Here is a 223,825-nt window from a genome sequence, read left to right as displayed (position 1 = left end):
TAAATGTATTTTGGAAGAGGGAAAGACCTCTTACATGTTCTAGCTTAAGGTTATAATGAATTTAAATCCAATCCCGGATCTATTAAGTTGTAAAAGAAATATCTTTAAAAGTCCTAATAAGAAAATTGTATACATTCTTTCGAAGATATTTTCTGTTAAACAAGTGACTGAAATGGGATATTTTCAATGTTTTATCTATGCATATTCTTTTGATAGTTTATAATATTTACAGTGACAATCTGAAAACGTCATCTTGCATGTGATCGTACGTTCTTTAGTACGACTGCAGATACTAAAGTATTCTACGGCCCACCGGTGGCCAAGCGGTTCGGTTCCCCGAACATTGGAAGTTCGTTCGTGGGTTCGGCCTTTGACAGGACGGATTGGCCACGTGGAGTTTTCTAGGTTTTCTCCACGTCTTTTTAAGGGCCAGTTACCCTTACAAAGACCTCCTGGAAGGCAGATCGGCCCAGTGTTGCGTTGTTAAAACTTAACAACTAGAATAAACAAACGATAATCGATCGCGTATTATGCAATAGTGAGACCTTAAAGCATTTTTCAACGTGGATCGTTCGACATAACGTACTAGAGAACAGTATGTTAAGATAGCACGAACTTAATGAATGCGCCAGAATTGCAACATCTCGACGTTGCTACGAAATTATATACTATATCATCATCATCATCATCATCATCATCACATGCAAGAAATACGCGACGGAAATTTCCATTAAACAGAAGTATGTAATGGAGAACAGTAACAGATGAACTCGAAAAATTTGGTTTATCGTGATTCGTGAATTTGCTGTTATTCTCGTGGGCAGGGCCGGATTTACATAAGGACATTTGGGGCCTGTGCCCAGGGCCCCCACAAAACTATGTTTGAACATAATTTTTTTTTTCCTATTACTGCGACATCCTAGTGTGGCCTAATCATGAGGGCCACAGGTAAAAAAAACCAAACCCGGGAAAAAACCTATGAAACATCGGAAAATTTTGGGAAAAAATTTTACATAGGTATTTTTCAATTAAATTAAAATAATTAGTTTTACACAATAAAATATATGTATGTTTACAATAACCTTATTTTTAAATGAAATTTACAACTTCCTAGTTGAAATTTAGTTGAAAGTACAGTATTTTGCGTAAATTCTCTAAATTATCAAATTTACCTACTCTTAAAGGGCCTCCACCGAATTTGTGTCCAGGGCCCCTGGATTGGTAAATCCGGTCCTGCTCGTGGGTTCGTCCTGGTCCACAATAGGAGTGTCCGAGAGAAGAGGAACAGGAAGCACATCCTGGTCACAATTTATGAAGTTTTGAAACCGGACTCGGTGGACTCGAGCGCTCAATGGAATTCTTAATCGGTTTTAAGAATTTATCTACAGAAAGGAATGCCTCATTCCTTTATGAAATTCCTATAAAATTTTGAAATCTAAAAATACGCTTTAAATATTCGAAGCATTTTCCGGATTCTTGCAAGCGCGACTCCCTTGCACGAGTCTGGGATCTGTACACGTTGGAGTTTGAACCCCACTTTTCTATTTCTCTAAATGCATGCACTGGAAGTGATCAGAAACTAATTAAATAGTAGTAATATGGCCGGTTTTTAATTATTTAACAAAAGTGCCAATGTAATATTTCTTCTATTATATGCGAATCAATAATAAAGGTTTGGTTCGATGGGGTGCCTCTCGAGATTTTTTATGGAAAGCCGATCTTATTCAAGTGAAGAAAACCCAAAAAACTCCTCGCGATTAGCCCACTGGTCGGGCGCAAATCCACGACTAATGTTTAGTGGTTTTATCCATTCGGCCACTGGTAAGGAGTATCAATAACAAAAATGATTTCACATAATATTAATCAATTATAATTCTCGTGTAAATAATGTTGCAACTAGATATTTTATGGCGATTCTTACGACGACTTTATGGACCAAAGAAAGAGAAGACAACAGATTATAACTCCAAGGAAACAAAACCGGACGAGTTTAATAAGAGTACCGATATCCGGATGATCAAAGTGGCAAAAGTATTAGCTCGCTATTCTAGAGAATCCACGTACGAATTCTCAGAAAGTTTCACGGATTGATCCGGATATATCAGGTCCCGACCCTCCTCATTGTAAGTCTAGTCAATAATGATGGTCACGATAAAAGATACTCTTAGCGCTTGCTGAGCAGAAAAAGTTAAGAGTAATTACTCTGTATGGTTTCGTTTCATTCGGATGACAGAGCAATTTTCCAAAGCTGGAAAATTGAGCGCTTTCAATCTACAGATTAATAAGCGATTGATTAATCGAAAACTTAGAAAGCAACAAAATTTTAAATCAAATAACCGAGAGATAAAGATTAAATTTGAACAATTAAGTTAATTATTAAAATTAAAACTTACCAAATGATAATGGTAAATCAGATATTAAGTTTCGGTTCTTTTTACCAAACAACGCAAACATTAATCTTACGATAATATAATATAAACCATGGCGAGATATTATACTTGACATAAATCGTTCATTGATTTATCATTTTGAATAGACATGCGATTATATATTTACTAATTAATGTTAATGACAGCTGCCTTTTAACTTTAACTTTGCAATTGTTATTTTTAATATCTCTATTGGAACAATCAATGTTTTATCCAATAATTCTACAAATACAACATTTCCTATAGAGATTAATCATCGTCATATAAGCGGAAGAAGTGTGTGTTATTATTTTGAACTCGAATGTATAAGTTTAGTTTTCTAATAAATCCAACGAATTGCTTTTCATTCCGTAAAAAAATTAATTTTTCTGTCGGACTATTTCGATATATGGAAATGATAATCGAGTCCACTACTGTATTAGCAAACTGGAATTAGATGAAAGCTGAATTTCACTCCTCGCAAAATTATAACAGTTCGTTAATATTTACAATTGTTTAACGACAGTTAATTACCCAGCTATTAGAGTGCCTTAACTGATATTCGCACAATTTCAAAATCTGGAAAGAAGTCCTTGCGCCTGTAAAACTGCTTACTCTGCATGGTTACTAAGCTTTGAAGTGAAACGGCATGAACCGGTACTATCAAATTTCACGTTGTAATATACATACATTGAAAATTATATAAAATTAACATAACCAAAACAAAATCGTGTGTATAAATAAATCAAAAACTGTTATCTTAATGGATAATAATGCATAATTATTTAAAATAATAATAAACCATTCAATAATCATATTTGCTCATATTATTCTCTTTTAGAGTAGCTTCTAACCTAGAATTAATTACCCCAAGAATTTTTCGGGGCGGTCAATACCTGATTTGTCAAGAGCCAAACCTTCACTACCTAACCATCCCACCGTTGGCCCGGCCAAACCCACAATGAACTTGATTAAAAGACCCTCTTAGTGCCCAAAGGGTGGAAAATAAAACCTAGAATTGTAAAGTATTTTTTCAAATTTTATATGTTAAATATTGCATGCCCTATGTAAAAATTCCCTTGATAACATGAATTTTACAAAGTTTGTTTGAGAATTAATATATCTTTAGCATTTAGCCTATTATTTGCAAAAAATAAAAAATATTTATCAATGGTTAACTTAAAATAAACAGATATCACAATTGATATTACTTCTTTACCTTCATAAAGATCTGATCATCACTTGATCATATTTCGACTAGAAGGAAACAGTGGCGTAGCGAGGGGCGCAAGGGGGTCTGTCATGCCCTGGGCGCCACTCACAGAGGGGCACTCAAACGGTCTCCAAGACAAACTATATGTGTTTCCGGAGGGGGGAGGGGGCGCCAATAAAGTGTCGTGCCCTGGGTGCCAGTTATGTTCGCTATGCCACTAAAAGGAAATATAGTGTCGGCAAAATATATTTGGAAGAGAATCCTATATAATTCAAACACAAGGCATAAATAAATAAATAACATATTTTACAAATATCATTCCTTTAAATGCCAATACTACAGAACTGGTTGTTCCAATTAAGCAACAATCCATAAATCATCACTTAATCAGACATATATAAATTTCAAATACTCCAAAAAATGCATACATAAATTAATCTAATTTATCAATAGGATGGAACAATTGACACTGACACAAAGTATGAGAGATGTTTTTTTTTGTGTCAGTGCCAATTGCATAAATTAAGCAATTTTTATTAAACAATTATCTATAACAGAGATGAACAACCCATTAAGAAATATATTTAAACTGTATGTATTGGTCTGAAGAAGGTAATACTGTATTGCCAAAACATGTCACTTTTAGTTTAAAAGCTGAATAAAAACAGTTGTTAATCCTTTGGATATGAAATCAATAAATTATACACTACAATAATAACTTTTACTGCATTAAGAAAAAGTCATGATGAATTTTATACACTGCATTTTACTTTCATACAAAGCAAGACTGCTTAAACTGTGGATTGTGACTCCAAAGGTGTAAGTGAATACGGGAGGTCACAAAAAATTTGACCAAAGTAAAATTGAAGTGCACATGATTTTTGATCAAATCTCACTCATCTCATCAGATAAAATGTTAATTTCATTTTTCAATAGGATTAGTTAACGTGAAGATTCCAAGGAAAATAAAAGTGAAGAAAAAGTCAAATTCCATAATGGACTGAAGTATTACTAAAGATGTGAAAGATATGGTGTATTATCCAGAATATATCCCTGCTGTATGTAATAAATGTAATAATTGTACTATTAACGTATATTGCAATGTTGGCAATTGTCACCACATATTCTGTTTTTTGTATGTCATCCAATTGATAAGAGCCAGTGAGGATGAAACACATTTTGGTTAAGTTGATTAAATAGGCTGGATGTGTAATAAGCCTATTCATTAGTCATAAGTAACTAAGCATATTTTTGTAATTAACACAAGTAAAGCTTGATACACAACAAATGGAACTTGTGTTTACATTAATTTTATCTATATTTTTTATATATCTTGTAAAATGGTTTTTACATAAACTTAACTGATAGCTAGTAAAGCTGAAAATATAATAATGAAATATTTTACTGGTAAAATGGAAGTGTTTTCTTTCCATAATCAGTAGTTAGTCTATACTTAAAAAAGAATAGGTATTTAAATAAACTTAATGAAGAATTGTCAAAGTAAAGAAGGTAAATGATCTGATTTCAATTAACAGAAATAATATACAAATGATAACAACAGAATAGCTGTTATACACGAGTTAAATATAAAACATATAAACTATATCAATAATAGAATTTTAAGTAGACAAGTGAAAAATCTTAAAGTAATAAGATCAAGATAATAGAAAAACCCAAAAAACCGACAATAAAAGTGTTTAAAAAATGAAAATCAAGAGGCATAATAATAAAAACATTTATTTTTTGTCATTTGAAGATACTTTTAGATATTATTAAATAAAAAACAAAAATTTAAGAAACTGTTTGGTTTTATTGATTAGATTTTCATATTGGATCTTAAAATTCATTAGAACATGAAACTAAAACGGGTAAAGGGAATAACTAGTATTGATGGCAGATTTTACTTTCTTCGTACAGAAAAAAAATTATTTGGTCTGTATTACTGAATCTTTTACATTTTCTTTACATGTTGCTAAACTTTTTATGTTGAGAATCAAATTATAATATGAAATTTATAAAGTTTTAAACATTTAATGAATTTTCTTATATTTAAATCAATAAGAAAGTGCAATATAAAACAAATCCTTTAGACTTTTAATTATAATACCTGTAAGACGAAGAACTTAGAATGTCCATCCTAATTGCAGCAAAAGTTTTCTTTCTCGTTTAAGAAATTTTTTTCGATAATTTCTTGATCGCCATGCGATAGTCTACACAACAAAAAATTTGAACATTCATTGTTTAGTATTGATAGTAATAATTAATTTTAAAAATTGACAATGTAGACTGCAATTATATAAATAATATAAACTTCAAAGGAAATTAATCAAAATATGACAAACTGAAATAGCTGCACTTATCATTATACATTTGATCAAATATAATTAAATCATTTTGTTAAAGTTATATTTGTAATAGCAACCATAGGAGATTAGTATAGTGCATGTGAAGAACTACGTGTAACTGTAGATGAGAAAATTAAACTGAATATATCAAAAGTACAAGTTATACTAAACATAAAAAGTTTAAATTTACAATTTAGCAACTCCATTTGTTTACTCTGTTGTTATGACAATTCATATTTCTTTAGCATGTGATAACAGAGAGAAATTAGGTTGACAAATCTTAAATTTTTTGGATATTGAAGATGTTAGTTGTCACTTGATCCTGATCTATTAATTTTGAAGATATGTTATTACATGTTATGAAAAATGATTCTATTATTAATAATAAAATATATACAATAAACACACTTTGCATTAATCTAGCAAGTAAATTTCTTATTCTAAACTAATATTTTCAGCCTAGATTATGGTCCTTTATCAGGTTCAATCATATCATATAAAAATAAAATGTAATCTTCAAGACTGAATCTGAAAATGACCTATAAACTATGCTGAAAATATCAGTTCAGATAAGTTTCTTCTGTAAAGTATGTACAGGGCTGCCACAAGTGGGCATGCAGGATGTGCACGGCATATGTGTTCCATTGTGAATGAGGTGCTACAAGACAACCCTAATTAAATGTGTGATTTGAATTATAAAATACTAAAAATTGATAAAAACATTACATTGAAAAAGTAAAATTATGAGTTCTAATAGCTCAAGTGTTAATACTTGCATTCTACATTTGTATGGATTTATAGTATTGTATAATCAAGTACATACAGTACAAAGTGCTCTAGTGGTGAGTTTCTCCTCTGGTGAGAAATAAACTCGTATGGACTAGTATGTGACAATGTTGCCAGATCGTATCATCCAAACTCAATTCAAGAGAGTTTTGATGGTAATCAAAAAGAAGGAATTCACAGTATATTTGCACTAATGCATAAGGGGTGCAAAAAATAGGATTGACCACAGTTGTAAGGTACCCTAGTAGAGTCATTGTGTTTGCACAAGATCAGTTCAAAAAAATAACTGAACTTTATTTTTTTTAATTTTTATTTTCAAAGTTAGAGATTATTGATCCTAGTCTCCTTCAAAGTACACCCTCCCCTATTCACACATTTATCCCAGTGGTGTTTTCACTTTGCAAAGCAGTCCTGGTAAGCTTGTTTCAGACTGTCCTTCAATACACGTGAGAAATTTGTTTTAATGTCATCAATTGTATTAAAATGGCATCCTTTCAGCACTGATTTTAATTTTGGAAACAAGAAAAAATTGTAAGGAGCCAGGCCTGGTGAGTAGGGAGGCTGGGGAGGACAGTCATTTGATTTTTGGCACAAAACAGATAAATTGACAAGGCCAAGTGAGTAGGCACATTGTCATGGTGAAGGAACCATGATGTGCTTCGGGTCATTAATGTTCGAAGGAATTAGAATGCAGGACGTTCGAATTTAAATATTTTAAAATTGTCGGAACTGTAGTTCTGACGTATTGAAGCAGATCATAATTGGACATTTGTCTCAACGAAGGAACCGTAAGTTGTCTTGTCACAACTCTGGTCTCTTTTTGCAATTTTTTTCACACAATAGTTTCAAAACACCTGTATAGTACTGATGGTTGACTGTTTGACCTTGAGACAAAAATTCAAAGTGTACTACTCTGATTTTCTGAATGTGAGTGTCATAAATTTGAAGTCAAAGGCTTTCTTGGTCAAGGGTTGTCTTCACCTAATTGATGACCACTTTTGAATCAGATAAACCATTTTTATCACTGCATCTCACCTAGAGCATTGCCTACATAAGCTTGATTCAAAAATTGAAACGTTTCTGTAAAAGTTTTTCTGCAAACTTCACATTGCACGGTTGCTTCTGTAAATCACACGTTTCAAAAATCTCCACAAACACCGAAACACCATTCACTTAAAAAACAATAATGCAGGAATGAAACAAGATATCAACAACTTGAAAAAAAAGAACAGCTTACTCAGTAGGTTATCACAAACATAGTGTTGTCAACTTCATGACACTAGGACACACTGTTTTTGCCCAATTCAAAAAGTTCAGTTATTTTTTGAATAGACCTTGTATATACTTATATTTACAGAATAGGCAAGAGACGAGAAAATTAACATGTGTAACTGTTAGTAGTGAATGCCAGTGGCAGCCATGTCTCCCCATATAGTCTTTTATATCTAAGATAAACTGTATTTGTAAAATATAAAAAATAATGGAAGATAATGATACAATATGAATAAGACAGCTGAATAATGCTTAGGCATTAACAGGTAACCTATGAATTATTAAATGCAAAAAATACTTGTATTAAGCCACATATGATGATGATGCTCAGAACATGCAAAATACTAAACTCATGAGTCAAAGAATAACGCAATTAAAAAAATAATGAAATGAGACAAAATTAAAAATCTTAATGAATCATTCTGATGTTTGGTCAAACAAATTAACAATGGAGATTATCTTTTTACAATTTCTATGAATAAAAATAGCAACACTAATACTAATATCCAGCAAAAGAAAAAAAACTTTACTGCAAACAAATGCATTCATCTGTCTAAAATGGATACCTTCAAGTTTAAGTGATAGAATATAAAATAAAACATTCAAATTAAATTAATTAAGTTAGAATTGAACATCTTAACATCAGCATTTGGCTAAATTCAGTATGCCTGTTAGGTTGCACCACTGAAGGGAAGTTCAAATAACATTCTCCAGGCTAAATAAAAGAAATTAAGTTCATTTCCTTAAAGTTAATTGCAGTTCTCTTCTTGAGCACCTTGCATATTTCAAGTCTGTCTAGGTGTTTCATCTGTGGCAGTTTGGTTGCACGGCAAAGGATGCTTGGACTGCTAAATTCACCTGGATGTCATTAACTAAGGCATAAGCAGCAAGTGCTGTATTGGCAAGACACTTCTTAAGGCTGTATTGGTGCTTTTTAATCCTAGTGTAGAAGCTTCTAGCAGTGGCACCTATATATTGAAGAAAATGTTGAATAAGAGATGGTAACTAACATCTACCATCTACCAAATTACTCAGAAATTAATTAATAGTGATAAAGTAGCTTGATTCAATATGGCAATTGTTTGGCTTATTATTAAAACATTGGGCTTTGAGATGTTTATATATGACATTGAAGTCTGATCACAAACCAAAATAGTATAGACCCCGATAGGTACTTTCTCACCATAGGTTCTGTATCATTCCTGAGCATTGTTGTTAGTGTATTTAAGTATTAGCCAGTTCTCATTGATTTATTTTACTTTCTTATGAATCTAAAGATGAATCAATTGTGAGGTTTGCCAACCCAGAAAGGGGGAGTTAGTTACACTCATATCAGAATGTACAAAAGGTTTAGGACTGTATGTGGGTAGTGACGTTGGACATACTGACACAAGCACCTTTACAAATTAAACCTGCTTATTTTATATACAGTGGGCTTACACTTTCTCAATTTGAGTATCCCTTTATCAAAGTGAGAGGTGAGTCCCACTGATTTTGGATATAGTTTGTAGGTGTTGATGGCCATGGGGCTGTCTTGAACTCCAGCAGATGAAGGATGGCAAAGCAAACACAGGATGATGTAGGCGAAGCAAAATCAGGAACTTCGGTGAGGATGATGGCACACCGAACGAGGAGAGAGAGAGTGCATGGGTCACTTTGGACAGTACAAAATGACAGAAATTTGTGCTTTGTCCTTGAAATCCAGTATTTTTATTAATTTCCATCCTTGATTGCCCATTCCAATTGGTTGCTTTTCCTCATTCTTGCTTTCCAAGAGGTTGATCACTTGTTACTATGTGTAACCAGATCTCAACTTACAAGTTAGATTGCATGAGAGGTCAAAATCAAAATTTAATTTGATCCCCAACCGGAGATGGTTGATCTTAGGACTTACAATCTTCTATTGCTTATAAGTTTGCATCGTGCTTTCATTTATTACAATTTATTTTCTTCTATTTTAAAATAGAATTAATCGGTTAAAATAGATATATTTTGATTGATTAATAAAGGGTTCAGACTCAGTCTGGAAAGTCACATAATGGACATTTTTTAAAATGGCCATTGTTCCATCTTTAGTTTCATCATCAAAAAGATCTTTAGGATAAAAGACATTTTGAACATTTTGCACCGAAAAGTTTTCTTTGCAGGATGGCTGATATTAGTGGTGTGCCGAGAATGGTTAGGAAGACTAGGTTAGTCTCCTAAATTTCTTGGATTACCATCTATTATTATTTTAAATGAATTTGTATTTGAAAGCTTTCACTTGAAAAATATGTATTTTTTTCATCCATTCTCCCCTCCTTTATGCCGAGTTCAACTCTTCCACAAGCAAACCTGAACACCCCTCAGGGTTCCTTTAATTGATTCGTCGACAGGACTAGCTTGTAGACACTTGTTTGTCACACTGTTGTGTCCAGATGTTTCTATAATAAGAGATTTTGTTTCTTGTGCTTGTTGAAAACAAAATTGCATTAGTGATTTTTGTATTTCTATTATCATAAAACACTTAAAAGTTTTCATCTAAAGTGTGAATCTTCTTAAAAGATAATATATGTGATTACAAAGCTTTGAATTCAACATGGAAGGAGACTCATTAGAAGTGGGTCCCTCACAGCTAAACATGGTGCAGATTGAATCTATGAATGATGCAGCTGATTGAAGTAAATTGTCACAGCAGAGAGAAGACAATCAACAATTTGTGCTGAATTCTATTTTATTTTTAAAATTTTTATATTTTTAATTATTATAAAATGGCAAAAAGCTTAATTTTGAAAGTAGAGAATGGATTTTATAAAAAAAATTTGCAAATCCTAATAATGAGCAAAATTGTCATTATGTCTGATCCTACTTGAGATACGACACAACCTCCCTCTATCTCCTCATCCCATCAATCTTTAACAATCAAAAATTTAACAACACTAATTCCTCTAATACACGAACCTACCTGCAAAATTTCAGAAATTTTCGACAAAAGACACAACTTATTAAGCTTCAAAGTTAGTGAACAAAATCATGCCCCCCACACATATACTAACATCCATACATACAGAAAAAAACCCGAATATTTTGCATTTCTTGACATTTCAAGGTCCCTCGAATCCAAAAACGTTAAAATCTTGGGGGATCATTTGTTTTGACTGATCATCATATTTTCCCTCTATTATATATAACAGAGCTAGAAAAGTAAACTTAATATGCCAATAATGTGCGAATGAAATAAATTTTTTCCAGGTGTTTAAATAATAATTGTTATATGTAAAATAGGTTCTCTCACATCTGGTCCCTTTTGAAAATTGTCACTGCTTGCTGCTGACTGTCATCTTGTTGTGAACAAATCATTTTGATTGCAGGCCCTTATTTGAAAGAGCCTTTTTCACAGTGTATATGACTTTTTGATACAAAATGAAAGCAGAAATAAAAGGAGAAACCATTGATAAAACCATAGGAATCGATATCTTAATTCTGAAAATTTGGACAAAGACATCTTGAAAATAAACTTTTCAACTGATAATTTCAGAAATGAAATAAATGCTAAATTGAAATGCTGGAGAGATTTTTGGAATCTATGCAATTGAAGATCAATAAAACTAAAATAGAATACATGATATGTTATTATCGTGGTTATTTAATAATGAAAAAGAAAAATTGGTATAATTAGAATCAGTAATTTGCTTAAATTTTTTCCTAGATCAACAGCATAATAATATGTTAAAGATTTTTAAGATATAATTAATAGAATTGAAATAGTTTGGATGAAATGACAGTAAAACAGTCTATTATATAATAATTAAGAATCAACAAAACTACAGAAAAAATGTACAGATCAGTTATAAGATACAATACAATAAGGAGAAAAGGAGAGAAATTTAGAAATAAACAAATAAATAAAGTTAAAAATGGCAATGACTGAAAAGTAAATTGAGAAATGTAGATTTATGGTAGAAGACTTGGATGTGCAAAATGGCAACTAAAAGGGGATAAGAATACAAAATATCTGAAAGTCAATAAGAGAAAATCCAATAATGAGTGAAATGAAACAGTAAAAGATTTTAGAAGAGAGCGAAATAACATTAAAAGTCTTAAAGCAAAATGAAAAGGAGAGAAGAGATTTAGAAGTAGATTAGTTTCTATAAAGATGATATCAATTCGATCTATTGAATATAAAAATTAAATTTTGGAAATTAGTAAAACTATTTATGACAACTTCTGCTAAAATATGTAGTAATCTCAATTAAAAAATTAAAAACAAAAATTGTACATCATTAAACTTAAATTCTAAAAATAAATATACTAATATATAATTCAAAAAATTTGTTAATTTTTAGTAATCATATGATTTACATAATATCAGAAGCTATCTTGCATTATTTTACTTATTGCTATTCTCTAATTGCTCAAAAAAACTAAACATTCATTAGACATTTCATAAAGATGAGCAAACACCTGAAAATTTGAGAACGTTACATTTCATTTAACATTATTTACTCCATATAAAGTATGTTTATCTTTTAACATATTTGTACAACTCCACATTCCCAAGTTTTTTCCTATCAATAATGCTACTTCAGTTTTTTGTCAAGGCCATCTTTAGGCTGACATTACTGTGTAACAAATATACAACATTCTTATTCAATTATATATATATATATATATATAAAATAGATACAACTAATGTCAGAGCACAATTATTCAGTGATTTATTATTGATATTTTTAGCCTCGAAAATATCGACTTTCTACATAAGACGGGAATTTCTTAACTGTAGATTAAATTGAACTTCTATATCAGAAATGACTATAAGACTGTATCAAATAAATCTATTTTCATTTTTCATCTTAAAATTAACAATGTGGCAAGCAAAACAAAACCTTCCGTGCAACATTTCTATATATACAGTACATTAATTAAAAAATTGTGTTTGGTGGTAATAAAATGTGTAAATGAATAATAATGCATAACAAAGTTAAGTATAAGTAAACTGGGAATCTTCAAATATTTTGGTTAATATTGTAAATACAAAATCATACCATAGATAATACTATATTTTGTTTAATGTTTTCAATTGTAATAATTATTTATATCTAGCATATGTCAAACAATAATTTCAACAGTATTCTGTCATATCTTTTTTAAACTGGGGAGCAATTCTAAGAAATTCCACTTTTGTGAATTTATTAGAAAAACTAACAATTTTTGAAGTTTGATGTAGATTAGTTTTGTTCCATTTGTTATAATACTACTTTTATTAGTGACAAAATCAGGATCTGAGCCATTATAATAATATTTTCACATAAGTTTGTTTATAGTATGTATTTGGATATAATTTTTCATAACTTCATAGACATTATTTCATTGAAAGTATACCTAATTAATAAAATCAAGCTTAAAATATTTGTTAAATAAATCTATTTCTACAATAGCAAGAATGTTGGATCCAGTATCATTAAGAAAGGATTAGGGAGTTTTCCCTAGACTTGGAGAAAATTTAGTTTGTTGTGATTCTCATTCCTATAAAATTACCATTTTTATTAACAGAAAATAAAACATTTATGACTGCTTTTTATTAAGAAGCATCCTAAATATTTCATTTATTCAAAAAAAAAAAAAAAGACAAAAGGGTCCTACTCTGTCCCTGGCCCCCACACAAGCTCTCAATGGCTCTGGTTGAGCTATTTAAAATTTTTATAATCAATCATTTTAAACTGATTATATTTTAAATAGCTTCAGCAGTCTTGCTACTGTAAAAATAGATTATAATCATTCAAGCAGGTATCAATTAAATTGATAATCTGTTTGTTCATGGAATTATTGATAGTAATAATTAGGTTTCTTAAGCAAATAGTCATTTGTAAGTTAATGGAAAGAACTTTTTTTGCAGATAATTATTTGTAGACTTAGAAATTTCATTTCCTCTTCTGTTCTTACTTGTAACAAATGCTTACTACAGGCTGTGAACATAATTCTATGTTCTTTGCTTGATATAAATTCATCCAAATTAAAATTATTTGTCACTCTAATGAATGAACTTTTTAAGATTTGCAGAGCTGACAACTATTAAAATTATGTTCAAATAACTATGTATCAGTCATAATCATCAGTTTAGAAAATTACATAATACTGCCACTCAAAACTGGTTATACTTGAAGACACTAAAAATTACAATTGCATATAATTTAATCCATGTTTTCCAAAAAAGCTTTTGATCCAAGTTTTATGTTTACTTCAAATATTTATTTATAATTATAGATACATAACCAGACGATTGCCTTAAATAATCAGGCTATAAATTTACTATTTATAGCTTGATTATTTAAGGCAATCATCTGGTTATGTATCTATATTCACACTGTTCTTATTTTCACACTGTTTTTATAATTTAATGTTTTTTTTTTAATAAACTATAATATAACATCTTTACAATAAAGCATATGTTTAACTTCTACTTAATAACAACTTCAAATAAACTATATAATCTTTTATTTTATATTGTTCTTTATAATAATTAGTTTAGCCATCTTCTAAAATTTTTTAAATGGAAAGTTTTTAATATGTGCGAGCATAATTTTTCTCGACATCACGTCCGTTTTTCATTTAAATTTTCCCGTTTCGGCTTACGAATTTGATGCGTCTGGTAATCCACATATAACGAAATAAAACAAAATGCCAAAATTAAATAAAGAAATAAATAGGACTTGGTCTTCTCTCTTTTACTCTTCACGTGCTCGGCATATCTCTTTTGGTGAGCGTGATCTCGATGAACCGCTTCCCCGTAATGCATCCTATAAAATTCGTCGAAATTGTAAATCTGCGACCTGCCGCGAGGCACCGGTTTACGGCTTCTTTTTTCTCTACTCTTATAAAAATCTACGTGCTCGTCTTTGATCTCGTCCGCCGGATCCACGACACCCGCTCTTCTCGTAGTTAAGAGTCCTCGATCGTACTTTCTTCTCAATTCGTAATTTCCTAATACTTCGTAGGCTTCGTTAATTTCCTGAAATTTAATAGTAGCAGCCTCGGAATTATTTTTATCCGGATGATACATCATAGAAAGTCTATAAAATGCCGATTTAATCTGTGCATGGGTAGCCTTTGGAGTGAGATTAAGTGCTTCGTAATATCTTTTCCTCTGAGAATACGATCCATCTTCGGAAAGTAGCCGACACATGATTTTTAACTTGTGCTTCTGAAACGTATTCAGTTTCTTCGTGATTTCATTAAACATGAATTTATATTATCGAAGCAATTTCTTTTGAAAATATTTCTATCTGCTAATAAAAACATAAAAAATGATCTATTCTTCAAATTAATGAACTCAGATTTGATAACGTGAGTTGCGAATGTAATCAATTCGCACGAGACGGTTTAAAACCGTCGTGAATATTATGTAAAACTTACACTACTATTACCATACGATCTCCGCCATCTCGGTCACCTTACTACTTCGCCCTCTAGTGTAAAGAATATATTGATATAAAATTATTAAATTTAATTCGATAAGTTTTAAATCTAATAAATAATTAATTAAATGACTACATTTGTTATATTTTATGGGACGTTTATAATTATAAAATTGTTTAACAGTTTAAACTATTTTAAAGTTGAAATTAGCGAGGTTGAGACCGAAGTTTTAAACGCGGAAACGTGTACATCAGACGTTTAGCGCCGCTTTCCTGTAAGCCTAGAAGTTTGACAATGGTTTTTGGAATGTCGAGCATGATTTCATTAACTTTCCAAACGCCATCGTCAAACTTCTAGGATTACAGGAAAGCGGCGCCGAACGTCAGACGTACACTTTTTTGCGTTTAAAACTTGGGCCTCAACCTCGCTATTGATTTCAACACATTTTAACTTTTCAAATGTTTAGTTTGTAGTTATAAATGCTCCAAATCTTATTGAAACTTTTTACAGAAAGAAGTGACGATGTGGCGCTTTGACGAACACTTGGCGAGGTATTAATTAAATGCGTCAGCTTGCCGCTCTAGCGCAGTGATCTCGAAACATTTTTGATCGCATATCCTTGACGAATATAATTATAATTTGTACCACCTAATAATCGTTTTTGCGGAAAATCGAACATATTTTTAGACCCATCTAAAAATTCTCTAATTAGTCCGGAAACAGGCAGACCCAATTCTTGCATTCTGTGAAAACGGGTAAGGTTGACTATAACGTAATAATCCTAATCTTCGCTATCGTTACTTTCGCCCGAGCAACGCCGGGCCTACCTGCTAGTATAATATAATTTGCTAAATTTTCACCGTAAATACATAATTCCTGTTAAATTTCCCGCTACCCGCAATTTGAATTTTTTCCGTGTATAATCGCAAGTGATCGTGATCCTACTTCTTCAGGAGGATGACTGTAAGATTAGACAGACTGTGGATAGGACACACATACAGTATTTTGAATCACTTTGCGTACCCCCTGGGGTATGCGCTCCCCACTTTGAAGACCACTGCTCTAGGGAATCCGATTTGAGTTCCGGTCGAAATTGCAAAAGTTTCGTGAATGATTTAATCCAGATATGTTACGCTTCATCGAGCCTTGGCCAAATTTATAGTGTATATCTAAGTAAAGGTTCTCATAATGTTCGTACAGCAAAAACAATTTTAAAATACCTAACAAAATTTTCTGATAATTATTATATACAGTATTTTTTTCTTTTTTTTTTGTTGTCGTTTACAGTATACAAACCTTAAGCTTCGTAAGTGTTGAAAACCTTTATAAATACAAGATATGTTTTAAAATCACAATGCAATAAATATAAAAATATAGCATTCTATATTTGTATATTTATTCGCAATTTTCTTCGCAATTTTGCATAACAACACACAATTTTTTACAAGTTTTGTAATTTTAAACATTTTTCTCTCTTTTTCACTCGATTTTCAATCATTATCTGAATCAGAATCTGAACATTCTTATTCGTCTTCATATTCATCCTAATAGGATGACACCATGATAAAAACAATTTATATAATTTCTTCACAATATCAACAGTATATCTGCATTCAGTTCTCTGCTGGAGGCACAAAATGACACGACTACGTACATATGGACAGCTTATATTCTTCTTCCGCCGCTGCATTAAAATCAGAATTAAAAATAATACAGAACTCTGTGCGCGACAGTAGATTTTCTGCTGTAAAGTTTTATTATTTACACCGCAGAGTTAAACGAAAATTGATTCCAACCACCACCTAATCAGCAATAGAAAGAAAGGTGTTCTTAAGTAAATTAAATTAATTTATTACTTCTTAAATGTATGACGAAATAGAAGCCTAATCGCCTACTTCTTGTTAAATTATTTATATCTAATTATTAAAATTAATAATATTACAGTCCGTAAAACCTCTAAAAGAGGCCCTCTTAGTGCCCACAGGGCGGAAAGAGTTAAAAAAAAAAGTCCGAAAAACCTGGCAGATTGTCTGGCTTACCCCTATTTCTTTTAACTCTTCCGCTCTGTGGGCACTAACAGAACGTCTTTTAGCAAGCCCATTAAGGGTTCGGCTAGGCGCACAATGGAGCGGCCGAGTGGTGAAGGACGGGGCCTGACATATACGGACGGACCAACCCCCGAAAAATTCCTGGGGATTTTTCGACCTGTCCGGATCCCTATTTAAAAGTTACACTTGTAAAAATAACGCAGAAACTCTACACGGCCAACCCGTTGGTGGAATTCGAACCCAAGTCTAACTTTTAGTATTCAATGGGTTTACCCCTCGGCCGCTGTGATTCTAAAGAGAGACCATAGACGTATTCAGATATAAACAAAACATTACAGAATTAAAATTAGAATTATAAGTTTATACTGTACAATGCCAGTTATTGATAGTTTCAATTTACTGTAGATTTCCATACTTTATTGAAATGGCGAAGCCATATTTATTTTAACAAAGAGAAAAAATACTCTAAATTTTACAGTATAGTCAGGGCCGCCCCGAGAAATAGCGGGGCCCGATGCAAGGTTGTCGTACTAGACTTTTTAATAAAAAAAATAACAGTTTCGAACAACAAAATATTTTAATGGTAAATGGTAATGTACCATCGTTAAATAGATTAAGAAAGTTAACTTAGAGAATAACGAAATGATCAATTTTTAAATTTCGCAAGAAGGATCGCGGGGCCTTGTGCGGTTGCACCGTCTACCGGCCGGCCCTGCGTATAGCATTTAAGTCAACGACACTCGAACTCGGACTCGTAACAATAATCTGTCAACTTAGCCGCAGTTTCAAAGGCTTAATTACTAATTCAATATATTTTAAAATAACTTATATTTTTCATAGATTATTTTCGCATTCGATACAAAAATTATTATTATTATTATTTAACGATATCGTGCGCGAAGACGAGAGAGGGCGAAGCGATCTATGAAACATGGCACGAAGACCAGAACATTTGGCTCCTCCAGAAATCGTAAGATTTAAAATTAAAATTTAAAGAAACTTACGAATCGTTTGCTTTAATTTATAATTTGCTTTTCTTGATAACGAAAAGTTAAATAATTTAAGAAATTTAGGTTAACGTTTTCGAATGTGTAACGTATGAATACACGTGTTATACAGCTTGGTTTTCTATAGTTAAACATTTTGAGATTTTAAGTAAAGATTTAAGAGATTTTATTATATTTTCTCATTTAGTTTAATATTTTATCTTACTTTTAAAGTATTAAAATACTCTATTTTTAAAAATAGTTTTATAATGACGAAGAGGCGAAAAAGTATACTTCAAAGTAAGTCTTTTTGAATATGTCTTATTTTTTTTAAAAGATTATATGTACTGTAGGTTAATTTTTAAAAATATTTTAAACTGAAGATAATTTCTTATTTTGGCTCTTTCTACCCTATGAGCATTAAAAGGCCTTTTATCAGGCTCTTTGAGGATTTGTCCAGATCCACAATGGAGTAAATGGATGGGGAGAGACGGGACCTAATATATCCAGAGCAGAATATGCACAGAAAATTTCTAGAATTTTCGGCTTGAATTCGATTCTGGATTGCTCGGAGGAGCCCGATAAACACGTTACCCTTTACCACCTTGGTCTTCGGGCCTGCAATTATAGATAATAATATGAAATGGTAACGTTTTTGTTAAGCACCATTTGTATCTTGTTGGATTGTAGATCACCTATATGAGAAAAAAATTCAAAGAATAATGAATAGTGGATTTAGAAGCAAACTTTTCACAGGATAGTTTGCTCCATATGTTTCTTGCAATTTTTGTAAATAATTCAGATTTACAAAAATTTGAAATTAAATTGCACAGTTTCTGCCTAAAATAATGTATAAAATTAAATGTGGGTGTACTATAGATTACCACCTATGGAATTTCAGGACTTTGATTATATATTTGAACTTGGAACCGAGACGAGTTCAATGGTACCCTATTTTTGGACCAGAGACGAAAAATAAAAAAGTTATCATACTTTTTTAATGCTTTCATGAAGATGGCACCATAGTTCCTAGTACTGCCGTCTTGCGGTAAAGTCTGCAAACCATGACGTCGGACTACGGTCATCTCCAGGAGGGTTAAACACGTGATACAAGAACGGAGAGAGCGACGCGACTTCCGATCATTGCGCGATTGCCATTTCGGTTAATGTTACTTATGGCAGTGAACATGGTGGCCGTTCCCACTGTTCATGCTTCCGACTGACCTCCCAGAGGGGAGCTGCCGGCAGGCTGCCATGTGCTAAACGTCACTAGTTATTGATTCACGGTAGTTCTTGAACAAAGTAAAAAAAGGGGGAAACGTCTACTAAAGGCAATTTTAACAGCAAGCGATGCGACTCCCGATCGCGATAGTGAGGCCAACTTAGCGGAGAGAGCGACGCGACTCCCTATCATCACGCGATCGCTGGAAAAAAGTATGACAACTGTTTTATTTTTCGCCTCCGGTCCAAAAGTAGGGTATCGTTGAACTCGTCTCGGTCTCCTGAGTTCAGATATATACCCAAAGACCTGAAATTATATAGTTGGCAATCTATAGTATTCCCTTAAATGTTTTCTTCTTTACAAAAAGCAATTAAAAATGCTTATGTGATGTGAAGTGTATTGTACCACAAGGGTATTTGTTGATATATTTAGTGATATATTTACATATTTAGGGTATGCTGGATGAATATAATTAGTTTTAGAACTTTTTGTTATAGAATCTATTTGTTCTAGCACACATTGAAATATACGGGTATGGTCGCATTTCTTTACACAGTATTGCTCGATCGCTATATGGCAAAGCATTTCTAAACGAAGTGCTATAATGTAGAGAACCGTTTCTAAACGTTTGTCGCAAGATGTCGCTGCAGCAAACGTTTAGAAACAGTTCTCTACATTATAGTGCTTCGTTTAGAAATGCTTTGCCGTGTAGCAATTGAGCGGTGCTGCATAAAGAAACACAACCTATGTATTTGTGGGTAATCTGTTCCGGGCCTACTCCCTAGAGCAGTGATGAGCAACTTTTTCTGGATGCAGACTGCAAAGAAACTTTAGGCTTTCGGTGGACCCAAAAGATTTCAGTATATTTATAAAAAAAACTTGCTATCTCAACAAAATTGATGTTTTTTTCTCAAACAAAAACTTATATCTGGCTAAAGTTGTTTTTTTTATTTTTTTAATTCAATTCTGGAAATAAGACACACAAAATAAAAAATACTTTGTATGTGCATTTCAGCTTGAGCTAGCTTTCATAATATTAAATTATAAGTTATAATTATTGATATAATTCACAAATTAAAAGTTTATATAGCTTTGTCTTAAGTTACTAAAATTAATAAGAATAGATGGTATTTATGTTATCAATTGTTATATAATAATGTTTTTTATTTGTTGCAAAAAATGTTTACATCAGTTAATGTCTTCAAATGTTTAATCATTTATCTTAAAATTAAAATACTATTGAAAACAGAATACAGAACACTAGAATAAATTTTGAAGTATTGTTTCAAAAACATAAATTAAATCCAAAATTGAGTTATAGGAAGTGGATTTAATATAAAATTATATATTAGGTGCTCTTCTGACTCTTCAGCAGTTCATCCTGCTATTTCACATAATATCGCAATGCTTTTCATATCTATATTGCAATTTATAATTGTTCTTTAAATAAATAGTAATTATATTTATATGAAATAACTGAAAATAATATTTTAAAAACTTAATAAAGAATATCCAATATTTAGTTATTTTGAGATTTCAGATTTTACTGTTAACATATTCAATGTCCTCTTTCTATTGTCCCACACTGTGTAAGAAGTTGGCATTTTGTTATTTGTAAATATTTTTATTATATATTGTTTTAATATTTTCAAATGGTGTCTTCTTTCCTTTCATTATTATTTAGATATTAAAAAAAGATGATTTCTTTTATTTTTATGACTCAGAATAATTTCAAATTGATGATTGAATTCATTTTCAACTATACAGATATAAAAAATGGAGAGATTTTTCATGGTTCCCTTTGTATAGTTTGTTTTACTTTATTAATAAATTTTAAAGTTGATCTGCTTGGGAAATACTTTAACAGTAATGAGATTGAAGTTTTTTGATTTTATTAAATAGGATTAAATTTATCAGTAAAAATTGATACAATGGAATTAGACAAAAAAAGATACTGGTATATACTTTTTTTTAATGATTTAATTTACATTTTAATATAGTTTAAATTTTGAAAATTTAAATGTTAAATTAAATGAATTAAAATTATGTAATTTCATTGTTTTTTATAGTTCCAGAATGATTGAAATTCAAACCCAAATGTCAGAAAGAGCAATTGAACTGTTAGCCCTACCAGATGATGTACCGTGTTGTATTTTAGATATAGGGTAAGTTATTTATTACTATAAAAAATTAATTTTACGTTATAATTTTAAAATTCATTCATTGATATTTTGATACAGCCTACATATTCTTGAAGTCAAGACGATACATTAAACATTGCAACAGAGTTTAAGATTTAAATAGTAATATTAAATTTCTATATGAAATGTTGGTACTGTTAGTTTGCAGTTTTAACAGCATCTTAAATAAAATTTGTTACCATTTAAAATATCTGCCTTTGTTACTGCTATTTAAAATTATAAGTTTGTTGGCAATTGCTATGCTAGATTGAGTCAGCTGATAGAGTAGTAGCTCGTCTCTTAAAGATAAGCAATTTGAATTTGTTATTTGGCAATTTCCTTTTTCAATTATAACTGATAAAAAAGTTATCAACAGTGAAGAGTTAGTTGAAAATTTAATATATTTGGATAGCTGATTGGATAGTTAGTGTTTACTGTCATTTTGTTCTAACCTGACCCAAACATAGTACAATTTTATCAGTTACAGCAATGTACAATGTATGAAAGCATTTGAAGCAATTCTCATTGAAAATTTTGATGCAATCTCACTTCACAGAAGTTTTCTTCTAGTTTCTATTATGAGGGTTACATGTCACTATGTAGCTGTGATAGAACATCCAATGATGATCTAGTATTGATTCAGATCTTGTGCGATGTCATCCTTAGTTGAAGACAGTGAAAACTATGGCTCTGCCCAAATCTGTATTTGTATTCTTCATCCTCTACTTTCCTCATTGATTAAACACATTACAATAATTGTTGCTGCGTTTTGTTTTTCAATTCAAGTTGAAAGAATGTGTGCCACCATGATGATAATTGTAAAATTTCAATGCCTAGTTGTAAATAAGTTGTTGTTAGCTAGATGTGCAATTTAAGTTGTGTGCAGTACCTTACACTTTCCTCACATGATTACAAATCGCATATGCCACTTTTATCATCTGTCAACTTTCATTCCAAAAATGTTACAGCATGTTCAGGGCCTATAAAGAGACTAGATGGAACCAAATATTGAACTCTCAGAATATGGTTTATAAAAGGAACTTTGTACTCTCATTGGAACCAAGCAGAACTAAATTAATTTAATAGACAACTCTTTTCCTTTCAAATAATCATGACTGAAAGCACTTTAGACAATTTCTTAAATATAATTTTTTTTATAATTATTAATCTTTGTAATGCAATAATACCATATTTCTTCAATTCTAAGATGCTTTCTTTGCTCATTTTTACTTGTCTAAAATAGAGTTGTAATGGTCTTACAAGGAGACCTTATGAGGTGTCAATCATGGATCTGAATAATATTGTATATGTGTGAATAAGTCTCAATACAAATCTTTATTAAGCAAAGGGAGAAAGTGCACTTCTCAAGCATTTTTGAGAAAAATGACATTAAAAAATCCTCAATGACTTATAAGCAAGTTTTAGGAGGTTTATTTATTGAATGCTTCGTGGTTCTATTGTTTGTTTTTCACATACGCAAGGTTGTGGGATTGAATCTTGGTGATGGAATACATATTTCCTCCCCTCCAAAGTGTGAAATTTTTACATAAATTAAATAATTAAAAATCACATGGGCTTATACATTTTGTTTATTTATCTACTAATAAAAATGTGTATTTTTCTTTTACTTTCTTCAGCTGTTATGTATACATAACAAAGGAAAGTATTGGAATCATGTCAAACTTGACCCTCTGAATTTTTTTGCAAATCTCCATGTTTTGAGACTTCCCGAACCGAAAAAAAAGGCAAAAAATTCCGAGGATATTTATGTGCCTGCTTGTGTGTATTGGCCTCTATTTTGCATAATATCTCAGGACAGCGTTAAAGATAAAGAAACAAAATTTGGCATGGTAGCTTGTATATAAGGGGCATTGATTCTATTAAATTTTGGTTGTGAAAAGTTAAGGAGATGGAGAGATAGAGGGTAGTCATGTATCATATCTTGTGAGGGGTCAGGCTTGTTAGCATTTACAGTGTTTTATAAAACTCACATCTACCCTCAAAATTAAGTCTTTTGCTATTTTATAATAATTAAAAATATATAAACTTTTTATAACAAAATCTCATAACAGATGGTGCCATGTACAATTTGTTATTTATTTTGATTAATAATACAAATTTTTTTATTACTTCTTTCTTCAGGGAGTAGTAAAAAAAACTTTTAAAGACTGTGGACTCAATAATCATGGAAGCACATACGCTTGGTGTAATAACTTATTTGGGAATAAATAAACTTTGTTTATGAATTTCATGATATTGGTAGTTTTTTGTTTTTAACCTTTATATGTGCACAATGCGCAATGTTTGGTGAAAAGTGAAAAAAAGGAACCTTGATTAATTGGGATTTCTACTATAATTCTCTAGATTTTCTGCCATTTTATACCATTCTAGATTTTTTCATCGAACAAAAGAAGATTCGGTATGTTTCCTGAGTCAGTATTGATGAATAATTTATCAGTTAGCTGATGCTATTGTTTATAATAATCGTGTAGGATGAATCTTTTTGTTTCAAAGGCTGACATAAGTGATAAAAAAAGCCTTTTCTGATTGTCTGGAACGATACAAAAATTATTTTTTAAAGTATGATAATTAGTGCATAACAAACAAAAAACAAAACAAATTATAGTTATATATATAATTTATTATTAAAATAGTAAAATTATAATTAAAATATTACTTTTTAAAGTAAACTGTTAGTTGAAAGCTATAAACAGTGATTTCTAATAAAATGAATTTGATTAAATAATGAAATAAGGTAATGCAACATATGAATGATCTGCCAAAAGGAGTACTTCCTGAGAAGACTGTGTATGGGAAATTGACTCTTATTTAGGTGTTAATTAAATGTAAAGAAAACTGGAAAACTCCTAACAACTTCCAGCACATTGAGTACTTAATTACAAACATTTTTGGCTTTGTTCAGAGGTCCTCTTCAGGTAAAAAAATTCAGAATACCTTGAAAATTATTTGAATCATTACTAACTGAATGATTGTAAATTTAAAAAATTTTAGAATGCCTAAAATAGGATATTTGAGTAACTTAGGACATAGGAGCTCAGTAGAACTATAACTCTTGTTATTTTGTCTGAAGAGGATCTCTAATCAAAGCCAAAAATCTTTGTGATTGGATACTCAATGTGCTGGAGTTGTATGGTAAGTGTAAACTAGTTAGTATATGAAGTTTCAGCTTGTGGGATGTTTCTATGGAGAACTCCATATGGCAACCTGTTGGTTAGGTGTAAACTCACAACCAACTACCAGTATTCCCTGATTAAGTGAAGCAAATAGTTTTGATGTTAAATTACTTAAAGCTTCATTATTTAATATGTGTGATGTTGCGTTTAATACCAAATTTATGTTAACTTAGATTATACAACATAAAATTCATAGTGATAATTTAATTAATGGAAATTAAAAGCTTTTAGTTATATTTAAATTTTAATACTTCTTTTCAGATGTGGATCAGGTTTAAGTGGACAAGTGTTAGAAGAACAAGGACATAGCTGGATTGGTGTTGATATTAGTCAAGCTATGTTAAGTAAGTAATATGAAACAAAAATTTGTTATATTCTTTTGATAAAATTGTCAGGACAATAATTGTAAAAATTCAGATAATATGTAATATAAGAGACTATACAATAAAGAGTCTTCTTATGTCTTCTCTCACACCTCAGGAAATAACAGTCTTCCCCTCGATGTGGGTTCCTGTCCGTGGTGAGGGGACCTCCCAGAGATGGTTTAGTATCTCTTCTTTACCATCCCTGGGATCTGAACGCCCACCCACGTGTTTGCCGTGCGTGGTGTCCCGTATGCCGGAAAGGGGGATCCTGGTAGTTGAGGGGCAACATAACGTCCCCAACACACTGCTTTGGCCCCTGCTTCGGATAAACGGGAGGCTCAAATCAGGCTCCGTTTGAGTCAATCGGCTGGTCGTTGAGTCATTGTTGACCTCGGCTTGGAGTCAACTGATCGATGCAGATTGGGCGGACATGTCAGACAAGATGTGCTCTACTTGACTGCATTGTGAGGGTATAGCTCCTGGGAAACCCTGGTGTGACGGTCTATGGGATCCTCTCATGTGACGGCATCCCCTTGTTGGGCCCCATGGTGGGTGGGGTCACTAGGAGCTGAATATATATTTTTAAATATGGATCATAAAATCACAAAACAAGTGACCAAAGACCAGACCTCCAGCCACCCTGCTTACTTAATAGTGCATGCGACTGGAGAAAAACCTCTATCTAAAGCATCTCCATTCTTGATTCAAAAATTGTTTGAATCAACTATTGGACAATTGAAAAAAATACAAAAATTAAGATCGGGAGATTTACTGGTGGAAACAGCTTCCCCACAACAATCGGCAAAACTTTTGCAAACAAAGACTCTGGGAGAAATGGAAGTCACTGTCACACCACACGGAAGCCTAAACTCATCACGTGGTGTGATATCTGAAATTGATCTGATGTCTGAAGATGAATCAGACATTCAGATCGGTCTTTCAGATCAAGGTGTCGTTGCTGTTCGGCGCATTTCCATTCGTAGAGATGGCAAGTTGATACCAACCAAACACTTGATACTTACTTTCAACAAGCCAACATTGCCATCCTTCATTACAGCAGGATACCTACGTTGCTCAGTTCGTCCATATATCCCAAACCCGCTGCGTTGTTTCAAATGCCAGCGGTTTGGACACTCACAAACATCCTGTCGCGGGAAAAGCGTATGTGCACAGTGTGGGACTGAAGGTCACGAGAGTACCGAATGTAAAACTACCCCATGCTGTGTAAACTGCAAGGATGCGCATCCTGCCTACTCCCGAAAATGCCCTGCATGGCAGAGAGAGAAAGAGATCCAGCGAGTGAAAACAGTTAACAACCTACCATACCCAGAGGCTCGCCGCATGGTCACTTCTAGTGCACCACTGAAGCAGAAGACCTATGCTGCTGTCTTGAAATCCACAAACACTTGTGCGGTTCAAACAGATATCTCTGTCTCTCCAAGTGAATCCTTTACCCGCCATGCGAAATGTTTAATACTGCCATCTACCCAAACACCAGAAAAGGAGAGCAAGAAGACCAAGACACCCCTACCTAAAACAGGGGTAATAACAAGAAATGTGGGTTCAAAAAAGGCCAATAAAAACCCACTTAACAAGCAAAAAGTAAAAGTTGCCCTCTCTAAATCAGCTAAAAAGTCGGAGACTCAGTCTATGAGTGAGTTCTCTGACTTTTCTGATGAAGAGACTAATTCGGAGGTTACAAAACCAAAGTCACCTCCAAAAGAGAGACCCCCTGTTAAATTAAAGAGGGATACCCTCGCAAAGAATGCTACCTCAAACACATAATGGATTATAAAATAATCCAATGGAACTGTCGTGGTTTCCGCAACAACTTCTCTGACGTTAAACACCTGACATACTCTACCTCATCTCTCTGCGTGGCACTCCAGGAAACACATCTAAAACCTGGAGAAAGAATTTCTTTAAAAGGATTCGATCTTTACCGAAAAGATGACGACAGCCACACCCGCGCCAGTGGAGGTGTAACTGTACTGGTTTCAAACCGCATTTCGTCTTTTCCGGTACAAATAACAACAGAGCTGCAAGCTGTGGCAGTCAGAATATCTATGGGTGTTACTGTCACAGTTTGTTCCATATACTTGCCACCAGATGTCAGAGTCAATGACGATGAATTGGATTCATTGGTTGAACAGCTGCCAACTCCTTTCATTTTACTTGGTGATTTCAATGGTCACAATCTAATGTGGGGCAGTCACGATATCAACCGTCGAGGCAGAGCCATTGAAAGATTCATAGGCAATCACCAACTATATTTATTTAATACTGGAGAAGTGACATACTTCCACGCCCCAACAAGAACATTCACTGCCATTGATCTATCATTAGCAACCCCGAATCTGTTTTCAGCGTTTACATGGGAGGTTGGATCTAATCCACTCTCCAGTGACCACTTCCCAATATTTTTAAAATATAGAGGCAGAGAAAGCTGTGAAACAGCCCGTCCACCACGCTGGAAACTTGAAACGGCAGATTGGCCTGCATTTTCCTCTTTGGCTAACGTCACTGAGGAAATGGTCAATACTGCTGATATCAATGATGCAGTAGAAGTTGTCACTTCCAGTATTATTCAGGCAGCTGAAAAAACAATGGGGAAAACGTCAACCAGATATCCAAAACATCCGAAACCATGGTGGGATGAGAATTGCGAGGCAGCATTTAAAAAGCAAAAGAAAGCATGGGGGATTTTCAGAAGATACCCCACTGCTAACAATTTGGTTGCTTTTAAGAAAGCAAAGGCTAATGCCAGAAAAATAAGAAGGCAAAGCCAAAGGGATTCTTGGAGGAAGTATGTTTCTAGCATAACATCTTCCACCAGCTCAAAAGCAGTCTGGGATAAAATCCATAAAATCAATGGAAAATATGCTTCTCACTCTCTGTCCATGCTGGAAAGTAATGGCACAATAATCAGTGACATAAAAGGTATTGCTGATTTGTTGGGTGAAACATTTTCGTCTTCATCCAGCAATATTATGTATACAAGGGATTTTCAGGCTTATAAAGTCCAAACTGAAAAACAATATCTAAACTTCCACTCCCCATCTAATGAGGATTATAATGTGCCATTCAGCAGAATAGAACTATGTACAGCAATCTCTCGCTCGGGGAATACTGCTGTAGGTCCGGATAAAATCCACTACAGCATGATAAAAAATCTGTCAAACAATTCCCTTAGTAACCTTCTGAATCTATTTAACAGAATATGGACAGAACATATTTTTCCTGACTCTTGGAGGCTATCAATTATTATTCCCATACCCAAACCAGGTAAAGACCGCAAGAATCCCTCTAATTACAGACCAATTTCTTTGACTAGTTGTCTGTGCAAACTTTTCGAGAGAATGGTAAACAGACGCCTGATGTTCCTCCTAGAGGAAAAGAACTACTTTTCACCACATCATAGTGGATTTCGTAGGAACAGAAGTACCACAGAGTATCTAGTAAACCTTGAAACGTCTATACGCGAAGCGTTTGTAAGACGACAGCAATTAGTGTCTGTGTTTTTCGATATAGAGAAGGCTTATGATCGCTGCTGGCGATATGGAATACTCCGTGATCTGCATGAATTTGGACTGCGGGGTAATCTGCCAATTTTTATAAAAAACTTCTTGCAAAATCGAAGATTTCAAGTTAGGATGGGCAACACTTTGTCTAGGCCTTTCACACAAGAAGAGGGTGTTCCTCAAGGTTCTATTCTGAGTGTGACTCTGTTCCTAATCAAAATTAATAGCATAGCTAAGTGTCTTCCTTCCAGTGTTAAACACTCATTGTATGTGGATGACTTTCAGATCTCCTGTCAGTCTACTAACATGAGTTTTATTGAAAGACAACTGCAAACCTCCCTAAATCGCATAGACAATTGGTCGAAGATCAATGGTTTTACTTTTAATGCAGAGAAGACCTCGTGCATCCACTTTTGCCGAAGGCGTGGTTTGCACCTGGAACCTGAAATTCACCTAAATGGGGTTAAAATCCCAATGGTCAATGAAGCAAAATTTTTGGGTGTTGGGTTCGACCATAAATTGACGTTCTTGCCACACTTGCGCAATTTGAAGAGTAGATGTTTAAAATCTCTCAACCTTTTAAAGGTATTATGCTGCTCATCCTGGGGAGCAGACAAATGTTCGATGCTCAGGATATATAGAGCCCTCGTTCGCTCTAAGCTGGATTATGGATGTGTTGTTTATGGCTCTGCGCGAGAATCTACTCTTCGGATGCTGGATCCAATCCACCATCAAGCATTGCGTTTGTGCACTGGTGCATTTCGAACTTCCCCTATTCAAAGTTTGTACGTGGATGCTTATGAGCCTCCACTATCTCTCAGGAGAGAGCAGTTGTCTTTGTTCTATTACATTAAACAGAAATCTCTGGCTAAGCCTTCAGTTGATTGTAGAGTATCAGATACTCAGCTGAAAAGATTATTTACAGCTCGCCCAAGTTGTGTCCCTACATTTGACATTAGAATGGAGAATGTAAGCAGCACGATTGACCTGGACACAAGCAACATTTCACAGGTCGAGGTCGATAATATATCACCTTGGTCAACTCCTGTGATTAATGTTGACTTTAGCTTAAAGCAGTTTCCTAAGGAATCCACCCCAGACTACATCTATAGGCAGCACTTTGCAGAAATTCAACATTGTGACAGGAATTTAATTCCTATTTATACTGATGGATCGAAATCGGTTGATTACGTTGGCTCAGCCTTTGTCTGCCAGGATGAGATCGTGGCAGAACAAATCGCATCGAATTCTTCCATCTTTACTGCAGAGTTGCAGGCTATTTACCTAGCCTTAAAATATATAATTAGTAAAGGTCATCGTCGCTGTGTTATTTACACTGACTCAGTTAGTGCACTTCAGGCTTTGATCTCACATGAACCTAGTTCTCACTCTATAGTGATTAAAATTCGCAAACTGTTTTGCCATCTTATTGCAAGTAATATTTTTGTAAAATTTTGTTGGGTCCCAGGCCATGTAGGTATAAAAGGGAATGAAGCAGCTGATGCAGCTGCAAAGTCAGCAAGTCCTTCTCAGCATACAATGTTCATTGAAGGAGGTGACTTGAAGCTGGTTGTTAAAAAACGACTAGCAGAGAGATGGCAAAATGTGTGGAACGAACAAGTCCACAATAAACTTTACGAGATCAAACCTATAATAGAAAATTGGACACACAAGAAACAGTATGATAGGAGATCTGAAGTCATTCTTACTCGTCTGAGGATTGGACATACTCGGCTTACTCATCAATACCTTTTAAAGGGTGATGACCAGCCAGTATGCCAGTACTGCATTTGTATTTTAAGTGTCAAACACATACTTTGCAACTGTGCTGCTTTTGACCAGAGTCGCAGACAGTATTTCGGAAATGCAAGTTTTAAAGAGATTTTGGGCCAGAGGCCAAATGTTGATAAATTACTGAACTTTCTAAAAGTTGCAAATATTTATAAACAGATTTAGTTGTTTGTTTATTTTATATTTACATATTGTTACTATATACATTTTAATTGTTATTTATTTTTGTTATCGGTTCTATGTTTATTGTTTTTATCTGTTGTTTTGTTCTATTTTATTCTATTTAATTTTGTTATTTATTTATGTATTTATTTACACCATGTGTTGTGGCGCAGCTTGGCCTGTGTTGCCTTTGTGCCAAAAATTTAATAAAAATAAAAAAATAAAATAAATAAAATAAAATAGAAATAACAGTCTTACAGTGGAGTCAACCTTCATTTAGAGACTACTCATCTGCCTCAATATGCAAAATGTTATAAAAAGTTTATATTTGTGAATTGGGTTTTTTTGTATCCATTTTGGGTTTGGCCAAACAATCGGGGTGGAGTGGCTGTATGATGAAAGACAGAACCTGATATATCTAGGACACGAAATTTCTTGAAGTTTCATGTCTGAATTCAATTCTGGATTTTCACAGAGCCGTGGGCTGATATCTTTAATTGTCTCAGCATCTGATCATCCCAATGAACAGACTAATTATGATTGTTATTACAATTCAGTTATAATTACACTAACAAGGGGAGGGTACAACCTGGGAAATTCACTTCAGGATGAGACTTGGTATATAGATAGTACTCCTTTAGGGTGTTCAACCCTCAAAATAAGAAAGCACAATGGCCAGCCAATTTTGAGAAAAAAAGCCTTTAAAAATTCGAGCTCAGCTTATGTACTAATAAGTTTTGCTAGTTCGGCAGCCACCGAGCAACTCGGTCGATAACGTACTTGGCTACTGTCAAGTCGTTCAGGGTTCAAATCTCAGTCTCGATTATTATTGTTTTTTTTTTTTTTTTCCTTTTTAAAAATTTTTTAAACTAAGTATTTTTAATATATAAATGTTAAAATTTTATTATTATAAATAATTTCATTTAAAAAAAAATGTTTAATACATATTACTTGTCATTTTAATTATAATAATACAAAATTAAATAAGTATATTAATAATAATGGTTATAAATAGTTATTATAGGAAGTAAAAAGTTTGGATTGTGTTATTTGTTACTTTTACATATATTTTTTATTACATACAAAAACCTGAATGATAATTATCATAGAAACATGGGACACAATACATTTTTTGGCATCTAGCACAACAAACAAACGACAAACGCTTACAAGAGCAATGTTCTTTCAGAAGATCAGTTGGAAAACAAACTTCATTCACATTCAAGAATACCTCTCTGTCTTCAGCAAGTTTAGCAGCATACCAAGCATATCTAATCATTTTATCAAAAATTGGCAGTGACAATTGATGATGAACTATTGATTGTATTTTAATACAGTCTTCTCGAGAATTTATTTCTCAGTTTTGTTTGATTAAATAAGCAGAATTTTGAAAATTTTTGATTAGATTTTTTACTTGTTTATAAAAATAGACGTCACAAGGTTGAACAAGAGGAGTACACTTTGGAGGAATCACTTTAACCATACAGGTAGGTAATTCATTGTCATCCTGGACGATTTCATCATATAATTCAGGTTTTGTTTGTCCTCCCCAAGAGTTGATAAGTAGAAGAAACTATTCCTTTCCCACATAAGGTTTTAAACAGTTTTGAAGGAATTCAATATATAATTCTGTCGTAAGCTTTCTGGACTTTGATGATGTTATTATAACATTTTTATATTTTTGTGTGTATTCTACCATTTTCTGCACTCTTGGACCAAATTTACCGGTTGATTCTTGAAGACATACAAATACCTGAGGCAATAGTTTTCCAGATAAGGTGAGTGCATATTGTGTAGTATATGAATGTGTCACATGACATTCCATTAACGAACCTGAAGAAGATCTCGATGGAGATTCAAAAACATTAGTTTATTCTGTTAATTTTCGTCGTTTGTACCGGAAATTTAAAGGTTGAAGTTGCTGGATTAGACTTTATATGTACCGGTAGTCACGAGTGAAGTTTGTTTTGAATGTGTCACTTTATTCATATTGTGTCGTTTAACAAATACAGTTTTGCTACCTTTTTCTGCAAGAGTCCTGTTAAAAGTAGATTGGTACTGGTACCCTAAAAACGATAATAGCATGAATTATATAAAATGGATAAGTGTACAATTAAAATTGAGCATAATTTTAATACTTATTAATTATTTTGTATTATTATAATTAAAATAACAAGTAATATGTACTAAACATTTTTTTTAAATGAAATTATTTATAATAATAAAATTTTAATATTTATATATTAAAAATACTTATTTTAAAAAATTTTTAGAAAGGGGGAAAAAAACAATAATAATCAAGACTTGAACTCTTGAACGATTTGGCAGTAGCCAAGCACGTTATCGACCGAGCTGCTCGGTGGCTGCCGAACTAGCAAAACTTATCAGTACATAAGCTGAGCTCGAATTTTTAAAGGCTTTTTTCTCAAAATTGGCTGGCCATTGCGCTTTCTTATTTTGAGGATTGAACACCCTAAAGGAGTACTATCTATATACCAAGTCTCATCCTGAAGTGAATTTCCCAGGTTGTGCCCTCCCCTTGTAAGTTAGAGTAAAAGATTTGAATTTTTTCATCTTCTGCAAAGTTGATGGATGTCCTAAATCTCAGCAAGAGCATTAGATATTTTAAAATCTTTCTAATGGATAAGCTAGTGTATTTTTACAATCTATAACAAGTATTCATTTCATTTATTTAATATTATTATATATAATTTATTTTTCTCAATAGCACATTTTAATAATTAATACATCTCTAGAGCAAGTATGTAAATATAATTTTTTTTATATTTTAAATATAGATATTGCAAAAGAAAGAGAAGTGGAAGGTGATGTGATTCTTGGAGACATGGGAAATGGAATGCCATTTCGTGCTGGTTCTTTTGATGGAGCAATTAGGTAAGTGAATTATTGAGAATCCTTACAATAAGTTTTGCATAATAAAGTTTGAAACAATGTACTGTATTATATAAATTAACACATTGACTGCCATAATTTACTAATTAAATTTAAAAAGCATTTTCTAATTATTTGTAAAATAACAGATAGACTATTTTCTTATCCTCACTAGTCTATTTACTACTCAAACAGTGGCTCCACTATTCTTTCTAATAAATAAATAGATAAATAAAATTGTGAGCTAAAATAAATCAAAGAATACATTTATCTTCAACTTAAGATTTGGAAGTGTTTCTTAATAGGGGGAAAAATCATGGACTCCTAAATATCTATATAGTGGATTCTTGATTTACCGTTCTTATATCAATTGTTTTTCTGCATCTATCGGTTGTTTTCTCCAGTTTAAAATAAGGACCCGTATATACAATGTTAATTTTTCTTGTATTCTTTGTTCCCACAATGTTCATTCTGTATTTTAACTGAAAGAAAAATGTTATCCTACATCAATTGTTTGACAATAGAGGATGCTAAATTGAAACAACAATTTTTGTGTACTAAAAATAAAAGCACATCAAATTTAACAGTTAAACCTTTGACTACATCTAACCAGTTTTTATTGCAATTTTTGGCAACTTTTTGTCTAGTGTTTTACAAAATATTCCTACTTTATTGGCAACATTTTCTCTTAAAATCTGGCAACACTGGTAAAAATTAGCATGTCTCACAGTTTCTATCTGTACGATAATTATTGTATTTGTATGATTACTTTGTGCACCGTTTGATGTACAATAATGTCTGTACGATAATTTCATAAATATTCCTTACTTTGAAAGCAACCATTAATTTTTGAAAAAACCAATTTGCAATCACTATTTTTATATGTATCGCTTTTTTATTGATATTTTGTGTTTTTTTCCCACTGCTAGAGGGCTACTAAATTTTCAAAGTTTTTAGATTGGCTACTACCATATATTCTCAATTACGTGCATTTTTGTCATACTTTTTGAGACCACTATTTGCTATACTTTAGATCTATCGATAAAATGCTCAAATTGATTTTGTGAGAATCCAAAAATGAGTTATAAAATTTATTACAAAAATCCATTTTATTAGTCAATTTAGAAAAATGGCTGGAATGTGGACCTTGATCCAAACTACTATTTTAGCTGCACCTGACAGTGATTCAATACAACTATTCGCTTTGACTTATTTTTCCCATTGAAAAGGTGATACTTTTGTCACTTTTATGACAAAAAGGGAAATCAAACTTCCTTTCACAAGAGCTTATCTCAAATTTTAACAAACATCTGGATGTTTGACTTTTTAGTATGTCCCGTCAGCTGATACAAACCCCAAATTTTGATTGGAAGGGACTTATGTATAAAAAAGAAAATTTCCCATCGTTCGAGGCCGTTTTGCCATTTTTGCTGTTGTGCACCAACCCAGAATAATCCTCCAGTCTCGAATTCGAATCAACCTTCCATCTGACAATTAACCTCACCGCAAGAAGAATATCAACGAGAGACAGATTGTTCGTTAATCCGATGAAAAGACCAACATTTGTCAATCGAGGTAGTTTGTTTTTAATGATGTAAACTATCTCTCTTGCATTTAAATGGGGACTTTAGAAAATATCTGTGTGTATCACATGTTTGTATTTTTAAGCTTGTTATTTCCATTAAATTTTACTTTTAGTTTGTTTAAATGGTCTCGTTCTCGATTCCGAATGTATGCCGATGTTATCGAGAATCCATAATCTTCCCCCTCGGACAAAAATATAAGAACTTCAAATCGCGGGCCTAACGTGCTAATTAGGCTGGTGTCGGGGAAAAATTCTAAGGAAGATCAGACGAACTTCCTGTTGACAAAATGAAATAATATTACCATCCCATTCACTGACAAAGTGGGCAGATCTTTTGGATCTGAAGCTGAACATGGATGAGAGACAACCTTCTCTTAACCCTGGATTCCCACAATTTGAAAAGAAAATTTGTACAAATAAATGTTCTGTTCAAGTCCCATTATGTTTTTACTTGTACAAAATGTATTAATGTAGTGCCTGTAGAGTAATTTCCATCTAGTGAACTGTCTAAAACTGAATCTTTTTTGGCATAGGGAGTCACAACCACTCAAGGAGTGGACTAAAAATTTTAGATGGTTGCAAAAGTTTGGAAAAACTAAGGTTTATACATATGAAATAAGTACTGTATATAAAAGAATCTGTTACATATTTGTTAATAATAATTTGTTAATGTCTGATATGTTGAAATTGTTTGAAAAAATGTAAATTTTAGCTTATGCCCATTCAGAGGTTGTTTTTGCATCATATATAAGGAAGAGTCATGAAAACTTCATTGTAAAATGGAGTCTAAAAATTTTTTTGTTGTAAGAAGGGATTGAAGATAAAAATTTTGAGATTCTGACATAGGACAAACCTTGTTAGTATTTATTTGGATAAAGGGCATAAATATAAAGGATCGAGATGGATGTAAGGTAATTTTAAGTGAAATACGATAATTTCAAGGGGCAAATACAATGATTTTATTCCCTTAAGGTTGGCAACCTGCATTGTCTCGAGGTAGGAGAGAGCATGTCTGGATAAGTGAGAAAAGTCAGAACGCTTTTCTATAAGAGAATCAACACATCATACGTGACCAAAATTTATAATTTCATTAACATTTTCAACACTTCTACTGTATCATCTTCAAGTGCAAGAAAAGAGTCAATACATTAAGTATACTTACCAAAAATATAGAACAAATTTCAGTATTCTTAACAAGTTTTTAAAATGTAGAATACACGAATGCCCATTTATTTGCATACTCCATACTGTTTAGTATTACAGAAAGCCATCATGTAATCCTATCAACTAATAACAGTTCTAACTTTTAGTAAAAACCCTCAACTTCAGAAAATTCACTTGAAAATACTAGAATTTTATGCAGTTTCTAGCTAATTTAATTAATATTATAGTTAAAAATGATTGTATATTATCTGAATGGTTGTCTTCACTTGTCATTTTTTACTCTAAGAACTAATCTAAAACACATTGAGGTTTGACCTTTTATTTAAAGCCATTTTGATAGTCTATGTTTGAGTTTTTAATTAACTTTAGTGTCTCGGAGTTTTAAAATATAATATTAGTTATATTTTATATAAATAACATTAAAAAATGTAATGTAAAGAATATAATTTGGTTTTCTTTTATGACATCCTTCAATTTATTTCAACAGTATTTCTGCTATTCAGTGGTTATGTAATGCTGATAAGACTACTCATAATCCAGCAAAACGACTCTCCAAATTCTTTTCGTCATTATATAGTTGTTTGGTAAGTCTTAAATATTTTTTAAAATATTTATACACTATAATTTAAAAATTATTCTCTGACTGTATTTTATGTAAGATTTTGAAACTTCTCTATCCAGGGATTCTCAGAAAACATTCATCCACAGCTCCATGTGTGGTTACAGAAATCATTCATGGTCATTATTGTGTAACAATATCATTATCTCTTGGAACAGCATCTATAATAATTTAAAACCACTGGGAGAAAAATTTTCTCCCAACAGTTCTAAATTATTTAACTTAATTAATTAAAAATTATAATTATTAATGTTAATACAAGATGGAGCCTAATGCCTCCCTCTAAAGTCAAATTGCTTACGTAATTTATTTAGTAATTAGCCTTAACCCTTTCCCGGTCGAGGTACCGATCTATCGTTACCCTAATTGTTTAGCAAAACCGCCAGGGTACCGATTGATCATTACCCTGTTAACAATCGATTTTTATAAAATATATCGACAACAGATGTCGGCACTTGACGGCAGCGTCTTGTTTATCGTCTGTTTCACATATTTTTGTCCGGGTGGTGTTTTGTCGACTTAAAAAATTTTAATTGTCGGGGTTTTTTTTTTCTTAATTTTCCATTTTTTGATAATTTTTTATTTCATTTTAGCATATGCAGTAATATTACTATAATATGTTAATACATTAAAAATATTCAAGTTATGACCTTCAGTTCTGATATTTTATATATTTTTTTAATTTTTAATTTTTTTTTAAATCTAAAATATCAGCAAATGTTACATCTATTGCTACTGGTAATCATATGTTTATTACAAAAATATATAATCTTGTTTGATATGAAATGAATAAAGTATATTAGTTCATTATATTAGTTGAAAGCAGAATAAAGTTTAGATTTCACACAAATGTTTGATATAATGTGCGATAATTTCACAACAAATAAACGTACATGCATAAGTGTTATGTCGAATTGTACAGAACAATATTCTACATTGTTCTGGCTCAGTGACAGTAAGAATGAAGTAACCGGACAATGTTAATTTTGACAAAAAGTAACAAATTTTCAAGTTTGAATGTCAGTTATCATATATTATTTTTTTTTCTCATAAATTTTTCAAACAAACTTTATTGAAAAATGTCGTATTTAAAACTAACTATATTGATAAATATATGTGATTTTTTTCATATGAATAAAATAATAATTTAATTTTTGGTGGATTTTTAAAATAATATTGCCCGATTCACACTATTTTGCCCTTGCCATTTTACAAAATAAACGTAAACAAGGGGGCGTGGCAAACGGCAGGCTAAGGGTTAAACTAGCTCGATAGAATTTCGGCATTTGGTTGGTGTTTAGCTTTAATATATCGGGTTTAGAGATGATGTTTATAGTGTTTTATAACAAAATATTAGAGATGGAACAAATATTTTTCTCAAATTTGAATATTAACCAAATCTTGAATATTCAATATTTCAAATACAGTGAAAACTGCTTAGGCGACCACCTGCATTCGACGGGCACCTGTCAAAACGGGCAAAAATTTCTGGCACGGAAATAGTTTATACATAGAGTCTTCGTGTAAGTTACCCGTATTAAACGACCACCTGTGTAACGCAACCGCGGGCGTCGATTTTTGGTCCGAAACAACATACAAAACCATAATAAGTGACCACTTCCACAAAATAATCCGGTCTAAAACTTTTGTTGGAACCCACTCTCCCACCCTTGAAATTAGGTGCAGGTATTAATGAATTAGTCTAGCAACAAAGGAAATTCATTTCAGTTTGTTCGAAATTGTCTGAAAAACAAAACAAATGCAAAGTGCTGTCATTTAGAAGATCGTGTTAAAGTTATCAGAGAAAGTGAAAATGGTTTATCAGAATGGCAATTAGGGAACTGTGGGAAAACAAAATTTATTTTACCATAGACCTACAGTACAGTAGAGCGTCGAAAAGGGGAACCAATTGGGGACTGGGGTCCTTCCAGTTAATGATTTGTTCCAGTTTCCGACTTTGTACGAAAAAATACATTAACCTGTCCGATGGTTCAAATTTTTCTCCGTTGCGTGTCGCTTCGGTTGAATTTTCGTCGATTTTAAGCCTAACAAAAATTTTTATAATAATCATCGAGGCTATCGTATCGTTAAAAATTATTTCTACATTTTGTACAAACAAAATAAATATATTAAAGAATATAAAAAACATGAAAATTATACTTTAGAAGTAAATTTAGTATCAAAAACATTCGATTCGGCACGACACGGTCCGACTGAAAATCGTTCCACTTTCCGGCCATTCCACTTACCGACGTTCCAGCTTATCGACGCTCTACTGTATTTCTTTGGGGGTATAAATTATTGTACACAATACAATTAATCGGCTGATCTCATCGTTTGATAAAATTTATTTTATTTATTTATTTTGAAGCTCATATACGGTACATGTGCAATACATAGTTTCTGTATCAACCTACCTTATTTCCACAATATTTTTAGAAAAATAATATCCAAGTAATTTTCGCATGCAAAATATTCAAAAAACAATAAACACATTAATGCAAAAATCAGTTTTACAGGCAACCTTCCTTTTTCGATTCTGTGGTTGTCAATGACAATCGCGAGTGTAATGAAATCGTATTATGAGAAAAAATAATAAAATCATTTTATTATTAATTAATAATTTTCTTGTACTTAAGAAAATATTAAATATTAAAAATACAGTATTTTTAAAGTTATAATAAGATTAAACTAACAAAACCAAACCAAAGTGATGGAGAGATACGACATGCTTGTATATCGATGATGTAATACACATAACCGAGGAGCGAACGAAAAGAACCAAGTCGAATTAATTAAGTCGGAAAAAAGAGTGTGCATTACGATCGAGAAAATGCGAGTATTTTATTAATCTTTAAAATATTGGTATTAAATCTGTCTTATAAAATCACGACGATTCCTGTTAATCGAGTTATCCGATAAGAGTAAAATACAATACCAACATAACTCTATCATTGAAAAAATTTGCGTATTTTTGCTCACATTGAGTTTTGCTTAGTGGAAATGGCTAAAAAGTGAGTAAAATATGTACGGAAATGTGGTATTACGGCACCACCCGTATCGGACGACCACCCGTCTAAAAGACGACTTTTTGAAGGAACCGTGGGTGGTTGCCATAGACAGGTTTTAATGTACTGGAATATCTCAAATACTTAGTGAACTTAATTACATTATTTAACTTAATTACTTAATAATTTTGTGTAACTTGGTTTATTTATTTCTATATATTAATAAAATAAAACAAAAAAGTTTGAAGTTTCATTTCTTAGAATTTAGTAAACTTTTTATTTTGACTTTGAGTTTTACAGTGCCTTCTTTTTAGTATTGTTATCTTAACTACAATAGATTAATCAGTGATTGTTTTCATTTTTCCTACTGCAGACTTTTATTTATGGAAAGAAGCAAATGTTTACAATCTAGTCTACTTATTTTTTTGTGGAAAGTTAAAACAGGGGTGGTAAAGAGGTGCTGTTTGCATGTACAATACTGGATGTATTTTTTAGTATTCAGATTAATTTTTTCAGTGTTATGTTTGAAATCTTGTATAGTTGAATACTAAAAATTATTTCAGTATTTGTGGGTAGTATTTATCCATCTCTAAAAACATAAAAGACGATTTTTTTTCAACAAACATCAATTTGCAAAATATCAATAGTATTTAGAAGTCTCTTCTGCTTGCTCCTATTTAGTAAATTATTAAATGCAATGTGTTTTTTACATTTTAAATAAATTAAGATAGATTTTAAAGTATTGAAGAATTTATTTTGAGTATATTAAGTAAAACATTTTATATTTATAATGTTATTTTTAAATAAGCATTAATATGCATTGAAAATAAACAATATGCTACAGATGAAATATTAATGGAAGAAATAACTTCCTGAATAGTTTAAATTAAAAATAACCTCCACTAATACTTTAGAGTTTTGATTTTTTTCATTAATACGAGTTCATTTCTTAATTTTTCTCTGAAATATAGGTGCACAGTTGAGACATCTGTTTTTATTCTCTCACTCTCTTGACTGCATTCCATAAATGAATATACAGTAAAACCTCACTTATGTGGCAACCTCTGAAATTCACCTGTAAAATTGCATGAGTTTTAATATAAACTGAACTCCATCTTTGTGGCCACTGGTGACTTCACTTACGTGGCTAAGATAGGAATGTCCTAAAATGATATTTATTCCTATTTACATGGCCAACAGAGTAGAAAAATTCAACATATTGTTTAAAGCATTCTAAATGGAATGTCTATTTAATCAATGTTCAATGCCTGTATTTTAATATTTTATTATTTGGTGTTAATACATTACTCTGTGTGAGAATTTAAATTACTGTTTATTGAAAAAGATGTGTGAATATTTTATTTTATTCATTTTCTGTTTGCTTTTATAATCTGTATTAAACTTTTAGCGGAATTTAGTACGGTACTCTTAATTACAATTCTGTACGTCAATTTTTTCGTAACCCCATCTAGGCAATCGCCTCACTTATCGTTGTCAGAAATTGTATATCCCCAAAGGATAGCCATATAAGTGAAGTTCTATTGTATAAACTTATTTACTTCTCACCAATTTTCTTCTTTGTTTGTTTGTATAAACAACAAAATATGTATCCGAAGAGCATTGTGTTTTCTAAGAAGTTAGTTTTGACTCGTCGGGAGGCCCCGTATATTTCGGCATCTTAAAGTCGTCGTCGTCGTCTATTTTTATTTCCAAATTCTTTTTTAAAATTTTCATATAATTTAAGTTAATCCATTAACATTTTTATTATTTGATATACAAGGAATCAGTAAATGGGCCACAACACTAACCCCCTAATTTAGCAAATCATTATGTTTCTTTTTGTTGATTTGGTTTGATGGAAAACGATAATCGATTGGTATTCCTCTTTGCAAGATACGACAATCTTTTAATCTCGACTCGACCAAACTCGTCGGAAGCCAAACTACTACCAATTTAGATCACCGACGCAAGCGGTACGCCCGTCATTATAAACCGGGACACGGCAGGAGAGTTTGTTTCGATCTTGTCTAATTAATTTTTGAAATCTGCAAATTATTAAAAAAATATAAATTACAGACTTTAGTTTCGTAATGTATAATATATTATAAAATATAAAAAAATAAAAATTCTCTTTATTTTTAGAGTCGAGGTAGTAGAGCGGTTTTCCAGTTCTATCCCGAAAATAACAATCAGGTAAGTTTTTATTGTACATTTAAAATATCCTTTAAGAATACAGAGCATTGATTATATAAAGTAATCGGCGAGACAATTTTGGATAACCAATCACACTTAGTAGGTAAAGGATAAAAAAGGTAAATACCTTAAATAAGACATATTTAAACATTATGCCAAATATTCAAGGAAATGCTAATAATTCAATAAAATTCTTGGATATAGCAGATTTTTATTCTTTTATATAAAAGCTCTAATTTTAAAAATCAGAGAATCTTAATATAGTGACCAATTTTTACCAAAGCATAAAACTCTGACATCAGTTTCTCATTAGAATACATCTTTTGTTATGGTGACTTGTGCAACATATAAAAGAACATTAGTAGGATAAATAACAAAACTACATGTGACTAAGTGTAACAGTTTAGAAAGATACTTCTCATACTATGTAATATGATGAGCCTGCAGCATGTTTGACTATAATTTTAGACAGCGTTGTTTTAGAACATCACACTTGACGTCTCAAAAAATGATTTAAGAAAATTTATGCTTTTCTAAGTAAATCATTGATTTTTCCACAGAATAAAATAAGTTTATTTTCATTAATTCCTTATTTTAGATGATCCAAACAAGCTTTAAACTGTTTCAGGTGGAGTTGATTACTTTTCAAGCAATGAAAGCAGGTTTTACTGGTGGATTAGTGATTGATTATCCAAACAGCACCAAAGCAAAAAAGTAGGTATATTCCTCTTAATTTTTATAAATTCTTAGAAAAGTTTTGATGATGATTGAATACTTTTGTTAGATTAAGCTATGTTAAAATAAATGATTTCTTGAATTTTGTCTCGTTATAGAGTTGAAGAATATAGTGTACAAAAAGTTTCATATAGATTTTATATTTAACTCCTACATAAAAAAATTTCTTTTGTATTTTTATGACTTATAGAAATATAATATAATGAAAACATTATTTTTTAATGTAGGTATTTTCTTGTGCTGTTTACCAGCGGTTGCCAAAAACTACCGGAAGGTCTGGGAGTAGAATCGTCCAATTCTATACCTTACACAAATGTCAGGTAAAATTAGTTGCATTTTATGAATTTAAGAAAATCTTGTGTATTTATGTATAATAAGAGATCGTAATTTGTAATCTTTAGAGAGCGTTTAAAAAATGCCAGAGGCAAGTCATTGAAGAAGTCCAAAGATTGGATTTTAGAGAAGAAAGAGAGAAGGAGAAGGCAAGGAAAGTAAGTATCTTTTCAAAGTAATTTTATAAAAATAAGTAAATTTTTAGAAATTTCTTCAAAAACTAGTTTAGTAGTAGTTTGTTGTTGCTGCTTTCCATTTAGTTAATTATTCCATGGATTACTTTTAATGCATTTCATTCATATAAAACTTCCTTTCTTGCTTCAAATTTAAATCTGGTTTCTCTTTGCATTGAACCACTGTGTTTTTGGTTGATCCCCCCCTTCTTATTCTACTACCCATAGCTTCTGTACTTCCTTCAGCACCATAATTCAAAGGCATAAATTTCTTAGTATCTAGTTTTCATACTCATATGGTGTTGTAGGAAGACTATTGCATTAACTAGTTTGCATTTCGTAATGAGACTGATACTCTTACTCTTCCAGCAATTCGTGTTAACCATTGCAGTTTGAGCAAGTGTGAGTCTGCATTTGATTTTGAGGCTGGATTTATCATTACAATCTATTTTGGAGCCAAGAAAAATGAAGTCTTGAACAATTTTAGTTTCATTATCAATCTTTGCTCGCCCATCTTTTACTGTGGTCCTGATGTTCGGGTGAAAATTAATCTTACTTTCTTTCACTTTTAAGATCTTTCTTACTTCTTGCAAGTAATGTTGTGTTGTTGGCATATCAAAGTTTGATGTTTCTGCCTTCAATCTTTGTATTATCTAATTTTGCATTTTTTAAAAATGGCTTCTATGAATGGATTTGAAGATCTCTGTAGTGACAGTATGCATCCTTCTCTCGTATCTTTGCAGCTGTTAATGACCTTCAGTAGAATGTTGCCTGTGTATCTAATATTTTAAGACAATTGTACAAACATTGCAGCATTTTTGTGTGTTAACTTTCTTTGTAATAGTAAGGAAAACTGATCTTTTTCACTTCTTCTGCTAAATCATCTGAGAAATTGAAAAGTGGCTAAGAGTTGTCAGTGCCATTGGTGGTGGCTTTAGGAGTTCCACTAAATCTCATCAATTCTTGGTGTTTTTTGATCGATCAGTTGCAGATTCTCTGATCACTCAAGGACATCAAGTTCCAGATTCAATGGTCCTTCCTCCAATGTCTGTTATATTTAGTTTTCACTGATAAATCTGCTCTGTATATCCTTGGTACCCTTCTTTGGTTTCACATTGATCATGTAATTAATAAATCATCATCATCATACACCATTCACGAATTTAGGCCACGTTGACCCGTTTCGATCTCAACTAGACAGGATCTAGGAGTCGTTTTTGTGGACGTCCAGGTCGTCGTCGTCCTCGTGGTTGATACTGTAAAACTGTGTGAGGTATCCTATCCGGCGACATTCGAGATACACGTTGAAGCCATTTTCAATTGCAATTATTTGTTGTTTTCTGCCGTATATCGCCGTCCGTATTATCCGTCCGCTCTCTGTTTCGTCGAGACTTATAAGTTCCTCGTGTCTGGTTACTAGCCATACGACGAATGGTCCAGTAGTATAACAAATCTCACTAATATATTTATATTAGAATATATGTATTAAATTAGCAGAGAAAATAAATATATAATAATAAATAATAAATAAATGATACCACTAATTTTAATTTGGCTATATTATGGCAAAATAGTTGAGGATATGTAAATTGGACCAAAGATTGATTGTTAAGCTGCCATTTTGTATTCCATTTATTTCTAAACATTAAATTTTCTGGAAGTGAAGATTGAATGGAGGTCCAAGTATCCTTAGTGTAAGTGACAATGCGTCTACACAATAAGTAGGAGTTGTAGGCTTGAGTCCTGCTCTGGATCAATTTTTTTCAGAATATTCTAAACTAATTAAAATAAATAAATTATTAAATTTAATACAAGATGATGGTTTAATTGCCTACCTTTAGTCTATATTAAACAATATCCTCATAATCAATAGCCATATTATATCTCAATTAAAATCAAGTGGCATCATTTGTTCATTACTGTTTGTTGGTTTGGTTTTATATGTAATTGATAATGTAGTTTCTACTCATTGTTTTCACAAATTGTTGCCTTGCAAGGCAGTGAAAGCTATTCATGCTCACTTCAGATAAGTAAATAGTTCTCATGTGACCTCTCTTATTTACATACTCCACATGATGTAAATGTTCCTTTTAGTATCTTTCCTTGTCCTCTCTTGTCTGTCTTTGAAGTCTGCATTTGGTCTTCCTCTGTGTTTTTAGCCTTTCTTTTCTCTTTTGTAAGTTTAGTCGATTCTTCGGATCTATTTAACCGAGTTTGGAGCATTCTCGTATTGTACTTATTGTCGTGCCGTTTTGACGACGGCATTTATTTCTTCCCATACTTCGTTCGGTTGCTTTAGAAATTTGAGTACGTCGAGTCTGTTCTTGATTTTAATGGTATATGTTGAAAGAATTTTATCAATATTGAATTTCCATATTACAGAATTGCAGCTTGATTTTGGTGACGAGCAGATCATGATCTGATCCACAGTCTGCTCCTGAGAATCATCTTTATGACTAACACTGAATTCTTCTATTTCAAACTATCTGTCAGATTATTTATTGAGCCATATTAAGACTCAATAACTAATTGGATATAAATCAATTTGGTTGAAGGTATATAGTTTATTAAATTTATCAAGAGATGGCAGCTTAACTGTCTACCTCTGGCCAAATTGATTTGTATCCAGTTAGTTATTAGCCTTAATATAGAGTGATAGATAATCCAGCAGATCATTTGGTAATACAAATATATTGGGTAGTTTTTATTATAACTCTTCTATTATTGTTTTAATCAAATTGACTACATTCTATGCCAATATTTGCTGTTGGGGTTTGAATAATCAAAGCAACAGCTCTATATAATGCTATCTACTATATCTACTTCAATTTTTCAATTCCTTACTTGGAATTGAAAAATTGACAATCATGTAAATGGACATCCTGGATGTAGTAGTAGAAAGTCTCCACTTTTGAATCATAATGGTGATAATGCAATGTTTTCTGCTAATGCTGAAGGTGATTAATTCAGTACTGGCTCTTTCCTATGGAGAATTAATGCCATTCCTTTCTTTCTGATATTTGTTTTGTCCAAGTGATATACAGAGTGTTCACCATAACATTTAACCAGGTGCAAAAGAGTTCTTTTCAGCATTACATGTGTGTGTGCATATTATGATCGTAACTAAATTTAAGATTCTTGTCTAGTTATAATATAGTGGAGTCTATTCCAGTGTGATTTTATGAGAGACTCTTGAATCTCAGTATGAAACTGTACAATCTTAAACACCATTTTCAAGGCAATCATAATTTCATGGAAAACCAATAGAATTTTTCTGAAAATTAGTGCATGTGTTGGGCAGAAAGTATTAAAGGAGGCTTTACAAGCTGGGCAATTTCATGCAAGAAAAAGTAACTGTCTTGCTTTAATGACATGGGCAAACTCTTCCAATTCTTGCTATTAAATGCTTTATAGTAGTAATAAACTTTGTTTCTTCGAGACCAACTGAACCGAACCTCCTAGTTACCCGAATCCGGGACCAAACTTTTTTTTACAGCAGACCGCATAACCATTTTGTTCAATACAGTATACCGAATACACAAAAAATAAATATATTGGTTGTGTTTATTTACCAATACACAAACATGATCGCTGCAGCAAGCTCGTAATCACTTTTCTCAGAAACTTCATTGCAGGTACTTACACAAAAAGTTGCCAAATTTTTATCTCACTGTCAGATGCAAAAATCAGATTGTAAGTAAAAATGCCAAATTTGGTCCAAATATTTTAATTTTTCCTACATTGTAAGTTTATCTACAATCTATGATATTTCCATATAAATAATTATATTTCAGCTCGTTTGTGGCACACTGTGGCGGTGGGCCGTAGTTTGGTGACCCGTCCTAATGCAATACCGAACAACCCGTGGCCTTAAAGCCTTGGCAATGTAATTTTATTTTCCTGTTTTCTGCTTTGTGCCAGTATGCAACCCTAATTAGCTGATATTTGTGACAAAGAACATTCAAGCTAAACTCAATTAGTGAAAGGATTGAATAAATTATATATTACTAGTTTGCATATCAATAGAATATACAATTCTGGTACTTAGTTAACTGGCAGTTCTCGGCACTCGGTAGGCTTTTGTTTAAACTCTTTTGGCAAGCCCCCACTGCGGGGTGGCTCGGCGGCGAGGGACGGGGGCCGTCGCATCCGATCGGTCCACCCCCCAAAAAATTCCCGGGGATTTTTTGACCCGTCCGAATTCGATCCCGGGTTCCCCAGAGTGGTAGATTGTCACCCCGACTGCTTGGCCATCCAGCCGTCGGAAAAAAACGAATGCAACCTGCCGGAAGGTACAAAGTTCACTTGTGGCCCACAACCAGAAAAGATTATTCATTACAATAGTGACAAATAATGAGCAATTATTTATTGTGACATTGTCACAATGCTGGGCTGCAAGTTTCATTCATATTCTTAACATATATTTTAATTTAAATAAAATTCTCCATCTCAAATTTGTAGTGGTTGCAACTTGTACATCATACTTTTTATGATGACAACAGATTCATGCAGGTCATGTATGTACAGTAGAGAGTCGTAAATCGGCACCCCGGTAATCGGAATCGCCAGTAATCGGCACGATTTTCAGTCGGACCGTGTCGTGCCGAATCGAACGTTTTCGATACTAAATTTACTTCTAAAGTATAATTTTCATGTTTTTATATTCTTCAATATATTTATTTTGTTTGTACAAAATAAAGAAATAATTTTTAACGATACGATAGCCTCGATTATTATTATAAAAATTTTCGTTAGGCTTAAAATCGACGAAAATTCGACACGAAGCGACACGCAACGGAGAAAAATTTGAACATCGGACAGGTTAATATATTTTTTCGTACATAGACCGTAATCGGAACAAATCCCTAATCTGAACAACCCCAGTCCCGAATTGATTCCGATTTTCGGTTCTCTACTGTAACTCCATTCGGGGGAAAATTTTTGAATTGGATTCACGCGACTTCCATTCTAGACTGGAAGTTTGTGTATAGTTAATTGGAGTCTCCCGCCCCTAAGCTTTCCATATCCGGTCTCGACTTTCGTCTCTCTAACACTATTCTCGAAATTAACGACAGACGGACGACAGTGGGAATTTATAGGTCTACAAGTTTTTTCAAATTTGCAATCCAGTTATCTTGAATTGTTAGCTAAATTGGTCCAGAAAATTTTATGGACAGATTATATACTAAAAAATTAAGTACTTAGCATAAGTGGTTATATTATTATGTTACATTTTAATATTTGTTTCAGGGAAGTTCGAGCTGACACAAAATACACAGGAAGGAAAAGAAGTGGAAGATTTTGATCATATCTATTTGTAATCATTGTACAACTATGTCAATAACAAAATAATAAAGATCTAATGTATTTATTTAATCTTGTACACTTGTTTTTTGTTTGTTTCATAATTCTTATTTAATTTTTTTGAATTAAGGCCAATTGATATTTTCAATTGGTCAAAATATGAATTAAAATATTATTTACGTTAAAAATGAAAATATTGAAATCAACTAATATTAAAAATTTGCATAAACCTCTGATTTTCTATTAAGTAAATTGCTAGTTTTAGCCTTGTGCTTTCAGCCTTATAAACTCAATATTCAGTCTTTGAGTACAATAACAGAATTTATGACTTCATGTCTTAAACTCTCAACTTTATAAAATATATTTGAGTACTAAAGGTGCTCTTAGTTTTTATGAAATGAGATAATGGCATCAATTTGTCCTAAGAATGGACCTTTACATCAATTTTTTTTTTATGTAGCCATTCCCTTGAGTTTTTATGCGATTGTGGAAATGTCATAGGGAATGGCTACATAAAAATGATGCAGTGCTTATCAAAGCTGATAAATCCTTTACATCAATTTGATGTCATTCATTTTGTCTGAATAATGTACACCAGCATTTCTCAACGTTTTTGTAAGCCCAAAGACCAGTGAAATGTCTGAAAAAATTCTCTGGACCACTAAGTTATGTAGGCATTACCAACTATTTTGGACATACTGTGCCATTTATAACAAATCTAAAAGCATGTTTTTAATTAGTGATGTAACGAATATTCGGTTACTACCCGGTATTCGGCCTATTTTTCGCTATTCGAATATTTAATCACTATTCGGCCGAATACCGAATACGTAAAAACAGGAGTAAGAAATAACAAAAACACAGTAAATTAATCATTTTGGTAACTTTTATTAATGCTGAAAATTAAACTATAATTATTAAAGTTAATAAGAAATAGCATCTAACTCTAGTATTAAATTATTTCGTAATTAAATAATATTAGCCTTTATCTAGCCAGATATCTTATGGCATCGATGGCGTGTAGGTTAGAATTATCGGGCATTAATGTTATTGTTTAGTTAATTATGTTATATTCGTATTCGCGTATATTTTAATATTTTTATGATATTTTAAAATGATTTACAAAACATTTTATTGAAACTTATCGTATTTAATGAAAGAATTATTTATCTATTTCCAGAAGATGAGTAACTAATATATAATTTATTTTATATATAAAGCAAAGACTGAGTATTTTTCATTATATGCAAAAGATAACATTTGAAATCGTGTTAATTTTAAAAATATTGACAAAAACAACAGCAACAAAATTTCACAAAACTTCACAAGTAGAAACCCCCAATAATATATTTGAACTGTTCCACAACTGGGGAGAAACTAGACCATACGTCCCCACTAAAGTATATCCTGAGGGCACTATTCAGTCTACAAATACGTAGTAAAAACAAAATTTTAGTGCTTAAAGAGTTAAAAAGATCGATTGCAAATAAAATAACTTATAAGTTATAACATACATCTAAATACCAACAACTGCCGAATCGTATCGGGCTATTTACGGCTATTACGTAAATTATAAACCAATTTGGCACTAGAGGTAGACGTTAGGCTCCATCTCGTATTAACTTTAATAATTATAATTTAGTTCTATCTTGAGGAAACCGTGTTTTGTATTTTCGTTTCTTTTCTTTTCTTTTGAAGACACAATGTAGTGACGTAAACTTAAACACTGGGCGAATTTTTCATCCTTTTTATTCGGTTGGGAGGTAACGTAGGTCTGTCAATATCTTATCTATCTCACCTTTTATCCTTTGTTGGTATTTGTTGTCTTGGTATTGGGCCATGTTCTTCTCTTAGGTGATGATATTCGCCGTTTCAATAATAATATTTTAGTTCTATCTTGAGGAAACCGTGTTTTGTATTTTCGTTTCTTTTCTTTTCTTTCGAAGACACAATGTAGTGACGTAAACTTAATAAACTGACGTAAACTGACGGCGAATATCATCACCTAAGAGAAGAACATGGCCCAATACCAAGACAACAAATACCAACAAAGGATAAAAGGTGAGATAGATAAGATATTGACAGACCTACGTTACCTCCCAACCGAATAAAAAGGATGAAAAATTCGCCCAGTGTTTAAGTTTACGTCACTACATTGTGTCTTCGAAAGAAAAGAAAAGAATTATAATTTAATTAATTAATTTAAATAATTTAGACCTACTGGAAGAAAAATCGTAGTGACAGTGGGCCAAATAGAGCAGGGTGCGCGATCCTTGCCATAATGCAGTTTGCGCGCCAATTTTCGTACGTGCATTAATCGAGCCGAATATTCGGCCATTCGGCCACGCTCCCGGCCGAATATTCGGTATTCGGCCGAGGCTAAATATACTATTTGTTACATCACTATTTTTAATACATATGAAAACATAATTAAGTTGGGAATAAACTATCATCATCAAAGTTTGTTTGGTTCAAATTGAAAAAGTTAGACAAATTAAAACTGGTTCGGTCTCAACCAGCTGTCCCATCATCATAGACCATAAGTTTAGAAACACCGACGTATGCTATCTGTTACAACATTCGTAGTTTCTTTAGAAACCCGTTAATAAAAGATCTTACAAATTAAATATTGTTTTATCAAAACATTCTCGGGATTACTTTACTAAATTAATATATAAAGATGCATTTATTGTTTAGATAATACATTATTCATGTTAATATAATGTTACGTAGTTGCATATATTCCATAAGTGTCTTCTGAATTTTTGTTATATTTAGTCGAAGTTTCCTAATATTCTTGAATGCTGCCTTTTATTGCTAATCTAAGTTGAATGGTATAGCGTAGCTACGCTCGACCTTCCCCCCTTGTACCACACGTTACGCAGTACACTCACTGTACATCATTATATAATTTAAAGAATAAAACTCAAAGCCTATGTAACCAAGCGTATGCTTACAAGTTAGAGTGATATTTGAAGTTGAGAATCAGTAAGCCAATTTCTATACACTACATTCTTTAAATAGTTTATTTTAGAATAGGACGATTTGCAAAGATCACCCGATCCTCGGGTCGAAAACGGGATCGAACGAGCACATTTTTGTACCGTTTTATATTTGTCGGGAACTAATTTCTAAAACTCCGCACCCTCCTGTCCTTTTCTTTTAAAATAACTTCCAGATTTGCATGATTTTTTAACTTGTTGAACAGCTTTGTATAATCATATCCAAATGCAGCTTATTGTAATAGTTGCTATTTCCAATTGCTAGGAATTTTCTACAAGCAACAGAGAATTCTTAACATTTCTTAAATCTTGTTAAGGAACTTACTACGACTACCTTGTAAAATCTGCCCTTAAATTCCTTGGATTAGACAGCCAAATAATTTTACGTGATTTTATAGTTTTCTGATAATAAATGCTTAGTTTCTCTTCAAAAGTAAATAAAGTTTCACAAATGGTGAACAAAGTATTTTCATCCTGTAAACCATGATTTTTGTAATGTACAGAAAGACTACGTACACCTCACCACCGCCCTCCGTCGTTTTCAATTTTGCCGTAAACTTAACGGCAAGAAGTTATTTTTATAACAAAACAACAAAGAAAAACTGACCTAGAACTTTTTCCTCTGCTTAGCCATTGCACCCAAAGTATATAAAAGAATGTTGCTATGCTTACATTTCTTCCAAGAGAGACGTGAATTTTCTGTGGTTCAATTCTCTGCTTTGATGTAATTCTTTATATTATGACTGTTTTTGTTGTGGCATCTACTTGGCAGCACGTATTTCCATAGACAAAGTTTTGGCAAATGATATAGTGAAGCAATAAGAGATTTGTCAAACTATTTCTTTTTCAATAAGAAACAAATTGTTTTCGGATCCGGTCGTCGAAGGACACCCGTCGATGCATACGCAAACTAATCTTTATTATTATTATTATTATTCTCCATAAAAGTATTAATAATATCAAAATGCTCTCTCTGGTTTGATTCTCCATAAAAAAAAATTTTTTAAAGATTTTCGTGAACCGAAATTGTTCGGTACGGTATCCAATGAAAATGGAACGTTGCGATGTTGCCGAAATGTCTGCCGGGGTCGAACGCCAAGGTTGGGACCAAGCTAAAACATTTACAATTTTTCAAATCTATGATGCAATCAGAAATGTGTTTTGCAATATCTTCAATACATTGACTCAGGTAGAATCAGAAAGCTGCATTTATTTTAGATTGTGATATTTACTTTTGATAAAATTATCAAATAATACATTAAAAGCATCGACGAAACATTCCTTCACAACCTCTAGATCAATAATGGTTTCAGATGTTCACAAAGTATGTGTCAAATTTCACACCATGCTCTTGTCACTGCCACTGAAATGACACTTTGTTGTTGCAACTTCTTCTTACAGAAAGTTAACTTTTCACATCTTATTGAAGGCCCCGGGAAAAGTGTCGCTAAACGATCTGTATTTTGTCGTATAACGACGAAGAATGTTATATTTTTTAATATTATTATTACACTTTTGCAACAAATGAAACAAGTTGCCAAACGGTGTTTATTTACAGCAACAAAATACGCTTCTTCTCAATTGTCTCGAAACACTATTTTCTTCCATATTTTCATTTGTATTTTGAAGACGCTCCCGTAATCAAATAATTTCTATGCACGACACGGTTTAAAACGGTCGCTCGTCGGTTCGGTATAGCCGAAACGTAAAGTAATAAGAAACAAAACCGTACCTATCGTTGTCGTTACGCAACTAAAACAACAGGTCGCGAGAGCAACGTGTGTACGTACCAACCGGTCGAGGGTTGCCGGCATCTCGAGGTTTTAAAAACTTTTGCGAAAAGTTTAAAAAAGAAAAAAATACTTAGTGTGAACGTTATGGGCTGCATATAGAAGTTTGGTGGATCGTAGTTTGAGTATGGCTGGCTTAGTGCAAGAAGTCAAGTATATTTATGTCCTAAAAAATTTTATAAAAAATTATGACATTTCAATCATTCTGACTTTGAATAACTCGTCGAAACAGAATAAACACTTTATTCTGTTTCGACGAGTTATTCAAAGTCAGAATCAATCAAAAGATATTTGGGTAAGTAAACATTTAGACAGATTTAGTTTTGATTTATTCTGTAAACTGTAGTCGATGCATCGTTGCACTGAAATAATTAAGATTTATATTATATAAAGCATTTTAACTAGCTAAAAAGTGTGCATTATTCACTTTTATTTCTCATTTATAATCTTCAAATTTTTTAATGTTTGATCTATGATCAATTTTGGCTTCCTAGAATACATCATCCCAAAAACCTGGAAAATTATAAAAATTTTCTAGGTTTCATGGTTAACTATGGTAAAGTTTGGACAACTGAAGACTAATAAGTAATTCATGACAAAATAGTTATGATCCTACCTTCGATCATTAGGCCTAAGCCAGACGTGAAGTATCCCCAGACCATCTCGGTGTCTCTGGAAGCTTGAACTTTGGGCAGAATGCACGACGGATGACACTTCACGTGATTCTCTATGTATCCACATCCACCCATCTTTCCGGAAGAGGAGATATTCTAACTCGTCAGACCAAATGACCTTTGGAAATAATTTATGATTAATAATGTCATTAAATCACTGTAAATTAAATGAATAACAACCAAATGACACAAACGTTCATAAATTGTCGTAATTACACTGCACATTGATATTTTGAGGATGTGTGTGCTAAAAGGCTGCTTAGCTTTGGCAGTAGTCCCTAGCTTGCAGTTCGACGGCAGAAAATGCCCTCTCGGATTCGAAAAGGAATTTGTAGCGTGGCATCCTCGAAATCAAACCGAGAGCACTACACGGATACGTGATCGTTGCAGTTCTACTTCCTGTCGTCTCAAACAACTGCAACTCTCGAATAAAGACTTATCCATTCTTTCAAATAATGATCAAAGCACGAGTAGTGTGCCAAAACAGTAGATTTTGTCTTTGATAATATCGCGGCCTCCAACTTGCTCACGAACGCCTTGATTTTTCTTGACTTCGTCGTCTATTTTTTCCAGTTTTGACTTTTTATCCCGTGGACACTAAGAGAACTTTTTTTAATCATACTCGTCGTCGGTTTGCGACGAGCACGATTAAAAAAGGGACGGAAACAACCACATCCGGTACCGAATGCTTGTGAAAAATTTATAGGTTCACTCACCTGGATTTGATCCCGGGTCTTCACAGTGGTAGACTGACAGATTAACTGTCTTGGCCATCTGGTGGTTCTTTATGAGCTTACATTTCTTTTACAGTAAGGTTGTTTAAGTGTTGCCAATGATAATTTCAATTTATTGAAAAAAAGCATTATCTACTAAACATATAAACATTTCTTAAATAAATAATACATTTTTTTCTAAAGTTACCAAACACACACAATAAATTTTAAGGAAATTAAATGTCTTTTATAAATATTTATTTAAAACAATAAAATAAAAGCAGCCATCCGTGTACGTGCGAGAATTCCTTATAACTCGTGCAATTTTTGTCCAATCCAGAGGAAATTTTGGTTTTATATTCTGACAAAAAGTATAGGCTACTTATTTTGCAGAAATATTAGCTATAGAATAAATGTTTTATCTATTTTGGATTGACGACTGCACTTACGTCGAAGCGGCGTCGGCGACCTCGTTTAGTTCGTGCTTGACGACAGAATTTCCCTCAGGTTGCATTTTAAATATTTTGGCAAATGGCATATTTTAAACTTTGTTAAATCTAAACTTTAATAAAAATAGATAGCCACACGGTGTTGCTTCTACAAAAAAAAACAAACACCTTTTTATAGTGACCACGTGATGTTGTATTATCTAATTGGAAGTAACAATCTAATGAGCCTGTTATTTAAAATGTATTATCACATTAATTACACTTCAATTTAATTTAATGTATTAATTTGTAGAAACATTAGCTACCCTTCTTGAAATCTGTACTCTTCTCAATTCTTCAATCTCTACTTTCTGCAAGAAAGTACTCCATCATGCTTGGCAGGGGAATTTATAGGTATTTAATAATAATATATGCCTAAATGTAACATAAGTAATATAATTTAAGTAATATTAAAGTATTTTAAAAACTTATCCTAGTTTGTCATATTGATACAAAAGATTTACTACTTTGAAATTCACTTTTGACCAACAGAAAATATTGCATTTTCCCCACAAACACATTTCAATTACTGGAAATTAAATACAGGCAAAGAAATAACTATCCTGGGATTCTGAGAATCCTACAAAAAATCTTAGCTTGATCATTTGAAGGTTAGTAAGAGACGTGTCAGATGGATCCTTCATTTGTCACTTCCGAGCAAATCGAGGCAAGTTAATCGGCGCCACTTCGAGCTTTAAGTGTTTTCGGACGGTGCCTTAAAATCTGTCGTCGACATACAGATGGCAAAAGTTGGTTTTTGACCATAGTTAACATATCCAAGAGTCAATCCAACCCTTCGACGAACGAACCACCACCAACAAAGATTACATAAGCACGAAGTGCCGATAAAAACATGGCGGCACATATTTTTTGTAGAACTGCACATATAACGATTACTCTTTGAAATAGAAGAATGACTGCTGAATGATATACAACAACGTGTTCCAAAGGTGTTAGAGAACTGGAGAGAAAAAACATCCAAAATCGGGAGAACAATGTCGTGGGACTATGACAATGCATCAGTGCACACAACTGCTTTGCTTTTGATTAGTTTTTTAGATGAATGAAATATTGTAGAGTTAAGAAACATTTTGAAAAAAAATTATTTTTGTTTTATCCACTAAAGTTTTTTTGAATGTCCCCTGTATTTATTTTACTTTTCTATAGGTAAAGCAAAGCTCATTAATTCCTAGTATTTTTTTTTTCATCTAAAACTAATTTTTACCCCTTTGGGTTGATGTTTCCCATTGAAAAATTGACGTAAGACACCAAACCATAATATTTTGACATTTGAAAGCTATTGTTAAATTTTGACCAGTATTCTGCATTTTTTTAAAAACAAATTTCATGCAAGTAACTCAAGGAAGGAAGGCATGGCAATATTAAATGATAGCTGCAGACAGATAACTATCTGCAGTTTTCATCATAATCACACAACAAAAATATTAATTTAAATTTTATTGAAAAATATTTGAATTTATACATTTCATACAATTTCACTCTTAAAAACAGCAGCAATGCAATGAATTAACAGTATTTAGAACCCATAAATACAAACATCAGATATATAAAACTACCAATCATACAAATGTGCACATACACATGAAAAGAAAAGATTTAGAGATGGAAAAATTATCTACTATTATCTTTTCTTAACTGGAATTTATGTTTCTAAAATTAAATTTCTTAAAATTTTTGTTGAAATAAAAGCATTTGTATTTTTAAATAAAGCATTTATATTAGTAAACAACAAAGATAATTACCATATATAACATATTACAGGTTTGTAGAATACTTAATTGAAAAGATCTAATTAGAAAATGCTTATTCTTAATTTTAGTGTTAGGAAAACTTTGTGAATATTTAGATTAAAATTCACAAATCTAATGTATTTATATATATATATATATTTATATACATACACATATAATCTGTTTCAATGAAATGGTTTCTCTTCTGAATTAACATACAAACTAACACAAAAAAAAATCAGCCATACTAAACCATTTATTTTCTCATTCAATTCTGGTATTTGACAAATTTAAAACAGTTTACTATCAAGTTTTTCTTCTTAAATATAAACCTACGCAGTGTAGCGCATATTAATGTTTTGATAAGCTTTACAAGGGAAATTTAGACAATTTTTAGATTTGCATATTTTAATTAAAGGCATTAAATGTAGAGATTGATATTTTCAAACTATACTGACAGGTTAAGATTAAATTCGTGTGTCTTCTTTACAAATTATCTCCAAACTTTATTTCTGTACATAACCAAAAAATAAGATTTACGTGAAGTTCTAATTTAAGATTGAAGACTTATTCTAAATTTAAACAATCCATTTTTTTTTGTTTTGTGAAAAATTAAAATCACACATCAATTTACTGTACAAAAAAGAAAAAACATCAGATTTCTAGAATATACTTTGCTCTTATAAATTTTTAACAAGTTAAAGAATAATTTATCATTCTCAAAGATCGTCATCATCTTCATCTGGAAGTGAGGCATTCTGTGCTTCCTATAAAAAATAAAGAAAGCAATGTATTAGGAAAGGTTTTAAATTATCTGAGATGAATATTAAGAGTTAACATAGAAAGTAACTTTTTTTTATATTCAGTGAAGAATAAACAGAATTATGCTTTGTTATACAAGATTTTCCAATAGAAGTTAGTCTATAGAGAAAGCTTCAAAATTACGATCATATACTTAGGTCATAAGCATTTCTCTAAAAACCAGCTAAAGTATTGGGACAGAATAACACCCAGAGATAAAAAAATTCTATTGAATTCTAGAAATTCAAATAATTTTTCATAAGTAAATATGAAGCACAACATAAATTAATTTACAGTACTGTATGTAAAGATGTAAAATCTTGATTGGTAGGCTAAAAATACATTTTATATAAGACATTTTCACATTCATTTGATAACTATCTACAATAGTTTAATATGTCTACTTCATGTTGTTTACAGTATTTTTTTTGATGTCATTAAATTTGAACAGTGTTTAGTTTTAATTACATTTAACCTGTGATCACATGCACATGTGTAAGGTAGAAATTTTCTGCTGATTTTTTCATTTGTAATTAAGCTGCATGTAATTGCTATTCCTTGAATTTGATGATTGTGAAAAATCCTGTAATGTGTCTCCTCTGCATGTGTCATATTTAACGTCATATATTATTTAGTTCATGAGATCATGTTTCTAGAACAATGTCCTTGACCAGGCTCCCATAGGGACCCCTTCAAACTTTGTAATAGTGTGGACTAGTGAACTAATGTGAAAGGAGTTCAGCTGAAAATAAATGACAAAAGGATTAGAAAATAAATTTTCCATATTTTTAGGGAACAAAATAAACCTGAAAACATTTAAATTGTTGATGGTCGTATTGAATCCTAGGCTATCTTACAAATACAAGCATACAAGGTCTTAGCAACTTTCAGATTGCCATGTCATCAAGTAATTCATAGTTAACAAACATCTATGTCATCAAATCACCAAAAAAGATTTGAGAGTAGAAAAACTGTTGTGCATGCATATGAGCGTGAAAAAAATTGTATATGACTGCAAGCACAAGGTAGTAAATTCTGCAGGTTATTTTTGAAATCCTGCAATAAGAGGAAAAAAGTTTTTCAACTGAAATTTTTACACAGATGGATAGTATGTAGCATGAAGATATTGAAGAAGCACAGCTAAGTCAATTTGGTTAAAATGCCTGCAAAAAACCAAGCAGGCACAGAAAATTTCCCCTAGTTTATGTGATTGCAGATTAACAGCAATGAAAAGTTAATACTAATATTTTTTTTTAAGTTATGTGATCTTATTAAAGGTCTCGTGAATTAATAGATATATATGTTAACTCCAAAATTAACAATAAAGTTTACCTTCATGTCATTTTCAAGTTTTTCTCGCAATTCTGGATCCATAGTAACTTCAGGTGGAGCTAAAGCAGGCATTGCAACAAATTCTAGATTAGAATCACCAACTAATTTTCTTGCCAACCATAAGAATGGCTTTTCAAAATTATAGTTGCTCTTAGCACTGATGTCATAATACTAAATAAATAAAAAAATTTAATAAATGTATTATAGATTGCAAGATTTCTTATGTAGCATTTTTTAAAGAAACAAAAATATATTATGTATTTATTTCAGTCACTATAACCATTTTAAAATAAGTAATTGTTTTGACAAATCAATATTGAAAAGATTTGAGAAAAATGTTTAATTTTGAAAATTAACTAATGGCATATGCTTGTATTATACATTTGTGCTCTAGCAATTAATAAATAATAAATATGAACTTTATGAAAATTTTCTAAACACAATACATATTGCTTTGAGTTAATAGTATGAAATTTTGATTTTTTTTACTTCTTTTGAAACAAATAATAAGAAATTTAGTTTAATATACATAGACTATTTAGTTTTGCAAAACTGAGAAATATTGGATAAATAAATACAATAGAACCCTGATTATCTGAAGTAATGTTGACTGATGGTACCTTGAATAATCAAAAATTCTAATAATATAGATAGCCACATCCATTTAGGATTAAAAAATTATGAATATAAAACTTTTATATGGTAGCATTTTTAGGTCCTTGTATATTTTAATTAATACTTTAGAATTTAATTAAATATAAGAAAAACTATTTTTATATCATTTATTGCATAGTTAATACATACAATATAATATGAACTATTATAGTCAAGTTTTACTCTGAATGGTTTGTTTCACATGATAAAAAGTAACAGAAACAAATCATTTTGTAATACATATTATTTTAAACTTTCTTCTGTTGAATTACAGTATAAAAAAGTAGTGTATTCACTTACAGATTTGGTTCAGATAATGTAAGATTTTTGTTAATTGGGGGTTCTACTTAATAAAATTACCTTCTTAATACTGGAATGAATCACAAAAACACTTTAAATAACCTTTATAGTCCAGTAAAAAATTTTTTTTTAAATAAAAAACGTTTGACAAACCTTTCGACCTTAACTGAGGTCTGCCTCAGGTCTTTAAATTAATGAAATTCCAAATTGGAATGTGCAGAACAACTTTTCAAATTAATATTTTTAAAAATTGGAACAAAAACATAACACTATGTTACAACAAAAATTAATCAGTGGTAAATATGAAATTTAACACATATATAAAGCTAACACACATTTTGTTTTACTAACAATGAAATAAAAGTATGATGATAAAATGCAATTATTAAAATGATTTTTATTACTTATATCATCATCACAGGCACTTTCAACACACTGTTTTTTAATCTGAAATAGTTTTAAAAAAATACCAACCTGAAGATTTTTCTTCCTGTGAAAAACAATTGATTTTGCTTTTACTTTTCTATCTTTGATATCTACTTTGTTTCCACAAAGTACAATGGGAATATTTTCACAGACTCTCACTAAATCCCTATGCCAGTTAGGAACATTTTTATATGTCACTCGTGAAGTCACATCAAACATGATTATTGCACATTGACCTGAAACAATATAAGCATAGCAATGTGTTTAATACTATCATATTAAAATTTGATTTATTAATTTATGTAAGATTTGTTTAAAAAATGAACAAGTACATAAATAAACATCTATTTAATTAATTGTGCAGAAAACACATTAGCTAGTTTTGAACTGCCACATTTTTTCATTCAAATAAAATTAAATAATTTATATTTGTGGCAAAAGCCTAACACATTTAATGTATAAAATCAAATTTAATACCATGAAAGAAATAAAAATTTGTAGATAACTCTTAGTTTATAAATCCAGAGCACTAATCCTTTTGTAGCTATATAAGCAGAGCTAAAACAATCTTGTTTCTTAAGATTAAGTATATTAACTAAGTGAATTCATGTCTTGAAGCCTTACCCTAGATAACTTTTGGATGATGATAAATCTTTTGTAATAGACAGACCCCATGGACCACCACTTCTTAAAAAGTTTATAAGATATCTTTGTAGCATGAATGACTTCAAGATATTTTTTCATAAATTGTTACCTCAATTTTCAATAACTGTTCTTTTTTATGTAACTTCTCACTTTCAAAATTCGCTGTTCTGTAGTGTAAGATATTGTGAGAATCTGGGAGCTGTTTGTCTATAAATTTTAGCAAATAGACGAGTTATAAAAAACTTTTCTTTACTCCATCCATTTCCTACAGAAATTAGAAAATGGGAGATAATCAAATGTTATTTTAACAGTAAACAATCAACTAAGAAACTCATGTAAACAGGGGGTCTTCGACACAACAAGTCCCTTCCCCCTCTCATTGATCTGAGACAGTTTTAAAATAAAGTCATAACAACTTATTATTGATGCATGAGAAAGTCGAAAGTTAAGCAATTCAGTGACGAAAAGAGAACAAGTCCAATTCTCACCACCCTAGCTGGCCCACTGATGACACATTCGGAGTGTCATCATGACCAAACATCGAATCGCCAGACCAAATTCCCACACTGGGCGGGGATATAACGACAGCACACCTGATCTTCGGGGCAGATCTCTCCATACACCGGGAGACCACTAAGTCCAATGCAATCAGTCCCCAAGGAATATCTTTAACATTGTAAATTGTGCAAGTGTCGTCCCAGGGCTCCATGGATAATTTACCGCCAGACAATGGCCATTACTGTATAAAGAGGTATGATAATTACCCGATTGGTGCAAACTCTCTCTCTCAGTCTGTTAGTCCAATAAGTGGACATGAAATAGATTAGAATTTAGTATTAACCCTTTTGCTGCTGTTTGCCCTGCCCCTTGTTTACGTTTATTTTGTAAACCGACTGAGAACAATATAGGTCAGTCAAGGTCAGTCAGGCAATATTAATTTAAAAATTCACCAAAAATCAAAATTATCATTATATTCATATTAAAAAAATCACGCACATTTACTAATATCTTTATCTTTAGTTTTAAATACGATATTTTTCAATAAATTTTATTAGAGAAATTTATGAGAAAATAATAATATATCATAACTGACATTCAAACTTGAAAATTTTTTACTTTTTGTCAAAGTTAACATTGTCCAGTTACTTCACTCTTATTGGCACTGAACCAGAATGATGTAGAATATTGTTCTGTACAATTCGATATAACACTTATGCATGTACGTTTATTCGTTGTGAAATATCGCACATTATATCAAACATTTGTTTGAAATAAAAACTTTATTCTGCTATCAACTAATATAATGAACTAATATACTTTATTCACTTCATATCGAACGAGATTATATATTTTTGTAATAAACATATGATTACCAGTAGCAATAGATGTGACGTTTGCTGATATTTTCGAATTAAAATAAAAATTAAAAAAAATATATAAAATATCAGAACTGAAGGTCATAACTTGAATATTTATAATGCATTGACATATTATAGCTGAATAAACTTATTATAGCATGAATGAACTTATTATAGTAATATTACTGCATGAATATGCTAGAAATAAAAAATTATCAGAAAATGAAAAATTAAGAAAAAAAAAGCAATAATTAAAATTTTTTAAGTCAACAAAACACCACCTGGACAAAAATATGTGAAAAAGACAATAAACAAAATGTTGCCGTCAAGTGCTGACATCTGTTGTCGATAAATTTTATAAAAATCCATTTTTAACAGGGTAACGATCAATCGGTACCCTGGCCTTTTTGCTTAACAACTAGGCTTACAATAGATTGGGACCCCAGTCGCCAAAGGGTTAAGTTTTAATCCTCTTATCTGTATATTAAATGTGTTATTTTGTTAACCTGTTAAATCTGTCATTGTCACAGAAACAGACACCCTTTCGACCTGACCGCAACCTCCCCACTCAACTTATAGCCCTCCTATTTGCCAATAATTTCACATAATTGTGAGTTAGGACATGAATTACAACTATCCTAACTGGTGTCAGGAAAAACTATCCTCCAGATCTAACGATCTCGAGACAACTATATTCAATAGCCATCCAGTGACGCAGTGAGCAGTCTTCACCAGACCATCACCAATCAAAAGGGATTTAAACCGATATCCATTGACCCCCAGCTTCTCACAATATTATTTCCAGTTACTGCAATACTTCACAATCAGTGATGTATGGCAAGCAGTCAAGTGACATTGATAATAATTTTGTGAATAAAACTAATAATTTTATTCACAAAATGATGTGATTAGTGGCAATTGGGAGCTCTGAATTTTATAAGTTTATCTTAATATATTTTTTGAGTCTTGCTAATTCTGATAACATTAAAGGACTAATGATGTATCTGACTACAATAAGCACATTCTATTGTGTAAATATTCAAAAAAATCTTAAATATTACATTGAAAAATTTTTAATTACCTTGAATATAATAACCATCTCTTAAACCACCAAATTTCTCCTGGCCAGCTGTATCCCATACATTAAATCTTACAGGACCACGATTTGTGTGAAAAACCAAAGGATGGACTTCAACTCCAAGTGTTGCTGAAAATTAGTTTTTAAGAATTTACATTATAATTTTCATAAAATCATAATTATAGAATTTACACATAAATAAATACTCTGATAGATTTTGAAGTGTTGCAACACTTCATAGGCAATAAATCAAATAAGTATTTTATGAATTTAGCAGACTGAAGATTTGTGTTTTAAATCATGTATCAAATTAATAATTTTGAGCATGGAATTATAGACATGGGTGATCACATTTTAGAATATTTGTAATTTATTATTAATTATTAAAATTAAATTATTTTAAAAAGTCTGAAGAGAAAGGCATTCAAACTCAAATTAGAATGAAGACTAAAGAGAATTATCATTGTGGCTATCAGCTGTAAGCAAAACTCTTCAATTGTTCTTTAACCTCATTAATTCTTTTATCAGTCACTCCATTAAAATAGAAAGCAACTCAAATTAAATTTTACTGTTTTTTTTAAAAAAAAGAACACAAACATTTTTTTTTTGTTTACAGCTTTATCATAGAATTCTAAATAATTTTGTATTTAAGTAAATTTCAAATTTCCTCATACTCAGTATCTAGAATTAAAATACACTATTTTGGCAAGGGAATAAAACAGTATTTTGGCAACAGAAAGAGAAATTTGTCTTGTTTTTATTTTTAACTATTTGAAGAAAAAGAACTAAATTTTTTAAAAGTAAACACATTCTTAAATTTAGCAATGTCATTAAATCTAGAATGAATTCCTGTGTTTGGTATATACCGCATTCAGTTAACAATAATTAAGTATAATTGTTAATCCAGCATTTAAACATCAAACTCTAGATTAATTCTTTATATATCAATGTATATTATTGAAAATTAATCAAAAATAACACCATAGAAGTTTATTTGTATTTTAAACTGCTGATGTACCTGACAATTTATGTTTTCTTAAGAAAACAAGTAAAGTTCAAAAGCTATTTAGTTTTGTCACTTGATGACTATTTCTTTGTATACTGCTATTTTCTAAGTCTCTGACTTTCAAATAAATGACATTCTCAAAAAAATTTAGTAAATCTAGAATTACACAAAATATTTATCAACATCCTACATGACACAAATCTTTACTAAAAATTCAATTTAGTTTTAATTTACTAGTACTTACCGACATATTTTTTCTCAAATTCGCCAGTCAGATGACGTTTCACAAATGTTGTTTTACCAGTTCCACCATCGCCAACAAGAACACACTATTGTAAAATAAAATAATTTTCATCTGAAATTTTTATTCATAACTAATTCTTGAATTATGCCATTTAACTATACTAATTTATAGGAAATGCATTATATGAAGGATATAAGTTCAGATTACAGCTAGACCCAAAATATTTTACACAAGATGCATCAGAAATAGAATAATTTTTGAAACATCAAAGTGCTAACAGGAAAAGTTGGTGTAAATAGTGCTGTATCATCTACTGTCAATATTTTTGTGCCAAAAGTACTTCTCAATCACAATGAAGACAAGAACATTATCTTCACAAAAGAAAAATTTTCATGTTCAACTTTCAACCAAAAATGTTTGAGGTTCAAATGTGTACTCAAGCTGAATTTAGAAATTCACTACCAAACAAAAGACAATATCCCCAATAAAGAAGTATTTCAATACAACAGGGAGCATGTTAGACCTCCAACCAGGTAAACTGCCCATGTGTAACAAAGCCAACAAAGTCTGTCTTACTGCTGAACTGAAGAGTTTCTACAGAAGTCAAAGTCAATCATCATGCCTGTCTACTAAACTGGATATTTCCAAAGCATCTATTTAGTGTATGTTGCATGAAATAAAGTATTAGTCACACCAACTGATTAAAGTCCTCATAGAAAGCAACACAATTTTTTCAATCCATTTTTAGGCCAAGAGATTGAAGAATAGATTGAAAAACTTCAAGAGGACCCAGATTTGAGTAACTACATTATTTGGACTGATAAAGCCAAAATTCATTTCTGAAAGCATGAACAGGCACAATTGACATTCTTCCTTAAATATTTAAGACAACCATCGACGGCTGTTACAGTGCCGAATGGGGATGTACTGGCACCCTCGGCCAGAAACATCCACTCAAGGTACTCAGTCAGCCATTGCATACCCGGCAAGGCATAGTTATACAAATATAAACATATAAAAATATAGCCTAATTATTTACGGGAGTTGTGGGTGTCTTGTTTGCTAAGCATCAGATTTCGGTTGGTGTTTATATTTGTATATCTATGCCTTGCTTGGTATGCAATGGCCGACTGAGTGCCTTGAGTGGATGTTTCTGGTATTTAAGACTTGTCATACACCAATGATAAAGTTTTTAAATTGTTCCTTTAATCATTTTATCAACAAAAATAATTCTTACAATTTCATAATATTGCAGTATGCATTTAAGGAGAGACCACGACTCACTCTCCTCTTCAGTCTAATATAACAGATATTATTTTAATACTAAAAAGTTTCCTGGTGATACTAAAAATACATGTAAACATGAATTTCTTATTAACAGAAATACTTTCAAATAATTTAAAATATTCAAAATAATATAAGGTAAATATTTTACATATTGTATTTCCTTACAATTTTTAGACATTCCAAAAATACCATGGGGTTGATTCAAATTTCTACTCGACACTATGTTAAACATATTATAATATACACAACTGAATGTAAGCAATTTTAAAATTATAATATAATATAACCTAATACAACCATAAATCAAGAAAAATGACCTTAGTGTCCACAGGGGAAAAAGTTTGTCCTCTGGCAGCCAATTCAATGAAAGACATGCTTCCTTATACTGTAGGAATTTCATGGATTCAATGTTCAGATAATCCAACAGAAAACAAAAATTCTGTTTCTTTCATCAAATTACTGTTTAGAAAATATTATGCAAAAATTTATTTTACAAATGGCTTTTAACTTGAAAACTACTTAGTATATAAAAAGTTATCTTTATTTAATATAAAATGGATTTCTTCTTCTTCATCTTTGTTTTTTCCCCATGTTTATATAGAGTCAACATTCCCATCTTTAATCTGTCTTTACCACTTCTCTCTGTCCAAGGCATCCTCACTCCTCCATCCCCTCTCTTCCAAATCCTCTGCCACTTTGACTCTCCATCTTGGCCTCAGTCTTCCTGCTTTCTCCTCCTTATCACTTCCAACATAGTCCTCAAACCATCTTAATCTTACTTTCCTGCATCTTCTTACTTATAGGACCCAACTTGACTGTTCCTGTTATGTAATCATTCCTAATTCTATCCTTCTTTGCTACACCACACATTCACCTCAGCATTCTCATTTCTGCTGTTTCCATCTTTTCCTGGGCTCTTGTAATTGTCTGCGTCTCAACACTACAACATTTCAGGTCCTACCACAGTTTTGTATAATCTTCTTTTCATTTTACAGCTTATTTCTTAACACACAGCACCAACTCATCTTTCACCAGTTCAGCTATCCCCTCTGAACTCTGCATTCATTGCAGAATGAATGCAGAGTTCAGAGGGGATGGCTGATCTGCATTCTGCATGCTGGAATTCTGCATTCATTCCTCCATAACTTGTTACATATGACCAAAGATACACAGTTAAAAGTTAACAGCTTCCAAATTTATTTGGAAGCTGTTAACTTTTAACTGTGGAGTTATGTATCACTCTCATCGCCTCCATCAGTTGTCATATATACTGTCTTTGCTCTGCTGATCTCATGCTTCTCTTTTCCAGTGCTTTTCTACATTCTTCCAGCTTCTTCTCTACCTTATCTCAGCACATTTTACAAAACAATGTCATCTGCAAACAGCACACTCCACGGTGCCTTGTTCTTGACATCTTCCACCAATACATCCATCACCAAATCAAACAAATGGGCTAAGTGCTAAGCCCTGGTACAGTTCAACTCTCAAAGTGAATCCCTCTGTCATACCTATAATACTCTTTACTTGAGACATTGCTTCCTTATGCATCTCCAAGCCTCCTGTCCTCCTGCCATACACTTTAAGTCTATGAATACCACATGCAGTTCTGTCTATCTCTGTACCTTTCCATCAGCTGCCTTAGAGCTAAGTCTGCTCTGCTCTTGCATCTGTTATTCCTCTTCCCAACATGAAACCAAACTGTTTCTCACTTATAGCTGTCTTTTACCTTAATCTTCCTTCCACAATTTTCTTCCAGATCTTCATTGATTATGACATGAATTAAATTCCTCTATAATACTCACATTCTTGCACTTCTCCTTTTTCTTTATAAATTGGCACAAAAATATTTTTACTCCCCTCATCTGCTATCCTCTCATGCTGTCACATAGGATCTCATACAATATCAACACCCTCTCTGCCCAAACATCTTCACACCTAAGTTATCTGATCAGCTCCTATTGCTTTCCTATTCTTCATTTTTCCAAGTGCCCTTTCCACTTCTTGTTTATATCTGCTGCCACTCCATTTGCCTCCCCATCCTCACATAGTACTCTTGGATTTTCCTCATTCAGTAGATTCCTAAAACAATTCTTCCACTTTCCTCTACTTTTTCTTGGTCTTGTAACACTACCACTCCCATCTTTTATTTGTTTTATTGATGTGAAATCCTTTGATGCCTTGTCCCTCATTTTCATAATTCATATCAACTTCCTGTCTGCATCTTTTTCCAGTTCCTCAGGTCTTATCCACCACCTTTGTAATTGCCACAGCCTTTTTGTCTTTTTGCTTGTCATCTTACATTTTTTTTAATCTCCCCTGTTACCTGACATTTCTCATCTTTTCTTCATTTCCTTCTTTTCTTTTATTGCAACTAGCACCTCCTCATTCTACCACTAAGCCTCTTTTCCTGATGTTTTCCCCAATACTTCCTTTTCAACTTTCCTTATAATATGAGTGTTAAACTTCCATCAATCATGTGCATCTTCCAGTATTTTATGACACTTCCAAAGAATTTATATATATACATACATACACACACGCGCACACACACACACACACATTTTTTAAAAATCAATATACAGTAATCTTCCATTTACACAAATAATTGGTTCCATGAAAACAGCTTGTAAATGAAAATTACATAAATGAAGCCATGGAAAGTCATTTAAAATAGGGATCAGTTCTATATTTTCAAATATAGTATTTTACTCTACTGGGGTAGAAAAGTTTTAACTAAAGTTTTTTAAAATGTATATTGCCATAAGAGATTACTGATAACGAAAACACTTAGACGCAACTATTCATTTCCATAAAGTTGATTATTTAAAAATTTTTCAACTGTATTAAAGTGAATTTATGTAAATGAAGGGATTATTGTAATTAAGTACAGTTTTATTTCAAATAATAATCATGATATTAAACAATTTTAGATAAGAAGGCAAATTGATGCCTATAGAATTTGTTCATATTCAATTTAAATTCTATAATTTGAAATTATCTATATATTTTTTATTTTTTTCCAGTTTTCAGTCATTTGTAAATGTTTCCATATTCATCAGGAAATCAAAATTAAAATCAGATTTTTTTTATATAAAAACTTGCTCTAATTTATTGAACTGAGAAGATCTAAGAATCAAACAAAATTTAAACAATCTGAATTATAAATCATAAGTTTTGCATATTAAATTTTAATTCTAAAATTTAAAATACATTGTTAAGTCTATATCAATATTCTCTAACCATTTAATTTTATCATCTATTATTTTAAATACAGTAGAATCCAATTATTGTAAATATAGATATAATCATCAGACAACTAATGTTATCAGAATTTACATGTCCCATTCAACTTAAACATTTGTAAAATATCACTTATTGAAACAAGAGTTTTAGTTATAGTCATTATCAGTTATAAAAAAAATAGGCTATTTTAAGTTGTCCTTTTGCACCCATAGGTTCAACTTGGCTGATAACCAGTCAATTTGCCTTAATAGTGCTTTTTATACATTGTTTTAATCATTATTTGTTTGCAGTAGAGTAGTTAAAATAAACTGCTGGCATTTGTTACCTGAATTATCCACTGGATAATTTATTAATTAATACTGAAGTTATAATATTTAAAAAAAGTTGTTTTAACTTTCAATTTAGACAGAATAATATATCAACATTATAATTAATTGGAAATTCTCTTATTTACTCCACTTAATGCAATAGGTTGGTTATAGTTATCAGTACAGGCAAGGCTTAAAGTGATTATAATAAATGGATTCTATTATCTGAAACGCAAATTAATTATACAAAAAAATTTTTATATTAAACATTTAATTTCAGATTATCTAACTTCTTCAAAGATTTTTAAAATATGATTAAGATTAAAAATATATGTATATAACTGGATGATTTCATTATCATATCTGTGGAAAACAAGGTTATTTAGATATGGATAAGATATATACAGGTTAATTTAATATTTGATGATTTATCTTTATTTTATATACTGTAGTTTGAAAAAAGAGGGTATTTTCATAATTTTATTTATAAAAATTTACAACATATAAACAACACAAAAAATTAATAAAAGCCTTACTTTAAATGTTGGGATTCCATCATGCTCTCCTTGCATCTTTTTATCTGTAAAAATTTTTAAATTTTTAAGCATATATTAAAACAAGGAAATCTATACATTATATATTTATATGTATAATTACGATATTTCAAAAACACTACTATAATATATCAAAAACTGGATTTTGTTTCCCAAAATCAACATCATGATAAAATTATATATATGTTTTTTAATCAATCAGTTGATTATACAATCATTACATGAAATCCTCCCATTGATACTGGATATTTGAGCTATAAAAATCAATTTTACAGGAAACAAATTAATAATTGATTAAATCTGTGGGATCAAATCACAAAACAGTCTAGACAATCAATTAAATACTTACAAAAAAACATAGTTAACCAGAAACTAATGAACCAGACTTATTATACTCTTAGCATGTTTAAATAACACTTTCCAAAATACATTTCAGCCTTACTGTCCTTTTTGCATTTTGGAAAGAGTTAATTAAACAAGCTAGGAGTATATAGTCTGGTTCATTAGTTTCTGGTTAACAATGTTTTTGTAAATTAGTACAGTAGCCCCTTGTTATATCACACTTGTCGAGAGAAAGAAAATGAGCGATATAACCAAGTACTAAAAATTCTGAGGTTTTACTAAACAGATTATACATGCTACGAAATCTCTATCCTCTCATCCTATCTCTATTTTTTCATCAGCAAGTGTTTCTGATATAAAATAAGCTTAGAAGAAAAACACCATTTAAAACTGGTTAAATGAGAATTAAAAACACCAAACCTATAAACCAGCAAATTGGCTATCCCCATTTGTTTTCAACATTTGGCGATTAGTCCGATAAACCAACAAACACCTAAATAATTGGGTTATTATATGGCTATAATTAAATAATAAATACAAATGAATTTCGTATAGAGGTAAGCATTAGGCACAATCCCTTATCTAAATTAATAATTATAATTTTTAATAATTTAATAAAGATGAGTCTGATGATGCCTGTTCAATACGGGTGAAAATGTTTTCAATTGTTATAATAATTTGCTGGTTTACAGGTTTAGTGTTTTTAATAATTAAGCTTAGTTTTTCAATACTGAATTTTATTTATGGTTATGTCATATTAATTGACGTTTATGTAAACATCGATACCATGAACGACCATTTAGCATTATTGTTTCTTTAACAATGACTTTTAAAGACAAATATTGTATATAAAAACAAAATATCACTTACAATTTTATTATACAGTACTATATTTCTTTTACAATAAATCTTTTTTTAAAAATTTGTATAATTTATATTTTTCAATAAAAATTATAAATACAGTAATTGAAAATTTAAAAAATAAATATTGAACATATAATAAAACATCAAAACTTATAAAATTACAGAGTAAAACTTCTCTAAAAAGCAAAATAAAGTTACTACTGTATAAAAATTTTAGAACTTTCCATTCAGAAATAAATGAATCTTTTCCATACACATTACACAGTAAATTCGAAATTTTACAAAAACTCATGAGACAGTACTTAAAACCAATAAATAAACAACTTTTAATATCAAAAGGAAACAATGATAATTGATCTATCCATCTGTTTTGCTTATTTAGATGACAAATTTATTGTTTCACCTGTACTGGTAGTTTCAAGGACAACGGTAGGAATAAAATACTGCATATCATTGCCAAAAGAAATTCAATGGCAATTGATATTTTTAAATTAATTGACTCAAGCAAGTTTGAAATTTGGGGACAAAAAAAAAGTGTGATATATCTGAATCGACGATATAATGAGGGGCTACTGTATTATAGGCAAGAAGCTTTTTAAGTTAAATAATTTGAAGCTTAATAAGTTAAATACTTTGTGATGTGAGAGCCCTGACTTGATGAAAATTTTGAAAAAAACAAAATTTTCTTCAATTGGTTTAAATCCCAGCAAAAAATTTCAATTTAATTACTGGAGAATGATTGCATCTTTCACCCCGAAGTCACTTCCTTTCCCAGGTGTAGTTAGTTCCTGGTGACATGTCACCAGGAACTAACTACAAATATTCACCAGTGGTCGAAAATAGTAACATGGCTTAAAGAGGATGCCAAAATCTAGGACGACGACCCCCAAAATAAAAGGGTAGAATTGAGGAAGAGAAAGTCGTCGGGGCCTGAGTGTTTGCCGACCACCTCCTTTTCATGTGAGCGTAGTTTAACCGCAATCCATCGCTGATCCTTTCAACTGCTTGTTCATCGTTGACGCCTTAGCAATGAACATTTGATAGTGAACTGTACCATCAAGGAGCCTAACTCTATGCAACCTAGCTGAGACCTCTCCACCCTGTCATCAGGACATTTGGTGACCTCAAGACTTTGATCAAGCTGATTCGATTCAAGGTATTTAGCATCGCATGTAAAAATGTAAGCTCTCTCTCTCTCTCGGCTAGGAATCCATTAAAACAGTACAAAGTCTAAAGTCTACCACTAGTATAAAGTCTAATCAATTATGTTATGCTATATAAACCTTATCCATTATATGACCCTATATAAAAGCTATAACGGAACTCTGTTATCCTATATATATGTATATATCTGCTCACGCAAAAAATGAAATTAGTGGCCATCAAAGTTTCTGTGTCTGTAAGGACAGACACAGTGGTGTCAGACTGACAACTTTGTCATCACAAATGCGGTACCGATTACTGTGACAATGCTGAAGCAATAAGAGGTGCTTCAGCATTGTCACAGTAATATTGCATTCTCAACTTGAAAAGCAACTAAACTATTAACTATTGCAATCCAATTCAATATTGCACTGTTTGAAAGTTTTAGATTATGGTTTCTTTTACAACTGGCATTAAATATCTATTACATCTTTAGTCTTTACAAAATAATCTCTGCATTTTCTGCTTGCTTGTTTTGAACAACCATGGGTAGAAAATTTCACAGCAATAACAATTTAATCTTTAGCCTTAAGTCTCTTGTCTGTATATATAATAAGTTAATAAATTCATCCAAAAATTTTTTTGTTGAATTAAAGATCTGTATTCTAAGCAAACTAGTTTAAATTTTTAAATGTTTATATCCTTAAACTAACCTGTAATATTAAGGTGAACAACTTTTTTACATTGAAAAGGAGGACACACTTAAATTGAAGGAAAAAATATTGTAAATAAAAGAAACAGTTTATTCATTGCAACAATAATACACTATAATAATCTCTACTGCATGCGTATGTGCCGTGTTGTGTTTCGGTAAGAAGTAAACAAAGCTACTTGCATGCAGCACTCTCTCTCAAGGTCTCCTTGCAGAGCACATGCATTTCATAATTGCATTTTGCTGCTCTGTACCGAGCCTTGATGAACCGTCATGTCAAATACAAACACATATCATCACATTACATGCAACGGATCGGCTCGGCATCAATCAAATATGGAGATTTACAGATTAGTCTTCAAATATCAAAAAGAAGGACGTGTAGGAGGACACTTTTCGAGGGAGAACAGAACTTACAAAAGAAGGACTGTCCTCCCTAAAAGAGGACGGTTGGTCACCTTAGTAATATGAATATTATAACAGGATGCATCATCAGTTAGTAAAACTAAGACATCTCTAAAGTGGTGTTAACATGCAGTTAACAGGAATGTCTAAACTGATATTCACAATTTCATCCAATTTATTGGATAATTGGGATGAGGTATAAAGAATTTGTAAGGATTTGGATAGTCCAATAAGCCTATCTATAAAACAATCTCAGATACTAACATTAAATATATTAATAGTAAGATGGTATAATGCTATGAAAATAATAATAAAATTTTCTACAAATAATACATCCATAGTACCCCATTTAATTAAAATAATCAAATAATTTAATTTTTGCAAGAAGCATATTGCAAAAATTAAATTTTTTGAGAATGCTAATGTTTTTTTTTTATTGTAGTATCTAGTTATTTTTTATTCTTTCATATCTAGTGTACTGACTTATTTATTTGTAGTGATGTTTAACTACTAACAAATCATATTTAAAATCCATATATACATTCAAACTGATTTAACACCACTATTTGTTTACCACTATTGTCTAAATTTCATATTTTTTTTATCACATACAAATTTGGTATCAGTTTCAGATACCAAATTTGTATGTGATAAAAAAATATGAAATTTAGACAATAAGAATTATATAAATAATACAGTCTGCACATAAATTAGAGTTTGGAAGTCACATGATTTTGGTGGCAATAATGTCATTTGCAACACAAAATTATACATTTAGTAATTTACAGATATTAAACAAGCCTAATATTTATAAGGAAGAGTACTCAAAGTACTTTACAAGGATGTCACTAAAAGAATAATATATCAAGGTTTGACTGATAAATACTGTATATATTTCAGTTTTTTATCACCAGAGGTATTAGTTGTATTTTTACTGCCAATTTCATTCTAAATTGTATTGTCATTATATATTTTGACAGCTGACATTTCAAGGCTTATTTGTAAAAAATTTTGTTTGATTCTTTGCAATTTTTTTTTGGTGTCCCATCAAATATGGAAAATCAAAAGCAGCATTTTTGGTGTATTTTACTTTTTTACTACTGAAAAGGTAAGAATACTGTTCTAGCAAGAAAAAATTATGTGACATGTATAGAGAAGATGTGTTGACAGAATAACAATGTCAAAACTGGTTCACAAAATTTCGATATTGAAGATGCACCACGTTATGGAAGATGAGCTAAAGTTGATGAAAATAAAATAAAGGTATTGATTGAAGCAAACTGCAAATATTGTTTGTTTGTTTAGTTAAGTTATGGCAATGCAACATTTGGGCCATCTGCCTAGGGGACATGTCTTCCGGGAGGTCTTTTTAAGGATAACTGGCCCCTATTCAGGCATTACAGACATGGAGAAAACTCCATGTGGCCAGCCTGTCTTGGCAAGGTGAAAACCCACAACCAAACTCCCAGTTTTCAGGGAACAGAACCGCCTGGTCACTGGTTGGTCAACTGCTGAATAATAACACGAAAAATTGCTGAGATTAAATTTGTCGAATTTAATCGTTTATGATCACTTGAAATGATCACGAAGTAGAAGAGATGAGCTGGCTCAAAGTACTTCAAAAGCTGATATTCACGAAAAAATATTATATCTATTTGGGAGATTTTAAGGAAATTGCTGTTTTTTGAGCTTCTATTAGACAATTCCACAATTGATTTGAAAGTGTACTTGCCATCAACTGGACAAATTGAATGATACCATCAAACAGAAAAGGCCAGAATTGAACAACAGAAAAGGTGTACAGTAGTGTTTTACCACGATAATGCCAGACCTCACACAAGTTTGAAACTGTTACAGCTTGCATGGGATGTGCTACCACACTCACCATATTTGCCAATTTGGCGCACTCAGATTATTACTTGTTCCAGTCTTTACAAATTTTTTTTAAATGGTAAAACATTTACTTTAAATGAGGATGTCACAAATCACTTGGATCAGATTTTTGTAAGAAAAGATCAAAACTTTTAAGAACATGGAATCATTCTGCCACCAGTAAGATGGCAACAGGTATTGGACCAAAACAGTCAACACATAATTCAATAAAATATTCATATATTATAAGAAAATTTTTCCCCATGGAAAAAAAAAAATAAAATAAAATTACTTTCTAAACAATAGTTCCATATTTTGTCATATTTATTTAAATGAACAAATTTTTAAAAAATGAAAGGCTTTGAATTGCTCAATTGAATACATAAAATTTCAACAAGGTGCAAAAAAAATTTTTTTGCCACATGTCTCATATTATTCATGGTGTAGGAATTTGTATGTTACATTTTACCCCCCTCTCAAGTTTTACTCCCCTTTCTATAATGGTGCACAGGAATTATAATAAGGATATGTTTCAAAAGTTAAGAGTTATTAGCAGGTTGGAAGCAGGCCAATCCTAGGTCAAGGATCTTAAGAATTTTACATGTAACTTTCTGTTCACAAGACTGGAAATAATTTCAAGAAACTGTAAATGTACATCAGAGAGACTAATATAGAACTGTCCAAAAGTCAACTATTCTTGATAATGACTAGTTTAATTTAATTTAAAAATTTGCTAGAAAAAGAGAGAAAGGTGTTTTGAAATTAATATAAAGAAGTTCTAGTTTACTGCACATAGAATTCTTCTTTTAAATTAAGCTTTTTTTTTCTTCTATAACTTTAAAATAAATAAAATAGAAAAATTGAATAGCAAATTATTTTCTCCAATATATAAATTACTGCAATATGATCCTGAATAATTATATTATAGAATGTCACATCTGTAATCAGTTTATCTTTTATTCATTGAATTGATTCATCTAATAATTCCAGAGTGTATTTCATTTCCAACAATCAGTAATATACTTGACAAGCTTTTTAATATAAGAAAGATTCCATTATGTGGAATTCCTACTTTTTAGTAGTGGAATCATTTTATGAATACACACAAAAATAAATTATTTACATTGTGAAATAACTATTAAATTTCAAAAATTATTCAAAATTTGTTAATTATTAAGAAAAACATCATTAGTTTCTTTATTTTTACTCTCCATAAGGTTAAACCAAAATTGTTGTAAATTGAATTATTTGAGTTTTGAGATCATTAAATGCAGATTGGATAAAATGCAACAGACTGACTCAATAACAATGATCAAGTATACACTAATATATTGATGGTTTGGTTTGGTGGGATACAGCAATGCAACAGATTGCCAAGGGGTGATGCCTTCCAGGACTTTCTATGGAAAACTAGTTCCTATTTAGGTGTACAGTAGACTCCCATATAATGCACCGAAAATTTTGCAACTAGAACTCATACAGCGTGATAAACAGTCCCGTATAATGCATAAGATAAATTTCATGTTTTCATATAGTTTCAATTTTTTGATCAGAAAAGTGAAAATAAATACTTACCAGTAGGGTTTCCTGGGATCCCGGAATAAAATTAATTATTTTTAAGATATACAAAATATCTTGAAATCAAATGATATAATGATTTTTCATTTTTTAAAGTAATTTAATCCTTTTGCAACCTCCAAAATCATATTAATAATGCTGTGTAAGATATATATTAAAAATTGCCTTTGAATTATGTAGAAATTTTCACAAATAGAAAAAATTTATTAAAGTTTGCTGGAAACTACATACAACAGCAGCAACAATAAAAATGCTTTGAACTGAGTTGAAAATTTAAAAACATGAACTTAAAAGGAGATTTTCATGATTTAAATAGAACATAGTACAAAATATTATTGTAAATTTTTATAATAAGATTTTAAAAAGAAAACATGGTCAATACTCCCATCACTCAATCTGACTCTTATTTTAGTAATGAAAAGTCCCGCTACCAAGAATGTTCTTTCTGATTCAATTGATGTGAGTGGTATTGCATTTAATGCATTTAAGAGAAAACAGATGTTATGTGTTTTTCCACCTGTAGCCTGGAAGATTTCTAGTTCATTTGAGATTGTAGTACTTCTTTTGCTCTCTAGTATTCTTGATTTGTCTGCCTCGGCTGCTTTAATAGTGGCATCAAACTTATAGCCCGATAATTCGGTAATTCGTTTGGCTTTAATAATTATGTTTAAATAAAAACTTCATACTTGCAGACTTCATACTCGTTTGTATCCTTGCCCAATTTGCACAACCTGGTGTTACGCAGTTATTGAAGCTACTGGGCATGGTTAAAAATTAAGACAGTGTAAGCACAATTATTCCAGATATTACAGGTAAAGAATTTTGAGTGTCTTGCCACAAATAAGCTAAATATTGATTATTGACCATTTGTGACACGCCATAACGAGGAAAAATTAAAAAAACTAATAAGTACGTTTAAAATTAATAAATACAAATGTATTCTGACATAAACAACATTACTAACCCGATATATTATAAGACTAGACACCAACCAAATGCCGAAACTATCAGGCTAGTTTAAGACTAATTACTAAATGACTTACGTACCAATTTGGCTCTAGAGGTAAGCGTTAGGCGCCATCTCATATTAACATTAATAATTATAATTTAATTAATTAATTAAAATAATTTAGAACTGCTGGGAGGAAGAGGAAAAAAAAAAAAAAACTTGGCCTGGAGCAGGACTCGAACCCACAACTCCTGCTTATCGTGCAGATATGTTGCAAGTTACACTATCTGGACCTCCAGTCTGGATAGTGTAACTGTCCTTAAATTAGCCCGATAGAGTTTCGGCATTTGGTTGGTGTCTAGTCTTATAATATATTGAGTTTAGCGATGTTGTTTATATATATTACACTTTGCTGGGGCTTACGATGGCTGGTTGAGTGCCTTATGAGGACATGGGCAATGAATGTGTCCCCAACCGATGTAATAACCATCGATGATTATAATGTTACTTTATATATGCTGGAAGGGAAGATCGGACTGGAGGTCTGGATAGCGTAACTGGCAATGCCTCTGCACGGTAAGCAGGAGTTGTGGGTTTGAGTCCTGCTCCAGGCTGATTTTTTCTCCCAGCAGTTCTAAATTATTTTAATTAATTAATTAAATTATAATTATTAATACGAGATGGCGCCTAACGCTTACCTCTAGAGCCAAATTGGTACGTTATTCATTTAGTAATTAGCCTTAAACTAGCCCGATAGTGTTTCGGCATTTGGTTGGTGTCTAGTCTTGTATTCTGACAGTTTATGAGTTAGTTAATTATATTTTCTATTGGCAAAATTTCCACAACCTTAACAAAAAATAAGAAAAAAGTGAACTTTTAAGAAATTTGTGGGAGTTTCCGGGATGAGAAGAATTTCCTGGGATAAAAAAACAACCAGGATCCTGTTTGAGAAACCCTACTTACCAGTTATTTATACAGTAGAACCTCGATTATCTGGACTAATTGGGGATGAAGGTAGTCTGGATAAGGAAAAATCCAGATAATCGAAAAAAATAATAATTGACAGTGAAAGACATGTACAGTATAGTACAGGAGGGTCTAATGATGTGTTCACTTGTTTATAATCGATCAGCGCCGCCATAACTTATCCGTTACAATTCCCAGACACGCACCTGTTATCAAAGAGTTGACCGTTACGATTTGACCGTTACGAGATTGACGGTTGCGATTTGCGCTGATCGATTATAAACAAGTGAACACATCATTAGACCCTCCTGTACATACAGTGTGAATAATTTTTATTTGTCTAGATTTACATATAGCTTCAATAGTAAATTATTTTTTATTAAGAAATTCAATTATCGATTTTTGTTTAAAGCTAGCTGTTCTTTTTGAAGCTCCTAAATCGCAAATACTTTTAAGATATATAAGTTATCCTGAGTTACACTCTTCTTGGCTCTCAAACCACTTCATGGCAACATCTAAACACTGAAAAGCTTCAGAATGTGTAGGACTAATCTCTCTTACTTCGCAAATCTCTTCTTCGTCTTCTTGATCTTGTTCATCTGAGGCAGATATTTCTTTAATTATTTCCTCATCATTCAAAATTTGGAATCCAGGATCATTCACATCGCAATTTAACCACTTGGTTACATCATCTTCGTCACATTTAGCACATATTGAAATTTGTGCTATTGCTTCCACAATGTCTCCTATACCACTTTCTACTGTGTTACTGGAATTTACTAATGGTCTTTTCAAAATTTTGTTCCATGATTTTCTCAAAGTTGATACATCTATAGAATTCCAACTCTCTGCTGCCATGCAGCAACAGTCTTTTAAATCTATTTTCTTATGGAAGCTGATAACTGTTTCTTTGTCATTTTCGTCTGCTAGCAATAATTGTCGAAGCATCTGTTTTCTATACAAGCATTTTAATGTTTCTGTCACACCCTGATCCATCGATTGTATTATTGACGTGACATTTGGTGAAAGAAATTTTACCGTAAACATTTCATCAATCTGGTTTAAACATTCCATAGGGTAGATGTACCAGTTTTGGCCAGTGTACCAGTTCTGGCCAGAAAACAAATTTAACTTAAAAATATAATCACCACATATTCAAATCTGTCCAATGAAACAAACTTTTATTGTTAACTGTTCACACAGTTAACAATAAAAGTTTGTTTCATTTGTGATTATATTTTTAAGTTAAATTTGTTTTCTGGCCAGAACTGGTACTACACTGGCCAAAACTGGTACATCTACCCTAGATGAGTGGGACAGTGCATTGTCTAGTAATAATAATGTTTTTCCTCTTTTATCTATGGAGTTTTGATATTTTTTCAGTTCTGGAATGAATTGCTTTTCATACCATTGTTTAAAAATTTTTTCATTCATCCAGGCTTTTTTCTGATGGGTCATATTCAACTGGAAGACTTCTGATATTTTTAAAGCATCTGGGGTTCTTTGATTTTCCAATGACAAGCAGTGGGAGTCTGTTCAGGTGAACTAAATAAAAAATATTATTTCTGATCTGTAAGACTAAATATCTGTATCCGTAATTCCAGTATAATAAGTCCTGTTAATTGATAAAAAAGTACTCGTATACAAGATAAATTTTAAAGTGGGAGTTTGTGTCTGCGTGCTGCATTGGCACACACCATAATGGTGACACGTTCTTTACTAGTTTTGTACCCTAGTGCAGTATTTTCACTCCTTGATGCTACAGATTTGTTGGGTAGTTTCTTCCAATTTAAACCGGTCTCATCAGCATTGTAAATAAATTCTTCATCGAATCCTTCCTTCTCCACAAACACCTTCAATATGTCAATGAAAGTGTTTGCAGAAAGTATGTCAGCAGAAAGCTTTTCCCTGTGAACTTCAAGTTCCCTAATACCATGTCGTCCTTTGAATTTTTCAAGCCAGCCCGAACTTGCTTTGAAGGTGGGATCTCCATTTAATCTTGTATTCAAAAATATTGTTTTTACACACAATAATGGACCAGATATTGGCTGTCCAGATGATCATCTTTGTATGAACCACATAAACATACACTCTTCAACTTCTTCATTTCCTGATTTTTTCACAACTTGATGTTCCATCTTCTGACATTAAACAATTAGTAAACTTCATAATTTTTTCACTTTGTTTTTTTATATCTGAGATCATCGACATTCCAACAATATATTTATTAGATAAAGAATGTCCAGACTCATTGCGTTTCAAAGCATTGTTATATCCAATTTGTCTTTTAATGCTAATACAACACGTTTTTTTTAAATGACATATCGGTAATACAGTATTAAAAATAAATATTTAAATCGTGATCAAATTTTCAAGAAACAAACGTTCGTATTGAATTTGGACTATACTACTGACCAGCACTAACAGACTGCCTATTGTTTAAAGTATCCCAAAAAAGTATTGCTGTCACTTACACATGAATCGCCACTCTCACTTACACTGCTCCAAATGTTTTGATTGATCCATAACCAGCAGTTCGTGTAACAATGCGTATTTTATCACCACAGAATGTCCAGACAGATCAGTGCCATAGACAGTGCCCGGACAAGACCTAAATTTGATGTGGGCAAGGTACATTTTGCAAGGCCCTCTGGTGGCGCAAGAAGACGGATTTTATAAAATAAAAAGCAGTTGAAACTGTCAAATTTTTATTCAATTTTTATTTATCGTTTTATGACGAGTAAAATTTTTTCGTTCTGTTCACGGCTTTTAAGTAATGCATAAACCTTTGAGGTGGGAGGCCGTAGGCGATGGCCCACATTACCCATGCCTTACGCCACTCTTGGCCATAGAAATGATGTAATTTGAATATAAATTATTTATAGATATGTATGTCAAGTTATATTTTTATTATGACGCAAAATATATTAAAAGGTTTACAACCACTGTGCTAGGTGAGATGTTGCTGGAACAAAAAAAGTTATGCATTCCATCATGTACATAGTGTCACAATTCGCCAAGTGCAAATCAGCAAATTCATAGAATTTTTGTTTAGTTTGAACAATTCGGATAATTGAGGTTCTACTGTATACAAACAGTGAAGCTAACAGTTTAAAAAAGAATTTTTTTGTTGTAAATAATCTTCAACCTCTGGTACAAAACAGTTATAAAATCAATTTTTAAACATTTCACATGTAATTCATGCATTTTTATTAGCTCTCTAGTGAACAGTCTATGTTTTTCATTACACATGAATGTAATGTACAATTAATTAACATTGGCTTAGTTATATGTTCTCCAGCTGCATTAGAACACAAAAGTAAAGTTATCCTGTCTTCTGATGCCTTGAAACCAGAAGCAGAAGTCTCATCTTTCGCAATATATGTTCTGTTGGGCATTTTTTTCCAATACAAAGCAAACTCATCACTGTAGACTTGACTTAAATAGAGATTGTTTTGCTATATAAGTGCCTTCTATAATTTTGGAAAAATGTTTGGGAAATCTTTGACCCTTTGCATAACAGTTAAAATTTAGAGACATGTTTGAACTTGCATAAATTGGTCCAATAATGTGTGTCACCTATAATGTGCACCTACAACGCGGAACGTATCCCCCACATTGTATAGGAGTCTACTGTATATAAACAAAGAAAATCTGGAAATTTACATCACCATCCTGTTGGAGAAGTACGCACTGCAATCAAATACCAGTGTTCAGTGAATTTATCCTCTTGGCAACCTTCAATTGATAGATGGCATAATATGATGTAATTTTAAACATTCCAGTATTTTAGAAAAATTTTCAAAGTAAACAATAATTCTCAAATGGAGAATAATGCAAGAGTACAAAGAAGCAAAAAAATTAAATTTCTTAAAATAATACAGGAAAACTTTGAGAAATCAATTTATTACACAGCAATTTATTGAGTATCCCTATCTTATAAATATAATTAGGCTGCAATTTGAAAAAATTATAGACCTATAAACTCCCACTGTCATCTGTCTGTCTTTCCTTAATCTCAAGAATGGAGTTAGTTAGATGAAATCTGAGACCAGATATGGAAACCTTAGGGGCAGGATGCCCTAATTAACTGTACACAAACTTCTGATCCAAACTGGAAGTCGTTATTTTAATTCAAAACTTTTCCCCTGAAAGCAGTTAATAGACAACTGGCACTACTCTATTGTTAAAGGGGGCACGACTACAGTACTAATTTAAGGTGGAGAGCATATATTTCAAATTAAATTAATTAAAAATTGCAGCTCAGCTTTGGGACAATGTCATAACAAATAATTGCTTGTTATTCTTTTACTCTTTTCCCATCATTCTCATTTGGTTATTACATTTACAGCAGTACCATCTTAAATACATTTTTGTTGAACATATTTTGAATAAAAAATTCATATCTACTTGTACAAAATGTCATAAAAATGTTTCAAAGCCATTATATTTCATCCAAATGCAACATTAGAATTTGTTATGCTAGAATATACTACATAAGAGTGGCTGTGACCATGGTTACAGTGCTCTTGGTAGCAACGATGGGTACTATTGACCATTATTTTGGTTTAAGTCAAAACATTGAAGCCTGTACCAAGTGTGATGCAGTATTGTCACTTTAAAATCTATTTTTTCCTTCTAAATTTAGATTGTTTTGTTTGCCCCTAGATTTGAGATTTAGGCAATTAGATAACCGATATAAATCTAGATTGTTTCATTTCAAATTTAGCTATTTTCTAGATTTTATTTAATTATTCTAAAGAAGGTAAGATTAGAGTTTAAACTGGTAAGTGTAATACTTGTAATAAGTGTAAAACCCTCAATATAACAATATTTTTATGATCTAAGTACCAGCCAGGTCCTGAAGGGCTTTACTCAGCCATATGATTGATTGATTATAGTGTACTCATGTCAGTCTGATCCTTACCATACTCAGTATGTTGATTTTTTTGGACAATGTTTTTTTCTTTTGCAGAATATTAGCAGTGTTCTTGTTTTATTATTATTATTATAGTTTGTTTATGAAATTTCAACTTGTGAAAATATTTACAATGAAAGAGTACATTTTGACCTTTGCTGTGTTATGAACCACATTGTTGAAGTTAAAATCCTTCTAAGAGGTAATAAGGAGCTAATAATTGTGGGAAGAGAGAGAAGTGTTGCATTTACCCAACAAAAATAGACAAAGAAAACATGCCAGTATGTAAAAGACTGATATGTAGAAACTGCACCATTAGGGATGTGTACAAATTGTGCACTATATCAATCATTCTGGGTAACAAAAGTATATCAGCATGAACTCATCTTTTATTTGTTATGTTGTAGACAACAACCTTAGATACTGAAGCCATGGGCCTGAAGAGGAATTGGAAAATTACCAATCCAAAATGCATTATTAAATAGGCAAATAAAGTGAACTGTTTTAATCTTGGTCTCTGTTAATTGCAGATAATTAAAACTTTCCTTTCTTTTGCACACTTTTACACAATGAGCTAGAATATTCTAACTTGATGCCTTTACACAATACAAATGCCACACTCCTTGACTAAAAGGAAAATGATGGATGTATATTCAACTTTCTTCCAACATGGCATTGCTACAGTCACTCTATATTTTAGCCACTGTAGTATATTTTAGCTTGTTGGCTAGAACAGTGTGTCTCAAATATTAAATATTTTTTAGTTTTGAATATGATCTTTTTTAAAATTTTATTTATCTTTTGCTTTTTACTGCCAGCCAACTAAGAGAGAAGTTATGTCAATTGTTACAAATTTGTGGCATCAGTGTACATCCCTCACAAAAGTTGCATGCATCTATGTGTAAGCCGATGTACCAACTCTTTGGAGCTTCTGTAAACATTGGGGCTTACCAGCTTAAAGAATATCAACTCTTTATGTATTGATTCAAATAGTTATTTTGTGTCTTGGTAAGTTTAATTTTCATATTATCAAAATTTTTTTATCAGCCACAATTTATTTTAAATTTTAGACATTTTTATTTTAAAAATTATGGCATGTCACAGGAAGCCTATTAAGAACAGTTTCACATATCCAGAAAGGTTGAAAAACAGTGTTAGAACAACAAAAATTTGTGTAAATTTAAAATCTTTATTGGGATGAAATCCCAATAAAGAGTAATACAGTTATTCATTTTACATAATAAAATTGGAAACATAATTTATTAAAAAAATATATTGCAGTAGCAGAACAATCTTAGTATTTTTCTACACTTTTCAAGCCTCTTTGCTTAAATGTATGCAAATTTTTCATTGTTATTTCAAGTTTATTTCTCATTTTATTTTCACTGCAGAATCTATTAAACTGCACAATCATTATTTCCACAAATAGGTAGAAGCATACATTGCTAAATTATCTGCTTAGAATCCAGACTATTGCCATATAGCAAATAATGCCTTAATCACAGTCTTTGTTTTTACTTGTTAGTGCATTAAAAACTTAATAAATAATAGTGTGACTATATTTTTAAATGTACAATAGGCCTTAAAAATAAAAAAGTAAAAATAATGAACAAAAAATTCAAAACTCTTAAAAGCAAGGCAAGCACCAAAAATAACTATGAATATAATTGAAAAGTACCATACAGGCAGCCCTCAACTTTTGCACATTTTTTAAAAATTCAACTTTTTCAATACTTTTGTCAATAATGAAAAAATTTGCTTCCATGCAGAATGCTCATACTCTACAAAGTGCAGTAGCTCGCTCTACATTCTCGGACACACATTACTTCCTACAATAGCAGACTTCTCAGAATCTTAATATTACTGTGTTGTTCCAAGCAAGAGGTCAAAACAGTTTCAGTCTTGCATTAGGGCATCAACATGTGTGTTTTTCCAATTTATTTGTTTATGTTTAAATCTGAGTTTTTCAATTATTCAAGCTAAAACTCTTAGTTTGCATGAAGATTGGAAGACTAGATTAAATAAAAATTCTAACGTGGTGTTTCAAGGAAATAATGGCTGGTTCAACAAATTTAAAATGAGATACAGTATCCAACTAACTCTTAACAACTTTATAAAGAAAACACTCAAAAACATTTAAACATACCTCGTTAACTTCATTATGCATACATATTGATAAATAAATACTTTAAAACATAGTTTTTGGTGCAAACTTTTTTACATACCTCTACTTTCAAAATTTCAACATTTGTACACACAAATAATAAACATCTCTAAGCCCGATGAGTATATAATGAATTACCAACGATTGCCTGAAATATCGAGCTATAATCCAGATAAAGCCTGATTATAGCCCAATATTTAAGGTGATCGTTGGTAATTCATATGCGCACACTTTCAAGAACCAATTATGTGCAAATGTCGAAGGCCACTTGTATTAGCAAAGTACTAAATTGATGCACCTTAAAATGAGACACTTTTATCTAAAATTTTCTCACTTATATTAGACAATAAATAAGGAATTACATAACTATTTCTTCTTCAGTAGTCTATTTATTAAAAAATTTGAGCAAATTCTTAAAAGTTTTATTTTAGGATATGCAATATTTTAAGTTCACGGCTAAAAGAATTTTAATAAATTCAAAAATATCTGAAGTCGGATTACATAAAAATATAATAATCTAGACTAGAGGTGGGAATCTTTTTTGTTTTATTTAATGAGAAGGCCATATTCTATATCAAAAGAACCTCATAACATTTCATGTATTGCAAATTGCCTAAATATATACATTCATTGTACTTGATAAGGATTGTTATTAAAAAATAAAACAGAAAATGTACTTACATGACTCAAAACTCATGACAATTAAACTTATTTTACATTTTGTCAAACTTTACTAAAGACCACGAAAGGCCAAAGCTCATTGCCTTTAATTTAGATGCTAACAATAATACAATAAAAAAAAATTTATTGTTTAAGTACACACACTGATAGAAAATGCATGTATTTAATCTGATATCAATAAAAAATAAACTTCTCTTTGTATATGATAAATAAGTTTTATTCTGGCATAAAATTTTATCATGCAAAATACAGGGCTAGTCAAAAATCACTTAATACCCTTATAAAATCAGTTGTACAGGTACAAGAGGAATTTTGGCATGATAGAAACATGTTATACTGCCCAGTTAACAAACACAAAGATAGTAACTCTAAGCAAGATAAAGAACAGTAAAATAAATATTACGAAAAAATTGAATCTGATAGATACCATGCATTTTTTTACAAAAGGCCAAAATAATTTGCAGCATTAAACTTTGAACTCATTGCCCGGCGAAGCAGCTTTAATAAGGTGACATGCAAACCAACGATACGGTCCATTTCACACGAAAAAGAAAAAAGTGGGCCAAGTCACCGACTCGCTCATCCAGCCATATTAAAGCCACTCTACTAGGCAATACACCCTTTATTTCGTCATCACAAGCTCTTAAAGACTGTTTCTTCATTCAATAGAAATTATACCAAACTTTTTGGAAGTTAGTTAGTTAGTTTGTTAATTTACAGCAATGCAACATTCGGGCTAAGGGGGAATGCCTTTCAGGTGGTCTTTTGAAAGGTAACCAGCCCCTATTTAGGCATTACAGACGTGGAGAAAACCCGGAAAACTCCATGCGACCAGCCCGTCCCACCCGGGCGCAAACCCACGACCGAACTCCCAGTATTCGGGGAACAAGAACTGCCCGGCCACCATCGAGCCAAGCAGTTCTCATTCTCACGCACAAGCTTAACTATTCCAAATCAACGTAATATTTAATTATTATTATTCTTTTTGCCCAGGTATAGAACTAAACAAAAAATAAATAAATACATCCTCTTTCATTTAAGAAAAAAGTCAGAAAGATGTCTATACATTTTTAAAAACTTTCTTAATTCAAATTTAAAATCGACGTATAAGAAAACATTTAAAATATTAAACATTAAATAACGGAAAATTGCAACACGCATAGGCCTATATTCTTTATCGTCAATTCGACTAATAATTTAATTTATAGATGGGAATTTTCACCTTTATAATAAATATTACGTCCATTATAATACAACGTAGTTATTTTCTTAATAAATTGGTGAAAAATTCCTTTAATAAGCAACTTAATCGAAACGTATTGTAGTAATTTATCACCTTTATATAAGTTAGTGATTTAGATAAGGTTACTTTACATTTCAATAAAATAAAATGGTTCTAACCTGATATGGAATCTCGATTAAATATATTGCGTAAGAAATTCTTAAATTTACGCTTTCTTATAACGAATCGTTTAAAGTACGAAAAATCTTTGTTTTAGCCTAATTATTTAAGATGTTTACTTTCACGTTTCTTTATCGTCAGTGCTGCCCTCGCGCGAATGTTCGCTTTGCAGTCGGCGAATGTCATAACTGCAGACGATCTCTTGACGAATATAAAAACGAGACTTTTAACGAAAATTCTACGTATTAATAACGTATTTTACTTTCAATTAATTAATATATAAGAATTGAGAAAGTATTCGGTGGTTAAAAATATTCCGGACGAAGTTAGGGGGTGGAGTGTCGTTTGGTTATAATTCGATGTGTCGTCTGCAGTTTCCGTACGATGTATTATACTTTTCATTTAAATAAAACGAATTTTATTAAGATTTTATACCAGGTCTGCGAGTAAATTGTAAGAAAATGGTTCGTGACAGACTTGCCGAATTAAAAGCTGTAAGTTTATTATAATAAATGACAAAGTAATTGTAAAATGAATAAGTGGTTAATGACTGAAATTTAATAAGGAAAATTTTGTCTTTAAATAAGGCTAAAGTTAAATATAGATCCGTATTCGTTATACATTTATCACTTCAATTTATCATCATTCATTTCATTCAGTTGATATTTATTTATTTATTATTCGTTATAATTTAGTGTGTGGTTAATTATATTTTTATTCTACAAAATGATAAATTTTAAAATATTTATGACTCTTGTGTTCAGATTAGTATTTTATTATTATATTCATATCTGAATGTAATTTTGGATTGAATCAAAAGTAATCAAAGGAGTGTCGATAATGTTGTTGTCGTTATCAGAATTAAACAAATTTATCGGTGAGATTTTATTTTTATCGTGCACTGTTGACACCTTGTTATGGTTGTAGACTATTTTTCTATATGAGTGGGGGACAAAAAGAACCGTTGGTCTAGAAGCGACCTTTATGAAAATTTGCTTATGGATATTTTGCTGTTCTTTAATGATACTGCCACAGAATTGTCTTAGGAATGATTTACTTGCCATCCAAATGAAAAATGGGATATTACTCTTTTTGATCTGATTAAAAATAGTGTGTCAAATTTCACTAACAATACTAAATACCGAACCTGTTACCGGTGTAATTTGCGTGAAAAAAATCTTCTTTCCACAAACGTTTTCGAGCTTTCCAAACAGCTCTTCTTCAGGTAGAGAAAAAAGTTCCGACGAAACACTTCGAAAAAAGAACGTAGACATTTAAATAAAAACCGAATCTAAAAATAGATTCTAGATTTTAGATTTTAATATTAATTAAAAATAGATTTTAATTCTATCTTTGCGTTCGACGGAGAGGTCTACAAACAACAAAGAGGAGTCCCCATGGGTAGCCCAGTATCTGGGGACCTATGCGAAATGGTCGTTAGGCAACTGGAACAAAAAATACTTCCGCTGTTCCTCCCGAACATCTTACTCTATAGGAGGTATGTGGACGACATCCTCATCATGTGGAGGACAATACCTGACATCTCAAACTTCGTACAAACCGTTAACGATAATCCCTACGGCCTAACGCTGGAAATGGAACAATCTAGCAATACTGAGGTCCATTTTTTGGATATAAACATTAAAGTAGAAGGATCCGCCATCGTCACGTCGGTATACCATAAACCTTATGCCGACCCTATATACATACCGGTAGGTTCATCTGACCCATTCACCTACAAGGCTGCAGCATTTAATACTTTGATTAAAAGGGCCTTTTCCCACTCGTCCACCACGCAAGCCCTCAACACCGAATTGAATTATATCAAGAGGATAGCAGCCAAGCACGGTTACCATGGTCTGACACACCGTCTAATTGAGCGACTTCAACGCTCACAATACGCACCCACTACGCGTACGAGGACCAACACTGACCAGGATGAACGTACACGCCTCCCAGTCACCTTTAACCCATATGTTAAAGCGATATACGCTGAGATCGCTGGAAAACAACAACTACAAATAGCCTATAGAAGAGGCCCGACAATCTACGACATCCTCAGAAATGAAAAAGGCAGTCCAGTCCGTGGCAGGCTTCCTGGCGTGTACTCTATCCCGCTGAAAGATAACAGATGTAACGAGAGCCTTGTATATATCGGCTCAACCAAGCGATCTTTAAATACCAGAGTGCAAGAACATCAGGCGGACCTTCGGCACGGGCGGTACACCATGGCCCTAACCACCTTTGCATCTGATCCCGATATAGAACCGGAGTTCGACAAAGCTGACATCATCGACACTATGCCCCACCTGGACCAACTAAAATGGCGGGAAGCTATATCCATCTGTAAGGCTAACCACCGGACGACATGTATAAATCGGAAGGATGAGATTAATCTTTCTATAGCGTGGCAGGCCTTCATAAACAATGATTTATAAATAGCAACATCGGCGCACGAATGCACATGTCCACCTTAATGTTCGTTTGATATGCGAGTTCCGTAATTTTTGTTTAAACATCTGCATTCTATTTTTAGATTCGGTTTTTATTTAAATGTCTCGTTCTTTTCTCTACCTGAAGAAGAGCTGTTTGGAAAGCTCGAAAACGTTTGTGGAAAGAAGATTTTTTCATGCAAATTACACCGGTAACAGGTTCAGTATTTAGTATTTCATCCTTGGTGTCGGAGTGAAGAGTAATTTTACTTCACTAACAATAGTTGGAGTTTATAAAATACAGTGAAACCACAAGAGCCGAATTATCGGGCTAGAGTTGGCTATAATAAATAAATAATTAATAAGACAATTGTAATGACCGTCGATGGTCGTCATGTTAGCTTATATATACTGGAGGAGGCGATCGGACTGAAGGTCTGGGTAGCATAACTGGTAACGTGTCTGCACGGATAGCAGAAGTTGCTGGTTCGAGTCCCGCTTCGGGCTGATTTCTTTTCCTCCAGTTCCAAATTATTAAAATTATTTATTTAATTTAATTATAATTATTAAGTTTAGTAAGAGATGGCGCCTAACGCCAAGCTCTAGTGCCAAATTGTCTTATTAATTATTTATTTATTATAGCCAACTCTAGCCTGATAATTCGGCTCTTGTGGATGTATAGCTTTGTAACGGGTTAGTCGTTATTTATTTATACAGTGAAACCTTGCTTAACGAGCATAATTTGTTCCAGAACCTTACTTGTAATGTGAAACACTTGTTAAGTGAAACAATTTTTCCCGTAGAAATTAACGTAAAATGCAATAATGTATTTCATACCAAAAAAAAAAATAAATACTCAAATACTGTATTTACTCAGTATAAGACGAGGTTTTTATTCACTGCTTCAAAAACCTAGCTCCTATACGTGTGTGTGAAGGATTTTTTGCAATAATTTTTGTGAACCGTAGTTCATGCTGCTATTATGGCAGAGTGCTGTCGAGGTAAATGTTGCTTTTAAAGAAAATGATCTGAAAATAGCTGGTCACTTAGCAATGATTATAAATGTAGTTATTTCATATTTGTTAAATCTGTGTTTTTAATGAATATTTGTATATTCTGAATCATTAAACATAAATTTTTTCCTGTCACGTGCATTATAATCTTTTTGTTTTGCTATGTGGTTATCAGGTGCGTGGAAAAGCATTCTTCGAAAGCTGATAGCAGTCATTTGGGAGATACTGCATTTTAAATTCACTCGACAGATCAGAGGATGATGCTTTGTGGAGTAAGAGTGAAAGAGGAGAATTGTAACTAAGCTTTGGACGGCAAGTCCAAATTGACAAAAGGCGATAGCTTCAAGAAAACATGGTTGTTTGCCTTAATACATGCATTTGATGATAATTTATTTGTGATTAAACAAAATAAAATTAGAATTGTATTAATAAATCTAATTTTCTTTATTTTGATCTTTAAAGTCATGTCTTGTCCTATACCCAGATTCGAGATCGTCTTATACACGAGATTGTCTTATACACGAGTAAATACGGCATTTTATGTATAATGTTTATTCAAAGAAACTTATACAACATACATTGTTAAAGAGTGTGAATCATCATCATTTCATCTAGCATGGAATGAGCCAACCTGGAATACGAATTTGATTTGCAGAAAACAAAAAGGGGATACTATAGATTACTATCTATGGAATTTCGGGACTTTGAGTATATATCTGAACTGAGGGGACCGAGACGAGTTCAACGATACCCTACTTTTGGACCGGAGACGAAAAATAAAAAAGTTATCATACTTTTTTCTGGTGATCGCGCGATGATAGGGAGTCGCGTCGCTCTCACCACAAAGTCGGCCTCGCTATCGCAATCGGGAGTCGTGTCGCTTGCCATTAAAATTGCCTTTAGTAGATGTTTCCTCCCCCTTTGTTTACTTTGTTCAATAACTACCATGAATCAATAACTAGTGACGTTTAGCACATGGCGGCCTGCCGGCGGCTCCCCTCTGGGAGGTCAGTCGAGAGCACGAACAGTCAGAACGGCCGCCACATTTGCTGCCATAAGTAACATTCATCGAAATGGCGATTGCGCGATGATTGGAAGTCGCGTCGCTCTCTCCGCTCTCGTATCACATGTTTAACCCTACTGGAGATGACCGTAGTCCGACGTCATGGTTTGCAGACTTTACCGCAAGATGGCAGTACTAGCAACTATGGTGCCATCTTCATGGGAGCATTAAAAAAGTATGGTAAGTGAAAAAGTATGATAACTTTTTTATTTTTCATCTCCGGTCCAAAAATAGGGTACCGTTGAACTCGTCTTGGTCCCCTGAGTTCCAATATATAATCAGTCCTGAAATTCCATAGGGGGTAATCTATAGTACACCCAACAAAAATATCACAGATAATAGCACGATGGAGCAGTGCACTATCCGGGACGTCTCTTTTCCTCGTCACTCATTATGCAAAATGTTGCTTGTTAAGCGAATCATTTTTTAAAAATTTGATTTGCTTGTTATGCAAATCACTCATTATGCGAGGTGCTGTTAAGCGAGGTTCCACTGTATAGAGAAAGCATCACTGAAATATGTGTAAGTGTTTGTTTTCTAGAAATCTTATTGTTAGTATGCATGTATAGTGACAATGTATACAGTGGAACCTTGTTAATCTGAATTTCTCGTTCATCCAGATTGTGAAACAATCCTTGTTTCAGAAGTATGAAAGGTACAGAAAAATCTATAAACATGAAAAAAATTAAAGAACTCCTAAGTACATTCTTGCCAGAAGGTAATTTTGAAGCTTATAAGAAAACAAGACTATTCTGACTTCTTTTCTATGAATTGGCACTTGATGATCGTTGTTATGCATTCTGTGGGAGTGTTCTTTGAGTTTACTTAAAACCTTGTTGAGTCTTTTCTAATGTTTTAAGTGTTTCAATTATAAAAAATTGCTTCTATCCTGTTAAAAGTTCTCTCATGGCAGTTGACTTGTTAATAACTTTATCGTTTCCAACCTTGTGAGTTGTTATTCACTCAACACTTGTCTCGTCTACTATTATTTTTCTGAGTTTCGGTCGTATTCAATCTTTTGTGAAGTTTACTTTGTTGTGAAAATGACATCTAAAATAAACTGGTTATTATGGTGGAGAAGAAATTAGAAATATAAAATAAAATAACCTAAATAACACAGTTTATATAAAGAAATTTTATGGATTATCTGATTTTTTAGTCATGCAGATTGGGTCTGGTCCCATTTGAGTTGAATAAACAGGGTTCTGATGTAGTATTATTTTTAAAGAGTAACTGCCAAATAAAGGTAAGTACTAAATACTGACTAAGATACTAGGATGCAATCTAAGGATGTTGCAGATAGACAAGATTTAAATATTTTTGAAATTACCTTGCATTTTCTTCAAAGTAATTAATCTGAATTTTTACTTTTTCAAACAGGACAAACTATGTTAACTGTAACAAACAAATAATCGACACACACCAGAGAAATATACAAATAATCCTTCATTAAAACCTTTAACCAGCGTGGGGTCGATCAAATTGTGTACGCAAATGTTTTTGGTTCCCTCCCTGGGTCCATCCTCAAGCTACATTCTTTGTAACGATCCGTTAAAACAAAGACCAACCGTTTTTGGAACAAAATTTGAACTAGCAAACTTCAAATCCAACAGGAATCATGAGTGTTCCAGTTTTGAAAATTAGTCATTACGTAATGATCGTATCTTACGTAGATGGTTTATGTATCTCTATATGAATAAAATCCGTATCAGCAAGTCAGAAGTCGTAGAAAATGTGTAATGAGGTCCCCCAATTATTATAAAGATCCTTGCCATACGATCATATAAAGATGCATAAACCATCTATGTAAGATACGATCATTATGTAATGACTTTAATTTTTGAAACTGGATTGCTCATGGTTCCTGTTGGATTCGAAGTTCGCTAGTTCAAATTTCATTTCAAAAATGGCTGGTCTTTGTTTTAACGGATCGTTACAAAGAACGTAGCTTGAGGAGGGAACCAAAAACGTTTGCGCACACAATTTGATCATACCCCATGCTGGTTAAAGGTTTTAATGAAGGATTATTTAACTGTAACATTTGATGTGTTTATTTACTGTAACTTAATAGGCCTGGTAGATTTGTTTACATTAATTTTTCTATGTAGCTATGTTCTGACAGTTTGTCAGCATCTTTAGAAATAAGTGTTTTTGCTTAAAAGTGCTGGAACTAGGGTTTGGGTCCGGGACTTTTTCTAAATTTAATTGTCTCGGGTCCCGGGACTTTCGGGTTAAGACTTGAGACATGCTTGTCGAAATTGTATTGCAATAATTTAATTTTTAAAAGGTCATAATAAAGTTTATTAGCTTCCTGCACTCTGTCATTGAGAGCGCCATCTGTTAGCTTAACGAGTAATTACTTGATACTGCTACGTAACGTACTGAGTGAGTACACAATAAATACGTTCGCCGCCATATTGTTATTTTGTGACGTTTGTTTATGAGATTGTGACATTTGTGACTGTCTGTGTCAGCACTGTCAGCTCAGTCAGTCAGTCGTCAATATCACTTTATGAGGTAAAGTGCTGTGAGTGGTTGTCTTGTGTCAGTCGCAAAATACGGATTTTGTTTTTACTTCAAATTTGAATAAAACTGCACTTATTGCTTTTGCGGAAGATCTGTATTGCAGACTTTTTGAAAATATCCCTCGTATCCAAATGCCAGATTTGGAAATAATGGACGCCGAACCCAATACCAGTAGCTCTACAATACATGACAAACCCTATGAGTCGTTTCAAAGTCAAATGGGAACAGGCAATTAAAAAATCAAAGAAAATGTACCCGAAATTCTTGCGAAAAGATCAAGAGCAACATTAAAAAAGGACTTTCGGTTATTTGAAGCAACCAGAAAACGTACTGAAAGTTTGGAACTAATTTATAAAGCTTTAAACACAATAAAACCGACATCTGTTGAAAACGAGTGTGTTCTCCTTGTCCATTGGCATTATTACAAAAATCAGAAACAGATTGTCAGACAAAGCTGTAAATGCTCTGATTTTTTTTAAATGCCTGTTTTATTAAATCACAAAAGTCTAATTGCTAATTTATTATATTATTTATACGACTAATGAATAGAGACCAGGTGGTGATAATTAATGATTAGTATGATTACTAAGTTGGTTTTATAATTATAAGATTTTACTATCAAAAATGAATCTATGATTATAAGAATTAAACATACGAATTGTTTAGACTTTAATTAACGTTATAAATGTTAGGATTTGATTTTATGTTCAATAAATGTTGATTTTTACTAAAATTGCTTTTTTATTGATATATCTTGCCAAAAATAAACTCAATTCTAATTTTATTCTGAGAAATCTCGAAGTCCTGGGACTTTGATTGTGGGTTGTCTCGTGTCCCGGGACTTTGAGAATGTCGAGACTTCTCAAATCCTAGCTAGAACATTAAGATTAATGCTTATATTCCATTAAAGCTATTTACTTTGGCTTAAAATTATTGAAGATCTGTTACTATGCTTGTACTGGATTTAGTAAGCAGATATTGATATCTGAACATTGTAAGCAGGTTGTTTGACAATTTTTCCAGCACATTGACTCATTTGATTTATTCTGCTTCTATTTTTTTCTTGAAATTCTGAGTTTCTTAATATTTTTCTTCTATTATGCTGAGAGAGAGATGCTAGTATCAATCTTCCAATGATTGATGTGGAACCTCTCACTGCAATGTTTTTATAGTACTGTCTAAAACTGGAATTGTGACAACCCCATTTGATAAGTTTATGTTGAGTGTCAAATGACTACGGGTGGAAATTTGGTGTCTTACTACAAAGTGACCATTTATGGATATTTTCATTGTTGGCTTTAGTTTTGTGTACTTACTGATGGACAGAACTTACATTTTACTTCTCAGTTATAATGTATTGGTTGCATATCAAAAATATTGTAAACAACTGAAGGAAAATGATATTTGGTAAAGATAAGCTTAGCACTTGGAGGTAAAATGTAGAAAACAATAATACAGGTACAATCTTGTGGATATTACTTTCAAGTACCAAGCTTATTTTTACCAAAGAAGAACTGCTAAGAAAAATTTTGACCATCATCATAATTGTCAAAATTGTCATAAATATTTACTTGGTGTAATTATTTTTTACATCTCAGAAGTTTATGTTTGGATATCAATTGTTTTTGTTTAATAATTGTATTAAGTCAAGACATAAAACGATTACATACGACTTAGTCGGCTTTTGGAGACAATGTGCTTCAACCAAATGCTCTCCCAATCACTCTCTTTGAATATTCAATTCAGTCAGCACTGACCAAATACACCACTGACCACCAACCAATGCTTTCAACATGCTGTTTAGAAAAATCATTACAAAAAGTTTCAATTTGCATAAATTTGAACTTTTGTAATTCTGAGTAAATTTTATCTTTATAAGCATAAAATTAAGCCATAAAACTGAATTAGCTCTATGGGGAAAATACCCATGAACTTTGGCCTATTGACCCAGAAGTTTTGTGAGCACCTCACTGATAATGAGAAAAGCTTTAGTTCAAAATTTGAACATTCTAGAGCCAGTAGTTTTTTCCTCTAAGAGCATCTGCAGTGCCAAATGAAGAAAAGAAGAAATACAACTTTTTAATGATTTTTGAACTTTTAATTGCTTATGTTTCAGCAACTGCATTACAGAAAATCTTCAAATTTTTTACACTACCTAAGAAAACAATTTTCTTTTGAACGAGATATTCAGAATTACTTCAGGTGTTTGGGGGTGGAGAAATCAATCCCCAAAAATCAACAACTCTGATTCCTGTAAGTGTAGTCAGTCAGTGAATTTTTCACTTGGTGGGGAGTCACTGCTATGACTCCTGATATCTTTAAAAATCTTAATATATCTTGTTTGTTTCCCACCAAATATTTCTTATAAAATTTTGTTTGTCATTCAGGATCAGATGATTTTCAGCTTTCATACTTGAGTATAACATATCAGGCTGTTGATAACATTCCTAATATAATACTTGTAGTTGTAGAAATCCAGATTAAAAATTCTGTTTTTAAAATGCATAATTAAAATAAATAATTTTGCAACTTATAATAAATATTTTAATAATAATAATTTATTTATATATTATACAGTATTTAAAATATTATATATTGAAATTCATAGATCCCATATAAAACTGTTGTGATATTCAGGTAGAGCTGACATTCCTTTTATTATTTTTATTATGAAACTATATTTAAAAAGTCTTAAAAAACTATTCAACGCAATCAGAAATGATTTGAAATTGTATAAAATATGAGAGAAAAATTTGCATCCTATTCTGACTTCAGAAGTGATTTAAGAAATTCATACAACACTTAAATCAGGAAAGGATTATTTTAATTCTTATACTTAATCATACAAATTATAAGTTACATATCAAATGCTTTTCACCAAAGTGACAATTCTTTGGTCTCCTTAATCTCATGTAGTATATTTATAGTTTACAAATTATCTAAACATGCATCAACATTAATTAATGCCATTATCTAAATTAATATTATTTATATCATCTTTACTTATTATTGAAAAATGTTCTAAATGTTTTTTCTTTCCACGTTGCACACTAAGTTTTTCTTTAAACAAAATTTTTATATTATTAAAAAGAAAAGAATACTATCAATATTGATATTACAATTTGCTTCACTACTATGCAAGTACCATGATGACATCATAATACTCAATCTGATAGCTGCTTGATGCTCTTTTACTCTTTCTTTGAGTAATAATAATCATAAATAATAATCACTTTGATTTTCACAAGTACAAAATATTGTGAGGCTCCAGAAATGCCCCAGAACCACACTAAAATCTTGAAAGGCCATCCTATTTGTTTTTTCTTACCATGTTGCACACTAAGTTAAATATATTTTGCTATAACACAAGATTTCTTCAGCTACTTTGCAATAGCTCTAGCAGAACTTCCAGCCTGATGTAGTACCCTTATTTGGCTACCCTCAAAGGCAGTTTAAGACTTAAAGTAATTTTAAGAATGGGTAGAGACATCACAACAATTAATGATGATATAAATTCAATTGCAAATAATAATTATCAAATTATAGGTAATGAATTTTTTTTTGATAAATCACTAAAAATGCAACTGGTGTTATATTTTTTTAACACCATTATGTTTAATTTTTTGAATAAAGAATTTATTTTTAATTTTAATTGTAAATAAAATAAATAATTCTTCTACATCTACATTTATTTCTGTCACTAGTTTTTTGTTTAAATGTGATAAAAAATTTATTATTCCAAAAAGTTGGGGTGACCTTTTATTTTTGCAATGCACCTTAGTAATGTTACTATCAATTTAGGACATATACATTTCTGTTACTTTGGGTTCCAGAACTGCCCATCTTTTCTTGATATAAGTGTTGTTGAATGTTTTAATTGCCTCCTGAAGTCTGAATAGGCTGAGAGTTTGGACACACATATTTAAACTTGTTTTGAAAGTTGATAAATTTTTGCTAATTTCCTCTTTTCTATACAATGATTAGTGGAAAACTGAGCTTCTGAATAAACTATTTAGAAGCTCAGTTTTTAGCACATGTTAGTCTCTTTTTAACTATAGAAGACTAAGCATCAACTTACAAACCTGTATTGTTGGATATTGGATACCCGCAACTTTCTTTGGTAAAATCAACAAGACGATGATAGCAGTAAAATACTTACTTAAATCCTGAATTACTGTGACTAATAGTGTATTAGTCACAGAATTTAATAAAACAGTGTGTTTTATTAAATTCTTTTTAGGAAACTTTTATAATAAAGTTATGGCATTGGTCTGCTGGTTTCTTATACATAAAAAAAGACCTCCTTCATATTGACACTTGTCACTAGCACTTAACTTTCTAAACCAGATTGTGTTAATATGCACAGTGGAATCTCCATTTTTTTTCCTGCAAGAATGCAGAAATTGTTCTTAGAATTTTTTTCAAGATTCTCAAAGTTTTATCTACAAACTTTTTAATTTTTGAAGGACCTGGATCTTGTAATATTTTTTATTTTGTTAACTCAACAATGCCTTTTTTTAAAAGGAGAATCCTTTCTTTCTAAATTTTCTATGAACTTTGTCAAAAATGTAGAATTTGATGCAAGATAACTTGTTATTGGCAACTTGCTTTGTAGAAAATCCTCTTTGTAATATCATTGCAATTTGCATTCTCTTCTGAAAATGAGTTCTCTACCTGTTTCACCTCAAGTCCAGTGTGCAGCATGAAACTGAACTGCATTTTTGTGTGCCCCATCAAGTTAGCAATAGATCAAGGAAAGAGGAAGTCATGTCTGTTCCATAAACCATTGTATTCTGATCATAGCCTTAACAAAAACTTTACAGAAGATACTAGTCTATCCACATCAGGAAGTTGCTCAATGATCTTTCTGCAACTTGCAACATTCATGAACCAGACAGGTCAGATGCACAGTTTTAGAATAAGCAACACTTTAGGTATTCTGTAGCCAGGAAAGATCCAGCATCATAAAGCCTCATTTACAAATTGAGCTAGTTTTATGATTTGTCACCTTATTGTATTTCAAGTATTTTAGATACAATAAGGTGACTTGGATGGATCCTTGCCCTTTAGGCTTCCAACCATTGCATTGGTGACATATATCATCCAATAGCATATGCCAGTTTTCTTTTAAAGTAGCAATAACTCAAAAAAGTGCAATTTTTGGTTGTCATAATCAAAATGAAAATGTAGTAAATTTTAGAGTAGGTTTTGATAATTCAACACTGACACAACTGCTCCCTATGCAAGTTACTTTTGTGACACTCTTCCACGTAAAAATTTACTACATTTTTGTTTTGATTGACATAACCGAAAAATCGCACTTTTTTTGAGTTATGCCGGTTTTCTTCCAAAGTAGTGATATGTTGTTTTATCCACCAATATCCAAATATCATTATCTCCAATATACTCGTTAATTTCATTTAAAGACTTTTGGTAGCAGCTGTCCAGATACTTTTCTTAGAGTTGCCTTTTGAGAACATTTTGATTGTAGTACTTCTCAAGGAATGTTCTGAATGTATATTGTTTATTTCATGGAATTCATGCTTCAAGCATTGTTTCACATAGGATTTTGTTCACATAGCATTTATTTTAAATATAAAAATTAATAAAAATATTTAATAAAAGTTAAGAGAATCAATATTTAAAGTTAGTTATTTTTTAAAATTCTTATGAATATATCAATATTCTTAACTTTTTTTCTAGAAAGCACAGAATTATGAAGATAAAAATGAAGTGACCATAATTATTCCTAACAATGAGGAAACCTTTATGAAAAAATTTTTCCAAGATGTAAGAAAATTTGTTTTAAATGTTAATTTAATATTTAAAAAAGCGAGATCTTTTGAGCAATTAAAGCTTTATATTTGAACAAATGTTTTTGGCCATGTAAAGCAGCCATCTTCAGGTTCCAAAGATCAAACTAATATTAGTTCAATCTTTGGAATCTGAAGATGGCCATTTATGTGAATGAAAATGTTTGTTTGAGCAGTTAAAACTTGATATTGAAAGGTCGTTTCTTTATAATTTATTTAGTGAAGCAATTATTTGACATTAAGATAAAAGATTTTTTTAAATGTTATTTTTAAGCACAGTGACATTCTGCTAACCCAGCATTGTTGGGACTGATGCAGTGCTGGGTTATTGAATATGTTACCTCATCGGATAGTGAAAATTTTTCAAGAGTTTTTGATCTACCAGACGCAATTTTATATATCTTTGCATGTAAAACTGTACAGATCAGCCTTTTATGACAGTTTAACACATCATTTCAATTTTTCAGGCTATTCCTACACTTGGTTGGCTTGAAACAATAAACACTATTCCTTCTCTGTGCTTTGTACACTTTTATTGCATATAAATAGATTGAAGTATGTAAAATCATTATCAAACACCTTTGGCTGCTGAGACCACATTAGGATGAAAAAGATGGCCTATGCATTAGGCTGAAAAATTTAGCAAATAAATGTCAAAATAGCCAGTGTTTGATGATTTTAGTAATTATTCTTTCTGCTGAGGGTACACTTTTTTATTTAAAGACTTTTTGTAGATAGAACAATAGAACAGAATATGGATTCAAAATTAAACTGATTGAATATTTCAAAAATCAATAGTTTAATTACAAACTGGGATAATGCTTAAAATGAAAATGTGAAAAGGGAGAGAACATCTAATGTTTTTACCAGTTGTTAAGCAGTCAAAGCAGGTTAGCAACTGAAATCCAATGCTCTGACATGTTATGAGTAGGTTGGTTGCATGGAACAGAAGTTATATAGGAAATCCTTGTTTGTTTGAAATTCAAGGGATGAAAAAATTTGACTTCAAATTATTGAGTTTTGAATTATCTGAGATTTAATATTTCTGGCTGCTTTTTTTTTTTTTTTTTTTTCCTTTTTTTACAATTTCTACTTGTCCTTAGTGTTCCATTTAACTGATGAAATTTATTAAGCAAACATATACAGAACACTATTTTCATTAATTAATAATAATATGCTGTTTACCTGCAGATTATTTATATGTCTAGTGAGAATCTTAAGGTTGTCAGATAGGTTTTAAAAAAGCAAAACAGAATTCCTTGAAATGTAACCCAATTATTTTTAACATGTCCAGAAAGTAGTAAGAAGCCCAAATATATAGTAGCCTAGAGCAGTCATCTCCAAACTTTTTTGATTGCATACCCCTAAGATTAAAATAATTAAGTTGTACCCCTATAATATAATATATATATGTGTGTGTGTGTGTGTGAGAGTAGTCAAAAATCAAATTATTTATAATTTATTTTAAACAATATACATACATTTAAATTAAATTACAAATTTACATTTTGAATTAGAATTACAGTATTTTTTTTTTTTGGGACACATACAGTATTTTGAAGGGAAACTTGGGTGTACCCCAAGTATCACTTTTCATGCCTAATTTGGATACCACTGGTCTAGAGCCAGGGCCTGTCCTAACATTTTAATAATTTATTAAATAATTTAGAACAGGTTTTATTTAGTTATTTAATAAATTATTATTATAATTATTAATTTAGATTAGAGATGGCACCTAACATCTACCCTAATACCAAATTACTTACTTTCTAATTATTAATAACAACAAAATAATAGCCCGATTAATCACTGCGATTGTTGGATTTAGTATCTATGCATCGGGCTTTGGGATGTTTATTATATAAAAACTTACACAGAAAATTTTTCAGAATGTGCAAACAGAAATCATCATCCCTTTTACAGACTAGACCAAAACCTTAGAGGAGAGTGGCAATAAAAAGCATGTCCACCATACAATTGACAAAAACTGCTAACTTCAGCTGCAAAAATGAGAACATTGCACATAAAACACCTGTCTTACAATCTCAATCAACAAAGACATCTAAAAAACAAAAATCATAACTATGACAGCTAACAAATAACAAACTGCACAAAACATCAGATTATTTTAGCAAGCATATAGTGATGTTTTTCTCAAACTTATCACAATGACTTATGTATGTTATAACTCTCTTTATTTTATTTTTTAACAAAATGCATTTTGGACTCATATTGTTCCTCTTCAGTTGTTACATAGTTGTTACATAATAAACTGTATAAGAACAAAGGTACAAATAAATTCACAAATTTTAACAATAAAATTAGAAGTAAACAATTAAATAAGCTTACATTTAGTGAACAACAAAATAAATGGTAAATATACATTTGGTCTTTAAAATTCTTCAAAAACCTTATTAAATTCACAGCATAGATACCATAAGATGAGCACATGTTTAAAGTATGAGTAAACTATAGGAAGCTTTCGAGCCTTTTACAGCATATAATTAGAACTCACTTGTGCCTGTGACCGGTGTGAAATTAATTAATTCAAGTTAACGAACGTTTTCTGGACGCCTTCCATGTCCTTCTTCAGGTTAAACTGCTGGATTCTATTATTTTTAAAAAACTCCGTTCCGATCTTAAAAATAATAGAATCCAGCAGTTTAACCTGAAGAAGGACACGGAAGGTGTCCAGAAAACGTTTGTTAACTTGAATTAATTAATTTCACACCGGTCACAGGCACAAGTGAGTTCTAATTATATATTATACACCCCGGTGTGTATGAGGAAGATATGCCTTTTACAGCATACTTAAACATTATTGTAGATTCCCCTGCTGGTTAAAAGTTGAAACCAAGAGAGGTGTAACTGCAAACTTTCATTATTATTAATTTTTGTTTTTGAATTTAGTTAAACATGCCTGAAAGGAACAAAAAGAGCCCAGCAAGGAACAGACTTGCTCAGCCACCCTGAATGTGCATGATATTAATACTCCAATAGAATTATCAAGGAATATAGTACAAAACTGATGAGGACTTAATACAGACTTATGCTTCAATCTGCATGTGCCTATAAGAAACAAAGGCTAAATTTACAGATATCCTTAAATTTAAACATTTCAGCATTTTTCGCAAAGACCACTATGCCACATGATGCTTATGATGGAGTGGCAACTCTGACTTAACACCATGTGCCAGGAAGAAAAATCTCTCTGATTTACATCACTCCAGACAGTAGCAGTCCAAATTTGCCATCAGGAACTAATAACAGAGGGTAACATCTACTTCCCTCTGGTACACATGGTAGCTCAAAGCAACTTAAAATCTCTCAAGCCAACTCCCAAAACTCTGGATACTGCTGGGAGAATTTAACAGCCACAGTCCAAGCAGGTATAAAAACTGGACAGGCTGACCATATAGGACATACTGAAATTTTTCTTGCCACACATTCCCTCTGTCTCTATAACACAGGCATTTGTACCCATTTCCACTATCCAAACTGTACCTATTCTGCTTCAGACCTCATTATAAGCAAACCAGAAGTTTTTGCAAATTGGAAGTGGACAGCTTCCAAATCTCAGAGGTGATGACCACTTCCCTATAGTCCTTTACCACATAATGGACCAGCTGTTAGTATAGTTTGGTAGGAGTCTTATAACAGTCCATTTACAATACACTCAAACCTGTTTTTGTGTGATTTTTTTTTTTTTTTTTTTTTTTATCTGTGCGGTTAATAACAACTTTCCTTAGTTTCGTCATGATTGTTTTGTAGTTCCGACAAATCTGACAGCTATAAATATTGCAGTAGAAAGCTTTACGAGTTTAAATTTCACTCTTTTTTGTTTTGAGAAATTTGTTGTTTCAGTTGGAGACAGATATTCCTGGCTGGAGGAAAAGTTCGACGTGTTGGAATGTCGGTGTTGTCGGCCAAACGGAAAAGTTTGCCAGAAATGACATCAACGTTGATGCCACATTGGTTGCATTTTCTGCTCTCGGACAAATAAAAAATCGCACAAAACAGGTTTGAGTGTATTTTCTACGTGAGACTTTTTTTTTATGCGGTCCCTATCTACCGCACAAAAACAGGTTTGAGTGTACATGAATTACAATGAGCATTACAGCAAACTGGCATAGCAAATTTGGTCTGGACCAAATTTTTTTATACCATGCTCTGCAACTTATCCTCAACAGCACAAACATCATTACTAGTTACATTTAATTGCCTATGGACAGAACGGAAATATCTATATTCCTGGAAGAAATTGATAATTACAGTAGACTCTTGCTAATCTGGCCATTGGCTGTGTTATAGAGTGCATCACATGGATAGCCATTCAGTGTGATGCCACTTATCAAAACTGAAACTTCATACATGTGTGTGAAGTTTGTTTTGATTTAGAAGTGTGGAAAGTGGCTTACTTAGTGTGGTGACCTTCAATTATGGCTTCAAAAAGAAAACATGTTACATTAGAATTCCTGCAGAAATTGGAAATATTAGAGAAGTTAAGCAAGGTTGTTCCTGAAAATCCACTACTGTACAATGTTGGATGTGCCACTATTTATAGCATAAAGGTGAAAGAGAATCAACTTCAACAGTATGTTAGTCAAATGGACTGTGAGAAATGTCAAATGGAAAATGCAAAGTTATGTGAAAGCACAAGAATGATAAACTTGATTCAGCTGTTTACACAGCAATGCAGTAAAGGACTACTTGTCAGTGACTCGATAATCGAAGAAAAAGTGGTGGCAATTATCAAAGAACTTGGTGGCAGTAAACTACTTACTTCAAGTTAGGGCTGGCTATAAAACTGGAAGAAAGACATGGTGTGTTTGTCTGGCTGTTTTTGCTAATATTTTAAATTTTTTGTCATGGTCAGACTGTTCTATTTTTTGTCATTTCATTTCTATTTGTAACATAAAAACGTTTGAGTTAATTTGTCCAATTAATGGGTATAAGCACTGTTTATGTAGCATCGAAAGCATCGTGTTTCATAGTCTGTGTTGTTCGTGAATGAATGTACACTAAACTTTAAGTCAGGTGAATATTCTAATTTTTTTCTGAGTTGTACAATCTATTGATAACTTGTACAGAAATGTTGACCAAATTTACATTTCACATGGACAATGCTTGAAATTTTACTGCAAAATCATCCCCTTCTATGCTGAGATGGAAGCCTAAAACCATTATTGAGGTGATATCTTTCCATGATGTACTGTACTTGTAAAGTCTTCTGACACCAGCCCAATGGCCTTCTGTGGTTTTGAAATGCTGAAAACAGCAATTGGAAATGCCATGCCACAACACTGGATGTCTATGGAAAATCTTTTTAGATGAATGGAACAAACTAGTTTACTCATCTCTTCAGGTTAATCTCTCAGTAGAAAGTGAGTTGCCATCCTATAGTCTAGTTAGGGATAGAACAGCTGCATAGAGCATAACTGTTGGTGACATCGTAATTTGCATAAACTAAGAGGTTAATAAATTTATTCACTTGGAAAGAAACTTTCTGTAAATTAAACATGGCAGTATTTTCATAGCAGGGGATTTTAATGCAAAATCCCCAATTTGGTTTGCTCCAAATGAAGACCCAAGGGGACAGGTTGTCAGGGACTTTATGGAGGAGTTACAGCTATATTCTCTTAACACAAGCAGGCTCCCCACATTCTTTGCTCCTACAGGAAAGAGCTGGATTGATATCTGCCTGGCCAACTGCTCTCTTTTTGGTGATATCTACTCTTGTTTTACCGAGGACAAGATTACAGGTAGTGACCATCACTATATAAGGACTGTAATATCACACCCTTCTGCCAGGCAATGTCACTAGAAAACAATGCACAAACTGGAATCTTTTTGAGTTACTAATCCAGGAATTATGGAAGCCAGCTCCTTTTATCAACCTACAAACAAAGGAAGAGCTGGATTCTATAATAGAGGAACTTTTGGTGATAGTACACCAGGCATACAACAGGGCAACCACCACAAAAGACCAAATAAACAAAGTCCCCTGGTGGACCCTGGGCCTCCAGGATATGTGAAGAAAAGTCAGAAAAATGAAAAGGGACTTCTGCAAAATGATAAATCCCGCTCGCAGAGAGGCTCCTTCGTCAGGAGTATGCCAACGCACAAAGAGAGTACAAAAGGCTCATTAATGACACCAGGTCTGCCTCATGGAAGGAGTACTGTGCCAATGCATGCAACAGGGACCCATGGAGTAAACCTTTCAAAGTAGTATACAATAAATACAAGCACACGCACATACCGTGCTCTGTGAAAAAGGCTGATGGTAACTTCACAGAAACTATAACAGAGAGATACCTTCTCTCAGAACTCTTTCCACGGGACCACGAGGACACTGACAGCCGCTGTCAAATGAAGATTAGGAAGGAGTGCCCCCCACTTTGAACACTGATACAGACAGGAACTTTAGTCCCAGTGAAATAGCCAAATTGTTTCAGGAAATAAACTGGAGGAAAGCTCCAGGGCCAGACAAAATTATGGGGAACGTCACCAAGCATACTTTCAATGCCATTCCAACTACCATGTTAGTAATTTACAACATATGTCTTCAACTCCAGTATATTTTCCCAAAGCTTGGAAATGGGCCGAAATCAAGCTTATACCTAAAGCCCAACAAGAACTAGTGTAACAGCGAAGGACTTCCGCCCTATATCCCTACTACCAATTTTGGAAAAATTCTCGATGCCTTAATATGTAAAAGACTGGAATTTAAAATGGAAAAGATAAATTTTCTCCACACCAACCAGCGCGGATTCCGTAAAAACAAGAGTACGATTACGGCACTACACCAAATGATCAAGGTGATAAGGAGCGCAAAACAAAATGACAGACATACATTGGCAGTATCGATTAATTTTCAAGGGGCATTCGACCACGCATGGTGGCCAGCTATCCTCTCGGCACTATCTAGACACTAATTGGTAAAAGAGTTGAGAGGGCTGTCCTTCTTGTGAATCGAAGGACTTAGCCCTAGAGTGTGAAGAGGAAGGAAGAGGGAAGAAGGTTAGGGAATAAGAGGGAAGAAGAAATAAAGCAAGACAGGAGAGTGTGAAGAGAAGCTGCCAAAGGGTCCCATGGGACCCCACGGTCATCTGCCTGGCCTTTATTGAATTAAAAAGCAGAACACATTTAGATACATTTGAAAAAGTAATCAGTATACAAAACAAAATTGCTTTTGATGGGAGTACTTGTCCCTTACAATAAATCAAGGTTCGCACAGTAAGAATTGTAAAAGTGTGTGAAACAAGAAAACAATTTTTTTTTTTTTTTTTAAACAATAACAGTAATACTCTATTTACATTTATATACATTATTTACAATGGTCTTCTCAGTCAGCTACAGATTATGTGAATCTTGCGCCTAGATCACTTGTTTTCGTCTTCGGATGTTTGATCGGCGTCTTCTTCCTCGCTTGTTTCGTCACTGTACTTATGATTGCTGCTTTTTTGTGTGTCGTTGAGAGAAGTTTGGTTTGCTGCTTGCCGGTACGGGTTGATGAGAATTTTTGTGTCTTTGATGTATTGGTTGAGAGCACTAAAGAGGGTTTTATTACCCACAATGTCTTTTTCGTCCGGGGGCCAGTTGAATCCTGCGTAGAGTGTTTTCATTTGAAAGTTCTCCCGTTCTGTCGTGAATTTCGTGCACTCAAATAGGTAATGCTGCACATCGTCCTTCTTGCTGTCATCGACGTCACAGAGGTTGCTTTTCCTGATGCAGAAGCGGTGTAGATATTCCCCGAAGTTTCCGTGCCTTGTTAAGCACTGTGTCACACCAAAGTTCACGGTGAAGTGTTTGTTTTGAAGTCTATCTTGGATTGTTGGAAAGAATTTGTAGCAATAGCGTCCTGTTTCGGAGCTATCCCACTCCTGTTGCCAGAGATTTTGCGTGATTTTGTTTATTTGGCTTCTTATTTCAGTGAGTGGAATTCTGGCATATCCCTTTGTCGTGTTGGTTTTGGTTGCCCATTTGGCCAGTTTGTCTGCCTGTTCGTTTCCCACGTGGCCCTTGTGGGCTGGTATCCAATTATAGCTTAGATTGTGATTCTTGCTGGTGCTTTCGGAGATTGCAATAAGGTCCTGTGCAATTTTTGTGGCAATTTTCTTATTTTGTAGGATGTGAAGTGTTGCCCTACTGTCTGAAAAGATTTCGATTTGTTTCTCTTGATAGTTGTTTTGTTGAATATGATCGAGAGCTTTTACAATGGCATACATTTCTGCTTGTGTTATTGTACAGAAGTCCTGCCAGCCGGATGGCTGCCTGGTAACATGTTCGGTTGTTTGGATCTTTAATTATCCTCTCGGCACTAAAAGACACAAATTGCCCTAAAAACATCTACGGGGTCTATAAGAGTTTTCTTATGGAAAGAAAGGCAAGCATAATGCTTGGCTCCAAAGTCATTACGAGAGATATAGACAGAGGGTGCCCACAGGGCTCTAGGTCTGGGCCAGTACTGTGGCTTGCACAATATAATGATATTTTCAAACTCCAAGAAACCTCCTTAGTGGACACTACTATCGATATATTAGGATTTGCTGATGATATGGTGATACTGATGTCACACAAAAACCAAGAAGTCTTACAGAATCAGATGAACAAACTTAAAAATCGTAAACTTATGGGCAGAAAAAAAAACTGATAATTAACCCAGCTAAATGCGCAAGTGTACTTTTCCCACGGCATCACCCTCTTAAAAAGAAACCAGCAATTGAACTGCCTGGGCATAGGATTAAACATAACTCATACATCAAATACTTAGGTCTGAAGATTGATGAGACTTTAACATGGAAATCACATGTCAGCCACATCCACAACAAGGCAGTTACAATGGCCCACTCCCTATGCTGCATCTCCCGGAACACATGGGGAATAAATTATAAGACTAGCCAGACAATCTATAAATGTGCAATCGAACTGGCCATTACTTATGGGGCGGTGATCTGGGGAGAAGCCGCCAACAAGCGAAACATTAAGAAACGCCTTAACTCTATCCAATGATTGAGTTTAATGTCGATAGCTAAAGCATACAGAATGAGCCCGACGAACATATTGCAAGTAATTTCAAACATTCTACCACTAGACCTAAAAGTTTTAAAATTATATTGGGTCCTATTCAAAGTTCCATTGTCCATAAAGCATGGACAATGGGACTTTGAATGCAAACAGCATTCAAACTCCCATTGTCCATGCTTCTATGGAGGAACTTATAAAAGGCATCCAGAACTATGGCCTGGATGCACAGCAAAAGGCTAACATAGTTCACCCCGCTGAACCAAACCCGGAAATTACTGAGGCACCAGCAATAAATGACAAAACGTACAGTGTGTTTACTGACTGGTCGAAATCTGCCGAGGGAGTTGGATGTGCATTAGTTGTTAATAACACTTCTGGAAAATCAATTTACCAGGCTTGCTTCAAGCTAGAAATGCAATGCTCAAATAACCAAGCCGAAAGTTTGGCTATTTTGAAGGCGTTGCAATATATCAGAGACAAGCCGATGTTCCGAAATAAGACAATACGCATCAACAGCGATAGCAAAACAGCCCTAGCCCAAATCAGGAAACTACGCACAAAGTTAACAATAGTTCAAGAAACTATCATCCTTCTGATGCTACTTAGAGGAAAAGAGATAAAAATCCTCTTAAACTGGGTCAAAGGACATTCTGGGATAACCGGAAATGAACGAGCCGACCTACTTGCAAAAAAGGTGGCTAAGGCGGACATACCCATCTCTCGCAACACCTTCCATTGAGCCTGGTCAAGTCCCAACTAGAACATCATGACTCAACTCTGGCAACAGAGGTGGGAAGCAGAAAAAACAGGCAGACTTGCCTTCAAATTTTTTCCAAGCATCCAGGACAGGAGGCACATGTCTTTTTCCCATCCAAGCTTCATTACCACCCAAATCCTTACAGGGCACGGGAACTTCAAGGCATGCCTGAAATGTTTCCTGAACAAAGGGAATGGGAAATGCCCTTGTGCCCTAGCTGACAATCAAGATGTGCAGCGTGCAGCATATCATCTTTTTGTGCACTAAATACAAACACGAAAGACGAATTTTAGCAAGCACTCTGTATAAACAGGAAATATGCAATTATGATTAATTAATTACTAAACTTAAATTTTAAAATGAAGTTATTGTTATAAAAATTTTTATGGCATTTGTATATTTTACAAAACATACATTGTATTTTAAAAATTTATCTAATTGCAATAGACCATGGTTTTCACTGATCATGCCAGTTGAAAGCCTTTTTCACCAGTCAAAAGACCCTACAAGCTCTTGAAACTTTCATCAGAGCAACGGACATTCTAAAGTATAACAGCTAGGCGGACTTTCTCTGCGGTTCCCCTTCTCATTAGAGAGGTTGTATGTACATTACACATTTGCTTTGGCTCATGCAAGACAGCTGTTGGGGCCTCTTCTCATATACTGGCTGTATTGTACACACACACTTTTTTTTTTTTTTTTTTTACCTCCTAAGCCATGGACGCCTTGTCTTTTGTACACATGCAACTGTTTTAATTTGTTTTGTTTTATTTTATTATGTTACCTCCTAAGCCATGGAGGGCTTTGTCTTTGTACACTGCAACTGTTTTAATTGTTTTGTTTTATTTTATTATTGTTACCTCCTAAGCCATGGAGGCTTTGTCTGTTTTCCCCCCAAGGGGCTGTTCATACGCATTTTGTGTGTTAAGCACCAAGGCAAGTTAGCTGTTATGGGGGCTCCTAATGCCTCAAGTTGTAGAGGCAGTTATTCTGTACACAACTATATGTTTGTAATTTTATTCATTGATGTTATTACAATTGGCTCTCAGGTGGCACACTGTAGTCTCATATTTTATACTTTCCTGTCATTCTTTTCTTTTCTTCATTCTTCTAACTTCTATAACTCTTTATATTTCTTTTTCCAAGGATACCTTATTGGTGGAGGCCTTCTAATCCTTTGGTAAATGTAAATGTAAACTAAGCAGATGATAAAAGTTAATAGCAAAACTATTTGTAAAAACTATCAAAAACAAAACTGGGAGAAAGTGCTATTGTACAATAGCATGAAAGTTTTTAGTTTGTTGACTGAAAAGTCCCAAATTTGATATAAGAAAATAAATTTCTTTCTTATATCAAAGTATTAGATATTATTAGTGTCAATGTAGGTACTGTACAAGAGTGAGTTGTCTGAAAGGCGAATGTCTTAAAGTTGATGACTGCCTATATTTGTAGTTATAAAATTAATCTATAAATATTATTTAAGCAGTTAATAAACAACTGATTTTATAAAAATTTAAGATTCATAAATATAAGACAATAATTTTTTAGACTTTAAAGAATTAAAAGCTATTAGCTTTCTTTAGTAACACATCACACAAGGAGCAGTTGTTGATATAGTTTTATTGAAGGAGATGCATTTCAGGTCTTAATGACCCTCTTTCAGTCCTTAGACTTTACAAAGGGAGATAGATCAGGATTACATTATATAGAATAATAATATATGTATTAATAATAATATATATGTTCTGTAAAGTCTAAGGACTGAAGAGGGGTCATTAAGACCCGAAATGCATCTCCTTCAATAAAACTATATCAACAACTGCTCCTTGTGTGATGTGTTACTAAAGAAATCCAATAGTTTTTAATTCTTTAAAGTCTACAAAAACCAGTAATGGAAACCTAATTAAATAATTTTTTCTTTTAGGTCAGTGAAATTGAAGATTATCTTAATGAAATCAAAAGGAACATTAAGGCAGTTGAAAGAAATCATAACAATATAATATTTTCTGATCCTGAAAAAGAAAAAAGTAAATTTAAAATAAAATTTGTTATGAATTATTTAAAATAGCAAATATGGCTTTAAACATTTATAGGCCTATACAGTAATACCTCGGTTTTTGTTGACTTCAGTTATCATCAGTATTTGTTTTTGTTGATTTTTTTTTTAATGAAAAATTTGTCTGTTTTCATTGGTTGCCTGGATTTCGTTAGTGTGCCCACGTGACCTCGCTGCTAATTTTGTGAAAACAAAGGGTGATCCATGCATTTTCCTGCTCAGTGTGGTGGTGTTTCTCATTGTGTGAGCATTACTCCACGTGTCTAGCCAAACATTCCATTGCTTTCCTTTTAGCTCCATCATGGAACCGAAGAAAGTTTCCAGAGCTAGCAGCCCTTCGAAGAAGAAGGCCAGAAACGCAATGAAGTTGAAGGAAATCATTGCAAAATAAGAGAGTGGCATTAATATTGCTGAAATTGGCTGCATGTATGGAAAGTCGTCATTCATAATAAAGTTCCATTGTGGCAGAAACAGAAGCAATAAAGGAGGTTAATGTAGCAAAAGGAGTCAATGTGCTAACGAAACAGAGATTGCAAACAATAGAGGATGTCGAACAGTTATTATTAATTTTGGATCAATCAAAAACGGTTAGATGACAGTTCTGTTTCAGAGGCCATCATATTAGTCTTTTATATTAATTTCTTATTGTTTTTAGTATTAAACACTATTTATTCTCTATAAATTGTTTTATTATTTGGAGTGTCTAGAATGAATTAATTGTATTTGCATTGATTCCTAAGGAAATAATTGTGTCTGTTTTTGTTGGTTTGGATTTAGCCAATTGTTTTCAGATGGATTATTGATGAAAACTGAGGTATCACTGTATTTGAGTATTTTGGTAAATTAAATTAAAAATTTCATGTTTAATCACTCAATAATTATATCATTTATTTATTTTAGTTACTGATTAATATAAAATAAATTTTAAATTTTTTTTTTGTTTTCTTTATATTTTTTTTTATAAAACAAAAAATTAACATAGTATGCAATTTTTCATTCTTTCAAATCAGTGTCTCCCAGGCTTTCTTTTCTGGTTGTTCCATCTAGCTGATTTTTCTGACTTCGTGGTTAGTTAATCTTATGACTTAAGTCAAAGTAATGATTATTTGAGGTCCTGATAACTCTCACAACCCCGTTGTGAGAGTTATAATCCTACCATAAAAGGGCCCCAGAAAACTATCAACACTTGAATGAATTGAATAAATACAAAGTATCTTTCTTTGAGAAGGTAAATCACCTACATCACTTTGATCATTCATTAGATAAAAGCCAGATTGTTTAAAATTGATGAATCTTGAGTCTACAAAGGGATGAGGGAGTAGACAAAGCATGGATAAATTCTTACTGACTCTGACAAAAAGAGTGCAGCACACTGACAAAATATTTAGTAAAACATTTTGGATACTAACACAACACCTGGAGAAAGACCAATAGAAAACACAGGGACCTGAACTTTGAGGAATAAGAGCCACATCAATATTGGCAAACTAATATTGGAAGAAACAGAGATGACTAAAAAGAATTGCTACTTCTGGTAGTAAGTATTTGTAATTATGAAGACAATAAGAGTCTTTTGGTGTAAAATTTACAAAAAAACACATTTTAGTAAAATACTTCAAACATTTTTGACATTTTCACATAAAGAACTGACTTCTAGAACTTGGAAAAATTATTTAGAAATGAATCAATTCAAGATTCTCATTTATCAAGAAAAATAACCAATTAGCAAGCATATTTCTTTTTAACGAATATAATTATCATAAATCCATAAAATTTCTAGTTCCAAAATTTCAAACAAAGTCACATTTTATTTAGAAAATTTTCACAAGTAAGTTATTTTTAAAAGACAAAGTTATGTATGATTAACTGATAATCTGGTGGCTAAAACATGGATTTGTTAATTGGATAGTTTTCTTATTAGTAACATTTCCCCTTAACATTAAAAAATTTGTCAACTTTACTATATATGTCAGGGGTGGGCAAGCAAGATTTCAATGGGAGCCGAAATGTAGGTTTTGCAAAATGCATGGGAGCCGCAGTTCTGTACTGTCATGGCGAATAGTATGGTAAGGCGTGCAATTTTATTATATAATATAAATATAATATAAAACAAATATTGAATTTTTTTAATAAACATATTTTCACAAAATTATAAAATAAAATTGTAAAAAAAATAATAAAAAACAGAAATTAACACTTTCAGCAAGAGCCGCATGTAACTCAAAAAGAACCGCATTCGCCCAGGTCTGATATGTCTTCTTCATTGTATGTTCTTCCAAAAGATGACAAAATAACAATTCTTCATTGGTGTTTTGTTCATAAATGTATCTGATGTTTACTAACAACTGAGCAACTTTGTACTATCAGTTGTTTCATCCAACTGCAATGCAGTATGGGCTTTCTTTAATTCTAGTAATAGGTTGCTCGAATTGGTCATTGCTAATTTCAGTTATTCTATTGGTGATAGAATTGTTTCATAAAGGAATTTTTTGAATGTCATCACCATATTTACTTCCATGAAGTAATTTGTCATTTTAATAGCAGCACGTAATACAAGATCTTCCCCAATAGTGTATGGCTTTTTATTTTTAGCAATCAGACATGAAACTTCGTATGAAATCAATAAATATTTTTTATTGATAGTCATAAATTTCTCAAAATATTGTTTGTTTTTATTTGAGGGTTTTAACAGTTGTTCAAAATATTCCTTTAGTTTATTGATGTAAGAGGGATGCTTGGATTCAAGATGCCTTTTTAATTTTGATGGTTTTATACTCTCCATGGCCAAAACATTATTACAAATTAAACAGAGGTGGTTCCTTACCATAGCAATTATTAAAAGTAAAGCCAAATTGTAGAAATGTCTTATTGTATTTTTTTTATGCATCCTAGTTACCTCTTTCTGACTACTGCTTGAACAGACTTTGTAGCATTGCCATCTACATCATTATTACCTTTGTTACTCAAGTTCAATCATTTACCCATTGTTAAAAAAAAACTAAAAAAATTCTAAAATTTAAATAAAATGGCATCTCTTATAATTATTCAAATAAATGCCAACTTCAATTGAGTAAAACTATAAAATACAATATTGTATTGTTAGCTATACACTTGTTACAGTGAAGCAGAAATTAATAACATACTGGAAACGCATCAATTCTACAGTAGTTGCAGTAGCACCACATGCAAATTTATTTCCAGTGCACTAGCATGGTGCATCAAGTTACTTATTGTTTCTTTGTTAAATAACTTATATGCCAAATTACAATGTGACACCACAGTTATGATGTGTGCTTGGTTGTATTTTTTAATATCTGAATATAATTTACTATGCAACTTGGCCAGTATTATGATTTTATAAGTGAGTTGTACAGAAAATGTGATAGTTTCAGTTGTGACTGCAGGGTCGGCACCATGTCAAGAAGCCATGTCAGGACTTACACCACTGTGCCTGTAGAAATCACAATTGCCATTAGATATTAGTTTCACACATGCTTGATCACATTTATAGGTGGTCAGAGAGACAGCATATCTGAAAGAAGTGCTATCCAACTACAGATTTAACTAAACAAATATCCATTTATTTATGTATAGATATGTACACTTATACATATAGGGTTTGGATTTTAGCAGTTTGAATTTATAATAGCATATCAATAGCATCTTTAAGCAAGTTATATCAGATCCCTAACCAGGAGAGAGAGAGCATTTACAATCAGGCATGTGATGATAAATACCTGGGCTTAGAATTTCCAAAGAGGTGGAACCTTAACTTGTGGGCTTCAGGGGAAATGAACGATAGCGTTGAAGATGTTCTGATGATTGTATAGATGGATCTGGCATCAGTAGAATATCCTTGGACATTGGGTGCTTGAAAGCAGGTAGGTAGATGTAAATCCCTTTGAGAGTAAGCTGATCGATGTCTTAGATCAGAGGTTCTCAACTGGGGTCCACAGAAAAAAATACTGAATTGGGGGTTTATGGTGATATTTTAGTGGTCTATAGGGTAATTCTACTTCAGAACAATTGTTTTACTGAGAATTAAATTTCTACAGTAGATATATTGTCAGTTTTTTTATTACTCATTTCTTGCATAAGGGTTAAAATATAAATTACTTAAAACATATCATCAGCATCATATCACTTGACAGTGACATTTCTGAACGTTTTCCTTTCTTTTTTTATTAGTGAAAAATATAAGGTTCTATCTTGAGGAAACCGTGTTTTGTATTTTCGTTTCTTTTCTTTTCTTTCGAAGACACAATGTAGTGACGTAAACTTAAACACTGGGCGAATTTTTCATCCTTTTTATTCGGTTGGAACGCTTTTTTATTACATAACGCGTTTCGGGCCGATGCCCCTCTTCAGCCAACTTCTAAATCCTGGTAAGAGCTTGTATACCGTTAAAAGCTGGTCCGTACCTCATTCGGTAGTTTAGACGGATGTAATAGTCCAAGGGTACGAATCTTTTATCCTTTGTTGGTATTTGTTGTCTTGGTATTGGGCCATGTTCTTCTCTTAGGTAGATGATAAAAAGCGTTCCAACCGAATAAAAAGGATGAAAAATTCGCCCAGTGTTTAAGTTTACGTCACTACATTGTGTCTTCGAAAGAAAAGAAAAGAAACGAAAATACAAAACACGGTTTCCTCAAGATAGAACTAAAATATTATTATTGAAACGGCGAATATCATCACCTAAGAGAAGAACATGGCCCAATACCAAGACAACAAATACCAACAAAGGATAAAAGATTCGTACCCTTGGACTATTACATCCGTCTAAACTACCGAATGAGGTACGGACCAGCTTTTAACGGTATACAAGCTCTTACCAGGATTTAGAAGTTGGCTGAAGAGGGGCATCGGCCCGAAACGCGTTATGTAATAAAAAAGCGTTCCAACCGAATAAAAAGGATGAAAAATTCGCCCAGTGTTTAAGTTTACGTCACTACATTGTGTCTTCGAAAGAAAAGAAAAGAAACGAAAATACAAAACACGGTTTCCTCAAGATAGAACTAAAATATTATTATTGAAACGGCGAATATCATCACCTAAGAGAAGAACATGGCCCAATACCAAGACAACAAATACCAACAAAGGATAAAAGATTCGTACCCTTGGACTATTACATCCGTCTAAACTACCGAATGAGGTACGGACCAGCTTTTAACGGTATACAAGCTCTTACCAGGATTTAGAAGTTGGCTGAAGAGGGGCATCGGCCCGAAACGCGTTATGTAATAAAAAAGCGTTCCAACCGAATAAAAAGGATGAAAAATTCGCCCAGTGTTTAAGTTTACGTCACTACATTGTGTCTTCGAAAGAAAAGAAAAGAAACGAAAATACAAAACACGGTTTCCTCAAGATAGAACTAAAATATTATTATTGAAACGGCGAATATCATCACCTAAGAGAAGAACATGGCCCAATACCAAGACAACAAATACCAACAAAGGATAAAAGATTCGTACCCTTGGACTATTACATCCGTCTAAACTACCGAATGAGGTACGGACCAGCTTTTAACGGTATACAAGCTCTTACCAGGATTTAGAAGTTGGCTGAAGAGGGGCATCGGCCCGAAACGCGTTATGTAATAAAAAAGCGTTCCAACCGAATAAAAAGGATGAAAAATTCGCCCAGTGTTTAAGTTTACGTCACTACATTGTGTCTTCGAAAGAAAAGAAAAGAAACGAAAATACAAAACACGGTTTCCTCAAGATAGAACTAAAATATTATTATTGAAACGGCGAATATCATCACCTAAGAGAAGAACATGGCCCAATACCAAGACAACAAATACCAACAAAGGATAAAAGATTCGTACCCTTGGACTATTACATCCGTCTAAACTACCGAATGAGGTACGGACCAGCTTTTAACGGTATACAAGCTCTTACCAGGATTTAGAAGTTGGCTGAAGAGGGGCATCGGCCCGAAACGCGTTATGTAATAAAAAAGCGTTCCAACCGAATAAAAAGGATGAAAAATTCGCCCAGTGTTTAAGTTTACGTCACTACATTGTGTCTTCGAAAGAAAAGAAAAGAAACGAAAAATATAAGGTTTTTTGTTTTTTTGTGCAATGTCTGTGGGGGGTCCACAAAAAAATTAAGAGGAAATGGGGTCCATGGGTAAAAAAAAGGTTGAGAACTACTGTCTTAGATAGTTGAATGGCAGGATAAACTTTCCAAGAGAGTCAAAGCGAGCAATTAACAAAATGGCAACTTTAGATTATGGATGAACATGAGGTGATGGGCGAACTTCTGTGTTGTCATTGATCCCTTTTTTTTATTTTGGAGGCCCCTCACTTCTCATGCCCTTTTTTGGTAATATCAAAGTGTGTCCAGTTTGTGAATTTGTGCCATTCAGTTCTGGATGAATGCCAAGATTTTTCACTTTTTGAAAGGAAGTGAATCTGGTGTAGGTGTAGTCATATCCTCATATCCAATATTTATTTAATGTTGGAAGAGAAGGGGGAAAAAAATTTTTTTATTGAGAAGAGTTTATAATTTAAAAATTTTTTTATAAAATTTAAGTGTTGTTATTTGAAAAAAAATTCCTATCTAGTCTGGGCTCTCACACAATTAACAATAATGAAAAAATCCGATTGTTTCTTCAAATTCAACTGTTTGAATTTAATTTTAGCAACCCCAGCATTTTGCTTTGCAACCCCATTTGGGGTTGTGACATAATTTAGGAAGCCCTGCTGTAAAGGAATTAAAAGAAGCACTAGACAAGAGTAAAACTGAGAAAACTGCTGGTGAAGATGATTAAATTTGGAGCTTATCAAGTTTATAGGCAAAGATTTCTTACTTGGATTACTGAACCTTTTTAATATGATGTAGGCATTCCTCTCTTGTCCATATGATGGGAATAGTGTTAGTGATTCCTGTCATAAAAAAAGAAGCAAATCTGACTTATTAGAGGAATCAGTCTCCTTAATACTGAATACAAGTATGCAAAAATACTACCAAAGTAAAAAATATAATTTTCAAAACTAAAGAAAATACTAATTGAAAAACAGCATAATGTTGAAACACATCTAGCTTTTATCATCACACTATAAAGTTATAAGAGAATTGCTTTGGAAGCCCTTAGAAGATTGAAGTATCATATCAATAAAAAAAATGAATATTTACTCTATCAAGACAATAAAATAACTGTAAAATACAATAACACAACTGAATGGAAATTAATCAACCAAGGTCTATATCAAAATTTACCTCTGTTGTTATTTGGCATATATATATGCTAAATATTTTCTATTCTTTTACTATTTTATATATATACATATATATATATATATATACACACACACAGGTAGGCCTCCCACAATGCGTTTTCACTCCAACACAGTTGAAAAAATGCAGAAATTTTCTTACAATGCAGTTTAGGGTATTTAGAAATGAATTATCTTTCACATAACAGAAAAATCGCAACAGATCACATAAGTGCGGTGGAACTTGATGAAACAAGCTCAGATCTTGAAATAAGGCCAGTCAAACATTTTTGAACAACTATAATAAGTGACAATGAGGACTGAATTTGTGAGCATAACATTGTTTTTTTTTTTATTTTGACTTGAAATCATAATCTTTTTAGTTTTTATATGATGATGAATTTTATTTAAGCTTTTTATGTACATAAATTTAAAAAATAATGAAAACGTTACACCATAAAAGGCAGTTTTTCTCTCTTTAGAACTGAATCCCAGTTTTTGTATTAAGTTGGTGTCTCCTATAACGCTATTTCCCACACGCAGTATTTTCAAGGAACGTATCTACCGCATTGTAGGAGACCTACCTATTAGTGATGTAACGAATATTCGGTTACTACCCGGTATTCGGCCTATTTGGCCTATTTTCACTATTTGGCCGAATACCGAATATTTAATTACTATTCGGCCGAATACCGAATACCTAAAAACACAATAAATTAATCATTTTGGTAACTTTTATTAATGCTGAACATTAAATTATAATTATTAAAGTTAATAAGAAAACTAACTCTAACTCTAGTATTAAATTATTTCGTAGTTAAATAATATTATAGCCTTTATCTAGCCCGATATCTTATGGCATTGATGGCGTGTAGGTTAGAATGTATCGGGCATTAATGTTATTGTTTAGTTAATTATGTTATATTCGTATTCGCGTATATTTTAATATTTCTACGATATTTTAAAATGAGTTACGAAACATTTTATTGAAACTTATCGTATTTAATGAAAGAATTATTTATCTATTTCTAGAAGATGAGTAACTAATATATAATTTATTTTATATATAAAGCAAAGACTGAGCATTTTTCATTATATGCAAAAGATAACATTTGAAATCATGTTAATTTTTAAAATATATACAAAAACAATAGCCACAAAATATCACAAAACTTCACAAATAGAAACTCCCCAATAATATATTTGAACTGTTCCACAACTGGGGAGAAACTAGACGATATTATGTCACCACTAAAGTATATCCTTAGGGTACTATTCAGTCTACAAATATGTAGTAAAAACAAAATTTTAGTGTTTAATTAAAGAGTTAAAATGATCGATTGCAAATAAAATAAGTTATAACTTACATCTAAATACCAACAACTGCCGAATCATAGCGGGCTATTTACGGCTATTACATAAATTATAGCACTAGAGGTAACGTTTGGCTCCATCTCATATTAACTTTAATAATTATAATTTAATTAATTAATTTAAATAATTTAGACCTAATGGAAGAAAAAATCATAGTGACAGCGGGCCAATAGAGAGCACGGTGCACGATCTTTGCCATAATGCGGTTTGCGTGCCAATTTTCATTCGTGTGTTAATCAAGCCGAATAGTTTGGCCGAATATTCGGCCTTTCGGCAACGCTCCTGACCTAATATTCGGTATTCAGCCACGCTCTTAGCCGAGTATTTGGTTGAGGTCGAATATACTATTCGTTACATCACTACTACCTATATATATATATATAAAATAGTAAAAGAATGGAAAAAAAATGTCCATTGGTGGGTTTCAATATCAGCTGCAATACTACTATAATGAAAGTGCACTGCTCTTTGCAGAGGACCAAGTTATAATTGCAAACAATGAAGACAATTTACAGAAATTAGTATTTATTCTCAATAACATTTTTATAGTCTGTGGAATGGAAATCTTGATAGACAAAATAAATGTTATGGCCTTTAAAAGAAAATAACTAATTTCCAGTAAATAACAATAGAAAAAATAATTGAGCAAATAAATAAATTCAAATATCATGGCTGTATACTGTTTTATGAAGATGAGGTGGATATAAACCCCAAAATCTATTATTTTCAAAAAATCACTGATATGAGTGTCTTTAAATCTAAACAACTACAAAAAATATACAAGAACCAGAATCTATCATATAATAGTTAAACCCACTCTGTCCACATTTTGTTTCCATGGAGTAATGAGAAACAAAAATAAAAGAATAGAAACTACTGGAATGAAATTTCTCTCAAAGATTACACTTTTAATGGATGAATAAATAATAATAAAATCAGAATTTAAAAGTAGATTTGCTAATTCATACTACAGACAAGTACAGACAAAATGACTTGAACGTAGAGAATGAACTGAAAGTGAATCCTAAACAGAATATTTAAATACAACCCAAAAAGTGGAAGTTGGAACAGAGGAGACTCTGTGGGAAAGATGGATTGAGTCTAGAACTGCCATTTGATCTAGAAACCTTAAAAGGATGAGAAGATAGATATAAAGATAAAAATTTCCAAAGATAAGCATGGAATATTTCTCATTTCTTATGAGATGATGATAAATGAGAGAGAAGAAAAAATAAGACCTGGAAGAAGATATATGAAAAATGGAGAAAAGAGATATCAAGCCTGAAATAACATATATATATTATATATATACATATATATGTTATTTCATCAATATTTATCAATTATTTCATCAAATTGATTAAACACAGAAACTAATTATGTATATATGTATCTTTGTTTTTGAGAGAAGAGAAGGAGTGGTTGTATTCACAAATAATGGATAATTATAATAAGGCAGTTTATTTTTACAAAAATTATTTACAAAATGTTTTTAAATCAACAACAACATTATTATTATTTTTAGAATTTTAAGCATAAAATGGAATATAGCATTAAATGATGCTATTTCATGCTATTAAATGGAATGTAGCATGGAATATTTGATGAAACAGAATTCCTAAATTCAGTTTAAATTATGGAATGTTATATGTAACATCTAAAGTTTAAAATTATTAATTAAATGATTTTTTACCCAACTGCTTACTACACTGGTAGTACATTCCCACTGGTTAGTAAAAATTTTTTAGACGAACATTACAAATAAAAGTAAATTTAACTATGAACCTTGAATGCTTCATTAATTTTGAATATAATCAGAAAACAGATTTTTTTTTTTTACTTTGAATTCATATTTCCTCAACTATTCAGCTGGCAGAGGTGGAAATTTTAGTATCATTTTGATTTATTATTGTAGATTTTTCTATATTATTAAAATTATCTCTCTAGGTATATTCATCACGTAAACTCGACAATTTTTATCATAAAATTTTTATGAAAATTAATTTTAAATATAAGTTTTGTAAATATAAAACTCTTAATAGGTGATTCATAACATTAATTATAGAAAATATGATGTTGCTATTCAATTAACAATTAAACTATAACTGAAAAAAAGTTGTTGGAGAATAATATAAATTTAAGTATTATTTAACTTATTTTTAGAGATTAAAGCTGAACTAGATGAATTAATGGATTCTATTAGAAGATTATCCAATAAGACACGAGCAAAATTAAAATGTAAGTTAAAAGAATATAAGATGATTAAAATTAGTTTATCACTTTAATAAAGTGTGAATTTTTTTAATGTAGTAATGGAACAAGACATTGAAGATGAGAAATCTAATACTGTTACAACTGAATTTAGGATTCGTCAAGCACAGGTATAAGTTATAGCATGTAATAATTAAACTTTAAATTATTCTTTGTAATTGAAGTTAATTTTGTAATTGTAAACATTTTACAATATTTAAGATTATAAGTAAATAAGTTATGAACTATAAATTTTTTTTTCTTTTCATAAATTAAATTAAATCGTAAAAAAATGTTTATTCAAATTTATAAGTAAATAATTATTGATAGAATATTCTTGTCAAATAGAATTTATTTTATATTGTTTATTTGTGTTTTATATTTTAGCATCTTAGTTATCATTCAAACAGTCTATATTTTAGTTAAAAAAATCAGCATAAAAGTAAAACACAACATGAAAAGTATGTGTTTGTGTATTTATAAGTGCACTCTCTCACACTTACACAAGGGTTTTTGTTCATCACCTTTTGGTCAGGAGAATTTTGCTATTCAATAACCCATCTATTGCAATTTATAGCACTTTTTTATATATATTGATTAAGAAATAAAAACTTAATAAAGAATAATCAATAACAATACAAAAAAGTCTTGTAATTTAAAATAATACAGAGTAAAGTACAGGGTGTCTTAAAAATTGCTGTGCACTGAGAAATTTTGTAATGACATCAAAGTTACATGTACAGTATTGTCTACAAGACCTCTAAGCTGCTTGCAATACCATACATATAACTTTGATGTCATTGCAAATTTCTCACTGTACAATAGCTTTTTAGATTTTCTGTAGTAATAAACACTCATAAAACTTTTCTAAGGTAATAGTTCTTTGAAACCAAATTGTAATCTGTTTATTTTTATAAAAAGTCAACTACTTAAATGTTATAGTATTCTGAGACATTAAAGGTTTAACTATATTTTAGAAATACTATGAGGTTTAATACCTCACAGTACTTCTAAAATATATTACTTTGAGAACTTCAAATTTTTCTGGTAATGTTCTGCATGTTTCCTTTTTGACTACTATTTTGTTTTTTCTTACAGAAAAAGCAAATTAGTCAAAAGGAGGCATTGAATAGGTAGTTAAAAAGTATTTTTACCATGTATTTCTTAGAACTTTGTTCTTATTTTTACCATCATTTTCCTTTTCTGTAAGGAAAGTGTCATTTTGATGCCACTGAAGCTAGTATAATTTTATTATGTTAAAGTATATGATTTTATAAATTAACCAAAAAAAGGGTATTTCAACAATAAAATACCCTTTTGGGTATTTTGTTGAAATACTCTGATTTGTTAAAAAAATTATTTTTTCTTTAAATTATATATTAAAATTATATGTACCTAATTTTAATATTTCTATAATTAATTTTAAAACATGTTACACTTTCCACACACATGTATACACTTTGCCACAAAAGTGAATTTGTTTTATTGGAGCCTTTGTTGAATATAAGTTTTAAAATGATTATTCTAATCATTTTAAAAGTTTTCTAAGGTAATAGTTCTTTGAAACCAAATTGTAATTTTTTATATTGCAAATTATTTCTATAGGAAATGAACATCAATTCACACCAATGCATGCCTTTTTAGACAATGTATTTTGTCAATGCCATATATGCATTTCAGGAACTTTCCTCCCTTTTGTATAATGCCTAGAATACATTATTTTTCTAATTATCTCAGTCACTATACTGAAGAGGGGAAGAATGTTCCTGAAACAAATCTATGACATTAATGAAATAAAATGACATTATACACGTCAAATTGATAATCAGATCACAACACACAATTGTTTTAGCTATACCTGGTGGGTGCAATGCCTTCAAGATTATGATGTCACCATTATTCATAAGTATGACCCTGAACATCTCAATGCCAATGTTCTATGTTGTAGTCTAGAGTTTCTTGACCTTTTTAAGCCCAAGGAACAGTAAAATGTCAGAAAAAATTCTACGGACTGTTAGGTTTAAAAATTAATTAGGACTGACTACCTATGTGGGTATTATCAAGATTTTGGACGTACATCTAAAAGCATATTTTAAATACATATGGAAACATAATTAATTAATCTGGAAATAAAGTATTAAAAGTGAATCATCATTGAACAAAGACTGCCTCTGCCTCATCAATCAACCACAGGTTGAGAAACACTGTTATAGTCCAATTGACATTCAGTTGAACTATGGAGTGAACAGCATATTCACCTGTGAATTGGCAACACTATCAACAACTGGATATGATTTTGGCAACTATCAGACAACATAAATGCCGACTTTCAGTATTTCAGTGTCTTTGATGGAATTCTACAATGGGCTATGACCTTGATTGAGTTACTTTCACTTCGTCTCACCATTCCTATGAAATTTTTATTTATTCAAGCTTGCTATGATGATCCAAAGGCTGGCCAAATAGAATATGCTTATATTTCTGCTCAGCCTTGAATCATTATGGGAAGGAAATGAGTTGATACATCAAATATTATATCCAATAGTGTTGACAATGGCTAACATCACAAGCATCTCTGTCAAGTAACTGTCAGTGTTGATTATGCCACTTCACAAATATTTCAATACCGTCAGAATGGCTCCTCTGGAACAATTTCTCACTTTGTATTTATGTAACAAGTGGCTCATTGCTGTTATGGATTATCTCAACTATTATAGCATCATTTGACATAGTCATGTACTGTACATAACTGTCAATATAGCATAAATAAAATAGAATAGTAAATACATAAGAATAAAATTAAACAGTAAATACAAAGTAAGCAGGAGTACATAAAATGTAAATTAGTATTTTATTTCTGTAATTATTTTTAATTTACTATTTTATGTACTCCTGCTCACTTTGTATTTACTGTTTAATTTTATTATGTACTTATTATTTTGTTTATCTTAATTTATATATTTTATCTTATTTTTTACTTGCTATTTATGTAGTGGCATATCTCAGTTAACGTTACCTCTGATAACAAAGCCTTGATATAATGAAGTTGCAATTTCAATTCCATTTAACATAAAAAATATTAAAATTTCAAGGACAACACTTGGAAGGCATTTGATTGCCTAACAGTGGCAACTCATCACATGCTCCAAGTTTTAGGTGTGTAAAACAAACTGTTTTATATGTTGTTGGAGTAATTTAGTCATTGCTTACACTTTGTAAGGTGTGTTTCAGTGTGGTATACTGCAATAAATGAGGAATGAAGAAAAGAATAAGGTGTACTAGAAGAAAATAACATTCAATAGACTAGAAATGATGTTACTATTAGGCCATATAGATAACATCTACCTCTAGTAGCAAGTTACTTAGTACTAATAATTAAAATAACAGATTTATAGCCTAAGTATTTAAGGCAATTATTTGGTGTGTGTATGTGTATGTATGATTGTATATATATATATATATATATATATATATATATATACAAAGGCTTTGGGATGCTTGATATACTTATATATGGCTCAATAGGTTTCAAAAATGTGGATGAAGAGAATGTAACAGGATAGAAGGTTTTGCATTAAATGCAAATGATGATGGTTTTTCAGTGGAAGATTTAGGAAAACTTGTTAACAAGGGGAAAAAAAGACAAAATTAAGAAGTCCCTACCAAAAAAGTGTTTGCAACCAATGATTTAAAAATATTTTTGAATGACATTGAAGATAATCATGATTTAGGAAGAAGTGTTGTTGTTAAGTGATCAGTGTTACTTGTAATAAATCCTTACAGGCAATTGCTAAATGAAAGAGACAAAAACCATAAACAATTAACTTTAGATTCCTATTTTAAAATGTGATTTTTATATTTGTTTGGAATATGATACAGGAAATCCTTGTTAGTTCAAAATTCAAGGGATGAAATAGTGACTTCAAATTATACAAGATTTAGATTGTGGCAGTATGCCATATTTTATGTATAGATTTAATTTCATATTTTATTTTGTTAATTATTTCTCCCTATCCCTTTTGTTCTTGTGTTTCTTTTGTTTTTCAAATTCCGAGAACTTTCAGACCCAACCCTTCTCTACCAGGGTGTGGGGTGACAAACAATAGAATGCGGGAAGCCCTGAGGGCAAAACTCGTTTTGGTGAAATACTTTTTGGCTGGACACTGAGGAAGCAAGAGGTGTACGAGAAAGGCTCTGGGTTGTTTTGGCATCGACAAGAGCTGGAGGGTACAATATCAGAGTAAGAGACTTATAAGAAGATCATAGGCAAGATTTTAAAGTGGAAGACTCCTCAGAGAAAATCCTATATTTTGAGAAGAGTAAAAGGTTCAGAGCAGCAGATCTGTAAGGACATTAGAATCTGAACTGAGCCAGCATACTGAAAGATTTGTCTAGATTTTGGGTACCTCTTTCCTATGAATTCTTCCTTTTCTTCATCTTTGATCTATACGCCTATTTTCTTTATTTAGTTTTATGTAGGTTAAGTTATTAGGTTAAAAATTTGATCAGTGATTGTAAAATTTCATAACACTATATTATTTTTATCTAAATTGTTAATTGTAATGATATCCCACATGCGAAGAATTCATTGTATATATTATTATCACAAAGGAAAATCTGGGAGTTGTATCAGGGTTGGGACCTTGAAAATTCGTTGTTCGAACGCAAAAATAGTCTGTTCGTTGTGTATCATACTTTGTGTTATTCCCTTTCACATAGAACATCACAAGATATTTTTGTACAGTATTTCAAACTTTATGGAAATGATGTAATTAATTAAGAAAGTGGAATATAGCTATGTATATAGAAAACTAATTTCATTAATTAGTAATAATGACATACTTAAACTGCAGGTAAACATCACATGTCCGGTGAGAACCTCACATGCTGCCTGATAGGTTTCATACAAAGTAAAGCAGAATTTTTCAAAACTATTAATTACTTTTTGGGCCACTTCAGTAATAAGTTGCCCAAATGTAGTAACCTACAGAAATATCTCAGAAACCTATACAGAAACCTAATTAAGAAATATCTCAATTTTTTACTTGTAGCCCAAAATCCAGCCGTATTTTATGAGATAAGAGTAGTCCATAGATAAGGTGACACTCGAAAATATGTTACTATAAAAACATAGCCATATTGACCAGATTAGAGTTGTTCTTGGTCTATTGTTTTCTTAGAACAGCGGTTCCCAAAGTGTGCACCACGGTACACACTTTTAGAAAGCCACTAGGGTGCCATGGCTTCCTCACAGGGGCACCATGAAATGTTATAAAATTTTTATAATGTTAGAATTTAATGCACTTGTTAGAATTTGTATAATGTGCTTGTTAGAATTTGACATAGGTGTCTTCGGAAAATATGCATTTAGCAAGGATGCCGAGAATCGAAAAAGTTTGGGGACCACTGTCTTAGCGTATGGAGATACTTTAATCTAAACAAATGAGTTAACATACGCATCACAATTTGGACAGAAATTTCACTTTGAATTTTGAAGTAGCTGTATTTTGAACTAACCATATTCCTTAACATGTTCTTTGTAGAAAACTATGTTTATATTAAATATGTAAGTGCATTTAAGATATCCATTTAAAATTTAGATTATTATATTACATTTACTTCAAAATTATACTAATAAAAATTTCTAAGGAACTGAAATTTGGTATTGAGATTTCTATAAATGCCAATTTTACTTTATCAAAAACTGATAGATATTTTTGAATTTATGGCAAAATTGTAAAAATCTCTAATATATACAGAGTAATAAAAAGGATTATAGAATAAGTTTGCATTGTTGTGTTAAATATTTACTTATTACAATGTGCAGATTATTACGAAACATTAGATTATATGAAATATGTTGTATAATTTTTTTTATATTTGGTCTATTTCACATTTTAAGCAAAAATATTGATATATAATATATTAAGAGGAAGGTTGGAATAATTAGAAAAATTATTTTCAAATTTTTATTGCTAAAGGTTTTTTTAAAAATCTTAGATTTTTAGAGATGTTTTTGAGTTTTAATATAAAACTAACTATTATTTATAATAAACTTGAGAACATGAAATATTAAACATGAAAATTTTACAAAAAAAAATTGTAATTTTAACAGATTGGATTTGTGAGCCCCATGGTTTAAGGGTACAAATTTTTGAACCCCTTTTTTTTGGATTTGGATGTTAAATCATTTTTTTGAAAGGAAAATAAACATTTGCCGATAGAAAAAAATCATCACATAGCATTGGATCAAATGTCACCTCTTATGTCAACAATCAAGTGGGAAAATTAACATGTTGCAAAACAAAGCAGTCTGTTATGAAATGACACTCTGAAATTGCAAGTCATCACACATCTGCAGAGTGGTCATCATAAACAACAGACCATCATGTGACCCATTTCCCACAATATGATATAAAAGCCAGAGCCACCAGAAGCTTGAGGCGATCATTTGAGGAAGTTATTCTTGAGCTGGTGTCCATTTTTGTCTCCCTTTCTCCTAATCAGGTCCAAAAAGACAACTGTAGACATTTTTAGAACTTCCACATCCTCCATGCAAGCAACCGATTGTCACATATGACTCTCCATTAAGACTGAGAGGTATTTTGGGCTAGAAAAATCTGTGAACTCTCTCTCTCTGTGATGTAGAAATTAGGCATGTGACATGGAAGTTAGATTAGTCACCAATCTATTGTAAATAATCTATATTTTATGCGCATTTAACCGCAGTTATCTTTATTTAGTCTTGTATATCCTCATGTATTTTAGATTTAGAAGTTTATTAAACTTTTATTAGTTTATCTGTTACAACCTGTCTGCGTGTCTAAATTCAGAGATCGGACAACTATCTGCTTGCTTGCAATCTCCCCGCTAGATATTTGCCCTCCTAGCCATCAAAATGACAATGTGAGTGGTCTTTGCAGACTGTTGCCGATTAAGTGGCATTTAGGGAACAGCCCCTGTACCCCTGGCTTCTCACAGTTTTTAATGTTGGCTGTTTTGCTCTACAAAATGTATTGCAATTAAACATTTTGGTCTAAACAATTATTCCCAGTACAGAACAATTTTTATATACTAAATAACTGTATTGAATTCTAATAATTTCACATATTTTTAAAAAGATTATGTATGTTATTACACATTAATAATAAGAATTCAATACATAATACATATTTTTTTTAAATACAAAAGAAATTTTGTTTTGAAAATATTTGCTTAATATTTGAAGATTTTAACTCAAAATTTAGAACATTTGTTGTTACTTTTATATGTAATTTTATTTTTATTTATCTGTTAATCTTAGTAATTCCAAAGTATGTAATTGTTTCATTTTTTTCCCCCAGTTAAATGCTCTCACTCGGCAACTTGTAGATATAATGTCAGATTTTAATCAAATTCAAATAGAATATAAGAAAAAGTGTGAAGATCGCATTAAAAAACAGTTAAAAATCAGTAAGTTTTTCAATTTTTAAATATTCAATATTTTTGATAAATTCCATAATTTAAGAATGAATGAACAAATAAACCTTAGCATTTTGGTTAAGTTGTGAATCAACTAATCTATTTTTATTTATAAAATATTTTAATGTAAAAGTATTGTCATATAATTAAAAAAATGGTCATTAGCTTTTTAAAAAAATGAGATAATTAATATTGTTTTCTGTTGATCTGGAAATATTTTTTATTCATATAAAGAAAACTTATCAAAAGAGGTAAAGTGAAGTAATAATTTTGTATATTGTACAGTACATATCAAACTTTCAAATGAAAGTTCAGTGCTGTTTTGTAATCTATATCATATTTTGTAAGAGATGTGAATTTGAATTCTATTTTTGTTGACAGTTTTCTTTAATTTCAAAATAAGTAATTTTTGAAGTGGTGCATTACTGAAGCTTCTTCTATGAGGCTTACAGAATTGTCTGTTCTCAAAATCTGTTTGATAGATTTTGATTAAACTTTGTCATTTTCCATTAATTGCAATGCAGGATCAAAAAATGCAATGAAAAATGAGAATCCGTGACTTCATTTTTGAGATATAAGGTCATTTCATGAACATGGGTGACAAAGCAATATTGCACAAATTGCATGATTTTTTCATGCGATGTTTCATGGTCGCTAGCACGTTATGTATGGGCTTATAGAATAGAGTTTGTTTTCAAAATTTAATGGATCGATTTTGATAAAACTTTGCCGTTTTCCATTAATTAAGATGAGGAATCCAGAAATATAATGTGGGTCCATTTAAATTAAAAAATCCAGCAATGAATCACTCAACTTTCCCAAAATTATGGTGGCTTTATCTGTTATAAACAGTTTTTTTAAATAAAATATTATACTTTTAATTATTATAAAATGGCAAAAAGCTTAATTTTGAGGGTAGGGATGAGTTTTATAAAAAATTGTAAATGCTGATAATGAGTAAAATTGTCATTAAGTCCAACCCTACTCAAGATATGACACACAGCACTCTTTATCTCCCCACTTCATCAACCTTAAACACCAAAATTTAATAGCATGAATTTTTCTTATACACAAACCTTCCTGCAAAATTTCAGAAATTTTCCAAAGCACAGGAGTTATTAAGCTTCAAAGAAGGTAAACAAAATCATGCCTACACACACACACACACACACACACACACTAACATTCATACATACGAAAAAAAAACTGACTGGTTTTGCATTTCTCAATGTTTCAAGGCCCCCTAAGTCTTAAAATTAAAAATCTTGGGAGGGTAGTTTTTGACAGATTGCTATACTTTCCTTCTGTTATCTATAACAGAGCCAGGAAAGTAAAAATAGGAGTCCATGACTTTGTCACTAATACCTCTGTGTATTGAAAACAATGTCCATGCACTCTGATGCAACAAATGCACCTAACGGAATTTAGGCCTAGAGGTCAAAAATAAAAATGGTATTATGGAAAATAGGGACGAAAAACGAACAAAACACATTGGACTGCCTTTCCGCATCTGGCCAGTGTTAGGATTGTCTCCCCCATTTCCTGCAGATACGAGGATAGCCTCTTTTGTTGTAGTAAGTGCAAAGTTCACCTGTCCATGCCTGTCAGATAGTGTACAAGATCACCTCTTCTGTGCCTAACAGATGCAGGAATTGCTTCTTTCCTTTTGGCCCTGTTTCAATTCTATCATGGTATGACAAAGTCAATCGATTTCCTAGTAAAAGCTATATGATTTTAACTAACATAGTGTCATATTTTGTTTAATGTTACATTAATAGTTTAAGATTAGCTTGTACAGTGGAACCTCGCTTAACGAGCATAATTCGTTCCAGTCTTACTCGTAATGCAAAACACTCGTTAAGCGAAACAATTTTTCCCATAGAAATGAATGTAAGATACGATAATGTGTTCTACGCCGAAAAAATGCTCAAATGTTTTATATAAAACGTTTATTCAAAAAAAAATTGTACAATATACACTGTTAAGGAGTGTGAATCATCATCATCTTTTCTTCTAGCGCAGAATGAACCATCCTGGAATGCAAATTTGATTTGCAGAAACAAAAAACAAAAATTGCAGCTAATATGTTTGATAAACACTTTAAATGATATGCCAAATTCTTGGATTATGTAAATGCTATAATTAAACATTAGAAATTAATTAATTTGACTAGAGGTAGGCAGTTATGTTTCCATCTCGTATTAAATTTAATAATTATAAATAGTTAATTTTTAATTCAGACCTTTCTAAAATTTAATTTGGAATTGGTCGTTAAATTGTATTCTAATAATAAAATAACTGCTATATTATCCAAAACATTCAATGCCTAGCAGCTATCCTAATTTTAAAATGTTTTTTTTCCTATTTTTAACACTTTTCGTGTTACACATTAGAATACAGTAGAGCATCGCTTATCCAAAAGCCGGTCAACCAAAATGTCGGTTAACCGAAAGCTTTCCAGTCAGACTGTGCCGAATCAAACGTTTTTGATACTAGATTAACTTCTAAAGTATAATTTTTTGTTTTTATATTTTTCAATATATTTATTTTGTTTGTACAAAATAAATAAATAATTTTTTAATGGTACAATAGCCTCTATTATTATTATTATTATTAAAAATTTTTGTTAGGCTTAAAATTGATGAAAGTTCAACACGAAGCGACATGCAACGGAGAAAAATTTCAACATCGGGTAGATTAATATATTTTTTTCGTACATAATCGGTTATCTGAAAAATCAGTTATCCGAACCACCTCAGTCCCCAATTGATTCGGATAAACGATGCTCTACTGTATTAAGTTCTGAAATGTACAGGGTGATCAAAAGTCACAGAAATTTTAAAAAAGTTATAACTCACAAACTATTTACAGTAAGATGATGCAGTTTTCACAGAAATGCTTAGAAAGAAGTGGGTTTTTTTTTGTGTGTAATAAAAATTTTAATACCAAAATATGCACATTTCTTGCCATAGATGGTGCTTGATAATCTTATCAAGGCAAGAATCTATGCGTCATCTTACTGTAAATAGTTTGTGAGTATAAAGTTTTTTAAATTTCTGTGACTTGAATCACCTTGTATTTATAAATGTCTTGATATTTATAAATATATTTTGGATAATAGTTTATTTCTAATGTACAGTTGCATTTATTCTTCTTTAATAAAGGTTCGACTTCTGTACTGGTGTGAGCAAATAATTCGCATTCAACCTTTTAAAAACCAGTAATAAAAATTTGAAAACAAACGTTTTCGACCATTAACTCGGTCTTCATCAGGTTCTAACTATTGAGATTCAAAACTGTTCCAGAACGTATTCAAATTTTCAAATAGAACCGTTGCGCATTCGTGTTACGTGTTGGCATGCGTAATACGTGTGGCGCAAAACACAATGAAATTACAATCCATATACAAACGAATTAAATGGAGCTATGGGAACATCCCCTTCGTAACAAAACTTCCAAGCTTGAGAAATGTTACACGCATCTTTAGAATTGATGCAGGTTGTGTGCAGTCCAGCCCAGCCTTGTATATTTCCAGACTTTCCAGGGATCACAGATGGTCCAATCGGTGGGATATTTTAATCAATTCCGCGTTTTGCAGATCAGCACTTATGCCCGGGGTCGAGGCATAAGCAGAGAGGGTAGTGGTGCCTCTGTTGCGGTAGATATCATATTTATGCTTGCGTAGACGCTTGTCGAGCGACCGTTTCGTTGAACTGATGTATACAAGCTCTCTTTGGAATCTGCTATCCCATATGGAACAGAGTATACCCCCGGTGCCATTCTTTTATCTACGATGTCCTTGGAATTGCGCATGAGGTCATATATAGTGTTACGTCTCTTGTAAGCGATTTTTTTGTTGGTGTATGCGGCAATTTCCCTGTAATGGAGTCTAGGTGTTTATTATATTCAACTACTACAAGTGCTTGAGTGGTATTGGAGTCGTTAGTGCGTGTGTTGGTGTTGTCAGTACGATGCAAATGTGCAGACGCAAGGTTATGAACTAATGTACGGCTATAGCCGTATCTTGTGGCTATGATCTGGATGCGCTCTAATTCAGATATGGTGTCCTCGATTCTGGAGTGGTGCGTGAAGGCTCTTTTTGTAAGGGCACGGAAGGCAGCTACCTTGTAAGAGAAGGGGTCCTCCGAAACGGCAGGGATGAATAATGGAGTGTAGCATGGTTTGTAATGGACTTTAGTGGATATTGTGTTGCCATCTATTTGCATATGGATGTCTAAGAAGTTTGCATTTGTGTTGCTTATTTGGTCAAGCTTGATGTGGAGTCCATATGGGTTGTTGTTCATTGCATCGATGAATCTATTTATATTGGGCTTAGTTTTCCATAAGATAAAGATATCATCGACGTACCTTCTATAAATATGTATATCTGAATTAAAGAGGGGTATGATTCTTTGTTCCAGTTTTCTAATGACCAACTCGCATAAATCGCCCGACAGCGGGCTGCCCATCGGAACACCACGTTTCTGCAGATATGTTTTGTCGTCGAAACGGAAAAAGGAAGTGTTGCACAGAATGTCGGCTAGTTCCAGGACTAGTTTACGGTGTGCTCCGTGCAATGTTAGTAAGAGATCTCTAATCGCGCAAAAGCACGGTTGGATTTTTATCGACAGGTACGTTTGTTTTCAAATTTTTATTACTGGTTTTTAAAAGGTTGAATGCGAATTACTTCTTTAATAATTTAAAAAGAATTTAAAGGCTATTTATTATTAGGTTGATATAAGTTTTAAGAAGATTAAGTTTCTTTAACTGTTTAAACATTTTGAAATAAACTTGTTCAGTGTATAACATTATATAGTTTTCGTTAATAAATTGAATTATATTTTAATGTTTACAGAGTTGAGATATTACTAGCATTCAGATATTTCAAAAAATGAAATATTAACAATTTATTAAATGTGTGTATATTTTGAAATATCCATTATACATGTAAGTACTTTGAAATATCTGTCATGCATGAATAAGTAGTATATAATGTTTTGAAGCAGCATTATAAATTTTTAACTTATTTTTCTTCAGTAAAAATAATTTTTGCAAAATTAAAGATCCAGAAGTTGCATGTTTTCTTTATTATATTGTTATTTTCTTTAAATATTTACAATATAAAAAAAGTTTTTAGAATATTCAAACAATTTTGTCTTGTTATTTAAGGTAACTTGAAGTTTATAAATTAAGTTTGAAATATAATTACAATGTAACTAATTATATAAGGATTATCATATTTTTTGATGTTACAGAAGACAGAAGAAACATTTTTAGCAGCTAGATTAATTTTTGAAAGTTTTTTTGTTTTGTAAACAAGATGATCTGAATTTACAGAATTTACAGATAGGAATTCAATTATGATTATACTTAGAATATTAATATTAAATGATAGCGAGATTAACTATCAGACTAGAACTTGGCTAATCTGGCTTTATCATTTAATTATTAGTATAATTTGGGCTAGGTTTTCTACATATATTTAGAAAAATTAATATTTAGAATAGTATGGGTTTTGCTTCAGTTATAAACTTCATAATTGTGTTGTATAGCATTTTTAATAAGAAAATTAAAAAGAAAAACACTTATAAACTTTAATTGCTATCTAGAGCAAAACAAGTAAAAATTGCCATACTTTGAAACTACACTGTAATTTCTATGTACAAATTATTTCTTTAGGAGGGCAATATTAATCCACACAACATTTGCATTGTCAGATCATAGATAAAATAAGCATGGTCTGACAAGTGTTGTTATGGATTAATATACACCTCAAGAAATAATTTTCCAGATAAGCAATTAAATCAATTTTTATATATTGTAGAAGAAAAAATATATAACAAGTTACATTGCAATTTTGTATTTCAAATACATTTTGCATTTTTAATTAATATTTTGTGTTAAATTTTTATCTTTTTATTTTTGTTTAAATTCTAAATAGAAGAAAAAATGTTTAAAAAATAACTATTTGAAGTATGTTTTTTCATTAAATTCTAACATAATGTTTTAGCTGGTCAAGAAATTACTGACGAGCAGTTACAAGATATGTTGGAACAGGAAAATCCTGCTATTTTTATTAAAGATGTAAGAATTCTAAAATATGTTCAAATTACTAATTGATATTAATCATATATATTTAAGATGTCATTGCAGAAAATTAGCTTAAATCAATGGGAACATCTGACTTTCAGTACTTTGTTTTTTCAATATAGATCAGAAGTATTATAATTCTTGACAATAAACTTACAGTTGTGTTGACTGTAACTAAGATAAATAAATTTAGTTTTTTCTAGCCTGGAAAATGCTTTTCTTATTGTATATTAGCATGTCTCAGCACTATTTTTATACACAGGTGTATACAGATCAGGCATTTGTAAGAAAGTATTTAGAATGCTAATACACAATAAAAAGAAAAGTACAGTAGAGCATCGATTATCCGACTCAATTGGAGACTGGGGTTGGTCGGATAAGTGAAAAAACAGATAACCGAAAAGTATGAAAAAATACATTATTAGTATAGTGTACTATTTTAATATACCGAGGTATATTATTTTTGTGAGATTGGTATAAAATGAGGACTTCACAAAGATATTTACAGGAATTTAACACATTTATTTATATATATATATATATATACACACCGAGTATCAATTCAATTATATCTTATATCACAAAGGTTAATCATACGATTATTTAATTACAAGATATCGGTCCTTCCGACAATTGGAAGAAAAATTAACGCTCAAAAAAAAATTGAGTATGTATTCTCACGATAGTTATACGACGTGAACCTCTGTCTTCCTGGTGTAGAACGGGTAACTTTTCTCGCTATCGATCCTTCCTTTGTCTTCTTAATATTGTATACCTCCAAATGTCCGAAGCGCCAGTTGAAGGGACGAAATCAAAAAAATGTCCTTTTTCCTTTCGTACATTCCCTTTTATACCTCCTTCCATCCGGGGAATTTCTCTAACCCGTGACACAGGGTGAACCAATCGGCAGAGCGTATCTGCATGACGCGATACATAGTGAAAACCCGACACGGTTAACGGAATACAAAAAAAAAATCACAAAGCAATACATAGATCAAACAAAATAGTAGCGTAGCACTACATATCTCCCCCCAAAAGACTTATATCCCAAAATGCAGTTTACGAAAGTCAATTTTCTTCCCCCTCAAGTTATACGGTTTTCTTTTACTCTCTACTTCTTCAAGATCTTCCCCTTTTTCCTCACTTACGTTCTCTGCTTGTTTACCGCTCAGATTACACCTTCCCATACGGAAGTCTACTAATTCCTCTTCTTCCCCTACCTCGACAGGTGATTCCCTTAACCGATTCCTCCTTCTTTTCTTAGGCCTTATATCACTATAACACGGCTTAAGACGGTCAACGTGTACTGTATCAACATCCTTCATATTGCAACCTTCCACGCGGTAGGTCGTAGGGTTCACAATTTTAGTGATACGGAAGGGCCCCACGTAATTTGGTGAAAATTTCTTTCTTTTAACTCCCATTTTCTTAACCCATACCTTCTGACCTTCGCTAAATTTTAACAATTTCCTACTCTTACTCCTAGTTTCTCTACTCTTCCGGTTACTATCAGCTGCCTGATTATGGGCTAGTTCCCTTAACGAACGTAATTTTGTGACAATAAAGGATCTACGTTCATCAACCGGTACTTGGGTGGTTATGCAATCTAATGCAGGGGTGCGCGGATCGATGCCGAATAAGAGGAATGACGGTGACTCCTTAATGGACAGATGATAGGTATTATTGTAGGCAAAACAAGCCGGGGGGATTAAGTCATCCCACTCAGCGCCTTCCTCGCCCGCCGACTTAGCGATCATGTTTATCAAAGATTTATTTGCTCGCTCGCACATGCCGTTTGAGCAAGGTCTATAAGAAGTTGTGATGTTGCGTCTGATTCCTAACCATTTGCAACAATCACTAAACAATGAAGATAAAAAATTTGTCCCCCGATCGGACACTATTATTTCGGGCACACCATATCTACAAATTATCTGATCAAATAGTATGTTGCTAACAGACCAGGCTGTCTGGTCCTTTAAGGGATGGGCCTCCATGAATCGTGTATAGATATCGACGATGACCAATATGAACCGATTTCCCTTTTTTGAAGTGTGGATGGGTCCAATTATATCTAGGGCTATTTTCTGGAATGGGTTTTCTGCCGTCTCATTGGCTTGGAACGGGGCTTTACCGCTATGGATATTATATTTCTGGCATTTTTCACACGATTTGATAACGTCCTCGACCTTAGGCTTGAGTTTCTTAACAAAATAGTTTCTTTCTATATTTTTAATGGTTTTAATCACACCCCAATGCCCAAGGAGTTGGTTCTCGTGAATAGCTTTAATTAATGCTTTATCAATATCCTCCCCCACACACAATTTCTCCACATACCGATCCCGCCCTTTAAAGAATTCTCTCCTATAAAGACAGCCGTTTATGACCCTATAATTAGCTATCCTATCACTTAAATTGGTGTCACCATCGTTTCTTAAGAGATCCCTTTTTATGGGTCCAAAAGTGTCATCACGATCTTGAGATTGACCTATTTCCTCCTTACTTGGAATTCTATTCTGAGGGGTATCTACGTCGAGGTGATTAATATCAACATTTCTAGACAGGAAATCTGCTACGGTATTATCCACACCCTTAATATGTTTGACTTCGATATTGTAATCCATTAGTTCCATCACCCAACGTGTCAAGCGGCGACTCCCGTTATTAATATTATTTAAAAATATCAACGGCTTGTGGTCTGATATTATTATCGTTCTTTGCCCTAAGACAAGGTATTTAAAATGTCTCAAGGCAAGGACAATTGCAAGGCACTCCTTTTCTATGGTGGAATAGTTTAATTCCGCCCCTTGAAATCTTTTACTGTAGTAACCAATTGGGGCTAACTCACCATTATGTTCTTGCTCAAGGACGCCAGCTGCCGCCTTATCGGACGCATCTGTATGCAGATAAAAAGGTTTGCAAAAATCAGGGTGAGCTAAGACAGGTGGGGATGCAATGGCATCCTTTAACCTTTCAAATGAGTCTTGGCAACTGGGGTTCCAAATGAACTTCTTACCCTTCTTTGTCAGATCGATTAAGGGGGCCGCAATATCAGAGAAGGACCGGATGAAATTCCGGAAGAACCCTATTGCACCTAAAAAACTTCTTACTTCCTTGACGTTACTAGGTTGTTTTATCTGTCTTATAGAGTCCACGTTTCTGGGGTCAGGCCTTATACCCTTGCTATTTAATATGTGTCCCAAATAATTAACCTCCTCAGCCAAGATCTGACATTTTTTTGGGTTCACCTTAAGACCTTCATTTATTAAGGTTTCTATTACTTGTTCGAGAAGTTCCAGGTGCTCATCCAACGTTTTGGAGAATAACACTATGTCATCCTGGAAAACGAAACAGCTACTTCCAACAAATCTAGCGAGAACCTTAGTCATAACGAATTGGAAGTATCGGCCACTATTCTTCCCGCCTTGTGGCATTCTACAAAGCTGATACTTCCCCCATGGCGTAGTAAACGAGAAAATATGCCTGACTTTAGGATCTAACGGGATTTGGAAGTACCCCGCCTTTAAATCCAATACAGAGAAAAATTGGTTGCCTTCTAACTGAGAGAAAATATCGTCAATCCGGGCCATTGGAAATAATTGCGGTTCGGTAATTTCGTTTATTTTGCGGAGATCGAGGGTGACCCGGATTTCCCCAGAGTCCTTGGGGACAACATGGATGGGGGAGTTCCAACTAGAGGTACTTTCTTCACATATGCCTGCTTCTAATAATTCACCGACCTTCTTCTTGAGGGCCGGTAAATAGTTATACGGAATCCGATATTGCTTGATGTTGATGGGACGATCGGACTCTAACTTAACGGAATGCACATAATTGATTGATCCAGCAATATCGGTAAGTTCATTCGCGACGGCATTCGGGTACTTGTTTAACACTTCCATCACCCTATCTCTTATCTGCTTATCAATATGGTCAAGCTCCCACATACACTTGCTTGGATCAGCCTCATTATTTATGTTTATACAGAAGTCCTTATTTCCCTCTCCATGTTCTGGCTTGATCACTGGACCTAACTCAACCAATACTTCCGGATATTTACTAATAATGTCCATCCCAAAAATAAAATCATAACAAACACCTCCTGGAAATTTGACACTAGGGATCCTTATTTCTATTTCACTCTCATTACTAAATCTACACCTAGCAAGTAAGGCTTCCTCACTATTGATAATAGTCCCAGACATCCCTTTAATACAAGTATCATTATTGACAATCCAATTCTCATTCTTTAACCTCACCCAGTCCATAAGCTCATCCTTTACAACAGTTCTCTCAGCACCCGTGTCCACAAGCCCGTTAACCTTCCGACCTAATAAGTTACCAACAATGATCGGTAACCCGCGTTCAGTCAGGTATATGCACCTGGTCAGTTCTATACTAGCAAGTCGGTCATTTGCCTGACCATCCAAATGACCGTTGATTAGTTTAAATTATGTCGCCTACATTGTCTAGACAAATGCCCTTTCTTGCCACACGAGTAACATCTACGAGGTTCGTACTCTTTCCTGGGGCCTTTGCCCTCCTTAATACACTCCATCATCGACGACAAGGATTCCCCTAACTGCTTAATCTGTACTTCCAGATCCGCTACCCTATTACTCAGTTTACGTTTATCATCATCTGGTTCTCTCTCCTGCTCTATACTAGTACATACTTCATTAATGCTACCTCGTTTCCCACAAGCGGCTTCAATATCCTCCTCGCTTTCAGCTTTTATTATAGCTTCATCTGGGGTTTTCGGTCTTCCTTGCATCACAGGTTTACGTATTTCAGGTATCAACCCTTTCATGAAGCATTCCTTCACTGTATTGTCTCTTAGCATAGCTAAGTTGGGGTTCCTTGTTACTGCGCGAGAGAACAAGGATTTTATACGAATACTATATTCACAAACGCGCTCTCCCCTTTTCTGAGAGATCTTAAGTACTAAGTCAAAGGGGTCTTTTTCCCTCTCCTTATGACCGAAACATTTTTCTAAGGCTTCCTTAATTTCCTTATAGGTCTCTGCCCCCTGTTCCCTCAGGTTGAAAAATATGGACAATGGCTCACCTTTCAGTCTTGCTTGAATGACTGTGATTCTTACTTTTTCGTCCCAATTAGCCAACGCAGCCACATTCTCCACAGTTTGAAAAAACCGATATATGTCCAGCACGTCACCTGGTGAGTTAGAGAAGCAAGGGATCATCCCCATAAATCCTGTTACTATTGGCACATTACACATCTCAGTTATACTCGATGACTGCACCTCACTAGAGACTTGGTCCTCCATCTTACAACAAGACTTAAGTTTCGCAATGTACAATAACTTAATCTAACTTAGTCCTCTTACAACACACAATTCCCTTTTTACACCAATCCTGTCGCGGACGCCAATGTACTATTTTAATATACCGAGGTATATTATTTTTGTGAGATTGGTATAAAATGAGGACTTCACAAAGATATTTACAGGAATTTAACACATTTATTTATATATATAATATATATATACATATACACCGAGTATCAATTAACTTATATCTTATATCACAAAGGTTAATCATACGATTATTTAATTACAAGATATCGGTCCTTCCGACAATTGGAAGAAAAATTAACGCTCAAAAAAAATTGAGTATGTATTCTCACGATAGTTATACGACGTGAACCTCCGTCTTCCTGGTGTAGAACGGGTAACTTTTCTCGCTATCGATCCTTCCTTTGTCTTCTTAATATCGTATACCTCCAAATGTCCGAAGCGCCAGTTGAAGGGACGAAATCAAAAAAAATGTCCTTTTTCCTTTCGTACATTCCCTTTTATACCTCCTTCCATCCGGGGAATTTCTCTAACCCGTGACACAGGGTGAACCAATCGGCAGAGCGTATCTGCATGACGCGATACATAGTGAAAACCCGACACGGTTAACGGAATACAAAAAAAAAATCACAAAGCAATACATAGATCAAACAAAATAGTAGCGTAGCACTACAATAGTATATTAGTATATCGCTATTAACCTACTTCGCGTTGAATTTTCATCGATGTTAAGCCTAACAAAATTTTTTTAAAATAATAATTGTCGCTATTGTATCGTTAAAAATTATTTCTTTATTTTGCACAAAATAAATACAGTACTTTACTGTATATTGAAAAATATAAAACAAAAAATATATATTCGGGTTACATATTTTACATAAAGTAGACCTATACATTAGAAAAAGAAGTCTAAAATTTTCTTTTGCTTCACAGCTGACACTCTCTTTTTTGCCGCTAAATCTTGCACACGTTTTAAAAAGGCAATTGGATAGCGTTGTTAAATAAAATTAAGCCTCGTTTAAATACTGGCCTCCCTTTCATGGTCGAGCCAGTGTTGCCAGCTAAAACACCAAAAATTTAACAAAATAATATTAAAGTAGCCAAGACATAGCTAAATATTGTAGCACCACACTAGTAGACATTTGAATTTGCCGACTAGAACGCGGTCGGTTAACTGTTGTGACGGTTGATCGGGGGTCGGATAATCGATGCTCTACTGTATTTTCAGAGAGATTTTCGATGTAAAATTTATGTTCTGAGGAAATTTAGGTCTTGAAAATATTCTGCACCCTTACAAGATAGTGGTAGATAATGGCTGTTCTATTCAGTAATCAGCAATCCCCAACATAATCTGCTAACCTTATTCATTTATCACTTGTCAGAATTAATGGGATAAGATACAAAGAACAAAAGATAATGGAGCCCATTGATACTTCAGAGATTATAAGACAGAAAAAAGAGACCAAATGAAAAATCAGAATTACAGTTTTCTGACAGTTTTAGCCTAAGAATAAAAACTCACTTCTAAAGGAGTTTCTTATTAGTTCATATAACAGAAATTAGGGAATAACTTGTTGTTGAACTTGTTCACTTACATGTACTTAGATTATAATTTTTTAATGATTTGTTGTTACAATGATTGTTTAATATTTTTTTCCTCAGTTACTTCACACTACTATTTCTGCTTCATTTACATTGGTCTTAAGATTCATTCTTTGTCATTTGCTGTAACAAGCTATTAAGATCCTATTTAATTCCTGCTAATAGAACTGTGTTATTAGCAAATCTTGTTATTTAAATGTATATTTAATATATAAAAGTAAATACATTTTTCAACACTATTTTTAATATTAATTTGCATGCTTCTAGCTCTTCTGTTTATCATTATTAATTATTCCATTACTACTATCTTTTAGGACTTACCGTACATGGAGACTGATTTTCAGATTTTAGTTATTATTTAACATTAAAACATAATAGTTGTTTTGAAATAAAAGATGAAAGATTATTCTTTCTTCCAAAATATATCAATTTAAAGTATAAATTAATAACATAGAAGTTTTAATAAATGTTAATCAGTATGGATAATTGGTGTGCAAAAGACCATGTTAAATATATGAAGATGGATTGAGAAATCTGATAAAATGAAAACATGATTTAATGACTGTATATTTTAAGTGTTTTAGCAATATCCCTTACATTTGTAATATAATAGCATGTACAGTACACGATTAAATTTTTAAAATGTGTCTAACATGATTATTCTAAATATGTCCAGAATTTTAAATATAATAATAGAACAGCCTAAAAAATTTAAATTGATGAGAGCATGATGCCAAAATGCATATTTATTAATATGCTGTAAATAAGAATTTTATAACTTAAAAAGTAGTAAAAAAACCATGGCTGACGGGATTACATTTAATTGTATAAATAAATATAAAAGTGCAATGTTTAACAAAAGTAAATACTTTGTTCCATTATTCTTTCGTCATTTGCTCCAGTGACAGTCCCTAAAAATCACAAGTACGGAGGCGACCTACCTTTTGAGGCTACTGCCTCTGCAATAAAATGCAAATATGGTAAAAAAAGTCCTCTGGTTTTATTTCTAGTTTTTTACTACTTTTTAACTTAAAATGTATTATTGTGAAACTGGCAATAGCAATAGAGGACATTTTTTACCATATTTGCGTTTTATTGTGGAGGCAGTAGCCTCTAAAGACAGGTCGCCTCTGTACTTGTGATTTTTATGGACTATAACTGGAGTGAACAATGGAAAAATAATGGAAACAAAGTATTTACTTTTGTTAAAAGTTGTATTTTTATATTTATTTATACAAGAATTTTATTATAAAAATAGTTAAGTATTATATTTTAATATTCAATAACTAAAATCTGAAAATCGGTCTCCATGTACGAAAAACCCTAAAAGACAAATTTTCCTAAAAGATAATAGTAATAAAATAATTAATAATTTTTTAATGGCTTTTAATTATGGTTTTTATGGTTTATTTATAAGTTATTTAAATACTTGTAAATGTAAATCATATAAATTTTAAAAAATACTATAATGAAAAGAAAAAGCAGTTCAGAATGATATTACCATTGAAAAATAATTTCTAAATTATAAAGTATTTATAAAAAGTATTTATTATATTTCATTTTATGCTTGCAGAACTTTATCATCTGCATATAAAATTTACTAAAGAATGAAAATAATATCCTCTACTTACTTATAGTTTACAAATTAAAATTTTCCATATTTAATATTTCTGTATAAATTTTTTATATAAGATACTTTCTCTATCTCATTAATAAATATAAATAAATACATACATAGATTTTACAAATATATGAGCAGTATTTTTACATAAATCATATGATTTCTTAATGATTAAAAATTAACAAAAATTAAAAAATTAATTTAAAAATTACAAAAATTGTAAAAGTAATTGTAACATGTTTAATTATACTAATACATTTAAAAAAAATAACTTCCAGCTTTAGAAGTTTCTTAATGATTTGAAGCTCTCAAAGGTATACTAGTTCTGACTGACTGCCTAGTAGCAGTAGCATGACCAGATATGATGTAAAAGGAGTTTAAGTTAAAAATTAATATGAATGATTGATTAATTTTCACTTTCATAACTTATATAACAAACATGTAAATTACTAATTCAGTAGTTAACTCTACAATTAAAAATGCTAAATATAGGAAAAATAATTTATTAACTTTTTTCATTACAATTGGAAGGACCCCTACCTGGTTACATTAGTGCCTAATAGGGTCTGTTGTGATTATTTTTCTGTCCTGTATTCCTAGTTGCCTGAAATCACATTTTTAAACAGTCAATCTATCTTGTGCATGGATGTGTTCTTAGTCTCCTTCCTATGTTCTGCCTAGGAAGGAGATTAAGAACTTGAGAGCTTGTCTTTTAGTTTGTGATTGAGAGCTTTAAGTAAGTCTAAGCCATCTGAGTCTCTGACTTCTCATGTTGGTCACTATACTGTGCTTCTTATAAAAATGTATCATTTTTTGTTTAGGTCCAAAGCTTTTTAAGAGAATCTTGTTTTTGAAGATGCTTAACTGATGTTTTGTTGTTAACAATGATTTACTGCTATACAAGATGACTGACTGCAGCAGTTTCATATATTTGTAACTTGATATCTTAAAGAGCAGTTATGATTTTGATAATATGCTCAGTTTCTTGCCTGTATTTCTGCTTGTATTTCTTCTTTCGTACTGATTGTTTCTGTTGTTACCATTCCTAGGTATTTGAATGTGATTGCTATTTTTAGATCCCATTTCAAAAGCTTTCAGATCAGCTAAAAGCAAATATTCTTCTTGTATATTTAACAATGTTGTTTCAAAAACTGTTTTGTGATTATTAGTTTTATTTTTATGCTTTAAAAGAAGACCGTGTATTTAATTTAGAAGAGCTTATTAATGAAAGTTAAATTATTATTGAAATTTAGTTCTTACTTCTGAAATATTTAATTTTATAAATTTTAATATATTAATATATTTTTAATAATATAGATTGTAATGGAAACTAAAAAAGCTCAAGAAACATTAGATGATATTAATGCTCGCCATGCTGACATTATGAAGTTAGAAAGAAATATAAAAGAATTACATGAAATGTTTATGGATATGGCCATGATAATAGAGAATCAGGTAATTTAATATAATAATAATAATGTATATATATATATATTTGTGTGTGTGTATACAGTAGAGCGTCATTTATCCAAAAGTCAGTTAACCGAAAGCTTTCCAGTTGGACTATGTTGTGCTGAATCGAACGTTTTTGATACTAGATTAACTTCTAAAGTATAATTTTTTTTGTTTTTATATTTTTCAATATATTTATTTTGTTTGTACAAAATAAAGACATAATTTTTAACAATACAATAGCCACAGTTGTTGTTATAAAAATTTTCGTTAAGCTTAAAATTGACGAGAATTCAATGCGAAGCGACACGCAACAGAGAAAAATTTCAACAAGGGATAGGTTAATATATTTTTTTTTGTACATAATCGGTTATCCGAAAAATAAGTTATCTGAACAACCCCAGTCCCCAGTTGATTCGGATAAATGACACTCTACTGTGTGTGTATGTATGTATATGTATGTATGTATATATATATATGTGTGTGTGTGTGTGTATATATGTATATATATATATATATATTAATGCTTGCCATGCTGACATTATGAAGTTAAAAAGAAATATAAAGAATTACATAAATAAATAAATATATATATATATTTATTATTCTTATTTAAAATTTATTTAACTCAAAAAAAAGTCACTAAATAAAAATAATTTAAAATGATAAATGCAGAAATATATTTATTACAGGTTAATTTAATTTGCATATTTATAAAATAAAAGACAATAAAACAAAAGAATATTCTTTATTGGAGTTCATGCAATTTTTGTTGCATTTCAAAGTTTGCTTTTCATTAAAAATAGCAATAAATGTGAATATAATTGATATATAAATGTCTTGTTCTACTTGTAACTCACATGTTTAATGATATATCATTATGTCAGATGATTTTTCTTATTAAATATGGATTTGATGTTGTCAACAAACAATTATTAAAACAATTAAAGTTTAATGAAATTATGGTGGTTTCACTAGTCCACTGTAATTTCAGTAAACTTAGGACAAGCATTGACAACATCAATGCTTATCCTAAGTTTGAACTTTAATACAAATCAATTGTTAATTACTTCAGTTGAAATTAAAAGAAATCATAAGTTATTTGGAAACATGAGAAATTTGTAAAATTAATATAGCCTACATATTTAACGTATTTTATAATGTATCTGGTACATACATTTATTTTTCGATCTGTTATTTGTAGATTTCTTCCTTCCTATTCTATGTACATAGAACCTCACTAATGAATAACCTACTACAGTAATTCATTTGGATTAGTGAGAATACACTGTTTGCAATGAAACAGTGTATTAGTTCTTATTTCTGCTATTTAGTACTGTGGCGCCCGTCGGCAAGGGCCGATTCGAACCGACAGAGGGCGCAGAAAAAACGGTGAACTTCGAACTGGTCACGCACTTCCTGACCAGCGACTACGGAGAGCGGACATCTTAAAACACGAACAACTCCAACCTCGGTCGACGCCAATTGTAGTCATATTGTATTATACGTTATTGTATAAAATATAAATAAAGGAAAGGATATTGATATCCCGACTGGATTTCCTTCATCCGCATCGGACGAATTTATCGGCGACAAATGCTCCATAACTGGTGACCCGAACAAAGAAGACATGTGCCTCACAAGGATAATCCATCTCCATCGTACAACCACAAGAGTAGAAGAACGAAACTTAACTATTTTTTGTAATTCAATAAGGTCAGTGACAATTCTATACCTTTATTTTCGGAAAATTTCGTTAACCGATATAATGGAGTCAGCCGGCGTTCCGCAAATTTCTCGAGTGGCAGTCAAACCACCTCCATTTTGGAAGAACAAACCCTCTCTCTGGTTCGCTCAACTTGAAGCTCAGTTCGCCATCGCTAACATATCCGCCGATACAACCAAATACTATTACGTAATCTCAACACTAGAGTCGGATATTTTAGAATCGGTGCACGACCTGGTAACCAAACCTCCCGAAAGTAACAAGTACGACACCATAAAAAATAGACTGATCAACATATATGCAGAGAGTCAAACATCTAAACTACAAACACTATTACAAGGACTTGAATTGGGCGACCAGCGCCCGTCGCACTTACTAACTAAGATGCGTGACCTTGCAAGCGGACACTTCAGTGAAGATATACTTAAATCGCTGTGGCTCCGAAGACTTCCGGAGAATATCCAGGCTATTCTGGCGGCCTCGACTGAAAATCTACCACAACTCGCCACAATGGCTGACAAAATACAGGAAGTTAACACCATCAGACACACACCAATCAGTCGAGGGGAGCAATTCTGTATCGACAACCCGATCGAGAAACAGCTACAAGACTTGGCATCGCAAGTGAATGAACTCTTTGCCTTGGTGCGAGCACCACGCTACCAACATCAACTGCGGTACAATTACTGAAACCCCCAAGGCTCACACAGACGAAGCCCATCTCGTGAGCGACGCCGTTACAGGGAACCAGAAGGTGGCTTATGCTTCTATCACACCAACTTTGGAGCAAATGCAAAAAAATGCACCCCACCTTGTTCATGCCAGGGATCGGGAAACTAGAGGCTGCTGTGCCACAGCACTAGCAGAAATTTGAATTTGCTAACTGGAATACTTTCGGTTAACCGATGTTTTGGTTGATCAGTATTCAGATAATCAATGCTCTATTGTATATACAACATATTTATATTTACAGTTGCAGTCAATCTCTTAATAGTCTCCATTATTAAACACACAGAGTAAAGAACTAATTGTTTAAAGGGAAGAGTTGTTTCATAATAATTTTTCTATGTTATAAGTTGTGCAGTTATTGGATTGTCTGAAAAGTTTTGATCTGGATATTTGATTGAAGTATTTGTTAGAGGTCAGATTTTTCAGATGAGCCATTAAGTTTAAATGTTACATAAAATTAGTGGATTCTGTAAGCATTGTGCAACAGTTTTATTTGTGGACAAGAAATTTTCCCAAAACACAGTTGTATGGAGATTAAACAAAGATGGGGAAAATACAGAAAAAACATTAAAAATGCACCAACAATCAACTATTAAGATACTATTCAACTAATAACTGAAATCAATTATTGTATTTTAACTCCAAAATTTGAAACAATTCATTATGATGAAAAACAAAAAACAATTTTTTCTGCTTTACTTGAAAGTACAAGCTGTGTACACTGGTGTACAATTTACCTTAAAAGTACAGAAATTACAAATTATTATTACTAACATAAAAGCCATCATCTGTGTGTGTGAATTCATTATAATTCCCCTCAATTTTTGTCCAATCCAGATGAAATTTTGGTTATATTTGTTTATATTCTGATGGAAAGTATAGGCTACTTATTTTGCAGAAATATTAGTTATAGAATAAACATTTTATAGATTTCAGATCTGTGCTTGCACTTACATTGCAGTGACATTGGTGACTTTAGTTTAGTTTTTGCTTGATGATGGAATTTTGCTTAAGTTCCATTTTTAAATATTTTGGCAAATGGTGTATTTTAAACTTTAAAAAAAGATAGTTGCATCTTGTCACTTCTATAACAAATTGTTTTTAAATCTTTCCATAGTGACCATGTGACATTCTACTATCCAATTAGAAATAATTATCTAATGAGCCCCTTATTTAGAAAGTGTTATCACTCATCTAATTAACGTACATACTATTCATCTTTGTTTTATCAATTTGGAATTAAAACGACTCGTTGTTTGGTCAAAAAAAAAAAAAAATGCTTATGGGAAAGCATAAGAGTAAAATTGGTCAGGGAAATTCTGGATGTAAAAGAATAAGAACAACTGAGACCTCTGAATGCCATGAAGTCCAGCTTGAGCAACATTGAGTAAGAATGGCTTTGTCAAGAATTGTAGTATGGCTGCCTGCCATGTTTGTTTTTGTGTATAGTTGTATATACCATAGGAACTTTGTTTCTTCCTTCCTGTAATTCTTCTTCCTCCTGTCTTCAACCCTTTCCTGTCATATGACAGGAACCTTGCCATTTGTGGGTCCTGATTAGCCAGAATACCAAAAAGAAAAGAAAGGGTCATGCATGAGGATGCATGAGGGGACCAGGGGAACAGGAATTAAGGAGTGTCAGTTTGGAGTTTGTCACTGATGAAAGAGGAGGTGTAATTGAGTGGGTTGAGAAGCGATCAGGACTCCAAGGCCTAGAAGGATAGGAAAGCAGAGATATACAGTGTAGACTACCTGTAAACCGTGACATCAAGCTAAGTGGTATAATTGTACAGAACTAAGTAAGTGAGCCTTTCCATCCAAGCCTAAGAAAACCTTCCTCAGCAACATTTAATGATAATGGGTTATCATTACCCTGGATGTAAACAGATCGAGCATCTACCGCCCATACAGCAATAATCGTCCATGTTATTTCATTATCAGAATCTCAATTGAAGCTACTGGTATACTCCCTTACCATTCTTCATTCTTTTCTCTCTATCTAGTTTGTAAGTAGAGATAGATAGTCTTAGTTTTAAGCCAAATTGTGTTACAAATAGTTGTCGTGGGAAGATCGAGCGAGAGCAGAGAATTAGTATAAATACTTTTTTTGGTTCTCTATAACAGCCAGACTGAAATCTGTCTTCTCTATTCGATTAATAAATGCAGTTTGACTGGTATTTGCCCTGTCTTATTTGTAATGCATACCTTTCACAGTAGAAACAGCATTACAATGTCAAGCTTTGAGTATAAACTATTTAATTTGTAGAAATATTAGCAACTCTTCTCAAATTTCTTGAAATCTCTACTCTTCTCAATTCTTCAGTCTCTACTTTCACATAAAAAGTACTCCATCATGCTTGATGAATTTCTAGTTAGAATTATAAGTTATGTGTAGGTCAGTAACACTACAATACTATGCAAGTCTAGGAAAATCTTGGGAAATAGTCCTTTTGTCTTTATGGTTCTTTATGAATGTTTTAGGTCTTAGTTATGAATCTGTAAGACCACAGTATATCAAGATCTAAAAACATAATTATTATTGAAAAAGTGAAGAGAATTGATACAAAAGATTTTAAAACAATCAAAATGAGAACAAAAATTAGAAATGGAAATTATGCTAGCATACCTTACAGATGTGGAGACAAAAGAAAATAACCACAACCATAAAGAAGACAAAAGGACTGTTCCCAGGTTTTACTAGACTTGCATAGTATTGTAGTGTTACTGACCTAGACATTACTTGTAATTGATAACCTTCTATTAAAAGTACAATTTATCTTTATACCTTACAACATTATTGCCAACATTATGGTGACTATAAATTATTCTGTAGACTGTTTTTGTATATTATCCAATTGCATTTTGGAAATAGTTAATTAAATATGCTAGGAGTATAACCTGGTACATTAGTTATAAAATTAATTGTTTTTGGTTGATATGAGTTGAGATATCTGTTGACATTTATTGACCAGAACTGGTCAATAAATGGGAAATTATAAAATATAGAAAAAATATCATAAAACTCCAATAAAACATATTTATATACTTGATTTTATTTATTTACAAGTACATTAATTTTTCATAAATTTTTAAATTTGTTTTTACTTGATATTTAAATTGTCATTAAAATTTTTTAATTTTATATTTGAATATAGTTAAATATATAGTATTGGAAGCTTAAGATAAATTTATTATTAATATTAATTTTTTTTTTGTTCCAGGGTGAGATTATTGATAGAATTGAATTCAATGTTCAGAATACAGTTGAATACACTGAAAAAGCAAAAAATGAAATTGTTCAAGCATTAGAATTACAGAAAAAGTCTAGAAAGGTAAATGTTGTTTAATGAAAAATTTACTTAACAATTGTCTGTAACTAAATGTATTTTCCCATAATAATATGTAAAATTCTTTGTAGTAAATTAAATTCTTTCAAATTGATGCAAATTAACAACAAGCATATTTTAATTTCCTTTTAATAAATATTGTAATTTTTCATTATTTCTCTTTCTAAATTTCAAAGGTTTTATTCAATTCAAATGGCATTCCCTTTGTTCTTACCTTCCTCCTGTGACGAATGTCAGCAGTGTTTCACTTATGTAGACTGATGTGGTTACTCAATGAACCTTAGGGCTGTACTTTCTACCATCCTAACTATTATTTTGGTATTTTCACCAGCTAGGGGATTCTATTGGAATTCTGATTTGTTTGTAATATTTTTTTGTAAAATGTGTAACGTAAGCTGATGTAGAATTATGTGCAATATCTGAGATTGTTTTGAATAGTATATTTTTTGAACATGTCCATCTTGAGATGTTATCGTCTTATATAAAGAAAAGCTAGTCCAGTCTTGATATGAAGAATCCAGTTTCTCAGTCAAAAGGTTTTAAGACTTCTACTTTACCTATAATGTGTCTAACAGTTCTAAAACTAGGTCTTTGCTATTTGGAGGGTATGAATATCTTTCCATGTGATCTTTAAGATCAGAACTGGAGAAAATCTTATAGATGTCATTCATCACTTAGTGACTGGATTATGATTGATTGAGGTATAAATTTTTATCAGAGGGACTAGATAAGCCATTATTCAGATTTCAATTTGAGTGTTTCAGGATTAAAGTATATTTGTAAATTCAGATTATACTATATAAGAAATGAACTAAATGTATTTAAAGTTAGTTTGCTTTGCTCAATTATTTTTTACTTACAACTTATTTTTTTCTTTTTAAATAGTTGAAGATTATCATCATTGTAGTTGTACTTGTTATCATTATTGTTATAGCTGTACCTGTTGCTGTCCAATCATCATAGTTGCAGATTTATCATGAAATTTGATGTACAATATTCTATTCTTTTGTGTTAAATATTCCACAAAGGATAGTGATGATATATATTTTATACATGAGTATTTATAAACAGTTTTATAATTAAGACTTTTAATTGAAAAAATAATTATTTTAAATATATACTAATTAATAAAGTACAAAATAATGAAATAATGCATTTCTTAGATTTTTTACAAATATTTTTATATATTTTAAACATTAATTTATACTTAACTGCCAATGACTGTACTTAAGTTATTTTTATTACATATTTTTCATAAAACTGTTTGTAAGTCTAATTAAACTTGTATATGTATTTTTATAAAGTACAAAGATTATTAATCAAGTTTATTTTTATGAAAATATCTCTAATCCATTTCATTTAATAATTAATAAAAAAGTTAGTTTTTGAGATGTAAATTTATCTTTGATCAGAAAGTGAATTTTGTAATAAAAATAATATTTTTCAATGTATAAAAGTCTCTTTGCATAAAATGAAACTGTACAATACAGAATTTTGGATATATTTATACAACAAATAATTGAAATTAATAAACTGTCATATTTTGCCAATCAAAGAATTTCATAGAATAAAATCAAATCTCACAAATTTAAATTATGCAGTGTAATGAAATTTAATGTTCCAAACGAGTCCACAGATCAGTTTAATAGGATTTGCGAAATGTTCAAAAGGTATCTATTAACATAGCATTTGCCAAAGTGGGCTCTTTGGAGCACCTAAGGCTTTGCAACCGAAATTTTAGGGCTGTAAAAATATTTTAAGATTTGTGAAATTACCAATCAGATGTGTCAAAAATAGTAAAATTAACAAATAACACAACTATTTTTGAGTTAGCAGTACACCTCAATACGGTTGTTGCCATTTGCCGACATTTCGTCGAATGATATATCGAATATAATTTTTTATTAATAATAATTTAACGAAATTTTATTTTTATCATTCGATGAAATAATAATTAAAAAATAAAGTAGAGCCTCCTTTATCTGTCAACTACAAATTTACAGCAAAATATGCCAAAGAATTGTGATGGATCTACAAAAAAATTTCCTTGTTAAGGGCTCCACTTTAATACAGCATTTCTTAAACTTGATAATGCGCATTTTCTTATAAATATGTTGATAGAATGAGTTTTGTTACGAAACATATCTTATTGAAAATAAGTAATTTACAAATCACTTCCCTCAAAGTGCTTTCCACATACATTGTATTTATATATATGTAGAGAATAGAAAAACAAGTGGCAAAGCTGTATTTGGGACAAGACTGTCTCGGAGACTCTCTGCTAAGCCGGATCACGTTGACACTCGAGGTGGGTCTCGTTCTCATTCTCCAATTTTCTTTGGTATCGCTGGTTTTGAGCGCGATCATTCAAACTTCGCCGGCCTCTGCCACGACCACGAGGTCGTCCACAGTGCCGTAACTAGGATTTTGAAGCCTACGGCCAAGAATAAAAATGGCGCCTTTTTAATTTTTGTTATTAAATAAAAATGGTGGTTTATTTCTAAAATATATGTTGGTGGAAATTACAGATAATAAATACTATATAAATATAATAACACAAAAAATCTTCTATAATTAATTTCGTATACATATTATTCCGGAACCTTCTTGTTGGCGCCTTTATTAAATCGGCGCCTAAGGCGGGAGCCACGTTGGCCATACCCTAGTTACGGCTCTGGTCGTCCACGATGCATTTTCGATGAAATTAGCCCAGTGTTCGCAACCGTGTTCGTCAATTTAGTAAACTTTTACGTATTCTATTAATTTGAAGTTTTATTTATATATTTTTATCACAGTTGCTGTGTTTCTTACGCTTGTATTTCATTCTCTGCCGCAGCACTGATGAAATAAGATGATGATTGTTTATTCTTTATTACGAGCCACGCATTTTTATGTATTCTAAGAAATTAAATGAAAAATAAATTTGCTCCCAGGCGTCTGTTTAATAATAGGTTAACGGCATTACGTAATTCTATTAATAGTATCATATCGTACGTTTTTGAGGGGATAACATTTTCGTGTGCCGCAAGTAGAAAATGGTTGCAGAACACTGAATGAACCTATCCAATTTCGAAATTTCTCTCCGTTGCGTTTCGCCCCGGGTTGAATTTTTGTCGATGCCCAACGAAAACTCCGTTTTTGAAAAAAAAAATTCTTGACTATTGTATCGTCCGAAAGTAATTGCTTGCGCAAAATAAAAATAATCTATTAATAAATGTAAAAAGAAAACAAATAATATATCGGAAGTTAGTTTTAATATAAAATTATAACGACTCGCGCCATCTACCTTCAAAAACGTTCCGATGCCGAAACAAGATATCTGGAGTCGACCGGTCGAGGTCAGCACGTGACGCCCAGAAATGTGTGGAGAATAACACGGGACAGGTAAATGGGTTTTTTCAAAGATTCGTTGGTAAAAATTCGATTTTGCAACATTCGCTTTTCCAACTTCTCAACCAGCAACGCATGCGCAAATCTGGCACTAATGCCTGTTTGTAGTGTGTGTCGTCATTTTGTATTTTATTTTGACTCGATCCCCGAGTACCTATAAGTCTGGGTTTTTTTGTGCGCGCGTGATTTGGGCACTTATTGTCGGAACGTAGTGACGACTAATACTTGACTTCGTGCATTCCTTGTCCGCAGAATAACTCTGGAATGAGTTGTCCGATCTCGATGAAATTTTCTACGACGACTCGTCATCATTCAAGGATGAACTGATTAAAATTTCAACTTTCAAAAATGATCCGTTTTTGTAGAACTGGATATAGGTGTTTTTCTTCAGTATGGATCATTTTTGAGAGTTGAAATTTTAATCAGTTCATCCTCGAGTGATGGTGAGTCGTCGTAGAAAATTTCATCAAGATCGGACAACTCATTCTAGAGTTATAATGTTGACAAGGAATGCACGAAGTCAAGTGTTAGTCGCTTCCTGCACGCACGTGTAGAAGCGCCATCTGGTGGTCGGAAAATATGACAATCATTAAAACGGTAATTTTGAAAGGTAAATGTTGTCGCTAACTGGACACACAACAAATATAAAGAATCTTTATAGAATAATAAGTTTAAACAAGTCTTCTTTTTACGATCCATTCTCTCCTTCGTCTTCCTATCGTTAGTACGAAATTTCGATCTCTAAATGGAGAAGCTGCGCAGAGATTCCAAATTGAGACGAAGTCGCCCAAATTCGTCGTCATCGATGAAATGTCAATGATTGGTGTAAGAATGCTTTACACGATCGAGAGAAGATTGAGAGAGATAAACCCCGAGAAAGATGAGCCTTTTGGTGGATTCTTTACCTATTTGTTTGGTGATTTTCGTCAGCTTCCTCCCGTTAAAGATACTCCTCTCTACTCGAGTGTTTTTTACGATGTAATGTCCCAACAAGGTAGATTCGCATTTGATTCTTTTGAGAAGTTCATTGAACTTAGTAATTCTCATAGACAAAATAGCGCAGATAGTTCCTTCACGGATGTCTTACAACATCTAGCTTCGGGTGATTTCTCTGATACAGATCTGAACATTCTGACGACAAGAAATCGAGCCTATTTGTCCAGAGATGAACTCGATCAGTTCCAAACGGCAGTAGAGCTATATCCAACAAACGAGCGAGTTAAACAAAGCAACGAAGACTACTCGCAGTCAACTGGATGCCCTTTTGCTTATATAGCAGGGGTGGGCAAGCAAGAGTTCAGTGAGAGCCGAAATGTAGGTTTTGCAAAATGCATGGGAGCCGCAGTTCTGTACTATCGTGGTGGATAGTATGGTAAGGCCGGAAAGGATAGCACTTTCAGCAAGAGCCGCGTGTAACTCAAAAAGAGCCGCACTTGCCCATGCCTGTTATATATCATCTGAAAACACTCCAGATATTGCCCCGCCTTCGTCCAAAGACGACTCAAGCTCTTGGTCTCTCGATCCCTCCAAGTTTTTGAATCTCTCAGTTAATGCCGGAATCATTCTGAGAGTCAACTTATGGTGCAAGGAGGTCTCGTCAATGGTTCACTAGGAACTATACGCTACATTATTATATATGCTCCTAATGCTCGCCCTCCAGCTCTTCCTCTGTTTATTTTAGTGGAATTCGATAGCTATCGGGGACCTTCCATCTATGATAATCTGTTTCCAATAATCCCCATAACACGCACTTCGAACGATGGCAGTATATTGCCATCTCGTAGACAGTTTCCCCTTACCTTAGCATACTCGACGACTATACATAAATCACAGGGATTAACTCTTCCAAAAATCAAAATAGATATAGGGAAAAAAGAAACAGCTATCGGTCTTATCTATGTTACATTGAGTACAGTGAAAAAATAACTGACATAGTATTTTTAAAGAGTTACAATAAAGATGGCAACGAGTCAATCTGTAAGTCCAAGGCCCGTAGTGATAGACAGAATTTCACGAGACATTGGCATAGCAATTAATTAATGGCTTATTCCGAGCTTATATTTGTACCTTTAAATAATCCAATAGAAATCATATATATTGTTGAGAACGAATGATTCTTTGTTTCTTTTTTCCTCATAATCTAGAAAATAAAGGTACGAGCAGCTTCGTTCCGACTACACGCCGATGTAGCGTTACTTAACTAGTACTCTGCCAAATTGCAACTCCCGACATTTACTCTTTCGTGCCTCTAAGCTGGGTTACCCAGCCGGCAGTACGATTTTATAAACAAGACAGTCTTATCGGTAAAACCAAGGCGAAATACAATTACCATCGAATTGTCGGCAAAATAGGTGGAAACTACCTCGATTCTTGTATTTGTCTTCTAACGTTCAGTCTTTACCATCGTCTTTTATTGCCTTTCTCAACCGTCGTGGTACTCGCTCTCCCTCCTTTCCCCGCATCCTCCCATTTATTATCTTAACGGTTTAGGAATTACCCATACCATCCTAAACAGCGGCTGGCTCTTCGCACTCTCATAACATAGCTTTAGCCGGCTCTCAAATGTTTTCCTCGCGTTGCAGTGTTCTAATATTCTCGCAGGTACCGGTGACAAACGTTATCGAAAGCTGGCTCGAAGTCGATTTGAAGGAAGCGGCGAGAATCGGGTCGCAGATAGTCTGGGTCGGGAAGACGTTTGCGTGGATGCGTCGTCCTTTTATTCCACAGCTCCGCGCACTATCAACGAGACGACTTTTTGAAAGCTGTTTGCACGAATTCTTGTTAGAACTTTATAGTTCGTGTTTAATAAGGATATCGGCCTCCAATTATTTTCGTTTAGATCGGCCATTTTTTGCCACTCGGGAACGAGCGTTGTTATCCCTCGGCCGAAGTTTATCGACACCCGATTTTCCGATACGACGGAGTTAAGCATTTGCACCAGTTTGTTGCCAAAGATTGGAAAAAACTGTTTGTAAAGCTCCGCGAGTAGGCCGTCAGAGCCCGGTGCTTTATTGTTGGGCATAGCTCTTACGATTAAAAGACATTCGTTGTACGCGATGTCTTTGTTTAATAAACTACTTTCGTCACGCGACAATTCGGGCATAAGGGAGATAAATTTTGTCGCACTTTCGAGGAAGTATTGTTTCTTCCGGAATAGCTCTATAATACAGGTATTCCTCACTTTACGACCGAGTTCCCTTCCGACGACTACGTCGTTAAGCGAATTGGTCGATAAGCGAGAAGCTCGCGCCGGAAATATAGGATCGTTGTAAAATTATAAAAATTGTGCAACAAACTTCAAATTTATTCGTAAAAAGACACGCGTATGTACCGTACTGTACATATCATTTGTTTATTCGGTTATCTGGAGCTGTAGAGGGGGTCCAGGTAAGGGAGACGACGACGACGAAATAGAAAATACCTTCGAGGGCGCGGGTCTCTGATGTAACGGTCGAAAAGAAACTCTTAAGTGTGGTTTTGCTTCGTAATCTTTTTTCTTAATAAATTTCTCTATAGCGCTTCGAAAGTTCACTCGTCCCACGTTTAACTTTATTAAGACGTTCGGTATTTGGGTCCGTAGCCAAGAGTTCCAACGTAGCCGCATTAATTTTGGAGACACACCGGCTAACCCACGTACCGCGAATTTCTTTTTCGCTCCTTCGGTTCTTTCTTCTTCTTCCTTTTCCAAATGCCGCATCGCTTCTAACTGTATTAAATCCTCGTCTGTTAGCTCTCCGTCGGCGTAATCCACTAATTCGGCAACGGGTTCCACTCGAACATCTAAATTAAACGCATTGGTAAGACCCGCAATCGTTCGAATTACATCATTTCGATATTGTCGGCGAAACTTTTTATTCGTTTTTTCCGTATGCCCGGCATACATTTATCCGTCGCTCGGTCCCGAGCCGATTTAATGTTTTTAACGGAATCGAAAATACTGTACGATTTCCAAAAATCACATCATTTTCTGTCGCCGCTACGGCTCGGCTAAAAATCGTGCGCAAATAAAACGGCGCCCCGATCCATTGGCCGTAAAACGGCAGTCGTGTTTTTAGGAAGATCGGGGTGTAGATGGCGAAGATGCCGGGGGTGGCCCGGAGCATTATCGAGCGGGAGAATAATTTTAAAAGGAACTCCCGTTTTCAAACAATAATGCTGGATTCGAGGGTACGAAGCGGTTCAAAAACCAATCTTCGAATAAAGGTCGCGCCGTCCGTGCCTTTTTATTTGCGCGATAGTAAACGGGCCGTTTGTTTTTACTAACCTTCTTTAATGCACGTGGGCTTTCGGAGCGATAGATCGGGAAAGGCTTTAACTCGAACCCGGCGGCATTCCCTCCCAACAACAACGCGATCCCGCGTTTAAAAGCCTCGAAACGGGGCATCGCTTCGGCTTCTTCGGGCATTTTTTCTTCTACCAAAGCCCGGTTTCGTCCGCATCGAATATCGGTTGTGGGCAGTAACTGCCTTTTTTAATTATTCCATCCGATCGGTCGACAAATTTTTCTGCCTCTTCTACATCCGCGCTCGCCGCCCGACCGCCGATTCTCCAATTACGCGCGTTTGATCTCCGCCCAAACCCTCGAAACAATCCGTGGCTCGCTGTAAACGATTCCGTCGATTTTTCGCCTTCACGCGCCTTCAAAGTCTCGAAGATACCGCGTGTCTTGGCTGGAATTATTAAAAGGCTTATCGGCATATTATTTTGCATCTGGCGAATAAGCCCTTTTCGCCGCCCGGTCGTTACGGCTTCGAATCCCGTGGATGGCTTCGCTCTAACTTTACCCTTTAAAATCGTCGAAATTGTCGAATGTGCCAATTTCGAGTCGCGCGCCACTTTAACCGTTTTACCGGCTTCGTAGTCTCGTATGATTTTTATTTTCGTCTCGAGGTCGATAGCTTTCCTTCGGTTCTTAACGATTTCTCCGGACGATGCCAAACTTTCTTTTCGTCGACATCCGTATTATTTTGGGGTTACAAATATGTAAAAAAAACGAAATTACTCGGCGAGTGTTTGTCGGAATGGAACTGACCGGAAAAGTGCGTAGCCAGCCTCTAGTACGCTCGGTGCGCGTGTCGCCATTCTGCACCGATCGACACTCGAGCCGAGAAAGGGGATTCCCCGAATTGCGGGTCGAAACTCGATCGGTCGATAAAGCGGAAAGGTGGTAAAGCGAGGAGAACCCGTAGTTTAAGAATCGAGTCCGAATAGTTTTCTTGTCGGTGGCGATAGTACAGTTTACGTTTCGTTCCTTTATCGCTTTACGTTTAGTACACTTCTTTTCGAGCCGATAGAAGCGCTTAGTCGGTTCGCCTTCCGCGCTATTAAGCTCTACCCGGGAACGAACGAATGCGCCTTTTAATTTTTTTCCCGCGTAAGTTTCAATCGTTTCGCATTTTCGATTTCACCCGCCTGACTTGCCGGGTGTAGTATTTCTTTTAGTACATCGATTAACTTCGGACGACGCGTCTCGCCGCTGCTTTCTTTTGCGCGCCGATTTGAACGGCGGTTCTTTCGATCGCGCTTTTAATTTGTCGCTACCGTCCGAAGAAGTTTTCCCCTTTTTGATTCAAAATCCGCGTTGTCGTTTCGGCAAGAAAACCGACGTCCCCGAGTAAGGTGACGTTAAATTTCCGATATGTCTGTCTATGTGGGGCGAGTTTCTCCGGTAGAGAGAAGTCAATCCGTGATCGAACAGATAAGACGGTTCTATTTCCCGGGCGATTGTGCCGGAGATAATGCTCTTAGATACGTAAAACCGATCTAACCGAAAGTGGGCATTGTTCCGACGATAAGTGTACTCTCTGCCGCTTGGGAAAGGTGACGCCGTATGTCGGTCGAATCGCGCTTCGCTTTTCTTCTCTGGCTCGTTCCGTGTCGAGCCACTTCTACCGAGTTATAATCACCCCCCACGATCGTCTCGAAAAGGACGTCCGGTAACTGTTCTAGTTTAGGAAGGAATTCTAATCGACTTTTCGAGTTATTCGCCGGCAGGTACACCGATATAATACGCGCCACCCGGCAACGTCACGCGTGGTTATACGACTTCGCTAAACTGGACCACCGACCGCCGAATTTATATTGCGTTTTCCATATATACGTGTTTAATAAAATATCAAATTCGGCCTTTTTAAATAGTCGACGAACTAAAACGCTTTCTATTGCTCGGAAATGTTTATTAAACGAAACACTAACGTTTTCGAGCGAATAGAATGGGCCGTCTTCGAAGGTATTTTTAAAAATTGAACGTTGTAAGGACGGAACGTCCGAACATTTTACATTTAAATTTAAAACGAAAATATTAGATAAATTAACAAATAAATAGTAAAATAAAATACATCAAAATACATCCGAGTATAAGGCCGGGGATGGACTAAGACTTTTTATTTTTTAATTTTTCTTTTATCCAGAATTTCCACGCAGAAGCCGGTCCGTCCGCACGCCCGCTTTAATACATTTCAAATTTAAACGTAAAATGCCCTTACGGCGTTCAATTTTTAAAAATACCTTCGAATTCGGTTACGCCCGAAGACTGCCCATTCTATTAGCTCGAAAACGTTAGTGTTTCGTTTAATAAGACTTATTATATATGTAATATTATGAATAATAAACAAACAAACAAACAAACAAACAATCTAAAAGTCACACCGGCAATTCTTTTATTCTCGCATCGTCGCAATGCCGGGCTGCAATTTTTAATCGCTCTCTATCTCAAATCGGTAGTGGTTTGCCTCTGTACGTCACACTTTACGTTTAACAACGGAGTCGTGCCGGTCATCTTGTAAAGTACTATTTTTTTTTAGTATCTTAGGAAACCGACACTATCTGCGGTCGGTAGAACTTCCGTTAACCTAACGGGTACTTTACGCGGATTCGAGATTAGTTTGCCAGGCCTGGGCTTTTAAGCGCGCACCGAAAAATTAGTAATAATAACGATAAATATCTAGTCAAATCAAAAAGTTCAAATATACAGTCAAACCTGTTTTTATGCGGTCTTTTTTTATGCGAATTTTTAATTTGTGCGGTTTTTTTGTGCGATTTTTTATTTGTGCGGTATAGTTGGCGACTAGTCTCGTGCGATTCGTCATGTCTCACGTTGACTTATTATAGCTAAATAAAATTATTATAGCAATATTATTGCACGAATATGCGAAAAATGAAAATAATTTATTTTTTAAGTCAACAAAACACCACCTGGACAAAAATATGTAAAACAAACAGACGATAGACGAGACGATGCAGTCAAGTGCCGACATCTGTTGTCAATAAATTCTATTTCGTACGGTTTTGAGTTATTTTCTATGTGAGACTTTTTTATGCGGTCCCTGTTGACCGCATAAAATATTTTTTAATTGTGTTGCGAAAACTATTTTTTATGGCCACTCGTGAAATTTCGTGCGATTTTTTGCGCTTTTTTTATGCGGTCCCTATCCACCGCATAAAAACAGGTTTGACTGTATTTAATTAGTAACTAGAATGTACTACGTACAAATGTCAATAATCCAAACACAATTTATTAACGAAATTCAACGAGTCAACCCGACAAGAAACTCAGCTACTTAGCTTAACTTAATATTAATTCCCCTTTGAAATTCGACAAATCAAATACTTAGCAACTATGAACAAAATCTCTTACTAATTAAACGTCTATCCGTTACCTCACTATACGAAGAAAACTATTTCCTCAATCCTTTCGATATCGTCAAATCGAACTCCTCTTTAACACCTCGGATCGTCCAATTATCAATCTGGACTTCTATCATAAAACACTTCGCTTTCGAATTCGCCTCGCTCTCAAAGTCTCCTCGATTTGGAATTCACCTCCTCCTTCTTCGGTTAACGTGCGGGTTTTATACTGTGAGGTGACGTCACACTTCAGCTGGGTTACTCCCCTTATTTACATACTTAGTTGCTAACATTAATTTTCTTTTCTGGCAGCTTTAAGTTTCCGACAAAGCTTATAAACCGTTTACAAAGTATTTATCAGAATTTTCTGGGATGTTAAGACGGTTTATCGAGTATTTCTTTACTAGTGAGTGTGGGGACTCCCCCTCCATTTTTTTTCTGCGGACCGGTTACTTCCGCGGGCAGCGCAAGTGCGCGAGATTTTTCCTACGGCGCTTATTTCTTCGTGAGTTGGTTTTTTCTTCTTTTTTCGTTACTAACAAGAGAGTGGTGGGGAACCTTCGTCCTAAATAAACATAAGCCCCAAACAAAATATAATAAAACGAAAAAATAATAATAAAATAAAAATAACGCTCGGACTCAGTTCCTTACAATCTATCTAACTCCTTTAAGGGGAAAATTTTTGGATCGAAATAACGCGACTTCCGGTTTGCATCGGAATATTCCTATATAGTTAGTCGGGGTCTCCCGCTGCCTCTAAAGTTTCCATATTCGGTCTCGAGATACAGAAAAAAATTTCGTCTAATTGCAGCCAATAAGCGTCTCGTTTGCTTGTCCTATTATAATTACGTAGCTTAAGATTAAAGTAGAGGGTGTCCGCGAAAGGTCGAGATCTTCTCGAAGGGGTCGACCGAAACCCCGAAAGTTTCAAACACGTTTTTCGGCCAGCCGCGATTTTCACCCGGTAAGACCCGTACGTGACTCGGCGAGTTTGCCCGCGCCGTTTAAGCCAGCACATTTTAAAAATACGTTTTTAACATTAGTGGAAAAATCCTCAAAAAAATACAATCGCGAAAAGCAATTTGTACATAAAAATACTACTCCCGTTCGTGTTAATGTCTCCTCTACTTAGTAAGAAACGAGTCGTTAGTTAATGATGCGAAAACAGCGAAATACGATATCGATACGTCTCGAAACATTTTTATAAATTTGAAACCCGGCGAAAACCCGTTTACGGCGGCCAGTCCGCAAGGACGCTCGCGTATACGACCTAAAAGTCCTACGAAACTGTGCCATTTCGTTCCATCCGAGTATGGCGATAAACGTGACAACGGTAGGCCGAAAACCAAAGTCTCTATATGGTTTTCGTGTTAATGTCTGTTATATTATAGCATTTGATTTACATAACTACAAAGCGGTGGCGTAGCGAACGTAACCGGCGCCCCTCTCCCCCTCCAGAAACACGTATAGTTTGTCTCGGAGACCATTCGGGCGCCCCTCTGCGAGTGGCGCCCGGTGCACGATACATCCCCCACGCTACACCACCGCTACAAAGGTGATCTTAGGTGAAGTGTTTATCACACCGAGTGCCCGATCTAACGCGTTTTAAAAATTCTTTAAATCGTGTACGGTAGAAGAATAAAGAATTTTTAAAATGCGTTAGATAGGCAAGAGTTTATTGCACCGAATAACCAAAGATCATCTTTTATAACTCGTCCTTTAATGGAACCCGTCCCGAGAAATTTTGACTAATCGGCTGCAGCGGTACAAACGGGCCAATATTCCCGAGGGATCGAACCCGCAGCGACCGGTCTATCACCTTCGTAATTATGTAAATCAAATACAACAACATAGAAGTACGAAATAACCTAATGATCTTAATCTTCGCCGCTGTTATTTTTTGTCCGAGCAACGCCGGGCTCATCCGCTAGTTTTTTAAAAATAAAACTCATCCCTAGTTTAAAAGTTAAGCGTTTTCCATCTTTAACGGCTCTAAATATAAAATTTTTTAAGAAAGTACGATAAGAGATGGCGCCACCAAAATTTTAAATGTCGTTCGTTTGTTTCACTTACGTTTCGAAATATCTTAATATATTTTAAACCCGGTAAATCGAATTTGTGGCCAACCGGTTCGGAGGGAAATCGCGACCGTCGGCATTATACTGGCGAAAGGTATTTTTTTATTTTTCAAATTGTAAAGAACAGATCGGTCTACTCTAGCCCGTTAGATACGTAACTCTGGGGAAATGTTCGAATCGAAGTAACGCGACTTCCGGTTTGCGTGAGAAGTTCGTACGTAATTAATCCTGCCTCCTGTCCATCCGTTCTCGGATTTAATCCGTTTAACTTCGTTCTCGAGATCAAGAAAGGGCAGACGGACGATAGGGGAATTTATAGGCGTACGTGTTTTCGAATTGCGGACCAATAATAATAGTACCGGTGCGTACCACCCGAAGCGCCGTTCGACCGGTGGCAAATTAATTTTTCGGAACACGTCTCGCGCCGAGTTTCTATTTGTTTTATCGGTAACGGAAAGGCAAGAACGGGAAAGAACTGACAGATAAACGTTTTAACATTTTGTTTTATTATCGATATTCGATAGGATATGCAACATTTCGATGTAACAAACTTCAACAAAGAATAAAATTAACAATTATGAACGGGGAGACAAAACAATATATATAGAATCGAGTGTTTCGTTTCCTTTTTTTTTTAAATCACATTTAAAAATATCTACATTCGTATTGTGAATGTTAAAACCACTACGTCACCGAAGGAATGAAACGTCGAACGGAAGAAAAATAAAACGGTGGCAAAATTTGTGTCTGTTTTTCTTTTCTTTTTTTTCCTTAATCTACCGTACGGGGATGTCGCGTACAAAATTCGATGGCGGGCGGAAACGGTGCGTGACTTTCGAAACGGTGGACGAGTCGCGGTTCCCTAAAATTTTAGGCACTCGATGTCTACGAATAGTCGCCGGGCGGGCGGAATTGGCGCTGTTTCGCCCGTTCCGTCCCGCCTCTCGCTAACGACTATTCGTCTGTAGAGGCACGTTTGAGGCTACGCTCGGTTCGGTACTTTCGACGGCCTTCGCTCCGATTTAAAAAAAAAAATACTGCGGGGTTAACACGTTCTAGACCTAGACTAGATTTTTGGGAGTCGAAGCGCGCGCCTTCGAAAATGCTCGACCCGTATATCACAATACGGTTTTTTTTATCCATAAAAAAACACGGGAGACAAACGCTAGCTAAAATTCGGTAAAAAACACTCAGAAACGGGGGTGGGAACTGATCCCCCCCTCGACCATTACCGCTGACCAGATTGTACTCATCGAACGTGGGGGTGTATATATATATTTATATATATGTATATATAAATATTTTGATAAAAAGGACGCCGACCACCGCCGGGGGATCGCCGGATAACCGAGTCCGAGCCCGGTTATCCGGGGATGGCGCGGCGAGAAGCCGTTCGTCCCTGCCGATGAAGAGTTCGCGAAAGGTGGTAAAAATGGTAAAAACTACAAATGTGATGATTCGAAACAGAAATTACGGAACGGGTGAAAACGGATGGTCGTGCGGACGGGGCGTTCCGGCCGCGGGAGACGCACGCACGACTGTGAAGCTACTCGACGTGACCACGAACGGAGCGTACGGTCTCTCGAATTTATTACTTCGGCATGACGGGAGCGACTGAAAGAAAAAAAATACACATTTATTTATTTAAATATTTTAGGAAACGCTTCCGGTGTGTAAACACCCGAAATAATAAATAATAAAATGACGTAAAACCATAGAAATTAAAACGGGTAGCGACGTGCACTAACACGAAAAAAGGCAGAACACAAACGAGCAAAGCGTGCGACCACTCACCACAAAAACGGGAAAAATCAAGTTAAAAGTGTAACGACAATTAATAACAATTAAAAAAATAAAAAGAAGAATAATAATAATTTACGGTAGAGTTAACGGAATTTTTAAATATATATAAAGAATGTTAATTAAAAAAATTAAAGAATTAGCAAACGTAGACGTCACACATGCGGCGTAACCAGTGAAAGAGGAAGAAAGATTATGCGTAGCTTGGGAACAATTCTCCCGACGACGGCGTTTCTTGGTCTTCCCGACGTCCTCCGGGGCTTCGACCTTTCCCCTTTCATAGTCATGCACTCTGTCCTCGGCAGTTTACGGTTCCAACACGGTGCGCAACCAATCACAAGATTATCGACAGGAAAGGGAGAAATGGAAATAAACAGTTTGGTGGAAGAAATAATTACCGACAGGCGGCTTGTTTATACATTATCTGTATGTCATATAATAACAATAGCAATAATAATAATAATAATAAATTAATAATAATTTTTTGGAATAATTTGGAAGAAAATTCTCTCAAAAATTACAGTCCATCCTGTCAGCAAGTTAACGGTGAGTTTATGAAAAATATTAGGAACGACGAGAACGTAACACAGACACGTTCCCTCTAGTAAAAAATCACAATATTACACTTTAAATAGTGTATAAATTAATAAAGGGAGAGAAATGGTTACTCGATACACAAGATATAAAACGGTAGAAGAAAAGATAACGGTTTCTATAATACCATCGATAAACTTGCGGGCGATGAATTTCAGGGCTTCGTCCAGGAACAATACCGGGAGGGATATCTTCATCACCGCGATCCATTCCGGTACGTCCAACGGGCACACTTGGAAAACGGTCTGAAATTGACAAAATGACGGTGTCAGTATACACACGCGCCTGCCCATATATATATATTTAAAAAAATACTCACGGAAAGAATATCGACGTATAAGATGACGAAGTGAAGAGTCATAGACAAGGCCATGGATGCCAACAACCAGATGTTGATCCAGGGAGGCATGACGAGCAGAGATTGATTTTCGGATAAACTGTGGAGAATTTAATTGGCAACGTTAGAAAACCGTTAAAAGTTTTTAGATAATCGTAAGTCGAGTGAGGAAATAAGGCGGTGACAAATGGCGTCGTTTACCTATTTAAAATTACAAACGGTTGGATGGGGATTCTCTCACCTGTTCAACGCGTTCAACATTTCGATGGTTACTAATACGGACAGAGCCATGGTCATGGGGTGAGGATCGTGGAAGATGTTGCAGTCGATGCCCTTGAAGTTCTCCGGGTCGCCCAGGCACTTCAAGTGATGAGACAATTGATAGTAGTTGAGGTGAGGTCCGGTGGGGCTGACCAAGTACCACCAGACGGAAGCGCCCACGGTGCCGGCACCGACGTATCCTGCCAGAGAAACAAAACGGTTTAAGTACACCGGCCCGGGGGAGGGAAAAGGAAAAGACGAGCGAGAGAGGCCCACCTCCGATGGCCATGTAACGGAAGAAGAGCCATCCGGAAATGAGAGATTCGTTGGCTTTCCTGGGAGGACGATTCATGATGTCCAAGTCGGGAGGATTGAAGCCCAGAGCGGTGGCGGGAAGACCGTCCGTCACCAAGTTGACCCACAACAGCTGAACCGGGATCAAAGCTTCGGGAAGACCCAGAGCGGCGGTCAAGAAGATGCTGCGGAAGAAATTATTATTAGTCCCGAAAATTCTCTCCTTCTCGTATTAATGCCACCGGAGATTTTCGATTAAACTATCTGGAAAAATTGCTTAAAGCTTTTTAAGGTTAGACAATATTCCGCGACTCCGGGAAATTTAAATTACGTTTATAAACATTATAGACCCATTTATACCCGGTAATAGCCGATTAAATCTCGTAACAACCGGCGTAAACACGGAAGTTGATCGAGAGAATTTTTCTCGTTATTCCCGTAACCTCTTTCTGGCGGACGGAATTACCAACTAAGAAAAAACCGCCAATTTACGGTAGGGAAGCGCGGGTTTAAGAACGTCCGCGATACGAACCTTACGACTTCACCCACGTTGGAGGAGATGAGGTATCGGATGAATTGTTTCATGTTGTTGTAGATGGCACGACCTTCCTCTACGGCCGCTACGATGGTGGAGAAGTTGTCGTCGGCCAACACCATCTCGGATGCGGACTTGGCCACGGCCGTGCCCGAACCCATGGCGATACCGATCTCGGCCTTCTTCAGGGCGGGAGCGTCGTTTACTCCGTCACCGGTCTGACCAGACAAAGGCAAAGGTTAGAGGGGGAGACGAAAAGGAGGGGGAAGGAGGAGGAGGAGAGAGATACCGACCATGGCAGAGATTTCTCCGTCGGCTTGCAAGAACTCTACGATTTTGCTCTTGTGGGCAGGTTCTACTCGGGAGAAGAGGCGAGACTTCTGTACGGCCCTCCTCTGGTCGCTAACGGGCAGATCGTCGAACTCGCGGCCAGAGTACGACATTCCTGAAAAACGCCAACATCCGATTTATCTTTGGTCCGCCGTTATAATCTAATTTCCTTTTATTTAGAACTAAATTATTCTATGTGATGACTATTAGTTCGTATTTTAGTCAAATATTTACCGGTGGTGTCCTCGTTCTCTCCGAATACGCCGATTCTTCTGCAGATAGCTTCGGCGGTGGCCTAAAAAGTAGAAAAATTATTCCAATTTATTATTTATTTTTTTAACAAAAACTACTTTACCATTTAACGAAACCGACATTTAAGATAATTCTTTTTCACTATTAAAATAATTTGCCTTCGTTTAAGACGGGCCAACGAATTTCGTCACCTATTTAGGCTATAAACATTTCGTATCGAAAAAATTCTAACGGCCATCAATTATTTTTTTCTGATGATTATTATTAATTGCAGTGTGAAAAGAAACTAAGTTTATATATCGGTAGATAAATTATCATTTTTATGGGTATGCAGAAAATTAATGTAGTACTGTACAACAAGAAAACACGCCATCCTCTGGTAGTCTCCCATACGAGATGATCACGTGTAACAATATTGCGTGCAATAGCTGTATTTGACACTTGGCAATGTGTTCTTAGAGGCCACTTTTCCTCCCTCGTTACTAATATTTTTATTGTATCGTTTATCTGTATAATGCCTCTAAAGGTTTAGTTTATTTGGATACGCGACGCGACACGCGAGTGATCTGCCAAGGGGGTGCCTCCCGGCAGAACATTTTAAGGGAAAATACAAAGTAAACCAGGAAAATTCCATGCGGCCGGTGTGTTGGCCGGGCACCGACCCGCGACGAACTAACGGCGTTCGGTGGTTTTATCCGCTCGGCCGCCGGAGGGCTAACGCGTCTAAAGAAACTGGCCGAACCTTCGAAAGTGCTTAGAACGGCCCGACGCCGGCAGAGGTACGAAATTGCATCTGCCTATTGGAAGCCACGTACCTTGTTGTCGCCGGTGATGACGATAACCCTGATACCGGCTTCGCGACATTTCTGAATGGAATCGCGTACTTCTGTCCTGGGTGGATCCAACATACCGGCAACTCCGACGAATGTCATGTTCACCTAAAAGTAAACCGAGGTATAAATAACTCTTTTTCAAAATAAATGAAAGTTTACGAAGTAATCGGGTAAGAGTTATTGAAAAAAGGTTGACGATAACGTGAAAAAACTGTTAAGAAAAATAAATACTACTCCCTATTAATTAATAGTTGAATTCTATAATTAATTAACGTGTGAGGTGGGATATAGATTAATTTAACTCCACGTGCATATTGTAATGCATATTATTTTATATTGAAAAAAATAATCACTTACTTCGTAATTAGCAAATTTATTAGAATCGCACAAGTCCATGTCCTCGGGTTTGGGTGGGTTGTCGCAGGTGGCCAAGCCCAGACATCTGAGTGTGTCGCGACCCGTTCCGTAGTGTCTGGTCACGTCCAAAATGTGATTCTTGATGGAGGACGTCATGGGTACTTTCTGATTACCGACGCGAACGTGAGAGCAACGGTCCAAAACACCTTCGGGGGCACCCTGACGAGGACAAAAAAGAAATTTTACGTCCGGCCGCATATATTTTGTATTCGAATAGAAAACGTCGACCGAGACACTAACTTTGCAAAACAATTTCGGTCCGGGACCCAAACGCGTGGATCTGGTGGGTACGCAATAAGAGCTCATGGATTTCCTGTCGCGGGAGAACTCCAGAGTGAATTCCTTCTTCCACATGGAGGAGATTCCGTGAGAAACGACCAGGGCGGCATCGCGTCTAGACTTTCCCGACTTGTCGAAGTTCCACGGATTCATCTTCTCGGCCAGAACGACGAGAGCGGTTTCTGTGGCTTCGCCTACTTTCTCGAACGCTCCTTTGTACTGTTAAGACAAAGTTTTATTTGTTTACTTTACAAAAAGTAATTTTCTATTTTATAGTCTGCTACATACTATATTACATATTAATGTAATAAGATTTGTACCGTAATAGATTGTGTTGTAAAAAAATATTTTAGTAGTCTTAAAAGAAATATATCATTTACGTTTCGATAGTATAAAAATAATTTTTCGAATGGTTTCTGCATTTAATATAGTGGCAACGAGTTAAATTTCAACAGAATTTTATTCATTGAAACTATATGTTTTCTTTGATATTTACCAAAGTAAAAATTGAAATTGGTTATGAAATTTTATATCAATTTTCCTATATCAAATGTAATTCGTATAAATAAAAAAAAGTGAAAATATTCAGTAAATTCATAAACTATTGTACATTTAGTAAAAGATGATAATTTTCTTTGAAATAGAGATGAAAAGTGTAAAAGTCATGCTCATTTTATAAGGAAATTAATTTGAAAATCACAACACATTTATAATGATAGTTTTTGTTTGCATAAAAAAAAACTTGAACAAATACATGTATATTAAAATTTTACTTTCCCAGCTGTTATAAAATATAGCAAAGGGAAAGTATAGCGATCGGTCAAAGTTTGACACTCCCGACTGTTTTGCATTTCTTGACAATTTGACGCTCGAGGGAACCCGAAAATATAAAATCTTACAAAATTGTGCGTGTCGGCGTCGGGGCCGGACGAACCGAAAATTTTGAAACCCGGCAAGATCGGGACGTGCCGTACGAGGGTGTCGCGGCGAGTCGGCGGGGTGGAGAAACGGAAAAGGGAGATCGCGTTTCGTATCTCTCAGCGGAGTCCGACTTAATGAAAATTTTACTCGTTAGTGGCATTTTGAATATTTTTACTGTAAAAACACTTCTACCCTCAAAATTAAGCATTTTGCCTTTTTATAATAATTAATAATATAAGAATTATTTTTTAAAATAAAATTTAAGATATGGACCCGCACACAATTTATGTTTGAGCTAACAGCACAATAGAAATTTTTAAGAGAACTAATAAGGTTCATTCCTGATGTAAAAAAAAAAAAAACCAGATATTGAAGAGAAATACTAAAGATGATAATTATTTTATTAAATTCAAGGCCAGGTGAGAGGAAAAAGCCAGGGCTCAAGCCAAAATCTGAGTTATAAAAGTTTAATTATGAAGTGTAGAAAATCATTTATGTGATTTCAAAAACTTAAAAGGAGGAAAAATATAATAAACTGAGAGCATTGCACCAGAAGAAAGTATAGAGAGGTCCGGAAGACCTTAGCCTCGGGACATTTTATTACTCTTTGCGTATGTGTTATCACCTTGTTTCGTGTTGCAGTTGTAAGACAGATGAAAAATACTGAAAATTTAGTAAATCAATTGTGTATTTTTAAATAAAATTTTAATAGTTTTGATTTAAATTTTCTTGTATACCGAATAAAAATTATTTAACGGCAATGAAAAAATTACCTCGTTGAAGTCGACACTGGAATCGTTGCACATAACACATATTGTTGCCATTTCAAATAATGCTTCGTAATCGGAACATTTAACCCTCTGGCCTTTCAAGAAACTAAAACAGAAAACTGTCATTTACATTTCATCTAAATAAAATAAAATTATTACATAATTTAATAAAATTTTAAGAGGATAACATTTAACAAAAATAAAGCAAAAATAATAAAACAGGTTAAAATTCACTTTTAACACAGTTTTATATTGGAATTTTATATATACATAGAACACTTATATACACAATGGAAACTTGATTATCTGAATTTGATGGGATCAGAGATCTTTCAGATAAACAAAATTTTAGGTAATTCAGACAGTTGTTTTGTTTGTTTTTGTGTTTTGGATACATCAAGCAGTGATGATTTTAAAGTTTCATGAACAATAAATACTCTAATGAAATTATTGTATATGAAGGAAAATTAGTTTACTCAAAATATAATGTAGTGTTACCTATATAAATTAGAGTTGCAATGATATAAGAGACAATGATGTAATGATCTTTAGTTACATGAAGGATTTGGTTGCTGTATCACTATGGTATGTACAGTACAGTGATACATATTCTGAAAGCGTTTTTTTTTTTTGAAAACTTTTGAATAATTAAGAATTGACTTTCTATATATATATATACACACAATTATTAGCTTCAGGAAATCACAACAACATTCTAAAAGTATAAAAGAATTTTACTTGTAATTCTGATTTAAAAAAAGTTATATTATATTATAAACAAATATTCATCTTCTCCACACAGTTTTTGATTGATTTGCCAATGCAAAGTACTATCATATAATAAACTATCATATATAATAAGCCACATTTTCATTCATTACAGTTGTTGATCTGCAATGAACAAAAGAAGACAAATGCTATGACCAACATTATTCATAAAAAAAAAATGAAAATAGATTTGAACTTGGTTCCCATGTGACAATAGGCTGATACCTTTTGTATACCAGTCAGAATAACCTAAAAATTTTGGCAACTATAGATAAATTTATTTAAGGAGCAAAAAATGTTTCCATGTGTGAAATATAAACAAAAGATGACATTAATTTTTATTGAAACGTTTTTCTTAAGATACACTTCTTTAAGTATAAATATAAATAAAACGGAATAACTTATTGATATTAACTCATAAATAAAAGTTTTTTTTAATATTACAGTTTTTGCTGTTTGCACCCAAAGAAATGTTTCAAGACTGATCATGTGATACAATTAAAACTTTTATCTGCCAAATGTTTACATAATTTATGTGAAAAACTGCTTTACTCACATTTCACCGATTGGTTCGTATGTGGAGCCAGTAGCTTCAAACTCTAAGAATGTGCTGTCACCATCTTCGACTTTGTCCAAAATAAAGAACTGCAATAAAATGCACATAAAAATATAGAGTACAGTATTTAAACATTTAAGTTATTATCATTACCACATATACATATTAATGCACTTACCCTGCTAACAGACATCTGATTTGTGGTCAATGTACCAGTTTTATCTGAGCAAATAACAGATGTGCAACCTAAGGTTTCTACTGAAGGCAATGATCTTACAATAGCATTCTTTTTTGCCATTCTCCTAGTTCCTGTAATTATAATTTAATGTATATGAAACTACTGGATCAATACAAATATTTTTAAAAATTTTTCTACTAGAGTATTTTACAAAAGTAAGAAGTTTAAAAAGTGGGATTATACTAGCAATCTACCAGAATTTATTTTGAAATTGAGAAAAGTAATAATTAGAAAAACTTAAATATAATTATTCATAACAAATTTTTTTTATAAATACATTCAAATTATTATTATTACTTTTTAATCAAATCAAATCTTTATTTATATATCAGCAATGATGAATACAAAGTTATGTACTAAATAATAATAAACATAAAAATTTTCTAAACATTTTTAGCTAATTACATAAGTTTTAATGAATTAAATAATTCCACAGCAATCTTCAAATAATAGTTTTTCTTACATTCCACTTAGAATAGTGAAAATACAAAAATTACATAAATTAAGAGGAGGTTTAAGGGTTTTAAAACCTGTTTTGGGCTTATTACTCTAGTGAATCTGAAGACTACAGATATTTTGGTGTTTAAATTAAAGTTGAATAAAAGGTTAATTTATGTTATTTGCACAATTATTATTAAAGTTTGCTGATAAGTAAGTTACAGTTGTCTCTCCTTTGACTTATTAACTAAAATTGAAATATTTGTTTAAACACACATTACATTAATTGGTTTATTGTATTATTTTCATCAGTTTTGAAGTCCTAGAACCAATCTTCCATTTGTTTTATATGGACAATATCTTTACTTATATGAAATTTTTGGGAATGTATCTATTATATAAAAATAGAATTACTTTGTAATAGACATTACTTTCTATTCATTTTATTAATTATTTCATTCTTTCCAATTAGGGGTTAATCCTGCAAACTCTATGTTTATGACCTTGAATATATGCATGCATGATATATATATATATATATACTATATATACACACCTATGCATATATACATTCATAAGTGTACATGAAAATGAACTTACCCAAAGCCAAACAAGTTGTGATAACAGCAGGTAAACCTTCTGGAATGGCAGCAACAGCAAGAGCTACAGCAATTTTGAAATAGTAAACAGCTCCCTAAAGTATAGAATATACGAACACAATAAATAATAATAGTTTACATTATTTATGTAATATTTTTATTTATTATATAAACTGTATTGAATAATGGTACATTTCTTTTTTTTCATTTTTGACTCTTTCTGCCCTGTGGGTAACTGAGAGGGCTGTTTTTAATCAGACCCATTATGGGTTCAGTTAAGCCCACAATGGAATGATGAGGCATGGATGGAGTCTGACAAATCAGGGACAGACAAAACCAGGAATTTTTCATAGGCTATTCTCAAGGATTTGATCCCAGATTCCCCAAAGTGGTAGGATGTGCCTTAGCAACCTTCTCCATCTGGCATCATAATAGTTCTTTTGTATTATGGTAGAATTTGATTACATTTATTTTGGCAAGTCTTTTATATAGAAATGAATTATGCATTTATGTTAATGTATTCACAAATATAGTATTAATTATAATTTAAAGTGTATTATTGTATACGATATGTAATATGGTATATGATAAATTATATATGTTGTAGGATTATTTGAAAAATAATTCTATTTATTTCTGTTGGAATATTTATCACTTTTCATATTTTTATATTTTATAATTATCATAATTATAACTTTATGATTATAATTATAGTAATTATATTTTTAAGCATTTTCTTATTATTTCTAATTACAAACAATGACATCTTTTCTAATTATTATTAAATTTGTAATCTAATTGAAAATTTTGCATGAAAGTTAAGACTTTTATTAAAAGATTGATTATTATATCAGGACTTTATTAACTGTGGCTATAAAAAACTACAGATTATACATATAATATATTTACATTAGTTATGTGTACATTATAATAAAACATTCTGTTGTAATTTACATACATATTAATACATATTGATCTTGATAAATATTAGTTATAATATTCTGTTCAAACATTAAATTTGTTTTTCTAGACTCACTTTGTTTGGATGTAACTAGCTTTTTTTTTTAATTTTATATTTTCTTCTAATATAATATTAATATAGAGTGATGTTTCATCCGCATTATTTTGCAAGTGGTATGTTGGTTCCTCGGCACTTCTTTTCTCTGTGGATTGATTAGATGGTAAAACTATCTTTTATTTTTTAACATTTTTGAAATAATTATCTGAATTTTGACTTTTACAGCAATTGATCGCAGTGTTCCATTTTACTTTTTATATTTTCTTTAGATTTGCGAGAAAGCAATTTATAGTACACACACTGGACTGTTTGGATCATTGTATGGTTGACCTATGAAATTAACACAATATACTATGCAACATACTGTTCCATGTTTATGTTTAGGATGCAAATTTGCATTCACTATCCCAAAACATCGTAAACAATATTTCTAGAAATACTCACACTCGCAACAACAGGAAGTTAAAAACTAGAAGCGTTAATAAGTTCCTTAGCTGCACCATCTGTTGAGAAATTTATTGCTGAATACAGTATATATACCAGTGTCTAGTGCTATGCTAGACTAAGGTCAATGAATAACTGCAGAACAAATTATCATCTGTGTATGATATATATTGTGTTTAAGAATTTCCTGACTGTGACATGGGTCTAGTATATCAATCTGTTTTATGTAGTGTAATGTATGTGCTGTTGTGAAGCCCTAATGTTTCTATACTTTTAGGCAGTGCATGTGTTACAATTCCTGTGCAAGAAACTGCTATTGGCACAATATGTACTTCATCCATTCTTCACAAATGCTTCATTTTGTGGGCAAGTTCTGAATATTTATTAAGATTTTTAGCATATGTATTTTGCATGATGTGGGTGTTCGGTACAGCTATGTAAGAGGTATGCGATTTTGTTTTATTTGCCAACGAATGCGATGTAGAAATCACATTCATTGTAAAATATATATACACAATAATACTTACTTTAATCCAGGAACCACCATGAGCAGGATCATTGAAGTGGCCAATATTAATAGCCCAGACAGCTACACAAATAATGGAAATGACTTTAGATAACTGTTCACCAAATTCATCTAATTTTTGCTGCAGTGGTGTTCTTACTTCTTCTGTTTCTGTCATTTCAGTTCTGATTTTACCTATTTATTGGAAATATATTGTTGTATAATCATACTTCATATAATGAATAATAGCAACAATATAATAATAAATAAATAATATTTACCAATGGCAGTATCTAAACCTGTTCCAATAACAATACCTCTTGCTTTGCCAGCAGCAATATTGGTACCCTGTGAATATACATAGTTCATTAAAAAGTATTCATCAGGATAAGGAAAAAAATAACTGAATATTCAAAGGTGCACTTTTAATTCCTTTTAAATAATTATGTTAAAAACAATTTCTCTCTTACTAACATCAAATTCTTTATTTTATCTATTTCTTTTCATGAAAGAAAAAGTAACAAGTCTTTCACATAAAATCAAATGTTAGTATACACTGTACAAAATTCACTAGAAGAAACTTTCAGTTTTTTGTTGTCCATAATCTTTCAATTACAAATTGCAGTAATTATTTTCATTTTCATTTAAGCATTCAGCAACAGAATATGACAGATATTTATTTAAAATATTGTATCCACTCAGCGCTATATGCTTTACAACTGATATAGTATCAAATATCAATTGTAAATTAATTAATAAAAATATTTTAAAAACTAGATAATAATTTATTTAGCATTTCATTTTATATTTCTAAGGTGTTATTTTTAATTCTGACATTCAAATTGTCCACTTAAATTTCAACAAAATTTAGATAATTCATCAAAAACCTTTATACTAGCAGAATTAACTCAAATTAAATGTTGAAAATGTCATCTTTGGGCAAAATTTTTCTGTCGTCATACATTTAACAGAAAGGACAACAACCCGAACAACTTAAAAGTATTTTATATTTTTGAAATTTGTAAGGTTTTTTGGGTTGTATTCTTTTCCATTATATGTATGACAGAAAAATTGTGTGTGAAGATGACATTTAAATTAAATGTTGCAAACATTCATTAGATATAAGCTAGTTGTGCTGAAATAAAGGTGTTTGAAACTGATTTTAAATAAAATACATCATCAAAGTAGTTAAGACTAGATAATTCATTTTCATTAAAAGTAAATTCATGTTAATATATTTTCTGAAAAGAAAATACCACAGAAGAGTAATTTATGCCATTTTCAATAAGAAACTATGTACACAACACACATACACATTCATATTTATTATGCATATGTATGTAATGGTTTCCTGGCCATCTTTCCCTAAGAAATAAGTATTAAAATAATAAATGTAAATTATAAAAGAAATAATCTTACTGAAAATAGAATGTTCTTCTTGTCCTGATTTACAGCCCTGACATCAGGAATGGCTTCTGTGTGCTTGATTACAGAAACAGATTCACCTGTTTGGTTAAAAATCATCAATTAATTAAAAACACTTTATGAAATAATTGTTAAATGAATATCTACAAATTTGTATACATATTCATATCATAATAAATTAACAAGTAAAGATTGTTAATGCAAACTTATTAATTCATATAAACATTAAAAAAAAATGTTGGAATTTTAAAACTTGATTTAAAATTAATTACTCAGAACTTGAGATAACGAAATTTTCTCTAATTCACAAAAATCTTATTGTTTGAAAATAATACTGTCTGTTCGGTGAAGTTTGATTAAATTTTTATTGAAACTGTTTCTAGTAAAATATTCTGTGACTTTAAATAAAAGGAGAAAATCTTAATTTATTGTAACAACTTATCCTATCTAACTCTCCCTACCTTACTTAATTTACATTAATTTTATTAGGGTATTTCCAGTACTCCCAGTATTTATAGTATCTTTTGTGATATCATATTATCAAACACAGTTCTGTTAAAGATAAGAAGTTTTATTACAATGCTAATTATCATCAAATTGTCTAATTTAATTGAAATTACCCCTCAACAAATGTATATTGTTTTGAGTTAGCACTGAATTTGGTAGGAACATATCCTGAACATTATACATATAACGTTAATAACCTGGTATAGAATTTTATTGTAAAGAAATATGATTAAATGTATCGAATTAAAATACATAAGCATGCACATAAATCATTTTAAAAATAACTGACTAATAAGAAGTAAGGTTAAATCATTATTTAATGGCAACTTTGTCTAAATTTTTATGATTGCATGACAAAATTGCTTCTTTGGCAAAATATATTTTTCAATAGTTTGACGTTTGGTCCGACATATTAGATCAAATGTCAAACTACAAAAGAATAATTAGGTTCACTATGCCAAAATATCCAACTAAAAAATGACAGTAGTTATCTTGTATTTTAATTGGATAGTATATGACAATTTATTGTAAAATTAATATCTAATAACTGAATAATGATTAAAAAAACTTAAATAAATTTAATAATTTTACAATTAAATAAGATAAAAATTATCATCCAAAAGATGCTTAATGCAAAAAATTTGATTTTCAAATTTCAGTTCATCTATACCAAATTAATTATAACTGTAGCAATATAAATACCATAATAATTATTACTTATTAGAAATAAATTTTGAAGTTACCTGTTAAAATGGACTGGTCTACTCTTAAAGTTGTGGAAAAGATTTTTGTTAAACGGATATCAGCAGGTACCTTATCACCAACTATTGTTAAAAAGAAAATTTTATGCAGTTTACACAAAAATAAACCTTTTTTTTTTTAACAATATAATGTAAAACTTACCCGAAACTTCTACAATATCTCCAGGTACAATTCCTTTTGCACGGACTTTCTGTACACCCTGCTTATCCATTCGTACAACTTTACCCATTTCGGGTTCGTATTCCTTTAACGCTTCTATTGCACTTTCTGCATTCCTTTCCTAAAATTTTAAATATTTGATATTAACTATCACGAATATAAAATTATATTTTATAATGTAAATATGCCGATAACGCAATTATTTTAAAATAAGTATGTTTCCAACATGCTTATTTTAGAAGCACAAACTAAGCATGTTGGTAAAAAATAAGCAAAAAGAGCATAGTTTATCAGTATACTAAACCTTTTCAAACATAAAAAGCTTTCAATAGATTCACTTATAATAATTTATTAAATTAACAAATTGAATTTCAAATGTTGAATTTTACTACTTAAAAGTAATAAATTTTATAAGTATCTACTTTATTTTTATTACAAATTTATTAGTTAAATCATTTAACACCAGATTCTTTCAAGCTATATGTTGGCTAATTATTTTAATCATTCAATCAAATTAATTTGTGCTAAAGATAGATAACCGAAGTGTAGTTTCAAAAATTGCCAAATCCACTTTTTTGAGTCGTCAATGCAAGGGCCGTGAATGTAGTTGATTTTAAAACTAACCTCCAATTTTCATTCTCCTTTTTACCTCTTCTTTCTGATGAATCTCTGGTGAGAGAATCAAATGCATTTGATTTTTTTATGACTTGCTAAACAAACATTCAAATATTGCTAATCCACAGGCAACAGTTTCTTCAACAAGAATGAACACTTTAGTTTTTGAATATGAAGAATCTAATACACAGGTAAGAATCAAATACATAGAAGAATCAAATACATGATTTGATTCTTCTATCATTAAACTCATTAGATTTTATTATCTGCAAATGTGAACCATGCAGAATCTGTGCATAAGTCCCATTTCCCTACAGAATATTAATAATTTTTAAAACTTTATCATCTAAATAAATTTTTCATATCTAATTTAAACTATTAATTAAAGCTCAAAAATTAATTTTATTGAAAACCATTTTAATTGGCGGAATCCTAGAGCTTCACGGAACACAAAGCTGGAGCCTCCGATTTATGGTAACAAAACATAATTTTGATCATTTTATTTATATATAATTTTTATAATTGTATATTTTATTTTTACGTAGAGGAATTATAGAACTGTTTGCATCTTATTTCTTAAATTTAAGTTTAAATGAAAAATAATTATAAAATAAATTTATAAAACTGTGTTTAATGAATCTTGTTAAATTAAACACAAAAAAATTGGAAGAAGAAATAAATTAGGAATGAATATGACATACATGACATAATAATACTGTTTATTTTTTTATTAACAAAAAAGAATAAAATTATTAATATGTGAAAGCGTAGTTTTCAAGAAGAATGACAGAAATAAGAACTTAAATAGCGTAAGAAAAAAAATTTAGGAAAATTTTACAGGATATTTATTAGTTTCAGAAAGAAAATTTATACTTAATTTAATAACAATTTTACAATACATGCCTCAAAAAGTAATATCAAATAATCAATTTTGTATTAAGTGATATTATATTTAATGATATATATGTATATATATCCTTATTGATTTAAAGATGAAATATACTAAGACGATCAAAAAGTTATTTATCAAGAAAAGATAACAAATCTGCTTTAAAAGTGGATTCGCAGGTTAAAAAGTGCACCGATTTAATTGTCGACATCAATTAAAATTAGCACAAATATTTTGTGCGACGACGACTACGATAAAGAAAGCAAACGAGATAATTGCAAAAGAAGCGCATAACTGCTACGGTCCGATTTCCTTAATGTTCTGTGTAATACATTTCAAGTAGAAATAACGAATTATGTTTTTAAGTCTGTGTCTTTATTACATAAAGTCTTTAATGATTGGCTACTAGACAAAGAAAGAAACTTTCCGATTGGAAAACAAAGAAAGCAATCTGGTAAATTTAAATGTTAGAAATTGTAATATCCAAATTAATAAATATAGCTTACTTTTTAAATAATACTGTCTGAAAAATTTTATAAGCTTAAACTTTTATAAGACAATATTAAGTTAAATTATCCTATAATATCCTGTATATATATGCTCTTTCACAAACTATATTTTGTTAATAATAATATATGACAATATTAATATTGAATTATACATTAACAATAAATGTAAGTCATTAAATAAAGGTTTAGATAAAAAAATAATATGAATGTAAAGGACACACTGTAGAATTTTATTACGATGTAATGTCACTGTACAATAAACAGAAAAAGTACTGTAGCTTTTTGTTTTCTCTGTTTTAGGGATAAAATTTGTAAAATTTTCTTATATAAAACTTTAAAAATTTCATTTCTATGAAGAAAAAGAAATAATATAAATATTTATTAAGAAAAAAATTAAATGCTCAAATAATAAAATATATTATATAATCATAAATTGATTTTTTCTTTTTCTAAAATTTTGAATAAATAATTTTCAAATTTAAAAACTGAATAATTTGTGCAAGTTAAATAACAAGTTTATTATTTTTGAAATTTAAATAGCCCAACAAATATAGAATAGATTCAACATTGTATTTTTAGCTTATATTTAACATTGAAGGCAGCTAAGTATAGAAATGGTAACCCACCAAAACTAATTGTTGTTAATTGTAGTCTGGAGACAAGGCCAAAAACATGACTAAAAAGGGAAAAGAAGTATGTTGTAATGATAAATAGAAATAAAAAAGAACTGAAAGGGTTTCAGCTATTTGTTAGTCAGCCAAGTTTGGCTAGGAATCTTGAAAGTAATATGATAAGGACACAAAATTTATTTATTTACATCTCATTTTCAAAAATACTTTGCTTTAAGTATTTTTATTTCTGAAACTTTTCTTCTTTTCTTAATAATGTAACAAATATCTTCAAATACGTGCGGAATTAATTATTCAAAAGGAAAACGTAATTTTTTTTAATTAAGCTTTCTTCCAGAATTTGTATCTCTGTGAAGTTAAAGTTTACAGAGACGCATACATTTAATTATTATAATGAAGAATTTGTGTTACATATGTTAAAAATTAAATTTATTTTTACTTTAAAAAAAAATTCATTTACTTACTTGCCATACACCAACAACAGCATTGGCAATAAGAATAAGCAGAATAACAAATGGTTCCACAAAGGCAGTAAGTTTATCTTCATGTTCTTCAAAAATGGCTAATACCTTATTATAAAAAATTTTAATTTTATTATTTAAAATCATATTTTCCTCTTATATAATGATTCAAAAACAAAAAAAAACTCACAAAAGATATAATAGCTGCTAATAGTAAAATTTTCACAAGTAGATCGTCAAACTGTTCTAAGATGAGCTGCCATAACGCTTTACCTAATGGAGAAAAACAATTTTTGAATTATTATTTGTTTGCAAATAACTTTTATTTTTAAAAGCAGTTATTTTAAAAGGTAAAATATTTCTTTACATACCTTCTTCTGCAGGTAATTCTGAAAAAAAGAAAATTACACAGGACATTAATAATCAATATAATTTTAAAATTTCAAATTAAATGTTTTCAAAATAAGTTATAATATGCAATCAAATTTAAAATCTGTTAATATCAAAATATGTTCTATAATTGAATAAATTTTAAATTTTAAATTGTAAAATCAAATTTGGTTTAAAATATTCTATAAATAATTGAGCAGTGTATAATATCGTCGAAGAAATAAACAGAAGAATTTGTAATTAACTGAAATATTTACTTAGAAAGCAAATAACAACAAGAAAAATATATTTTATTGGAATAAATCTTCCAAATATTTAAAAAACTGGACTACTTTTGTCCCTTGCTGGCTCATAATCAAGTGTATAATGAGCCAACAAAATTCTTAAGTGTTGAATTTTTTGAGTGCTTAGATTTATTTTGATAAAGGATAGTTTTCTTGTCACTCCGAGTTTTAATTGGCTTTTTTTGTTTAAAGTAATGCAAAAATATTAATGAGATTTTGTTTAAAGTTAATAAATATAAATTACAAATTATTTTATTCGATTTTATATGCTTAAGGACGGTGAAATGCTCTTTTAAATAGTTACTTAGATCCATTGTTCTATAAAAGTTATACAAAATAGGCTAAGGGCCACGAGACACTACAACGTAATTAGTAGAGCATCGAGTCGGCTTCCGAACGTCGAACGTTCGGTCCTCCTTGATGTCGCATCTTATTTTTTCACATTCCACGGCTAACGTTTACATAAGCAAATCAGTTAATTCTTTAAAAAACACATATTCTATTTTAGATTCATTTTCGAAATTACAATCCTGACAGTTGAGAGATATTATATTTAAATGTTATTTTTTTGCAATCTCTATATTTTGAAAAAAAAAGTCTCCAAATTGTTATAAAATGAACTAAAAATGATAATTTTTAATATAAAATTCATATCAAAGAGAGAACATCATTTTGAACATTTGCACGTCGAGTTCTTCTTAAATAATTTGTTTCTATTAAAAGCCAATTTTCTTGACACCATTATCAACCTAATCAAATTTCACACATTTAAACCATTATAATTTTTTTTATTACTGTAAAATATAATTTCTAAATCATTAATTCAAAAAGTTCTCTTAGAATAAATCTCTGAATGATGAGATTTATTTCCATTTAGTGAATTGAATCTATCCTTCGACGTAAATTATTTAAAAAAATTATAACTCGAGAAATTTATTAATTAGCTCATTATTAAATATATTACTACTAAATAAAGGCTACTTCAATATATTTCTTTGGTTATCAAAATAATCAACAATAGCAATAAATTTCTAAATTAAAATGAAACTATGCACTGATAAAAATATAAGATTTTTTTACATGAAATATGGTCCTGAAACAAATGTCACTATTGATCAAAATATAAAAGAATATTGACCAAAAAAAACACACAACTATTAACTGATTTTCCAGTTAAGTCATATAAAATACAAATAAAGAAATCATTATTTTAATTTCAAGTAACGAGACAACGCGACAATCTAAGTTATCGTACGGCCGAATAGCTTTAAGTATTAAAAAAAAACTTATTTATTCAAGCTAAAAAATAGTTTAATATTAAGAGTATTTATTCAGTCTGTGTTGAATAAATAACATTTAAATATTTTGTAAAAACTATATTTAGGACTAATATTTTTGATGGATAATAATATAAGGAACGGCAATAGTAAGTTAAGTCTTTTCGACTCGACGTTTCCGTATTTTAAATCGGCCGAAACGTTTTATACGAAAAAACAAATAGATTTATTGGGAACAATAAAGAAAAACTACGGAAATGATTTTCGAGTATCGGAAAAAATTTATTTTAAAATGCTTCCATTTGTTTTTTTTTTTTGCATCGAATGAAACAAATTAAGCACTTGAAATAAATGATTGATGTTTCAAAACTATTTGTTTATATTACATTGAATGATACTTGTAAAAATCTAACTGATTAACTGTAATAGCATCTTTTGCTTAAAGAACTAAATGAATGGATTATATCAATATAGTTATTATTTAACCAATTATATTTTCTTTTACAAACTATTAATTTAAGTTTTGAGGTGTTAAAATATCCAATCGAAGTAAATTTTTATATTTTAAATGTCCGATTTTTATACGATCGAGGCTCGTACCTTAAATTAGAAATTTCGTAATATTTATATTTAAATTTTTTCATAATTTGTTATTACGTAATAAATGATCTAAACATCTAAGACAATGTGGTAATTTGTGACAAATGTATGATAATATTTAAATATAAAACTTATATTACAAAGAATTTAAGAAGGCATTTATAAATTGAAACAAACATTAGAATGATTTCATTTTATTTAAAATGTTCTTACTATAAACATTATTCATACAACAAACGTTACACAGCATTAAATTATAGAGAATAAAATACTTTTAAATCATCATAAAAAGGTGACAGTGATTCATTAATGTTTTGCAAAAAAAGGAAAGTCATAAAGAGAATGAATAAGGTAGTTTTTCCTATAGTTTGATAGAAATATAAAATATCAAAAATGACGTACGAATAACGGAACTCTTATTTAATAATGAAGCTACATCCATTATTTTCGTATAGACTGACTTCTTAGACAAATTTTCAAGATAAACAGAGACACAGTGACCTAAAAAAAATTACTATCATAGAAAATAAAATAATATTGTGAAAGATAAGAATTTTGCATTCTACTTTTATTGCATGATATAAATATAACTTCTTTTTAACTTGCTGTTTAAGATATCGAGAACAAAGAATTCTTTCTTTTTTTAGTAATCAAAAGGAAGTATAAAGGAAAAAAAACTAACCTTCAAAGTCAATATAATTTTTATGAGATGTTATATTTAAACTGTGCAATCATTTCTCTTTTTTATTTACTATAATTGTTTTGTCTTATAATTCTTTTAAGTTTTATGACTAATATGGCTTTTAAGATTTTATATGAAAGTTTTTAAAAATATTGTATAATTATTCTTTAGCAATATTATAAAAAGGATGCTAATGAAAAAGATAATAAGTACATTGCATAACGGACAGTGTACGGAAATATCTTGGAGTATGAATAAATATTGTTTCAAAGTTATTCAACTTAAATTACTATTGTAATATTTACATTATTCTCCCATTACATTTGTAACAATGAAGTAATTATGTAACTATTTTATATCATTTAAAAATAATAATAGTAATAAATGATAAAAAATTGGAATGATTTGTTATAAAAACTAGAATTATACTACAATATATCATTCAAATAGATGTTTCAGGTGTAATCAAGTGTTTAAGTGGACTATTATTCAATGCACTACTAAAGCATTAATTTATCTAGAATATTGAGACTAAGATAAAAAGTTAATTGAATTGATTCTTTTCTTAATATGAATTTAAATTTATGCACCTTATTTCATTCTCTTTATATGTAATTTAAATCGGAAAGTTGCATATTGAAATAGAAAAAATTACAAAAACATTTGTGAAAATTTATCAAAAACTTTGATAATTAATTGAATAAACAAATTTGGAAAACAGCATTTAATAAGCAATTATATTAATTTGTAAAAAAATAAAATTATTAACTTAATTTGAGTTGGACAAAAATCATCTGGAGAACAGTTTGAACTGTATTTTTCATGGGTACTAAAGTATATTGCCAAATGGGCCATTCAAATAACAAGAATAAACTTTCTTTAACCTTGCAAAGAATTTTATATAACTGTTTCGGTTATCGAATTGCAATGTTGGCTGGCTACACTGTATCCTTCAACTAACATTTTCAAGTATCAACACAGTTGGCAAAATATCGAAAGCTTTGCAGCCGACTTAAGGAGTATACGGAACGTCACGTTATACTCGTAAACAATTAAGACTCGAGCATTACTCGGTCGTCTTAATTCCTTTGTAAATTCCTTCCTAATCTACGAAAAACGATTATTAAGCAGTCGAAAAATGTAAAAACAATCGGAGGAGAAACTTCTAAAATTCTTTGTCGACCGTTCTAAGTAATGAACTGGATATTATATTATATGCTTACCGAATATATATTTTGACTATTAATAATCTCGTGTCAAAAATTCTTTCAATCATTCATTCATAGTTCAGTTATTTTAAGAAAAATTAAGGAATATCTGATTACTTAATACTGCGTGTCAGTAATTTCTTATTATAAACAATTTGCAATCAGTATTGATTTTAAAAAAAGAAAAATGCAAAATTATAACTATAAATTAATTTTAGTTTAATGTTTAATTAAGAAAAAAAATGATTAAAAAGGCTCCTTGAAAGCATCTTTTCTCAAAAATATGAATAGTTCAATTGATAGAGTGCAAACAAGTTCTATTCCTGAAAGTCTAAAAATATTCATTAATAGACAATTCATCATTGATTTTAGTTATGCAATTAATAAAGAAACTGATGAATTTTACAACTAATTCATAAATTACATAGAAAAACTGATTAGGATATAACATATCTATTATACATTTGTATTAAGTAGTGTTAATAATTTAAATTTTATTACTATTATTTTTGTTTGCAGTTGCTTAAAGTATTATTTAATTCTTTCCACTTTGTAGACATTATTGGGCAAACCGTTAATTATATATTAAAAGATTTTATAAAAGTTGTTATAACACTTCTGAAAACATTACAAGAGGAAATTTTATTGGCTTTAAAAAACAAAGAAAAAAATTTAAACAATTGGAAAAAAAGCTTACATAGAAAGAAAAATACAAATTTAAAATCCTAAACAAAATTTAAAAACAATTTTCCAATTAATATACAAAATATGTATGTGGATATTTGAATATTAATATATTTAATTTTTTTCAAGCATTCATTAACCATCTAAGTGCAAAAGTATTTCCAAAATCAAAGTAATTGTTTAGAAAATTAAATAATAAATCATTCAACTTTATATGGTCAAACCTCTAAAGAATAGCCACTGATAGGAATATAAAAAAGACTGACGTTTTGTATGCAGTTCCACAAATGCTGTCGGAGGTTTGACTGCAAATACTCCCTAAAAGACTAACCGACCGTCCAATATACGAGCTACTCACTTTCCAAATCGATTAACTCCATACAACAAAAAGTATAAAAATTGATAATATAAATTATTTTTTAAAATTCCTTTTAAACTTTAAATTTAAATAAATATCATAGAATGTGTCTTTATATACCGTTATATTAAAGCATAGCTTTAATGTAACGATATATAAAATTAGTTATGCAAAAAATGTAAAAATAATAACGATTATATCAAGGATTTACAAATGGAGTTAATCGATTTGGCCCGTAAACGACTCGTATAAAATGTACATTATTTACGATTATTCGACTTTTTAATCATCAAAAAATTTTCTTCCGACGAAATCTATTAAGAATTACTTCTTAAATAGCCGCTAAAATGTATTTGCTAAAGTATAGCGGTAATACTAATTTTGAATTATTTGTACCTTTATTATAAATTGGATGGCATTGAGTTATTGCGCAAATACAAGTGAAATAAGTATACTTTCAAAATATTTTGTAAAATAAAGCAAATAATTTCGTAAATTTAACTTACAATACAATAAACTTGACTGAATAATAAAGAATGACAATACTTTACATAAATGAGAATTTACAAATTATTATAATGTAAGCCAATTCATTCTAAAATGATTTTAAAGTTTCAAAGTAACAAATTTCTCCAGAGTGATAAATTTTGATATATTTTCCAAATTAGACTATTTCTTTATTATATAACTTTAAAAAATTACGTAACTTGCAAACTTGGCAATTATAACATATCCTTAAATTCTAGCAATATTATATTTTTATTACATTTACTAACGATTTGCACACTACAAGTTATCATTTGCCAACCTCCAATAGCCGACCCTGCCAGAATATGTGTAATTTGAACATTTAGAGAAATGCCACGTAAAGGAAATACTAAAATTTGATCGATATTTAGACGTTTCGAATCGTACCGGCTCGTTCGATTCGGCGTCGCATTCTCCCGAGTTCACGCCGCCGTTTAAATCTGCGCATTTTACCGACGACAGACACGATAAGTAATTTTTAAGAGCAGCGTTAAAATTTGTCGTAACAATATTCAATAACACTTTTCTCTGTAATTTTTAACCATGTATTTTTCATCGTTTTACATACAATGAGATTTTCAAATTATATGCAAGTGAAAGCTAAATTTGTAGTAAGTAATTTAATACTCAAAAATCAAAAAAGTTATAAAGTAACAATTTTAAAACTAGATAGGCAATATATTTACGACATTCAGAATACTTATCAAAAAATATATTTTTACTATCGAAGTATTATGTTATCTTGTGTTAACAATCTTAAAATTATCAGATTACATTGTAATAACTCCTTAACACAATAATCTTATAGAGTAAGATGAAAGATATGCAATAATAGTTATTATATAGTTTGAATTTTAAACTGTAAAGAGAAAATTTATGATTAGTTTTGTAAAGATTTATTTTTGAAGAGACATTTTCACAAATATTGACTTTGAAAAAATTGTGTTTATTGATTTAATTAATAATAATAATTACACGAGAATGCTTAGAAAATCGAGAACAACGTTTTTATCAAAACAAAATTTCTATAAAAATTAATTCCAATTACGAACCGATTTACTAACCGGTAATAAATTATTTCAAAGTAAATTTTTTTTAACTTACAAGTTTCTAATTGGACAGACTTCAGTTAAAGTAAAAAAAACATATTTATTTATAACTTTTTAGCTACTATTGCAGGGAAGAAATATTTGTTGGCACAATACTACAATATTCACAAAAAAAGATCTTCAAACAGATGTTTTTAAAGACAAATCTCTATTTTGCTTAGGAGATGATGATAGTAACTTTGGCATCAAATCATATTACAGTACGAATTTTTCTAAGTTTCATTAAACATCAGAAAATGGGTTTAATTGCTTTATAAAATATAAAAGGACTTCACACGTTTAATTAAATGAAACCATTTCTCCGTCCGTTATGCGGATACGAAAAACGACAAAAGAAAAAATGGCACGTGCAAGTATATAAAGATAAGAAATATTCAATAGATCAACAGATAAGAAACTATTTAAAATCTATATAATTTGTTCATTTAATGTAAAATTTTGACAATGCTTCGTTACAAACGTTCGTATTTTGTCCGGAGAAATTTTAGGAATTTCTAACTTCCCGAGAAGTGAACGCAATGTTAATTCTAATCCTCTACAATAGTGATTCTCAAAGTGGGGGTTGTGAAAAATATTTGGGGGGGGTCGCTGAAAAATTGATGCCAGATCAATTTTTTCAAATATTTTATAAATTTACTATGGATTCATGTTTAGAAATAATAGAAATAAAAAATATATAAAATAACTTTTACTTAAATAAATTGCACATATAAATAATAAAAATAATATAAATAATTAAATACGAGCCTAACCCCCTCCCTCCGGGATGTTTTTCGACACACACTTATTCTTCGGGGGTCCTTTGAAATTTTTAAGTGCAGAAGGGGGGTCGCGGTCCAAAAAGTTTGAGAAACACTGCTCTACAATGCAAAATATTGTCAACTTATCCATCCAATCCATAATATTGTGTTCAAAATTATGTGTAAAATTGCAAATTTTGGAATATTTCCAAATTATTCCTGTTTAAAAAGTCAAATTTACATCCAATGCACAGTCACATTACTCATTAATGAAATGTAATTTTTACTGTTTATATATGCATATGTTTAAAATAGAAATACTTTATATTGATATACAAATCCTTGTTAATTTAAACAAATTTGACATTCCAATTGATCCTGTGAATTAATTAGTTTGAATCAGCTAGTTTGTTCTAATTGAATATAAAATAAGATTTTATTTCTTACAAAATTTTATAAATTAACAATTTTTTGCATTAAAATTAAAAAACTTTAATTTTATTAATTATTCCTCAGGTAACAGGATAAAATATCTCCAGAAATAATATAATTATATATTTATTTGTTATATAATCATGATTAATAATTAATTTACATGTTATTTAGTGTAAATGTCCAATTTTTTTTGAATATTTGAAACAAAATTATAATTTTAAAATTTTATATAAATTTTTACTTATTTAAATATGCTTAGAATGATAAGATACTCTTAACATTTGAATATATAACTATATATTATATATAACACTTATTGATTTTGATAGATTTCTATTCTATTAAGTTTAATTAGAATTTATAAATTCTACGTAAATAATTCGAGCTAATTTCGGCATAAGTATAACCGATTTAATAAGATAATAACAAATTTTGATATTTCTATCAAAGTATAAATATGATAAACTTATCATTTCTATTTATAAATGAGGAAATTAGAACAAAAATTATATTTGAGCATTGTTTTAAGTCTACATTGAAATTAATCAAAATTGCCATTTGCACACACTTAAAAGGAAGTAAAATACATTTACTACTGTAAATGTATTTTACTTCCTTTCAAAGTGTGGGCGAATTTGACCGCGTCTACAATAACGTTAAAATAATAATTATTATTATTATAGAAACAGTAAAATTAATCATAAGTTACGATTTTACATCTGTTTTTTTATGTTAGTTTTTTCATACAGTTCTTTCTCTTTTTCATAACTTTATTTGTAATAGCTCATTGTAAATTATATTTGGTATAAACAGTTACTACAATATAACTGAAAAAGTTCAAGCATGTCGTATCATTATATAAAGCAAATTTTCTGCAATTTTCTAAGAGGATTTATATTTTTTATCAATTAAAATTTTATAAATTGCAAATGAACTTCCGAGAGTTTAGATTTTTAATATTATGATAAATCATTAGAACGTTATCGGAAGAGATTTGTTTCTATATTTTATTGTTTAGTTAGAATGTTTCGTTGGAAGTGAATGAATGACATTTACAAGCAGTTTTATTATTAGATATATATATATTTTTTTTTAAACACCTTTCTTGAAAATTACACAAACTGTTCCATTATTGAAATTTAAATATCACTTCTTGAAGAAATTACTTTTAAAATTATTTTTACAAATAAGCACTAAAACTAATGATTTGATTCATTACTTTGTCAAAGAATTGTAAATTTATTTATCATATAAAGTTGAATATAAAGTTATAAGTATTTTAATTAAGTATATAAAATTTATTTAGCAATCAAGTGTTTGCAATCTAATACAAAATTTATCATAAACTTTACAAGAATGTTTTGGATTTTATGTTGTGTACTTATATATTATTAATTCTATTACAATTTCAATCTTTCTAGAATGGGAACCATTTTAGCAATTTTTATTCATTGATGTTTAAAGCTTCTTTCGTGCCTAACTGTACATACGTATGTACGTAACGGCTTCTAAATCGCACGTCTATATTTTTCGGTCTTTTTATAAAAGCAATTATTATTTAGTTACCATTTAGACATATATTATGAAATTGTAATCTAAATCACGTTAGTACATTTACGGGCTCGGATTGAAGTAATTATATATTTTACTAGACAATACTTTTATTTTTATCATTCTTGTATAATATATTTTATCATCATGTAAAATGTCACATTAATTAATTTAAAATATATTATTTTCATATTATCTTTTAAATATATAATTATTTAAACTATCAAAATGAAAATTAACAGTTAAATTCTTTATAAAATTAACTACAGTGTGTTACATCTAAGCTAAAATATAAAATATATCCTTTTCATTTGCAGTTGAAATAAAAAAAAAATCCTTTTATTTATTATTACTATTGATATTTTTAAACAAACAGAAATACATATTTAATTTATTGCTATTATGATATGCATAAAATAAACAAAATCAGATAATCGAACCTAAAAATTATATAAATATATATATTTGGGCGACTGCATTTTGTTTTATTTTTACAGAAGAAAAATATTTATTTTAAAAACACTTACAAATTTACCTTCATTAACACATTTAGTCAAAACAGACAGCTTTTTCTATTGTATATCATTGTCCGGGAACCATTGAAAATGTATCGACACTACGTTAGAAGTCTTTAAATTTTATTAATTTATAAAATTTATCTAAGATCCGAAACGACCGAATTAAAAGACGGTTTTCCGTCGTCGACTAAGTATTTTTTTAAAACAATATTCTGTACTGCTATATCAAAAATTAAAGCTTTAAAAGCAGTAATTTAAAAAATAAAAATTTCATCATTTAATGAAATGTAGCTATTTCAAAGTACTTCTAACAATCAACATAAAAAGCATACAATCGGGTCTTTTAAACTGTGCCGTTTCATAATATTAAAATGTAATTTAAATGCATACCAATTGAGACTATCATTCAATAAATGTGTTCTTACGGTATAAAAATATTTCAATATTAACAGTTTTATCTAAGTTCTTTATCTCAAATTGCAGATAATTTTTAACGTCTCATTGTATTTTAAAAATTTAAATGTTTATGCTTAACTACAAAATCATCGCATTAAAGTATATTTAAATATATGTTGAAAAATTACACATAAATTTAATCAAATTTGTAATTAAAATAGTAACTTTACGTTTGCGTGCCTTAAAAATTTCACTTAAATATAAAATATACGTCTTAAAATATTACATATTTTTTTAATTGCATGTTTGGTTTTTCATTAAATTAAAACAGTACCGGTTTAGTATTATAAATAGATGTAAATGTAATTAAGGAAGTTATGTTTATTTTACCGTAAAAATTTTTTCATATTTTGATTAATTACCATATTAAAGAACTCTATTCGCCTAATAAAAATGTACCGAATCGCGTAACGGAAAATTAGGCGACAAAATTCGATTTCGAAAATATCGCCCGACGCTCGACGCAAACTCTTACCGAAAAAGTTTATTATTTGCAAAGGACGCGTAAAAAAGAAGAAATTTAAAAATTACATACCATTAAGACCATATTTTTCTTGGTTCCTTTTTACTTGATCATCAGATAATCCTCTTTCTGGATCGGTTCCAAAATAGGTTAAACACTCGTCGACCGTTTTTGTATGAGCTAGTTCCATGGTTGTTTAATCCACAGAATGGTGAGATATTCACCAAATATTCAAATTTACCCAGCAGCTGGACACTTCAACTTTTGAAGTAAGTACTAAAAAAAGCACAAAGACGACAAAATCTTAATTAAATTAACGTTAAAAAAAGGCTTTATTCTAAAGCTAAATTTACTTTAATATTAAAAACTATAAAACAAGTAAAAAAACAAAGATGTACGGCATTAACTATAACCAAGCATCCACGCGATAACATAAAAAAAATCACCGTATTTTGCTTTTGGAAGTAGAAAGATTACATTTAGATATTATGTTTAATACTTCATCTTTCTGGATGATTAGCAATTAACATCTGGAAATAATTTCAATGATATATGCAAGTCGGCCCACCCAATTTTCCAGATATTAAAATAAATATACATCCAGGTGTTATATAAATAATGGACGTATATATATATATGCGGGGCTGTCAATCCAATAAACCTTCTATTGTTTATATATAAATAAAAAAAACTGACGTAGAGATACGATCGAAAGATTCTTCGATTCAAACTTCAAACATAATATTAAATCCCTGTTTGCATTTTGAATGGAAGAATTATTTATAGACGTAACGGTGTTTATGTCTTAAATAGTCGATGCGTTTAAGACAGAAACACTATTAAATACATGTTTATAAACAAAGAAAGGTTTGTTTCGGGTTGTCTTATGTAAACAGGAGATTTAGTCGAGTCGGGCGCGCGTTTTTTCCTGTAATTAGCGCGTGATATTAAGTGAATTAAACCAAGGTCACGCCGGTATATGGAGGATGCGTACGGTTAAGACGGATGCCGATCCCGCACCAGCCTACTAATACCTGAATAAAAACGAGGAATAAAGGCGACGACGACGACGAGAAACTCCTAGGAAAACATCGGTGGACGACTAATCTACATCGCAACCTCGCCTGGGTAATTGTCCGGCTTCAATTATTAAGCGCCGATGACGCAGTCGACATTGTCACGTCATGCGCATACGTACTACTAATTATGCACGTCGCGAGACGGCGGATATTTAGAAAGTGGCGACGATAATTCTCCGCGTGGTCGAAACAACGTAATTTCGTTATCCGAGTAGCCATTTTATAACGTGATCGTATTCTTCGCCTTCGGTTCGCCCGACACCCGTCATTGGTCCGTTCGATGGCCTCTTCGACGTTTCTCCTAACATTTGACCAATGGTACGTTTCGCCTTATCCTTCGACGATGACGTTTTCTCCTTCTGTCCCGCGCCTTTTATTATTTTCAATAAATAAATAAATGTATATTTTTAAATCTTTCAGACGGAGTTTTAATTTATCGTTGGATTTATCGATTAATAAAATTGATAGATAAAATGATATTTTTGATTCCAAAATCTTTACATTGATGTAAATAGTGACGTATTTACAAACGAAACAATGCTCCACGATGTTATCTATTTACGCAAGTGGCAATAACAGCGAGATAAGAACTTGTATTTTGTTTTTTTTTTATTAATAATCTTTATCGAAACTCAATAAAACCTTTCATATATTAAAGTGCAATCGATAATTAAAATTAATTGAATGTTTGTTTTGTATTCCATTTACCAATAATCGATGGTTTTTACTGTTTAATTAGGGGAATAAATAGGCCTGTTAATCCATACACAGAACAATGGCGCGACATTAGTTTAAATGTTTTTTTTTATTAATTTACTTAAATGGCTAATTTAAAATAATCTTCTTCCAATTAACTAAACTTTAGCTACAATTATTTAACTGGAATATTAATTATTATATATCATTTTTCCAGCGCGGACTTCGGGAAGTGTCGATAATTTCTGCCAATTATTTCAAAATACCGACGGAATAAACGGTATTTTCCATTTAAAAACCAGAAACTTTCGCACCGATCACGAGGAAGTCGCGAACTACCGGTTGAGAAACGTACCAGCCGCTAAGTGTTTTCGTTCGTTCTTTACGCGTAATAAATGAAATATTTCGCAGATTTTTACGGAAATTTTAGGCATTTTAATAATTTAAAATTTAAGTCTCCAATTCTCGAAAATTTATTCCAGGGTGTTTCTTAAATTATCGCCGCTCCATAAAAAGTCATCATTAGTCTACCTCCAAGTTTTTTTCTAACGTTGGATGCGGATCTCCGATTGCTTCCAAGATAACATCGGAACGGAAGGAAGAATAACGGTAAGTGCAACGATGTATATAAAAGTTCGACCCTACTTTGTCTCTTATTATCCAGCATTTCCCACATTTTCTCCACTGCTCGGTAAAATAAATTTTTCCATAACTACACACCGGCTACGTATTATTTATCCGGAATATTTTAATTTATTTAATTATTATACGTTAAGGCTTAAAGTTAAAACACCGAGACCTTGGCCGGAAATTTTACACGAAAAGCGGGAACGAAGGATAAACGGTCGGTACATTTGTACAAGTTTAGATTTACACCTCGGCGTGCGAGTTCTTCCGCTAAACTACAAATTTCCCATATTTAACGCATCGGCGGTACAAATTAAATGCATTTCCGAATATAACAACGACCGGTAAACGGAATAATATAAATCGAAGATAAGGGTAAAATTGATCCAGCGTCGTACGCTTATTGCGTAGACGGTTAGATTAGCGTATTCTTAACACGAATAATTTTGGAAGGCTTCCAAATTCCCCGTAATTTTTAACAGGTAATTAATATTCGAAAACACGCGATAAAAACGAATAATCGTAACTTTTCGCGAAAGACGAAAGCGTCTGGCTCCGATTCTTCCGCCGATAAATGGATCTAACCATTGGCTAAACGAGATTACGGCCTTTTTACTAATCGATTTATCACCCGCTTTCGCACTTTCGCTCGGTCGCGTAATCGAACGTTTTTTGTTCTAGAGACATTCTTTTGTAATTTAAGAAAAACACAAAAAAGGCCATCCCGCGCGACTATAATTAGGCGCCGTCGCTCCCGAAAAAGAAATGCGTGGACCGGATTAGGAGAGTAATTTAGCGCGCGTTAATCGCATTTCCGCCATATTTAAAACTATTCCCGAGTATCCGGAGTTTTTTAATCGATCCGGAACGACTAACCCGAAACTTTGCCAAGTCCGTTTCGGGATATTTGGGATAAATTTCCCCGCACCCCCTCCCGAAATCCACGCGCTTATATTTATCGAAGCCGCGAAAGAATGTCGGCTGGCGGCTACTTAATCCCCGCGGTCGGATTAAAATTTTTATAATTAATTGTAGATAAAAGCGCAAACGTAAAGGAAGGTTTTACCTAACGAAGGAATCTTTGAAAATAGAATTGAATGAAATTGCGTAAAGTTTCGGTGTGCATTTCGTCGACGGATGGAAGATTGCCATGGAACTTTGCCTGGACTTTTTCCCGGTCGACGAGCGAGCTATTTTGAAAAAGAATTTGTAATTGTAGTTTACGGAATTTTCTATCAGGTATTTTTAACAGTTTAATCTCGTATCGCTTTCGACTTTCTTCTATCGAACTCTGTTAGACGGCGAGAAAAGGAAATCGTAACTCGGAGCGGTCGTCCACCGCCGTATAATTCTTCCGGTGGACAAATTGGTGCTTAATAGATTAATAATAGATTTAATCGTAACGCTACTTTTAACATTTCCGATTTGCTTTACCATTCTATTTTTACATTTACGGCTATTGGTTTTCGTAGTTGGCGAGCCATTAACTTTCCGAGCTAACGCTGCATCAGTCTACGATACATTAACGAATGCGACGTAATTTAGTAAAAGCACGATCTTCCGTAAATAGAAAATCGCGTGTCGACGGCAATAAATTTCCAAAATCGAACTTTACGAAGATGCGGGAGAAAATTCCAAGCCAGAACTGCGTATTTGTTCGTTTATATGTTCTCGCGTATGTATGTTTCTCGTAAAGTAATTAGTAGAAAAAATAGTTTCGTCCGGATCGAATGCGGAAAAGAGAGGAGTCGAACGGTAGAAAAATCACGAGTCGGGAAGAAATTACGAAACGATTGGACTCGATACATTGGTTTGTTAGATAAAGACGGTAGCGATAATGCCGCTTTCGGATATCGTCGAAACGGGCTAATTCTCAGATAAAAAAATAAAAAGACCTTACGAAATAGGTCCGCTTTCTAATAATAAAAGTTATCGGAAAGCGTTTTTCTCGCCACACCAGGAGCGACCGTCGCCCCGGGCGTAACGCAGATTTTGTTTTAATTTCTTTTATTTTTTAAGAGGAAAGGTTCCCTATCCTAGCCTCTAAGACCGAATTGATAGCCAGCTTTTCCGCTATTTTATCGGCCTTCCGGATTTCTACCCACTTCCCGCCTAACCTACATTTACGCGGCAGTGGGTTAGGTGCGGGCCTTCTTCTCCCGGCGAAATCTTAATCCCGAGAGAAGCGCCTTCCGCCCAAACGGTTCCTAATGCCACGCGCTTACCAAATACGACCTTAGTGTACGGAACCGCATCCTCGCCCCGCCGTTCGGCGCGTGACGTCGAGGCCGAATAAAGTTAGGCCCGGGACCGCCGGCGTTCCTCCCGGTTCCCGCCCCCCGCCACTCGCTCCGCCATTTACGTCGCGTTCCGGTCGAGGTGGTAACGGGCCACCGCCAATCCCCGTCTTGGCCTTCCGTCCGGCGCCAAGCTCGGTTTCCCTTCCCCGGTTTCGATTTTCCCGCAATCCGAAAAGAAAATAAAAATGCCGCGCGTTCTTAAAGTTCGGCCGGGTTATCCCGGGTGGAGGAAAATCGCGCGGCGACTCACCTGCGAGTGGTCCCCGGTCGGTTCTAGTTATCTAGTAGCCTAAACGAGAGCACCGTTCAACGGCGGACCATATTCGACTGTCGTCGATCCGATAACACACCCGGCACGTGGTTCCTAGGAAGACGCGCACTGCGCGGAACCATACGCCGCGCGACATATATCACTGACGGTGGCGCCCTCTTCCGATCGAAATCCGGAGCGCGACCCCTGGCGTTAGAATGCGCGGCCCGCCATCTACGGGTCCGGCATTCGGAGGTTATTTTCATCTCGTTAATTCGTCCGAGCAAAAAATCGGATCGAGAACATTTTTTTAAATTCTTCCTTCTTCGCTACTAAATGAGGACGGAAACGGGACTCCGTTTTAATCGCCCTTTGACGTTTCTATGGCGGAAACGTCGCCGTCGACGTTTCTTATCGCGCCTTCGGATTTCCGTTCCCCGGGCCGAAACCTCAATTAATCCGGCGAAATTTTCCGAATTTGATTAATTAAAAAAACAGCAATTCGAGATGTCGAATGTGGAGAAAGTAGCCCCCGATTTTCCGTCTTCTCCGCCGAACTTCGAGTAAAGAAAGTCGCAACGAACGGACTCCGATAGGCCTTTTTAGAATACCTCTCGACTATTTTCTCCGGAAGTGTCGTCGTCGAAACGGCTGTACTTCCGGCGAAATATTGCCTTTCCGGAATTCGTCCGGTTACAAAATACCGATTTCTCCACGTTCTTTAGTGCTAAGGACCGCTAAGGCTCGTTAATGCGAACGAAAGAATCCGTCTGGTCTCTTCGACCTTTTCGAGGTCGAGGAGATCCCGTTCGACAGACGAACGATCGTATCTTCCAAGGATGCCGACGAAAACAAACTAAAAAAAATACAAAGGTCCTTCTTTTCTAAAAAGCGAAATAAGACCAGAGGTAAAAATATATTTTTAATACAGTATTGTTTGTTTACCTACGTAGACTCGTATACGACGCGCCTCCCAGGAAGCCATTTGCAATAGCGTACGAATTTATAATCAGTCCGAGATGATAAATGACAATTGTCAAATTTTATTAGCGAATTCTTGTTCTTCGATGATAAACGAGCGATCGAGCGAAGCGCGCGAATATCTCAAGAGATGAAATGCTTATATCTTTTAATAGTCGTCGAGTGGTTTGGAAGGAATCCAGATCTTCTATCTCCGTTTCCACACCTTAAATAACGGACACGAGAAATGACTTTTCGAAACCTCTACACTTATTTCGGCACTCTTCCCGATCTTATCGGTAGAGGCGAATTAATAGACCGGAAGTAAACGACACCGGCGTGGTTAATTCCTATCGTTTTTCTTTTAATTTAAATCCCACGCGAAATTTACTTACGCCACGTTTCCCGTAACTAACGAAGACAACTATTTAAACGAATAATTTAAAAGTAACGTTAGTGTACACTTTAAAACATTTATATACTTAAAGTTAAATTTTAGCTAATCAAATACGAGCTATTATAATACAGGTAGACTCGTAAATTGCGATATTGGTGGAATTCTTTTTATTATATTCGATTTGTAATAGTCTACTATTAAAATACTTTTTCATCGCCGTATATTTGTTTTATATTACCGAAATATCACGCAGTAGATGCTCCGGCCGAACCTCATTCTTCCATCGAATCTCCGATTTATCAGTTATTATTCCGATGCTTTTTTATATTATTTGGGAAAGTAACCTCGACGAAATATCGCCAGGCGTATTCCTCGAGATGTTTCGTTAATTATCCGTTTTCGATATAGCTCGACCAAGCTTATATTTTTAGTTATCGATTAATTCAATAATCTACCTTATTTCGAGTAATTTCAAAGTTTGGTTTTCTCGATTTATCGCAACGAATTGGTTATTTCCATAGAATTCGTTTTTTAATTGTATCGTGGCAAATCGGACGACGGAAAATTTATGCGGCACCTCTTTCCTCCGTACCCTGAGCACGTGCTTAATTGGCGTAACGGTTAATCCAGCCTACATTAAGATACGAAGAGAATCGTAGTATAAATTTCGAACATTCCGGACCAAAACGGCTTTCCCGCGATAAATTCCGTCGCGGGACCCGATTACACTAGATCGTTGTAATAATTACGTTAGATTATTCGTACCGTACGTAGGCCTATTCCTCGAAGGATTTTCCTACCTATCGAAGGTGCTCGTAAATTTGAATTGGATTTCGTTAAATTTTGAATTCCCGAGGGCCTATCTAAGAAGGAATTGGCCGACATTTCGCACGAAATTGATTCGACGATACGGCTGTCGCGCGATTAAAGAGCCATAACGAAGACTTTGCGTCAATCAAACCGGTCTTTTTAAGAACGAACAATAATTCCGAGACGTCAGCGAGTTGTCCGGACTGCTTATCATTCAAAACTAGCTTCTATATAGAACCAGACGTAGAATATTTTAACTGCCAATTTTCTCTGCCAAATAAGATTCCACCCACGCCGCAGCGCGCGTAAATATAGAGCGAGTAACGTCTGTAAAGTTCGTTGAATGGATCTGAATGGATCCCCAGCCATTGAACCGATATCGAGTAGAGTAAAAGGCGTTATTTATGTCGCGTGGAGTGTGCATTTATCGACAATATCGGGATCTCGCGCCGTTAGTTACACGCGTCGAACGAAAGCAGTTCGGTGGGTTTTCTGGAAGACGAGTTTAGCGTAACTCGTACTCGCGTACAAAGTTGTATTGTGTTTGGCTGGTTCGTTCGATACATTTACCGCACACGTCTATTTGTTTAGGTAGATTCTCTCTCGAGGAGTCGGAGTTTGGTCGACTACGGAAGACCTTCGAAGAAGGTTCGGATTTATCCGAAATAAACGACCTCGTCGGTATTTTTTCCCCTTTTTTTGTAAAAAGAAAGTGACGTTTATCGCCCCGTTCGTCTCTACTCTCGTTTATTGTAAATTTTAAGCGTTGGCGCTAAAGGAACCAGCCGATTCTTTATCGACATTTTTGCGGGACGGTAGGAAAGTTGCGTGGAGAGATATCGTATAATAATCGAAAGTAAGAGAAGAAAGCGATTCCGTGGAGCCATTCTAGTAAAACAATTTTACTCGCGATGATGTCACCGTTTAAGATCCGATTTAAATTTAGCCGGCCGTGGCACATTTGGCAGCTTGGCAATGAAATCATATTCGAACGTCTGCCTTAGTCGCGGAGGTCAATAACAAGTTAATAGGTAAAGTTATTGGCCGGATCGAATCCTCGTTTTACGCTTTCGTCACGTAACTTGGAAACATTTCCATCCAAATCGTTTAACCGAGAGTTATTGACGAGGGGTACGATATTTACGAAAGGTGGAAAAAAACCACCTGTCGTTTAATCTAGATCGTCCCGGAAGAAGATTTCCCGAACATTTCCGGTTTCTAGTATTTACGATTAAAGGAAAATATAAATATACGACGCCGATAAATTTATAAGGGGGGAACCTGCGAAATTTTATATTTCTTCTTCGATATCTCCGGTTTCGTGTCTTAGCGGCTCGAATTCGCACGGAGAATATTTATTTTCCGGTGGAAATTTTGTTTTATAGTGTCGTAAACGTAAGCTAAATTGGCACGATGGTTTCCTTCTATTGCCAAATCCTTCCAAAAAGTTGTTTTTAGTTTCGTAATCGATGTTGTTCACTCTAAATAAATATTCTACTTTGATAAATTGTTTAACATTGTTCTGGTTGTCGACTCGTTCGATGCAATTTATTTTCATTTATTTTATTTTATTTTTTATGCCTCTCGTTCTAATAATGTTCCGACTAGGAATTAACTCTTCCCGTGTTTTTCCGCTCGAGTTTATTCTAAATAGTTGTTACGTTAAACGCGATAGGAATTATAACCAAAAGGATTTAATCGTATATGAAGATTGAAACCGAATCCGGATACGAAACCCGTGCCAAATTTTTATAGAGTAGTCGGCGACTAATGAATTACGAGACTAACATAGTAATTACATTTTTTTCAAACTAAAAGATAATAGACTCTATATTTGGTTCCTTTTAACTTATTCCAATTATTCAAATTACGTATCGTTGCTCGTGCATACGTCGCGGTGTACCCGGCCATTGTAAGTTACGAATATTTTAAAACCTTTTCATTTCTTTCTTTCTCTTTTCTTTTTGCACGGCCGGATGGCCCACCGCTCTGGGGACCCGGGATCGAATCCGGACGAGCGACTCGTAGGAAGTTTACGTAGGCGTCTCTCGCTATCGTTGTATATCTGACCACTCCGAGAGCGTTAAGAGGGCTTTTTAAGTGATTGGAAAGGCCTTCTTAATGCCCTCGGAGTGAAAAGAGACAAATTAAAAAAAAAAAAAAAGTTTTTTCCTGCTGAAATTTTTCGAAACGAATTGATCAAAATATCAATATTCATTTCAATAGTATTTTTGTAATGTAGTTCTTACGCGTACGAATGTTCTTAACTGAATATACAAAAAAAAATATATTAATAAAAAAATCCGGCAATGAGTCGCCTAATTTTCCCGGCGACATTTGGTGACGCCATCTGTTATCGTATTAGAAAAACTTTTTATATTTTTAACTACCGTATTATAAAATGTCAAAAAACTTAATTTTGAGGATAGAGATGGATTTTATAAAAAAATTGTAAATGCTAATAACGAATAAAATCGTCATTAAGTCCGACCCTACCGAAGATACCACACGCGGCCTCCTTTATCTCCCCGCCTCGACCTTTAACCACCAAAATCTAATAGCATCGATCCCCCTAATACCCAAACCTCTCTGTAAAATTTCAGAAATTTTCGACAAAAAGGACAGGAGTTATTAAGCTTCAAACAGGGTGAAGAAAATCGTGTCCCCCGCACATTAATATCCATACATATAGAAATTACTCCGAATTTTTTGCATTTCTCGACGTTTCGAGGTGTCCCAAATCCAAAACTAGAAATCTTGGGGGTTAATTATTTTAACCGATTGCCATACTTTTCCTCTGTTATATATAACAGCCGGGAAAGTAAAATTAATAAGAACGAACTCGCTAATTAAGCAAATTTGTAAGCGGACAAATCGAAAGTTTCGACGTCTTCATTTTTAGATTTCGAAGGTCTTATTTGATTCTTTCGGAGCGAACATTCTCTTTAAAGCATACTTTAGCGATTTCTGTTTTCAGAGACATTTCGTTCTATTTAAACATTTTCATTATATTTTTCCTTGTCCCTTTTACAAATTTCCTCACACGACATTCTATTGCTCTGGCATAACAAGCGGAGAAGTGCATATACTCCGGGCGCTAAATTTTACTAATATTAATATTGAAAGTGTTAAAATTGGTGCTTTATTTATCGTCGAACAAGTACAATTACGTATAAATTGCTCTTACGCGCCGCAAATCTACGGCATCCCGAAGTTCTAGATAAATGTTTTCGATTTTTTCCACGTTCAAAGTTATTAAATAGATGCATTTCCTATATTTCTTAACGTTCCGAAAATAGATAGAAGCGCGAAAAAGTAACAATCGACTCTCTAGAATCAACATATAGCCTCTACCCTGACATTGAAAAAGGCGTTAAAAGTTTTTCTTATTTACATTGATTTGAGATGGAGCCAAGGTCTCCTCATTCGTAAACCATCGGGTCGTCTCGCTCCACGAATGCATCCTCTTAGCCAAACCATCCACTCGTCTATTCCGTTAATAAAGACACGTTATTATTTCATTTTGCCAAATAAGTTATCTGTTTTTGCTTTACGAAATAACGGGCAAATCCTTCTCTATTATTTAGGTAAATTGCGTAACACTTTTCCTATTCTTCTCGATCGGTTTAACCACGAAAATAATTCGATTAGCAACGAATTGAATCTGCGTAAAGATTTAAATCCTCTCGGAGTTTGTTTCTTTTTTAATTTAATTTTTCTTACGTATTGTTTCACTCGTATGCGTGTAGTCCGTATCGTTTACGATGCGGATTTTAATGTCCAAAGAAGTAGATTCGTCTAGTTGAAATAAAGGAAGTAGGCATGCAACGTTCGAGAATGGATGAATATATCCAGTATAAGAATCCAAATTTTTTCACTGTAATTCTTTTGTCAGCTAATGATCCTTTCTTTATTGCCACCTCTGCCAATTCGTTGGCTCGAGTCAGCTTTTGTGGTGCCAAGGACATTTCGATTTACTCGGTTTCTCAGAATATAAAAGAACGAAAATGTTTCCAGTCGATTTTCTTCCGTTTGTTTCCCAATTTACCTTTTAATATCTCTACTTATGTCTTTGTTGAAATTAAAATAAATAATGCAAAATATACGTCTGTATTTCCCAGGAAAAAATGGACGAAAGTGAGAACTCGTCGAACTTCTCGAGGTCTTCGGATGACCCAACCATTTCGACGCATCTGTTTCATTTATCTTCGGATGTTTGATTATCTTTTAAATCTATATTTTGCTCCACTGGCAAGGTATCAAGAATCGTTAATGACTCGTTAAAGTCATTGAATAATTATGCGAACCCGCGTAAAATCAATTGTACATATATAGTAGTACATAATCTGGCAAATGAGTTATTTAAAAACAACTTGTGACAATTCTAGATTATAAATAACAGTCGTAAGGCACCTAGTCGAAGTCCGTAAAGTTAATTCCACTCTAGTAACAGCTACGAACGGCTGTTCTTACGAATAATAACCGACCCGCGAATCACCCGCTACACATTAAAATTATTTATTTACGTTAATACTAAATTAACCAATAGTTTAATTGTTGGATAGACTACGAGTGTTTTTATCGGAATTAATACGAGCCACAATATATCTTTCTACAGTTACACTCGGTAACACGATCCGTAGGACGAACGTGAGCGCGCAATTTGATTAAATATTCGACTTACAATGTGTCAAACCGTTACATCTTTTGTCTCCGCAAATACCTAAGCGTTAAATATTTGTAATGGTTTATATATATATATATATTTCAAGCGCGAAGAAACACGTTTATAAATAACTGGTAGGAAATGAGGAGTAGAGACGAGAGTTGGAAGATTAAATCTACGTGTTTTTAAATACAAAAGAGATGGGCGAATTTATTTTTATCTCCCTTACGGGAAGAGGTTCTAATCCTTACAAAGATCGAAATATTGTACACCAGTATACACAAACACGCGTACATTTAGCAAAAAATATTGGTTTATTTACTCATTTATTATTATTGTTATTATTACATTGTTTTAAAGTAAAATTTGCAACGGCACCAAATTATAAAGGTGTCGTTTTTCCCTCGTGACATTAATTTTCGTCACGCGCGTCGTCTTGGTGATTTCGTTTAGCGTCACTCGATAAGAAAGAAAGCGGCATAACGGCATTTATTCTTCGAGTCTTCGCGTTGCCAACCGTAGTCGGGGGAGGAAGGAATTTCGCGTACCTTGAGGCGTCGGAATTCCATAGCGGACGAGAGGAAGGGGACGTCCGAGCGCGGAGTTAACGAGACTGGAAGACTCTCCGGGGATCTAATAACCGTGCGGGATGGAAACAGGGCGCGCGGTTGATTAAGGAAGTGGGACGGGTGCCAAATTAACGAACGAACAACGATACCGACGACCCGCGGATATATTTTTGCCCCGCCCTTCGCCCGACGATTGGCGCTGCGTCACCTAAATTATTGCAAAAGTCATTTCGAATATCGATCGCGAATATAATTTGTCGCCGGCGCCGTTTACCTACTCGTATCCGATCGGGTAGGTAATTGGGAGGGGTCTAATGATAATTATCTGAACGTTTTGATTCGAAGACGAATGTTTTTGATGGCTCTTTATGTAAGGCATAAAGAACCCGCCTTAGGGATTAATTATGGAGAAATATTTAATAGGAGAGAACCGGTTCTAGAAATAGGGATTGAGTCCCGGTAACGCGTTTATTTTTGTCTTTGGGTAGTGTAACGCGAGTACGGGGGTCGAGGAAGACCGAAATAGCTCGCGAAGACTAGTTAAACGCGAAGGCTTTTAGCGAATGGGGAACCGCTACGCCGCTAATCGTCGACAAAACTGTCGATAATCGATCTCCTTTTTTAAAAAAATGCACCCGATATACGGTTATCGATTCGGATGCACCCAATTTAACAGCGCACGTACCGCGCTTACGCGCTTCCACGTTTAGAAGCCGCGCATTTCGTCGGGTTTTCGGAGGTTTAGCTATTAAATTAATACCGAAAATTTTCGTCTTCGTCGATAGACGAAACTGTCGAGTTTCCGCTTTTCTTTGAATTTTATATTTAATTCTTAGCTCTCTTTAAAGCGTTGAAAAATGCTCCGTAGTCACGCGAAATTTATTAACTTCCGGGACCTTAAATTGAATTTTAGTAAAATTAATTCCATTAAAATTGTGATATTATTGAAAAAACGAAATAAAAATTTTGTTTTAAATATTCTTTTTCTCGTTCCGTGTAACGTTACTCGTGCGATTAAATTTAACGGACGGGAGATTCGAATCTTCGCTACTTGGATGCCACGGTGCGGCGAAAATTCCAACTACGATTAAATGGGTGGTGGAAGGAGACGCCTAGGCGGAGTGAGGAACGAGGTGTCACCGGCGGAAGGGTCGGCGGAACGGACGGACGGAACTCGGGTATTATTTTAGAAGCGAAAGTAGTAAATGATGCAGTTAATTAAAGCGAGATGTTCTCCGAAACCTTTTTACGGTAAGAATTAGGTTATGAGCTTTGGCCAAACGTAGACGATGGAATAATGCCAAGGCCAACGAGACGGAAATAGAATCGCAGAAATGCTTCGTAGTTCCAGTAGAAAATAACCGTGATTTCATTCGATAGTTGGAGCCTTCCCTCGGTTTCTAAATAAAATTCGCCGCGCGAAAAAAATGATAAATATTAAGCCAATTGTGGATCTCGTCCCCAACTTCCGCGCAAAACTCGTTTCTTACCTTTCGTCTTGGTCAACTCCGTCGCTAGCTCGGAAAAAGTTATTGTATGTATTGGAAAAACTGTACAAATTCCAGCGCCAAAAGTTTAAAAATTTGCGTCATTTAATGCGTAAATATACGCGTAATTCAAACCCGCGGCCGTTGCATAAATTGGATTCATCACCACGTATTTCGATTTCCAAATGCATTTCGTTTAAATCCTGGAAAATTCTCGTACGGAACGAATTTCGTTCCGATAAAAGCGGTTAACGCACTTTTCTAACCGAAGCCAAGTCTTTGTTCGGCCGAAAAATAATTTTAAAACATTTTATACACAGTAAAAGATTTCCAAGTCACCTTATCGAGTTACAAATGTTTCTTTTCTTCTTTGAAAATCGTGTTTTCTCCGAAATTCCCTGGAAGGAATTGCGAAATTAAGCTAAAGAATGGTAAACTTTACTTTCAATCGCTAGGCGATGCTTTCCTTCGTTCCTTATTACAATAATTATTACGAATTGCGATGCACTTTGAATATGTTTATTGCCGAATATATTAGCGATGCTATTTCCAGGGTCATAATAGAATTACAAATCGAGCGCAATCTTCCACGGAATTTTCAGAAATGTTTGCAAAGCTTCGTCCGGATTTGCACAAAAGAAAAATCACCGGCATTTGCATCCAGGCAGTCACTCTCTTTGTAGCATTCTAAAAGTAAATTTATTTCCGAAAAGTTTTAAAGTGGGTCAAACTTTAAATAACAATAATTAATGTGACGAATGAAAGGGTCGTCGATGACGTCTTCGTTTTTTTGCATTGGTAAAATTGCATCTTCTATCGCTCGTATTTGCGAAGGACGATATTAGGAGCGACTGTTGGAAATTATGCAAAGTTTTCCGGCTCGCGACCTGTCGAGTTAGTTAAAAATGTAAAAAGTCGTTACCGAATTTTATCTCTGACGTCACAATCGATGCTATAAAAGAACCGGCCGTTTACAAAGGATAATACGTCATTAATTAAACAATCGAATCCATTAAACGTTCCCTCGACGACAGCGAATAGTGTAGCTACGATACTAAATAAAGACTCGACTACAATAAAAGCTCCGAATCTTTTTTAGAACTTTCGATACGCGACAGTGTACAGTTGTCACATCTTTTTCGTTACTCGCTTTAACGAGTCCACGCATATTTTAACTATTATTTATTATATGTTAATATTATTTGATATAATTTTATAGCCAAGATTGATCAGTTTTATAAGTTTATATATATAGAAAATGAGATTAAAATAAATCGTTCTGAAGAGAATATTTTCGTCGCGCTGATATTCGATCGAAAAATCATTAAAATATTCTCTATAGAGATAAAATTAAAGTGTATTTATTATAAAGATTATTTTAATATTATTGTTTCAGAAATATTTTATAATATATAATACAATTCGTTTTATAAGACCGAATGGCCGAGCTGTCAATGGGGCAGCCTACCGCTTTGGGGACTCGTGATCGAATCTGGGGTGGTCTGATCGTATGTGTTTGACTTACCTCCCGGCCGAACCCATAATGGGGTTGCTAAGAGAGGCCCTCTTAGTGCTCACAGGGCGGAAAGAGTAAAAAAAAAAAAAAACCTTTCTACTGTACTCATTTAGAAAATTCTAGTGCAAAATACCGACACGTGCCTGGCACTACTTCTGAAAAAAGAGGGGAAAAAAGAAAAAAAAAACACACAGTAACATCTATTGTTAAATTCATTGCGTACCTGTACATCAATTCTATCAAATGATCGGCTGTTCAAAATAATTTTATCATTGTTCTCATAAGAATGTCTTTATGGGATGAAAAACCATCCGGAAATGAGCTGAGCTTTTGCGGCAAGTGTTCGAACATTTCGTGTGAACAAGCGAAACGTACAGTACATAGAAGAAAAATTCGTATTGATAACACGGGTGTTATCAATACGAATTTTTACGTATGATTTATTCCCCCGCAACCTCAAATTTCAAATAAAAGTGGAAACTATACTTGTATGTAAAGTCTTATGACTCAAGTAAGTTAAATCGAAACTAATATAAATAAAACTTATGAGGAATTGTAAAGAATAATCGATATATAAATATGTAACTTCACGAAAAAAGTACAGATCAGTGCAGAAGATTATAAAAGTATTAGTGAATCGATTTAAATATAATGATTTTATTTGTTTTTTCCACAAGAATTTCAATTTGAATTATGCTTGACAGCTTTTCTATATCTTAAAATTTTTAGGGGAAAATATAGTTTTTTTCAGAAGAACATAAATTATTACAAATCACGAGGAACGCAGATTTTAAGTGAACAATATACTCATATTATAGTAGGCGAATATCTGTTATTCGGGAAATTTCAAGTAAATAATCTTTAGAATAAACTTTTTAGAGATAAGTATCTTTATTCTCTGACTTTACATATGGCGATGTTCTAGGAGAACAAATAATTACAACTTTCCGAACAATTAAAATAAGTGATAAAAGAAGCAACGAGTTACGTAACTTTCCCGACTGTTATGAGTTTTTATTTAAAAAATAACTTTTACATTATTAATCATAATATATAATTAATAGTAATGAATAAAGTTACGCGTGGCGCCATCTGTTATAAGATTTTGATACAAAAGTTTTTATATTTTTTAATAATAATAAAATGACAAAACGCTTAATTTTTATTTAATAAAGTAAAAATTACATTACAGATACTAGACATATCTTTATTGCTGGCCATGTCCAATCACCAGGAACAACTAATTGTAATTCCGCCAGCTTAATTTTGAGGTTAGAGATGAATTTTATAAAAAAAGTTGTAAATGCTAACGAGTAAAATCAACATTGTCCGACTCCACTCGGGATATAAGACGTGATCACCACCAAAATTTGACAGGGTCAATGCCCTTTATACACAAGCTACCGTGCCAAATTTCGTTTCTTAATCTTGAACCCATCCCGAGATATTAAACAAAATACACGCCAATACATACACACGCCCACGGAATTTTTTTGACATTTTGACACGATTCCAATATTTTTCCTTGTTAAGCGTACGTAACAGCCGGGGAAGTAAAAGTAAAAACTACTAACCTATAATTTAAAAATGTGCAAACAATTGATAACCGGGAATTATTTATTGCGACGTCGTTACGTTGCCGGGCTACAACACTTTACATCTCTGCGCACATTGCTGTTGATTTTACTAGTGGCTTGTCCCTGTACATCATACTTTTCCTGTTAACGAGGGAGTCGTGCCGGTCATCTAACTCTGTTCCGGAGAAAACATTTGAATTGAAATAACGTGACTTCCGTTCCAAACCGGAGGTTCGTACGTAATTAATCGAGGCCTCCTACCCCTAAGCTTTCCGTGTCTGGTATCGACTTTCTCGATTAAGAAACTTCGAGCGGACAAAGAAATTTATAGTTTTACAATCTTTTCAAATTGCAGCTCAATAATCGAGTATTCGTAATATGTAAAATGGTGTCCTCGATGCCGATATTATTATAATCAATTATAATAATGCCAATTGTTATAAAGTACGTAATATAAATTTAATCGCTTAAACTCATCGAGCAGTCTTCGTAGAGTCAATCGTGAAATCTTAATAAAGTTTAGTTTTAATTAAGTTAGGGTAATTCAACACTTGGGCGATTTGCCTAAGAGAATGCCTTCCGGGAGGTCTTTTTTAAAGATAACTGGCCCCTACTCGGGTGGAGAAAACCCGGAAAACTCCACGTCCCGGCCAGGTGAGAACCCACGACCGAACTTCCAGTGTTCGGGGAACGGAACCGCTCGACCACCGGTGGGCCCGTAATGAAGACAAACGAGGGAAGATGGAGGAGACATAGGCTCTTAGCGTGCTGACTGAGGAAGGACGTTACGAACTCTTCTAATTCGTAAATAATCAAAGCAGTTCTTAACGCAAACTTAAATATTACTCTGATATAGATATTGGAAACGGTAAAATCTTTTTATTTATAATCGGAGCACAATTATATTGTCGGGAAAATTCACGATACTCTTCTGAAAATTGCTTAATATCAAAAGTGTCATCGAATATGGATAAATATGTAGATATTTTGATAACAAATGTGTCGGATACTATATTGAAGCAGAATATAATATACAAACACATCAAATTGTGGTCGTTTTGAAGAAGAAACTGGCATTATTATTTTTTTAACCGCTATTACAAAGCCTTAATTAAGACTTATTTAACATTCGAAGTTAAAACTAACATTCATTATATCATACGATAAATGTTTGTTTTGAAATTCATCACTTGTTTGAACCGTGAAAATAAATAGTTTATATACCGAAGAGTGTGGTGGCCAGATTGTTTTGAATTACTCTCGTTAAAATTTTTGGTTAATGTTACCTATGGTTCCAAAATGGCGGCTCGTCTCTGATTCCAGCAAATAGAAGAAAGGAAACAGTGGGGACGCACGTTCTAATCTAACCTATTCTAGTAAATTACCATTATTATTACCAACAAAATTATTAGAATAGGTTAGAACGTTCGTCCCCACTGTTTCCTTTCTTCTATTTGCTGGAATCAGAGACGAGCCGCCATTTTGGAACCATAGGTAACATTAACCAAATTTTTTTATGTCCACGCCATTCAAATAAATGAATATTGTTGTTTTCGCTTCATACGTTTGAGAAAATTTTGCTGAAATAACCGATTTTCTTTAACTCTTCCCTCTCCGAATTGCCTCCCATAACGAGATGGAGTATTCTCAAAAGGATGGTAGAAAAACGGGATCCAATACGGAATCTGGATCAAACTACACATGAAAATTTCTGAAGTTACCTTCCGGATCCGAACCTAGGCCTACAAAATGCCTGTGGTTCGGGCATTTTGAAAGCCTTCGGTTCGCCGACTCTTACAGCCGTAGAAGTAAAACTGTTAATTTTGTCGAAATTTCTGTACAGTTAGAATGAAAGTTAATAGAATTAATTCTATAATTTATAAAATTATTATTATTATAAAGAACTTTTCAGTTTTGGGAAGCAAAATATTCGAGATTCTTTCGAAATTTAGCAGCGTTTGAATAGAAAATTTATAAATAAACTATTTATACGTATTGTAAATAGCAATATTAAATCTGCCTGCAGTCGTTTAAAGACAGCTCGATACCTAACAAACAATTAACATTTAAATCGATGCAACAGACGTTTGTATCAGAAAATTTGGAATGTCAATAGAAGAGTTATATTTAGAAACTAGAAAACACGCTATCATTTACCACGTATTTACGATATAATTTATAACATTTACATTAAATCAAATAAGATATATTTTGTCTGTCAACATCCCCGAAACAAAGTTTCTTACAGACATTTTTCTACTTCTGTCTTTTACTTAATCTTACGAATTAAAATTTGTAGGCAATGCAGGTGTAGCGTACGAAAATAATTATACCGTATACACTTTTATTTATACTTTTCTTCGCGTGTCATCTTATTATTTCATTATCATACCAATAAACCGAGTCCTCTTTTTAAGAGTACTCCGTGTGTATAGAGGCAATTCCGTGTAATATTAACATATATTAAGTTCAATGGGCGGAAAAAAAGAGCAGAACGTGTTTTACAAAAACAGCCACAAGAAGAAATTTCGCATTTTCTGTACCCAATCTGCAATTACGTGGGCGGCAACACGAAAGCTCGAGACTAAGCACCCTAACTGTTTACGAAGAGCCACGATGAACTCTGGTATTCTAAAAAATGCGAAATTTGCGTCGGGACTGTTAAAAAATGGCCTCGACTGCGCTCGTTCCCCCCACGTCAGCAAAGTTACATCCCAAGTATATTATTCCATTCTTTGGAAACCGTACCAAGTATAGCGTATTCAAAAGGATTAAACAATGAGGGATTACGGCATATTTAATATATCCGATCTACGAAAAAGTGAAAACGTTGGGCTGACGCTCTGCGGAACCCGGTTTTGAGTTCGGGTTAGGAATTTTAGAAAATATTGAAGGGTGGTTTGTCTCGGATATGTCGGGCCCCATCTGTCACTACCGAAGCCACGATGAACCCGAAAATCTCTCTCTCGGTGCTGTTAGAGCGGAAAGTCAAAAATAAAAAAGAAGGTTAATTTACTATCACAATTAGTTTTTAAAATGGTATGAAAATTTGAAGAATACAATAAAAAAGAAGTTTACGAGAACTAATCAAAAATAATTATTTTGTATTGTTTGTTAAGTTACGGCAACGCAACACTCGGGCCTTCCGGGAGGTCTTTTTAAGGATAACTAGCCCTATTCGGACGTTGCAGACGTGGAGAAAACCCGGACAACTCCACGCGGACAGCCGTCCTGGCCAGGCGCGAACCCACGACCGAACTCCCAGCGTTCAACAACAATCCATAATTCACCAGGCTGAAGTGGTCGCCTTCGCAAAATAATGAAATAATCATTTAATTCCACGAAGATCGAAAAGGTTGATTTATATAATTAATTAAATTTTAAATTAATTGATTAATATTAATTTAATATCAGAGTATTGAATGAGAACGTTAGTTTAATCGTAATAAAATAATAATAATTGCGAAAGAGCTAATAATTTACTATTTAATTTATTTGATTAATAAAATAAATTAGAATTAAAATATTAAAGGTAATATTCATAATATGTTAATACAACAACTAGCAGATGTGGCCGGTGTTACTCGGGCAAAAATAACAACAGCAAAGATTAAGATTATTTCGTACTTATAACCCTTATATTATTGTATTTGATTTATATTTATAATTGTGATCTTACGTAAGAGTTTATCTAACACATTTAAAAATTCTTTAAATTATGTCCAGTAGAGAAATAATGAATTTCTAAAATACGTTAATCTGGGCCTCCCGTCCAACGCTTTCGCATCCGGTCTCGACTCTTTATCTATCGAACTCCTTTCTCGAGATTAAGGAAGGACAGACAAACAAAAATAGATTTTATTGAAAATTTAGGTATTACCCTAACGAATTGGAATATTTTATGTGCCGGTGTCACTTCAATGTTCCGTTATCTCAACTGTCCGGGCGGACACTCGATACGTACACTGCATTACTACAAACAAACTACTTGAAACAACCTTTACTCTGCGGTTAAATTATTTCTTTACTCTAACGTTTTCGGTTAACTTTACTAACCCTCTTCAGGAGCCATGTTTTTGTTACTCGATCGAGGGATTTTTTATTAGAGAAGGTGGAAAATGCAGCAAAAGTAAGAAGGCAAATATTAGAATTGGCGCACTTAGCCACTTTTTCGTCGTTCTGCGAGTTTGAAGATACTACATACAAGCGGCATAGGAACGTGCCAATGGGTAGCCCGGTGTCAGGGTTATTATGCGAATTAGTAGTAAGATCTCCGGAAAGTAGCAAATTGCACAAATATGAAGGAAAAATATTGCTGTACGCAAGATATGTAGATGATGTATGTATTATATGGAAGGAGAAGCCGGACGTGGAAAAATTTAGTCGAGATATAAACAACAATATCTTCGGGCTGGAGCTAGAAATAAAACAGCAGAGTCATAGAAAAATACATTTCCTCGACATAGATATAGAAGTTGAGGAAGAAGGAAAAATAGCTACTAAGGTGTATCGTAAACCATCGTACATTCCACAGATGATACAATGGACTTCCCACGACCCGACGAACTATAAGTTGGCAGCCTTCGGAGCGTCGCTTAGAAGAGCGTACACGCATTGTAGCGGGATGCGAGACACAAGAAGGGAGGTAAAGTACATCGAGAAAATAGCAGAAACTATAGGAATAAAGAGTGGCAAAACAAAACGGTTGGTGCAAGAAATAGAGAAAGGCAGTAACGAGCGTAAAGAAAAGGGAGAATTTACCATAATGGAGTATAGAGCTCAATTAAGCAACATATATAGAAGAATAGGAACAGAGAAGAATAAAAAAAATAGCATACAGGAGGAACCCTACTGTATTTCAGTTGCTACGGAACGACAAAGCGCCCATAGACAGAATGAAAATTCCAGGGGTTTACAGAATACCGGTGCAGGATAAAAGGCGGAATACGGAGCTGTATTATATAAAGGCCACGAAGAGATGGCTGGCGGTAAGGATAGAAGAACATAAAAGAAATGTAAAATGCAGGCAACCGGTTACGGCGTTAACCAACTACGCGATAGCGGATCCGGACGAGGTGTCTATCAACTGGGACGACGCGAAAATTGTACAGAAAGTGACAAATATAAGGAAACTTAAATATACGGAGGCGTGGTGTATTGGCAAGTACAATGAAAAAGGGCAAAGCATTAATTTTAAAGAATCGTATCGAATCCCATCCGCTCGGAGAGCGGCCGGTATGCAGCTGCGAAAGAATGATCCGAGATTGCGCAGCCGGAAAGTTTAAAAGCATTCTAAATCGTAAAGAGTTTTTCGAAATAACGGTTTTTTTGTCAATCCCGAAGAGGGTTAGTAAAGCTAACCGAAAACGTTAGAGTAAAGAAATAATTTAACTGCAGAGTAAAGGTTGTTTCAAGTAGTTTGTTTGGTTGGACACTCGATATCTTAATTTAACAGGATTACCTGTTAAATTAAGATTTAACAGGTAATCCTGTTAAATCTTAATTTAATTTAACAGGATTAACAGAAGTAAAAGATAAAATATAATTAGTTATTACTATTTTTATGAACTGATAAGCAATAATACATTTGATAATCATAATTATTTACAATAGATTTTATTTTTATATCTGACCCGACACTTCGAGGTAGACCCGAACACATCGAACAGCTCCCAAGTGTCCGCCGAAGAGTTTGAGGTAGACCTGAACACCTCGAGGAACCTTCGTTAACAAGGAAAATAGCTTTATATGTAGGCGTATCGCTGTGACACGGTGTAACTGGCGGCCACAGAAACGTATTTCTGCACTTTCCATAGCACCCCAAATATTTGTCTCCAAAGACCTGCCGTAGCATTTATTTTTACATCAGTTTTCCAACTTTAATATTTACGAGTCAGGTAATTGTATCAAAAATTTAAAAAAAAACCTGCATAAGAAAATCAAATGAATGTAGTCGAATTATAATATTGTGAAATCTGGAAGTTAAAAACCTAAATTTCTGAATTATTTCACTCCTGATATACAACTGCTTAATCAACAAAATTCCATAACCAAAAAAAATGTTGACCCTTGACCGGCAACTATCGTCCCCTATCAGTCAATAAGACATTATATCTCAGAGCGTCCGAGCAAACGTATTACCTGAAATTACCTAAAAAAGACACTTTTATCGGGCACACTTTAAGGCATTTGTGAACATTCAAAAAAGAAAACTGTCCACAAAAACAAATGCTTTAAAATTAAACTTTTATTTTGCATCCTTCGTACGGTATAAATTTCTCGTCTCCGTCTATTTGGACGAAATCAATTGTCAAAATTGATTGTTACGTAGATTATTCCAATTCATCGATTTTTTTACTCTTAGGTCTTTGGCACCAAGAAAGCCTTTTAAAAAACCCACGGTGGGTTTAGTCAGGCCCGTAACGAAGAGGCCGGGTGGTGAAGGCAGGACGCATTTTTATCGGTACTGTCTACGTAGAATCATATAACTCGATATTTTTCTCCCACTTCCCAAGTAAATGCTAAAACAAGAAGAATGTTTAGAAATATTCTTAGTTACACCCACACTCTCTATCAATTTTGTGGCTTTCCACAACACCCCGCGCTTTTATTTTTGGTCGCATAATACCGAGAATACAGTGAAAACCGAAGAAAATTAATTTTATTTTTTACTTTTAGTGCATTTACGTAAATAAAAACCATTTCTTTGAAAGTTTTTAAATATTTTCAATTTAAATGTGAGTTTTATACTAAACTGTTATATAAATACCCCATTTTTGAAACGTTTTATTTGACAAAATTAAAGTTAAAAATATAAGCTATTTTCGATATAAACAAACATAGATTTATACACTTTTCATATAAGATACATACAATATGATAATGAAGATATTGTTTTATTAAAGCTTTTAATAAATATTGTTATAATTCCAGTTGACATATTCACTTAATCTGTCATCTGATGATGCAAAATAATTTTAATGCACACAAAACCCAATCAGCTAAGAATCTACTTTCAACTTTTAGAATGATTTCGTTTGTCACTATTTTGGACAGTGCGAAATATTTGAATTAAACCAGTGTTTCTCGACCACTAACGAATCGTCGCCCAGTTCAATAAAACAGTTACGTAGTATCGCCCCCTTCGCTTCGAAAAAAAAATTTGTTGGCGTTAGCCTCGGCCCTCAAATTCGTATTGCATCGAATAGACTAGTGATTAATATAATGTTATTTGTTTAATTATTGTGCGATATAACGAATAAAATATCTAATTATTCTTAATATAATGTTTTACTATATCGCCCAAAAATTGTTTTTTGTCCCCAAAATATAAATTGTTACTAATCGACCCAGTTGAGAAACACTGGGTTAAACTATCGGAAACAGTCTGATGATGTTTAGGGGTCGTCCATAAATTACGTAAGGGCGATTTTGGCCATTCTAGACCCCCACCCACCCCTGTGTAAGAAACCGTAATATTTTCTACGGTCCCCCCTCTTCTTCCCTATCTTACGTAATATTTAGGCATAATTTTATAAAAAGATTTTAACAAAACTTAATTTTTTGTAATGAAACCCTAAAAACCTTAGGTCCGAAATATATAACTATTAATTAGTTAATTAATATATATTATTACTAGCTGACCCGGCCACGCGTTGCTGTGGCTCAAAATGTATCTATTATAAATGTATAACACTTCCCCCGTGGAGGGAATTTCAAAAAATCCCTTCTTAGTGTACATTCTCTTGACGTACCCTATTAAAACGCAATCAAAAACGCATGTAAAATAGTATAAATAGAAGCCGAGTTCTTCACAGTAAGCCTTAATCCCGTCACTTTTCCCACTGGGGAATATCGAAAAATCCCTTTTTAGTGTATATTCTGTTGACGTAACCTATTAAAACGCAATTAAAAACGCAAAAAACCGCATGTAAAATAGTATAATAGAAGCCGAGTTCTTCACGGTAAGCCTTAATCCCGTCCATCTCCCCCCACTGGGGGAATTTCGACATGTATATTATATAAAAACACGTGCGTATTCGAATGCAACGTTGTGTCAAAATTTCAAAGGAATCGGTAGGAACAAACGAACGTTATATTTTATTTATATAGATAGAAGATAGAAAATGATCTGCTTCAGTCCATTCTCACAGAAAAGCAGAATGCCTGACAGAAAAGCAAACTTAGGTCGTCGGAAGTTAGCGCCATCTGTTGGACATAAAAGCCTTAATCCATATATAAATATATTTTTGAAAGGGGGGAAATGGTGTAGGGGTATGAAAAATAGATAGTAGCCGATTCTCAGACCTACTGAGTATGCATATGAAATTTGGTAAAAATCGGTAAAGCCGTTTCGGAGGAGTAAGGTAACTAACATTGTGACACGAGAATTTATATATATAAGATTTATAAAAGACTATGTGAACAAATTAAAAAAATATAAAAAGTTAATAAATTCGAATGAACAATTTATTTTAAGAACTACTTTTTAATTATTAACAATCTTTTTATTATTCATCATTAATCAACATTATAATATTCATTTTTATATTAATTTTAATTTTTACAAAAGGACACAAAATACAGCAGAGAAAAGCGGCACGAAATAGACCTCTGCGGCGAGAAAAAGTGACGTCATTCTGCCGCTTTTGCTTGCCGCGCCGCATGTGTGCATCCGGCTTAACGTGTGTAACCTAAATTAAGAAAGAGCAGATAATTTAGCTCCATAGATGTGTACGGACGTACGTACAAGCAAAAAAAAGGGGGGTCGACGGGATTTCTATGAAATTCCAGGACGAAATTGATAGTTCACCCGGACAGTGAGTCAATTCCCGGACGGGTGGTAACACTATTTCCCTTCGTCTTATGTTCTTGGAACCGGTGGTCCATTGTCTTCAGTTCTTGGGATTGGTGGTCCCACCCAAAGGGAAGAAAGGAAACGAAAAGAAAGATCTAGAAAGACGGAGAACAAAAGGGAATAAGGAAATAATGTATAAATATTGGTTTCTTTAATCTTGGCAGCGGCCGGCCGTCATCGGAAGCGATGGAAGCGCCGCTTCCACCTTCCAATGATCTTCCCTCGTATTTTATAAAATATAAATTTTCATATTTTAACGTACTTTGCTTTAATTAAAATTAATATTTTATTATAACCGCATTACGTATCTTTTACAAATTTCTGTACTACGTGTGGAAAAAAAACGATAAGATCGCTATCGTATATTCGAATAATTTGGTGGCGGAAGGAATGTCGAAACCGGGTCAGTTTCCAATCGGCCAGATTGTATAGGCATTGGCACACGCGGTTTACGGAGCACCAACCTCACCCGGTTTAGCTAATAGAAGCAACACGCGTAAAGCGTCCAATTTCATATCCCGGAGCGGTTGTGGGCCGTTAGCCGCCCGCTAGATATTCGGCCACCCTCGCCCGATTACGCGAATCACGAGCAGACTGGATCGACGGCGGGCAACCCCCGGCCCGCGGCCAGCTACGGCCGGCAAAAAGTTTCTATCCGGCCCGCGAGATCTTTAATAGATTATTAAATTGGAAAAATAACTAATTAATAGTTATTTTTCCAATTCTTTGTAATTTTCGAAAACGAGAAGAGAAATAAATGTAGTAATTAACTTTTTATTTATTTATTTCGTATTTGCAGACTAAAAAATTTACGAGTCGCAAGAAGGCGTCGATTAACTACTACGGCCGCGGAGAAAACGTAAAATTTATTCCGGCCCGCGTTATAAAAAAGGTTGCCCACCCTAGACTAGATTTATAACTTAACCCGACCGATAGAAGTTTACTGGCACGATTTTATGATAGTTCCGTATAGTTGACGGGAGTTTTAAAAAAATCCATTAAAATATTTGATATATTTATTCCGCGTTTATTCCGCTCTTCCGTCTTATATTACTTACGAATTTCGATGTTAAACCGGTGATATTACGATTTAGTACGTCCCATCTGTAAGGGGATAGAGAAAAAACGTGTACGATTCTAGTACAGTGTTAAAAAATTAACCGTTACTTCGGCAGCATCATTTACGACCAAATTTAATGAATGTCTCATTCATTAAATTTGGTTCAATGGTACAAAAAAAAAGCTCTAGAATTTATTTTCCTTAAATTTACGATTTATATATCCGTTGTCATAAAAATTTGTCTTTCCAATGTTTTCCCAAGACTACAGATATTCAGGTACAAAGTAACCGGTTTCGACTTATTTCTACCAAGAAGTAGTTAAATAATTAAGAGATTAGGGAATGGGGACATAAATGAAACCCTGCCGAAAGAGCCAGAATTTTACTTAAACAAAAGCTTAACCCAACCAATTACTAGCTAGGTACAGTGGGGAACCGATTTCCGTGTACACCTGGTACTAAAACGAATTACAGTAGTTAGAAAACAAATGACTATTAAGTTTAGCATATTTACATCTATAATGAGAAACGTTTAAAATTTACAACGGCCCCGTCGCGTCCTTTGAGATATCCTAGCGACGCGACAAAAGAGGCATTCGACGTCGACCGGTATCGGCACCCTCGGGATTTGGCCCGCACACGCCTACCCGGACCGTCTCCGATTCCATTCGTTAGCCACTGGTAGGGAGCTACAGTATTTCACTAAGTGAATTGTTTTAAGATTTAAAAAGTAAAGAATATTTTGTTATTTTTATGTACGTTTCTTCGCAAAGTTATATTTAATTATAAGTTTCTTTAAAAGTATATTCGTACGATTGAAGAATTTTTTGTACTAGGCGTGTATATTCATCACACATTTTGTTTTACCGAGTAAGTTTTTATTTTATAATTTTAATTTTAGCCCTTATGTCGTGGCTAGTGATTCAAAAATTTACTCTAAAAAAGTTTGGCTCGAGACCGTATAACGAAAAAGAAAACGTTATTAAAAGAGAAAGAGCGATGCCTAAATTAAATATAAATACCTCGACAAAAGAAT

General features: G+C 32.7%; 5 protein-coding genes and 1 long non-coding RNA gene across 6 annotated transcripts; 3 read left to right on the top strand and 3 right to left on the bottom strand.

Annotated features, from left to right (window-relative positions):
* Positions 1-14,965: 14,965 nt before the first annotated feature.
* LOC136976611 (uncharacterized) lies at positions 14,966-15,484 on the bottom strand. The gene is made up of 2 exons (XR_010880960.1): positions 15,420-15,484; positions 14,966-15,292 (listed from the first exon to the last, which is right to left on the bottom strand). It is a non-coding gene; the product is annotated as an uncharacterized lncRNA (long non-coding RNA).
* Positions 15,485-18,248: 2,764 nt separating this feature from the next.
* On the top strand, positions 18,249-48,969 carry LOC136976602 (18S rRNA (guanine-N(7))-methyltransferase). The gene is made up of 11 exons (XM_067271934.1): positions 18,249-18,440; positions 18,719-18,756; positions 21,748-21,843; positions 25,314-25,396; positions 33,690-33,786; positions 37,020-37,116; positions 42,302-42,352; positions 42,981-43,066; positions 43,315-43,407; positions 43,489-43,578; positions 48,844-48,969. The coding sequence occupies exons 1-11, from the start codon at positions 18,402-18,404 to the stop codon at positions 48,896-48,898; spliced, it is 825 nt and encodes a 274-aa protein (XP_067128035.1). The 5' UTR covers positions 18,249-18,401; the 3' UTR covers positions 48,899-48,969.
* Positions 26,006-27,298, top strand: LOC136976610 (uncharacterized). The gene has a single exon (XM_067271947.1). It carries the CDS (start codon positions 26,006-26,008, stop codon positions 27,200-27,202), a length of 1,197 nt encoding a protein of 398 aa, XP_067128048.1. The 3' UTR covers positions 27,203-27,298.
* Positions 48,970-57,007: 8,038 nt separating the features above from the next.
* On the bottom strand, positions 57,008-88,711 carry LOC136976599 (GTP-binding nuclear protein Ran-like). The gene is made up of 7 exons (XM_067271929.1): positions 88,547-88,711; positions 70,534-70,577; positions 65,160-65,244; positions 63,913-64,038; positions 60,877-61,064; positions 59,449-59,619; positions 57,008-58,082 (listed from the first exon to the last, which is right to left on the bottom strand). The coding sequence occupies exons 2-7, from the start codon at positions 70,567-70,569 to the stop codon at positions 58,035-58,037; spliced, it is 654 nt and encodes a 217-aa protein (XP_067128030.1). The 5' UTR covers positions 70,570-70,577; positions 88,547-88,711; the 3' UTR covers positions 57,008-58,034.
* Positions 88,712-88,741: 30 nt separating this feature from the next.
* LOC136976598 (syntaxin-like) lies at positions 88,742-154,446 on the top strand. Its single transcript, XM_067271928.1, has 10 exons — positions 88,742-89,041; positions 101,285-101,371; positions 113,103-113,205; positions 123,991-124,065; positions 124,138-124,208; positions 131,421-131,529; positions 137,549-137,622; positions 147,480-147,617; positions 153,291-153,401; positions 154,302-154,446. The coding sequence occupies exons 1-10, from the start codon at positions 89,009-89,011 to the stop codon at positions 154,377-154,379; spliced, it is 879 nt and encodes a 292-aa protein (XP_067128029.1). The 5' UTR covers positions 88,742-89,008; the 3' UTR covers positions 154,380-154,446.
* A 12,549-nt stretch (positions 154,447-166,995) lies between these two features.
* Positions 166,996-196,997, bottom strand: LOC136976597 (calcium-transporting ATPase sarcoplasmic/endoplasmic reticulum type-like). The gene is made up of 25 exons (XM_067271926.1): positions 196,973-196,997; positions 196,011-196,214; positions 185,027-185,044; positions 184,846-184,928; positions 184,659-184,763; positions 181,535-181,673; positions 181,375-181,455; positions 180,119-180,204; positions 178,981-179,047; positions 178,722-178,894; positions 176,734-176,827; positions 175,636-175,766; positions 175,458-175,546; positions 174,137-174,239; positions 172,404-172,661; positions 172,104-172,322; positions 171,729-171,851; positions 170,896-170,956; positions 170,625-170,776; positions 170,329-170,549; positions 169,779-169,981; positions 169,483-169,702; positions 169,224-169,341; positions 169,032-169,149; positions 166,996-168,124 (listed from the first exon to the last, which is right to left on the bottom strand). Exons 2-25 carry the CDS (start codon positions 196,126-196,128, stop codon positions 168,102-168,104), a joined length of 3,003 nt encoding a protein of 1,000 aa, XP_067128027.1. The 5' UTR covers positions 196,129-196,214; positions 196,973-196,997; the 3' UTR covers positions 166,996-168,101.
* Positions 196,998-223,825: the final 26,828 nt, after the last annotated feature.

Source organism: Centruroides vittatus, unplaced genomic scaffold, assembly GCF_030686945.1.
Source record: "Centruroides vittatus isolate TY-2023 unplaced genomic scaffold, ASM3068694v2 contig_409, whole genome shotgun sequence".
NCBI classification, from domain to species: Eukaryota; Metazoa; Arthropoda; class Arachnida; order Scorpiones; family Buthidae; genus Centruroides; species Centruroides vittatus.
Note: the sequence above shows the minus strand (reverse complement) of the source record. Positions and strands in the feature narration are given on the sequence as shown.

Excerpts from the sequence above, each read along its gene's own strand:
- LOC136976602 (XM_067271934.1), top strand. The coding sequence starts at position 18,402 with ATGGCACGAAGACCAGAACATTTGGCTCCTCCAGAAATC. Across the intron at positions 42,353-42,980 it reads ATCCCGAAAATAACAATCAG|GTGGAGTTGATTACTTTTCA; the intron begins GTAAGTTTTTAT and ends AAACTGTTTCAG. Across the intron at positions 43,067-43,314 it reads AACAGCACCAAAGCAAAAAA|GTATTTTCTTGTGCTGTTTA; the intron begins GTAGGTATATTC and ends TTTTTAATGTAG.
- LOC136976610 (XM_067271947.1), top strand. The coding sequence starts at position 26,006 with ATGGATCATAAAATCACAAAACAAGTGACCAAAGACCAGACCTCCAGC.
- LOC136976599 (XM_067271929.1), bottom strand. The coding sequence starts at position 70,569 with ATGCAAGGAGAGCATGATGGAATCCCAACATTTAAA. Across the intron at positions 61,065-63,912 it reads AGATGGTTATTATATTCAAG|GTCAATGTGCAATAATCATG; the intron begins GTAATTAAAAAT and ends ATATTGTTTCAG. Across the intron at positions 59,620-60,876 it reads ACAGGAAGAAAAATCTTCAG|TATTATGACATCAGTGCTAA; the intron begins GTTGGTATTTTT and ends TTATTTATTTAG.
- LOC136976598 (XM_067271928.1), top strand. The coding sequence starts at position 89,009 with ATGGTTCGTGACAGACTTGCCGAATTAAAAGCT. Across the intron at positions 89,042-101,284 it reads GACTTGCCGAATTAAAAGCT|AAAGCACAGAATTATGAAGA; the intron begins GTAAGTTTATTA and ends CTTTTTTTCTAG. Across the intron at positions 101,372-113,102 it reads TGAAAAAATTTTTCCAAGAT|GTCAGTGAAATTGAAGATTA; the intron begins GTAAGAAAATTT and ends TTTTTCTTTTAG.
- LOC136976597 (XM_067271926.1), bottom strand. The coding sequence starts at position 196,128 with ATGGAACTAGCTCATACAAAAACGGTCGACGAGTGTTTAACCTATTTT. Across the intron at positions 184,764-184,845 it reads TAGCAGCTATTATATCTTTT|GTATTAGCCATTTTTGAAGA; the intron begins GTGAGTTTTTTT and ends TTTTATAATAAG. Across the intron at positions 181,456-181,534 it reads AGATATTGTAGAAGTTTCGG|TTGGTGATAAGGTACCTGCT; the intron begins GTAAGTTTTACA and ends TTTTAACAATAG.